This window comes from Leopardus geoffroyi, chromosome C1 (genome assembly GCF_018350155.1).
Source record: "Leopardus geoffroyi isolate Oge1 chromosome C1, O.geoffroyi_Oge1_pat1.0, whole genome shotgun sequence".
In the NCBI taxonomy this organism is placed as follows: Eukaryota; Metazoa; Chordata; class Mammalia; order Carnivora; family Felidae; genus Leopardus; species Leopardus geoffroyi.
The window spans coordinates 105,221,821-105,464,261 of record NC_059328.1 but is presented as its reverse complement, the minus strand read 5'-3'; the positions used below and the strand labels follow the sequence as shown (position 1 = coordinate 105,464,261).

Here is a 242,441-nt window from a genome sequence, read left to right as displayed (position 1 = left end):
TAAGGTTGCAAGTTGGCAGGGAGATGAGAGTTAGGGGGCTTAAGAAGAGTGGCCATCGTTTAGGAGAGAGGTTGAAAGGGAGAGGAATGAAAGAGAACAGACAATAATACTAAGTAAAAGGGTTAGAGAACAAGTGTCAAGGGGCTAACAGATTGGAAACCATGAATGTATAATCCTTGGAACGTGTAATCTACTGGAATGGTACCAATCTATATTTCTGCTGTTTTCTCTAGCAACACCCAGCCGCCTGGGTACAAGAGCAGATAAGATGCATTATTATGTAGCTCCTGGATCATAGTCTGTGGACACATGGAGTGGATTGATAAGGGAATAAGGGGATGGAAGGTGCTGGGGAGGGACAGTTCAAGATATCCACCCGATTCAGACTGGGTGAAAAGGTAGGCCAAAGAAGGTATGATTAGCTCTGGTCAAGAGAGGTCTTGATAAGGTCAAAGAGCTGATGATGATTTGGAAGTGAAAGAAGTGATTAAGTTGGAAGCTCAGGACCTGGTGGTCACAGTGATGTTAGAGTTAAGATTTTGGAGTTGGAACTCTTCCATGTAATGAAATGGGTAGTAGGAATGGGTGTCTAAAGTCAGGTAAAAGTAAAGGTCATTAGAGTTAAAGAACAAGGGAGCTCCTACATCCAGCTGCAAAGGTAGGTAGCTCAAGTATTTGTGGTTTTGTTGTTATCTCTTGTTAAACCCAACTGTCTTTTTTATAAAAGGAAGATTAAAGCAGTTAGCTTACAAAACAACAACAACAGAGAATTATGGGCTTGGAATGTTGGATCAGTAAATCAAGGTGTTGCAATCAACCCAGAATTATGTAGGATTGGGGAGAAGAGGAAGCCTCGTACCAGTCCTGGTATAGAAGTGACCAGGAGTAGCCAAGAACATGAAGGAGAGTTTAGCCTGAACTCCATAGCAGGAGGAATGGCATGTAAATATCTTGGAAGAATAATGGCCTGAAAATGACATTAGGGAGCTAGAAGTATCTCAGTTTCCCCACTTTCTGATACTGGAGGAGGGGAAAACCCTCCAGGGCTGCAAACAAAGCAGGGTCTGAGGGGAAACGTGGGTGTAATTTGAATGAGTGGGTTGAGGGAAATTCGTCTTAAGAGTTTCTGTGTGAGACCTCAGAGAAATGAGGGGACCAGGGATGAAGGTTTTGTAAGTGAGTGGGAGAGTTCTGCATTGGGGGCAGAATCCAAAGATCATACAGAGATGGGACCGCTTGTGCAATGAATTCACATTAAGGTTCTCAACCGGTTTAAAAGTTGTTTGGTATCAGTCTTGACCAAAGTCCCCAGAGGGTTATGGGGCACAGTCTCCTCAGGCCTGTCTCCCAGGGTCCTCAGGGGTAGGTAGGTTGAGCATTCCACCTCTGACAAGGCATCCTAAGAAAAAAGAGAATGGAGCAGTAGCTTAAAACTGATTATAAAAAGGAATAAGTAGGCTAGACTAAAACAAACAACTGGAAGAGGTTCCTTCATTCACTTATTTTACAAGTATTTATTGAACTACCAGGGCTTTGTCTCATTTATTGCTATATCCTCACCATCAAGAATGGTACATAACAGGGGCACCTGGGTGGCTCAGTCGGTTAAGCATCCGACTTCAGCTCAGGTCATGATCTCAGTTTGTGAGTTTGAGCCCCGCATCAGTCTCTGTGCTGACAGCTCGGAGCCTGGAGCCTGCTTCGGATTCTGTGTCTGCCCTTCCCCTGCTCATGCTATCTCTCTCTGTCTCTCAAAAATGAATAAACGTTAAAAAAAAAAATTTTTTTTTAAAGAATGGTACACAACAGGTGTTCAATAAATATTTGTTGAAGAATTGTTCATTGTCAATCTGTAAATATTCAGAAAAAAAATTAAAAAGAGTTTGACCTCCTGCCACAGTCTCTGAATAGCAGCAACAGGGGATAAGCAGAAAGACAACACCTCTAGTGAGAGAACAGCTTGGGAAGGCTACTCCCCAGACAAAGCTGGACCTCTCTTTTGGAAAACTTTTAGATGAGCCACATGACTAAGAGCAAGTAAGAGCCAAATACTCTGTCAACGAAGGATAGCTTTTCTGTAATGAAAATGTCTCCTTATGACAGGAAGAGCACTCAACACTGATAACCACACTGTGATAAAGTGGCCCCTTCAGTTAAAAGTTTTGATATAAGTAGAGCTTTGGTGACAGAGGTATGTAGTGTATTTAGATGGACTTTTTTTTTGCACCTTGTTTTGACATACTTCTAGGTAGATACTAGAGATTAAAACAAAATATGAACTTACAACTAAAATAGTTAAAAAGCTCAAACTGAATATAGAGTTTATATAGTATATGAACTTCTCTCAAATTATTCATATTAACCTCTAGGACTGCAAACCCATGAACAAGCATCATTCTTGATCTAGTGCCAGCTACCTACCTTAACGGCCTCAAACCCAATTAGTAACATCAAACTGATGCATATGCTAGAATATTTGTATGTTTTTTTATTAAAAAAAATTTTTTTAAGTTTATTGATTTATGAGAGAGAGAGACAACATGAGCGGGGGAGGGGCAGAGAGAGAGGGAGACACTGAATCTGAAGGAGGCTCCAGGCTCTGAGCTGCCAGCACAGTGCCCAACACGGGGCTCAAACTCACAAACTGAGATCATGACCTGAACTGAAGTCGTATGTTTAACCGACTGGGCCACCCAGGCGCCCCTACAATATTTATATTTTTAATGAGAAAGAAGACTCTCATGCATTAGCAGACCTGTTGGTAGGGGGTGAGAGTGAGTGGTTAGCAAAAGCAATTTACTGTTGCTAAAATTACCCCATGAGGAGACCACCTACTCAGAGACACAAAGGGAAATCCTGGCTTCATTCAGTGACCGTGAGTCCTGGCTCAACAGTTAAGGTCCATGTCTGAAATGCCTGTTATGATTAGGAAAGTCTGAGTCACCTTCAGACTTCCCTACTTGCACTTCTGAGTCATTTTCTGTTCCAGTGACCAAAACTGGGCACAACTACATATGAAAAATATTCAGAAGTGCAAAGTTTGGGAACTAAAGGGACATTAGAGATCATGCATTCAGTGTACTCACTTCACAAATGGTAAAACTGAGGCCAAGAGATAGTGCCTTTTGCCTAGCTGCACAGCCGTTTAAGGCAGCTTTAAGGCCATCTTCTATAGAGGCTGACTTCACAGCAAATTTGGGACTCTGGCTTTCATTTATTTTTATTAGAAGTAAACAAACTAGGTGCACCTGGGTGGCTCAGTTAGTTTAGCGTCCCATTCTTGATTTTGATTCAGGTCATAAGCTCATGGTTCATGGGATCGAGCCCCACATCCAGCTGTGTGCTGACACTGCACAGCCTGCTTTGGATGGGCTCTCCCTCTCTCTCTCTGCCCCTCCCCCGCTCATGCATGTGTGCACTCTCTCAAAATAAGTAAACATATTTTAAAAAAGTAAACTAAATACTCGGGTTGGAAGCTTGAGAGGAGCTCAGGGCCAAGCTGAACAAGCTGGTGTCCGTGGTATCCCCTTCAAATAACGTGTGATGGTGTCCTGCAGTGGATCAAGGAGAGGGCTACTGTAGGACCAGCATCCTCTAACTCATGCTTTCTCTACCTTGGGACTGTGAACATTTTGGACTAGGTACATCTTTGTTGTGGGCGCTGTCCTGTATATTTTAGAGATGTTAGCAGCTCTGTCCTCTACCCACTAAATGCTCAGTCAGAACAACAACAAAAGTCCCCAGATGTTGCCAAATGTTCTCTAGGATCCCCTAGTTGAGAACCACTGTGCTGACTTAAGGAAGGGACTCTGGTAACTCGGTCCTGGTTGCATTTAATCCTCTCAGCAGCACCCATCCTTACTCCTATCCCTGCGCCTGGCTTCTCTCCCTCACGTTTCCCTCTGGGGCCTACCATGCCTTCAGCAGATGGGATCCTCCAGCTTCCACCTCCATGGCCCCGAAAGTGACACCTGGGGTGAAATAGGAAGCAAAAGTTTCTACCCTCCCCCTTTTGAACCAAGGGGATCCCCCCCTGACTGCACAGGAATTTACATACTTGGTTAAAATAAGACAAAATGTATGCAGGGCTTAGCTCTTAACTGCAACTGCTGTGAACCGAAGAGAGATCAGGGTCTTAAGCCCCTTTCCTACCTTGGGGGTGGGCTGGGAGGGGTAGATGAGGGCACGCCAAAGGAATCTGCCTTTTCTGCACAATTTTCCTTTGACTCAGCAGGCAACTTCCCCTCCCCAGCCACACTCATCCTCACCAGTGCCCATATTTAGACACTGCAAGCCTGTATTGTCATAGAAGGACAGAAACCAGATGGTTGCTATAGAGATGTGTTTACACACACCCCTAGAGCATAACCCAGTCTGAGCCTGAGTGGTAGGGATGAATGGCAGTTCTTGCTGGGACATGCAGTTTTCGTAATTTGCTATTACCTTACCTCTTCTATTCTCCACACATTTTTTTTTTTAAGTTTTATTTATTTGATCTCTACATCCAACGTGGATCTTGAAGTCACAACCCCAAGATCAAGAGTCACATGCTCTTCCGCCTGAGCCAGCCAGGCGCCCCTCTCCACACAGTTCCAGGCTTCTCATTCCTGCTTCCAGATATCACTTCCCACTGACAAGTACTGTTCTTAAGCATCTTCTTTGCCTGAGGAAGTCACAGTTTAAACACAGAAGTACTGGGGCGCCTGGGTGCTCAATTAGTTGGGTGTCCGACTTCAGCTCAGGTCATGTTCTCACAGTCTATGAGTTCGAGCCCCGCGTCGGGCTCTGTGCTGACAGCTCAGACAGAGCCTGGAGCCTGCTTTGGATTCTGTCTCCCTCTCCCTCTGCCCCTCCCCCACTTACACTCTGTCTCTCTCAAAAATAAAATTAAACTAAAGAGAAGTACTTAACCTTTCTGAGCATCAGTCCCTTCATCTGTGATATAATACAAACCTTAAATGGCTTTTGTTAGAATGAATTAGGTGTATGTAAAGAAATTTGGACCGTGGCTGGCAAAGTAGACGCTCAATAAATGGAATTTGTTCTCACGCTAAAATAAAACCCCACTCTGGGACACCTGGGAAGCAGCCACTAGTGCCTTTGGAAATCTTGGCTTATGCCTCCTCTGACAGTAGGTAAAAAACTGTTGTGGGAGGGAGGAGGGTTGCTTTGTTTTTTTGTCTTTGTTGTGTTCAGCTGGAAAGCTGTTTTGGGAGGGGAAGTCTGGGCATATGACCTCCTCCTTTCTGCAATTTGTTTTGTTTTTTTATGTTTATTTATTTTTGACAGAGAGAGGGAGAGACAGAGCATGAGCGGGGGGGGGGGGGGGGGAGTGGGGGGAGACACAGAATCTGAAACAGGTTCCAGGCTCTGAGCTGTCAGCACAGAGCCCTACGCGGGGCTCGTCCTCAGACCGCGAGATCATGACCTGAGCCGAAGAGGGATGCTCAACCGACTGAGCCTCCCAGGCGCCCCTTCATTTCTGCAATTTGAAATGAAAGACACAGGGAAGAGAAGACACAAGACATCAACTCATCCTTGCCTGGCTGAAATGGAAGAATAAAAAGGAGGCAAAATGCTTTCTGGGCCTGTGGCTCGGGCTCCTCTCCTCCAGCAGACCCCTATCCAAGAGGAGCCTCGCTGTGTCCATGTAACAAGCCGAGGCTTGCTCCTACTGTAGATTCTGTGCATGATGCCTGCTGAAATTTTTGAGGGAGAGAAAAAAACAGACAAAAAACTGGTATTTTCTAATACCAGATAGAAGGCAGGTAGTTCCACCCCAGGTAAGACTTCTCTTCTTCAGCATGAATTTAGTGCAGAGCTATGTTCCTGTAGGAGGTCTCAGCTCCTCCCAACCTGCAAGGAAACAAAGAAGAAAACATTATGCCTTTGTATTGTCACTTCTGTTTTGTCTCATGGAATAGATATTAGTATCCTATTTTCACAAGTAAAATTGATTTGATTGAAAAAGGCCTGGAAAGATTAATGCTAAACAGAATTATAGTCACCTTAGGAGGTGGTTAGGGAGGGGTAAGGGGAGTGGGCTTGAAGGTGGTGATCAAAGGAAATTTAGTCTCATCTGTCCTATTTTGTTTTTTCAAACAATATTTATGTATTGTATAATTCAAAATTAAATTTTAGGGGTGTCTGGGTGGCTCGGTTGGTTAAACATTGACTCTTGATTTTGGCTCAGGTCATGATCCCACAGTTAGTGAGTTCGAGTCCCACATCCAGCTCCAAGCTGACAGTGCGGAGCCTGCTTGGGGTTCTCTGTCTCCTCTCTATCTGCCCTTCCCCCGCCTGTGGGCTTTTGCTCTCTCGCTCTCTCTCTTTCTCTCTCTCTCTCAAAAAAAAATAATAAACTTTTAAAAAAATTAAATTTCGAATTAAAAGATTATATTTTACAAAACTTTAATGAAGCTCAGAAAAGGTAATTTATATTAGGCCACTGGTAATTCACAGACTCCAAAGTCCATGGCTGCTCCAGCAAACCACAGTGCTCTCTGTGTTCATCCTCATGGAGAACTAGGTTTAGAGCCAGGAGGGAGTCCTGAGCTCTCCCTCACAGGGGCAGTGGAATCACTGTGTAGCCTTGGCTTGGCTTTCTTTTTTTTTTTTCCTAAATCACTAAAGGGGATCATGCCCAGACCATGTCAGAACAACTTGCTGACTATCCTATGAGTTGGCCTGTGAAGTATGCCTGAATCACAAAGATCCCAGACAGGGAACAGGGAAGGCTATAAAGCAGGACCAATGGGTGGCTCAGTCAGTGAAGCAGCCAACTTTGGCTCAGGTCATGATCTTGTGGTTAATGAATTTGAGCTCCACGTCAGGCTCTGTGCTGACAGCTCAGGGCCTGGACCCTGCTTTGGATCTGTGTCTCCCTCTCTCTCTGCCCCTCCCTTGCTCACAATCTGTCTCTCAAAAAGTGAGTAAACATTAAAAAAAAAAGTTAAATACTGAAAAAAAGGATGATTAATAAAGCAGATTGTTTTATATTTAATAAGATTTTTTTTAAGATTTGTTTTTAACTAATCTCCACACCCCACATGGGACTCAAACTCACAACCCCAAGATCAAAAGTCACATGCTCCACTGACTGAGCCAGCCAGAGGCTCCTATATTTAAAGATTTTATTTTACTTTATTTTTACAGCACATTTAGAGTACCTGTCTTTTTTTTTTTTTTTTTTTTTTTTTTAATGTTTATTTAAGAGAGAGAGAGTGTGTGGGTGGGTGTGCATGCACATGCAAGCCGGGGAAGAGCAGAGAGAAAGGACAGAAGATCTGAAGTGAGCTCTGCACTGACAGCAGAGAGCCCAATGTGGGGCTTGAACTCTTGAACAGTGAGATCATGACCTGAGCTGAAGTCAGACACTTAACCAACTGAGCCACCCAGGCACCAGCCCCTCTTTTTTTTTTTTTTTTAATAGGCCCCATGTCCAATGTGGGGCTTGAACTCATGACCCTGAAATCAAAAATCTATGCTCTACTGACATGTTTCAGCTGGAGTACCAAGATACAACAGATATGAAATTCTATTCATATAAAAAAAAGTGGATATGCTGGGGAGCCTGGGTGGCTCAGTCGGTTGAGTCCAACTTCAGCTCAGGTCATGATCTCTCAGTCTGTGAGTTCAAAGCCCCGCATCGGGCTCTGTGCTGACAGCTTGGAACCTGGAGCCTGCTTCAGATTCTGTGTCTTCCTCTCTCTCTCCCCCTCCCCTGCTCGTGCTTTCTCCCTCTCTCTCTCTCTCTCTCAAAAATAAACATCAAAAAAGTGGATACATCATTTTCAAAAGAAATTTCTTTGGAGACAGCTACTACTCTGTTGTGAGCCACACCAAATCCCAAACAGAAGCAGTGGGAGCACTTCTCTCTTCTCCTCAGGCCCAGAACAAGTGGCCTCAAGGGACCACTGAAACCTATTTGTCTCTGGGTAGAGGATGGTCATTAGACTGCGTATGACTCATGGTAGAGGAAATTCAAGGCAAAGGTTGGCTAACAACAAAGCCTGAGGTAACCAAGTAAACAGCTACATTTCGGAAATAATTGCACTGTCTTGTGACAAAAGGTCAAATATACATTAATCCCATGGACCAAGCATGGAGCCAGTTTAAATCCTACTCAAGAGAAATTTGTGGGGGTGTCTGGGGGGCTCGGTTGAGCATCCAACTCTTTTAGTTATGTTTTTTACATTTATTTTTTATTATTATTATTATTTTTTTTTACATTTATTTATTTTTGGGACAGAGAGAGACAGAGCATGAACGGGGGAGGGGCAGAGAGAGAGGGAGACACAGAATCGGAAACAGGCTCCAGGCTCTGAGCCATCAGCCCAGAGCCCGATGCGGGGCTCGAACTCACGGACCGCGAGATCGTGACCTGGCTGAAGTCGGACGCTTAACCGACTGCGCCACCCAGGCGCCCCTACATTTATTTATTTTAGAGAGACAGAGCACAAGTGGGGGAGAGGCAGAGAGAGAGGGAGACACAGAATCTGAAGCAGGCTCCAGGCTCCGAGCTGTCAGCACAGAGCCCAATGCGGGGCTCGAACCCACGAACTATGAGATCATGACCTGAATCGAAGTCAGACGCTTAACTGACTGAGCCACACAGGTGCCCTGAGCATCCTACTCTTAATTTCAGCTCAGGTCATGATCCCAGGGTCATGGGATTGAGTCCCACATGAGGCTCGGTGCAGACAGTATGGAGTCTGCTTGGAATGTTCTCTCCCTCTCTTTCTGCCCCTTCCCCACTCATGTTCTCTCCCAAATAAAATAAATATTAAAAAATAAAAAGCTAGAATTTCTAAAGAAGAGAACTTTGTGGAAGCATAGTGGGATTCTTCACAAACGGTTCTGTATAGAACGGACCTCTGGGAAACAAAAGGATGAGAGGTGAAACTCAATGAATCACCTCAACGTCATCTTTGAAAAGTTAACATCCTCTCTAAAACAAGACAACTTGAAAGAAAGGGGTATTAGGGATTTGAGCTTTGGCAAAGCTGGCTGAGACCAAGGGAATTTAAAATAGACTCTTTTAGGGCTCCTGGGTGACTCAGTCCATTAAGCATCCAATTCTTGATTTCAGCTCAGGTCATGATTTCCTGGTTCATGATATCGAGCCCTCAATGGGCTCTGTGCTGACAGTGTGGAGCCTGTTTGGGATTCTCTCTCCCTCTTTCTCTGCCCCTCCCCCCTCATATTCATTCTCTGTCTCTTTCTTTCAAAAATAAATAAAATTGACTCTCTTTTTTTAATGTTTATTGATTTTTGAGAGAGGGAGGCAGATGATCTAAAGCAGCCGAGCCCACCAACCACGAGATCATGACCAGAGCTGAAGTCAAACACAACCGACTGATCCACCCAGGTACCCCTAAAATAGATTCTTAAAGTCAGTTGGAACCTTGAATATCATCTAGTTCCAACTAATTCCTCCTGAATTAATCTCTTCCACAGCATCCATGACAAGTGATTGTTCAGTCTTTTGAATAACTCCAGTGTCTCGAAACTTTCTCTCGCCTTCACCCTCATTAAAACTATTCAAGTGTTTGAGGACCACTTCTCTCTACATCGCACTTCACTAGATAAACATCCTTCCCTGCTGCAGTTATTTCTCCCTGATTTGATATGGACTCCTAGCCTGACCCTGGCTGCTTTCTGGAAGAGCTCAAATGTGTCAGTGTGCCTGTCTGACTTTGGTGCAGACGTGGCCTGACTGAGCCAAGGAGACTGTCACTGTCACTGTAAACTGTCACTCGCTTGGTTGTGGAACTGGACTGTAAGAGAGCCTTAGGTGTCCTTAGATTTTTTTCACTTCCTACCTTATCACACTATTGACTCATTAAAACTAAATAAAACCTACAGGTGTAATTGTGGAGTGGGGCAGGGTTGTTTTAATTTGTTTTGACTTAATGTATAACATATGGATTCATTTACTTTAGTAAACATGTAAATAATAGGGATCAAAATCTTCATTCAAAAAAATCACAGGGCCACCTGGGTGGCTCAGTCGGCTGAGCGTCCGACTTCGGCTCAGGTCATGATCTCGCAGTCTTGTGAGTTCAAGCCTCGTGTCAGGCTCACTGCTGTCAGCAGAGCTCACTGTTGTCAGCACAGAGCCGCCTACTTCAGGTCCTCTGTCCCACTCTCTCTCTTTGCCTCCCCTCCCCCCTGCCTGTGCCTCTCTCTTTCAAAAATAAACAAACAGACAAAAAATTACAGAGGCGCCTGGCTGGCTCAGTCAGAAGAGCGTATGACTCGATCTCAGGGTTGTGAGTTCAAGCCCCATGTTGACTATAGAAATTACTAAAAAAAATAAAATAAAAACTTAAAAAAGAAAACAAACTATAGACAAATCCGAAGTTTTCTTTGACCATTATCCCAAATCCTGGTCCTTTCCTTTAAGAGACACATACTGTTTGATTTTGGTTATGTATCCTCCCAGACTTTTTCCTATGTATTTACATGGATATATATTTACATGTGGAAATAAGCAGTTGCAAGGGAATTTTGAAACCTAAATGTATCAGGGGCACTTGGGTGGCTCAGTCCATTAAGCATCTGACTCTTGGTTTCAGGTCATGATCTCACTGTTCATGGGTTCCTGCCCCAAGACGGGCTCTGTGCTGACAATGCAGAACGTGCTTGGGATTCTCTCTGTTCCTCCCCTGCACACATGCTCTCTCTCTCTCTCTCAAAATAAATAAACTTTAAAGTTTAAAAAACAAACACATAAATGTATCAAATGGTTTGTATTATTCTAAATCTTTTTTCATTTTAACACATTTCAGAGAACTTTTCACATCAGTACATATAAAGCTATCTCCCTTTTTATAACTGCTATATAGTATCCTATAGTATGGATGTATCATTTTAACCATTCTGTTGTTGGACGCAAATTGTTTCCATTTTTTTTGTTACTACAATGTTTCATTGAAAATTCTTTATGACTGTTAGTGTTATACAGGAGTATCTCCCTGGGGTAAATATTAAGAGAGTTAATTGCTGGGTGGCAGGATGTGTACTTTAAAATTTTTAATAAATACTTAAAAATCGCCCTAAAATGATCTATATTCCCACCAAATTTATGAGAATACCTCAGCCACTTACCCATATTTTGCTAACACTTGGTATTAGCAGCCTTAAATTTTTGCCAATAAGATGAAAGTTATCTCATATAATAACACACACATGTATATGTATGTATATAGGTATAAGTGTGCATGTACATATGTATACACCTTTTGTATGTCCTCTATTTTTTTAAGATTTTTTAAGTAATCTCTGCACCCATCGTGGGGCTCGAACTCACAACCCCAAGATTGAGAGTCATATGCTCTACTGACTAGGCAGCCAGGTGCCCTTGTGTCCTCTTTTTTTTTTTTTTTTTTTTTTTAATGCTTATTTATTTTTGAGAGAGCGAGAGAGAGGGAGACAGAGGGTCTGAAGAGGGCTCTGCACTGACACCACAGAGAGAGTCCTATGGAGGGCTCAAACTCATGAACCATGAGATCATGACCTGAGTGAGCTAAAGTCAGACACTTAACCGACTGAGCCACACAGGTGCCCCTATGTCCTCTATTTTAATTGCCTACTTTGCCCATATTTCTGTTCAGTCTCCTAAGTAATTTTCAAAATATATTATTCTATATTGCCTACAGAGTATACACACACATAACCTTTGCACTATACTTTACACTTAATCCACTTAAATTAAGTCTTGTGGGGTGCCTGGATGGCTCAGTAGTTTGAGCACCTGACTCCTGATTTCGGCTCAAGTCATGATCCCAGGGTCGTGGGATCAAGCCCTGTGTCGGGCACCACGCTGAGTATGGAGCCTGCTTGGGATTTTCTCTCTCTTCTTCTGCCCCTCTCCCCTGTTCTCTCCTTGTCTCTCTAAAATTAAAAAAAATAAAACCCTAAATCTTGTTAGATTTGGTCTAGCCTATCAAGATCTCTTTGCATTCTGATTCTCCTCTCCAACAATATATTGTCTCTCCCATATTCTTGTTATCTACACATGTGATCACCTGTCATCAATGTTCTTTTTTTTTAATTAATTTTTAAAGTAATCTCTACACCCAACATGTGGTTCCCACTCACAACCCCAAGATCAAGAGCTAGGTGCTCTACCAACTGAGCCAGCCAGGCACCTGTCATCAATGTTGTTAACTAAACCATTTGTACAAACGTTGGACAGGACAGCTCCCAGGTCAGTGCCTGGTGGAATGTACTACAGACCTCTATTATTAATGGGATTCTAGATGGTGCTCACATTGCCTTTTCACCCGACAGCAATTAGGACCCTCGTTCAATTGGAACCTGCATCTTCAGGCCCATTGTCAGACTTCACAGAAGAGAAGTCTGAGTTCCATGTCCCAGGCCAAAAGGAGAAAACTTGAAATTGAGTTGTAAACCAAGTTTATTGTCCCCTTCTTGGGCGTCATTCATCTGGGTCAGCTTCCCTAAGCATTTGCTTCTTCCAGTCAGAACCTACAGGTTTTCTAAAAACTTAGAAAATGTCATTCATTATTCAGTTTTGTATCGTTTTAGTTTGGGCCAACTACAGTTCCAGTCTAACAGATCCTTTGTGGCTTCACTTCTTACCCTGTCCACCTGAGGTTCCATGGACAACGATCTATCTCAAGACACTCTGGGGCGCCTAGGTGGCTCACTTGGTCGAGCGTCCGACTTCGGTTCAGGTCATGATCTCGCGGTCTGTGGGTTTGAGCCCCGCGTCGGGCTCTGTGCTGACAGCTCGGAGCCTGGAGCCTGCTTTGGATTCTGTCTCCTTCTCTCTCTGCCCCTCCCCACATGTGCTCTCTCAAAAATAAATAAATGTAAAAAAAAAAATTTTTTTTAAAAGACACTTTTAGCACACCTTCAATTACCTCTGTCTTTTGTTCTTTGGTCCCAAGTACTTCACCACTCCCCACTTCTAATGAATCTAATCTTTGTTTATTCAAGAAATATTTATCAGCTGCCTACTGATGTGCCAAGAATTTTAGGTGTTGGAGGCAGAGGTGTTTTCTCTACTTCTGCTTATTGGCTGCTGCTTTATGGGAGAGCATTTATGCGAGTCAGAACTGGTACCCATGTGTAATTTCCAGCCTAACTTGGCAGTCCCCACAGGAAGCCAGATTGCTTGTGAATTTCCTACAGCTGTTCTCCTCAAGCACCACTATCTAGTCCTAGCCTCTGCCTTTTGTAAACCACCTTGTATTCCACCTCAAAAGGAATGGGTATCCCATCTGTATCTTCTTGCCTAGTTAAATAAAGAAGAGATGTCCGTTTAGAGGCTTTAACTTGGCCCTCCCATCTGTCTCTCTTTGAATACTGGTGCCCTATCAATGGTCCCTTCTCTCTTCTTTATAATTTCTTTCATGTCAGAAGATCACTGTCCCTAGCCTACAAATATGTTTGAATCCCTCATTTTAATTTTTTTAATGTTTATTTATTTTTGAGAGAGAGTTCGTGTGAGTGGGGCAGGGGCAGAGAGCAAGGGAGACAGAATCTGAAGTAGGATCCAGGCTCTAAGCTGTCAGCCCAGAGTCCGATACGGAGCTCAAACTCATGAGCTATGAGATCATGGTCTGAGCAGAAGTTGGACACCTAACCGACAGAGCCACCCTGGTGCCCCTGAATCCCTCATTTAAAAAAAAGTTCTTACTTTTTTCTTGAACCCAACCCCTCTGGTTTCTCATCACTCTAAAATTTTGAGGGGTTCCTAGGTAGCTTAGTCAGTTAAGCATCGGACTGTTTTTTTGTTTTTTTTTTTTTTAATGTTTATTTATCTTTTGAGAGACAGAGAGAGCAAGTGAGCGCCAGCAGGGGAGGATCAGGCTCTTTGTCAGTAGACAGCAGAGAGCCCAATACAGGGCTCGAAACCACAAGCCTAACCAACTGAGCCACCCAGGTGCCCCAAGCATCCAACTCTTGGTTTGGCTCAGGTCATGATCTCATGGTTCATGGGTTTGAGCCCTGCCCTGGGCTCTGTGCTGACAGTCCAGAGCCTGCTTACGATTCTCTCTCTCCCTCTCTGCCTCACCCCCTGCTCATTCTCTCTCTCAAATAAACTTGAAAAAAATAAAATATAATACATACATTTTTTAAAATTTTCAACTACTATTTATTCTTTAACTCAATGAAATTCAGCTTTTGTCCTCATTAATTTGCAAAATCTATTCTCAAAATGGTGTAAATGCTAAGTACAATGGCCTATTTTCAGTCCCTACCTGAATTTTTTTTCCTCTCTTGTCTTCCAAGGAAGACTTTCTATCTTCATACATTCAATAATTGTTTTTCTTTTCTTTCTTTCTTTCTTTCTTTTTTTTTTTTTTTTTTTTTTTTTTTTTGAGAGAGAGCACGAGCAGGGGAGAGGGGCAGAGCAAGAGAGAAAGAATCTTAGGCAGGCTCCACCCACACCACAGAGGCCGACACAGAGCTCAATCCCACGACCCTGGGATCATGACCTAGGCCAAAATCAATATTGAGACGCTCAACTGACTGAGCCACCAAGGTGCCCCATATTTATTGATCGCTCTCTGTGTGCCAGAAAATAGCAGTGGCAACATAGACCTAGCTTCTATTCTCATGGAACTTGTAATGGGGACTGGGGGAAGGGTGTGGGGTCACCAACATTCAACAGAGAATCAGACTTCCATTCTAGCAATATAACAGACCAAATACTCTCTACAACTATTCCATGACAAAATGCCTCAAAACACTAGCTCAAATATAAAAGGCAAAAGCATGAATCCAAAAACATAAGGCTGAAATTGGTGGCTGTTTTAGAGACATCTGCTAACCCCCGGTGACAAAGCTTCCATCTAAGTGGTTTCTCAGGAGACAGCAGACTAAGCCTAGGGCTTGTGCAAGAACAGGGACTGGAATGTCCCTGAGTAACACTAGAGAAAGGGTAAAAGAGAAAATACCCACCCTGGGAAGGGAGACAGAAAAGAAATGCCCTTATGTTGGCTCTGAGTGAGGGGGAAAAGATCTTCCCCTAGAATTCACAATTTAGTCCTCTCATGGGTTTATAGCCTAAATCCACTCTACCTAAATAAGCAGAAAATTTTATGGGGCGCCTGGGTGGCGCAGTCGGTTAAGCGTCCGACTTCAGCCAGGTCACGGTCTCGCGGTCTGTGAGTTCGAGCCCCGCGTCGGGCTCTGGGCTGATGGCTCAGAGCCTGGAGCCTGTTTCTGATTCTGTGTCTCCCTCTCTCTCTGCCCCTCCCCCATTCATGCTCTGTCTCTCTCTGTCCCAAAAATAAATAAACGTTGAAAAAAAAAAATAAGCAGAAAATTTTAAAGCTTAGATTTTATTTTTAATGTTTATTTATTTTTGAGAGACAGCATGAGTGGGGGAGGGGCAGAGAGAAAGGGAGACACAGAATCTGAAGCAGGCTCCAGACTCTGAGCTGTCAGCACAGAGCCTAATGCGGGGCTCAAAATCACAAACTGGGAGATCATGACCTAAGCCGAAGTCCCACGTTTAACCGACTAAGCCACCCAGGCGCCCCAAGCTCAGATTTTATTTTAAAGTAATTTACAAGTTGGTAGTATCCCCAGGTACTTGAAAGAAACAAACACAAATCCTCTGGAGGAAAGCACCTTCAATCCAGACCTCAAAAGTTCCCTAAATTTCTTTCAAAAATGAGTTCACAGAGGTGTCTGGGTGGCTCAGGTGGTTAAGCATCTGACTTCAGCTCAGGTCATGATCTCACAGTCCATGAGTTCAAGCCCTATGTCAGGCTCTGCTGACAGCTCAGAGCCTGGAGCCTGCTTTGGATTCTGTGGTCTCCCTCTGTCTGCCCCTCCCCGGCACATGCTCACGCTTTCTTTCTCTTTCTCTCTCTCTCTCTCTCTCCCGGCTCATGTTCACGCTTTCTCTCTCTCTCTCTCAAAAATAAATAAACATTAAAAAAACTTTTTTAATGAGTCCACAAATAAAAATCCCAAAACACAAGGAAACAGGAAATAAGACACCATGAATGAGCAGAAATTATAAATAGCAGAATTAAGCCCACAGAGACATTGGATATTGGAATTATAAGACAGCCTATAAATAAGTACGTTTAATATATTTAAAGGAAAAAAAGAGGGGCACCTGGCTGGCTCAGTCAGAGGAACATTTGACTCTTGATCTTGGGGTTGTGAGTTCAAGCCCCATGTTGGGTGTAGAGATTACTTAAATAAGTAAATAAATCTTTTTTAGAAAAAAGAAAGAGTGAAGGAAGTATGACTAAAGAATAAAAGACTAAAAACATGACAAGATGGGGCGCCTGGGTGGCTCAGTCGGTTGAGCATCCGACTTGGGCTCAGGTAATGGTCTTACAGTTTGTGGGTTTGAGCCCTACATTAGGCTCTGTGCTGACAGCTCAGAGCCTGGATCCTGCTTTGGATTCTGTGTCTCCATCTCTCTCTGCCTCTCCTCCACTCGCACTCTCTCTCTTAAAAACAAACAAACATTAACAAATTTTTGAGAAAATGACAAGAGAGATTTTAAAAGGTACAATCAGGGGCACCTAGGTGGCTCAGTCAGTTAAGCGTCCGGCTCTTGATTTCAGCTGAGGTCATGATCTCACAGTTTGTGGGTTCTGGCTCCGTGTCTGGTTCTGTGCTGGCAGCGTTTGGGAGCTTGGGATTCTCTCTCTTTCCCTCTCTCTCAGCCCCTCATTCACGTTGTCTCTGTCTCTTTCAAAATAAATAAACTTAAAAAAAAAAAAGGTATTGGGGCGCCTGGGTGGCGCAGTCGGTTGAGCGTCCGACTTCAGCCAGGTCACGATCTCGCGGTCTGGGAGTTCGAGCCCCGCGTCAGGCTCTGGGCTGATGGCTCAGAGCCTGGACCCTGTTTCCGATTCTGTGTCTCCCTCTCTCTCTGCCCCTCCCCCGTTCATGCTCTGTCTCTCTCTGTCCCAAAAATAAACGTTGAAAAAAAAAAAAAAAAAAAAAAAAAAAAAAAAAAAAAAAAAAAAAAAAAAAAAAAAAAGGTACAATCAAGATCTAGAAATTAAACATATAATTAAAATAAATAATTTAAAATTATTATTAAAATACATAATTAAAATTGCCATAGATGCTCTGAAGGAAAATTAACAATGCTATGAACACAGGGGCACCTGGGTGGCTGTCGGTTTAGAGTCCGATTTCGGCTCAGGTCATGATCTCACAATTTGTAAGTTCGAGCCCCATATTCAGCTCTGCACTGATGGGGCAGAGTCAGCTTTGGTTTCTCTGTCTTCTTCACTCTACCTCCTACCCTGCACATGCCCTCTCTGTCTCAAAAACAAATAAATAAACGTTTTTTACCATTCTATTAAAAACATAAGAGGTGACTCTAAGGGTGCCTGGCTGGCTCAGTTAGTGGAGCGTGTGACTCTTGATATCAGGGTTGTGACTTCAAGCCCCATGTTAGGTGTAGAGTTTATTTTTTTAAAATAAAACATTTTTAAAAATAAAAATTAAGGGGTGCTTGGGTGGCTCAGTTGGTCAGGCCTCTGACTCTTGATTTCAGCTCAGGTCATGATCCCCTGGTTTGTGAGATCGAGCCCTGCATCAGTCTCTGTGCTGACAGTGTGGAACCTCCTTGGGATTCTCTCTCCCTCTTTCTCTGCCCCTCCCTCCCTCTCTCTCTCTCAAAATAAATACATAAACATTAAAAAAAAACAGTAACAAAGACTACCCTTCATAGCCTCCCTTGCAGGTAAGAGACCATATGACTACTTCTAGCTAACAGGATAATGACAAAAATGGCATGCAACTTATGGGAAGTGTCATTAAAGGAAACTAGACACCCTCTGCATTCCCTCTTCTCCTTCCTGCCGGCAAGAATGCAGGTAACACGGGTGAAGCTAGCCTGCTGGACCATCAAGTAAGAAAACACATATGAGGGCACCACCACCTGATAGAAGAAGAAATAGGATTCCTGATCATAATGGAACTACCATGCCAACTTCGGGTTCCATCAGAGAGGAAGAAGAATAAATACTGGATAAGGCAACTAGCAATGTTTGTTACACCTTCCAAGAGGCTACTGAATCCCAGTTATATGCTAGTTTAACCTGTGGGGACTAGGGCCTAAAATTATGGTCCTGTAGGCAAAGATGACAATTACAGTGTTGTGATGGGAGAGTAGGAAAATAGCGATGCTGGAGGCATGGTGCAAAAAAGTACTGATATGCAGTAAGAAGTGCAGAAAGTGGCCAACTAAGCCAGAAGTTCAAATAATGATTTTGACAAAAAAACAGGAGATCAGGCAGATCGTGACCTCATGGTTTGTGAGTTCAAGCCCTGCGTCAGGGTCTGTGTTGACAGCCCAGAGCCTGGAGCCTGCTTCGGATTCTGTGTCTCCCTCTCTCTCTGCCCCTTCCCCACTCGCACTCTCAAAAATTAACATTAAAAAAAAAAACACACAAAAAAAAACAGGAGATCAGGGGTGCCTGGGTGGCTCAGTCAGTTGAGCATCTAATTCTTGAGTTTGGCTCAGGTCATGATGCCAGGGTGGAAAGATCAAGCCCTGTGTCAGGCTCCATGATGAGCATGGAGCCTGCTTAAGATTTCCTCTCTCTTCCTCTCTGCCCCTCTCCCCTACTCTCATGATCTCTCTCATTCTCTCAAACAAAAAAACAAACCCCAGGAGATAACCGTTTTAGTGTGTTATCAAGAATAACCATTAGAGGGGTGCCTGGGTAGGTGGGTCGGTTAAGTGTGCAACTCTTGGTTTCAGCTTAGGTTATGATCTCCTGGTTTGGTTTATGAGTTTGAGCCCTGCGTGCGGCTCTGCGCTGACAGTGTGGAGCCTGCTTGGGATTCTCTCTCTAACCACTCTCTCTGCCCCTCCCCGCTCATGCTCTCTCTCAAAACTAAATAAATAAACTTTAAAAATAAATAAATAACCATTAGAGATTATGGTCACAGAGGGATTGTTTAGGAAAAAATTATGCACACCTTATAAATGAGGCTAGGGGCACCTGGGTGGCTCAGTCGGTTAAGCATCCAATTTAGGCTCAGGTCATGATCTCACCGTTTGTGGATTCCAGCCCCTAGTCGGGCTCTGTGCTGACAGCTCAGAGCCTGAGGTATGCTTTGGATTGTGTGTCTCCCTCTCTCTCTGCCCCTCCCCTGCTCATGCTATCTCTCTCTGTCAAAAATAAACATCAAAACAAAAAATTAAAAAATAAAATTAAATAAATAAATAAGGCCAAAAGATGACATGATCTTTCAATACAGAGCACTTTTTTTTTTTTTTTTTTTTAAGTTTATTTGAGAAAGAGCACACACACGAGAGCAGGGGAGGGACAGAGAGAGAGGGAAAGAAAATCCCAAGGCAGGCTCTGTGGTGTCAGTGCAGAGCCTGACACGGGGCTCAATCTCACGACTCTGACATCGTGACCTGAGCCGAAAGCAGGAGTCTAACACTTAACTGACTGAGCTACCCAGGCGCCCCAATGCTAGAGCATTATCAAGTAAACCCACCTGAGTGAGGGTCACCAGATTATCTTGGGGAATGTAATTTTGTTTGCTTAGCACCCAAAAGTTTTACAACTTCCAAAAGTTAGAGGGTAATGTGTAGAAAACTAATAAGGTGCAGTGATTTTTTTCTAGTCTACTAAAGAAAATAACCCCAACGTTACAGTTTATTGCCCTATAGGACATTAACTGCGTTTATACCTAAGCATCCTTCTTCAGCAGTTCTTTCCTTGATAATAATATAAATCTCAACTTTTCATATCTTCATGGAACCAGTTTTATCATTCTGTTAATTTCTTCATTACTAAGGTAAATAAAGTTTTGAAAATGTGTAAAAAAAGAAAGAGTATAGTATAAAGAGGACTTAGAGCTCAAAGGCAAAAGATTAGCTTCACCTCAGTGGAAGAGAACAGGGTATTCCAGTAATTCTGGAAACTGCTATCAGCAGAGTGGAGAGCTTCCCAAAACTCAAGTTTATATATAGGGCCTAAGAACAAAACAAAACCAAAAACACTGCTTTCCCAAGGTGAGGAATAAAAGGGATGAGTAATTAAGAGAGGCAATAAGGATGAGAGCAAACGTTTTTTCATTACAGAAAGGGAAAGGCAACATGAAATATTAAGTATGCCCAATTTCAGGCCCCAAAAGATGTAGAATAAGGCTCTTAGTTCCTTGGGGGAACTTGGGGAAGTTTCAAAGGATTTAATACACACCTACAAAAAAAGATTGGCACAGCCAGGATGTCAACAATGCTTTTCTTTTGAGGGTCAGGACTGTGGCCAAAATAGTTACCCTAAGAACAAGAACCATTCTTGAAAGGGTGTGTACACAAATCCAGAGGTTACTCTGACTCTGAACAATACTAGGGATCAGAAGTACTAAGTGATTTTAAATTCCCTGAAATACTAAGTGATTTTAAATTCCCTGAGGACAGGACCTTCCAGATATCCTGAAGACACACCGATTCTGCCTCTAAACTGCACAGACCTCCCAGCCTACTACTGAGACTCGTGGCTTGCTAGAGCAGTCTGGAGGCGTCTGGAAGGTGGTCGGCCTGTTAATCTTATGTAGTATGGATGCCTACATCATGATCATGCCACACACTGTTTTGTCATCCTCTTAGTCATGAAGCACTATAGACTATAGACACTCTGTCCTCAAGAGGGTGATCCCTGGAGTCAAAGGTGCCTCATACCCACCCACTACAAAAATAAAAGGTGTCAGGAGCCTCAGAAGAGATGCGAATAGGGTCAGGCTTACATGTCAATAAAACCAGTGACTGTGGAGTAGAGATAGGAGGTGAGAGAAAGCAAGTAGAGAGGCAGAAATAAAATTTACCTTGGGCAGAACAATTTCCTTTAGTCAAGTTACATGTAAGTGATCCATGGGGCAGTTCTTGGACCGTCCCATTTCCAAACATTGTTGGACTGAGAACAAAGGGCAGAGGATGTGCAAAACAAATGCAGGTCCCCAGCCGCTTAAGGACCCATATTATCTAAATGGTTTTTTGTTTTGTTTTGTTTTGTTTTGTTTTTTTTGAGAGAGAGAGAGAGAGTGTGTGAGCGTGAACACGAGTGGGGGAGGAGCAGAGAAACAGGGGGACAGAGGATCCGGAAATGGGCTCTGTGCTGACAAGCAGCCAGCCGATGCGGGTTTGAACTCACGAATTGTGAGATCATGACCTGAGCGGAAGTCCGCGGCTCAACCGACTGAGCCACCCAGGGGCCCCAAGAACCCCTATTATCTAGACTGTTGTTTCCCAGCCACGGCAAAACTTCTTCATCCCCTTTCCTTAATTTCTGAATGACTCAATGGGTAAGACTTTAGTAGCGGAAAGAAAAAGCCTCCGCCATAGAAGCAACAGCTGGGGCTCGCAAACCAGGAGCCTGGGAAGCAGCTAGGCAGCCATTAACAGGCCCACATCGGCGCAGCGGAAGAACTCGAGCCCACCAGCCCCATCTCCCGGGTCGCCGTTACGTAACCCACCGCGTGCCCACCGAGTATCGGAAGACCCCGCCCAGCCCTAAAGCCCCGCCCCTACCGGCCGGTGAGGTGCCGTGCGCAGCTCTAGGGAAGCTTCCTCCCCTTTCCCCTTTTATGGGAGTACCTTTTTTTTTTTTAAGATTTGCTGACGTCACCGAGTAGGACTGGCTCTGAAACCTTGATATAGGAGGCCCTCTCTCACTCCTTACTTCCGCTTCCTTCAACTGAGGAGTCAGGGCCTCCCCCATTTTTCTCACCCAGGAGGAGGAGGCGGCGGCGGAGGCAGCAGCAGCAGCTTACGATGTTTGGCCTCAAGAGAAACGCTGTAATCGGACTCAACCTCTACTGTGGGGGAGCCGGGTTGGCGGCCGGGAGCGGCGGCGCCTCCTCTTCGGGAGGGCGGCTTGTGGCTGTGGGGAAGGAGGCCACGGCCAGGCGAGAGGTAGGGGGAGGGGAAGCCGGTGCGGTGATTGGCGGAAGCGCCGGCGCGAGCCCCCCAGCCACTCTCGCGCCCGACGCCCGGAGGGTCGCGCGGCCCTCGCCCATTGGTGCCGAGGGCCCCGACGTCACCGCGACCCCCCCGAAGCTGGTGTTCTTCGCGGCCACCCGCTGTGCGTCGCCGCCTGAAAAGATGGAAGGCCCAGCCGCCGACGCCATCATGTCGCCCGAAGAGGAGCTAGACGGGTACGAGCCAGAACCTCTGGGGAAGCGGCCGGCTGTCCTGCCTTTGCTGGAGTTGGTCGGGGAGGCTAGCAGTGGCCCCGGCACAGACGGCTCACTGCCCTCGACGCCACCCCCAGCAGAGGAGGAGGAGGACGAGTTGTTCCGGCAGTCGCTGGAGATTATCTCTCGGTACCTTCGGGAGCAGGCGACCGGCGCCAAGGACGCGAAACCACTGGGCGGGTCTGGGGCGGCCAGCCGAAAGGCGTTAGAGACCCTCCGACGGGTCGGGGACGGCGTGCAGCGCAACCACGAGACCGCCTTCCAAGGTAAGGGGGTTGGTTAGTCGCGGAGGCTGCGCTGCCCTGGTTCACCTGTCCCCGGACTTACCCACCGAATGGGGGTGGAAACCGAAAACAAGTCAGTGTTGAAACGACTCGCAATCTATTTCTGAAACCAGAATATTCTGGCTGTGAGTCATTGTTTCCGCCCATCTTAATTCTTGTGGAAATGGCAGCTCTGTTCAAAGCCCGGAAAGGGTGGGATGTCATTTTTCAACTGGGGTCGGCCCGATTTCTGTGGACCCCAAATAGCGATTTCCCCCGCCGTGGGTGGGCAGGCAGATCATGCGCCGGTTTAGACAAAGGAGGCCGTGAGAACCTGCATGCTTTTCTTCCTCTCAGGCATGCTTCGGAAACTGGACATCAAAAACGAAGACGATGTCAAATCTTTGTCTCGAGTGATGGTCCATGTTTTCAGTGACGGAGTAACAAACTGGGGCAGGATTGTGACTCTTATTTCTTTTGGTGCCTTTGTGGCCAAACACTTGAAGAGTATAAACCAAGAAAGCTGCATCGAACCATTAGCAGAAAGCATCACAGATGTTCTTGTAAGGACAAAACGAGACTGGCTAGTCAAACAAAGAGGCTGGGTAAGTTTGTTTTAAGGTCGAAGGGGGCCTTGGAATGGAAATGGAATGAAGGATTTTATAAAGAAGGTCTGGGGCTATCTCAAGCTTTTTATGATGCACAACTCAGGTTTCAGGCTCTAGCTTACGGACCGGTTTGCCTAATACTGATTTAAGTAGGGGGCTCACAGAGATAGTGTGGTATGACTGTCTTGAATTCTTGCATCAAAAATCCCGGTTCTGTAGCCTGTTTTACTGGCTGTTGAAACTTTTGTTTTTGGTATTGTAATTCAGCTGGATACTCTTCTGTGGATACAAATTATGAAAAAATAAGAATCACTTGGGCGGATGATAGTAAACAACGTTTCTGAGTGTCCCCCCCCTCCCCCCCCCCCCGCATTTGTCTTCTGCTGTCTGGTGTAAATAATATTTGGTTCATTATGTTTGGGGGGGAAACCTTAGATATTTTAATTCATCTTTCTTTATGACTAGTGTTTTTAAGCCATTGGAAACCCATACTTGAAAATGTACTTTTCTTTTTTGTTTTCTAGGATGGGTTTGTGGAGTTCTTCCACGTAGAGGACCTAGAAGGTGGCATCAGAAATGTGCTGCTGGCTTTTGCAGGTGTTGCTGGAGTAGGAGCTGGTTTGGCATATCTAATAAGATAGCCTTTTAAGTGCAATAATTGACTTTTAACCAACCCCAGGCACCAAAATCACATAACGACTGCTGTGAATCAAATGTATTTATGAAGTTGGACTTCAAGCTGTCCAGGCTGTAACCTCCAAGAGTTCTACTCTAGCAACGTAGAAAAGCAAGTGGCAAGAGGATTATGGCTAACAGGAATAAATACAGGGGAAAAGTAGTCCCCCTTGAAGAGTCACTGTCTAAAGCAAGGTTCAATTTCAGCAACAGGCAAACTGGGGGGCCATGGAAGAGGACTTTTAGAGTTAGTGAAGATGGTAGGCTTGAAGAGACTTGATTTCCTTGTCTAGAACAGGAGAGTGGCCAGTAGCCAGGCTAGTCATAGAGTCCATTAAATGTCCACTGAAATAATTAACTTCTTATAGTGTTAAAAGAGAAGCACTAACAATGGCAGTGATCTGTATAAAATGGATTTAAGCTACAGGTAATAGAACTATGACTAGAAGCCTCAGTACTGTACAACAGAGTGTGAAGGGAAGCTTTTTTCTCTGCAATTAGCTTTTCCCAGGTGTACTTCTTGAATAGAAAGTCCAAGTGCTCAGGACTTTTTATACCTGTTCTACTTTGGCTTGGTTTGAGTGGTTTAGTTTATTAGCCTAGTAATGGCCAAGAATACTTGACTTAAGGCTCAATAATGACAGTTGCAAATATGAAAATATCCTCAATTTTTAAGACAAAAACAACTTGTAAATGTATTTGTCTGTAAAAATTGTATATATTTTTACAGAAAGTCTATTTGAAATGTAAAGGGATGAAAAGTCTCAAAATACATTAATTTTTTCATACCCGTTTGAAATTTCCAACTTCTGTAGTTAGGAATCTATTTCTTACAGCTTTTCTATTCTAAATTTTGTCCTGGTCAGTTATAGATTGTATACAGAACCAGTTGATGTAAGTGTATGCAACTCGGTTGTAGTGGAACAATTCTGATTCATAACTGTGCAGACTTTAATTTTCCTATCTGATTTTGGTAAGTATTCCTTAGATTTTTTTTTTTTAACTGCGATTGAAAAATTGAATGGAAATTCATCCTTTCACTTCATTACATGTAGGTTTTCAATAAGTGAGTCAAGGTGGAGTTTTAAGTTTGGTGGGCGGTGCCGGCTGGTGACTTAGAAATAATGGGTTCTGATTGGGCAGCTACTCATTTCAGTTCTTTCCATTTGAGTTAATTTAGTGGTGAAATTTAAATTGAGTTTATGAGCTCATCTTCAAAGCTTTTGCTAAAAGATTTTCAGCTGTTCCAAATGGGACATACTAGCAGTATGTGTATAAAAAGATCACATCAGGTGTATGAGAGACATTTGATCCCTTGTTTGCTTAATAAATTGTAAAATGGCTTGGAAAAGCAGGCTTATAGTCTAACCATGGTGCTATTATTAGGCTTGCTTGTTAAACACAGGTCTAAGCCTATCAATAAAACAAATACTTATGTTTCATTTCTATTAATGATTCCCAAACTTTGTTCAAATTTTTGCATTGGCATCTCTTTGGATTTCAGGCTTGATGTTTTATCAAACTTACTGTTTATTTTCTATACTTCCTTGAAGTATTTGCTGCTTGTTCTCCCTGTACAAATAGTTATATCAATTCCTACATCCTTACCATGCCATCTCTGAACTCCTACTGGCCCTTTTAGTTTTTGGCACTATGAACCCTAAGTAACCCCCCAGGAGACCACAGACAGACCTTCATCCTTAATGAATTTTATCCTTGGGAGGTGGTAGGTAGTACAGTGGGTGCCATGACCATGAGAGACATATGGTGGAGAAGTCCCTTTTCCTTTGATTGGTACCTTTTCAGTTACTGCTTTATCCTATCTTTGGGGGAAAAGTTTTTAAAGTCCCTTTAGGAATTTTCAGAGAAGGGGGACAACAAATGGTGTGACTTTCTCTAGGTTCCTTTATGTTTGAAAAAGCTCATTTAAAATTACAGAAAGGGATGGGTTCTGTTAGACCTCAGAGTTCTATAAAAACTGGTAAACTGAAGAAAGCTTCTGTAGTGGATCTAGGGTCATTTGAAAGCTTCATCCTTGGAATGTAACCTTTGGTCTGTGGACTCCAGATGAAAACAGGCATGAATAAAATGACTAAGAATGTAATAAATAGGGAAGGATTGCCCTGCCTGCCCATCCTTGAGCCATAAGGTCATCTAGCTAGAGCTATTTTTACCTATGTATTTATCGTTCTTGATCATGAACCACTTATTTATGTCATGTCTATCTCTAAGGACCTGAAAGCACTTTATGTAGTTTTTAATTAATCTGAAGATCTGGTAAAGGTGACTAAAAGGCCTGTCTCCCCATATCCACTTGTGGAAATAAGCGCATAGATGGAGATTGGTGGAGTTTAGGGAACCCACCCCAATTTTCTAGGTGTGACTGCTGAAATATAGAGAAGGATCTTAGTTGAAACTTTGGGTCAGGGGCTTGGAGGGCTTAGCCCAAGTGCTTTGGGGAAGGTTGGGTGGTTTTGTAGGGAGAGGAGGCACGTGTCCTCAGTGCTGGCTAGCTGCATAGATCAGGCAAATCCTCCAGAATGGAAGGGGAGGGTTGTGTGGAAAGCTGGCTCTCAGCAACTTGTCTTCTGTCTCTCAGGGAAAACATGCAGTCCTGTAGTGTCCGTGCACACTCTGTTGGGGGCGAACATCTTGGTTCTGGTTAAAGAGCTCATGCTATTGACAGCTGTGCCAGGAAGGGTTAGGACCAACTACAAATTAACATGGGCTGTAAAATGTAGTGTGTTTCCCTGACTTCCTGTTTTTCCTGAGAAGAAAATAATAAACCTTTTATTCAAATGCAAGGTGTGGTATGGATGTTTTCTAATCGATTATTGTCTTCTTCCCCCCACTTAGGCCTTTTTAGGGAAGTCAGCTGAGCAAATAAGTATAGGTGAGTTGACCAGCAAAAGCCCCATAAAGCTAATTTGCTCTCGGGCAAAGGATAGTTCCCTTCAGAGTAACCATTTCATTGAAATCAGGGGTGTTGAGTTTTGAAATGTATTACTGTGGTACTTTGGAGTAATTCTTCTACATTTTAAGTGAGAATCAAAAATCCTGATTTTTCTTTTAGTCACCATGTGCTGGTATAATTTTGAGGTAAGCTGTTTCGTTACTGCATTTACTGTATCTCCCCATCTCAACCTTTTCAGATGAAGGAGCTAGAAGAATTAATATCCACAGTTTAAGAGTTTTGATAAGATTCTTGGTACTGTTTCAGTACTTTTCCTCTTTCCTCTCTCAAAAAGGAAGTGGAGAGTAAGCACTTGAATTTCAGAAACTCTATCTTGTCTTCAACTACCTTGAAAGAAAGGGAGCTGAATCACCATGGCAATGTGCAAATATGAAGTTTGCATATTGGTTTTAAAAGCCCTGAGCACCGGATGCCAATTGTATGAACAGGATTCTGTGCTTTTGTGCACTTAGAAGCAGTTTTCTGCTTGGAAGCTCCTCTTTTTCTGGAGCCTGACTACCAGAAGAATGCAACTTTTTATCCTTACAAAGAAAGTGGTTACATACTAATGCACTCCTAAGCAGAAAATTGAGGGGAGGGTAGCTTAGGACCCAAGGGCCCAAATCCTGGCCCCAGCTGAGTTGTACACAGTGCTATTGCTCCCATTGATAGATTGTGATGTGAGGCCATTTCTGTGGTCATGTTCCTTAGTTTAACACCTTAAAAACTTGGCTCAAATGGTAACCAGGTAACATGAGTCACCGAGGGAGTCAAAATAATCAACACTTCCCTTCATTTGACACAACCAAGACTTTGTCTTTCAGTTCCTGTTTTTGTGACTTTAGAGCTACCTCTTGCTTCATATAATTTCCTTTCAGAAAATTTTAAAGCAGTTGTGACAGCTGGTGGGTTTTACAAAAGTTAAAGTGAAGTAACTTGTACAACTGGTGTGTAGCATGGATCCAGCCAGATTCCCAGAGCATGGGTGGTTTATTCCTGGAGTTCAAGATGATCTATCTTAAATTATTCCTAGCTCTTTTTGGCCCCACTTGTTCATTGATTACAGAACTTTGTCTTCTGAACCCTACCACACTGTTCAAAGGCTTCTCAGTTTCCAGATTTGAAAACTTAGACCTTTGGTTTCAGAGTTGTTACAGTGTTATCTTAGTTATGTGAAGCATGTGGAAAGAAGGGGGTTGGGAATCTGTCTCCAGGCAGATGAAACAGACCTAAGAATTCAGTGGGGTTTTTTTTTTCTTTTTTAAGATTTTATTTTTGGGGCGCCTACCTGGCTCAGTTGATAGAACATGCGACTCTTGATCTCAGAGTCATGAGTTCAAGTCCCACGTTGGGCGTGGAGCCTACTTAAAAGATGAAGTAATCTCAACACCCAACATGGGACTCGAACCCACAACCCTGAGATCAAGAGTCCCATGCTCTACCAACTGACGTTAGCCAGGTGAGCTGAGAATTCAGTGTTCTTTACTAATAATTCTTGTGAGGTAAAAAGGGTACCTGTGGCAGGTTTTTGTACCCACAGCATACCTGGTTTCCCTTTGCAGTTCCTTTCTTTACCTGAATAGAATAGTAATTCTTAACTGGTGGGAAATCTGTGAGGGCCAAGAAAGCTACTCCAGATTTTACCCCTTCCAAGCATCCATTTCCAGGTCTTATTTCTGCCATTGGTCTCTGTATTCTTAACTCACTTTGCCTTCCTATTTCCTGTTCAAGGATTACTGTCCGTTTAGTAAGAAGTTTAGGAAGAACGTTTCAACTGTGTAATGAGCTGGGACATTTAATGAGCTCTAGGTAGCCAGATGTTTGTTGAGTCTCTTCATCCATTACATGTCAGTGAACTACTTGCTATTTACCTTGCACTGTTGGATGCTGGAATTATAAAGAGAATAATTCTTTCCCTCAAATTCTGTCAGAAAAAAAAAACTAGGGAAAAGGGCGTCTGCCTGGCTTAGTCAGTGGAGCATGCGACTCTTAATCTCAGGGTTGTGAGTTCAAGCCCCACATTGGGCATGGAGCCTACTTAAGAAAAAAGGAACAGTGGGAAGACACATGGCAACTAATGGTAGATCTTTGATTGGACCCTTGGTGAAAAAAGCTCTAGTGTGCACAATTAGGGAAATGTTAATATGGGCAGTAAGTTAAATGGTACTGTATCATGTTACATTTCTTGAGTGTATTGTAGTATAGTTATATAAGAGAATGTTCTCAGGCTGAAGAGTTGAATGTATCACAAAACCATATAATGAGAAAGCAATTGTGCCAAGATGGCTTACTGGCTTACAATCTAGTAGGAGTGATAACTATGGATGAAAATAATTAGAGTACATTTCATGAAGTGCTATGATAAAGATATTCTAAGATAAAGGGTGGAACAAAGCAGGGTGACCACTTCTGGAAGCAGATGGTCAAGGGTTCAAAAGAAACATTTGAGGTTGAACCTTAAAGAATGAGTAGGAAACAAACATGCACAGAAGCATGGAGTTGGGAAAGAACTTCCAGGAGTGCAGGGGGAGGGTGGGGAGGTTTAGGTCATTTTTTTTCTTCTCATTTCCTCCCCTGCCTACCTTCCCCTTCATCATACATAGCCACTGAATGTATCTCTTCAGTTTCTTCCATTTGTGGCCTTATATAAAAATAACAAGGGGAGCCTGGGTGGCTCAGCCCAACTCTTGATTTCAGCTCAGGTCATGAACTCACAGTCCTGGAATTGAGCCCTGCATCAGGCTCCACGCTGAGCACGGATCCTGCTTGGGATTCTCCCTCTCTCTGCACCTCCCTGGCTTGTGCATGTGCTCTCGCGTGTGCTCACTCTCTAAAAATAAATAACATTTAAAAAGATGGAAAATCCCTGGTGGAGGAAAAAAAAAAAAAAGATGTGTCTTTGGTCTTAAAAGTCTGAATTTGGTGTAAATGACACACAGCTGGGTGGACCGTGTTTATTTGGGAAGCAGAGAAGATAGATCCCATTGATTGTTTTACCGTCACATCAGTGGTGGCCCTGAATACACTCGGTCTCGGATTATAGCCGTCCCTGGATCTTGGTGTAGGAGCTGGCTTCGGCAGACCTGCTTTGAATCCAGCTGTTTTGAATAAAGTCGTCTTCAGAACCTCACCTGGGATAACTCCCTCACCAGCCATCTGTCCTTTACCCACCCAGGTTCACACAACCAGGCAAAGGAACCAATTTTTCCAAGTCAGACCCAAGAGTGCTGTGCGCTCTAGAGAACAGACTTTTAATAAAGGACAGCCTCCCAAAGCTATTTAACGGGACCCCAAGATACTGAATGGTGGCTCCACTCTCCCTAATCCCGTTCCCGTGGGAGACTTGATTACAGCTATTCCCATCCTGGTTAAAAAACCAGTTTGCTCTAACTGCCCAGTCTTCCCCACAGGCTGCATTCTTGCCCATGAGCTCATTGTTTTGGCTTCACTGCCTGTATAAATCCGCAGCCAGTGCCAGAGGTCTTAGCCTGGGCCCCCTAACTAGCTGGGGCTGCATTCCATTCAGAATTTCACCACCCCCACTTGGTTTTCTTCCCGCCCTCATGTGGTCACATGTGTGTGTTTATTCAAGTTAGCCTGGGACAAGGTGTGCTGGGAAAGCCAGCCAAGGAAGCAGACAAGGAAAAGAATGTTTAACTGTTAGGTTTCATCCTGGATTAGATGACTTTTCCACTTTCTTTTGATTAAGAAATGTCTTCAGTTCTGTGCCCCATCCCCCCAAAAAAAGGTTAATTTTCTTGTCTAGTACGGGGAGCTGGTTTCAAAAAATTTGCTACCCATTTGAGTCCCCCCTACTTGGCTGAGCTGTCTCTCAGGTGTTGAGACTTCAGAGAGAGGTAGGGGTTTCACCTGGGAAACCTCGCGTTGGAGGTTTCTGTGCTCAGATCTTTCATGAATCCCCACCCTCAGCTCACACCTCCACTCCTGGAGCAGTTCCTACCCACCGTCTGTCCTTGTTGGGAATGGTGGCCAGGAGGGACAGCTGGGCTGCTGTAAAGAGCAGCTATTAGGTTTCGCTGCTTTGTTACTGAAATTTCCTCAGAGGATGGCTTGTTTATTTCCTGAGACCCTGAAAGCCCAGATCTAAGGCAAGGTGGGCCCACCCAGGCTGATGGGCTTTGGGAAGGGCATTTCTCTTATGTGGTCAAGTTTTGAATTAATGTTGTATGCGTAGCAGTATACTCCTTTCCTCTAACCCTCTCTTCATCTCAGAAAACAAAAAACAAAACTGCAGACTGAGGTTGTGGGAGGTGACATTTCTTCATTTCTCAGAAATCCCTCATCAGGCAAAGTAGAGAAACAGAAATAGGGAAATAACTTCATGTCGAAATGAGGTTGTGGTGTGTGTGTGTGTGTGTGTGTGTGTGTGTGTGTGTGTGTGTGTGTTTTGAAATGAGGTGGCTTGTTTTCAGTTTTAAGGAACAACAGCTTTGGAAGAGCTTGGTAATAGTGGAGAGGAAAGACAGGCAAGGCACGGAAAAAGTACGGCATGCACATCCTAACCCCAACCTGAGAGCCTGAAGTTGAACCCATTCCTCCTCTAACTACTGAGGTTCTTTCCCAGGCCACTCCAGCAGCTCTCTGGTGCTGCCTGAGAAAATGCTCCTGGTCCATCTGCTTCCTTCTGCACCTCCCCTTCAGCTCATGTGGCTGGTTGTTTCACTAGGATCTGCCTGCCATACCCATGTACACCTTGTTTTGGACTACTCTTGCACATTCCTCCCTCAAATTCTACCTTCAGACCTCAACCCTGAAATACCTCCTAGAGTTTCCCCAGTCTCCGGGGTCAAGGAGCCCAAAGTCAGAGTCAGAACTTGTGCTGTCTAGTTTGAAGTTAACGCAACCTGTTTATTGCTCTCAATCGACTCAGACTTAGGTACTTTCCTGAGGCTTTCTACTTCCTGTGGAAGAGTCCCCCCAACCCCCACCCTTTTAAGCTAACACCTCTTCATCACCTACCTGTGACAAATATGCCCCCTCTGCTCTAACTTTCCCACCCAGCTGCTTCCCAGCACCTGAGATGGTGGTTTTGAGCGATGTTGGGAGGAGGGTAGGAATGTGGGAACCTCCAGCCCCACCACTCACGCCCAAACTACAATCTCTGATTCTGGTTTGATTCTCAGTAGTGCAAGGAGAGGGGAGGTCTCCCTGATTCAGCTTACTCTGCTGGGGGAGCATGTTAAGTTAAAATGAAGTCTCTATCTGTAAAACTAGGCAGAAGGGGAGAGGGAGACATTAAAGAGGATCTGGTCGGAGAGAATTTGGAGGGGAGTTTCTCCTGGCATGTTGTTCCCACTCTATCCCTCCGCCCTCCCACTGTCTAGACCCTCCAACCATATTTCTGCTCTCGAGGACTCCTGAGAGAGGGAGCCTCAAGGCTGAGACACTCATGACATGCCGGGAGGCCAGCCAGTGGACCCTGTGCTCTGTCTCACTCCTAGTTAGCAGGCACTGAAGCTGCTGGGGTGAGGAGTATGGGTCTCCACAGACTCACCCCTGCAGCTGTGAGCACCTGCTTGCAAGGAGGCCCAGGGGGGTGGGGAAGTCTAGGAGATAAATTTAGTCTGAAGGCTGCAGCTTGATTGGGTTGGGTAGTTACCCTGGGGAAGCTAGGTTGGGGGAGGGGAGAGGAATTCTGACCTAACTGAACTGAGACCTCATAAGTTCACCCCCTCCTTCCCCCTTGCCACACACACACTGAGAAATGAGGAGCCCTCGGCAAGACACTGGCTGGCCTCTGCACGCTTGCTCTCTCTTGTGCATATCAAGATTGTTCCTATAACCACCCCACCCCCACCTCAATTCTCAGGGGTCCAGTTCCTCTGAGTCCTTCCCTAAATTCCCCCCAGTGCACCAAGCCTAGAGGCCCCTCTACCACATCTCTCTGGCCTTGGCTTGCAGCTTCCTCTCTCCCAAGTCCCTCTAGAGGGTTTCAGAGGTCAACAGAGAGGTGTCTGGCCACACTACTACCCTCTATGGGACCAGGAAAAAGGGTTGCTCAGGGTCAAATTCCCCTTCCTGAAAGCTTCCGTGTTGACCCCATACTGACTTCAGTGACCCGAGGAAAGAATCCTTAGGGGCTGCACTGAATCCTACTTAGCTTTCAAATGAAAGGGGAGGAGCCCCTGGGTGGCTTATTTGGTAGAGGGTCTGACTCTTGGTTTTGGCTTAGGTCATGCTCTCAGGGTCGTGGGATCGAGCCCAGTGTCAGGCTCTGGGCTAAGTATGGAGCCTGCTTGAGATTCTCTCTCTTTCCCCACCAGCTCACACTCTTTCTCTCTAAAATAAAATGAAAGGGGACAGGGGGAAACCCCCAAACAAAAGCCCATATCCTGAGAAGTCAGAGGCTGGTCGCTGTGAGGGAGGTCAGGGGCAACCAGAAAGAGCAAGGAGGTGCGGAAGTTGGGGGAACCCTAAGAGGGGCTGTGGCTGCATTGCCCACCTGTGATTGGTTCTCAGGCTCAGGCCAAACTCCAAACCTGCCCAGCAACAGCCCTGAGAGGCCCTAAAAGGGAGGGGAACTTCAGGGAAGTCAGCTGAGCTGGGGCCACCGCCCAGGCTGCAGCTTCCAGGAATCGCTGGGAGGGCCCCTGCTACTCACTGTCACCCCTCCCTCCATGTTAGGACTCCGCCTTCAGCTCTCAGTATCGACCCGGCTGGCTCAGGCCCCACTTCCCTGGTCCCCCCCCCCATCTCTGATCCCCTCACAGGTTCACTACAGAGAGGAACATGTCTGACACCTCCTCTTGAGGCTCAGGGTCTTCAGAGACAATGACATCGGGCTTGCCTTGTACCCTCTTTCCTCACTCGTTCCCTTTGGGCTAGTTTCATTTTCCTTTCCCTCACTCCCTTGGCCTCCTTCCTCACCTACTGCCCTCCCAAGAAGTTGCCCAAGGTCTTCCTTCTCAGCCACTTCCAACCCAGGGAGAGTCTAAGTCCCAAGGCAGCAGTATGACTGACACCAGGGAGCTGCTAGAGAAGTCCTGGTATCCTTCATGAGATTTTGATGTGTTCAGGAAACAGCAGAGTTCAGTTGTTTCCGCAGGCCTTTATTAACGGTCTTACTTGGCCAGACTTGAGGTACAGGGATGGGAGGAGGGAGGCCTCTAATGTGGATGAATCTGTTTCTGTTGCACTGCATCCCCCTTCCTCTCCTAGGCACAGGGACCCCTGGAAGTGTAGCTTCCGGAAGTGGAGACCTGCACTCAGACCTCAGAATTGCCGGGGTCAGGGAAAGGATCTGTATTATATGTAAAAGGCTGCTCACTCACACACCACCTCTAGCAAGCTATTTACCTTGAGAGATGACAAGGGCGAAGGAGGGAGGGAGACAAGCGTGATACATCTCTGAAGAATGTGTCTTTGGCAGGACATCCAGTACTGACTTGGCTCCGCCCTCAACCCCGCCCTCAACCCCTAGAGCCAGGCCAGGCTCCTCCTCCTCCAGACGTTTCCGCTGAGGGAAGGGGGAGGGGCATAAATCAATTCATTTACCCCTACCCTAGCAAAAGCAATAATAAACCAAGATCCTAATAGAGAAATAAATGAGTGATAGCAGAAAAGACGGGGGAGGCAGGCAGGGCCAAAAAAAGAGAACGGGAAAAACAAAAAAAAAAAAAAAACCTTTAAAGCCAGCTGCCATTGACAGCAGGGCTACTAGATTCCAAGAGATTTTATAGAAAGACTCGGCCTACTGAGAAACCCACCATAGGCCCTGCAGTTTCTCCTCAGCTCTGGAAGCAAGCTTCCAACTCTTTACCTAAAGCGGGAGAAGCGGTGACCTCTAGTGGCCAGTGACCAACCTGCAGGGCCTAGGTTGGCCAGGATCCTCTCCCATGATTGGGGCTCACTCATTGGCCTTTCTGGGCCCAGACTCTCGGCCTGGGCTCTAGGCGCTGTTCCCCTTCCCACCCCTCATTCTGACCTCACACTGCTTGTCTAGGTGGCCCAAGTCGCTAGGTTCCCATCAGGACAATAAAGAACCTCTTTCTCATTTGTCATAATCATCTTTAATAAAAAATAAATTAGTTCTGGGGTGGGAATCATTTTAGGAGGTGGGGAGCGGGAGCAGGGGCTAGGGTGTCTTGTTCTAGCCTTTCTTTTTTCCATCTTCTACCCAGCTGGTCCCTGCTCTGGGGAGGTAGTCTCTCTTTCTGGGGCAAAGCAGGATTGGCAGTGGCTGACCCTCATCCTAGCTGATTATGAAAGGTAGGGATAGAGAGACTAAGTATGGGGGGAGGGGTTGGAGGACAAATGGGTGGTTTAGAAGATGTGAGGCCTGAACATGAGAACTGAAGTGCAGGGCACAAAGTTGGGGTTGGAGAGGCCAGTCGCCAGGCAGTCTGGATTACTAAGGAGCTCTCAGCCTAGAAAAGTCTCAGGGAAACAGGCATGGTCCCTCCCCATTCCTCTTCAGTTTAACCTCTTTTTTTGAGAATACATGTGTGTGAGCACACACATCCACGCGGACCCAGATACACACGTGGGGCCTATGTGCACACATCCCCTCAACCACACACAGACCCAGCCACACACACATCGTGATGGTTATCTTGCCGCCCGCAACCACCCTAGGGGACATCCCTGGTGAGACTAGGGCAGGCTGGAGAGCCAGAGGATATAGAGTGGGCTGATGGGTGGGTGACTGATGGTGGAAACCATGAGGAGAGGGTCTCTTGGACTCATTTCAGGCAGGCTCTGGGGGAGAACGCTCCAGGACATGGGCGCAAGAGCGGCAACAGGTGGCTGTGTAGTAGGGATAGACGCAGAGACGGGCCTGTACCACCAGGGGGCAATGTGGAGAGCTGTCCTTGCACTGATCATCTGGGGACAGAGGAGGCCAGGGGGCACAAGACAGTCACCCAGACCCTTCCGTTTGGAGGTGCAGTGCCCACTCCCACTGGTCCTTTCTCATCTCCCCCACACTTCAGTTAAGTCCAGTGTATTGGGGTTAGGGGGGAAAAGGGGCTCTTTACCAGGGCGCTGGCTGCAGGGCTGGCTGTTACAGGGTCGTTTCCTGGATGGCCGCAGGTGAGGAGGGCATCGGACGCTGAGGGTCTGGTTGGCGGTCAAGCACTGGACCTCCCTTGTCTGCACACCCCCCTGGCAGGAGCGAGAACACTGGGGAGACCCCGACTATCAAATCAGACCTTCGCTGTGACCTAGGCTCCTCCTGAACCCCACCACCTTCCCTGAAAGTAGTATGGGGGGTGGGGGCTCTCCTGGAACACTGTGAAATCCCACATGGACAGGTCCCCCACGTCTATAGGGAGTAAGACAATGGTAAACCATCGCAGCTGGCCTCATCCTGGGACGCAGTGGGGATACCATTAGAGGAGCCCCCCTTTCCCTGGAAGTCCATGCAGAGCAGGGTGAGGGAGCCAGTCACTCACCGGACTCCAGGGCGTGGAAAACCACCGGTCCTGGCAGTCCTGCCCCTGACAGGGCTGCAGGGCAGGAGGCCTGGGCAGGTGGGAACAGTTGCTGGGAGAAGTCACGTTGAACTCAGTACCCAGTTTGGACACACAAATTATGTCTCTACGCTGTGTGCCAGAGCCACACTCCGAGGAACACTGATACACAGGAAAGGGAGGGTGTGCAAGGGGCAGAAAGAACAGGGATCACTCCCACCGGCCCACAGGGAATCCCACCAATGGGCACCCCCCTCCCAGGCTCTTGGCTCACCTCAGCCCAGGGCCCCGTGTACCAGCACCAAGTCATCTCACAGGGTCCTAAGCTGCAGGCACGCATGTCAGGGGGACGGCTTCCGGGCGCACAGCTCTGCTCACTGGTCCCTGCTCCTGATTCCTCCTGGCCTGCCCCATGGGCCTCCCCGCTCCCCAGGCAAACCACAGACCTTCGCTGGATTCCTGTGCCACACTCGGCTGAGCACTGTTGAGAAGGTGATGGGTAGGGGAGGAGGAGAGGTGAGGGTGGTATGTCCTGGATCCCCAGAGTTAGGGAGTGCCCAGGGTACCAGCCAGATAAGCGGAACCTGTGCTGGGAATCCAGGACCCTAATGTGAGCTTTGCTCACTTAGCTCTGAGTTTCTGGCATCAGCAGCATCTAGCACACAGTAGGGCTACTGACGTGTACTATGCGTACTGACATGTGTTGGAAAGAAGGGTCCTGGGTGTGGGGCACCAGGGACGTGGGGCTTGGATAAGGGGTGTAGGGCCCACCTTGGAGCTCCAGTCGCTGTGGAACCAGGCTGTAGTACAGGGCCCCATGTCACAGGCCTCTCTGCTGGAGGGCCGTGGAGGGCCTGATGCACACTCCCTCTCGCTCACTTCATCACCGTTGTTTCCCACACAGCGAACTTGCCGACTCCTCTGGCCACGCCCACACCGCACAGAGCACTGAGGGTAAGAGAGCATCCCAGAGCCTGGACCCCCAGGCTTCCTCCCTAGCCTCCAGCTCCAGGTCTGTGGCCTGGGAACCAGGACCTGCCTTTCGTCCCTAACTGGGCAGTTACATGGCTTTATGCGCTGAGGGGCAGGCTGAGCAGGTGGCTCTGGGCTGGAACCCCTGGTTCAGTGTCTTATCTGCTTTATAGATGGGGGTCTCACAAGAGATCTTGTCAGTCAAAAAGCTTCTGCTGATTAAAAAAAAAAAAATGGAAAAACCACTGCTCTAACTCACTGGTGCCTTTCATCTAGGGTCCTTCCCATTCTGGCAGCCTCCTGACCCAGTCCCACTCACCTGGCTCCAGGGGGAACGAACCTCCCAATGGCCACAGAGGCGTAGCTGACAGGGCTGGGTGACGTTGGGCCGGGGGAGATGTCCGCAGCGCTCCGGAGGCACGGAGGAGCCACCCCCCCCAAACTCCTGCCGGCAGCGAAGCTGACGGTGCTGGGTGCCAGGGCCACAGGAGCGGCTGCAGGACGTCCATTCGCCAGCCTCCCAGCTGTGAGCGTGGTGGGGCAGGGGAGAGGCAGAGACGCAGAGGAAGAAAACAGAGACACAGAGATGCGTGGGGCTGCCATATGTGGGGCAAGGGATGATGGGCTTGGGGTGGGGAGGCCCTGCAGAGAAGGAGCATCTTCAGAACCTGGAATCTGAGTTCCCTTGTGGGGCTCAGGCTGCCGGGGTTTTCTTGCTGTCTGGGGAATGTAAACCTTTCTACTGACATGCTGTCTGTCTGCAGCCAGGAGACCTTTGGTACTGGGCCCAGAATGCAGGTGGGATCCTGAGCAGGGACAGCTGCTGTGTTTTAGGACCCTAGCCCTCCCTGGGGGTCATACTCACTATGGAGGGCACGGGGGACCGTGGCAGGGCTCCAGGGGGTCTGGGGGCCTGGCTCCCATGGCACAGCTGTGTTCATCCAGTTCCTCCCCTGACTCACGAGAAATGCAGAGGAAAATGGGGCGCCAAACACCTGAAAGGGATGAGAAGGAAACCAGGGGAGGCAGTCTGGCTCAGAGCCCAGCGTCAGTGGGGCCCCAGGCACTGGAATCTGACTTGGCACAGAGTCAAGGTGTGGACCCACACTCCTGAGTGTGGGATCAGGCGTGCCAAGTCAGGGATCTGGGCTGCGGGTGCCCAGAATCCAGGCTGGTACACAAAGTCTCACCTTTCCCACAGGATGCTGAGCACTCCGAGTGTCCCACTCGTTTCCAGTATCCAGTCGGAGACCCCAGGGGGGTCCTGGGATGGGGTGGAGCGCGCATCTGGGGGATCCGCACCTGACGCTGGAGAGTGCCTGGGGTCCGCGCAGGGCGGGGCGCCAAAGCGGGTGGGGGCTCTACCCTCAAAATCTCTATGCAAGGACAGTGGAGTAGACGAATCAAATGCACCCCACTGCCTCCAGACTCCCCTTTCAGCCCCTCCCTGCCTCCCAGGTCTGGGAAGCAGAGTCTTACCCTGCTGGAGGTGGGGGAGGTGGGGCTCTGGGGTGGTGCTCTCAAGATCTGGAGGAGGTGAAGAGATAACATACTGATAAAAAATGCCTGGGTTTTCCTCCTGAAAGATCACCTGGGAAGAGAAAGAGAAGGTAATGAATTGTCTGGGGAAGCAAGAAGGGCATACCACTCGCCTTCCCTCCATCTTGAGACCCACAGCTTTGCCCTCAGAGGGAAAGCCTCCCACCACCCCCCAGCAGTCCAGCTTCCTGGGCCCCAAGCTCACGTAGACATCCACAGGCTGGGTAGTGGGCCCTTTGGCTGACAGACTCTCCCCCTTGCCCTCCTCTCGAGAAGGACGGTTGTACAGGAAGACAGTCCCACTGGCCGTGTAGGACCCAGGGGGATCCACAGCCCAGTTTCCATTGATGATGGACTGGCCCCCAGGGCCTCGAAGGGCTGGAGATTGGAGATCAGGACACCAGATCAGTCGTGATGTCCTTCTCCTAGCACTCCCTAAGCCATGCAGAGCCCCAGATGCCCCCGTTCTCTCGCTCTCTCCACAGGGCAAGGAGGCCCCGACTTCTCTCTGCTTGGCCCATTTGCTGTGTTCAGAGCAGGTGTAGAGGGCTGAACCAGGAGACCAGGAATGGAATGGAGACCCAAGACTCAGGAAATCCAGAGAACTCACCAAGGTAGTTGGAGCTGGGCCGGAGCTGGGCGATCTGGAGCTGGGAGGCTCCAGCAGGAATCGACAGGATCTTCTGATAGCCCAGAGGGCCCCCCCGGTCAGTGAGGTTTCCTGAGATGAGGCGGCAGGTGGAATCATCACCCCCACAGACCCCACAGCCATCTGGACGCCTGCCAGAGCCAAGGATCCCATCACAGCCGGGGCTCTGGGGGAGAGTGAGGCAGGGGCCGCTTGAGACGAGATACCACTGCACCCCAGCCTCATCCTCTTCGGACTCTCCAGCTTGCCCTGCACCTTGATCTTTACTGCAAGTGAGAATGTGTTTCTCTGCCAGCCCACCAGCCCCAGCCAGCCTCCACCGAAGTGTGTATATGCCTGAGGGGGTCCTTCCTACAGTTCACCTCCTGGTTCTGTTCTCACTTCCAGCTGGGCAGGGAAGAACTTTCCTCTGTGCAATCTCAGCCTAGCGTTTTGTTTCTGTGATGATGACTAAGGAGACTGTGTGTGCATGCCTATGTGTGTGTGTGCATGCGTGTGCACACACACAGACACACCATCCTCCCTCACCAGACAGCGTCCAGCCACACAGATGTCTAGGGCTCCAGGCTGACACAGGGTCCCATCCTGGACCTTTTCGGTATGACGGACATAGAAGCGGAAGCCACGAGGACGGCAGTTCAACTCACAGCGTTGGGAGCCCTGAACTAAGAAACAGAGTAGAAGGTTGGTTAGCTGAGGTCCCTGGCGAGAGGCCAGCTGGCAAAGGTCCCCAATTAGCTATAGGGCATCCTGAGGTTGACTATGTCACTAGGATGAAGGGAATATGACAATTGTATTTTCTCAAAGGTTCCTTTGAGGGTCACACAAAAGTTGAGTCAGATCAGTTTAGGTCACAGAGACCAGTGAAGAGGCTGTGAATCGTGAGAGAGGAGATACTTGAAACCTATGATCACGCGAGCTCACAAAGGGGTTTCTTGGCATCAAGCCGACACAGGCCTAAAATCAAGTGGATGGGAACTTGGGAACAGGTGGTCTACAGCAGCCAGGGCCCACGGTGCACCACGCCCTGCTGTCTCCCTGACCTTGCCCCTCTCATGTCGACCCCACCTCCTGGGATGGACTTCCCAGAGGAGGCCAGCCAGAAGGTGCCTCTGGACACTCCCCCTCCCAGCCCAATCCCTCTGCTGATGATCCCATCGTCATCTGACAGCTGCGTCCTGTCTGGAAACCCACTCCCCTTTCTGTGCCTGTGCTGTCTCTTCACCCTGGCCCTGGCCCTGGGAAATAAAAGAAAATATTTCACAAAAGGGAAATACAAGGGCCTCCAGAGGAGATCTAGAGGGGCTGGGTATCTCCCTCTTCCTGCCATCCCCCAATCTTAAGCCAGTTCAGCTTCCCCAGGGGGGGCTACAAACCTCACCTTCTGTAAAGGGCTCCCATTGGTACAGCTGGCCCATGAACTCCTGGGAGTCAAAGGCTGAACACTGCAGGGCCCGGGGGTCTGGATGCTCAGGGGGGCAGGGCTGAGGTGGGGGGGATACAGAGGAGTCAAAGCTGGGGGGGAAAATGGGGGTGTGGGTCAGGGCTGGATTTGGGGGTGTGGGAGGGAAGGTCGGGTCTGTGGAAGAGCTCCGAGGCCCCTACCCTGAGGAGGTCAGATGCCAAGGCCCTTCTCCCTCAGGTCCCGATCTGACAAGCCGAGGCCCCAGACTCAGGGTCAGGGGAGCAGAATTGCAAGTCTGGGGAGGGGATGGTCTGAGGAAGAACTCACCGCTTGGCTGCAGGCTCTCAGCTGCTCACTCTCCCCAGAACATCTTGGGACAGGGCTACTGGGAGCAAAGAGGCTCCAGAGGGAACTGGAGTGGGGACTAGAACTCAGCAGAGGCAACCAGCCATCTGGGTAGTGAGGGGCAGGCTCCATGAGGGACCCTTGAAGATTTCCCCCAGGACTCCAGTGCTCCTGGCTCTGGTGACCTCTGCCCCGAGGGGCAGAAAGGAAAGGATTAGGGTGCCTGTCTGGCACCTGGAGACTGGCCCGACCCTGGGAATTTGGCATTCTTGGCTGAGGGGGCATGTGTAAAGAGCTACTGTCCCCTGGGGAGGGGATGGACAAGAAGATGTCTGTGCCAGAGGCTCTGGGGTGGGGCCGTGCGGGGGCAGGCCTGCTTCTAGAAGGCCCCTCTGTCTGAGCAGCATGGGGGCTTCGGGGCTCTTCTGGGGCGGACAGTGGGCGGGAAGACGGTTCTGTAGGAGGGAGCTGAGCTTGAGCTGTGTGGTTTGTGGAAGATGGCTCTGTTCTTGGAGTCAGGGATGAAAGAACTGAGGTGTGGGGGAGCTCGGATCTGCGCGGCCTCCGGGGGTGCCTGCGGTTCCGATGGAGTGGCAAAGCAAAGGGCACTTTCCCGTAACCAAACATTCCCGGCTTGATGGGGTCTCGAACTCGGGATCTGAGAAGGTGTAGCAGACACGCGGTCACAGCTCGGGCCAGCTCCCTCCGACCCGGCCTCTTCCCCGGCCCGCCCCCGCCCCCGCCCCCGTCCTCCCGGCGTCTACTTTGAGCGCCAAAGATAAGCCTCCCGCTGCCACGCATCCTTTACCCCCGGTCCCTCAGTCCCAAGCCCCGCCCCTGACCCAAGTCCCACCCTTCCCTGGATCCCAGCCTCACCTACGAGCTGCTGGAATCTCCTGGGCCTCTGCTCTCCCTAACTGGGAAGCAGGACCTCGAAAGGGGCCACCTCTTCCCCGAGGCTGTGGCCTGTACAGGGGGAGGGTTTCTCGGGAAGTCTGGGGTCTGGGGCCCTGACCCTGGGGGAGCAGGGCTTCTGGGTGTCTTGGCGGCCGGGGTGGGAAGGGCAGGCCCTGGTGTTGAGCTGTAGGGAGCTGACAGGTCCGACTCCTGCGCTGCACCCCAACTCCACAGGGCTGGGAGCAAGAGGCCCACTGGTCCCAAGGACCCCAGATGCCCTCAGGGCCCTGGCCCTCCTCAGGGGGTGTCTGAATAGAGTGTCCAGACAACACCTATGTGGACAAAAAGGTCAGACAAAATTAGGAGTTTCGCGTAACTGTGCAGAGTATCCACTCCAGTGCCTGAGGGCTGGGGCTGTTGTTACTGGCCTGAGGGCACATTCGGTAGCACAGGTGAGACTTGATGTTATTTGGCAAAGAGTTAGTGAGCTGGGGGGTGGGAGGGAGGCTGGGAGGGCAAATGCGAAAGGGGCCATCACTCCAAGGCCTGTAGGAGTGGGGTGGAAGATAGGGAGGGGGCAGGGTCCCAGCCTCTGGTGCCTGGCTTACCTCCTGATCCAGGCAGAGCTCAGGGAGGGACAGAAGCAGCATCAGGCACAACTGGGACCTGCAAACCGGCCAGAGGAGGTGTCACAACACCCCACCCCCACCCCCAGCAGGCTCCCCGCATCCTGATGCCAGCTTCTCAGAAAGCAGAAGTCACTCATCACTTGCCCCCGCCCCGCCCAGTAGTGGCCTATCCGTCACTTTCAGGAGCAGAGCCGCCCCCCCAGCCGGCAGCCCCACAGCTTACCTGCCCGCCCACTTCTCCATCGCTCCTCCCTTGAAGCCCCAGGCCGGGAGAGGGGACCGGAAGTAAACACGCTACTCCGGCATCTGAGCGTGCAGGGGGCGCGCTCTGCGGGGACAGAAGCCCGGTGGTTACCTCTCCAGTCTCCAGAGAGCTGGGGTTGGCAGGGGTGGCTCCTCAGGACATCGAATGAGGATGGAGGTTCGGGGGGGGGGGGTCCCACCCTTTTCTGACACTAAGGGTGAGAGCGGGAAGGAATGCTGCCCCTTCCCGCCTGCCGAGACTGGAGGGTGGGGGTCTGACCTCGGCCTCCCGACTGTGGCCCAGTCCCCTCCCCTCAGCCTGCAGGAACTCCTCAGCCCCTCCCCCATCCCAACCAGGGGCTGTTTCCAGGCCAGCTCAGGCCACACAGGCCACATAGGCGCGCACATCTCCCCTAAGATGATTTTCTTCTGGTCCCACCTCCCGCCCTCCCAGGGGTCCCAGACGGTTGAGGACGGAGGCCTGGGCGAGGACATGCCAGATGCCGGCTCTGAGGAGGTGACAGGAGGCCGCTCTGGGCTTTCCATATCCTACCTGCCTCCCAGCATTTTCTTCCCTTTAAAACTAAGCTCCTTCTGGAGCCCCAGGCACATCTCTGCCTCAAACACTTTCTAGCCCAGGGATAAACTAAGTGGGCCAATGGTTTAATCTGTAGAGAAGCAGGTGATTTTCCCCTTGCGATGTAAGGGGACCCCTCCCTGTAAGGAAGGCTCATTTCAGGTGCGACCATGATGGGCAGGGGGGCCCCCGGGCAGGAGGGATGCAGCCAGAGGGGCCGTTGCTCCCCAGTCACACACCTCGCACTCTGAGGAGCCGGGAAGTCCTTCCTCAAGTCTAGCTTCCATTAGCAGGGAGGTGGAGCTCCGAAACCTCCCCTGGTCTCAAAGCCACAGCTGCCCCACCCCTCCAGCCCCTAGCTCCCTCCCACGAGCCCTCCCCACCCCCACTCCTCAACCCGCTCTTAGTTCTGCTTTCCAGGAAAAAAAAAAAAAATGTTTCTGTTGGATCTGAAAGGCACCCGGGAGAGGAATCCAAGGAGCTAATGCTGAGGTGGGCCAGCTCAGGGGCAGGAAAATGGCAGAGGGGAGGGCAGGAATGTGCTTGGGGGTAGCAACATTCAGCCCCACTCCCCTCCCTGAGACCCCAAGACGTGGAAATGTAAGGGAAGGTTTGCGGAGGACGAGCCTGAGTGCACAGGGTCACCTCAGCTGCTTGGGGTTGGGAAGGGGTTGCTGATGGCTGCTCTTCCCCCCTCCCCCCCCCCCCCCCCCCCGGGGCTGGGCTGGCCACTGAGGTCACCAGCTCCACCCTGATGGGGGCGTAGGGGCTCCAGAGAAGGGCCAATGGTCCACCCAAGCCTTCAGCTCTCTGCCTGACTCTGTGCCTTGATGCTGAAGAGAAATGGGGGTGTGATCACTGTCTGCCCCTTCTCTGCTGCTGGGCACCCACCCTTTCCACTCCCTCTCAGCCTCTGCTTCTCTCTGCTCCCCCCAGGGTCTGTATCTTGCTGTCTCTATGGGTCTACCCAGTACACATAATCCCATCCTGAGCTGGGTTTGGCTTCAGCAGTTCCCTGGAGAAGTGAGGGGTGGGGGTGGGGGTGACGTGAACTCCTGGAGCCCTGGCCAGGCCTGGCTCCCTCTCTGGAAAAGTCCTACCCCACCCCCTGCACAGCTGGGCAGGGGGCCGACACCCCCTCCGCTGCAGAAACAGACACACATTTGTGCTTCTCCCCCTTTGCATGTTCCTCATCTGGTGTGTCTCTCTGCCCAGGGTGAGGAAAGGAGAGGTCAGCAGTGGTCACCCTGGTGCCAAGCTGGAGACTGGTCTGGACAAACCTGGGCTCCTCCTGGCCACACCTCCACACTGGCCAGTGAGAATCAAGAAGGGGAGACCTGGGAAGGGCCACACCCTTCACCCCCAGAGGGACCCACTTCTGGGAAATGGGTCACTGCTGCAGGGGGTGGAACAGCATGTTTCAGGGCTGTCTGGAGACTCCCTAGCCTGGGTCAGAACTCTGTCCTCACTGTGCCAGCCTCTCCTGGGTCCTGGACGACCATTCCAACAGGTGTCCTTCCTTTCTAATCATCAGGCTGAGCTGGATCAGGGGCACCCGTCGGCATCCCTCCCAGGGTCCCCAGCCCCATCTCCAGAACTGGAGGGGGTGGCAGGGGCACACACCGTCCAGGAACACCCCTCCTGGAGGAGGAGAGCAGGGGACGCCAGCGCGTGCGGGGAGGTCCTGGGTATGTTTTCCAACTTCGCTCCGTGACTTAGTAGGAATTTTGGCTGATTTTCCGCCCGGGTGATGGGGCCAGAGTTCCACAGGATCAGAACGCCCTCCCCAGAAATTCGACCCCAGGGACTGGAAGATCTTCCGAGGCTACAGAGCTGGGGCTGGGGTCGCGGCTGGGGCGCGACCGCGGGGCACGGGGCGCGGGGGCGGGCGCTGGCGAGCGCGGCGGGGGCTCTAACGGGACCCGGGGAGAGAGGGCGGCCGGGGCCGGGGCTCCCGGTGCGGGGGAGGGGGAGGTCTGTACCTGCTCCGCGCGGCCCCAGCGGCCCGTTAACCCTTCTGCGCCCGGACGCTCCCTGGAGGTAGCCTCGCTCCGCGGCGGCCACTGCGGCCCCTGAGCCCGGCTCGGGACACTGCTGCCTCTGGCCGCGGCTCCGCCCCCGCGCCTGCCCCCGCCCGCCGGCGCCCCGCCCGCCACGCGCCCAGCCCGCGCCCCTCGGCGGCCCCCAGCCCCCCGCGCGTCCAGGCCACCCACCCGGGGCGCGGGCGCTGACCGCCCCTGTGTGCTGGCGCCCGCCGACGGCTCAGGCGAAATCCGGGCCGTCCCTGCCCGCCCCGGAGGCAGCCGTCACTCCGGGCCCCGTCCCGGGGGGCCGCGCGCTGGGCTTGGCGGGGGGGGGGGGGAGGGGAGGGGCGGGGGGCTCGGGACCCCGGCCGCCGGACCGTCCCTGCACGGGGGCGGGGGGCGCTGCCTTCGAGCGCGGTGGGCGAAACCCGTGCGGGTGGGGGCTGCGCGCTGCGGCGCGGTGAGCCGTCGGCCGTCCCTGCCCTCTCCTCCAGGCAGCCCTCCTGCCTGTCCCAGATTGGGCCGTGCCCTGTGTGGCTGGGAGAGCTCCGGTCCCTCTGTGAGCCTCGGTTTCTTCATCCGCAACATTTTACACACGGGGGCGTAGCAGAAGGAATGCGCTGACTCAGGAGTCAGGGGATCTGGGTTTGAATCTCAGCTCCAGGACGTGCGGCTCTGTGGTCTTGGCCGCAGTTTCCCCACCGGTCAAATGGGGCTGATCTGATATATATGATAGGCCCGGAGATATGTCTGTCCATCCGTATCTGGAGGAATGCACCCCAAACGCGGAGTGAGCCACACCTGAGGAGGGGAAAAATAGGCTTTCGCTGTTTTGCTCTATATGCTTATATAGTGTTTGAATTTATACCCAGAAGCTTTATCTATGTTATTGGCGTAAATAAATAACATATACAAAATGTCTGACATAGAGTACTTAAGTGGTCACTATTAGTTTAAACGTTTTATTTGCTATCTACTCATGAACCACAGCCATGTATTGTTAGGTCTACCCACTATTTTAAAGCTTTTTTTTTTTTCCATTGACTTGTCAATATTTTAAAACCAGATGTTTCATAACTTCTCTTGAAAAACAAAAACATAGAAATAAAAGCTCTAGCAACATTGTCCTGTGTCACCACAAAATCACGGGGTCTCAGGCGCTCCCACCTCATGTTTCTTGAGCACCTGTTTTTTCTTGGTGCCGACACAGAGGGCAGTCTGTGGCCTCAGGGAGTTGAGGCTACTTGGACACAGCCAACCACCGGGAAGTAAGCACTGAACTCAACAGAAGCCAATGTTAATCTGGAAGAGATGAGGGAAGTGAAAATCTAAAAGCTTTTAAAATGTTAAGAATTGGGCGCCTGGGTGGCCCTGGCGGTGAGTGTCCGACTTCAGCTCGGGTCATGATCTCGCGGTTCTTGAGTTCGGCCCGCATCAGGCTATGTGCTGACAGCTCGGAGCCTGGAGCCTGCTTCTGATTCTGTGTCTGCCTCTCCCTCTGCTCCTGCCCCACTCACACTCTGTCTCTCTCTCAAAAATAAGTAAACATTAAAAAAAAATTTTTTTTTAAATGTTAAGAACTGTTTCCTTATTTGGAGTTCAACATGTATGTTTTGTTTTTCCAATAAATCCTTAAGTTCTTTCCAGACAAGGACTATTTAAGCTACTTTGTATCATCTATATTTTTTCATACTTTGTGCTCTTTTTGTATTTATAGGGTTAAATATTTGAATTGGAATGTTCTAGAACAGACAAATGAGTCCCAGATGCCCAGGCCTGCTCTCCCAACTTTTCCACCTAAGCCCAGAGGCCTACGGGCAGGTAGGTAAGCTGGCTGGGGACCAGAGGCCTCTGTGATTTTGTGGGGATTCAGGACAATGTTGCTAGAGCTTCTGTTTTTGTGTTTTTAGGAGAAGTTGTATCTGGTTTTAAAATATTGACAAGTGACTAGAAAACAATCTCAAGACAGTAAGTATACCAGAGGTGCCTGGGTGGCTCAGTCGGTCTGACTCTTGGTCTTGGCTCAGGTCATGATCTCACAGTTTCGTGAGTTTGAGCCCCTCATCAGGCTCTGTGCTGAGCGGAGCCTGCTTGGGATTCTCTCTCTCCCTTTCTTTCTGCCCCTACCCCACTCATGCTGTCTCTCTCAAAATAAATAAATAAACTTAAAAAAAAAAAAAAAAAGGCAGTAAGTACACTCCACAAAACCTATTGATCAGATTTGTCTACAAGCCTCAAGTTTGTGCCTCTCCTTAAAACATCCCTGGCATTGGGGCGCCTGGGTGGCTCAGTCGGTTAAATGTCTGACTTCGGCTTGACTTATGATCTCACAGTTTGTGGGTACAGCATCCAGCCCAGCGTGGGGCTTTGCACCGACAGCTCAGAGCCACTTTGGATTCTGGGCCTCCCTCTCTCTCTCTCTGCCATTCCCCCACTGGCGCTTGTGCGCTCGCGCTCTCTCTCTCTCTCACACACACACACACACACACAAATAAATAAATAAACGTTAAACCAAACAAAACCATCCTCAGTGTTGGTCTTGTGTCCCTAAAGAGCTTTCGAAGCTAATGGGTTAATGCTGCTGTCCCAGGAGGGCTGGTTTATCTAGGGACTGTTGGTAACAGACAGCCCTAACCCAGAGGCATATTTATAGCCCTGGGTTTGGAGGGGAAGCCCCTTTGCCCAGACCTCAGAGTACAATGCAGGTGATGAAACGCCCAGCCCACAGGGCCAAAGGAAGATATTTTAGGTCAGGGGACCTTTCAGTGGCCCTGAGTGACATCCCATCAGCATTCATTTATTTAGGAGGAGGCAAGCTGCCAAACAGGAGGGTGCCACTGAGCACAGCAGAGGGGGAAGGAGCCTGGGAGGAGGGAAAAGGTCTGCCTTTGACATTTGTAACTGCCATGAACTGAAGGTCAGAAATAGTCCCTTCCATTAAGAAGTGGCTGTGGATGAAAGAACTCATAAGATTTATCATTGTCACCTCCTGTGACTTGGTGGTCTGAAAATGTTGTATAAAGGAAAGAATTTCCTATGCCTCGGCAATTTGTGAAGTACCAGCTTAAATTTGCAGACACTGCCTTGAGGATAAAAGGAAGCATTTTTCAAAGGCTATATAATCAGTTGATGTTCACCCAAAAGTATCTCTGAAGACAGGACAGGTAGAAGATGAAGAGGAGGATGAGCTGAGAATTTGTCTGACTTTGAACTTAATACAGTGGCCTAATAATAATATAGCTAACATTACTCTGGACTCAGCAGTGATTACTTACAGCTATACAAGTGCTTACTCTGTGCACAGTCCTCAGCTTAACAGATTTGGAAACAAAGACACAAAGAGAAATGCAGTACTTGGCCCCAGATCTCACAGGTAGAAGATATTATCTGTATATATTGTGTGCAAGTGAACTTTTTGAGACATTTAGCTGAGTTTGTATTGTCATTTTTTTTTTCTGGTAGGATGTTAAGGGAGTTTTGTGTTGAATTAAGTAACATTTTTAACTACTGTTTCCTGTGAGACACTGTCCCTATCCTAGATAATGCTGATGCTCATACCAGTGTGTACAGGTGGGGCCCAGGAACTAATATGAAACTGTGCCTTTTGGTTTGTGGCAATAGCAACCATTTTCAGAAAGCCTGGTGTTTGCCTTTCTGCCTCTCCAAATCATGGTTTGCTCAACTCCTTTGTTCCAGAAGAACCACTCTTTTCCCAGTCGCTACACACCAGGCTGATCTCCAGCTGTTGATTCCCAATGTCCTGTCACATTGGCTCACACTGTTTTCTTTCACTGATGCCATTCTTCTGACCATTAGCCTTTGCATTGGCCCAGTGAGCTCACTTCCCACAAGTTATGACAACAGCCTATTGTGATCTGTTTCCTACAAGGAACCTGGAGGGTGGGGATCACTCGGCCACATCTACCTTTGTATTCACCACCTCGCCTTGCACATAGTAGGCATTTAATAAATGCTTGTGGGATGAGTCCATGAAGGAGAAATGGTGAGCACTGCCTCAGCTCTGGACACATTCCAGCACTTTCTGGTGGTTGTCTTGTCCTATCATGGCTCACCTGGCTCTGGGGTGATGAAATGATGCAGAAACAGAATGTGACCCGTTTGGTAAACGAGGACCAAGACACGGATGGGATGCTGTAGTTTCCTAGTCACTGCTCTAGAGTCATTACATTTGGTCAGAAACTCCCAAAGTCTGAATTTTTCTTGATTTGATTTCTATATTTCAATCTAAGAGTACCTCTCAGGCAGATCTTGAGACTGCCTCAGTACCTCCCTGAGTCATGTATCTGTCTGGTCATCAGCATTCCGCAAACAGGAAGTGCTCAATAAATCTTTATGGAACTGAATGAATTGATTGGACATAACCTTGGCAGCCATTAAGTTTACAATATTGTCAGTCCTTTGACAACTGTGTTAAGTGGTTTGGACCCATGTGCGTATCTTCTTCCATATGTGTTTGGAAGACATGGCCATAAGCTAGAGCTTCTGGATCAGGCCCCCAAAATGTTTGCGGATACTCATTGTCTGCTAAATTGGAAGGTTCCTCAGACGATATCCTCTGTTATAGTCTCAGCACAACCGATTTACAGATTTAATAAGATGGTACCTGTCACCAGGGATGGGGAACAATTGGCCAGGGCCTGTCCCTCTGATGCAAGCTTCCGCTCAGCCGTGTCTTTAGGATCTTCTAGAACATTCATCAGTGTCTGCGTGCCCTTGCAGCTAGCGGGGCCTGGGAGCCCATGGTGGTCCGTGTGGTCGCTGCTGCTGCAAGCTGGGGAGACTTGGCACTGGGTCCTGAAGAGGTTAACCGTCAGGGGACGGCGCTGATCCAGACTCCAGTCCCGGTTCTGCCATTTGGGGACGTGTGGCCTTAGACACGCTAAGCTGCTGCTCTGTCACCTCTGAACGTTGACTAACGACAGTATCCAGCTTACCTACTTCACAGGCCACTGTGAAAACCAAAATAAAAATGACAGCATGCATGTGAAAGCTTAGAGTCCTATGGAAAAGTAAGTCGTGTTAGGTTAATGATGCTGTTCAAACTTTTTTTTTTAGTTGATGGGCCACATAGATCAAGACTCTGGCTCCAGTGAAGACTTCAAGCTGCCTCGACATGATGCCCGGAGTTCTCCATTGAGGGTGCTGTCTCAGAACACAGCAAGACTCTGCCAGGACTTGCCGGTGACAGAGTGGACATATTCCTGTGTTCTCACGGCAGGTTGGCGATCGTGGCCCGGCCTCTGTGCCAGGGATTGGGGGAAAAAGTTATGTTGCTGTCTGGGCAGAAGCTGATTTTCTTACTAAGAAATCTGGCACCAGACGTGTGCCACCAGGACTGAGTTCTGTGAGGTCTTCCCAGCTTGGCGGACTCCTTGTCGCCCTGGGGCTCTGGGCGAGCACCATAGTGTGTGGTGCTGTGGACTGGCTTGGGTTCAGCAGGAGCTGATGGGAAAGGTGCCTTGGGAAGATGGGCCAGGTCACAGAAAGAAGGGCAAGCACTGGCTAGTGGTAGCAGGGATGAGGCTCGAGGACTCCAAGCACTCTGAGAAAACACAGCAACCTATTGTTTCGGTCTTGGGTCTGGGAGTGCACTTCATGTACTGGCCACACATAGTACTGTGACCAGTTCCAAGATCAACTACAGATGTGAATTCAGAGCAGGACACAGTGCATTTTCCCAAGTAAGGAGGGTGACAGACACATATCTTCTCAGCCCAAAGAGGCTTCTACGAGAGAATAAAGGTCCGTGTGATAAATGGGCCCAATTTCCAACCCCTCACCTAATTGTACAAGTAAATTAAGAATTTTCCCATCATATGGGGCGCCTGGGTGGCTCAGTCAGTTAAGTGTCCGACTTTGGCTCTGGTCATGATCTTATGCCTTGTGGGTTCAAGCCCCATGTCGGGCTCTGTGCTGATAGCTCAGAGCCTGGAGCCTGCTTTGGATTCTGTGTCTCCCTCTCTCTCTGCTCTTCTCCCACTTGTGCTCTCTCTCTGTCTCTCAAAAATAAATAAAAACGTTTTAAAAATTAAAAAAAAAAAAAAAATTTTCCCACCAGAGCAGAGGTATACAGAGAGAGCAGGTTCTGGAAGTAATGTGGGTCCTAGTCACGGTTTGAGGAAGGTGTCACTTTCACTGTTACAGAGCAGAGCCAGAGTCTCTGGGCCAGAATGTGAGCAAGTCATTTCTAATACCTGCGCGTCAAGAATATAGCTTCTTTCTTCATGGGTTGTTACTGGACACACAGGACTCTAACTGCCTTAAAGAAGGGGCCACGGTAATTCTCCCCACATGAATCTCACTCTTGTGCCTAGAACTTTCCCTGCCTTTCTGGAGAAAGCCAGTTTGGTGTCAAATTAATCTGGACAGACTGTGCTGAAGGCCTAAGAAAGGCAGACATAAAAGGGTAAGAATAAGGGTACAAATTCAATACCGTGGCCCGAGAGGCAGGCAGGGCTGCCAAAGGAGAGGCAAGAATTTTGTACATGCCAAGGACTTGAAGTCAGAAATAGAAGAGTTGGGGCATGATGTGAAGGAAAGGCGAGCTGAGGCAGGAGGAAGTGTGGGCTTGCCCTCTGACCACAGGTCTTGGCTCATTCAGGGGCCTCAAAAGCCCTGAATGCACAAACAAGGGCCCACCGGTACTGGAGAGGGTCTCCCTTCTCTGCTCACAGCCTTCCCTGCTCTTGGCAGCGTCAGTATCTACCTGGCTCTGAGCTTGGCATTCAGAGCCTTGCCCTGTGGCCACAGCCGGCCTCTCCAACTTCACCCCCACCCCAAACAGGCTGAGCCCCTCAGCCAGGGCCTGTGCTAGAAGGCCCTCCGCCCTCCCTCCCCTCTGTGCTGGGAACATCCACCTGCCAAGCCCCAGCTCAGTCTCTCTGAGGGAACTCCTGGTGTCCCAGGACCATCTCTGTCCATGTCTCTCCCTGGCCCAACCCTCTGGCCATGGCAGTCCTCTCCAGGCCAAGGGGGCCTGTCACTCAGGTGTGCCTGCCGATCACCCGTGGGGATTATTAAATTACAGGTGCCGGGTCCCCAGTCTGGGTGATCTCGTTCCTGAGCTCCATGGGTGATGGGTGCACGCCCGGGCATGAGGCCCCTCATCTAAACCACTCATGGGGAGGTTTGCCTGTGAACCGGGTCCTAATCTGGGTGCTGGAACACAGGTCTGAAGGAATCACATTTCAATTTCTTTCTCAATAATTTGTTTCAAGCTTTCCTGACCCTGGGGCGATGGAAACTCAATTGTCAATTTCGGGGATCCCACCCTCATCTTTGGGCACTCAGCAGCGCCAGCTGAGTTTCCAGAAAGACTGTGTTGGTGACGGCAAAGCTGTTTATTCACTGAGAGAAGCTGACAAATATCCTGGAGCAAAGGTCAGTCCGTCTTTCTTGCTCTGACCTTGCCACAGCCAGGGTCACACGCCCAGAGGAGGGACGTGGCGGAGGAGCCGGCGGGGACACACCAGGTCAGTCTGTGGCAGTGGCACCTGGAACCTGGGGGAAGGAAGGGTCGTGATGAGGTCCACTCGGTTTACTTAAAACTGAATGAAGTCTTCTCCCCGAACCTGCTTCCTCTCCTGACTTCTCACCTGTTGTTTAAAATCCTAGAGTCCTCTTTAAGCCTTTCTCTCCTCGCCCTAGAACAGCGTGGAACTTTAGAGGCATTTTGCCTAGTCCTTTATTAAAAAAATTTTTTTAAGGTTTATTCATTTTTTAGAGACAGAAACAGAGCCTGAGTGGGGGAGGGGCAGAGAGAGAGGGAGACACAGAATCCGAAGCAGGCTCCAGGCTCTGAGCTGTCAGCACAGAGCCCGACGCGGGGCTCGAACTCACGAACCCTGAGATCATGACCTGAGGCGAAGTTGGATGCTTAACCAACTGAGCCACCCAGGCACCCCTCACTTTTGAATAACTAGATTATTTTAAAAACCCCAAAAAACTAGATTATGAATTGCCCAGGGCAGGGGCTTTGCCTCATACTTCTTGGTTTCCCCTGCAGGACCTGGCGTTGAGGACTGCGTGATAAAAATCTCAGTCACCTCTTGTGTGTGGTGTATGCTGAGGGGAAACTTCAGCAAAATCCAGACATTTCTAGGCAGAAATGTCCACTGAGCCATTATAAGCCCAGAAGAGCCGGAGATATAAACCGGGAAGGAAATATTTGCCATACAGGGTGAGCAAGCCCCAAGAGTAGCCGAAAAACTCTCGGGGGAAAGAAGGGGTGCACAAGTCCAGCAGGTGCCCCAGAACAATAGGGGAGACAGAACACACTGAGGACCAAAAGTCAGAACCAGACTGAGGCTTTGCTGCAGCAGGAGGTGACCCAGCGCCTGTGGCCACGGGCCCAGGTCACCTCTGGCAAACACACAGGTGCGCCACTATTCCCGATGGGATTTCCTGGGCTCTCCGGTGACCCCTGCCCTTCCCGGGGCTGGGAAGTGTGGTGGTCCCTACTCAGCAGCCTCCTGTTCCATATGGGACTCCAGCCTGGCTCCCCAGCTTTCCTGCTCCGGCTGTGGCTGGCCGCTCTCCTCCCGTCCCTGTTCCTTCACCCCTGGGCAGGGTCCGCTGCCATAGGGGGCAGCTGGACAGTCAGGTGATGGAGGGGCAGTTAGGCCCAGTACCAGCCACCGTCCTCTCCCTGCAGATCCCGTCCTGCTCCAGAGGCGGGGAGACACCAGCACGTGGGGGTTCAGAGACACACCACGGGCCCAAACTCTTCACCAGGCCCAGGGCCTCCCAGTCCCTATAGGGTCTTCAGATTCATCTTCTCATCTGATCTTCCCCCAAACCTTGTAAAGTGGGGGTGCACTGGAGGACATTCCAGCCATGCATCAGATGAGAAAAACGAGGCAGGAGGTGCCAAACATTCCACTAAGCGGGAGCCGGGACTGGGGTCTCCTACCTTCTGGCCCAGCACTTAGGGCAGGGGCAGGGAGAAGGCGCAGTGGGCCCAGCCTGGATTCCCTGCGGGGGGGGGGGGGGGTGAGTGGGGGCTTAAGTACAGTCACCCTAAGTGACAAGTGGCCTTTTGGCACTGGGAGGGGTGAAGCAGTGTAGGCTGTCTCCTTATGTTACAAAAGAAAGGGTCCAGGAGGTCTTGAGCTGCCCTGGGCCACAGGTTCCTAGAGCGCAGAGTGGTGGGGGATCCGGGGACTCTTACTCCAGGCTGGAATGAGCCGCATTGCACACTCAGTGTGTGGACTCAGTCAGGACCCATGCTTTTGTCCTCTGGTGACTGGGCCACAGATCGGATCCCATTTGTGCAAGGTTGTGGGGCCCTTCTGCAGATACCTTCGTTTTCATTCATGAGAGCTACAGGCACAGTATTCCCAGCCTGCCCGGGTTCACATCCCAGCTCCCTGTGTGCAAAGGGGACATCCCTATGCCACTGCCTAGGGTTTTTTTTTTTTTTTTAATGTTTTTATTTATTTTTGAGAGAGAGAGAGACAGAATACTAGCAAGGGAGGAACAGAGATAGAGAGGGAGGCACAGAATCCAAAGCAGGCTCCAGGCTCTGGGCTGTCAGCACAGAGCCTGATGCAGGGCTTGAACTCGTGAACTGAGAGATCATGACCTGAGCCGAAGTCAGATGTTTAACTGACTGAGCCCCCAGGCACCCCGTAATGCGGTGATACACATAAAGTCTTTAACTGAATAGCGCCTGGCCACAGTAAGTCCCCACAAATATCGGTTGGTGTTATTATGCACTTATTCTAGAGTTAGAAGAATGGGCCGTAGAATTGTTTGGCTATGCAAGTGTAGGTGTCTGCCTGCATACCCCTGTCTGGTCCCGAGGCCTCAGGAGGAAGGTGTTGCAAGGTCTGCTCTGTGGTTTAACTGACTTGCATAGAACCTCCTTGGTCCCTTCTCCAAGGGTGGACCAGGAGGCCCTCACCTGCTCTGCATCCTGGCAGGGAAATGTCATCAGCGGCTGACTCTGCTCTCTGACCTGTGGCCCTGAATCACCAAAGAACTGAACACCCCAGGGAGGCTGGTCCCTGCCCACTGGCTGATCGCTGAGAACAGGTGGGTCCTGAAGGCTGGGCCAGACCTATTTTTGGGGAGGCGAAGCAAATCCAAGCCGAGATGTTGGAGAGAATTAGAGAAAACACCCCCATCTCAGCTCCCATCTGCCAGGCTGGGGCTGGGCACGGCACCACATGAAAGCAGAGCAAGGGGGACTTAACTCAAAGCAAAATGACCAACCAAGAGGCTGGGAAAAGAGGTGGTTCAGATCAGAGCCAGGAGCTCCTGGTGGGGTCAGCAGGGTGTTCAGGAGGCTGGGGCTTCTCTCTATGAAGGTTTGGGGACGAGAGGGGCCCAGGACATGGGCAGAGGACAGTGACCTGAGCAGAGTTTGGTGACCTGAGCAGAGGGCATCTGTTCCTGTCCCTCTCCCCGGGGCAGTGAGGCTGGTGCCCCCTGGGCAGCTGAGCCCTGGGCAGGCTCAGGGCCAGTGCGGCCTCTCTGGGCGGGGTTCTCCAGTGCAAGGCATGTGAGCACAGGCTAGGGGTGGGGCCGTCAAGTTAGGACCAGCAGATATGTGTTGCTGCCCCTCCCTGGCCACACCAAGCCTTCGGCACCTTCTTCCCCACCCATCCATTCCTCTCCAGCTTCAGTCCTTTACACTGAAGTGGACTTTTAAAAATAGGTAAAGCACATGGTACACAGTGGAAAGTTCCCTGTCCTGCCCCGCCCCTCCTTCCCCTCCTCGGGGCAATATCTGTGTCCTTACTGGGATGGTGCATGGGTATGCTAGCATAGAAGTTAATATTCTCCCTTTCTGGCTTTTTCTGGTGGCAGAGATTCCTCTGAGAGTCTGAAAAAACTCACTGAAATAGGGTATATATACACACACACACACAAATTAGTGTGCAATTTCAGGGGATTATAACACACTCTTGTGGCCCTTTTGATCCTACTCAGCAAGGAATTCTGGTTGTGATGTGTCTGGGTCTGATCCACATTTTCTCTCCTTAACACTGTTACCCCACATACACACTTCCCCTGCCTGCCAGGATTTGGCAAGATTTCAACAAAGGAGAGCTTCTAAGGCCTTGATGGAGCAGCTTAAGCAAGCAAGCAAGCCGTTCAGTGCCTTCTTTCAAAAACTCCGTTATACTGAGGCCCAAATAAAATCTAAACTCTTAGAATGGCTTGGGAGGCCCTCTACTCGTGGTGTCCCTGAACGTCCCTTCTGGTCCCCTCCAGCCACGATCGCCCTCTGCCCACACAGCTCTGGCCACACCGACCTTTCTGTCACACCCAGGTCTCACCTCAGGGTCTTTGCTTAAGCTGCTCCCTCTGCTAGGAAAACCATTTCCCCTGTTGGCTGCAGTGCTGGTTCCTTCTGGTGTCCCTCCCCAGCCACTCTCATGTGTTCCCCGCTCTCGGCACCCCTTCTCGAGGGCACCATCCCATTTCATTTTCCTCAGTGCGCTTACTCTTCTGAAGCTGTCTGACTTCTGTAGCCATCTACCGCCCCTGCCACCAGGACACGAGCTCCGGGAAGTCAGAGGCCTTGTGTGTCCCACCTCTAGTGCCCAGAAGGGGGCACTCAGTAAATGTCTCTGCATTGACTAAAGAATCTTGGAGATCAGATATGAATCGTGACTCAACTCTCCATCCCATCAAAGTAGCTCCAGGCCATCCCTGGCTCCCGCTCTAGGCAAAGTTCCTGCCTCTCCCTCATTTCTCTATTCCCAGATGTCCTACCCTTTTCCCAGATCTCTGGGGCCCCTCCTTCCCAATCAGCATCTAACAAAAACTCTTTTGTGATTTTATGCCCGGGGGATTTAATCTGAGTCAATTTGGCATCTCCAGCCCTGGCTCAGCTGAGTCCAAAGGTCTGATCAGTGTTTCCAGCCGACCAGCCAGCAACTCTGTCGTCTGAGGGCTCTGAGCTCCACCCCAGTGGGACCAAGGGTACTGATGAGGCCGGTCCTCGCCTCGTTCCCTGAGCTGCCATTCCTGGGCCAATAAACGAAGCCCGAACAAGTGAGAAAAGCAAAGGCTATTGATTCAAGAGCTTGCTACAGCAAGGGAAGTCAGTCAGCCATGGTCACTTGAATTTTAAAAGAGACTCCAGGGTAGGTGGAGGGGTGGTAAAGCTTTATTTATAGCAGAGAAATGGGAAAGATTCAGGTACCTGGTGCCTTCTCTGGAGGCTGTTGGCGTGGGGAAGCTGGAAGGCAGGTGACTAGAAGCCAGGCATCCTGTATGACTGGTTGGGGGTGCATATTTGACTCTCTGGCTGGTCCTAAGTTGCACAGTGGACAAAAGTTAGGGAAGTTGTCAGTTCTGGCCATTTTGAGCCAACTATTCCAGAAGTTAGTGGTTAGCTTTCTGAATTGTTCCTAGACATAGTCTGACTTGTTACAAACGGGACCTATGGATTACCTGGGTGGTTTACTGTATTTGAGGAGGTGATTTCCTGGGCGGGTTTCTGCAGGCTGTGGATGTCCGAGGTCTGTTTTTCCATATGGTCTGGCCATTGTCTGTGTGTTCAGTGCAGATCAGTGTTTTGGGGACTCCTCCCTCCTTCCCTTGAACATGGGAACATCCCGGGCCAGTAGAACCGTCAAGTCTTTGATCTCCTCCATCCTGCAGCTCTCTGGCGAGAGCCTTCGCGGTGCAAAGAATGGAGAGAGGTGCAGTGAGAGGGGCAAGAAGGCCTGGCGGTGAGGCGAGGCACACACACCCACGAGTCGTGTGTTGGGTTCAACGCAGGGATTCTGAGTTGAGAAGGCTTTATGAAAGGTGTGGGGTTTCAGGAGTGGGATTGCTACAGATGGAAACTGGGGAGAGACAGGGGGGACACTCTTGGAAGGGAATACGATGAGGCAGGGGGCAGGTGGAGAGACCTTAGGTTAGTCACTTCCTTTGAGTCTTAATTCTTCACTGTGTACAGCCTCTGTGAGGCAGACATGGTGTGCATGAAGGTGCTGTGAGCTGTGAAGGTTTCAGCATGAGGGAAGGCTGTGGGAAACACCTGGAAAGGGCCTCTCTTATCAGAATAAGGGGCTGAATGTACCTAGACAGTGATAATAATAATGCCAGCAGTAGGGCGCCTGGCTAGCCCAGTCGTAGCACATGTGACTCTTAATCTCAGGGTCATGAGTTCAAGCCCCACGTTGGGCATGGAGCCTACCTAAAAAATCAGACAAACAACCAAGCACTTACTGAATTGGAGTCACCGCTCTAAGCCTGCAGAGAACCCCGGCAACAGTCCCATGAGGCAGTTACTATTATTATCTCCATATTACAGGTGAGATACCTGAGGCACAGAGCAGCTAAGGAGTTTGCCCTGAGTTACACAGTGTCAGAGGGGAGAGAATGCTTAGATTGCGTGCTTTGCACAAATCAGCAGCAGCTGTGTACCCTCAAACGCTCCCTCCTGATTCAAGGTCTTTGTCCTCGGATGTGTGTCCCAATGCATCATCATCAATCAGCTATAATAAAAGTTAGCTTTCACTAAATACCAGGCATGGTGCTAAGCATTTGCATTTAACTCATTTATTTAAAAAAAATTTAAGTTTTTTTTAACGTTTATTTATTTTTGAGAGAGAGAGAGACAGAGTGTGAGCAGGGAAGGGCAGAGAGAGAGGGAAACACAGAATCTGAATCAGGTTTCAGGCTCTGCACTGTCAGCACAGAGCCTGACATGGGGCTTGAACTCACATACTGTGAGATCATGACCTGAGCCAAAGCCAGGTGCTTAACTGACTGAGCCACCGAGGTGCCCCTTTAAAAAAATTGTTTTAAGTTTATTTATTTTGAAAGAGGGGGAGGGACAGAGAAAGAGAGAATCCCAAGTAGGCTCTGCACCTGCCAGTGCAGAACCCGATGTGGGGATCGAACTCATGAACCATGGGATAATACCCTGAGCTGAAATCCAGAGTTGGAAGCTTAACTGACTGAGGCATCCAGGTGCCCCTGTACTAACTCATTTAATCTTTGTTCCAACCCTCTGAGGTAAGGAACTGTGATTATCGTTTCCACTTTATGGAGGAGAAAACCAAGGAGTTGCGTGGCATAGCCCATGCCTCTGACTTTGGAGTCTGCATGCCCACCACTGTACCACACGGCCTCTCTTCAATAAGCAAGGGCTGGGACTACTCACCACTCAAGCCCTGATCCACACAGTGGTCCGTGCCTAGGAGCCAACTCCACATCAGTGGTTCTTGCCTTTCTCGATCACAGACCCCTTTAACACTCGCCCCAGGAAAATGTGTGCATGCACACACACTCACACCCCTTAAGAAATTCACAGATCCCCCCCCTCCTCAAGCCTTTCCAGGGCAAGTGGGTGATGGGAAAGACTTCTGGGGTGAGTGTTTCAGCCGGGGGATATTCTCCAGTCTGGAACAAAAGGGCATGGCTTTGAATTTTAAGAGATTTACTTTATTGAGAGAGTGAAAAGTCGGGGGCGCCTGGGTGGCTCAGTCGGTTAAGCACTCTTCATTTGGGCTCAGGTCACGATCTCACCTTGGTGAGACTGAGACTGGCATTGGGATTGTCTCTCTTTCTCCTTTTTCTTCTGCCCCTCCCCTACTCACACACATGCGTGCACACACTCTCTCTCCCTCTCAAAATAAAATAAACAAACATAAAAATTAAAAAATGAAATTCCAAGGGCGCCAGTGGGCGCGGAGCCTGCTTGCGATTCTGTTGCTCCTCTCTGCCCCTCCCCCACTTGTGCTCACTCTCTCTCTCTCTCTCTCTCTCAAAATAAATAAACTTTAAAAATATAAAAGTAAATACATAAAATTCCATAGCTACTTTTATTTACTTCACTAGTGAACAGAACAAAAAGCAGTCCATCCTGAGAATCCCCATCTTTGGATCAATTTAATTACCCACTTCTCTCACACATCTAGCCAGCTGAACACTGCTGGAAGAAATCTCATAATTCTGCCGATTTATGCCAATGCACATTTATGGGGTCTAATCCCAGCTGGGTCTTTAACACTACTTGGCAGCTCTTACTTGTACCAGATAAACACTCACACCCTTTCTCACGATGGCCACTCCAACCCTTCTGTAATGATTCTTTGAGCTTTAAAAGTTTTCATGTGTTAGAAACATAATTGCACAAATTTTAATTCATAGCCTCCAGGATTTTTATCCAGTTTCTCCATGTACTTGGGCTCTTGACCCTTTATTTTTTGGATAATTACTTATTTAGAGGCTACCATGCCTGGCATTGGGCTGGGCTCTAGGACCCGACTGTGGTCTCTGTTCCCACGAACTTTACAGCCTAGAGAAAAAGACTATCATTCCACAAATAATTACAAATATGATGAGGGACACTAAATGTGTTGATGTGGGGATTTCAGGAAGGCCTCCCTGAAGTGGTGGCCTTTCAAGCTGAGTCCTGAAGGATGATATGTCAGTTTGGAATGCTTTGGGCTGCACACAACAGAAAATCTGACTGACAGTGAAACCATAAGGATGTTTATTATTTCCTTAAGAAGTCTAGCAAAGGGGCACCTGGGTGGCTCAAGTCAATTAAGTGTCCAACTTTGACTCAGGTCATGATCTCATGGTCCGTGGGCTCAAGCCCCACATCGGGCTCTGTGCTGACAGCTCAGAGCCTTGAGCCTGGTTTAGATTCTGTGTCTTCCCACCTCTCTCTCTGCCCTCCATGCTCACTCTCTCCCTCTCTCAAAAATAAACATTAAAAAAAAAAGAAAGAAAAGAAATCAGAGCCCTTTATCAAAAAAAAAAAAAAAAAAAAAGAAGAAGAAGAAGAAGAAAAAGAAGAAGGTCTAGAAGCAAAGAGTTTCAGGGCTTTTAGATAGCTCAACAATATCAATATCAATATCACTGATATCCCTACAAATTTCTTAGCTTTTCCTTCAGTCATAAAAGGGTTGCCATAGATTCAAGCGTGACTTACACAACATCATTCCGAAGCACAAAGAAGAGAAAGGGTTCTGGTCCCCCAGCAGCTCTCTTTCAGAAGGGCACAAGAATTCACCCACAAATTCCCAGGAGTTTTTCTCTTTTTTCCCCCCAAAAGTGGGTCATATGCCCACCTCAGGCATAGAAAAAGGGGGTTACCATGACTCACTTAGTCCAACCAGGATCGATCCCGTAGCACAGTGAGGATCCTACCTTCTCTGAAGATATTGCTGCTTATCGGACTCCTCAAATGAGGATTAAAGGGTTTACCAATTCTGGATATGGACACCTAGATAATTCAAATAAAATTAACCTTCATACCAATAAAACTTAAACTTTTAAAAAGTCATCTTAAAAGCATCAGTGGGGTGTCTAGGTGGCTCGGTCGGTTAAGTGTCGACTCTTGGTTTCAGCTCAGGTCATGATCTCATGGTTCGTGAGTTCAGACCTGCGTTGGGCTCCGGGCTAACAATGCAGAGACTGCTTGGGATTCTCTCTCCTTCTCTCTGCCTCTCCCCTGCTTGCGCGCGTGCACACACACACACACACACACACTCTCTCTCTCTCTCTCTCAAAATAAATAAACTTAAAAAAAAAAGCATCAGAGAAGTAACAAGATTTGAGGAATTGCTGAATTGTGATGCTGAGATACTGAAGAGGGGAAGTGGAGAAGTGAAGTTTCTTCTGAAGGTTGCTTATGCCCTGGGGCTTTGCTCTGGAAAAGGCTGAACTGCAATTGTGGCTGCATGGAGGGGCTAGGGTGAAAATTTCAAAGTCAGGTGGTTCTGGATTGCTAGTGCCCTCAAGAGCTGGTAAATAATAAGTTCTTTTTAGAGAAAGACACTATTATCTTGAGCCTCAAGGTATTTCTATAAATAACTTTCAAAAACAATGTCCAGTACACAAAGATAACCCAAGGACATCAGACAGCATGAATAAGAACAGTAGGTACAACAGGTCATAGTAGTAGACTCATAGGATCTCCAGATATTGAAATGATCAGCACAGATTACAAAACAATAAAATCCAAGAATGGAAAATTTGGCTGGGAAATAGAAACTTTAAAAAATGATATTACAAATGTTAAACAGGGGGAACAATGTAAATTCTGGAACTTAAAACTACAATAACCAAAATTAAGAACTGAAAGAATTTTACTAGCAGATTAGAAATAGTAAAGGAAAAATTAATGAACTGGAATACAGGTCAGAAGGAAATACCAAGAATGATGCATAATGGGAAAAAAAGAAAGAAAATGCAGAGGGGCGGGTAAGAGACATGATATCACAATGAAAAGGTCTAAGCAGAGTCCAAAAGGAAAGGAAAGAATGGACATAGGCAATAATTGATGAAACAATGGCTCAAAAATTTCCAGACTTGATGAAACACATTAAATCATATATTTAAGAATCCAACAAATCCTAAGCAGGATAAATACAAAATTCACTGCCTTACACATTAGTGAAACTGCAGAAAACCAAAGACAAGGAGAAAATAGTAAAAGTGGTCAGAATAAAACAGACAAATTACCTTTAAAGGTCACAACAGGGGTGCCTTGGTGGCTCAGTAGATTAAGCATTCAACTTCAGCTCAGGTTATGATCTCATGGTCTGTGAGTTAGAGCCCTGTGTTGGGCGTGAAGCCCACTTTGGATTCTCTCTCTCACTCTCTCTCTCTGCCCCTCCCCTGCTTGCTCTCTCTCTTACAAAAATAAATAAACATTAAAAAAAATTAAAAGCCACAATATTCAAAGGACCCACACTTCTTGATTTCAAAGCTTACTCCAAAGCTACAGGAATCAAGACAGTGTGGTAATGGCATAAGGGTAAACAGACAGGTTAGTGGAATAGAATTCAGAGTCCAGAATAAAACCTCACATTTATGGTCAATTGATTTTCAACATGGTGCCAAAAATTCAATAGGGACAAAAGTCTTTTCAATAAACAATTCTGGGACAATTGTATATCCACATACAAATAAATAAAAGTGGACCCCTACCTCATGTGATATATAAAAATCAGCTCTAAATGGGACAAAGACCTAAAAATACAAAATTCTTAGAAGAAAACAATCACAGGAATAAATCTTTGTGACCTCAGGTTAGGCAATGGTTTTCTAGATATAACACCAAAAGCATAAACAACTAAAGAAAAAATAGATTAGACTATATGAAATTTAAAACTTTTGTGCTTCGAAGGATACCATCAAGAAAGTGAAAACGCAAGGGCACCTGGCTGGCTCAGTTAGTAGAACATGCAACTCTTGATCTTGGGGTCATGAGTTCAAGCCCCACATTGGGGGTAGAGTTTACTTAAAACAAATAAGTGAAAAGACAATCTACAGAGTAGGAGAAAATGTTTGCAAATCATATATATGATAAAGGACTTTTAGTGAGAATATATAAAGAACTCTTACAATTCAGTAGTGAAAAGACAAATAACCAGTTAAGTAATGGGCAAAGGATTTGAATAGACATTAATCCAAAGAAGACACACAGGGGCCCCTGGGTGGCTCAGTGGGTTGAGCATCTGAGTCTTGATTTCAGCTCAGGTCATGATCTCATGGTAGTGAGACCAAGCACTGCATCGGGCTCCACGCTGGCAGCAAGGAGCCTGCTTGGGATTTTTTTCTCTCCCTCTCTCTGCCCCTCCCCTGCTCGTGCTCTCTCAAAATAAATAAAGAAACATTAAAACAATTAAAACAACAAACAAAGAAGACATACAAATGGCGAATAAACACTTAGAAAGATGCTCAACATCCATCATTAGCCAGTAGGGAAATGCAAATCAAAACTACAATGAAAAGTACTTCATTTCACACCCACCAGAATGCTAAAATAAGAAAAGACAGTTAATAGTGAGGTTGATGAGGATGTGGAAATCTGGAACCTCACATACTGCTGCTGGGAATGTAAAACAGTACAGTCACTTTGGAAAACAATTTGGTAGTTCCTCAAAGGTTAAACATAGGATCACTCTATGACCCCAAAATTCTGCCCCTAGGTATGACCCAAGAGAAATGATAACATTTGTTCTCATAAAAACTTGTACATGAATATTCATGGTAGAATAATAGAAAAAAAATGGAACTGAAACGTCCATTAGCCAATGAATGGATACAATGTGTTATACCCACACAATGGAGTACCATTCAGCCATAAAAAGGAACGAAGTGCTGATATATGCTACAATATGGATGGACTTTGAAAATACACTAAGTAAAAGGAGGTAGACATAAAAGGCGACATATTGAATGATTCCTTTTACGTGGAATTGACAGAATAGGAAAAGATCTATAAGGACAGAAAGTAGATTAATGGTCACTGAGGGGTGACAGGCAGGGGCTGGGGGGTAGATACGGGGAATGAAGGTGACATCTAAATGATAAAGGGTCAGTTTCTGGGATGATAAAAATGTTCTAAAATTTGTGGCAATGGTTGCACAACTTTTGTGAATATACTAAAAACCCACTTAGGGACGCATGGGTGGCTCAGTTGGTTAAGTATCCGACTTTGGCTCAGGTCACGATCTCACAGTTTATGAGTTCGAGCCCCGCATCCGGCTCTATGCTGACAGCTTAGAGCCTGGAGCCTGCTTCGGATTCTGTGTCTCCCTCTCTCTTTGCCCCTCCCCCACTCATGCTCTGTCTCTCTCTCTCCTTTAAAAATAATAAAAAACATTTAAAAAAAATTTAAAAAACCCATTAAATTGTATACTTTATTTATTTATTTATTTATTTATTTATTTATTTATTTATTTATTTTACATTCAATGTGGGGCTCGCACTCACAATCCTGAGATCAAGAGCTGCATGTTCTACCAACTGAGCCAGTCAGGCACTCCTAGCTGTATACTTTAAATGAGTAAGTTATATGGTAAGCGAATTACATCCCAGTGAGGCGGAAAGAAAGAGAGAGAGAGAGAGAGAGAGAGAGAGAGAGAGAGAGAGAGAGAAAGAAAGAAAGAAAGAAAGAAAGAAAGAAAGAAAGAAAGAAAGAAAGAAAGAAAGAAAGAGGAGAGAGACTGTGTGAGCAGGGGAGGGGCAGAGAGGGAGGGAGACACAGAATCCAAAACAGGTTCCAGGCTCTAAGCTGTCAGCACAGAGCCTGATATAGGGCTCAAACTCACGAACTGTAAGATCATGACCTGAGCTGAAGTCAGATGCTCAACCAACTGAGCCACCCAGGTGTCCCAGGACTTTTTTTTTTTTTTTTTAGATCCAACTGTTATGCTCTTTACTAAAGATAAAGATACTTCATAATTATAAAAAGGTTCAATGGCTTAAGAAACAAAAAGTTCAAGGGTTCAATTTACCAGGAATATATAATAATTCTAATTTTTTTGTACCCAATAACATGATCTCAATGTATTTAAAGCAAAAACTAAAGCAAACAAATACCTGATCATAGTAGAGATTTTCACATACTCTTTCAATAGATAAGAAAATCAGTAAAGATTTATTTATTTTTTTTCAACGTTTTATTTATTTTTTGGGGGACAGAGAGAGACAGAGCATGAACGGGGGAGGGGCAGAGAGAGAGGGAGACACAGAATCGGAAACAGGCTCCAGGCTCTGAGCCATCAGCCCAGAGCCTGACGCGGGGCTCGAACTCACGGACCGCGAGATCGTGACCTGGCTGAAGTCGGACGCTTAACCGACTGCGCCACCCAGGCGCCCCAGAAAATCAGTAAAGATTTAGAAGATTTGAATAATATTATTAACTATATGTACCAAACAAATATATAGAATACTATATCTGAAAAACTGCAAAAATACACATTCTTTTCAAACACACACAAAGTATTTATAAGTGACCATATACTAAGCCATAAAGCGAGTTTCAACAAATCCAAAGGGTTAAAATCATCCAGAGTTCATTTGTTAGGCACGACACAATTATGTTAGACATCAGAAACAAAAGGACAGCTAAAAAACCCCAGATGTTTGGAAATAAAATAATATGCTTCTAAATAACTCATGAATCAAAGAAGAAATCAGAATTAAATTACAAAGCCTGAAATAAAGAATTAAAAAATATTACATATCAAAGGTTGTGGGTTACAAGCTATTGATGGAAATTTATAGCCTTACATAGTTAAATCAGAAAAGAAGAAAATTTGAAAATTAATGAACTTAGATGCATCAAAAAGTAGAAAAACAGCAAGTTAAACTTGATGAAATTAGAAATAAGGGAATAATAAAGATAATTGAAAGCATACATTACACACAATAGAATAAAAATAAAATAAGCTGGTACTATGAGAAGACTAATGAAACTGATCAACCTTTGGTCAAATGAAAAAGAAAACAAAGGGAGAGAGAGACAAAGAGAGAGAGAGAAGACACAAATGAACCCTGTAAGGAATGAAAATGAAAAACAGGGCATTACTATAGTCCCTGCAGACCTTCAGAAGAAACCAAGAGGATATTAGGAACTTGACACTAAAGCACTGGAAAATTTTTATGGAATGGATACATCCCCGAGGGGGAAAAAGACAGTTTATAAAATACCCAAGGAGGGGCGCCTGGGTGGCGCAGTCGGTTAAGCGTCCGACTTCAGCCAGGTCACGATCTCGCGGTCCGTGAGTTCGAGCCCCGCGTCAGGCTCTGGGCTGATGGCTCAGAGCCTGGAGCCTGTTTCCGATTCTGTGTTTCCCTCTCTCTCTGCCCCTACCCCGTTCATGCTCTGTCTCTCTCTGTCCCGAAAATAAATAAATGTTGAAAAAAAAAATTAAAAAAAAAAAAATACCCAAGGAAAAAATAGGAATTCTGAAAAGACCAGTAACTTAAATGAATTTACACACCAGTTTAAAATTTTCCCCGTCCCACATGGCTTCCTCAGCAACTTCTATCAAACTATCAAATATTTACAGAAGACAATGAGGTCAGTATTGTGCAAACCCTTTCAGAGAAAAGTAGTAATTACTTTCACCAACTTATTTTGAGCCTAATACAATATATTGTAAATATGTTTTTACATTTAATATTTATAAAAAATTAATATTAATTTTTGTATAAAATATAAAATATATTTTTAAAACTTTTGAAGAAAGGGAAGATGGAATAGGAGGACCCTGAGCTCACCTGTTCCACGGATTCAACTAGATAATGCACCAGTTTAAATAACGTAAAACTTTCTATATATTACTATGTTTTGACATTCTAGAAGAATCTTTTCCGGCTTGGGAGAGACAATTCTTCTTCTTCTCTTTAATGTTTATTTTTGAAAGAGAGAGCGTGAGCAGGGGAGAGCCAGAAAGAGAGGGAGACAGAGAATCCCAAGGAGGCCCTATGCTGTCAGCACAGAGTCCGACCGTGACCTGAGCTGAAATCAAGAGTCAGATGCTTAACCCACTGACCACCCAGGCACCCTGAGAGACAATTCTTAAGAGATGGCCCAGCTGAGAGCATCATCCAGAGCTGTCCCTCCTCTGTCCTGCCCTTTTCACTCCAGGAGGCAATACTCCTCTGCCTTAATCATCCCAGGGCCAGGTGCCAGGCAGCTAGGGACCAGCCCTCTAATCCAAAGCTGGCCAAAATTATTCCAACTAGTCAGTTCTAAACCCTTCCCTGCCTTGCCTTTTCCCCAGAAACCCCAATAAAGTCTGTAGCCTAAACCTTCTCACATCCCTTCTGCCTCCTGACTTTGGTGTCTTTCCAATGTGAAAGTTTTTTTTTGTTTTTTTTTTTTAATCTACAAAAATGGCTTGTGTCTCCTGTTTCTAGGACCTGTGAGTTCCCCCCTGCCCCCGTTCTGTCTCTTCTGTGGCTGCATCTAACCGACCACCTCATAAAAACCACGAAATATGTCATCTTGTTACTAAAAACTGATAAAGGCAGTATGAGGAAGATAAACACAGGTAAATCCCATTCATGAAAAATGATACAAAAATTCTAAAACATACAGTAGGAAGCTGAATCCAGCAATATATAAAAACGAATGACACATCATGTCCAAGTTGTGTTTATTATTATTTTAGTAATACAAGCTAAGTTTAACTTAAAAAAAATCAATTAATGAATTTACCATATTAACAAACCAAACAAGAAAAATCATGCATCCTCCCCATAGCTGCAGGGAAAATATTTAATACAATTTGACATATATTTATGATACAAAACTCTTAGTGAGTGTGCCTGGCTGGCTCAGTTGGTAGAGTGTCCAACTCTTGATCTCAGGGTTGAGTTCGAGCCCCATATTGGGGCTAGAAATTACTTTAACAATTTTTAAAAACAAACCAAAACAAAACTCTTAGCAAACTAGGAATAAAAGGGGACTTTTAAAATAATTTTTTATACATTTTAATTTATTTTTGAGAGAGACAGAGCATGAGAGGGGGAGGGGCAGAGAGAGGTGGGGCTCAAAACTGAGATCATGACCTAGGCCAAAGTCGGTGCCCAACCAAGTGAGCTACCAAAGTGCCCCAATCTCCCTTTTTTTATGAAGTTAAAAATACCTTAATGTTATATTATATACCCTTATCACATACTGTACCTTACTATGTACATATATACTTATATATACATTTTGTGTACAGAGTTGTGCACATAAGAATATGGCCACTTGGGGCGCCTGGGTGGCGCAGTCGGTTGGGCGTCCGACTTCGGCCAGGTCACGATCTCGCGGTCCGTGAGTTCGAGCCCCGCGTCGGGCTCTGGGCTGATGGCTCGGAGCCTGGAGCCTGTTTCCGATTCTGTGTCTCCCTCTCTCTGCCCCTCCCCCGTTCATGCTCTGTCTCTCTCTGTCCCAAAAATAAATAAACGTTGAAAAAAAAAAATTAAAAAAAAAAAAAAAAAAAAAGAATATGGCCACTGTATCTTCTGAGTGATTTAAGGGATTTCCAAAGGTTATGTTCACTATGTAACTTTTGCCTTATGTACTGCTTTTAGAACTTAAATTTGGTATAAGGTACAACTCCATTGTTGATGGATTTAAACTTTTTTTTTTTTTAACATTTATTTTTTTTTTTAAATTTTTTTTTTAACGTTTATTTTTGAGACAGAGAGAGAGAAACAGAGCATGAACGGGGGAGGGGCAGAGAGAGGGGGAGACACAGAATCGGAAGCAGGCTCCAGGCTCTGGGCCATCAGCCCAGAGCCCGACGCGGGGCTCGAACTCACGGGCCGCGAGATCGTGACCTGAGCTAAAGTCGGACGCTTAACCGACTGAGCCACCCAGGCGCCCTAACATTTATTCATTTTTGAGATAGACAGAGCATGAGCAGGGAAGGGGCAGAGAGAGAGGGAGACACAGAATCTGAAGCAGGCTCCAGGCTCTGAACTGTCAGCACAGGGCCCTATGCAGGGCTCGAACTCACAGACTGCAAGACCATGACCTGAGCTGAAGTCAGAAGCTTAACCGACTGAGCCACCCAGGCACCCACACTGTTGACAGATTTAAGAGCTATTTAGGAGATTTGGTGACTGCCTGGAATAGAAGGGAGAAGGAAAGTGATTCCCAGGTCTCTTGCCTAAACAACTGAATAGACGGTGGTTCTGTTTACTGAGATGGGGCCCACTGGGGTAGGAAGAGTTGGAGGGTAGAGATGGTCGCTTATCTTTCCCAATATTTTATGAAAAACTTCAAAACTGCAGAAAAGTTGACAGACTGTATAGTGAACACCCATATAGCTACCATATAGGTTCTACAACACACTTACTGCTATATTTTCTTTTTTATATCTTCCCACATACCCATAGGAGTTCATTATTGAATAAGCTGAATGTGAGGGATCTAAGAGACTTCCAAGTGTCATGTCTTGTAGGCTACTGGTCTAGAGGACAGAAGCACATTCAAAAGCAGGCTGCACATGCTGCCTCCCCCTCTTCACCTCCCATTCATACTCAATTCCCTAGAATTAGGCCTTGTAAAAAAAAAAAAAAAAAAGGTTGCTTACTTATTTATAATCTCTACACCCATTGTGGGACTCGAACTCACAACTGAGAGATCAAGAGTCACAGGCTCTTCTGACTGACCCAGCCAGGTGCCTCTAGAATGCAGCTTTTAATATCTTCCTTCTTTTTAAAAATGTTATTTATTTATTTATTTATTTATTTATTTATTTATTTATTATTTATTCATTCATTCAGTCAGTCAGTCAGTCAGTCATTTTAGAGAGACAGAGTTGTGCACGCATGCGCATGGGAAGGGCAGAGGGAGACAGAAAGAGAATCTCAAGCAGGCTCCATGCAGAGCCTGACTCAGGGCTCGATCTCACGATAGTGAGATCATGACCTGAGCAGAAATCAAGAGTCTGATGCTCAACCGACTGAGCCACCCGGGTGCCCCTAACATCTACCTTCTAAAGATTCTTTCACTAAGGACACCAACCACTGAAGACCCCAAAACTGAACTCATCGTCCTCCTCCTGGAAACCCTGCTCCTTCTCCTCCTGTACATCTTACCTTACAGTTACCCAAATCTCAAATTTAGGGTATCTCTGGCAGCAGGCAGGTTCTTTCACTCTCATCTTTTAAATATCTCTAACAGATGTCCTCTCCCTGTACCATTAAAGCTCTGGATCTCAAAATTTATCATTTGACTGATATTAATGAGCTACAATTTCAACCTCCGAACTGGTCCCCATCGCTATCCTTTCTCTAGCTTATCTATTCGTCTGTCCATCTAATTTATCTTTTTAAAAAGTCTGTTCACATCACTTTTCTTTTGCAATATTTTACAGTTGCTTATACCCAGATTGGCATGACTTCCATAGTCCTTCAAGATCTGCCAGAAAGTATGACTACCCTTAAATTTACAACCTCCTGCCCAGTTACCCACCCACATCATTTTTACTACTTATTGGCTCTTCAAATATACCAATCACACTTTCTGCTTTATTGCCGCCTCCGCGAAGACCTCCCTGAAAGCTAGGAGACTCCCAGAGAATCCTGAGAATACATCTAATCATTAAATATTCAAGTCTCCACAGAGATAAAAATCCTTGAGGGCAGTGCTTTGGTCTTCTTTATGGCCAGAATACTTAGTCTCACCACCTAAGAATACTCTACCTGACACAAAACGGACACTCTGTTTACTTCAGCGGAACTCTGCATACATCCAGTGCTTTGTACACTCTCCCCTTCTCTTCCTGCAAAATCCTACCCAAGCTTGAATTCCTTCTTGAAGCCTTCAACGGCCCCAACAAGTAGTTAGGGGCTCTGGCTCCTTTATCCACTGCCCTGAGCTTAATAAATTATACTTTAATAGTTTATCTATATAACTAAGTGCCGTAAATGTGAACACTTTCCCTTTTTCTTGGTAACTAACATCAATCCTATCCATGCTTCTGAGCTCAATCCACAACCACCTACCCTGATCCCCAGAGAGAATTACTTCTTTTAACTCTCAGCTCACGAAGCCTGCAATCTATTTAGCGCCTGATGGTCTTTCATTACCGCGGCTTACTATCGCGTTCCCAATTCCCTCCCTGTCCATCCTGTAGACTGTAACCTTGTAGGGGTGGGGAGGGCGATCCTACCTTTCTGACTCGCCCTCCAGTACTTGGCGCTGCGCTTTGCAAACGCAGCCGCAAAGCACCTCCGGGAAGCTCACGAAGGGACACAGCCCTTTGGAGACGTCCCGGCCGGCGGACCCGCCCCCTTCCTGATCCCAACCTAGGCGGAGCCACGCGCGGGCGGGGTGAGCGGAGGACTGGGCCCGGCCTTGCCTGGCTCAGGCCCCGGGTCCCAGCGGCTTTCGGGAGGATCTCTGGACATCCGCCGGCCGCTCGCGCAGGCGCGGAGACGTTCTTTGAACACGTGACCCAAGCCCTCGGCCCCAGTTGCCTGCGCTGGAGTGGGACGAGGCGCCGACCTCTCTCGCTGGTTGAGCGTGGTGCTGAAGGACAGGCGAGGGAGCTGCCAAGACGCTGCTTCGTTAGAAACAGCCATCCGGCAAAGTAAATAAATAAGAGGCTGGGGAGAACCGAGAGGCAGGTGTCTGTTTGAGAGCTGCTGGGGTTCAGCTTGTTCCTAGTTGGGGCAGGACGGCAGTCCTTGCCTCACCCCCACAGTCATAACTGGGACCAGGGAAGTCCCGCTTTCTGGAGACTTGTCCCCACGAGATACGAGTCTTCTTTTTGATTCTTCCAGCTCCTGTTTCTTGGGGGCAGCCTCCGAGGGCTGAAGAGTCCTGCCCCTCCCCTCAGGCGTGGGCGCGATACTCTCCTAACTGGACTTCCGGGTTCCTGCCAGGCTGGCTGCCTACCAGACGCTGCAAAAGGCAGATCTGAACCCTGCTTGAAACCGCCAGTGCCTTCGTGGGCAGAGGTGCCAAGATGCACTTTTAAACCCTTGCGGAGGAGACATTTGTGATGACCTCCTGCTTATCATTCCAGCCACATCTGGAAGGGAGACCACCAAAGCCTCAGGCCCTCTCAGCCTTAGTGCTTCTCTGCCTGAGCTGTCCTGCCTGAGACTTACCTGCCCCCTGCACCTTATACTACTACTCTGACCTCCCCCGCACAGAGGCTTTCCCCAGTATATACATACAGCCCTCAGCCCTACTCCCACCTCGGACCAGGCTATCTGGCAGCCCCCTGCAACACAACTTAACACACCTGTTAGGCTCCTGGGTTATGAGCAACTTGATGGAAGGGGCAGTGTTTTCTGGATGTGTATCCCCCACGTCTAGCATAGTGCACATCGGTAGGCGTTCAGTAAATGGATATGGAATGAATCAAAGTATGGACTCCAAGAGTGAAGATTTTAAAATGTAGGGCTGGGTTATGGCACTTTGGGGGCTTACCCAAGACATGAAACCATATCTTTTGCCTTTAAGTGATGATAGCTAGCTAACAAAGTGACACTGTTGTTCAAATATGTTAATAAATTCAAGATGACAAATAGTGAAGTTAAGCTGTTGAGTTATGGTACCATCATAGCCTGTGGAATGGTTCTGCTCAGTCAATGGGGGCAGGACAGTGGGCCTCTGGGGCCAGTCACTGAAGAAAATCCTACCAGGCTTAGAAGGGTGTGTTTGTATGTGAGACGTTAAAGACAATGAGGATGGCAAATCCAAGAGGTGTTTACTGTAATGAATGTTCAAGGAGGGTGGGGTTCCCCCAATCTGATCCTCTGAGGCTCTGGGTGACTCACTCTTCCTTGGGCTCAGGGGGTGGGGCTGATATTTCTTCCCGGCGTTGGCCTTGCTCCCCCTGGCCCTTGGCATCCCCAGTGTCTCCAGCCACTAGAGCCACATTCCTCAGATAGTAAGTGTTGAAGCAGTTGGTCTGGTCATCTCCAGGACTCAGGTTACAGCAGAAAGCAGAGTCTCGCCAGAAGTTACGTCGGGGGCCACACAGGTCCTCAATGAAGGCTGATTTCTGATGAAGGAGAAAAGTAAAGTAGAGATGATGGGGAAGGAGGTGTTGGATGGAGGTCAAGCATCAATACTTGGGTGTTCAAAGTCCCCTTGCTCTCGGCTTGTCTCCCTGGATCCCTTCCTGGGGCCAGAGAGGGCGCAAGGCTGCCTTGCATACCTAGATTCCTTGTGACAGACATATGTGCACATCTGGAAATGCCTAAAGCTTGGGGCCCAGAGAAGGCATAATAAGAACTTAGAGGTAGGGAGCAGATCAGGTCAGAATGAAAACTTCTGGGGGGTGCCTAGGTGGCTCAGTGGGTTAAGCATCCAACTTCAGCTCAGGTCATGATCTCACGGTTCGTGAGTTCAAGTCCCACGTCAGGCTCTGGGCTGATAGCTCGGAGCCTGGAGCCTGCTTCAGATTCTGTGTCTCCCTCACTCTCTGCCCCTCCCCTGCTCATTCTCTCTCTCTCTCTCTCAACCATAAATGAACATTAAAAAAAAAAAAAAAAAAAAAGAATGAAGACTTCTGGAACCAAGAAAAAGATCTTCCCCACTAGTCCTCTATTTCTGTGGGCGGGGGGTGTGAGGTACTAAAGAGAAGGGGTGGCCTGCAGTGCTAGCCCTCTGTCTTCCCTCCCCTGCTTTCCTTTGGAGACTGACTATGACCCCCCTGCTGCCCTCACTCACCTCCTCCTCAGCACAGCAGGCCTGTTCTGGAAATGGCAGGTCACAGCAGTGGGCAGTCATGTTCCGGATTAGCCCAGGAATCTGTTTACTATGTTGGTGGGAAAGAGGCAAGGGTCAGGGTCTTTATGCATCCCTAGGCACCAAAATGGTGCTTGGAGACCATGGTTTTGCTCTTACCAAGAGTGCCCCCAGAGGATGCCCCAGAAAGAAGGTTTGGGGGAAGGGAAGAGAGGGAAGAACCGGGCAAGACTCACTGCTTGGTGAGAACTCTTCCGTTTCCACAGAGATGGCCCATGAGGTTGGGGGTAACTCGGCTGAGGTCAAGGGTCAAGATGTCTCGGTCATAGTTGGGGTAGGGAGCCCGACGGGCAAAGCACTCATCACGGGCAGGGCTAGGAGGATAGTGGCAACACGAGTGGTGGTGGGTCTTTACAGACTGTTCCCGATAACAGTATCCATCAAGGGCATCCTCCCACTGTGGGCCAGAGAGAGGGAAGTCAGAAGTCTGGACACTCGGCCCCTTCTCTTCTGACCCTCTACTGCCCTACACTATGAGATGAGGGACTCCCGGCCACAGGTGCCGAAAGGGAAGGACAAAGAACCAGAGGGCATGGATGTATGGTGTTGGGAAGGAGGAAGGGATGGAAGCACAAATGAGGCTTGGCACGGGCCACGGGAGATGAGCTGGAGTGGTAGACGAGGGGGTCAGGTGAGGCCAGAGCTGGACGGATGGATGGCACACGGGTGCATGTGTGGGATCACGGGTGGACGAGGCCAGGAGTGCAGGATGAAGGCTTAGGATGAACAGACGCAGATGACGAAGACAGTGGATGGATGGACACTTGCAAGCAGATGAACGGGCAGACGAGCTCACAGTGGGGAGGTACACGGATGGATGGACCGGCAGGATCAGAGGTCGGAGATGGGTGGGCAGGCAGACAGGCTCTTGGGGGGCTGGGACGCCCACTTACAGCCTTCCACATACAGGTGTGGTTGTTCCCCTGCCGGCAGCAGCGCTGGAACTCCCCCTCTAGCCGGATCAATGCCTGCAGCTGTCTTTGGATGGGGTCAGTAGCTGGGAGGTTGCGTGGCACAGAACGGAAGCGTCTTAGGTGGCAGATGTTCTTGATGTTGTCCAGAGTGGGTACCCCAGGGGGGAAAGGCATCTCGGGGCCCGAGGAAATCCCAGGCTGGTGGCTGGGGCAGGCCCGGAGATGGTAGTGCGGCCGGGGAGCTTCCTCCTGGAAGCAGGAGAATCGAGCCTCCCCTGGCCGGTTGCAGCACCAGTGGGGTCGGGTCTTGACCGAGAACTCGGCCTCACAGAATCGGATCATTGCGTTCTCCCACTAGAGCAAGAGGGATGGATCAGCCCAGCAGCCCATTGTCCACATTCCTGTCCTCCTCCCAGGCTCCAGAAAAGGACCCTGGGCAGGTAGATAAGAAAGAAGCAGAGGCTGTTCTCTGCCCTTCCAGCACACTAAGGAGGCCCATGGTAGGGCCAACAAAAGGGACCTGGGGTTCCTACGTGCCAAGGCCGAGGCCTCTAGTCCTTCACACACACACACATACACACGCACTGTCTGGAGGTTAAAGGACAAGTCCCAGCACCAAGAGCCCAACACCTACCACAAGTTTTGCACAGTCCAAGCGGTGTGCATGGCTGTGACAGCGGCAGCAGCGGGAATATCCAGTCTCCACTAAATTGAGGGTCTCACCCTGGCGAGTAAGGTGGGAGTAGCCAGAATGTGGTAGGTTCCAAGGGCCGTACATCACATGCTGGCGAGTAGGAAGGCAGATCTGGTCCAGATTGTCTGGAGAAGGTCGCCCAGGGGGGAAGCCGTCCAGCCGGTGGCCCCAGCCCCCTGGGGACCGGCCCTGTTGGCAGTGCAGGGCTGGATTCCAAGACTCAGGCTCTGGGGGGCTATGTTCCATGAAAGGCTTTTCTAGAATGGGGAAAACAGGGAAGGAGAACGAGTAGAGGAATAGAGAAAGTCTGGATGAGCTGGGAGGACTGAAAGAACTTGGGGTTGAGGAGAAAGGGTTGGGAGGATACAGGGGGAAAGAGACAGACATAAACTTGTGGCTTTTACCTTCAGAATGGCTGATGGAAAGGGAAGAGAAGTGGGGCATGAAAGGTGTCACTCTTACAGTCCCCACAAGTCAGACCTGCTCCCCTGTGCTGCCTCCCAAGCTTCAGGCTTCCCACCCCAGGGCCCTGAGCACTAAATCAGGGGCACGGACAGACCAGAGCTGTCACTCACCCTCTCTCTGCTTAGATGGGAAGGTCATTTCCTCCTGATGTGGGAAAGGTGGGTCTACTAGGGTGGAAGCAGATGTGTAAACAGAAGCCATGTTGGGATGGACTAGAAGAGGGGGACGTGGCCAGTTGCCACTCATAAAGAGGAAGTCCATACAGACACAAGAGAAAACAAAATGCGCCTTTTATGCCACTTAATCTCATAACTTTATAAAAGAGGTCTTGTTTCCCCATTTTCCCAGATGAGGAAACTAAGGCTTGGGGAGATAACTTACCCAAGGTTATACAGCGAGTGAGTGGCAGAGCCCCCAAAGCCCACGCGCATCAGTCGGGAGGGTGAAGAGGAGAGGGAGTCACTTACTTTCCTTCTGTTCAACAGGGGCCTGGTGAGGGGGCAGCTCTTCTTGGAGGGGGATGGCTTCCTGAGGGAGAGGGGACTCCACTGCAAGACAGGAGTGAGGGCACAAAGAAGCAAGGGTCAGACTGATAGCCCCACGATTGTAGTGGCAGGGGGAGGAGAAGGGAGGAGGGGGATGGGCAAGCACTCACCTTTCTTTCCCATGGGGAGTTGGGGAGGGGGCAGCTCCTCCTCTTGGGCAGGGTTGGCTTCCTGAGCGGGAGGGGGCTGTACTACAGAAGGAGGAGTGTGTGAGTGACCCCCCCCCCCTTGTAACCAGAGCGAGGAATGGGCAGGGCCTCCTCACCCCTCCCCATCTGAAGAACGGGAAGTAAGTCCAACCAGCAACCTGGGGCGGGGGGTGGGGGGTGGGGGGAGTGGGTAACTGAGAAGGGTGCATGGTGGACTTACCTTCACTCTGTCCCTCAAAGTGAAAGCCAGGCTGAGGGGTGTCAGGGTGATCCATGGGGAGGGCTCGGGTCTGGGGTGGGGAGGGGGGTGCTGCATAGCCAACTAGAGGTAAGAGGGGAGATAGAGTGGACAGTTTCTCCTTCCCCCCCCCCCCCAATCCTATGCTGCTCACCCAAACTCTCACCTTCTTGAATGTGATAGGTGAGGGGTTCTGGCCCCAGCTCCCTCTGCCCTTGAGCCTTGAAGTCTGAAAGAAGAGGGGGGAGTCAGGGTGGATCTGAGGAGCCTTTCTTGGCCCCAAGCGCAAGATGCAAGGACAGTAGACATCAAGGGTGTAGGCAAGATGACCAAGACACCAGAAGCCTTTCCGTACTGCTCCTGTCCCATGTCCCCTAATCAATCCACACCCCCCCCCCCCAAACCCACCTAGGTGTGACTGATTGGGTTCTGAGAAAGCCATGATATTCTGACAGCCTCACCTCCACCAGGCTCAAAGCCTTGGGTTTCCTGAGTCCAGGCTTGAAGGGAATGTGACATGGGGCTGGGGTGGGAGGAATGGGGTGGTGGAAACCCTAATCTGTCAGTGTCTCTTCCTCAGGGCTCCTGAGTTCTCCTCCTCTCAGCCTCTCAGCTCTGATGCTTCTCTAGTTTTCTACAGGAGCAAGTCCCAACTTTGAACTAGTTGGGGTCTCATCTGTTTACCTCCTCTAGGCCCTTTAAACATCTGTGGGCCTTCTCATAAGAAGCCCACACTGAAGTTTAAGTGCCTCTCCTTCAGCTGGTCCCAGATCCTCCTTAGCTTAGGTTTCAGTTTAGGACCTGGGGACTGGGATGATTCAAAACCCCTGAGGCAAACTGCCCCACAGCTGCAGGGAAAGGTATCACCTATAGCTGATGTGCAGTCACCAAAGACTAGCACCTGGGAGGAACAGACGGGCCTTCCAGATACAGACCAGATCTGTGGCACTCAACAGTTTCCCTTGCTAGCACTTTGTCCAGCATCCAGCAGATTATGTGTGTGCTAGATAGAGTGTGTCTGGTCCCCTGTGGACGGACACCCTCTCCACTCCTCTCCTAACCAGGCAGGGAAGCAGTCCAGGCTCTCTGGGTCAGCAAATCAGTTTTGAGTGGCCAGGGGGCCCCATTCTTTCTCTCTCCCCTGCCTGACAGGCCCCATATATACATCTTACTGAGGCAGATCCCCTCACTCTGGGAGTCTAGCCACCCACTGAATTGTCCATTTTATTCCAGTTTTATGTCTTCCGGCAGCAAGCTCTAGGAAACTCTCCCTCTGTGCACCTGCTCCCCTCCCTGGTTAAAGCCTCGGCTCCAGTACTCAGGCCCACCTTGGACCAAGGCCAAGTGGACAATCACCCTTCTGGTGATGAGCCATTCAGAGGATGGCTGGACCCAGGCACCAGGCCCACACTGGCCAGGGCCTCTGCCCAATGCTGCCTCCAACCCCAACTCACCTCCCTCAGAGGAGGCTACAGAAGCAACAGCCAGACAGGCCAAGACCAAGGCTGCTCTGTGCGTGGTCCCCATCCTGGGGCAAGGACTGGTCAGTGGCACCCAGGAGGTGGGTCGTCTCGGGTAGATCTGGATCTGAAGGGCTGGGCTGCTGGGAGCCTGCTTCTCCGGTTGCTGTTACCGCTGTTGTGAACCTTGGGGCTGGCTCCTTCTCCTTTTATTCAGCTATCTGGGGATCACTCCCTCCCTCCTATTTCCTGCCATGACTCAGTCCCAGCTGCTCCTCCTCTGGCCTGGCAGCCACTCCTCCCAAATTCACCCTGAAGCCTTCTGAGAGGACTGAGGAGAACTGGGGTGAAGGGAGGAGAGCATTCTTATGATCCTCAGAGAAATGGATTCTGAGACTCATGGAGTAAGAGATGTTGAGACCTGCCTTTTCGGTTCAAGTCCTCTGTCTGCATGCTGCCTACTGTGGAGCAGTACACCTGCTGAACTGGGCTGGGGAAACCGGGCACTAAGGAATCCTGGGTAGGGGGCAGAACAGCTACCCCAGGAGCGCCCCTCCCAGGGGGAGGCCAGGGCCGCCCTCTTTCTGCTTCCCCAGCACCCCAGGATGAAAGAGATGGAGACAGGGTCAAACTCCCTTTTATGCCTACTCCGGAATCAGAGATGAAGACACACACCCAGAAGCTTCAAGTTTATTCTTTATTGCTTCACTCCTCTCACATCCAAACAGCTACAGCTTCCCCCAGATCAAGTCTCTTTCCAGGAGAGCAAGCTCATGCCTCCACACTTGTTCTGAGGGGCCTGGGGGCCTCCGGATTCTGGCGGTCAGTTCGGGCTCTTCCACCTGAAGGGAGGCTGGCAGCTCCCGCGAGTCTCTGCCGCATCTGTATACGAAAGCTCAGAACACTCGCTCAGCGTTTGGGACCCTGGTGTTCTGGAGCTCCTGCAGCCGCTGCACGGCCTCAGTCAAGTCCCGCTCTCCAAGCTGGCAGTTGTCTCGAGTCCGAATGTTCACTGTTCTCTTACTCTGCTCTTTCTGGCCAACCACTGCAGGAAGAGGGGAGGTTTGAGACCATCAGGGCACATTTTTCTACATGGGATATACAAAAATTCAAGAGACCTAAATCTTTAGGAAGGGTGAGAGCAGAGGCCGGATAAGGTTCAGGAAAAGGGTATATTTAGCTGCCTCTTGCTTTCCAGTTTCCTGATCATCCTGACGGATAAGGAAATGCTCCAGACATTCTCCACATGCCTTATCACTTCCAGTCCCGAGCCTAGGGGTCGGAGACAGTAGGGTCAGCCACAGAAAAAGACAAACAGACCAAGAAGCAGACCCAGAGAGAAACTCTGTGTGTGTGGGCATTAGAGAGAGGGGAGGGTGGCAGGGGTATAAGAAACACATGCAAGCCCGTGGGGTAATGGGGTAACTTGCTCTAAGAGCTCATGGGCAAGTGGGAGTGTAAAATGAGAGGATCAAATAATCTGGCAAAGGAGTTTCTGCTCCTTATCATCCCTCAGGGCTAATTCCAACTAGGTCTAGAATAAACAAAGCTAACTAATTAACCCCTGATTAATCCTTCCTGTCCCTTTCTCTCTGATGCTCCTTTGGTTAATTAACCTAACAGACACCAAGAGCTAGGATGGAGGTCAGAAGAAAACTGTTTTCTTGAAACCATAAAACTCCTAGAAGAAAACATAGAGGTAATAATATCTTGGCATCAGCCTAAGCAACTTTATTCTGGGTATGTCTCCCCAGGCAAGGGAAACAAAAGCAAAAATAAACTACTGGGACCACATCAAACTAAAAGCTTTTGCAAAGCAAAGGAAACTATCAACACAATGAAAAGGTAACCTACTGAACTGAAGAATATATCTGCAAATGATAAGCCACCTGGGTGGCTCAGCTGGTTGGGCATCTGACTCTTGATTTTGGCTCAGGTCATGATCTCATGGTTCGTGGGTTCGAGCCCCGCATCAGGCTCTATGCTGGCAGTGTGGAGCCTGCTTGGGATTCTCTCTCCCTGCCCCTCCCCTGCTTTCTCTCCCTCTCAAAATAAACTTAAACAAACAAAATACCCCCCCCCCCCCGCAAATATACAAAGAACTCATAAAACTCAACTCCAAAAAACCCCAAATCATCATATTTGAAAATGTGCAGAGGGCCTAAATGGATATTTTCCAAAGAAGACATATATGGCCAACAGGTACATAAAAAGATGCTTCACAACACTAAACATCAGGGAAATGCAAATCAAAACCACAATGAGATATTTTTTCACACCAGGAAGAATGGTTAGCACCAAAAAGACAAGAAATAACAAGTGTTGGCAAGGATGTGGACAAAAAGGGACCCTCACGCACTGTTGGTGGGAATGTAAGCTGGTGCAGCCAGCGTAGAAAACAGTATGGAGGGTCCTCAATAAAGATTAAAAATAGAAATAACATAATGGTCTAGCAATTCCACTGCATGGTATTTACCCCCCCAAAAGAAAACATTAATTCAAAAAGATTTATGCACCCCTATGTTTACTGCACCATTATTTACAGTAGCCAAGACATGGAAGCAACCCAAGTGTCCACTGACAGATACATGGATAAATACACAGGGTGTACACACACACACACACACACACACACACACACACGTACACTGGAATATTAATCAGCCTGAAAAAGAGTGAGATTTTGTATGTGTGATGACATGGGTGGACCCAGAAGGTACTACGCTAAGTGAAGTCAGTCAGAGAAAGACAAATATCATGATTTCACTTTTTTAAAAAAGTAGTCTCTATACCCAACATGGGGCTTGAACTCATGACCCCGAGATCAAGAGTCACATGCTTTACCAAATGAGCCAGCCAGGTGCCCCATATATATGGAATCTAAAAAACAAAAGAAATGAACACACACATGCACATCCCCAAAAGAAACAATCTCATAAATACAGAGAACAAAAAAGTGGTGGCTGCTATGGTGGACAGGTTGGGGGGATGGAAGGCACAGGTGAAGGGGACTAGAGGTACAAACTTGCAATTATAAAATAAGTGAGTCATAGGGATGAAAAGTACAGCATAGAGAATATAGTCAATAATATTCTAATAACATTGTATGGTGACAGATGGTAGCTACATTTACTGTGATGAGCACTGAGTAATGTATAGAAGTGACACACTGTGTGTCAACTATACTTCAATTAAGACAAATTTTTAATTTAATTAAAAAAATAAAGAATATTAAAGTTGCTATGTATATAATCAGGAGTGACAAAATATACAAAAATTTAAGAATAAAACGTGAGTCTGAAAAGAAATGCTATCTTTGCATCAAAATACTCTGAACCTTGGGCAATTTCCCCAGGGTGAATGTAGTTCACATGATCTCAGTTCAGTCTTAAGGGGGAACTTTAGCAGAGATGTCTGAAAATACGGGCCCAACAGGTAAAATTCAAACACTTTGGCTAGCTACACAAAAACCCTAGCCTTACTCTTGAAGGTATTCACTTTCTAACATATGTTGCAATAACCCAAATCTCATCGAATGTTTTCTCACGTCTGTGATTTTGTACTTTTTTTGTTTTGTTGAGAATATTATTCTGCACTAGGTAAGAAAGTGCTTTTCATGCTTATGATGTGATCTTCTATGACTTGCACAAATTCAAAGAATAAATTAGTGGTAGAAAGAAAAGAAGAAATGGGAAGCCTGGGTGGCTCATCCAGTTAAGCGTCCGACTTTGGCTCAGGTCATGATCTCATGGTTTGTGGGTTCGAGCCCCACATTGGGCTCTATGTTGACAGCTCAGAGCCTGAAGCCTGTTTTGGATTCTGTGTCTCCCTCTCTTTCTGCCCCTCCCCTGCTCATGCTCTGTCTCTCTCTCTCTCTCCTTCAGAAATAAACATTTAAAAAAATTTTTAAAAAAGAAAAAGAAAGTTCTTCTGAGGATGAGAACTGGTTGTCAGGGGGTGAAGGAACTGAGGGCCCAAACAGCTCAGGTGTTCTGAATCCTGGCTCCCTGAAAGTCTCGCTCAGGGACTGAGCCCTAGTTAACGCAAATCCAATAGGAAAGAACAGTGTAGAAGGCTGGTGGGGGAGCACGGGGCTCGGAGGGCCTGTGCTGCTGGTCACTTACCAAACTGAAAATTGTAGTGGGCAAGCTGAGCCCGGCGGACTCTCCGGCTGAGCGTCAGCCCCGAGTCGGCATCCAGGTCGCAGACCAGCCCTGCAGCCTGCAGCCTCCGCTGCGCCTGGGGCAGGGGTTTGAGGACAGGAACTGAAGGCTCAGGGGCTAGAGTAGCCTGATACCAATCTTCCCCAGGCTGTCTTCTGTCCTCTGCCTCAAGGCTCTCTGGTTCTTGTGGACAACCCCTCCTCATTCATCTCTGCACTGAGGCCCCTCCCCAGTCCCTCATAGTTTGTCTGCTTCCTACTGACACTGCACCTGCCACCAATTCCCAGACTCTGCCTGCTTTGCCTGCTCTAGCCCAGCTCTACCCAACCAGCTACTTGACTCTGTACTGTCCACACCCTTCCTCTAGAAAGGAAACATGCAGCTGACATTTACCTAAGTCCCTTTTGTACCAAGTGCTCCATTGTCAGCATTTAACATCTGTGAATTTGTTTAATTTTCACACACGAGGCAAGGAACTAGTGTCATTTCTCAGATGTGGAATATCCAGCATATATGTCAGCACCCATTCGAGCCCAGTCCTGTGGCTCCAAGTGCTATTCCCCTTCTACTGTGCTGTGTGACTTCTTCCTACGCACTGCTCAGCCCCGGACTCGCCGTAGTCCTGCGTTAGCCCCTGTGCATGCACCCCCAGTTTCTCCTCACCTCCCTGGCATATTCCTCTTGCTCAGTTCCCACAGGGATGACCACCACCTGGAACGGGGACAGCCACAGTGGCCTGGTTGAGAGAGAAGAGAGGAAGGCAAACTCTTTACTCTAGTTTGACTACAAATACGGCTGCAGAGAGCAGATTCGAGAGGAAAAGAGAAGAGTGAGTCTAAGGGCACCAGGATCTGGGGCATGTACCATCTGGTCTGAGGACCAGAACAGAAATCTGGGGCCAGAGTTCTCACCATTTTCCGCCACAGCTTTCCGCTAGCACTCCCAACATCCTTTCCACAGAACCTAGCACTGCTCGGTGAATGACGACTGGACGCTCTGGGGCCCCCGCCTGCCTTGGAGGGAAAAAGGAGGAGGGAATAGAGGAAGTGTCACAAGATATGCACACAAGATTACCTTCTGGTTTTTAAGCAATATTCAGCTCTGGTGAAGGTGTAGAGGATTTGAGTTTCATGTTAGGGACAAAGATAGAAGGAGACGCTGTTCTCCACCTTCTCCACTAGCAGCCAAGGGAAAAGGGGATGAGCACGGTTCTGTACCCCTTGTACTGGAGGTCAAATCTCAGGGGCAGCTGGAAGTCAAGTTGGATTGTCCCACACTGATGGGGCCGGCCCAGGGCATCGCGGAGGTGCACGTCAATCTGGAGGAGAGAGACGGAGGCCTAAAAGCAACCAGAAGCAGTACCCTCTACTGTCCGCACCACCCACCTTCCACCTGCCTACATGCCAGGCTGTTCTGAGAGACTCCTCACCCAGCTCTGTTGTACTCTTACTTCACTCACTGGACACCCCAGCAGTAGCTCTTTCTACCTGATAATGATATTATGACCTTAGGGGACTTTGACACAAAAGACCCACCCACACCCTGGCCTCTGAATTCCTTGAGTTCGTCATTTCCGGGATGTTCACCTGCACCCACCCTATGGATACAGCCTTCATCTTGTCATCGCCCAGAATGGCTACACCTCTGGAACAGTCCATCACACACCCTGCTCTGATTACTGTCTCTTGGTTTTCTGGCTCTGACAATTATTCCTACAAATGGCTCTTTAATTTCCAGGTTGCTTAATTCCTCTATTTCCTTCCCATTCACAGGCTCCATCCACCTTTCTTTCTTTCCCCATGCGGCTGGAACCACTTTCCCAAGTTCCCCTCTATCACTGTTCTTCTGTCACATCCCCATGGCAAATCCTCAACCTGGTGGCACTCCTGCCCCCCACCTCCTTGCCCCTGCAACAGAACTGCTCAGAGCTGCCCAGCATGTCCCATACCACAACAGATACATAAACGGGGATTGATGCCGCCATGCAAATCCCTGTTCTGAACCTCAAGTGGACCCTGACTGCTGTCGGCAATCCCCTGCTGCCCTAATCAGTTTTGTGTCCTGTTCTCCTCAAGGACTTTCAAGCTTTCTCCTCTCTCTTCCTATCTTCACTGCCCCCACTAACAACTCCCCTCTTCCCTACTCCCATCTCAGCAAATGATCCTGTTTCACATTTTATGGGGAAATCAGATAATGACATCATGAGATGAAAAGTGTCTCAACTTCCTGTCACCACACTTATAGACTTCCTTGCATGTGCCTCCAGCCTTTCTTCCTGCCTCCAGAACAATGGCAGAGGTGGTCTCTTGTGGGCTCTCAATCCCACCCCTCAAACCTCCCCAAGAACTTCCCTCCACTGAAACCCCTTCTACAACTTCAATTTTTCCCTGACTCAAACACGCTCTCTTTTATCAGAGCTAAACATTCTCGAATTTCTCTCTTCATCAAAATCTCTTTTGACTATCCAGGCCCCTCTTGCTACTCTCCTTTGCTTTTTAAGAGCCAAAATTCTCAAAAGAGTTATGTTCATTCATTTACGTCTGACTCCCACCCCAGCCTCTGTACCAGAAATGGTGCTTCAACATCTAACAGCCTTTTCATGGAATCCAGTAGACACTTTCCAGTCCTTTTTTCCCCCTGACTTGTTTTACTTCTTCTAACTTGCCCTGTTTACCCTGCCTCCACCTTCTGCCTGCACTGTTCCCACCTGGAACCCCTCTTTCCTTGGCCAACAATGACCTTTAAGGTTAGAAAGAGAATTCTGCAGGGGCACCTGGGGAGCTCAGTCTTTAAGCATCCAACTTCAGCTCGGGTCATCATCTCACAGTTGATGAGTTCGAGTCCTACATCGGGGGAGCCCGAGCCCCACTTCAGGGAAAACATGAGCCCTGGGTAAGCCCTGCTTCTCTCTCTTCCCCTCACGGGATTCTCCCTCTCTCTCTCTCTCTCTCTCTCTCTCGATCTTTGCCCCTCGTTCACTTACACCCTCTCTCTCTCTCTCAAAAAAAAAAAAAAAAAAAAAAGGTAAAGAAAGAGAATCCTGCAGGAAGCCTTTCCTGACCCTCCCTCCTGAATGATATGCTCCCTTGGTACCTGCGAGTGCGGGTTCAGTGGCTCTGAAATGCCTATTTGCCTCCCACACGCCTCACAGGACCATAAGCTCCACGGGGCCAGGAAATATATTGCTCTTCTTTCTATCCTATACAAATTAAAAAATATTCCTTTGTGTCTATTAAATACCTAATAAAACAAAACAAAAAATGAATAAATACAACTCTTAGGAGGATCCCCAACTTACTTTAGGCCCATAGAAGGCACCATCTCCAGGGTTGAGTTCCCAGGGTTCTCCAAATTCTTCCAGGGCCCGTTGAAGGACCTTTAAAGGGAATGAGACGAGAGAGGAATGTATCATTTTAGACTTTATAAGCAACAGACCCCTCCAGTCCCCCAACAAATGACCTGCTTGGCGTATGCCTCTATTGAGGACCCCAATTCCCATCTCCCCTCTTCTGCCATCAGAGAGTGGTTTATCTGCCTCCTCACCTGCTCAGCCTGGTCCCAAAGGCAAGGCTCGCCCAGGAAGCTAGATGGCCGGGTGGATAGAGCCAGGCGGAAGGAGAAGCCAAGGACAGTGTAGACAGAGCGGAGGAAATCAAGACAGCCTTGTATCTCTGTTTCAAGCTGGGGACAGAAAATAAGGGTGAGTGAGTTGTGTGCAACCTAGAGTTCTGGAGTGATGGGAGTTTTGGGGGAAACACAGGGCAAAAACATAGAGGAAAGCTGGGGCTATCATATAACTGAGTTGTAGTATATAAAGAGGGAGACAGGGAGCAGGAGTGTTGGCAGTTCAAATGGAGAATGGAAGGCGGTTTAGAAATGCTTTGGTGGAGCTGGGGAAGGGCCACCTGATCCGGTGCACAGAAGATGTGAGCGTCATCCTGCTGGAAGCACCGCAGCCGGGTCAGTCCCCCCAGACTGCCAGAGGCCTCGGCCCGGTGCAGGGCCCCGAAGTCCGCCAGGCGCAGGGGCAGCTCTCGCCAGGATCTGGGCCGGTGAGCGAACATCAGGCTGAGATGGGGATGAGGAAGGGTCAGGGCCACAGGGAAAAGCAGCCCCCACAGACTGCATCTCTGCCCAGTGTGCTTGCTTACTTTCTCTGGGTCATCAGCATGCCCTCTCCCCAGCCTGGGCACGTCCTCCCCCCAAGTCCTGTCCATCCCACTCAGCACAGTTTGAGCCCTTCCTGGTTCAAAGTGCATTTCTCAGAACAATAGCAGCAGACTTCATTTACTGTGCCCCTATTGTGTGACAGGCACTGAGGTGAAAGAGGAACTTTGGACAGCAACTCCAAACCCCTGATGTTATACAAGGAGACTAAGGCTCAGAGAGACACAATGGTTTTCCCAAATTCACAAGGTTATCTGGAGTGCAGATTTAAGACTCGAATCAGGTGTCCTAGTGCTCTGCCAAGGCGCTATTACTTCATATTCAGCAACCTGGTTGCCTACCCCCAGCCCTGGGAGGACCCAGGCCTCTTGGCTCCTAGCTCACCAGTGTGCAGGGCAGTTCATGGGCTTCAGGGCGAGTGTGTCTGCAGGATGGCTAGTAGCGTGGTCACTCAGGGAGCTGGAGAGCCTGTCAGAGTCTGGGGGCTGCAGGGCAAACATATCCTCCTGATAATGCTCCCAGTGTCCTGACACCTCCCAGAGCTTCGTAGAAAACAGTATGGGGGTTTTCACCTCAGAAAAACCACGGCGGGTGTACTCGGCCTGGAGAGGAGGGCACAGGATATGGAAGGCAGAGTGACTGGGGGAGGACGGCACAAATATGGAAGGCAGAGTGGGGGAGAGGCAGGTGTGTGATCCTCCGGGGACCTCAGGTCAGGCTGATCTCGGCTACAACCTATTAAGTACCGTGTTCCCTCTCTACGCTCCCCACTCTGTGGACCACACATTCCTATGACCTTGTTAAAGGCCACCAGCACCTTATAATGTTTATGTTTGTGCTTCTAATCCTGCTCTTCTAACACTTGGGCTTCTGGGTCCCGATTTCCTCTCTGGTCGTCCCTCCTCTGGACTGGAGGCCCCCTTACCCTGATGAAAGCCACCAGTGCATTATACACCCTCGTCCCTCGAGGCAGGAAGAAACAGCTCCCGGGGCTCAGTTCATGGAAGAAGAAGAGCTCCTGTGCCTGAGTCAGGAATGGCAATGTCACTTGGAGAGAGAAGCAAGGACTTTGGAACCCAGAAGAAATAACTGATGGAGCTGCTCAATCTGCTGGATTCAGAATCTGCTCCCAGCTTCACAGTTGGGTCCCTTCACGCACCCTCTCCTTCTCCAATCTCTGTACCTTCCCAATGCGCCGGTGGTCCCGTAACTCCGCTTCCTCCCTCCCTTCTTCCCAGGCTCTCAACTCCTCCATTGTGGGGAAGGAGATCCCTGACACTCGCTGCAGTGGCTCTGGGGCACCTGAAGACCTCCACAGGGATGACGAGTTCTATGGGAAAACAGAGGGAGTCAAAGGGAAGATGAGGGACTGCGGGCACCCAAGCTCTCCTTCGCTGATGCTCGTCTGATTCTGAGCACACGACACGCACCACAAGTGTCCCGTCTCAGCACTCACTCCATTTTCCACTGCCTCCACCAGCGTGATACCCCTCAGAACCCCTGCCATGTTTACAGCCTTAGACACACTGGATGCTTAATTCCCACTTGTATCCTGTTCAAGCCTAACCTTATCCTGCCACCTCTTTTTCTCCCCATTCTCCCACCAGTACATTCTCTCTGTACTTAGAGCCCTCCTTCCCCACCTCTAATCAATGACTACTCATGGGAGTAACTTTCAGCTCTGGTCAAATGTCAGTTGTTGTTGTTCTTGTTTCTATCTACCTGCTTATCAATCTCCACTATGCCCTATTCCTGGCCACATGAAATTCAAATGCTTCTGCCTACTCTTTCCTCAAACAATTTAACAAGAAACAGCCAGCGTTTTATACCACTTTCACCTGTGTTAATTGACTTTGTCTCTGTGACATGGATTTATTGGTAGGACAGGAATTAACAACAGTCTTATTTTATAGATGGGGAAAATGGGTAAGGAGATTTACCCAAGGCCACATACTTTACCTATGGCAGAGCCAGGACTAAGCACGGATGAGAGGTTTTTAGTCCAGGGCTTTTGGCTGCACATTCCTGCCTCTCCCCTCGCTCCCTGCTCCCATTCCACCAAACAAATAACTCACCTGGCCCAGGCACAGGATTTTCATAAAAGTCATGCCTTGAACTTAGAATACTCTCCCTGTACCTGCCCAGTGGGGTTCTACACACCCTCTCCACAGCAGCCTCCCCTATGTGACCCTGTCCAGACTGTTCTCACACTCCCTCTCCACCTCCCTAGCACTGAGGTCCAACTACAGATTGTGAATTGGCTTCTGAGCCCCAGCAGGATGTCCAGCAGTTGCCATCACACTGGGAGTTTGTGGAAGGCAGGAACTAAGAAATCTTCCTCCTACTGGATTCCTCCTTTAGCCATAAGAGGAGAGAAGAGGCTGAGAGAGCATCTTCCTACTCCCCTGCTCAACCCAGTGAAAGCAGGAGTCTTAACCTAACCTTGCCCTCACAACTGACCGTCAGCAGCTTCAGTCCTCCAATTTGTCCAGTATGCCGAAGGTGGGGGCCCCGGCAGAGGTCTACCAGCATGCCACACCTGGGGGAAAGGAGGGAACACTTAGTGGTCTCCAAATTCTTGAGCTTCCGGTGTTCTCCTGGCCTCTAGCAGACAGAAAAAAAATGTAAGAACTGTTCTACAGAGACAGCAAGAGCAATGGGAGATAAAAATAACTTCTTGTTCCCATTATTTTTCTGGAACAACAGACTACCTTCTACCTTCTTTCCCTCATCCCATTTCTGGCCTTCTTTTGTGCATACCTACCTCCCCGTTTCCCTCCATTTTGACAACGCTCACCCATATACTATTGCTGTTGGACCTGTCACTTTCTCCTCAATCAGGCGAAGCTTAAAGGGGTTATCCTGGAAGGGGAGAAGAGTGAGGATAAGTCTCTATTCCCATAAAGATGTTCTGGGAGAGGGGTGTCTGGGTGGCTCAGTCAGTCGAGTGTCCAACTTCAGCTCAGGTCATGATCTTGCAGTTCGAGAGTTTGAGCCCCACGTCAGGCTCTCTGCTGACAGCTCAGAGCCAGGAGCCTGCTTCAGATTCTGTGTCTCCCTCTCTCTGTCTGCCCCTCCCCTCTCTCTGCTTGTGCTCTGTCTCTCGCTCTCTCAAAAATAAATAAACATTAAAAAAATAAAAGTTAAAAAGAAAAAAAAGATGTCCTGGGAGACAATCACCCCTTCCCCCATGCTTTTGGATCGTCCTCCTAAATGTGTGCACCCCCACCCCACCTTGAAGAGCTGGCGAAGTTGATCCTGGGAAGCCTCTAGCCTCCGGAAGGGTTGAGCAGCAGCTGCAAGTTCCTGGCAAATCCGCTCCAAAGCAGGCAGCTCTGAGCCCCGGACTGTCCTGGAAAGGTGAGAACTGGTTGGCGTTCATCCTTTAAGAAGCATCACCTGGGTGCCACACCTGTTGGCTAGGGGGTGAAACCCTGCTCTCCACAGACATCTAGAATTATTGGTAAAGGCAGACAAACTGACAGAAAACATAAATAGGAAATCAGGTATAAATTTTACAGTGGGAGCAAAAGCTCTGTATGTTAAATTAAAGGTCGGATGCAGACAATATGGACAGACATAATTAAGGCAATAGTAATGAAGGATGAAGTAAAAAATAAAAGCCAAAGAATTCATAAAGACTTCATAGAGAAGTTTCAATGAGAATTAGACAGGAAAAGCATGGACTAGGGGAGAAATTGGCACCAATGTCACAGCAAAGGCCTGGAGAGGCCCTTCTCTAAACTTTCTCTTCCAAATTGAACATCCCTGACGCCCCAGAAGAGGATGCAGAAACCACTCGGGTCAAACGGTACAAACTCAGTATAAAATGAATTAGGTTTGAGAAGATAATGTAGAACATAGTGACTATAGTTGATAATTCTATACAGTATGAGTGAAATTTGCTAAGAGTAAACCTTAAGCAATCACACACATGAAGTGAGGTGATGAATGTACTATTTAACTCAATCGTGGGAATCCTTTCACAATGAATATAAATATCAAATTATCAGCTTGTTCACTTTATTTTTTTATTTTTAAAAATTTATTTAAGGAGTGCCTGGGTGGCTCAGTCAGTTATGCATCCAACTTCAGCTCAGGTCACAATCTTGAGGTCTGTGGGTTTGAGCCCTGCATCGGGCTCTGTGCTGAAAGCTTGGAACCTGGAACCTGTTTCAGATTCTGTCTCCCTCTCTCTCTTCCCCTCCTCCACTCATGCTCTGTCTCTGTCTCTCTCAAAAATAAACAAACATTAAAAAAAAAGTTTAGTAATTCTCTACAACCAACAATGGGGCTTGAATTCACGACCCTGAGATGAAGAGTCACACGCTCTTCTGACTGAGCCAGGCGCCCCTCACGTTGTACACTTTTAATATATTACTTTGTCAATTAAATTCCAAAAACCTGACAAATGAAATAAAATATGGTGAAATATCTAAGAAACCACTACAGAATCATTCTCCTCTTTGCTTGCACTACTCACCGTTCCTTTCCCAGGAAGAAATCATGGTAGAAGCCACATTCTGTACTTGGACCTCGGCAGAGGACAGCACCAAGGAGCTGTTCAGCTGCTGCTCCCAGGACATGGGTGCTGGAGTGCCAGAACACCTGGGTTCACAAGAAAGGAGTTCATAACCACCACCTTTGTTTTTTTTTGTTTTTTTTTTTTAACGTTTATTTATTTTTGAGACAGAGAGAGAGACAGAGCATGAACGGGGGACGGGCAGAGAGAGAGGGAGACACAGAATCGGAAGCAGGCTCCAGGCTCTGAGCCATCAGCCCAGAGCCTGACGTGGGGCTCGAACTCACGGACCGTGAGATCGTGACCTGAGCCGAAGTCGGATGTTTAACCGACTGAGCCACCCAGGTACCCCATCGCCTTTGTTTTTTTATTTTTTTTTCATAACCTCCTTCTTTAACCCCTCACTCTCTGATACTCTTCTCAGAGAAGCTGGCGTGAAGCCAGTATGGCTCTTCTAGAAATAACTATCACAAGATGGGGAATCTGACCTTGGAGGTGAATACTAACTAAACAGTAAAAAGGAGGAAAAACTGAAAACAAAAGGCTAGTAGAAACATGCGCAGACAGGGGTAACCCCCACTCCCACTCCTCAGTGCTTCCTGGTCCTACAGCATAGAAGTAGGGCCTAGGCTTCTTTTTCTGCTCCTATAACATCCCCTTTTAGGGCTTCAGAGTAAACTACCTTCTCAAGACCATAGTTCCTAAGGGCTCTATTTGATCTTTTAGTTCTATTTTTCTCTATTCCAGGAATCTCGTGTGATGCAACCCCTCCTCTAGGATTTGGTCACCATTTATTTATTTGTTGTTTATTTATTTTGAGAGAGAGTGCGTGTGTGTGTGCTAGTAGGAAAGAGCAGAGAGAGAGGCAGAGAATCCCAAGCAGGCTCCATGGTGTCCGTGCAGGGCCGGACACAGGGGTTAATCTCACAAACCAGGAGATCATGACCTGAACTGAAACCAAGACTTAGACGCTCAACCCACTGAGCCACCAAGGCGCCCCTCTGGTCACCATTTAGATGAAGATGATAAAACTCCATTTTTCTGGATCCTAGTAGATGAGGTCTATATTACCCAAGCTGACATGAAGAAGACAAAGTAGGGAGGAGGAGTTGTGTGCTCAGTTGTGGAAGCCAAGTTAGAATTAGAGGTGCCTGGGTGGCTCAGTCAGTTAAGCGTCCGACTTTGACTCAGATCATGATCTCACAGTCTGTGGGTTTGAGCCCCTAATCGGGCTATGTGCTGACAGCTCGGAGCCTGGAGCCTGCTTCAGATTCTGTGTCTTCCTCTCTTTCGAACCTCCCTCTCTCTCGAACCTCTGTCGCCCCTCCCCCGCTCACACCTCTGTCTCTGTCTCTCTCACAAGTAAACAAACATTAAAAAAATTTATAAAAAAATATATGTTACAGATGACTTATGATGTATGTCTCTAGGGTTGAAGTGACAGAACTGGCATATTACCCTTCTATTTTCAGCTTTCCTTTTTACTAGTGCAAATGATGTTTACTTAATGGACCTATGTTGAAAATTTTCATCCTAAGTTTCTAGCTTATCCAGGGTTAGTCAAGACAAGCAGTCTGTGGTAGGTCTCCCTCCCAACTGCAAAGGGAGAAACTGAGGCAAAAGAAATACTAGAAATATGCCCACTTAAAAATCCCTTAGTTTAGTTGTCACTGTATTCCTGAAAAGGAAGAAACTTACTGCTTTGCCCTCTGCAGAACTGAATGTCAGAAATCTGAGGTCAGAATCTGTCTCCAAAGGCCGTTCCAGATCATAAAGTTCTCCATTCACTTGAGCAGCCACTGCAGTATCTGCCAATGTTGAACTTGGGAATTGGGAGTGGGGGGGAAGTGAGGACAAAGAAAAAGACATGGTCACAGTCCACAGGGGAAGACAGGGACTAATCTTTCAATAGTTCTAAGCTTGCAAATGGGGAAAGGTGTCACCAGAGCAATAAAACCTATCATTTCTTTTCCCAATGGATAATAAACAAAGGGTAGAGACTCTGAAACTAACCCAGATGAAAATGAATTCTCATGAAAAGGCGATCTTGATAGAGACGGAATAGCTACCAGGCATAATTTTCATTCTCTGCTCGAGTCCAGCGAAATACAGAGGGAGAAGGATGATCCTGGTAGGTACAAAATGGGCTGGTACCTGATCTGCTGGGCTAGCTGGTAAGGGGTTGTGCTCCATGCCACAGCATCCACCCTCTGGCCTCCAGGAAGTGATATCTTAATAGTCCGGTGCTCCTTCTGTGCCACGCTTGCTAACTTCTTTACTTGAGCAGCCCATAGCTCCTCAAAAAGGCCGAGCCGTTCTGCCAACCACTGTGGAGGGGCTGGCACAGCTGCCTGGAGAGAAAGATGTTAGGAGGTAACTCAGGTCTCATCATTCCTTCCTAGGATTGAGGCTGGTAGGAGGTGAGGGTACCGAAGTGGCCTTAATCCTAAACCCAGGCCTTTAAGAGGGCTGGGTGATACAGGGCTCTAGACTAGGAGCCCTAGCCTCTCCTGGTGGTCGACTCTAGGGAAAAGATGGCTGTAACTAACGCCTTAGCGGGGCCGGATTCAGGGGCTCAAGGCAGGGGTTGGGAGCCTGCACTTTGGGCCTGGTCTGGGTCCGATGCGGTTCTTAACTTTTGGGTGGGTACCTCACGCACCGTGTGTAGCCGGCAGGTTTGCAAGCCCGGCAGCCGGAGCCGCCGCCACCTCTGACACAGGCCCATGTTCCTTCAAATCCGTACCTACATCCTTAAACAAATTATCCTCGACTCCTTCACCGGATTTCTCATAGGTTTCCGGCCCAATGACGCCCAAGCCCATTGGCTGCGGCAGCTGCCACTCTAATCCAGGACCACCTCCAGGAGCTCCGAAGTGGTCCGCCCCACACTGCTTGAGCGGTGGTGTGGGTGGTTCCGGCTGGCCGGAAGACCTAAACTGTTACACACACTCCCAATCCCGAAACTTGCAGTTTCAGCTAGGGGTAGCAAGAGCATATTCTGCAGCGTGGAGGAAAGGGGAGTGAAAACTCATGAGAAATGAGAGTGGGAGAAAAACGGAGGGGAAAGGGTAGCTAGTCATTTCCTTTTAACCATAGGTTTTCTTTTATATCGTCTTTACTGGCAGGTAGAAAGCAGGGGGATAGACGTTGGAACCAAGTGTTAAATCCTGGACCTGCCATTCACAATATAATTTTAGGTGGATTACTCCGTTTCTTCTAAACTTCGATTTTCTCATATATAAAATAGCAATAGAGGCTCCTGGCTGGCTCAGTCAGTGGAGCGTGAGACTTTTGATCTTGGGGTTGTGAGTTGGAGCCCCCACTTTGGGCATAGAGATTACTTTAAAAATCTACGGACGCCTGGGTCGCTCAGTAGGTTAAGCGTCCAACTCTTGATTTCTGCTCAGGTCATGATCTCTTGGTTCCTTGGGGCTGATCGTAGCAGAAGGCTCTGTGCTGATGGCATGGAGCCTGGTTGGGATTCCCTGTCTCCCTCTCTCTTTGCCCCTCTGTGGCTTGTGCTCTCCCTCTCCCTCTCTCTCAAAATAAACATTAAAAAAAATTTTTTTTAATCTTAAAAAAACAAACTGGGTATAATAATAGTAACACTCCCAATTGTCGAGGTTAGTTTCATGTAAATCATGAGTGGTACTCAGTAATGGGCTATAATAGCGACAAGCCGTTAGAATAAATAAATTTAATAGCTTTGGGGCTGGACCAAAGAATCTACAGAGGGCACTTCTTGCAATTTCTAAATAGTCATATTGCTTAAGAGGGACCTTAGCGACCTCTTAATTTTACAGATGAAAGAATTTAAGGTCAGAGAAAATAAATGACTTAAGGTCAAACAGTAAGTGCTGATACTAGATTTTGAATCCAAGTTTTTTTTTTTTTTTTTAACGTTTATTTATTTTTGAGACAGAGAGAGACAGAGCATGAACGGGGGAGGGTCAGAGAAAGGGAGACACAGAATCCGAAACAGGCTCCAGGCTCTGAGCTGTCATCACAGAGCCCGACGCGGGGCTCAAACTCACAGACCGTGAGATCATGACCTGAGCCGAAGTCGGCCGCTTAACCGACTGAGCCACCCAGGCGCCCCTTGAATGCAAGTTTTACACTCTTCTACCACACCATGCTATCTCTGACAATAGAATTTACTTCCAGTATACTCCATCACTTCAGAAAGAGGCACCTGACCCTATAATCTTAGCTTTCTGTTTCCTACACAAGACCTTGCCTCTCACTCCCATCCTAGCTCTCCACTTCCTTTAATCTCTTCTTACTCCCTGTGATATCTAGGACAGAGGACTGGGTATATTCGGTTTATTTTATACAGTAAAAATTGAAACACGGTCACATTTGTGGTAAAGTATGAGGGGAAATGGACTTAGGAGCAGCTGTAAGGTTCTCAGTAACTCCCCTTCGTCCCCTCACCTGGGGGTGGGGATGGTTAGATGGTTCTCAATTTTCCAATGGTGATGGAATCAAGAGTTGTGGAGGAAGAGCTGTCAGAGAAAGCTGTTAAATCTAGGTTTCCAGAGGCCAGAGGTTCTTTCTGGGGAAGGCAGCAGTTGATTTGAGTCACAGGCATCACTCTGGATCTTGGCTCCCTCTCCTGGTATGTTAAGACACCCTGAAATAAAAAAAGAAACAGACAAGACTGTGGAACAGGAAAATTACTTGTGTGTGGGAGGGGTGGTGTGGAGGGCTGGGAAAAGGCAGAGAGGATTTTAAAATGGCATTCAAAAAGTGTGACAAGCAGAACTTTCCCCATGGCTTTGCACCAAAAGGGATGGGAATGTTACATTGCAGGCAACAAAATGGTAGGTGCTCAGTATTGAATTAAGAATGTATCAATCACTGTATTGACTTAAAACTCCAAAGGATAAATTTACTGACACATACATTCTTTGATCATTGTACCTCGTCCTCTTTTGTCAGATACTAGAGGGATGGTAGAATAAGTAGGCTACACTGTTACGGCAGCTTCCAGCACTCATCCCTCAAACATGCACTGACTTACTGTATGCAATGCCGTGAACTGAGGGCTCATGGGATACCCATCAATCAACGACTACATCATCACCTATGTAACTTGTGTTGCAGAGGAGGAAGGAAGGAATGTCAGGAGTTATTACATTCTTCTCCTTGTAGCAAACAAGCCAGCCAGCTAGCAAGGAATAACAAGCTAGTTAAGACCAATGCATTAATCATCTGTTCTTTTACAATTTCTGGTCTGTGACCACCATGTCTCAGCCTCAGGGAATTTTAACCCACTAGTCTGCCTGGGAAACATCTATCTCTAAAACTTCTCTTACCTTCCACCCAGAATATCACCAAACACCCACTATGTGCCAAGTGTGATGCCTTCACTATCATTTAATTCCAAGAACCCTGACAAGTAATAGCTCTTTTCATGCTCTCTTTAAAACACAGAAAACCCTCAGAGAAGTCAAGCCTCAGTCAATCCGAATCCAAAGCCTGTGTTATGCCATGCCGTGCTGCCTTTCAGTGACCAGAACAGTCCTAATGCATTATGTTTCAGTGACCAGAACAGTCCTAATGCATTATGTTTGATAGCAGAGTTCCCGTTTTCTCTCCAGGGTACATCACTTGGAGAGCCAAAGAGGCCTTTAATATAGAGTGGAGAAAAGGGTCTAATAAAAAGCCAAGAAAAGACCCGTCTTACCAGATTTTCTCTGACCAAAGAAGAAATAACTGTTTAGAAAATAATGCCAGCAGATTTCACAGAAGTCCAGGGAAAAGGCAATCCTCAGTAATGGGTATCCTAGACCATTAATCACATTTTGGGAAATTCTCAGCTTTACTCCACTTTTAGAACATCACCAGTTAGCTAAAGCTTTTGTTGAAGAGGTGTTGTATTTATATTCCTAAACTACATATATGTAAGAATGCTCTCCATTGAAGGTAAAGTACATTTCCACTTGTCACCAGGATCAACACATACCTCCAAATTTATCCCAGCTCTTCACAAAATTTCTCTGTACCCAAGAAGTAGAAAAGATACCGGAGGTAAAAAAGCAAAATTTAAGAGGGTAAAATATATAAAGGTTTGTCATTGTCACCAAATGTTTTTGAGGCCCAGAGAACCAGCCAAGTGGCTAAAAGTAGGTGGTGTGGGGAGATTATATTTACTTAAAACAAACACATAAAAAACACCCCAAATCCTTAGTGATGAAGATGCAGGGTGGGGCCAAGGTTTTATTTTAAGATGCCAGAAAAAAGGAGATAAAGTCCTGCCACATTTGCTGATAAATAAAAAGAGGGAAACTTCCTACCAGGGCCTGGGGATGAGTTGTTTTCGGGAAAAAAAGGCCTTCAGCTCACCTAGAATCTCTGATTTCCCTTCCCCAAGACAACTCTTGAGTCTGTAAAAGAGAAACAAAGAAAGAGCCATCTCCAAGCCACCTTCCCCTTTAAGTGACCCTGAGGTGTGAGGTAAGGCCAAGGGAAAAAACGTAGCAGTCTCCCAAACACAGGAGCCAGCACAGAGATGTGTCAGCTTAGGTTGATGTTGGAAGTAAAAAACAAAGGTCAAGAGCAAAGTACTCTCAAAGAAGGTCTTAGGTACAGCTCTAGAAGGCAATGTACAACCAAGCCCACTGCCCAATAATCAAGATCTCAAATTAATCCTTTACTGATCTCTACTGCCCTCGGCGATGGTTGGCTGTTTAGCAGACACGGGATCTTATGTGTTGTTTCATACAAGTGGAAAGGATTTCTAGCCATGGGGAGGAAGAAACAGGGAACTGGACGGGGCCATCTCCTCTCTATCCATTCCAACTGAAATACCACAAGGAAAATGTACAAAGTTTCAAGTTCTCTTATCTTCTCTTTCCCACAAATTATGTGGCAAGAATAAAGGAGACATAATGGGGATGAAGAAGTAAAGTTGCTATGAATCCAACAGATCCAGGGCAGATGGGTTTAGCCGGCACACTTTTGAGTCAAACAAAACCCTGCAGCCTGTATGTTTTTTTTTTTTTTCTTTTGGCACTGCTCACTAGCCCCTCCACCCATGTCTGTATTTTCAACTTTCGACTCTTGCTACAGTGAGAACAAAGGGTAAGGGCAGAAGAAAAAAAAAATGATGGTGCTATTAGGTAACTACAGTAGCAATTACTAAGTAGACCTCAGCGTTATGCCCTTTTCCTCAGACTTAACTAAGCATCAAATGCGCTCTTCCCCAGCAGTTAGAAGCAATTTGGCAGTTTTACACTGCACTTGCTCCTTTCCTTCAAAGCACACGCTTCTCCTTACTTCTATGGGGGTGGGGGGGGGGAGAAGGGAGAAGGGAGAAGAGGATGTTTACTTAAGAGCTATCTCACTTGCGTGAACCTCTTGTAGCTTTGTCTATGCAGTCTCAATGAGTTATTACTCAGCAATTGTGAACAGCAGCTGACTGGACATGTCCATAGTTACTCATAAACAAGTATGAGAAACGCCCCAATACCCCAAAACCCATTTGGATGATGTTTGTGTTACTGCCTACATACATGAGTGGGTAACGCATCCCTCTTCTACAGAGTGCCTTAAATAAAACAATTCAGGGGTTTGAAGTTGTGCATTTTCAACATGCCCAGAAAGGCAAATGTGGAAGTCTAAAAACTGTTGATTCCTTGGGGGTGGAGAAAGAAACCAATTGGGCAAGTCAAAGTGCCAAGAGGGGATAAGGAAAAGGGTGAGCCAGATTCCAGAAGCAGCCAATACAACTGTATGCCCTACCTACTGGGTGTATTCCTAGGCTGCTATTTCTGAAGTGTCCAGTGACGTGTGGAACTTCACGTAATGAAGGTTGCTATTTAGAACCTTTTACCCCGCCAGTGACCTAGGTGGGGTCCAGATGTGGTGACTCTCTCTTCACCCCTTAAAGCCAACATTCCTTTTATTAAGCTTCACTGGGGTATGAAAAAGGGATAGGGCAAGAGAGGGTTAAGTGTGGCTTATGTATGACAGACTGCCATTCACAGCAAGAAGGGTAGATGTGGGAAAAGAATGAACCAGAAGGATCCCTACCACCACCACCCCAACTCTAGGCTTGCTTCAAAAATGCTTCTTCACTCACAACTGTACAACTTTTTGAAGACATACACAAATAGTTATCCATACAGTATATCCCACTTCATTACCAACCACTCCCTTAACATCTTGATTTTACCCCACCCATCATCCCCTTTCCAAAACTGAATTACACAGAGGATCAAACAGAAAACCCACACGGCCATGAAGATCACAGAGGCTCAGATTGCCTTCAGTGACACCGAGCACTGGAAGTCAAAGGGAACACTTGGATTAAGATCAGTGTGAGAGGGGGAAAGTCAACCACACAACAAAGGAAACCATACTTTATTAAACTGGAAAACAAAAACATAATATTGGGGACAAAGAGATTAAAAAAAAAAAAAAAGAATGGCTGGAAGACAGGCAAGTGCAAGTGGTCACAAGGAAGGGACAAGACGGGTGGTCTGTGGTATCTGTGCACCTCAAATGTGCAGGCACACACCCCGTCCCCTTGACCCCCGTCGCACTTATACCAAAAGCCAATACAATCAGATCTTCAGAGATACATCCAGGCCTTCTTTCTGCATCCTGTAGCTGGTTTCACCTTCAGCCCTGGACAGTCATGTAGGGTCTTTGCTGGAGAAAATTTAGATTTTCCAACCATAGGTCTGCTCCACAAAGCAGCAGTTTCAGCTCCTGAAGAAGTTTTCTCTCCTAGTTGTGCTCACCACGGAAGCCAGGAGACCTTGGTCAAAGCCCGAAATCTCAAAGAAAAATGTCAAACCTTCAGAACTAGTTATTTTATTAAATGATATTAATACACATTTCAAAAGGATTTCATTGTTGTTGCCTCTAAAGCATGTACTTGTTTTGTTTTCCACACTGAACACGTGAGAATATCATTCAACATATCTAATTTTAATCTTAACAGGCACCCCCACCCATTCAAAAAGGGGGGGAGGAGGAAAAAAAGGGGGAGAAAGCAGTATTTTACAGCGGCTTCAAAACAATTAACAGCTGAAGCTTAATTCTGCATGACCCGATAACTTCAGGACTGATAGTGAATATTCTGCAATTAGGAAGTTTAGCATATTCACATTATCCAGATAGGTTAGCTGTACCATATATATCACAAACGTTGTATTCCTGGGATCAAAAAGGATAAAAGTCCTAGTCTCTTATCATTTTACCCTCCCTGGCACCAAACCAAAATCCATTTATGCTCACCTTTTGGGAGGGCAGAGAGAAATAGGGAGGGGGCTGTCATCTAAGCTGACTGGAGAGTAAACTCTCAATACTTAAGGACTTGATTTCTGATACGATCACTGTGTTTTAAGCAGTACCAGCATATTCACGACCCCCCCACCAATTCTCTGTCTGTGATTTTACAGTGAGCACCAAGGACCTTAGTAACAACTTCACATATTCTGATTTCATACAAATCCTGTCCTTGCCAAGACACACTATGTTATGCTTTCTTTAAAAAAATCTTGTTTATTATATTTTTAAACTCAGGTTGAAATACAAAAGTCAGAGCATGGGCGTGGAGTTTTAAATCACAGACACAGAAAGAATAAAACCCCTTTGTTTCATGTTATGAATACCAGAATTGTCTTTTTTCACTATATCACATATATACACTGTCGTCTTCATTTACTGCTGTAGACAGACTTCCTTAAAGTTAACACCCGACAGTCACATACAAATCCTCCCGTCCATCCTGAAACAAACTCAATGAGGATTTTGTAGCTTAAAAAACAAAACACCCCACAAAAGAGCCCAACCCTTAAAAGTCCATCTTTTAAACTGTACAAGGTCTTTCTTTCATGTATTAGTCATCATGCTTTTGAGGACAATCACCCTGCCCCAACATTTAGGAAGCCACTTTCCTGACATCTCCACATTTTCTGATAAAATCAAATGGTCAGAGAGCCTTTTCAAGTAAACGTTACTTTTAGCTTAAACAAGAGCAGCAGAAAGAATTCACATTCTTTTATTCTAGAATGAAAAACATCCCACTTAATTTCTGCAAAAAAAAAAAAAAATCCATTTCAGTTTTGAGTCAATTAGAACTCTCTCCCCCCCACCCCACCCCTCCCCTTACTCTTGCTTACACTTTTCCCTAAACAAATGTCTCAGGACTCAACATAACTATATCATTTCTTTGCTTTGCTACACTATACACCCCACCCCACACACAAGGTCATGGCATCATGCATTTTTGTGGGGGAGAGCTATAGGGCGGAGAGTCTCGAGAGGGTCAAAAACACAACAGTTGGCTTAAAGACCAGAAATGCATCAGGAAGATGAAGGGCTCGTGGCCTCCTAGCCACAGAGCACATGGCGAGCCCAAATAAATAACATGGAATAAATTACACAAAAACTCCCAAACTATGACGCACACCTGGTTTAAGCTGCTCTTGATCTGAAAAGCAAGTTTATGCTAACACAAAGAGTCATCTTCTGTCACTATGTTGTCCACTCTCCCCCATCTTTAATATTTTACTAGAGGAATCCAAAGCAATCCCTATACTTCCTACAGTTCTATACTCACATAGAAGAAAATATGAAACTTGCTAGGATTCCCTAAAAAAAGAACACATATTGTTTTACTCATCTAGCTGGATATTACCAGTGTGTATACCTTGGGGTAAGACACTAAATAATATAACATAATAGTAAAGCAGTATTTGCTTTTCAGTGTTCCTTGATATAAAGTTATAAACACTCAAAGCGTACTGATTGTCTTTTTTCCCAGTACTAGTTGTGGAAATATAAAGAAGCCTTTCAGTTTGGGGAGAAGGAAAGCAAACCATTCTTGTGTAAAATGACTAAGGGCAGAAACATTTTTTATTTCCTAGGGGAAGCGGAAGGTGGAGATAAGGCTTGAGCCTTGAAATGTGACAGGCTGCTAGCTGTAGAATGGGGGACATTTGGATTTCTCAGGTCCTCCTCTGTAAAGATATGTATACCCACTTGTCACTAAAACACTTCTGAAGAGGTAGAATGTATAGAAAGATGCTATCCAACCTCCTCCTTTGAAATACCAAGAACAGGGGTAAATATAGGACTAGGGCGAAGAGGAAAGAAAGATGCACGTCAATAGTTCCCTTTCCCTACTACTCCACCTTTGCTGAAAACCATCAAGCATCACTTAACATTTGGGAGGCATCATGGTAAAAAATCTATCTCTTACATTAAAAAATTCAAAGATAGTATTTCAGTTGCGCCTTTATTAGCAATTGTCAACTGTAGTGACTTTTCTTTCTGGCCAAAGCAGACGTGCAAACTGAGGGAGAAAAAGTCAATCAAGAAAGAAAAGCAGGAAGCATGAGCTTGGTTGCCGGACGTGCCAAGCTATAGAAGTCTCTCGTTCTCATTTATGAGCGATGGGCAGGTCACACGGCACCGTTACTGGTTCCTGTCTCTAACTCTAACATTGGAGGCACACCTTATTTTAACCTGGAGATTATATTTAGCCCCCTCTCTTTCATTCCAAGGATGAAGAGTAATAATTTTTACTAGGATAGAATGACACCTGTATCTCCTCTAAGTTCCAAATAGTCCTTTAGAAGAAGAGGTTCATTTCTTTTTCTTTCTTTTTTTTTTGGTAAGATTTTAGGAGAAAGGTAAAGAACCCAACTTCAATAGGTCTTTAAAAAACAAAACAAAACAAAACAAAACTTCAAAGGTCCACGGTCTCCCACCTATTTCCCCTTGCAACATCTCTCGGCTTGTCAGCAGGGCACAGAGCATACAGGAAAGGGAGCCAAGCTGGTCACAGTAGTTACTCAATGGGAGAGGGAAGGGGAAAGGGATCCTTCCATTGACTACTTGATAAGCCAAGCCCAAAGAACATCCCAACATTGCACGTTATTCTCTGTACTGATGGAAGTTTTATTTCAAATGTAATACTCTTCAGTAAATGGGTAAGAGTTGTTTTCCTCCCCACCCCCTCAAACCCCCAGCCAAATGAAGTGGCTCTGGTTGTGTTTCTTTGCCCCCCAGCCTCTGTAAAATACAAGTAGCTTGGGTTAAGTGCAGTGGGAGAGCAGACTGGATGGAATAGTGAAATGCAAGCATGTTTGACTTTTTAATTTCGAAGGGAGGCCCTTTGTCATTAAAAAAAAAAAAAAAAAAAGATCAAAGGAAGGAAATCAAATAAAAACAATAATAAATCAAACTCCTACTTCCAATGCTCTCTAGACTGTTCAAAATGCTTTTCCCTTGGTTTCCATCAGTACCTGGGAGGGAAGAATGGGCGTTTTGGTGCAAAGAACGGAGGGCCCCTAGCAAAAGGTGGCCTGGGTCTCTTTAGACTGTGGAATGGGTCTCTGCTGAGAAAAGGTTCCCTAGGCCGAAAGTCTGGCCGGGGATTCCGCAAAATCATACCACTCCGGTTGATGGCGTCTCTGTGTGAGGGACCCAAGTGGGGGCCACTGCTGCTGTTGCTGCCTCCCCCACCTCCTCCTCCATGGGCTGGGCCCAGGTGCTCCAGAGAATGGGAGGGTAGGCTGAGGCTCTCTCGTACACGGCTAAGGCCAGGGCCGTTGAGGTCCCGTTGGGTGGGGCCCCCATGGTCCCTGGGTCCTGGGAGCACCCCAAAATGCTCAGCCAGGGTCCCTTGAAGAAGGGAACTATGGTCCTTGGGAAATACTGCCACAGCTCCCGCCACTCCGTGCTCTGCCAGTGGTGGAGCTGGGAAGGGTACAACCCCAGAGTGGTCAACAGGGGGTGGAGGAGGAGGTGGAGTAGAAAAGGGAACACCACTCCCACCACTGCTGCTATGTTCCCCAGGGGGTGGAGGAGGGGGTGGGGTGGGGAAAGGAACTCCGCTGTGCTCTCCAGGAGGAGGGGGTGGGGCAGCATGGGGCAGGGCCGCCTCCTTTGTGAAGGGGTTCGAAAGATCCACTGTGGGTAGATGAGTGGGTGCATCTCGAGAGAAGATACCCCCATGATCCTTAGGAGGGGCAGGTGGGGCAGATGACGGCCCCACTGGCTCTCTCTGGAAGGGTGTCCCATGTTCCAAGGGGGATGGGGGGAGATGATGCTCAAATGTTGAGTTGAAACTGTTGGAACGGAAGCTGCCGACACTTTCCTGAAATTGGGATGCCCGTTCCTTGTATGGTGCTGCTTTAAAGCCAGTGAGGCCTCCGCTGCCCCCACCCCCAAGGGATGCCAACTCAGAGGCACTTGTGGGGCCATTGTCAAAGGAGCTGCCTGAGGTGCTCAGATCAAACCAACCCACCCTTGAAGCCTCGCGCCCGTGTCCTCTATTTCCCTTCCCAGGAACTCGGACGGACTCTACGGTCTGTATCGGCTCCCCTGACATCCTCCTATTGGATGCGTTATGATAACCCAAGGTTTCTATAGGGGCCCCCTTCTCTTCGGTGCTGTCAGGCAAGTCTAAGCAGGAGGAGGAGACTCGGGTTTCTATGCGGTAGTGCTCTTCTTGCTGCTGCTGATCGGTGGCTGTCAAGCTGGGCTGGGCGAGGTTTGACAGGCCAACACCATCACTTGAAGTGCCCTTGCTGGGGGCCTGGGCAAAATGCTTATCATCCGAGGGCTTTCGCGAGGCATTTTTAAGCATATTCTTAAACTCAATCGTCGACGTGGTGGAAATGGTGGGGGCCAGGACTTTCTCCACGCCTGGTGTGGGTGGGTGGCCCGTGGGAGCGGCAAGGGTATTCTGCGGAGAGAAAAGGGAACGATGTGGGACTGGGTGAGGAGGCTCTGGGTACTGCTTCTGCGGCAAACCGAGATGCCCAGTGGTAGACTGAGACAAGCTATTGTGGTTGGAGTCAGGGGTGAAAAATGAATCATTCTTACTCGGTGATGGTGACCGGTCAGACCCCGGTTCACTCCCTCTTATGCTGAAGGCACCAAATAGCCCGGGGGAAGAGGAGAGACGGTCACAATTCTCACTAGAGTCCAGGAGAGCCCTTACAGATGGAGGGAAGGCAGACTTTACCCCGAATTCTTGGGCCCTGTGGCTATAACTGGAGAGGATTGGCTGGTATTCGGTGGTATCAGAGAGCTTGCTTGACTTCAGGATAGACTTGGCCGGCTTCTTCTCTAGGTTCATCATGGCAGAGGGTGGAGGCCCTGAGTATTCAAAATCTCGGTAATCCTCATCTTCCTGGAAAGAAGTATCTGGATAGAACTTCTCCTGTGAAGAGTCCATGAGGGAAGATGGCCTCTCCATTCCATCCGAAGGCTGTTTATAGGGTGATTCACTGCCCAGGCCAAAAGGTCGATATGTAGATACAGAATTGGAGAGTTCCCGGGGGTAGCTTTCCTCTCTCCCAGGGGGTGGTGATCTTGTACTGCTGGGTGTTGAGGAACCAGGGCTAATGATCTTAGAAAGCAGGGACATGGTGTCTACACTGCTGGATGTGGGCTTGTCCATCATCTCATCCTGGGTGGGCGTCCCACTCCGTTCGTCCCGCACAGGGGTTCCGTCAATGTTGTCAATTGACGTGCTAGTAGGGCCACGCTGGAAGTCTGAGGGGTGGCTTTCTGCTGGGGCACTGGACCCCAAGCTGCTCAGGATTGGGATGTTTAAGTTTAAGCCACTGAAACCAGGATTACCTTTTAAGAAGTTGTGGATCTTCATTTCCAGGCTTGGAGAGGTGGACTCAGACTCCAGCTTTGGCTTGGAGATCTCTGAAGATTGGCACATGGCAACTTCAGTAGGTGGGGCAGCAGGGCTAGTACTGTGGGTTCCTGTAAACCCCATAGAGTTGGATGGTAGCTTAAAAGTAGTGCTTGGGAGCCCTGGGCTTTGCCCAATTGAGGCCTTGCTAGCTGATGTCGAAGAGACTTCAGAAGTTGATGAATTAGGAGAATAGTTGAAGCTTTTAGGAATAAAGGATTGGGTACTGGAGGACAGATTTCTTCCTTTGATGCTAGAGACTGTGGTGTTTGCAGGGGAAGCTGAAGTGCTCTGGGATGCAGCTTCGCTGGCTGGGACTGGGTTCCCAGTAACACTCTGAAGTAAAGATGACAGGCCTGTAGAAACAGAGATTAAAGGAGTTAAAAAGAACAACTGCCTGCCCTACAATTAAAACAATGTAGGCTAATCGGATATTCTCATTCATTCCAGCGGGAACCAGATAGACATTAAAATATGAGGCCAAAGAGAATCCAGACCAAACAAGCAATGGCTAAATGTCACAGAAAATACTGGACCTATTTCTCAATATAAAGAGAGCAAATTACTGAAATGTTTCTAGTACAGTCATCAAACAAGTCTAACACAGCACAATAAAAGGCAACAGGAAAGGGAAGATTTTAGTGTCAGAATCATTCATAGTTTAAACAAGATAAAGCAGGAAGAGAAAGGAGGCAAATTATCCTTAAAATAACACTTTAAGCCAGTATTTCTTAACATTTGATCTGTGGAACTGTTTCTGTAAATGCAAATAGATATTCCTTTCTAGCCTCTGCAATTGTTTCTAGTAAGTTAACGAACACTGTCATTTATTCTCGAGAGAGAGATCACGTATGCACATTGCTGAAATTTGTTTGAACAGGACACTTTTTTCAAGCATCTCTTGCTAGACTTTGGGGAAACAATGGTTTAGCTATCATTTTTGGTTGTAAAATGTAGCAATAGTAAACATGCAAACACACACCCCAAAGACTTACAAAGCTAGATCATCTTATAGCTTGGAAAATTTAAGAATTATTCATCTACCCAAGTTGACACTGATGAGATTCAACCCTACTCACTGATAGACAAAACCTCAGAAACTCTGAGAAAGAATTCTTTGGGGGTAAAGGCTGAAGTCCACCAAAGCAAACTGCTCCTCCTGTAGAAAATTTTTTAGAAAAATACTTGACAAAGAGATAAAAGGAGGTCCTATAAATTCAATCATGTGTTGGCAAATTTACCCAATTTCTGGTCATAAATGAAAACCTTTTGGGCATACTTCACCCGGATTTGTAGCTTTTCGTCATACACTAAAACTGTTCCTTCATAATGGTGTGATGAAAGACACCAGTACTTTATATGGTACTTTACTTAATGATTCTTCAAGATTTCAATTTTAATCCATATTTACCAATAGACTTAAGCTCTGAAGAATTCTGAGATTACTCCATCCTTGGAACATAAAAAAAAAATTTTTTTTAATGTTTTATTTGTTTTTGAGAGACAGAAACAGAGTGTGAACAGGAGAGGGGCAGAGAGAGGGTGACACAGAATCTGAAGCAACTCCAGGCTCTGAGCTGTCAGCACAGAGCCCGATGCAGGGCTCAAACTCATGAACCGTGAGATCATGACCTACACCAAAGTCGGACACTTAACTGACTGAGCTACCCAGGTGCCCCCATCCTTGGAACATTTTTAACTGCCATAAAGTTATATATTTAATGGTGCATGTTATCCAATATTCACTAATATCTGAATAACTGAAATATTATTTCAAATTATCCTGCTGAAACAAACAAAAAACATGTTTCATTTCTGAAAAGTTCTCTGGCTATATAACTTCCCCCTCCTAACAGTTTGATTTAATTCTTAGCAGCCACTGTTCATACCAAAATCAGAAGTCCTCAAGCACTAGAACATGACATATGACGTCATGATTTTTAAGATATTTCAGCATATCTTTCAGATACTGTGGGATTTCTTCAAAAGATCATCTTGTTAAGATAGACACTACTCAGATTTCTGATAATAAGTGATATAGTCCCTTACCACTAAATATTAATATTGTTCTTTGATTTTTTTTAAAGTTTATTTATTTAAGAGAGAGTGAGAGAGGGAGAGCGAGAGAGAGCACGTTGTCAGTGCAGAGCCAGACTCGTGAGGTCATGACCTGGGATGAAATCAAGAATCAGACACTTAACTGCCTGAGCCACCCAGACACAGCACCTTTCTTCAATCTTAACGGGCCATACTCTATTGGACTTTTTGCCCATTGAAGTCATTCTTTTGTGTTAAAAATCTGTCAATAATGGCTGTGGGTGACACAATCAGAGCAAAGTTCTAAGAGATCCCTTAGAATCTCTATAGGCTTTTAAAAATGCATCTATTTAAGTTGCTGGATAAAGTTTCTTAAAAGTCAAGCATTCTATTTTCCAAAAGGAAATGAAAGGTGATGAACCACCCAGTTACTCCACAAAGATTGTCTTCTGGGGTCCCCAAAAACACATTCTGTCAGAACACCTAGTTCTGTTCAAATTTTGCCTGATGAGAAAGTCCACATGATGCTGGTGTCATAATCTACTGAAAGGAAAAGCTGTAAGTATTATTAATGTCCCCTGGAGGCTCCTGGTTGAGAACTTTGATACAGAGTTAAATCACTGTATTGAAGATATTGCTCTGATATTTATAATTCACTGCATAATTATACTGAGGTGCTAAATAACGATTGTGCTTGTATCTGGAGGTTTTGAGAACAGAGAGCAGGTATGTTTTATGAAAAAATATTAAAGCAGTTTTAGACACAAAGCAGATAATTAACAAAGTATACTAGGTTCAAATAATAGGTACAGAGATGTGCTATACCTACAAATAAAGGCCTCTAAATTAGGACATAAAAAAAGAAAATCATTTCTCATAAGATTTTTGATGGTAAATTGACCTTTCTTACTGTCTTTAGCTTTGGTTAACATTAAAAATATAAGCCTCAACATATACTAACCGGTCCTCAGAGCTGGAATAAATGCAGCCCCTAGAGGGCTCATGGTGTAGGTAAAAGAATACTAGAATCCAGTCAAGCAATCTGGCTTTTAGTCTCAACTCATCACTGAGTAGATAAATTTGTAACCTTAAGCAGGTCACATCACCTCACTGAGCCTTATGCTCCTTACCTGAAAAGGAGGGGATTAGACCAGATGGTATTTTGTCTCTTTCAGCTTTGACATTTTCTAATTCTATAAATGCCAGCTTGTAGATAAGAAATATAAATAAGACAATGAACTAACTGTATTATACATTTCATGGCTTTGGATGCTTCAGAACTGGAACCCAGGATTAAGCCAGAGACAAACAATCACAATTCAAGTCCCTGTGGCACAGGTCAGTTTACCTTGCAGTGCAGGGGCTGACTGTGTCTGGGTTTTGGAAAGAGCAGACAGAATGCTCTCTGGGGTGATCTCCACCTTTGAGAGGATATTTGCCAGAGGATTGTGAGATGTTGTAGGGGCAGGTGCAGGTGTTTTCAGGCCAGTGCTGAGGTTGCTGGGACTTGTAGGAGTTCCTGGAGAAGGTCTTGATGCAGGACTGACCCCTGGTGGCAGAAAGATTAACTCAAGAAAATGCGGTTCGAAATGACCATTAAATTCACAATAACTTTCCACTCACTCAAACCAGTTTGGTATGTTTAACAGGAATGCTTCTGTGACAGATCCACAAATAGGGCATATCATGGCTTGTACAAAGGAAAAAATATGAAAATTATATTAAAATCTGCTCCTGTCTACTTTGAACACCCCTAAAGTAAACAAGTACTTTCAGATGTATTTTTTAGTTTTGAGAGCCAAAAGAGACTTAGGGAACCTACTTCTTTTCTTTCTACCAAATGGCATCAACACCACAGAATCTTGTAGGTGCTCAGTAAATATTGCTGGCTCATTATGATCAGAGCCATTCCAATTGTGTAACTCAACCCACTGCATAATTCTATGTGATTAATAAATTATTTGCTTTTGAAAAGGCCTTTAAAATGAGATCATATAAGCAACTTCCTTTACATCTTTATATTTTATTTATTTTTTTAAGCAAGTTCCATGCCCAACATGGGGCTTGAACACATAACCTTGAGATCAAGAGTCCCATGCTCCACCAACTGAGCCAGCCAGGTGCTCCTACATCTTTATATTTTAAAACACTGTGTTAATTTTTAATTCAGAAAAAAAAAGGGTATATAATAAAAAAAAGAATAATTTTTGAATGACAAAAATATGAATAGGTAGATATTTCACAAAGAAAAAGAAAAATGAAAAAGTTTTTATCACATTGTTAATCAAAAAAATGTAAATTAAAACAAGTTACTTTTTTTTTTTTTTTTTTTTTTTTAAGTAATCTCTATACTCAATGTAGGGCTTCAACGCATGACCCTGAGATCAAGAGTTGCATGCTTGAGGTACCAGGCTTGATTCAGTTGGTGGAGTGTGTGACTTGATCTCAGGGTTGTGGGTTTGAGTCCCACATTGGATGTAGAGATTACTTAAAAGGAACTACATGCTCTACTGACTGAGCCAGTCAGGCACCCCAAAACAAATGACTTTTAAGACTGAATTTGACAAAGATTAAAATAAAACAAAATAGTGCTGGAGAGGCTGAGAAACAAAGGGAACTTTCATGTGCTTGGTACATAAAATAGTACATTTTTGGTGATCATTTTAGTATAACATGAAAAGATTAAAAACCTGTATGTTGGCTGGGGGGGAGAGGGGAAAATGGGTGATGGGCATCGAGGAGGGCACTTGTTGGGATGAGCACTGGGTGTTGTATGTAAGCGATGAATCATGGGAATCTACCCCCAAAACCAAGAGCACACTGTACAAACTGTATGTTAGCCAACTTGACAATAAATTATATTAAAAAAACAAACAAACTGTATGGGTTTTTTTGGTCTTTATATGAGAAATATAAATTTAAGTTTTTATAAAGAAATTAAGTAATTGGGATTTTCTTCAAAATTATCAAGATTGGGTAAGGCACAGCAGAAACCAGAGTGGCCATGTGTTTCTACTGTTGAAGATGAATGATGTGTACACAAAGGTGCTCTACTTGTGTGTATTTTCATTAACATTTCCATTAAGGAAAGAAAAAGCCCTATATACTCATCAACCATTTAGGAAAGGTTGTGCATAGATTTTAGCATCAAGGTGGTTCATTATAGTATTCTTTAAAACAGTGAAAAATTACAAAAATATCAGATGTCTAGTAATAAAGGCTCAGATAAGTTCATATACAATATGCTTCAATTATTGAAAGAAAAATTATTACAAATATTTAATCTGCCAAAACATTCACAGACACACACACACACACTGGTAAAGTTAGACACAACTAGTGTCTTTCAGGGTAGTAGGGTTGCAGGTTATGTATTTTATTCCCTTGTTTTATTTTTCTATAATGACCATGTATTCGTTTTTCGACTTAAAAAAATCACTGTTAATTTAAGGAAAAAAAGCAACAAAAAACCCAGACTGATGATGGTTCAATTAGAAAGATGAAAATAAGCCTTTTATCTTCTTTATGCAGCTTACTTACCAGTATTTTTCATGACTGATGTCAGGCTACTAAGGATGGAACTGATCTTTGCCAGATCCACATTAGCCAGGTTTGGCAAAGCCAGTGCTGGAGAAGGGGACAGAAGAGAAGTATTCACAGGCTTTGGAAGAGGGGGCGTTGCTGTCATGGTCACAGGCACTGGGGTACACGAAGAGGCCTTGGAGATACTTTCTGTTGGCTTTGTGGGTACAGAAGTGGAAGCAGCGGACTTCTCCGCAGGTTTTTCCTTCCTGTCCTCTACTGTTTAAAGAAAAGAGGTGAGACTGCATTACTGCTTTCCAGACTTGACTTCCAGTATGAAATGTGTCCTAATATATCTGGATTTGGGGGTATAAAGCACAATGCTTTAGAGAAAAATCATTCACTCACTTCATCATTTTTACATAAGCCATACTCTTTATGTTGCTTCTCTCCTTCAACACCTGCTTAAAATAAATTTCCCAAATTCATTTTTTATCTTTTTAAAGATTTATTTGCATTTTCTTAGTATTTGTGTATTAAATTTGTACATTTCTGCGATCATGTTATTTGGCACACATGTGTTCTTTTAGTTACAATATTGATAGTCATAAATTACCCTGTCTTTTCTTTTCCATTAACCTGAGAGCTTTCTAAGACATAGAAACTTATGCATTAAATCCAACAAAACTCCAACTGCCTAACAAGAATGATTATAAAGCTTGGGATGTCAGAGAAACAATGCACCAATCCAGGTTAATTTTGTTTGTGTGCATGTGTATATGTTAGTTAGAATGTATGTAATCTCTACACCCAACATGGGGCTGGAACTCCAGACCCCAAGATCAAGAGTCACATGCTCTTCTGACTGAGCCAGCCAGGTACTGGAAAGACTGGGAGACTTTTTTTTTTTTTTTTTTTTAAAGTAATCTCCTCACTCGGTGTGGAGCTCGAACTCACCACTCCAAGATCAACAGACACGCCTACTGACTGAGCCAGCCAGGGGCATGGCTTTGGAATCTTGGAAGGTCAAGAGTATAAGTGTCCCTCCTTCTAGAACAGTGCTGTTCAACAGAAATGTAATTCAAGCCCCACATGTAAGTTTAGCTTTTCTAATGGCCACATTAGAAAAAAAAGTAGAGGGGTGTTGGGGTGGCTCAGTTGGTTAAGCGTCCAACTCTTAGATTTCAGCTCGGGTCATGTTCTCACAGTTTTCAGCTGAGTTCAAGCCCTCCATTGGGATAGGCTCTGAGCCTGCTTGGAATTCATTCTTTCTCTCTCAAAATAAATATAAACAGACTTAAAAAAAAGGGAGAAACAAGTAAAATTAACTTTAATTATATATTTTACCTAAGCATCTCTCAAATATTTTCATTCCGTTATAAATATAAAAATTATTGGGGCGCCTGGGTGGCTCAGTCCGTTAAGCGTCCGACTTTGGTTCAGGCCATGATCTCACGGTCCGTGAGTTTGAGCCCCGCGTTGGGCTCTGTGCTGACAGCTCAGAGCTTGGAGCCTGCTTCGGATTCTGTGTCTCCCTCTCTCTCTGACCCTCCCCCGTTCATGCTCTCTCTCTGTTTCAAAAATAAATAAACATTAAAAAAAAAATTTAAAAACATAAATATAAAAATTATTGAGATATTTTCATTTTGGGTACTAAGTTTTCAGAATCCAGTGTGTATCTTTTTTAAAAAAAATATTTATTTTTGAGTGGGGCAGGCAGGGAAGGGCAGAGAGCTACGGTGGAAGAGAATCCAAAGTGGGCTCCACACTGACAGCAGAGAGCCCGATGCAGGGCTTGAACCCATAAACCATGAGATCATGACCTGAGTTGAAACCAAGAGTTGGATGCTTAACTGACTGAGCCACCCAGGTGCCCCCTTCCCCAGTAAGTACCTTTAAATTAGAGTACATCTCAAGTTGGACAAGCCACATTTCAAATGCTCAACAGCCACAAGTAAGTAGCTAGTGGCTACCATATTGAACAGAACAGATCTTGAGCAATGATTCTTAGCCCATGTGGCATACCAAATCCTAAACCGGGATAATGATACACTGCTGTTCTAATTTAATCTTGCTGCTCTTTTTTTTTTTTTTAATATTTATTAAAAATTTTTTTTTTAATGTTTATTACTGAGAGACAGAGCATGAAAGGAGGAGGGGCAGAGACAGAGAGGGAGACACAGAATCAGAAGCAGGCTCCAGGCTCTGAGCTGTCAGCACAGAGCCCGAAGCAGGGCTCGAGATCATGACCTGAGCTGAAGTCTGATGATTAACCGACTGAGCCACCCAGAGGCCCCCAATGTTTATTTATTTTTGAGAGAGAGAGAGAGAGAGAGCATGCGCGCGCATGCGCGCGCGCAATTGGGGGAGGGGCAGAGAGAGAGAGAGAGACACAGAATCCAAAGCAGACTCTAGGCTCTGAGCTGTCAGCACAGAGCCTGATGCAGGGCTAGAACTCACGAACCACAAGATCATGACCTGAGCCGAAGTTGGCCGCTCAACTGACTGAGCCACCCAGGCACCCCTAATCTTGCTGCTCTTAATACTAGCTTGTGATAGATTCGTTGGTGGGAAAAGAAAATACGTAAGGAACAAGGTGCCCTTTAATCACATAAAGGACATACCAATGATTTTTGACCCATCATCTTCCACATCTGAGAGTTCCATGTCTTCCACATCACGATTATCTGTCACAGGCTCAGGTGTGGCAGACTTTTCACTCTCCATGGCTGGTGACTGGGATTCCTCACCTCCCATTCCCTGAAAAGGAGACTCAGAACCAGTTGGAGAAGGAGCATCCATGCTTGGGGAAGGGACTGGTGATTCTTCAGGATCAGGAAGGGTTGACTTCAATTGATCCAGCTTCTTCTTTAAATTGTTCACTCGATTAGCAAAAGTTTTGTATGCCTAAAAGAGAAAAAGAAGAGTTACTCTTCTGAGAAAAGGACTAAGATATTACTATTTTGACTTTGACCAGATTTCCTCATTATTATTAACTATAGCACTGGTACAAAACAAACAAAAAAAAACCCAGGGCACCTGGGTTGTTCAGTCAGTTAAGTGTTTGACTTCTCAGGTCATGATCTCACGGTTCGGGAGTTTGAGCCCCACATCGGGCTCTCTGCTGTCAGCACAGAGCCTGCTTGGGATCTTCTGTACCCCCTTCTGTTTACCTTTCCCCTACTCATGCGAATACACTCTCTCAAAAATAAATAAACATTGAAAAACAAAATAAAAAACAAATCTGTCAATCATGGAGTAGTTTCCAGTCTCTGCTTTTTTCCTTAAATGAATATTATCATCCATATAGTTGCCCAAGCTAGAAACTTTGAGGCTATCTGTACTTAATCTTCCCTTGCTCTTTTCTATCCATTTTACCAAACCAATATTTATTGAGAGTTTAAATGTGCTGGCCAATCTTCTAGGTACTGGAGACACAGTAATGACTAAGAAGATAGACAAAAATCAAATCCATAAAGTACTACAGCCTGGGAGGTCAAACAGTGTGGACTTTTTTAAGAATAAACTTTTGAGGGGTGCCTGGGTGGCTTACTTGGTAATGTGTCTGACTTTGGCTCAGGTCATGATCTCACAGTTTGTGAGTTCGAGCCCCATGTCAGGCTCTGTGCTGACAGCTCAGAGCCTAGAGCCTGGAGCCTGGAGCCTGTCTCGAATTCTGTGTCTCCCCCTCTCTCTGCCCTTCCCCCCCCCCCCATGCTGTCTCTCCTTCAAAAATAAACATTAAAAGGCATTGGTGGTATAGTGGGGAGCATAGCTGCCTTACAAAAATAAATAAACATTAAAAAAATTAAAGAAAAAAAGAAACTTTTGATTTTATTATTATTTTTAAGTTTATTTTTATTTATTTTGAGAGAGAGATAGAGAGTAAGCACGAAAGGGGGAGAGAAAGAGAGAGAATACCAAGCAGGCTCCATGCTGTCAGCGCAGAGCCCAATGTGGGGCTCGAAAATCATGAACCATGAGATTATGACCTCAGACAAAGTCAAGAGTCAGATACTTAACCGAATGAGCCACCCAGGTGTCCCTAAACTTTTGATTTTAAAAGTTTTAGGTAGGGGCGCCTGGGTGGCGCAGTCGGTTAAGCGTCCGACTTCAGCCAGGTCACGATCTCGCGGTCCGGGAGTTCGAGCCCCGCGTCAGGCTCTGGGCTGATGGCTCAGAGCCTGGAGCCTGTTTCCGATTCTGTGCTTCTCTCTCTCTCTGCCCCTCCCCCGTTCATGCTCTGTCTCTCTCTGTCCCGAAAATAAATAAACGTTGAAAAAAAAAATTTAATAAAAAAAAAACTTTTAGGTATAAAAAATTACTATAAAGATTATACAGGGAGTTCCCAATTTTCCCTTTTACTAACCTCTAATATTAGTATGATACATTTGTCACAATTAATGAACTGATTTTGATAATTATTAACTTAAGTCCATATACTTCATGTAGATATCCTCAATTTTTAAATAATTTTTTTAATGTTTATTTTTGAGAGAGAGACAGAGCATGAGTGGAGGGACAGGGGAAGAGCAGAGAGAGGGGAGAGACAGATTCTGAAGCAGGCTCTAGGCCAGGAGCTGTCAGCAGGATGAGAGCCCAGGATGGGGCTTGAACTCACGAATTGTGAGATCATGACCCGAGCTGAAGCTGGATGCTTAACCGACTGAGCCACCCAGGCGCCCCTCCTCAGTGTTTATCTAATATCCTTTTCCTGTTCCAAGATCCATGCAGGATACTACAGTACACTTAGTAGTCATGTCTTCTTAGGCTTTTCTGTAAGTTTGTTAGATTTTCCTTGTTTTTGATGACCTTGACGGTTTTGAGGAGTATTGGTCAGGTATTTTGTAGACTGTCCCTCAAGTAAGATTTGCCTGATGTTTTCCTTCTGATTAGACTGGGATTATAGGTTTTTCGGAGGAAGACCACAGAGGTAAAGCACTATTATCACCGTGTCATATCAAGGGTACAAAAATCAATATAATGTGCCATTGTTGATGTTAACCTTTATCACCTGGCTTAAATTCTATTGCTCTAATTATCTTAATACCAATACCCTAAAATTGTCTTTTTCTTTTGTTAAGACTCTTGGACCATTAGATTGTGAGATCACTTTGGTAGATTGAACAAGAAATATTTCTTTGAGAGAGAGAGAGAGAGAGAACGCAACCATGTGCATGTGCCTGTGTGCAAGCAAGGGAGGGGCAGAGGAAGAGGGAGAGAATCCTAAGCAGGCTCCACACCCAGTGTGGAGCCCAAGGTGCAGATGGGCCTCACAAACCATGAGATCATGACCTGAACCGAGATCAAGAGTCAGACGTTTAGCTGAGCCACCCAGGTGCCCCAAGGAGCATTATTTAAAAAAAATTTTTTAACGTTGATTTATTCTTGAGAGAGAGACAGAGTGCGAAGGGGGAGGAGCAGAGGGAGAGGGAGACACAGAATCCGAAGCAGGCTCCAGGCTCTGAGCTGTTAACACAGAACCTGATGCAGTGCAGGGCTCGAACTCACAAACTATGAGATCATGACTCGAGCCGCAGTCGGGCACCTGATCAACTGAGCCACCCAGGCGCCCCTTTTTAAAAAAAAAAAAAAGAAATGGAACAGAAAAGAACGTGCTAGAGTTGAGCTTTTGCTTCTGGATATACCTGAGTAGCCTGCAGTGGAGCAGTGCTCCCACCAAGAACAACTAGGACAGCCACACAGACACATGCATGCGCACACACACATTTCAGTGTGCTGGAGAGTGCTGAGAACACCAAACCTTAAGTGACAAACCCCATCGCATGAATCTGTGAGAAAAGTCAAGCTGGCGTTCTGCAGCTGCCTTTTCTCTCAGGGTTCCGCTGATTTTGGCGAACCAGGCGAAAGGACAAGGCAGAGGGCCACTATTAAATATGAAGAAAAAAAGCAGAACTTTTTTTTTTTTTTTTAATTTTTTTCAACGTTTATTTATTTTTTTTGGGACAGAGAGAGACAGAGCATGAACGGGGGAGGGGCAGAGAGAGAGGGAGACACAGAATCGGAAACAGGCTCCAGGTTCCGAGCCATCAGCCCAGAGCCCGACGCGGGGCTCGAACTCACGGACCGCGAGATCGTGACCTGGCTGAAGTCGGACGCTTAACCAACTGCGTCACCCAGGCGCCCCAAAAAAGCAGAACTTTTAACAGTCTTGTTGATTTGTACACCTAAAAATTAGAGACTTGAAAGGCCAAGATTCTGGTGAAAGAGAAGGGACAGAAATGGCTCAACAATATGCTGTTTTTTCCCCATTAAGATATTTGCTAAATTCCGAAGAAGAGGGAATTAAGAAGCCAAACAGAAAACTTTGAAAAGAGTAGTTTAACACAATCTCATGGTGGTGAGGAGACAAGGATTAGAGTTCAAATCCTGCAACAGAGGAGGGGCCCTAGTGATAACGTCAGCCTCTCAGTGGGGAAACTCTATGTCCTAGAAGCTGGGAAGAACCAGAAGATGACAAAGTTGTGCTCAAACTGCAATTCAGCCCAAGTCAGTTCAGTTTCAGACTGGATTAATACAATCAGTTCTCACAATACCCACCTAGTGAAGGACAGGGTTTATCCTCTCCGGAGAAAGAAAAGTCATCTAGAGACTATAAATACTTTCACATACAATGTTAGCACTCAACACAAAATTAGCCAGCATGCCAAGACATAGGACTAAATGACCTAAAAGAAAAAAGACACTAGAAACAGACTCATAACAGGTGAAGCCAATATTGGAATTATCTGACCAAAACCAAATAATTGTTTCACATGTTTGAGAAAATAGAGATAAATCCCATCTTGAACACTTTAGTCCAAAATCTGTTAGCTGTAGCTAAAGAGAGAGACTGGGTAGCCTAAAGTAAGATAATGGAGGCAAAATGGGAGAGGAGTACGTGTGCATGGCAGGAAGGCACTGCTTGGGATGCTGAGGCCTAGCCAAGACACAGAGAAAGCTTTGGGCTTTGGGCTCAAAGAGGTAGATGAGGAGGGATATATGTGCTGGAAGTCTGGCTACACACAGGGATGGATCAAGTGAGTGATTATGTTGAAAATAAGGGGGATAAGGTTTTGTATTGTTAGAAAAAACAATTATAGGGGCACCTCGGTGGCTCAGTCAATTAAGCATCCGACTTCAGCTCAGGTCATGATCTCATGGCTTGTGAGCATGAGCCCCGTGTTTGGGTCTGTGCTGACAGCTCAGAGCCTGGAGCCTGTTTCAGATTTTGTGTCTGCCCCTCTCTCTCCCCCTCCCATGCTCCCACTCTGTCTCTCAAAAATAAATAAACATGAAAAAAAAAAAAAAAAACAGAAAAGAAAAAGAAAAAGCAATTACAAATGGGGAAAGGGAGAACACTAGAATAAATCCTGTGGTGTTGGATTGGGATTGGAGAGAAAAATGTGAACTCATGGTTTCCAATATATATAGGCAGATACAGAAATTACATACAAACATTGATTTCCCATCTCTGTAGGAAATGGTCTGGAAGCTGTGATATCCCAACATCAATGAGTACACCTAGTACTCAGATCTTGGTTTCTAAATAGTTTTTCATAAAAAGGAATGCAGGCTCCTTGGTAAATGACTGATTCCAGGGCCTGGCAGAAAATGCAAGATAGGGTGGAACACCTCATTCCAAAAGTAATGAAATGCTCAAAAAAATGATAGGGACATGTAAAAGAACACAGAAAGCAGCCTGAAAGGAGCTCCCACTGGCCAAATCTGGTTCAATTTGAACATCACAATAATTATTGGTAGTAATAAATTAAAACATTGAATAAATAAGAGTCTAATAGTCCATAATGACTAAATACATGAATAAATTGAAGGTTTAATGATGAATAAGATATTTATTACATAGTTTCAAAATACCTCCCCATAAAACACTAATTATTACTTTCCCAGGGTTGTGGTAATAAAGTACCACAAATTAGATGGCTTAAAACAACAGAAATGTATTGTCTCCTAATTCTGGTGGGTAGAAGTCCAAAATCAAGCTGTCAGCAGGGGTATCCTTCCTTCGAGACTGGCCAGAATCCTTCCTTACCTTTTCCTTACTTCTGGTGGTAGCCATCCACCCTTGATGCCCCTTGGCTTGCAGCTGCATCACTACAGTTATCTGTTTTGGTTGTCATATGATGTTCTCTGTGTGTTGTCTGTATCCAAATTTCCTTCTTATAAGGACGCAAGTTATATTGCATTAAGGCCCACCCTAATGACCTCAACTTAATTTGGTTATATCTGCAAAGACCCTATTTCTTTCTTTCTTTTTTTAAATTTTTTTCAATGTTTATTTATTTTTGAGAGAGAGGAAGACAGAGTGCAAGCAGGGGAGGGGCAGAAAGAGAAGGAGACACAGAATCTGAAGCAGGCTCCAGGCTCTGAGCTGTCAGCACAGAGCCCGATGCAGGGCTCGAACTCACAGAAGGCGAGATCATGACCTGAGCCAAAGTCGGATGCTCAACCGACTGAGTTACTCAGACGCCCCTAAAGACCCTACTTCTAAGTAAGGTCACATTCATGTATATTAGGAATTAGGGCTTCAACATCTTTTTGGAGTACACAATTCAATCCATAGCACTTACCAAGTGAAAACTTTTCAATGGACAAGCCTGGAAGACACTACATTAACAAGATATCAAAAGAAATATAACAGGTAGTGCAAGACATCAAACTTGTGTGATGAGAAGAATACAATCAATTATGTGATATTCCTATTAAAGATGAGTAACATAAATCTGATCACACACAAAAAAATCACATAAATCCCAACGGGGAAAAATGAACTATTGGGACCTCATCAAAATAAAAGCATCTGCACAGCGAAAACAATCAGCGAGACTAAAAGGCAACTGATGGAATGGGAGAAGATATTTGCAAATGACATATCAGATAAAGGGTTAGTATCCAAAATCTATATAGAACTTATCAAACTCAACACCCAAAGAACAAATAATCCAGTGAAGAAAATGGGCAAAAGACACTGAATAGACACTACTCCAAAGAAGACATCCATTTGGCTAACAGACATATGAAAATATGTTCAACATCACTCATTATCAGGGAAATACACATTAAAATGACAATGAGATACCACCTCACACGTGTCAGAATGACTAACATGAACAACTCAGGCAACAACAGATGTTGGCAAGGATGCAGAGAAAGAGGATCTCTTTTGCACTGCTGCTGGGAATGCAAACTGGTGCAGCCACTCTGGAAAACAGTATGGAGGTTCCTCAAAAGGTAAAAATAGAATTACTCTACGACCCAGCAATTGCACTACTAGGTATTTATCCAAAGGATACAGGTGTCCTATTTTGAAGGGGCACATGCACCCCAATGTTTATAGCAGCACTATCGACAACAGCCCAAGTGTGGAAAGAGCCCAAATGTCTATCAATGGATGAATGGATAAAGAAGATGTGGTATATATATATATATATATATATATATATATATATATATATATACACACACACACACACACACACAATGGAGTATTACTCAGCAATCAAAAAGAATGAAATCTTGCCATGTGCAACTACGTGGATGGAACTGTAGGTTCCATGCTAAGTGAAATTAGAGAAAGACAAATATCATATGACTTCACTCATATGTGGAATTTAAGATTCAAAACAGATGAACATAAGGGAAGGGAAGCAAAAATAATATAAAAACAAGGAGGGGGACAAAACATAAGACTCTTAAATACAGAGAACAAACTGAGGGTTGCTGGAGGGGTTGTGGGTAGGGGGATGGGCTAAATGGTTAAGGGGCATTGAGGAAGACACTTGTTGGGATAAGGACTGGGTGTTACACATAGGGGATGAATCACTGGATTCTACTCCTGAAATCATTATTGCACTCTATGCTAATTAACTTGGATGTAAATTAAAAATCAGTCAATCAATCTCAACTGGGGTACACTGTACAAAATATTTTGACTTATAATCTTCAAACATATTTAGAACATGAAAACCAAGGAAAAGAGAGAGGAATTGTTTTAGATCAAAGGAAAATAAAAATGCAATAAATGCAATATTATTCTGGACAGGATCTTTTGCCATAAAAACTGGTCATCTGAATAGGGTTTAAGTATTATATAATAATGGTATGTCAATGTATCAATTAATTTCCTGATTAAATGGCTATACTTTACATTTATAAAGGAGAATATAATTGTCTGGCAGGAAAACACAAATGAAAATATTTGGGGGTGATGGGACGTCACCAACTTAGTTTCAAATGATTCTCGAAAAAAAATGTCTTCATAATGTACTTAAGATGTTTACAAGTACAAGAATGTTTCAAATTTTTAAACAGAATGAAAAACTGAAAGATAAAGATGAAGAAAAAAGATCAGCAGAATTTTACCAGAAAATCAAATTCTCTCTAAAAAGAAATGGGGGGGGGGGCGGTGATGATGGGAGGAAAAAAAAATCAAATGGTGATTCTAGAACTGAACAAGTCAACTAAATAAAACTAATAGGTGGGTTTAACAACAGATAAGATTCAACAGAAGAGAATTAATGAATTAGAAGACTGGTTAATAGAAAATATCTAAAAGGAAGCACTAAAGAGAAAAAGGATGGAAAATACAGAAAGGAACATAAAAAAACATTTGGAACACAGAAAGGAACATAATAAAGCTCAGTGATGAGATCTAATATACATGTTAATAGAGCTCCAGAAGGAGAGGAGAGAGAACAGAATAGAAACAATACTTGAGCAGATAACAGTCTAGAATTTCCCAAAGTCTGTGAAAAACATCAAGCAGTTTGCTATGGGGGTGTGACCCTCCAGAATCATACGTTGAAGTCCTAACCCTATACACCTCCACATGTGACGTTATGTTAAAGTCTTTACAGAGGTAATTAAATTAAAATGAGGTCATTAGCATGGGCCCCAATCCTTATAGTAAGAGGAAATCTGGACACAGACACACACTCAGAAAAGACCATGTGAAGAGATACTGGGAGAAAATGGCCATCTGAGCTGTGCTGACTGCTCAGAGCCTGGAGCCTGTGTCGGATTCTGTGCCTCCCTCTCTCTGACCCTCTTCCGCTCATGCTGTCTCTCTCTTAAAAAATAAACATTAAAAAAAAAAAGTATAAACTATATAAAATATATGTAAGTAAAACAGATAACAGCACAAAGGCCTGGGGGGAAGGGAATCCTACTATTTTAAGGGTCTTACATTAAATATGAAACAATAGGATATTAATTTAAGATATAATAATAAGCTAATGTTAAATTAAGATAATTAAGTTTAAGGAAATGTTAGGAACGTATATTGAATCCCTAGAGCAAACACTGAGAGAGTGAGAGGAAGATAGGGAGGAGAGAGGGAAGGAGGGAGAGAAAAATAAAGAAAAGAGAGAAAGTAAAAGAGATAAACTTAACCTTAAAAATCTCTGAGTAGGGGTGCCTGGGTGGCTCAGTTGGTTAAGTGTCCAACTGCGGCTCAGGTCATGATCTCACGGCTCGACCCCGCATCTGGCTCTATGCTGATAGCTCAGAGCCTAGGGCCTGCTTCGGATTCTGTGTCTCCCTCTCTCTCTGCCCCTCTCCTGCTCACATTCTGTCTCTCTCTCTCTCAAAAATAAATAAAGATTAAAAAAAATTTTTTTTAATACAAAGGTATAAACCAATAATTAGATACCTGGGAAAACATTTCTACAAATTTTTAGAAGACAGAAAGAGAATAGAAGAATAAGAAAGAAGTGACGACTCAGGGGGAGAGAAAAATGAGGTCAGGAGTACGCAGAGGGGGAAAGGAGCTGATCGGACTTGCAGAATCCCCGAGCAGCTTTTATGTAGGAAATGATGAGTACAGAAGGGTAGAATGAGTAGTGGGGTTGAAATCGGGATAATTAATTAAGAGTGTGACCCCCCCAGAGCCTCAGTACTACCTCCCTCGCAATCTCCATAGTCAGTAGCCAAGGCACTAGGCCTTGGGCAAAAACTGTGACCTCTCTAAAGAATGACAATTTCCTGGCAAAAAAAATTCCAACCTTCTGACACTTAGGGCAACTCTTGCCCCAAGTAACAGTCAACTCTTCACCTTCAGACTTTACTAGTTAAACCCATGAGTAAATAATCCCTATGTAGAGAAAGCCTCTCAATTTTTTCATACCTCATTTTTTTTAAGTTCACTTACTTATTTTGAGAAGAGAGAGAGAGCATGAGCAGGGGAGGGGTAGAAAGAAGGAGAAAGAAGATCTCAAGCAGGCTCTGCACTGTCAGCATAAAGCCCAATGAGGGGCTCGATCTCACGAACTGTGAGATCATGACCTGAGCTGAAATCAAGAGTCGGATGCTTAACCAACTGGGCCACCCAGGAGCCCCTTTAATACCTCATTCTTAAATATAAGTGGACAGAGAGATATTATCTGATTTTTGATAAAAGCTAGGATCATAAAAGAGAAAGGCCAAGATAGCTAGAGAGGAAACACCTTAAGATCTTCCAGAAAGCAGAACAAAAAGATCAAGGTTGAGAAAACATGAGAACATAGAAGAGAAAGAAATTATCCCACAAATGAAGAACACCCATCTTTAGACTAAAAGAACCCTTCAAGCAACCCATAATGAATGAAAAACAAAACCTCATATATATATAAATCATTGTAAATGTTTCAGGACACTATGGATAGAGTCCCTGAAAGCTTCCAGACAGGAAAAAATAGTCCCCTACAAAGGGTCTTGCAAAGACTTCATACCACCCAAACTAATAATGTGAAAACAGAATAAAGGCATTTTGAGATGTAAGGACTCAGAAAAATTTATCTCTCACAAGCCTCCTTTTAGGGAAATGAACTGAGAATGTGCTCCACCAAAACAGGACAGAAAACCAAAAAGAAACATATGGAGGGACACTTGGGTGGCTTAGTTGGCCTGACTTCGGCTCAGGTGATGATCTCACAGTTCGTGAGTTCAAGCCCTGCGTCAGGCTCTGTGCTGACAGCTGGGAGCCTGGAGCCTGCTTCAGATTCTGTGTCTCCCTCTGTCTCTGTCCCTCCCCTGCTCGCACTCTCACTCTCTCTCTCTTTCTCTCAAAAATAAACATTAAAAAAAAAAAAAAAAAGACGACATGGAATCTGTAAAATAAAGTGCTAAATATATAATCTATATATTATAAATCTATAATATAAACTGCTAAAATATAAGAGTATCAGTTAGAGAGTAGTCCTAGCATGACATCTAGCCACTTAAAACTGGAGCAGGAGAACAGAAGTTCAGGTAGGGAAGTTTCTGGAGGAAAATGTGAATTGAGAATATTTGATGAGATAGAGAATTTAGAGAAAGACAGAAAAAAAGGCTATGAGAAGGCAAACAATGCAAAAAAAAAAATCCTAGGAAAAAATTAAAAATCTCTAATATAACCATAGCTACCACAAGACCTTAACGGTGAACAATGTTTACACAGTTGTACTGTTAAGCTTTGTTTGTATTAATTTTCAGCCCTTAGAGCAAGGAAGTAACAATTATGATTACAGAGTGAAATGTAAATATTACCAATGTTGACAGTGTAAAACTAAAGTTTACCGGAGTTGGAAAACTGAAGGCAAGGATGAAAACTAATGGGAAAGGAGAGGGAATAATTACCGCATTTTCAAAGTGGAGACTCTAGAGTTAGTGGTCAAAAACATTAAATATAGTACTACCATTTATGAAGGTAATCAACAGATTTAAAAGAGTTCTATACTAAAATCAACCACCCAGGCAACAACAGATGTTGGCGAGGATGCAGAGAAAGAGGATCTCTTTTGCACTGCTGCTGGGAATGCAAACTGGTGCAGCCACTCTGGAAAACAGTATGGAGGTTTCTCAAAAAATTAAAAACAGAACTACCTTATGACCCAGCAATTGCACTACTATGTATTTATCCAAGAGATACAGGTGTGCTGTTTTGAAGGGGCACATGCACCCCAGTGTTTACAGCAGCGCTATGGACAATAGCCCAAGTGTGGAAAGAGCCCAAATGTCCATCAATGGATGAATGGATAAAGAAGATGTGGTATATATATACAATGGAGTATTAACTCGGCAATCATAAAGAATGAAATCTTTCTAAAAAAAAAATTTTTTTAAATGTGTATTTATTTTTGAGAGAGACAGAGACGGAAACGAGTGGGTTAGGGGCAGAGAGAGAGGGAGACACAGAATCTGAAGCAGGCTCCAGGCTCTGTGCTGACAGCTCAGAGCCTGACAAGGGGCTCAAACTCACGAGCTGTGAGATCATGACCTGAGCCGAAGTCGGACACTCAACCGACTGAGCCATCCAGGCGCCCCATACTCGGCAATCACAAAGAATGAAGTCTTGCCATTGCCAACTACAAGGATGGAACTAGAGGATATGATGCTAAGCAAAATCAGTCAGTCAGAGAAAGACAAATATCGTATGACTTCACTCGTATGTGGAATTTAAGATTCAAAACAGATGAACATAAGGGAAGGGAAGCAAAAATTATATCAACAAGGGAGGGGGACAGAACATAAGAGACTCATAAATATGGAGAACAAACAGGGTTGCTGGAGGGGTTGTGGGTGGGTGGATGGGCTAAATGGGTAAGGGGCATTAAGGAAGACATTTGTTGGGATGAGCACTGGGTGTTACACATAGGGGATGAATCACTGGAATCTACTCCTGAAATCATTATTGTACTCTATGCTAACTGGGATGTAAATTAAAAAATAAAAATAAATAAAAAATAAAAAATTAAATATAAGGGTTCTATAATATTGGGAGAAGGAGGAAGGGGCATATAAGTGAAAGCCTCATTTGTCATACCAAGAAGTTAACAGATATTTCTTAAATAGGATAACTCAAGAAAGAACAATATAGGCATATTATTCAGAAATATGAAGGTTAATGTCAAAGAATATTAGCTAATGAGATAAAAGGGATTGCTTCTAGTAAGTGGGACTGGTGGGATCTACTCTACTGTATGCTTTTATAACCATATATATCAATTAAAACTATTTAAAAAAAAATAAGTATAAAACAGATAGGTTCTTTCAGAGGTCACTAGTAACAGAATGTCTCCATCCAGTTTTGTGGTGAAACAAGTGTATATACTTCTGCCCAATTCTATATCCTGAAACAGTAGCTTGGCACATGCCCTTTGAAATGCTAAAACATAAGGCTTCATAGCAAAGCTCAATGGTCAGGGTATCTGTGAACTTTAGTGTCAGAAAGAACCAGGTCTTAATTTAGACGCTTCCACTTGCTGGCTCTATCACTTTGTACAAGGGTCACTCTTCTTCTTTAAAAGTAACTTCTTCATTCATGAACTGGAGGAAATAATGTTTACCCCTGGAGTTAGAGAACCCTTATAGTTAACAGTCGCTGATTTATAGTAAGCAATTGATACATGTTAGCTTTAATTATTACTTACATTGGCCACCACTTTTACTTCTTTGTACTGTGCTTCATAGAAAATTCCAGCATTTTCCAGTGCTTCTGTTAGTGAGGGCCCATTTTTCACCTGCTTATCTAGACCATTCACAAATTCCTCGAGCTTGGAACTTGCCTCTTCAAATTCTTTGGAGAACTTCTTTCCCCCTGTCTTATCTAAAATAACAGAGGAAGTATTCATTACAGGATGAAACAGAAAACGTAAAAAAATTTAATCTTTTGAAGAAAACCCCTCTTTACATAACTTGTGAACCTCTTCTTGCTGTGTTAGTACGCAATATCCTTAGTCTCAGTTTCACCTTAAAGGAGCTTCTCCAAATCACAAAACCCACAAAACATATTATTAAAACAATTCATGTGAACCTGCTAGAGTGCAGCCAAAAGTGTATCATGAAGGCTCCTGTAATTAAGGTGAAAAAAAGAAAGTTCAGCTAAAAGGAAGTGTGTTGACTGTTTTTCTTCAAAAACTGGATGCTGAGCTGCTAATTAGGAGTATCAGGATGAGGCTCGATTCTGTTCTTCACTTAGATTCACTATGGAATGTGAGAAAATGGAGGTTCAGAAAAGTAAAGATGAACACTGAAGATATATCACAGTAAAAATTCTTCCTTCCTACCTGAAGATCCCTGATAATTTGTTATCAGCAGAGTACAAATCACAAATTGTTTTTTCAATAATAGTGATAGTACAAAATGTTACTTACTCTCCTAACTATCCCCATCTTTCCCAGTGACTACCAGAACATGGCTTCAGATGTGGGTACAAATTTTGACTTTGCTTTTTATCAGCTGTATAACTTGTGCAAGTTATAATCAGTGTTCAGTTATAACCTGAAGCCTCAGATTTCTCGTGTACAAAATGGAAGTTTTTAATATGCTTCTGGGTTGTTGTGAGTATTAAATTACGTAACGACTGTTAGATTTAAAGTATGGTGCAAAGGGGTGCCTGTGTGGCTCAGTCAGTTAAGCGTCCACCTTCAGCTCACATCACAATCTCATGGTTAGTTAGTGAGTTCGAGCTCCATGTCAGGCTCTGTGCTGACAGCTCAGAGCCTGGAGCCTGCTTCGGATTCTGTGTCTCCCTCTCCCTCCGCCCCTCCCCCACTTGTGCTCTGTCTCTCAAAACTAAATAAATGTTAAAAAAAAAAAAAAGTTTTTGGGGCGCCTGGGTGGCGCAGTCGGTTAAGCGTCCGACTTCAGCCAGGTCACGATCTCGCGGTCCGTGAGTTCGAGCCCCGCATCAGGCTCTGGGCTGATGGCTCAGAGCCTGGAGCCTGTTTCCGATTCTGTGTCTCCCTCTCTCTCTGCCCCTCCCCCGTTCATGCTCTGTCTCTCTCTGTCCTAAAAATAAATAAACGTTGAAAAAAAAAAATTAAAAAAAAAAAAAAAAAAAAAAGTTTTTAAAGTATGGTTCAAGAACAAAACAGGTGCCAAAATGAATAGTTGGCAGCCATTTACTCATGATTTCAAAAATATTTATCAAATGCCTATTTTGTAGCAGGCATTACTCTAGGTACTAGGATACTGCATGAACAAATAAGGATAATTTCTACCTTCACGAGATTTACATTCTGTTAGAATGTAAAAAGTGTTACTTTTTTTTTTTTTAAACGTTTATTTATTTTTGAAACGGAGAGAGACACAGCATGAACGGGGAAGGGGCAGAGAGAGAGGGAAACACAGAATCGGAAGCAGGCTCCAGGCTCTGAGTCATCAGCCCAGAGCCCGACGCGGGGCTCGAACTCGCAGACCACGAGATCGTGACCTGAGCCGAAGTTGGACGCTCAACCGACTGAGCCACCCAGGCGCCTCACTAACACTTTTTTTTTTAAATTTGTTTATTTTGAGAGAGAGAGAAAGTGTGAGTTGGGAAGGGGCAGAGAGAGAGGGAGAAAGAGAAAATCCCAAGCAGGCTCCGTGCTGTCAGCTCAGAGCCTGATGTGGGGGTTTGAACTCATGAACCATGAGATCATGACCTGAACCAAACTCAGACACTTAACTGACTGAGACACCCACGCAATCCTCTAGTACATTATTAATTTATTATTTATAATTTACAACCCAAGGAAAAGAGACCAACTAACTAGATGTTATGGGGCACTACACTGACCTTACTAAAGAACATACCCAGGGGTACCTGGGTGGCTCAGTCAACTGAGCATCTGACTCTTGAGTTTGGCTCAGGTCATGATCCCAAGGTTGTAGTATCAAATCCCGTGTCGGGCTCTGTGCTGAACGTGAAGCCTGCTCAAAATTCTCTCCCTCCCTGGGGTGCCTGGGTGGCTTAGTCGGTTAAGTGTTCGACTTCAGCTCAGGTCATGATCTAACGGTCCGTGAGTTCAAGCCCCTCGTCGGACTCTGTGAGGTCCGTTCAGAGCCTGGAGCCTGCTTCGGATTCTGTGTCTTCCTCTCTCTCTGCCCTTCCCCCACTCATGCTATGTCTCTATCGAAAAATGAATAAACGTTAAAAAAGAAAAATTAAGAAGATTCTCTCCTTCCTTCCCTCTGTCCCTCTCCCCAGCTCATGCTCGCTCTCTGCAATAGATGAACTTTAAAAAATAAAAAATAAAGAACATACCCAAGCCACATTATCACACATGTGAAATACATTTGTCTATATACAACCTAACACAGCAAGAAAGCACTAGAAGTAAGGAAAGGGAAAGAATTGTTTTATGATTTTTTTTTAGATTTCTTTTTTCCCCTGCTTTATTGAGATACAATTAAAATATAACACTGGGTAAGTGTAAGGTATGCAATGTGAAAGACAGGACTTTACTTATGAAATTCATATGCATGAAATCACTACCTGGAAAACCAGAAGTGCCACAACTGGTCTCCAAAATCTAAGGTTCTCTTTAGGGGAGAAGCCAGTCTGATCATTGAAAAATTACAGACCTGGGAACAGAATCTGAGGTATTCTATTTAAAAAGATGTAAGTATTACCTTTTAAACACTTGAGAGTTTCTGTGCTGCACACATCCACCCTCATAGTCGACAGCTGTTTTTCCTTCAACTCTATCTGATCCTCTGAGCGCTTGTACAGTAACAGCTCTTCAATGAGGGCCTGGGACTGAACACAGACCAGAGTCATATTCATTTATGAAATCATTCATTTACTCTATCTATTCCCATTAACATAAAACATGTCTAAAACCTAACAAAATCAAGAGGAAAGAGGCTCTTTGCACTTCCTCATAATCAGAGATATTAATACCAATTTTCATACCAAAACTGTATTTTTAGTTATATACTTTAAAAGATCCTATCCTTGATTATTCAAAGCTAATTGATGCATACAAAGTTAAGGCTAAGACAAAGGTCCATTTATATCTTCCTTAAATTTTAATGGGATACACATAGTGTTATATTAACTCTAAGCAAGTTCTAATTTAGTAGCACTTCACCAAACGATGAACCCCTTGTCAGGGGCCTCGGCTGGTAATAGAACCTGGCTGGTCATAGATATTCTGGAAGAAGGTTAATTTTTCCATTAAGGCAACATATAAAACTCTATGTAATATAATCCCAACCTAGATTGCTTCAGAACAGTTCAAACTTGTTTAAAATATAACTGATGTACAATTGAATAAAAATAAATTTTACTGGACTATATAGGGAACTATAACAAAACGGGTGAATAAAGCTTTGGCATGTTAAATGCATTCTTTAACTTACTCGAAATTCGGCAACTATCTTAGACTTGAGAGCAGCTTTTGGATTCGTGGATGCTGTTGAATTAAATAAAAGGTCATTAAGAATACAGACACAAAAAGTTGACAAATAGTGAGGAAGTTTTTCAGGTCTATAATTAAGGGTGTATTTATGAACATATATCAAATATGCACATTTAAGTAATAATATAATTCCTAGAATAAGTATTTCTGTAATATTTCATATTCCTTGAATATTCATATTCCTCAGATAAGAAATTTCAACACTTCCACGCATGGCCAATATAAAAGTGTACTCTTTATTTATTTAATTTAAAAATGTTTATTTTTGAGAGAATGAACACAAGCAGGGAAGGGGGGGATGAGGGGCGGGGCGGGGGGGGGGGGCAGAGGATCCAAAGCAGGCTCTGTGTTGACAGCAGTGAGCTCGATGCAGGGCTTGAACTCATGAACCGCGAGATCATGACCTGAGCTGAAGTAGGACACTCAACCCACTCAGCCACCCAGGTGCCCCTAAAAATATACTATTTAGATACATCTAACCTACTTACCTCCAACAGACCCTTTAAATCACAAAGTCCTAGAATTATGGATTTGGAGATTCTGAGATACATGAAGTACCTTGTTTCCTAGTCTAAGAGGATCTCAGTACCTCAAATTAAGAGTGTTCAGGAGCGGGACATCCAATTAATCCTGAGCACTGGCTGAAGAAAATTGCTTACAAACATCAACTCTATTCCTACGATTTAAGCTTTGGATTTCTTTTTCTGCTGACTCAATTCACAGCAAAAACAGGCAGGGAGAGTTCTAAGCACATTACCACTGTGGTTCAACTTGGGCTGAAATGATGACTCTTGCTCTTCCTAAGCATGCAACTTATGAGCAAAAGGATGTCAGGACTCCCTTAATCATGATGAATATCATATACTTGCTGGAGTGAAACCATCCCAAGTGTCTTGTTTTACCTCCCAATTCTCACTGTCTTCTACCTCGTTCCCTCCACACCAAGTCCTTCTCAATCAATATTCCTCAGTTTGGCCCACAGCAGCCTATCACATGCAGTATTCCACTCCCTTGATCTCATGCTGGGTAAACATGAGAAACATAGCAGGAGCTCCTGTTAGAGAGTGGGCTTCTGGCCAGGATTTGAGGCCCATGTCTAATCTGGTAGAGTGTCCCCAAATCTGAAGGATTTCATGGCTCCCACATAAATGCTTCTTAATGCCTAGTCTCCTCTTCAGCTCTGTTGTTTAATGCCAGCTGCCTCTACCTTCATATATCTTTCAGTCTGAGAGTTAGCCTGGGCACTATCAAGCATTTTTCTTCTTTCACTCCCCCAACTACTCTTGAATCTTCACTCATTTAAACCCTTTTTCTGCATTTCCTTTGTTTAAAAGTAGGGGGGTTTTTTTGTTTTTGTTTTTTTAAAGAAGTAACTCCATGATGGCTTGTTTAGTATAAGTCACTGGGTCACTCTCCCAGGCCTGGAAAACACAGGCTTCCCCATGGTTTATGCCAGGTACGATGTCAAATGGTCTACATTTTCTTCTGCTCCAAAAAGAGGAGGTAATTTTATATTAGTTGAGATTTTGTTCCTTACTTTGTGATTTCTTCCACTGCTTATTCGGTTGTTTGTTCAGATTTTCTTTCAGCTGCTTCTGAGTTTTGAAAGTGGTACCTGGAAAACATTTCAGTTTTTGCAATCTGGCATTATGGGAAGCTGTTCTGTCTGTCCACTTCAGTGTCAAAGTTGTAGCATTGAAAAAAGGCAATCCGAGACTGTGTGTTGTTTCTTTCTTTCTTTTCCTTTCATTTTTATAAAAAAAATAAAAACACCCACCAGATCTAAGAAGCTGTCAAATAAACATGATTTCTATCATCAATAAAATCACTGATTTTTGAGAATAGGGCAGGAAGCTTAAAAATACTAGTTACCACATTCAAATGAAGAATTTAACAGCTTCTTAGAAGATACTATTTTTAAAGCAAATTTCTAATCAAATAATGTCAAGGTGTCAGATATCACCAACTTCCATTTAATGACTCAAGTAAATACACCTAATACATCGGAAGTAAATAACTTCTTAAAAATACACAATTTATTGCAAATCTAAACCAAAACAGAGACTAAAGAATGCTTAATATATATGCTTAATATCAAATAGCTTACTGGAAACTGAAACCCCATCAAAAAAAATCTTCCAACAGTAAATGGACAGGGCAGTAATTGTTAAAACACGAATAGTTAAAAATGCTCAATGTAAAGTAAGTGTAGGAAAATAATCAGCCATCATCACTTAATATGCATGACTTTCTCTAGTCAATACAAACAAAATCCAACCCTCCCCAAACGAATTCTATTTAAATTTTAATTCAAACAGATTTTTGTTAAGTATTTAACTTTAAATAAATAGGGCCCAATTCAAAACTTTATTTTTCATTGTTATGCAACAGGCCTACATCTATAAAATGTATATAATTTTAAAGACTCGATGATTTTTTTTTTTTTTTTTTTTTTTTAAGGAGAGAAAATACACTTACTCAAAGCTTCTCTCAGTGCCATTATCATTTCTTCTGGGTACACATTTCTATCTTCCCAGATTTTGAAGATTCGTTCTATAGACTTGGAGACAGATGGATCCCTGAGAAGAAAAAGTGACACATATAAAAATGTGAATTTATATCTCAAACTAAAAATCTGAAACAAAATTATTTTCCAAATGTCTTCTGATGTTTAAGATATTTTTTTTTTTCAGGGTGCCTGGGTGGCTCAGTCAGTTGAGTGTCTGACTCTTGACTTCAGCTCGGGTTGTGATCCCAGGATTGTGGGATCAAGCCCTACGTTCAGCTCCACACTGAGCATGGAGCCTATTTAAGATATTTTCTCTCTCTCTCCTCTCTCCCTCCCTCCCTCACCCCCACCCCCCTGCTTGCATGCTCTCTAAATAAATAAATAAATAAATAAATAAATAAATAAATAAAATTTTTTTCCTACAGTGTCTAGTAAGCTAAAATCTTCACTCTTTTGCCAAACCATAAGAAACTCTTAAAAACTGAGAACAAACTGAGGGTTGATGGGGGGTGGGAGGGAGGGGAGGGTGGGTAATGGGTACTGAGGAGGGCACCTGTTGCAATGAGCACTGGGTGTTGTATGGACACCAATTTGACAATAAATTTCATATTTAAAAAAAATCTTTACTCTTAAAAATTTTTTCATTTTAATTTTTATTTAAATTTTTAAAAATTGAAGCACAGTTGACACATTAAGATCATAAACATTCTTATTTAACACTTTTTATCAATGACGTTTATGAGGTTATGGACAGTGTGCTAAGCCTTCTGACGGATACGAAGTTATGAGGGCTGGTCCACATGCTCACTGATGCAACTGGCATTCCAAAACGCAGGTGAATTTAATAAAATGAAATCTAATATAGAAGCATCTGGCCCCCAAACCAACTATACTAGTACAGAATGAATGTACAGTGTTTGGCAATGCTATAAAGTGTGCTGTTTCTTAAAGGTACAGTTGGAAATAATCATGAATCAATCATGTACTGTAACAAGTTTTTCAGAAGGCTATCCCCTAATACTGTAAGAAAACACATCTAGAATGAGGGAGGGGAGGGTTATCACTTTTCTGTTTGCTTTACAGATGGGAGTTCTGCATCAGCTGGTCATCATACTTTAAGGAGGAATATTGTTAAAGAAGTATTTGATTACTAGGAAGCAAAAATTAAAATCATGTCTTACCTGAAACTGTAGAAGAAAAACAATGCAAAAGAAACAAACCAAAACAAAACAAAAAGACAAAATGGGAACTTAATCTCTTCCCAGGTGAATCCAGCAACCCATATGGAGACTGAAGATAAAAAACTGAGTGATACCGGTTTTATGGCTCCTTTCAAGCAGGAGACTCTATAAATCTGTAACATCATGTATCACAAAAGACTTTCTAACCAAATAACAGCATGTATAGGAAAGAGAAAATTGTATTAAACTTCTACAGATATTTTCCACGGATTTATGAACCAAGGCACTCTATTCTCATTTCTTGTTTTTTATGCTGATAATCTTCCTCTCATATACATTTATATATATATATATATTTTACATATAATAGTATATATAGTATTCATACAGTAATATTATAGTAGTATATAGTATATATAAGTATGATATATATGATAATCACTATAATATAAATACTATATATAATATACACACATTATACTATACATATTATGTGTATACATAACACTGAAATAATTATGGGAAACTATAAAGAAAAACTTGACTGATTTTCACCAAATGGAGATTTACAGTCTACCTACTTCAGTATTCTACCTTTAAGTCTTTTTTTCCACTATGGATGCTACTATTGTATATGAAACCAATTTTATATTATGTATGTGTGTGTCCATAGCTGTATTCTATTCTTTTCATTTAATGAAACAAGCATTTCCCAATGTTCCAATCAATTCCTTATAAAAATTACTTTTAAGTTTTTTATGTTTATTTTTGAGAGAGAAAAAGAGAGAGAGACAAGAGTGTGAGCAGAGGAGGAGCAGAGATAGAGGGAGACACAGAATGTGTAGCAGGTTCCAGGCTCTGAGCTGTCAGCATAGAGCCCAATGCAAGGATCGAACCGAACCCATGGACCGTGAGATCATAACCTGAGATGAAGTTGGACACTCAACCGATTGAGCCACCCTTTGCATCCCTAAAAATTACTTTTATAATGACAATACTGTATCATCCAAAATTTATCACCTGCCTACTGTTATGTACACTTAGGGTTATTTCTAGATTTGTTACTATAATTAATACTGCAATAAGTATTTTTTGATCAAGGTCTTTCTCCTTAATAATGCCAAAATGTTTTTTTCTTTTTTTTTTAAATTTTTTTTTTCAACGTTTATTTATTTTTGGGACAGAGAGAGACAGAGCATGAACGGGGGAGGGGCAGAGAGAGAGGGAGACACAGAATCGGAAACAGGCTCCAGGCTCTGAGCCATCAGCCCAGAGCCCGACGCGGGGCTCGAACTCACGGACCGCGAGATCGTGACCTGGCTGAAGTCGGACGCTTAACCGACTGCGCCACCCAGGCGCCCCCAAAATGTTTTTTTCTAAGAGGGTTATACTCCAACCACCAGTGTAAATATACTGTTCACCAAACTTCTGCAGCAATGGTTGGTCTCACTTCAATTTGTATTCATAATCTCAATTTAACCATTTTACCCTCTTAAAAAATTTTTACTCTCAAAAATGTCATTATACTTAGAAGTAGAATCACCCCAGACCTAAAAAATTTTCAAGATTTTGCCACATTTTCTTCATCTATCTTTTCTTTGTTACAGTATTTTTTCCTTTTCGTTTTTTTACACTGAAGATTTATTTTTTAGTTTATTTATTTTTGAGAGAGAGCAAGCGAATACAAGCGGGGGAGGGGCAGAGAGGAAAGAGTGAGACACAATCCAAAGCAAGCTCCAGGCTCTGAGCTGACAGCACAGAGCCCAACGTGGGGCTCGAATCCATGAACTGTGAAATCATGACCTGAGCTGAAGTCGGATGCTTAACTGACTGAGCCACCCACGTGCCCCAAACTGAAGGCTTATTTATTTTTTATTTTAGAGAAAGAGAGAGAGCATGCATGAGCGGGAGAGAGGGGAAGAGGGAGAGAGAGAATCTTAAGCAGGCTCCACGCTCAGCATGGAGCCAGATGCAGGGCTCAATGTAACTAACCGTGAGATCGTGACCTGAGCTGAAATCAAGAGTCAGAGGCTTAATTGAGCCACCCAAGCACCCCAAGATTTGATTTTTAAGTAATCTCTACACCCAATGTTGGGCTTGAACTTGTAACCCCAAGATCAAGAGTCACATGCTCCACCAACTAAGCCAGGCAGGTGCCACTTTGTTGCACTACAGTAAAACTTTGGTTTGTGAGCACAGTTCGTTCTAGAAACATGCTTGTAAACCAAAGCACTCATATATCAAAGTGAATTTCAAGAACCATCGGGTCAGTTGTGATCATGTAACATTTGGCATCATATTGCGAGACATCACTCATTTATCAAGTTAAAATTTGTTAGAAATGTTTGCTCACTTTGAGGAACAGTCACAATACAAGTTACATTCAAGGTTTTACTGTATTTTATTTTATTTATTTTTTTAATTTTTTAAATGTTTATTTATTTTTGAGACAGAGAGAGACAGAGTATGAATGGGGGAGGGTCAGAGAGAGAGGGAGACACAGAATCTGAAGCAGACTCCGGGCTCTGAGCTGTCAGCACAGAGCCCGATGTGGGGCTCGAACTCACGGACGATGAGATCATGACCTGAGCCAAAGTCGGACACTTAACCGACTGAGCCACCCAGGTGCCCCAAGGTTTTACTGTATTTTAAGGCAAATCCCGGCTATCATGCCATTTTGCCCCTACTCTAAAAAAATTCTAACAGTTGGTTATACAACAGTGCTACTACCATGCCTAATAAAATTAACAGTAATTCACTGGCACCATCTTCATTTGTTCTATAATCAAATTTCCTTGAATGTTTAAAAAATGTCCACTTATGGTTGGTTTGTTTGAATTGGGATTCAAAGAAGGTCAACACATTGCATTTGGTTATGTCTCTTAAATCTTTTTTAATCTAGAGCAATTAGATTACATTGTTCTCAGTATTTTTCCCATGCCATTTACTAATGCTGCAGTTGAGGGGTCAGCTCTCCAGCAGAACATTCCACACTCTAGCTTTATTTATTTGCTTCTGTTGGTGTCATTTAACTTGTTCCACTGCCTGAATTTCTTCTAGATGAAAATTATTTGCATTACATACATGCTTAAATTGGGAGAGTGAATACTTAACCAATGATACTATATACTCTATACTGTATCCTTCAGGACATACACAAATGTCTGGATACCCCACCTTTAATAACACTAAAACTGATCAATGGAATGAGGTAATATTTTCTCTTGTGAACTGCGCCTATCTGCTCACTAGCATTTTAGTGTTTATCTAAGGATTAAGTTTATATATAAAATATTAATTATTTTGCCAACATTACAAATACCTTTGCCCATTCTGCACTTTAATTTTTAAAAAAATTTTTTTAATGTTTATTTATTTATTTTTTTAATGTTTATTTATTTTTGAGACAGAGAGAGACAGAGCATTAATGGGGGAGGGTCAGAGAGAGGGAGACACAGAATCTGAAACAGGCTCCAGGCTCTGAGCTGCCAGCACAGAGCCTGAGGCGGGGCTCAAACTCACGGACCTCGAGATCATGACCTGAGCCGAGGTCGGCTGCTTAACCGACTGAGCCACCCAGGCGCCCCAATGTTTATTTTTGAGACAGAGAGAAACAGAGCATGAACGGGGGAGGGTCAGAGAGAGGGAGACACAGAATCTGAAACAGGTTCCAGGCTCTGAGCTGTCAGCACAGAGCCCGACGCAGGGCTTGAACTCACTGACCGCGAGATCATGACCTGAGCCAAAGTCGGCCGCTTAACCGACTGAGCCACCCAGGCGCCGCTGCACTTTAATTTTTAAGTTACATTTTACAACAGAATTTTTTTTTTAAGTTTATTTTGAGGTGGGGGAGGGGCAGAGAGAGAGAGAGAAAATCTCAAACAGAGAGGAGCCTGATGCAGGGCTCAAACCCATGAACTGCAAGAGCATGACCTGAGCCAAAATTAAGAGTAGGACGTTCGGGGTGCCTGGGTGGCTTAGTCAGTTAAGCAAGCGTTCTCCGACTTCGGCTGAGGTCACGATCTCACGGTTCATAAGTTCAAGCCCTGCATCAGGCTCTGTGCTGACAGCTCCGAGCCTGGAGCCTGTTTTGGATTCTGTGTCTCCCTCTCTCTCTCTCTCTGCCCCTCCCCCACTTGCACTCTGTGTGTGTCTCTCTCTCAAAAATAAACATTAAAAAAAAAAGCATATATATAAAAAAACAGTTGAACGCTCAACCACCTGAGCCACCCAGGTGCTCCATAAAACATGTAATTTTATTTAAAAAAAAAATTTTTTTTTCAACGTTTATTTATTTATTTTTGGGACAGAGACAGAGCATGAACAGGGGAGGGGCAGAGAGAGAGGGAGACACAGAATCGGAAACAGGCTCCAGGCTCTGAGCCATCAGCCCAGAGCCCGACGCGGGGCTCGAACTCACGGACCGCGAGATCGTGACCTGGCTGAAGTCGGACGCTTAACCGACTGCGCCACCCAGGCGCCCCATAAAACATGTAATTTTAAAACATAGCCTTGTTAAAATAAAAAGTGCTCTCTACTGCCACTTTGCAAGTATAGGAAATCTACCAGAGACTTAAAAAACTGTAACTTATTTTATTTCTCCTTTAATGATTAACATAAAAAAATATAGCTGCATAATTTACTTTATTAAAAAAATTTTTTTAATGTTTATTTTTGAGAGAGAGAGAGAGCACGAGCGGGGAAGGGGCAGAGAGAGAGAGGGAGACACAGAATCTGAAACAGGCTCCAGGCTCGGAGCTGTCAGCACACAGCCCGACACAGGGATGGAACTCGGGAATGGTGAGATCACGACCTGAACCGAAGTCGGACACTTAACTGACTGAGCCACCCAGACACCCCTATTTGCATAATTCATTTAAAATCTACTGGGTATAGGATATAAAGTCAAGTTCTAATCTAAACAGATCTCCCATTAATTGTTCCAATATCATAACTTCTCTTTTCCTTAGATATACTGTGCTTCCTCTAGCATATATTCAATTATTAATATTTTCATAGGCTGCAAATTCTGTTCTGTTAACCCATTTTTACATTATACAGTTGACCCTTGGACAAAGTTGGGGGAGGTTAGGGGTGCTGACCTCAAATCCCTGCAGTTAAAAATCCACACACAACTTCTGATTCCCCATTAATTTAACTACTAATAGCCTACTGCTCCCTTACCAATAACACACACAGTTGATTAACGTATTTTGTATGTCCTATGTATTATATACTGTATTACAATAAAGTAAGCTAGAGGGGCACCTAGGTGGCTCAGTCAATTAAGCATCCGACATCAGCTCAGGTCATGATCTCACAGTTCGCAAGTTTGATCCCTGAGTTGGGCTCTGTGCTGACAGCTCAGAGCCTGGAGCCTGCTTCAGAATCTGTGACTGCCTCTCTCCTGCTCACACTGCCTCTCAAAAAATAAATAAATGTTAAAAAATTAAAAAAAAATAAAGCTAGAAAAAAATGTTATTATAATTATAATGAAAAGACATATAAACTACTTTACTGATTGACAAATATCCAGGTATAAGTGGACCCAAGCAGGTCAAACCCATGTCATTCAAGGGTCAGCTATACTGTATTATCTCCAAAGCTATAGCTAGCTTATCTTCCTTCAGTACAGCTACATTTTGAAACATTTCTTATATTCTCACCTGTTTATTTTTCCAGAGTAAATTTAGAGTAATGCTAAGTTCCAAAAGAGAGGAAATTTTGGTATTTTTAATTTGATTTAATTAGGCTGCTATATTAATGTGGAGAAAGGATTAACTTTCTAGTAACACTGAAGAATTACCAACACATTATTCCTCATTGTAGCAAAGCATTAATATTTATGAATTTGTATTCAACATTCCCCAAAATAACTTATTCATAAAGGTTTCAACATATTTCCTATTACGGCTATTTTTAAATATTTCACATATTTTATTACTAGTATGACTCACTATCCCTCCTATTACTAACTTCTCAGACTAAAATTGATTCAAAAGTTTACTTATGGTAAATTGTCTCAGCTTCTGTTTCTCTGGAATTATCTTTATAAGGTTTGAATGGTTCTTGCAAGTAGTTTTGCTTTGTACCTATAAATGCTATAAAATACTTTTCACAACTGCCACCTGGCTTCCACCGTTGCTGTTGAGAAGTCTGTGGTCAATCTAATTGTAGTCTTGTATATGGGATGTCTTTCTGTCTTCTCTTTGGCATTGTTTTTTATTTTTTATGTGGTAAAATAAAGCTTGCCATTTTAACCATTTTTTAAATGTGTTAACTCCATGGCATTAATTATATTCACAATGCTGTACAACCACTAGCACTACCTATTTCCAAAACTTTTCATTATCCTAAACAGAAACTCTGGAGGCGCCTGGGTGGCTCAGTGCTTGAGTGTCCAACTTTTTATTTCAGCTCAGGTCATGATATCATGGTTCATGAAGTCAAGTCTGACCTCAGGCACTGTGCTGACAGCCTGATAGCGTAGAGCCTGCCTGGGATTCTCTCTCTCTCTCTGCCTCTCCCTTGCTCATGCTTTCTCTCTCTCTCAAAATAAACAAACATTAAGGAAAAAAAAAAACCCCAAAAAACAAAAAATGAGAAACTATGTACTTGTTAAACAATTAACTCCCTGTTACCCCCTCCCCTAGCTCCTGACAACTTATCTGTTTATTGTCTCTATTTGGATATGCTTATTCTAGATATGTTAGCAATTTTTTTAATGTTTATTTATTTTTGAGAGAGAGAGGAGAGAGAGCGCATGCATGCATGCAAGTTGGGGAGGGGCAAAGAAGAGGTGGGAACAGAGGATCAAAGTCAGACACTTAACCGAGCCAAAGTCAGGCGCTTAACCAACTGAGCCACCCAGGTGCCCTCCACCATTTTAAGTGTGCAGTTCAGTAGTGTCAAGGGCATTCACACTGTTGTACAATCAATCTCCACAACTCTCTTCATCTTGCAAAACTCAAACTCTATACCCATCAAACATCATCTCCCCTTGTCCCTACAACCACCACTGTACTTTGTAAATTTGACTACTATAGTTACTTCATCCAAATGTCATCACACAATACTTGTCCTTTTGTTTTTGTTTGTTGTTAAGTTCTTTTCAAAGTAATCTCTACACCCAATGTGGGGCTGGAGCCCACAACCCTGAGGATCAAGAGTCGCACACTCCACCGACTGGGCCAGCCAGGCACCTCGGTACCTGTCCTCTTGTCACTGGCTTATTTCACTTAGCTAATGTCTTCAAGGTTCATCCATGCAGGATTCTCTCCTTTTTAGGGTTGAATGGCATTCCACTTTATGTATGAACCACATCTTGCATACCCATTCTTCTGAAAATTGGTACTTGGGTTGCTTCTACCTTTTGGCTATTATGAATAAAGCTGTTTTGAACCCTCATGTACAAATATTTGAGTTGCTGCTTTCATTTCTGAGGAGTAAAGAACCAAAAGCAGAACTGCTACCTTATACAGAAATTCTATGTTCAGTGTTTTTAAGGAATCATCAAACTGTTTTCCATAGCAGTTACACCATTTTACATTCCTACCAGAAACATAGAAGGTTTTCCCCATCCTAACACTGGTTATTTTCTGGTTTGGTTTGGTTTTGTAATTTTATTACAATGACTGGGTGTGGACTTTTTATTTATCCTGCTTAGTGTATGTTATGTTGCTTTACTGCAGATTCACGTTTTTCATCATTTTCAGAGAGTTCTCAGCTATTACCTCTTCAAAAGAACTCAGAAGTTCTCTCCTCTGGAAAGTTATTTGATATTAATTAGGCCTCTTATTCCGATCTTTTTTCCACCTCTCTCCAACTGCTGCATTTAATTTCTTCAGAACTAATTTTTTAAATTTTTTAAAAACATTTTTTAATGTTTATTTATTTTTGAAGGATAGAGACAGAGTGTAAGCAGGGGAGGGGCAGAGAGAGAGGGAGACACAGAATTCGAAGCAGGCTTCAGGCTCTGAACTGCCAGCACAGAGTCTGACACTGGACTTGAACTCACAAGCCGTGAGATCATGACCTGAGCTGAAGTCAGACACTTAACCAACTAAACCACCCAGGCGCCCCTCTTCAGAACTAACTTCTAGCTTAATCTTTTTCCTTTGTAGAATTCCTGTTGGTTCTTTTTCAAATCTATCTACATATCTTATCCATTGTTCATTTTATTCCATTTAATCTTTAACATTTCTCACATAGTTGTCTTATATATTCTTTCTGATAATTCTATCTGAAGTTCACTGTAAGGGGATCTAAAGCTGTTGATTCTCCTTCACAGTGGTCTGTCTTCCAATGTGTTTGGTTATTTTTGATTATAAGCACATATCTGTTTGATTTTAATCTATGGGGTTCCTGGTGGTCTAAGAAGGAAATGTATTCTTCGAGAGAAAATTTATACCGTAAGCCAGGGGTGTTCAGGACTCGAAATCACTTTATCTCTTTTCTCCAGAGTCCCAGTCTAACCCCCAGATCGCATGGTATTGACATAGGCATATTGGTTAACGTCAGCTCTGATAGTCTACTATGTCCATTATTGCTAGGTCAGCTTATATTCTGTCAAGAATGTAACTGTTTCATAAAAAAAGGAACCCTTTGGAATTGATGGCTGGCCATTCAGCCAGAAGTCAAATCATAATATCTATAAATGTATGTCTTTCCAACTGGACTACAGAGCTTCTTCACAGCAGAGATAATAACTTATTTGTTGTTTCTTGGGCACCTACAAGGTGCTCACTAAATAGTAACTGAATACATGACAACTGGTTTTGGTTATTTTCAAACCAAACTATTCACTATGAAGTCCTCAAGTAAAATATATTGGAAAAGTAGCAACTGTTAAGAAAATATACAATTAAGACCAGGTTATAATATTGTAAGAGCAGCACCCAAGATGGAGAAACTAGAGGTTTTAGTTCTGGTTTAGTAAGAAGTCTTTGGGGGGCTAGATTGGTTTGTTTATTTATTTAGATTTTATTTTTTAAGGGCCACCTGGGTGGCTCGGTCGGCTGAGTGGCCCAACTCTGGGTTTCAGCTCAGGTCATGATACCAGGGCTGTGCGATCAAGCCCTGCATGGGGCTCTGTGCTGAGCATGGAGCCTGCTTGGGATTCTCTCTCTCTCTCTCTCTCTCTCTCTCTCTCTCTCTCATCTTCTGCCCCTCCCCACTTTCTCTCTCTCTCTCTAAAGAAAATTAAAAATTAACAACAACAAAAAACTTTCTAAAAGATTTTATTTTTAAAGTAATCTCTATACCTGACATAGGGCTTGAACTTAACCCTGAGACCAAGAGTCCCATGCTCCACCAACTGAGCCAGCCAGGTATCTCTAGGTTTCTTCATTTGTAAAAGTGATTTTTACTAATTTGTTGGCTCTAAAATTCCTAAATTTGTTCATTATTTATACAAACACAGAACTCTCAAACTTCTACAATTCAACCATCTCTCTCTCATATTTAGGAATTCTGTGAAAATAAAACCAAAACAAAACCCAGAATGGCAGTTTTACTTACCTTGTTATTCTAGGCCTCTATTTTAGCCATTACTGATCACAATCTCAATTTCTACAGAATGTACAATTATTACCACATACAACACAAGAAATTAATTATAAACTGTGTTGTTTGACTTATAAGTAACAAATAACAAGCTGACCTTATAGAATTGCTAAGATATCCAACAGATGCTTCCTTTGCTAGCACCCCCCCCCCATTTCTGACTTTAAAACAGTGAAGTATTGGCAAATTATTTCAAAGCATAAAGTTGATGAAGAGTACAGAAGGATGGGGTGCCTGGGTGGCTCAGTCAGTTGGGTTTCGGATTCTTGGTTTCGGCTCAGGTCATGGTCTTGCGATTTTGTGGATTCAGGCCCTATGTGGGGCTCTGCACTGGCAGAGTGGAGCCTGCTTGGAGTTGTCTCTCTCTTGCGCTCTCTCTCTGCCCCTCCCCCACTCACGTTCTTTCAGAATAAATAAACTTAAAAAAAAAAAAAAAGAAAAAGAGTACAGGAGGAGGTGCCCAGGAATCACAGTCAAAATAAACAGAGCTAAACAGCACAATCTTGTACCTCACTCAGGGGAGTATTTTTGATCAATATCTTATTTCTGGGATTTCATGTATCAGGTGCTTAGTGAATATTTGCTAACTGACTGAATGGAAGACTAAATAATAGGTCAACTTAAGGAAATAATCAGTATTTAATCAAAAACCTTGGAGTTTAGAAATTAGATGAAGATAGATTTTACCTCTAAAAACTTGCTACTCTGCATCTCCTAAAATAATCTCCATTTATGCGACTTATCTTTTTTATTTGCCTATAACAAATATTTTCCCTAGTTTGTCACTTGTCATTAATTTTATGGTGTCTTATATAATGCAGAACTCTAATTCTGATGTAATTAAATTCATAAATATTTTATTATCAGTTCTTTGTGTCTTTATAACAGCTTTTTAACCATTAGAGTCATAAAAGTAGATTTGTTTCTAACATTTTTCTAATTATAAAATTTTTTTTAATGTTTATTTATTTTTGAGAGAGAGAGAGAGAGTGAGAGCAAGTAGGGGAGGGGCAACAAGAGAGGGGGAAAGAGGATCTATAGCAGAGATCCTACGGTGGGGCTCAAACTCATGAACTGTGGGATCATGACCTGAATCCAAGTCAGATGCTTAACCAACTGAGCCACCTAGGTGCCCGTGTTTCTAACATTTTAAAAGTTTTGTTTTATACACTAAGGCAATTTATTTGGGATATATTTGTGTGTAAGGTATAGAAAAACATTTAACATTTAATTTTATTTTTTCTGCACGGAAAGCCTACGTTCCAAACTCACTTATTGAAGAGTTCATTTTTCCCCTAATAATTTGTAATGCACTTCTACCATTACAACTTCTCCCACATATGTATAGTTCCATTTCTGGGCTTTCTGTTTTGTTCCTTAAATCTATCCTTACACTGATACTACATTCATTTATAATTACTATAGTCAAATAATAAATCTTGATGTTTCGTAAGTTAAGTCCTACTCACTGCTAACCAACAGTCTTGGCTACTTCTAGACATTGACTCTTCTATATGAACTTTAGAATCAGTATAACAAGTTTCTTTAAATGTCCTATTGGGATTTTTATTAAAGTGTACTATACTTACATGCTATTACCTTTTGTAACAGTTTATAATTTTCTCCAGAGAAGTCTTAACACCCTTTTATTCTAGATACCAAATATGGCTTTATAACTTTTGTTACTGTTATGAATGTTTTTCTATATTTTTTGGTTGGTTATTTCTGACATATTGAAATAACCTATTGATTCCTAGATGTTGATTTGTACCCAGCAACCCTGCTAAATCCTTTTTAGCCCTTGGATTTCCTATGAAGGTAATCGCAAAGTCTCCATATATCTTTTTACAGTTTTATGATCCCATTGGTTACATTCTATAATTCTTTAACAACTACAAATTAGATTTACAAAGTAAGTATAAAGCAAATACCACGGGAACCTGGGTGGGTGGCTCAGTCAATTAGGCTTCTTACTCTTGATTTTGGCTCAGGTCATGATCTCAAGAGTTCTTGAGTTTGAGCCCCATGTGGGGCTCTGTGCTGATAGTGCAGAGCCTGGTTTGGATTCTCTGTCTCCCTCTCTCTTATCTCTCCCCTGCTTGCACTCTCTCTTTTAACAACAAATTACAAATTGCAATGCAAGCATGATAACATATAAATTGTTTTCATTTTATCAAGCCTATAATACTTACTATTCAATTATTTCACCATTTTTCTTCATCTAAATTACTGAAAATATTTTTCACAGCATATGGTGAAATCATTAGTGCCTTCACTTGATGCAAATAATTATGTATATATTAAAGCCATATTTAATCTGTTCTCATTAGCTTCTGATAAAGTAGTATCATCTCATGCCAAAATATGCAATCACCAAAAAAAAACAAAAACAAAAAACCCCACACCAAAAAAACACCAAAAAATGCAATCACAAACACATTAACACAGCTACTGAAAATGAGTTAAGAACTGCTATAAAATATTCATACAGGGGCATGGCCAATTTTCTTAAAAAAATTTTTTTTAACATTTATTTTTGAGAGACAGAGACAGAGTACGAGACGGGTAGAAGCAGAGAGAGAGAGAGAGAGAGAGAGAGAGAGGGAGACACAATCTGAAGCAGGCTCCAGGCTCCAAGCTGTCAGCACAGAGCCCGATGTGGGACTCAAACCCATGAACCACGAGATCATAACCTGGATTGAAGTTGGACACTTAACTGACCGAGCCACCTAGGCACCCCACCAATTTTCTTAATGTTAGGTGCTGACTTCCTTAATGATTTCCTTGTATTTCTTCTATCTGTGGGACGGCTTGATAGAATCCATTTTATTAATACCAACAAATAGTTGTTTCATACCCCATGTGTAAGCCAAAAGGGCATGCTCATAGGTCTGACCATTCTTGGAGTTACTTTCTTCAAATTCACCAAACACCAGCAGCAACAATCAGGACAGCACAGTCAGCCTGAGATGTACCTGTAATCGTGTTTTCTATAAAGCCTGTGTCCTGGAGCATACTGAGGGTCACATAAGACTTGTTGTCTTTAATTTTCACAGGGAGGTATCAATGGTGATGCCATGGTCACATTCAGCTTTCAATTTATCGAAGATCCAGTACTTGAAGGAGCCCATTCCCATAAAAGCAGCTGCTTTCTCATATTTTTCATCCCATCACATTTGTGATCAAGTGGCCAGCAGTGGCAGACTTGTTTTCCAACAACAACCAGTGTTGATATAAATCCTCTCCTTTACCATTCTGGCTTGGCTTTAGTGGTGGTTTTCATGACACTTGTGTTCGGGTGGCAAACCCATTGCAAAACAGGGAGATGTTCTTATGGAAAGATTTCTGACTGCTGATCGAATTTATTCGGTGGTTATAGGATTATTAAGTCCTCAATTTTTTCTTTGAGCCATTTTAGTTACTTGTATTTTTGATGAACTTAACCATTTTGTCTAAATTTCCAAATTCACTGGAATAAAGCCGTTCCTATTATTCTTTTATGGTCTGGAACATCTGTAATCATACCCACCTTCTACATTCTTTTTTCAAAGTTTTATTTATTTAAGTATTTACTCTACACCCCACATGGGACTCAAACTCATGACCCCAAGATCAAGAGTCATATGCTCAAGCGACTGAGCCACCCAGGTGCCCCAAGAACAGAGCCACCCAGGTGTCCCCAATTTCCTATCTTAAAGTAGTTTTGTATCATTTATTATCAGTATTCTCATCTGCAAAATGAAGATAATACTTTTTGCCTCTAATTATATTATATAATTGGTTTGAGAGTCAAAGAATAACAAACATGGAAAGGAATGTGTTAAATTATATACTAATATAAAAATATTAAAAAAAAATTTTTTTTTTCAACGTTTATTTATTTTTGGGACAGAGAGAGACAGAGCATGAACGGGGGAGGGGCAGAGAGAGAGGGAGACACAGAATCGGAAACAGGCTCCAGGCTCTGAGCCATCAGCCCAGAGACCGACGCGGGGCTTGAACTCCCGTACCGAGAGATCGTGACCTGGCTGAAGTCGGACGCTTAACCGACTGCGCCACCCAGGCGCCCCAAAAGAAGGGTCACAACAGTGATTTGGTAACATTAATTTGTTAATAATAATCACAGGAGTAATCGTTATTGTCAACCTCAACATCACAGCAGCAACTAACACTTATTAAGTGTTCATTATATGCCAGTGGCTTTTCTAAGCACTCTTTCTATATAATATTAACTCATTTAGTTCCCACGCTCTATGGGGTGGGTACTATTATTGGCAGATTTATACAGATAAGAATATACAGATAAAAAAACTGATGCTAATTTATTTTTTTTATGGGTTTGATGTGGAAACCCACTAGTTTTATTTACTTTTCTTTTTCAAGTATTTATTTAAATTCCAGTTAGTTAACATTTAGTATAATATTGGTTTCAGTAGTAGAGTTTTGTGATTCATTCACTTACATACAACACCCAGTGCTCACCACAAGTACCCTCCTTAATACCCATTTAGCTTACCCAATTCCCACCTCCCCTAAATTGAGGCTAATTTATATTGCCTAAAGTTATATAGCTGGAAGGTGGCAGAACCAGGATTCAAACCCAGGTACACTGGTTCCAGAGGCTATAGTGTTAAATCATCATAGCCTGAAGTGAATGAAAAGGATATCAGACACTGAGAAAGTAGTTAGAAGAATATCATAATAATATAAATACATCAAATAGAGATGATAATGGGAAATTTAAAGGCAGAGAGAAAAGGAGGGAGAAACAGGAAAATAATCAGCCTCTGGTAACTAAGAAATGTAGAGACAAGAATTTAAATTACTAAGGGGCCATTATAAGATGAAAAACTGTAAGTAAGACATTTTAAAAAAAATGAAAAAAAGGGGTGCCTGGGTGTTGGTTGAGCATCTGACTCTTGATCTCAGGTTGGGATCTCACAGTTTGTGAGATCAAGCCCCCTGTGGGGCTCATGCTGACAGTATGGAGCCTGCTTGGGATTCTCTCTGACCCCCTCCCCTGCTGGTGCTCTTTCTCTCTTTCTCTCTCTCTCTCTCTCTCTCTCTCTCTCTCTCTCTCTCTCAAATAATCATTTAAAAAAATGAAAAACTGTAAGTTAAGTTTAGGTGGACTATACTGTAAAATAGAAGTAACAGGTGGCTGGGTGTCTGGGTGGCTTAGTCTATTAAGTGTCCAGCTTCAGTCCAGGTCATGATCTTGCAGTTCATGAGTTTGAGCCTCATATCGGTCTCTGTGCTGACAGCTCAGAGCCTGGAGCCTGCTTCGGATTCTGTGTCTCCCTCTCTCTCTGCCCTCCCCCCACTCACACTCTATCTCAGTCTCAAAAATAAATAATATTAAAAAAATTAACAACAACAAAAACAAATAATCCAGTGAAGAAATGGGCAAAAGACATGAATAGACACTTCTCTGAAGAAGACATCCAGATGGCCAACTGACACGGAAAAAATGCTCAACATCACTCATCATCAGGGAAATAGAAATCAAAACCACAATGAGATACCACCTCACACCAGTCAGAATGGCTAACATTAACAACTCAGGCAACAACAGATGTTGGTGAGGAGGCAGAGGAAGAGGATCTCTTTTGCATTGCTGGTGGGAATGCAAGCTGGTACAGCCACTCTGGAAAACAGTATGGAACTTCCTCAAAAAATTAAAAATAGAACTACCCTATGACCCAGCAATTACACTATTAGGTATTTATCCAAGGGATACAGCTGTGTTGTTTCGAAGGGGCACATGCACCCCAATGTTTATAGCAGTGCTATCGACAATAGCCCAAGTGTGGAAAGAGCCTAAACATCCATCGACGGATGAATGGATAAAGAAGATGTGGTATATACATACAATGGAGTATTACTCAGCAATCAAAAAGAATGAAATCTTGCCTGTGCAATTACGTGGATGGAACTGGAAGGTATCATGCTAAGAGAAAATAGTCAGAGAAAGACACGTATCATATGACTTCACTCATATGAGGACTTTAAGAGACAAAACAAATGAACATAAGGGAAGGGAAGCAAAATTAATATAAAAACAGGAAGGGGGACAAAGCATAAGAGACTCATAAATATGGAGAACACAGGGTTACTGGAGGGAGTGTGTGGGGGGGGATGGGCTAAATGGGTAAGGGGCATCAAGGAATCTACTCCTGAAATCATTGTTGCACTATATGCTAACTAATTTGGATGTAAATTAAAAAAAAGAAAATTAACAACAAAAAAAGAAAGAAATAGGGGACTAAGAGTCAGAAAAAAATCTCAATTCTATTCTCACCTCTTTTACTAAATTGACATTTTACTTTTGGGCAATTTCTTAACTGCACTGGGCTTCAGTCTTCTTATTTTGTAAAAAGAAATAATAAAATTCAATATGCTTCCCTGCAAAGTTAGTCACCGTGAGTTGCAAATAACATTTGTATAACAATTTTGAATTTATAACCTATTTCTACACAAACTGTGGGAGATCAAGAATCACACACTCTACTGACTGAGCCAGCCAGGCACCTCTATTTTATGTACTCTGACGTGGGTATAAATCTGTATTACACAGCACATTCAAGTAGGACCAAAATAAACACCTCAACTTAATAATCCAAAGGAAGGAAAAGGGATCATTCTGTTTTTAATGGGTTAATACTAACAAATGGATCGGTAATATGCAATAGTCACATTATTTATACAAGCATATAATACTATGCTAGTCTATATAATTTGAGTTAATATTTAACTATTTTGATTGTTCCATATAATTGTTTATCCTCCAGTTGGGTGTGTATGCCTCTTAAACCAAATAAACAACTTGCAAATATGGGTGAAACACCAGGAAAACACTATTAATACAGAGGAAAAGTAAGATCAAATGTTAAGTATTCCATACTTTGGGAAACACTGCATACAATTTCACTAAGGATGGAATAAATCAATACGAGGTTGGGAATAAATATTTCCATATCTCTTTAATTACACAGATGTCATAGAGGGTGCAAGATTTCAAAAAGACTGAAAGAAGAAAGGAAATGTGTAAAAGAATATGGAAACAGAAGAAACAGTTGGAAAGTACTCCCAACCAAAGAATATGACCAAGAGATATATATGGTCAAGGTAGTAAAGAGGGAGAGAGTAAATAACAAACAAGCTTTCAAAAAGGGAAGAAAGAAGGGCACCTAGATGGCTCAGTTGGTTAAGGGTCTGGCTTCGGCTCAGGTCAAGATCTCAGGGTTCGAGAGTTTGAGCCCTGCATCAGGCTCTTAGCTGTTGGTGGAGAGCCTACTTCAGATCCTCTGTCTCCCTCTCTCTGTGCCCCTCTCCAACTTGTTCTCTCTCTCTCAAAAATAAATAAAAACATTAAAAAAAAAAAAAAGAGAGAGAGAAGAAAGAATGTTTAAAAGAAAAATATGTGTATTAGTGGGAAAGTTACATGAACAATTTGAGCAAAATATCCTTCGGTCTTTAAGCATGTAGAATTATTAACAATTCTTACTAACAGGTAAAAAGGTGAACTAAAATTCGTAATTTTCTAAGCTTAGATCCCAAAAAGCAGTAAGAATTTACTTACTTCACTAGAGCAGCTGCTTCAGGAAGGACATCAGCAAATGATTCACGGAAAATGATTGCGTTTTTCCTTTTGCAGTTCTGGATGACATCATTAGCAAGGTAGAAGAGATTCAAACGGTGGGGATAGGCAGCTAGAAATGACAAAAGACAATAAATTAAACCAAATGAGTCAAATTACACTTAGTTCAATTATTCTAAATACAGTATTCTCAAACTGTGTAAACTATTATATGGGTGTATAACAGATAAACAGAAAAATGAACTAATGGATCAATTTATTGAAACTGGTACCTAAAAACCTTGACTACTTCAGGTTAATTTTCTGTTCAAGGTGCTCCTTGGGTAGATTTCCATTTCACTTTGTAGATGTTTGGCACTAAAAACCTCATTATCTCTGGAGAAGCTAAAATGAAATTGTTCTCCAGAAGCTCAGCTTACTGCAAATACACCAGGGTTAATGGAAAGAGTATGGGCTTTAGAACCACCCGGAATGTGACCTTAGGCAAACTGCTTAACCTCCTCTACATTATTATTGTAGATAGACTCTTTTTTTTTTTTTTTAATCAACTAGTCCACATACTACTCAGATACACCTAAATCCTGCTATCTGCTACTTATAGCACTAGGTCCTAGGACATAAGTAATTTGACCACACACCTAGATCAAGTTTTTCAAAGGCCAAATCAATCTGCCTTCTAGAACCTCAAGCAAAACCACCCAAGTTTCATTATATCCTAGACAAGTTTAATGTCCTTTTGGATGACCCATCACATTTTCTAGTCTCTCAATATCTTATCTTAAATTCAGTGACCTCCAAGAACCACTCTTCTGTGCATTTTAAAATCCCCTTTTCTGACCACAGCCTCCCACTCCCCTTCTATCTGTTCATCAAGATCTAAGTTCTATATTTTCTCTAACTTTAGTCACTTTTTTTACTCAATTTTTTCTCTATCAACTCCACAGTCTTTGATCTATTATTTAAACCATTCTTTTATTAAAACGTTCATTTTCGGGGCGCCTGGGTGGCTCAGTCGGTTAAGCATCCGACTTCGGCTCAGGTCACAATCTCGCGGTCCGTGAGTTTGAGCCCCACGTCGGGCTCTGTGCTGACTGCTCAGAGCCTGGAGCCTGTTTCAGATTCTGGAGCCTGTTTCAGATTCTCTCTGACCCTCCCCCGTTCATGCTCTGTCTCTCTCTGTCTCAAAAATAAATAAACGTTAAAAAAAATTTAAAAAAGGGGCGCCTGGGTGGCGCAGTCGGTTAGGCGTCCGACTTCAGCCAGGACACGATCTCGCGGTCCGGGAGTTCGAGCCCCGCGTCGGGCTCTGGGCTGATGGCTCAGAGCCTGGAGCCTGTTTCCGATTCTGTGTCTCCCTCTCTCTCTGCCCCTCCCCCGTTCGTGCTCTGTCTCTCTCTCTGTCCCAAAAATAAATAAACGTTGAAAAAAAAAAAATTTTTTTTTTAAATTTTAAAAATAAAAATAAAAAACGTTCATTTTCTTTTCCTTTTCTTCCCTAATCTAGCCTTTCCATCACATGCATTCAACAAAATCCTAAATCTGGATCAATCTAAATACCTTCACTGCACCTTTACTTCTGCTCCTGGATTGTGCTGGAGAAAAATCATACCATCAGGAGGACTGAAACCATATAAATCTAGTCTCCTTCAACTGGGCCCTTGCCACTACAATGCTACAGTGCTTCCACATGTTCTTTTTTTTTTTTTTTGGTAATCTTTATTTTTGAGATTGAGAGTATGAGCAGGGGAGGAACAGACATAAATAAAGGGACGCACAGAATCTGAAGACGCTCCAGGCTCTGAGCTGTCAGCACAAAGCCCAACATGGGGCTCGAACTCAAGAACAGTGAGATCATGACCTGAGCCAAAGTCAGACGCTTAACCGACTAAACCACCCAGGTGCCCCTGCTTCCACATGTTCTTAATCAGCATCCTCTTTCATCTGCTGTAAGAGTGATTTCAAATTTTTACCACTCTTCTCAAGCCCCCTGTTTCACCACATTCCTTCTCACTCTCAACTGATAAGTTTATATGCTACTCTACAGAGAAAGCAGAAGTCATTAGATGGAAATTCTGTTTTCTAAAAAAATGTATCCATATTTAAACCCAACCAAATCAACTTACCTGAGTCAGTTAAGATCTTTTAGATTCTGGTATCTAAAAGAGTCCTCACTGTCTCCACTTTAACTCCTGTAACTATACGAGAGACTTTTTTTTTTTTTTTTTTTTTTTTGCTGTGCTTAAAATATGCAATCTACTATGCTTAAGAATTTTACACAAATTATGCTATCTCATTTATGTTGCCACCAAACAGCAATTACCAAGGTTACCAGTAAATTCCAAATTATTAAACCCAATGAAAAAATTTAAAATGTTACTTCATTGTGGCTTCTGGCACAATGTTATGGTAATGTTATGGTAATTCCTCTTTCCATTTCTGTCACAGCCACCTTCCTGGTTTTCCTACCTCTCTGGTTCCTTCTCCATAGATGCAAATATCTACATATATGTGCAGATAGACTGCTGCATCCATGACCATCTTCCTTTAAATGTTGAAGCTCCCCAGGGTTCTCTCCTGAGCACTCTTCTCAATTCACCCATGGCACGATGTTTTAAGATTTCAGGTTTTAAGTCAGATAGTTTGCTCCATTCCTGACTTTGTTGCTTATCAGCCTTGGGGTTTTTTACACTACTTAACTCTCCTATATTACACTTTCTTTTTCTTTGTAAAATGACAACTTCATAGAGTTGTTATAAGAATTAAATGAAGGGGCGCCTGGGTGGCTCAGTTGGTTGAGCATCCGACTTTGGATCAGGTCATGATCTCATGGTTGAGTTCAAGCCCTGTGTCGGGCTCTGTGCTGACAGCTCAGAGCCTGGAGCCTGCTTTGGATCCAGTGTCTCTGCCTCTCCCCGATTGATTTTCTCTCTCTCTCTCTCTCTCTGTCTCTCTCTCTCTCTCTCTCAAAAATAAAAAAAAAAAGAATTAAATGGAACAATGTATGTAAAGCATTCAGGACAGTGCTTAGCACACAGAAAATGGAATGCTACCTGCAAAACTGTCCACTTGTACCACTTTAACTCCCACCACTTATGCATCAATGACTCCCATGTCCACAGATACCAACCCTGGATTTCCCTTTATGAGTCAATGCACACACCCACGTCCATGTCTCAGAGGCACCTTGAGCTTGATTTTTCAATATTTTATTACTAATCTTCCTCCTCTTCTGTTACTGCTCTTGTATTTAGCCAGAATTTTAGCAACATTTTTGGACTCTTCCTACTCCATAGGAGACCCTCACCATATTTGAGAAGTCTCCAAGTCCAGCCAATTTTTACTCCAATAATATTTGTCAAAGCTTTCCCCTCTTTTCCTTCTCTTCTTCCTGTTGCTCTTTGCTGGCTTCATCACCTTTTACCTGGACTACTACTGCAGTACCCTCCTAACTGGTACCTTGCCTCTAGACTTAGTCCCCTCAAGTTCACTCTCTCAATTGCTAAATTTGCTTCTCATTATCTAATTGTCTCCCATACCGAATCTGTCAACGACTTCCAACTGCTCACTGGAAAATGCCTAAACACGTGGTCTTCATTTATGATCTGGATCTTACCTTCTCTTTCAGTCTCATCTCTTCCCCTTCAAAGTTCTATCTTTAAGGAAGAACTCACAGTTCCCAGAAACCTTGCACATGCGCTCACTCTCTCTCTCTCTGAATTTTCCTTTTCTAGGAGAACCCATCCTAAATATCTTGTGTTTTCTACTCATCCATGGGAAAAAGTCCAAAATTTTAAATTTAATTCATGACAGATTCTGGTCTCCCCCCATCTTATCTCTACTTCTTCCCCAAACAAACCTCCCCAAACTATTTTAATGCAATTTCTTCTCAATGTAAAACCTACACTCTATAGTCAAATCACTATTGAAAGTCAGAAGAATGAGAAATATTGGCTGAGGTAGCCTGAGAAGAGGCCTAAAGGCAGTGGGATTTGAGAAGACCCGTCCTGAATGCTTTCCAAACCCTCCGCAGAGTTCTTGCTTACTTGTTTTCTTTAGGTGCAGTTTACTGACCTTAAAGGTGCAGTTTACTGACCTACAATTTGTTCTCATCATCAAGCCCCACCTCCTACCCTTGTCTTACCACCCATTTCAACAGGCTAATTCCTTTCCCTCCTTCAACTCTCAGCTTACATATGACATCTTCCATGAAGCTTCCCCTGACTCCGTAAGATAAGGCCTTTAGTACATCCTGAACCCATACCTGTCATGCATTTATCACATTGTAGTGTACTTCTCTGCAATTTCCACTAGAGTATAAGCTCCCCAAAGGCTGGAATTCTGTCTTGTTTATTGCTAAGTCCTCAATGACTAATTGAGTGTGTGGCAGGTGCTTAAATAATATATGTTAAATGTCTGATGAAGAAGTTGTATTTTTGTAGGCAGGAAGAGTTTTCTATCTGCTAGACATTTTTAAAGATGATACAAATATTTACTTAATTTATTTTTAGAGAGAGTGAGTGTGAGCAGGAGACAGGGGCAGAGGGAGAGAAATAGAGAATATTAAGTAGGTTCCATGCTTAGCACAGAGCCCGATGCAGGACTCAGTCCCTCAACTCTGGGATCATGACCTGAACCGAAATCGAGAATCAGACACTCAACAGCCTAAGCCACTCAGGCACTTCAAGATGACACATATATTAACTGATATCCTTACAACAACCCTATGAGGTTGGTACTATTAGCTGCATTTAACAGATGGAATGGCATGAACTGTCCAAAGTATGAAGTATGAAGTAAGTAAGTACTGAAGCTGGAATTTAAATTCAGACAGTCTGGGGGCACCTTGGTGGCTTAGTCAGTTGAGCATCTGACTTCGGCTCAGGTCATGATCTCACAGCTCATGGGTTTGAGCCCTGCGTCGGGCTCTGTGCTGACAGCTCAGAGCCTGGAGCCTGCTTCGGATTCTGTGTCTCCATCTCCCTCTTTGCCTCTCCTCCACCCCTCCCCCTGCCGCCGCACTCTGTCTGTCTGTCTCTCTCTCTCTCTCTCTGTCTCTCAAAAAGTAAGTATTGGGGCGCCTGGGTGTCTCAGTCGGTTAAGCGTCCGACTTCGGCTCAGGTCATGATCTCACAGTCCGTGAGTTCGAGCCCCGCGTCAGGCTCTGTGCTGACAGCTCAGAGCCTGGAGCCTGCTTCCAATTCTCTGTCTCACTCTCTCTCTGACCCTCCCCCATTCATGCTCTCTCTGTCTCAAAAATAAATAAACATTAAAAAAAATTAAAAACAAAGAAAGTAAGTATTAAAAAAAATTAAATAGAGGGGCACCTGAGTGGCTCAGTCAGTTAAGCACCCAACTTCAGTTCAGGTCATGATCTCACGGTCCATGAGTTTGAGTCCCACGCCAGGCTCTGTGCTGACAGCTCAGAGCCTGGAGCCTGCTTCAGATTCTGTTTCCCCCTCTCTCTGCCCCTTCCCTGCTCACGCTCTGTCTCTATCTCTCAAAAACAGGCAAACGTTAAAAATAAAAATTAAAAAAAATATAATATTTTTAAATACATACAATCTGGCTCCAAAGTCTATATTCTTAATCACTACTGATTTCTTTTTTTTTTTTATTTTTTTATTTTGGGGGGGAGGGGGGAGTACGAGCTGGGGAAAGAGGCAGAGGGAGAGAGAAAGAATCTCAAGCAGGCTCCATGCCCAGCTCAGAGCCTAACATGGGGCTTGATCCCATGATGGAGAGATCATGACCTGAGCCAAAACCAAGAGTCAGACGCTCAATCAACTGAGCCACCTAGGCGCACCAATCACTACCTACTTCTATTTGTGTCTCAGACCAGGACATGGGTTTGGCTGGAAGAACAGTGGGAGAATAGGCAGAGATGACAAATTCTGATGGTTACTATATATTGAGCTAAGAAAGTTTTAACCCTTATTTTGTGGCTAACAAAGACCATGAAGTTTTTATAAAAAAGGGTGTGTTAGAAAAAGCTGTAGGTAATTTTATTGTTTGAAATAATAAAAAGAGCTAATAACACAGCAAGAAAGCAACCAGACAAATCTATAAAGTGAGATATTCTGCAGGGCAACTGGCCCAATCCATTAACAAATCGGTGGCATATGGACTTCAAGCTGTATTACAAAGCTGTATGTAATCATCAAGACAGTATGGTACTGAAACAAAAACAGACACTGATCAATGGAACAGAAGAGAGAACCCAGAAATGGACCCACAAATGTATGGCCAATTAATCTTTGACAAAGCAGGAAAGAATATTCAATGGAATAAAGAGTTTCTTCAGCAAGTGGTGCTGGGAAAACTGGACAGCAACATGCAGAAGAATGAATCTGGACCACTTTCTTACACCATTCACAAAAAGAAACTCAAAATGGATGAAAGACCTAAATGTAAGACAGGAAGCCATCAAAATCCTCGAGGAGAAAGCAGGCAAAAACCTCTTTGATCTTGGCCGCAGCAACTTCTTACTCAACATGTCTCTGGAGGCAAGGGAAACAAAAGCAAAAATGAACTATTGGGACCTCATCAAGATAAAAAGCTTCTGCACAGCAAAGGAAACAATCAGCAAAACTAAAAGGCAACCGACAGAATGGGAGAAGATATTTGCAAACGACATATCGGATAAAGGGTTAGTATCCAAAATCTATAAAGAACTTATCAAACTCAACACCCAAAAAACAAATAATCCAGTGAAGAAACGGGCAAAAGGCATGAACACTTCTCCAGAGAAGACATCCAGATGGCCAACCAACACATGAAAAAATGCTCCACATCACTCATCATCAGGGAAATACAAATCAAAACCACAATGAGATACCACCTCACACGTGGCAGAATGGCTAACATTAGCAACTCAGGCTAATGTTATAATAATCTATTGTTACATATATATATATATATATATATATATATACATAAAAATCTATTGTTATATATATATAAAATCTATTGTTATATATATATTATATATATAATAATCTATTGTTATATATATTATATATATAATAATCTATTGTTATATATATTATATATAATAATCTATTGTTATATATATTATATATATAATAATCTATTGTTATATATATTATATACATAATAATCTATTGTTATATATATAATCTATTGTTATATATATATAATCTATTGTTATATATATATATATAATCTAATGCTATAATAATCTATTGTTATAGATGTTGGCGAGGATGCGGAGAAAGAGGATCTCTTTTTGCATTGCTGGTGGGGATGCAAATTGGTGCAGCCACTCTGGAAAACAGTATGGAGGTTCCTCAAAAAATTGAAAATAGAACGACCCTATGGCCCAGCAACTGTACTACTAGGTATTTATCCAAGGGATACAGGTGTGTTGTTTCGAAGGGGCATATGCACCCCAATGTTCATAGCAGCACTATCAACAATAGCCAAAGTATGGAAAGAGCCCAAATGTCTATCAATGGATGAATGGATAAAGAAGATGTGGTGTACACACACACACACACACACACACACACACACACACACACACACTGGAGTATTACTCAGCAATCAAAAAAAATGAAATCTTGCCATGTGCAACTACGTTGGATGGAACTGTAGGTTCCATGTTAAGTGAAATTAGTCAGAGAAAGATAAATATCATATGACTTCACTCATACGAGGACTTTAAGACACAGAACAGATGAACACAAGGGAAGAGAAGCAAAAACAATATAAAAACAGGGAGGATGGCAAAATATAAGAAACTCTTAAATATGGAGAACAAACAGAGGGTTACTGGAGGGATTGTGAGAGGGGGGATGGGCTAAATGGGTAACGGGCACTAAGGAATCTACTCTTGAAATCACTGTTGCACTATATGCTAACTTGGATGTAAATTTTTAAAAATTAAAAAAAGTAAATAGAAAAGGCAAAACAAAACAAAAACAAATCAGTGGCATAAAACGTAGTGGAGAGATGAAGGGTCTCAAAAGACAAAATAATCTGATGTAATTAATTTGTGTTCCTGAACTGCACAAAGGTTTGGACTAATCATCTGTAAATGACATTTCTGGATAAACTAAAGAAATCTGAATTCTGGGATTAGATAAAATGAAAATTTACTGAAAAAGAAATTAGAAAAAAAAACCATCAACTGCTCAATACCTAGCAGGCTATGGATGAAATAAGAACTCTGGTAATTAAAACTTTTTTAAAATAAAGAGTCAACCTTTAAAAAAACAAAAACAAAAACAGGGGTTCCTAAGTGGCTCAGTTGGTTAAGTGTCTGACTTTGGCTCAGGTCAGGATCTCACAGTTCGTGGATTTGAGTCCTGCATCGGGCTCTGTGCTGACAGCTCAGAGCCTGGAGCCTGTTTCAGATTCTGTGTCTCCCTCTCTCTCTGCCCCTCCCCAACTCACGCTCTGTCTCCCTCTGTCTCAAAAATAAACATTAAAAAAAATAAAAAAATAAAAAAACCCCAGTAATTACAGTGATTTCATGTTAGAAAAAAAAAATCAGTGAAAGAGATCAGAAAGGATATGGAATTAAGGTTTTTTTTTAATTTTTTTAATCTTTATTTTTTATTTTTGAGAGAGAGACAGAGAGACAGAGAAACAGAGTGTGAGTGGGGGAGGAACAGAGAGATACAGAGTGGAACAGGGAGATACAATATGCGAAGCAGGCTCCAGGCTCCGAGCTGTCAGCACAGAGCCAGATGTGGAGCTCCAACTCACGAACCGTGAAATCATGAACTGAGCTGAGGTCGGACGCCCAACCGACTGAGCCACCCAGGCGCCCCAACTAGCTGTCTTGAAGTAATCTGCATTTCAGCCTGGACCTTTCTTTGAACTGCAGACTCAAATATCCAACTGCCTCCCCAACACCTCCCCTTGCATGTCTAATTCACAGTTTAGCCTCAACATGTGACCTTCCAATCTCTTCCTCCGAACTGTCTCCTCCTATGGTCTTCTCATCTCAGTAAATGGCATTTCTTCTGGTGGCTTTTTTCAGCCAAAAATCTTGAGTCATCCTTGACTCCTCTTTCTTTTTAAAAATGTTTATTTATTTATTTTGAGAGAAAGAGAGCGCACGCTCCCAACACGAGAGCGGGCGGGGGGGGGGGGGGGGGGGGGGGGGCAGATAAAGAGTGAGGGAGAGAGAATCTCAAGCAGGCTCCACGCTGTCAGCACAGGGCCCAATGAGGGGCCCAATCCCACAAACCAGTGAGATCATGACCTGAGCCAAAATCGAGTCAGATGCTTAACTGTCTGAGCCACCCAGGCTCCCTTCTTTCTCTTTCATATTCTACATCCAAAGTCACAATACAGATCTCATTAATGCTATCTTTAGGAAGTTACAAATGTGGAAGGGGGGAAGATTAAAATAAACCCTGTTATGTTGGGACTGTAACTGGAGTCTTGGTATAAACCTCATAGTTATATACAGAACTACAGAGGGAAGAAATGTCTGTGTATACATGTGTGTGTGTATACATACAACTATTTCCTAAATCTTTCCACGGAAAGGCCTAGAAGTGATAATATCCCAGTATCTAATATCTAGATCTTGGTTTCAGAGAACCAGGGTTTCTTGGAGAAATGGCTGATTGGAGGCCAGGAAAGAAGGTTCAAGAGCTTGGAACACCTTGAACCAAAGTAAAAAAGTGCTCAAAGAATGATGTCAAAAGGACACAGGCTCTACCTTCAAGGAGTTCCTGCTGGCCAACTCTATGGAATGGACAAGTGCCAAGTGCCAAAATCAGTAATAGTAAAGGATTATAACCACTGAATAAAACAGCAATCCATGAATACATATTGAAATAAACAGATGAATGGGGAAAGCCCTGCTTTATAATCAAATGCCAACTAACCAATATATAAGGATTGATGGCATTAAAAAAAACCAGTATTTCACAACCATCACTGTAAGAACTGACACAAGCAACAATAATCATGGATGTTAAAGCTAGAGAAACAAAAGTTTAATGCAGAGCAGGAAATTTATAAAGTCTCAAACTACTTCTCCACAAAACACTCACTTTACAGTGGAGAAACCTTATAGGTAAAAACCATCTTAACCAAGTGACAGAAGTTAACATCACTACTAACAGGGCAGATCATGGGGCGCCTGGGTGGCTCAGTCAGTTAAGTGTCTGACTTTGGCTCAGGTCATGACCTTGCGGTTCGTGGCTTCAAGCTCTGCATCGGGCTCTGTGCTGACAGCTCAGAGCCTGGAGCCTGCTTCAGATTCTGTGTCTCCCCCTCTCTCTGCCCCTCCCCTGCTCACGCTCTGTGTCTCTCTGTCTCTCAATAATAAATAAATGTTTCAAAAAAAAAAAAAAAGAATTTTAAAACAGGGCAGATCAACAGTATGTTCCTCCAAATATAACAAGTTAAGAACACAGCATCACTTCTGCAGTATGTTTGTCCAAAACTGTATAACCTGAACCTAATCATAAGGAAACATCAAACACAAATTTTTGGATAGTTTACAAGTTACTGGTCCAAGTCCTTCAAAAATGGAAAGGTCATGAAAGATAAGGAAAGACTGTTCGGACTGAAGAAAAATAAGAAGACGTGACAACTAACTGCTACACAAGACCCTGTACCTTTAACCATTATTGGGGTAACTAGCAAAATTCAACCAGTCTGTAGAGTCCATGGCAGTACTGTATCAGTGTTCATTCCCTGATCTTGGTGGTTGTGCAGATGTCACACAACAATCATTGCAATGTACTGAACTGTGTCTCCCCAAAATTCGTATGGTGAAGTCCTAAACCCCAGTGGGGGAGGAGGTAATTAAGGTTAAACAAGGTCATGAGGGTGGGGCCTTATAGGAAGATAAGAGTGTTTCTATAGGAAGAGACAGACACCAGAGAGCTCTCCTACTCCCAACACCCCTGCCCACCATGAGAGGACACAGTAAGGAGGAGGCTGTCTATAAATCAGGAAGACAGCTTTCACCAGAAGCCAAACCTTGATCTTGGGATTGAACTTTGATCTTGGGCTTTCCACGTTCCACCTCAGAAATGTGAGAAAACAGCGGCACCTGGATGGCTCAGTCTGTTGAGTATCCAACTCTTGATTTCAGCTCAGGTCATGATCTCAGAGTCATGAGATTGAACCCCAAATCAGGCTCGATGCTGAGTGTGGAGCCTGCTTAAGATTCTTTCCCTCCCTCTCTCTCTGTCCCTCCCCTGCTTGTTTGCTTGCACAATCTCTAAAATAAAAAATAAATAAAAAAAGAAATGTGAGAAAATAAATTTATGTTGTTTAACAACTTGTGGTATTTTGTTATGGCAACCCAAGCTTATTAATGCAACAACAGAAGGAGAATATCTTTGTTTTTAGGAAACAGACAATGAAGTATTAAATAGGGCATCATGGCTGCCTTATACTTTCAAATAGTTCAGCAGAGGGGCGCCTGGGTGGCGCAGTTGGTTAAGCGTCCAACTTCAGCCAGGTCACTATCTCACGGTCCGTGAGTTCGAGCCCCGCGTCAGGCTCTGGGCTGATGGCTCAGAGCCTGGAGCCTGTTTCCGATTCTGTGTCTCCCTCTCTCTCTGCCCCTCCCCCGTTCATGCTCTGTCTCTCTCTGTCCCAAAAATAAATAAACGTTGAAAAAACAACAACAACAACAACAACAACAAATAGTTCAGCAGAAAGAAGTGTGTGTGTATATGGAGAGAGCAGTAAGAGATAAGGAGATACATGTTATTAGGGAATTTGGGTGAAACGTACAGGAGGTCTTCGCATTATATCACAATTTTAAATTTGAAATTATTTAAAACAAATTAAAAAAAAATTTTAAACTTTTATTATTGAGAGAGAGAAACAGAGCATGAGCAGGGGAGGGGCAGAGAAAGGGAAAGACACAGAATCTGAAGCAGGCTCCAGGCTCTGAGCTGTCAGCACAGCGCCCAACGCAGGGCTCAAACCCATGAACCGCGAGATCGTGACCTGAGCTGAAGTCACTCACCCAGGTGCCCCTTAAAACAAATTTTAAAAAATTCATAGATTCCAACTACTACTTACCACTTTGTTGGTCTAAGTCATAATCATCATTTGCTTTAATTATTGTAGTAGCCTCCTAACTGTTCTCCCTGCTTCTACCTTGCCTCACTTCAGTCTAACCTCAACTCAGAAGAATGATCCTTTTAAAATATAAATCTGATCATATTACTCCACTATTTAAATCCCCTCCAATAACGTTCCCCTCCTTCAAGATCAAAATCTTACAATGGCTTGTAAGTCCTAAACAATCTGACACCACATTATTTCTGATCCTCTGTCCTGATCACCATTCATTCCATTCCAGGCACCTTACTGATAAAAGGCCTACAGCACACCTGGCCTATGCAGGGTCACACCCACCTCAGGGTCCTTTAAGCAGCCTGCTCCCTCTGCTTGGCACATTCTTTTCCCATAGAGTCTCATGGTTTACTCTCTCATCTCATTCCCCCCCCCCATTGCCTTTAAATATTTGCCTAATTTAAAAAAATATTTACTTGGGGCGCCTGGGTGGCTCAGTCGTTTGGGCGTCCGACTTCAACTCAGGTCATGATCTCGCGCTCTGTGAGTTCGAGCCCTGCATCGGGCTCTGGGCTGACAGCTCAGAGCCTGGAGCCTGTTTCGGATTCTGTGTCTCCCTCTCTCTCTGACCCTCCCCTGCTCATGCTCTGTCTCTCTCTGTCTCAAAAATAAATAAATGCTAAAAAAAATTTTTTTAATTAAAAAAAAATTTACTTCTAAGGATATTTAGTACAAATAATGACAGTGCCACACAAATACTTAAAGAAAATTACACCTTTTCACAAAGAACCCATATCTTCTCTTTAAAAAAGATAAATCCTGGGGTGGTTCAGTAGGTTAAGCACTTGACTCTTGATTTTAGCTCATCTCATGGATCAAGAGTTAGAGCTCCAAGTTGGGTTCTGCACTGACAGCATGGAGCCTGCTTGGGATTCTCTGTCTCCATTCTCTGCCCCTCCCCAGCATGTGTACACGATTTCTCTCAAAAATAAGCAAACGTTAAAAAAGAGAGAAATGTTTAAAAATATAAATCCTCCAACTTCCTTAAAATCACTCGGTATATTTGTTGAGAGTTAACAAGAAAAAAATAATTATCTGGAAGAACATCAAGGTGGTAGAGAGAATACTGAACTACAGAGAATCGTTGGGAGTGCCACAATGATCCACAACTGTGTAAGGACAATCATCTATATCTAAACTGTGACACAATGAGAGTGAAAAGGGTGCTAATGCCATCAGGATGTGTGGTCACCTATGTGTAGGGCTGAGCCAAGAACTATCTTCTGTAAAATGAAGGCATTCAAACAGTTTCTAAGACTTTTTTAAAAAGCTAAAATACCATTTTCTTTCTCTTTTGTGAACTAAAGATAATGAACAGTGTTGTACTCTTTAGAAGTCAGACCTGGTGGCTCAGTCGGTTGAGTGCCCGACTCTTGATTTTGACTCAGGTCATGATCCCAAACTCACGGGATGGAGTCCAGCATTGGACTTTGCACTGAGCATGGAGCCTGCTTGAGATATTCATTCTCATTCTCTCTCTCTCTCCCCCCCCACCGTTCCTCTCCCCAGGTCTAATTTAAAAAAAAAAAAAGTCAGAGACACTTTGTTTACTAAGCCTTTTAAAAAAAAAAAAAAGAGGGGCATCTGGGTGGTTCAGTTGGTTAAAAGCATCCAACTCCTGATTTCAGGACAGATCATGATCTCACTGTTCATGAGATCAAGCCCCACACTGGACTCCTGCTGACAGCATGGAACCTGCTTAGGATTCTCTCCCTCTGCCCCTCCCCATGCACATGCATTCTTTCTCTATTTCAAAAATAAATGAACATTAAAAAAAGAGAGTGCTTTGATATTTTGCTTGGGCGCTCAGATTTACAATTAAGCTTATCTGGAACAGATTTATCAACGAACTTAAAATCTACCTTAACCTCTCCCTTAATGAGATGTTCTTGTTGGGACTGAGGAAACATGTACTAACTCAGTTATACTATTGCTATATAAGAACCCTGGCAATCTATGTGCCATCCCAACAAACTAAGTCTTACACTAATATCACACAAACGAATGTGATATCCTAATACAGGAATTACAGATCTCAAGAGCTATACATTACTGGAGGTCACACTGTATTCGCATTTAACTTAGAATTCCTCTGCTTCTAGTTTTACTGCTTTACAGTGCATTCTCCAGACTACTGGGAATTCATCCTACAGATATGCCTGCCCCTATGTACAAATCTATGTATAAAAATACTCTCTGCAGCACTATTTCCAACAAAAGCCTAGAAATATCCTGAAAGTCCATTAATAGGAGATTGGCCAAATAAATCATCTACACTCAACTGAACAGCACATAACTATTAAACAGAGGACATTCAATAGTTCATTTACAACCTTCTCCAAGATATAAAGGGAAAAGCACAATGACGCAGTATGTCACTCACTATAGGTGCACAAAAAATACAAATAAGCATACATTTTATATTCACAGAGAACACCTCTGAGAAGATAACAAGAAATTGTTAATAGTAATGCCTCTGCAGAAAGAAGAAACCAAGGATCAAGAGAAGCAGGGGCTGTCATGATAAAGGAATTCATTTTTTTTACTGTATACTTTTTGGAATCTGATTTGGGCACGTACATTACTTACGTGGGCACGTACATTAAAACGACCACTACAGGGGCACCTGGGTCTCTCAGTCGGCTGAGCGCCCGACTTCGGCTCAGGTCACGATCTCACAGTTTGTGGGTTCGAGCCCCGCATCAGGCTCCATGCTGACGGCTTGCTCAGAGCCTGGAGCCTGCTTCAGATTCTGTGCCTCCTTCTCTCTCTGACCCTCCCCTGCTCACGCTTTGTCTCACTCTGTTTCTCAAAAATAAATAAATGTAAAAAAAAAATTTTTTTTTAAAAAGACCACTATATTGCTACATTTTAAGCCCTTTTTTAATACTGCTAAAACACTTTGTGCATAGATACTGTTCACTTGGAGTTGAAAATATCCATTAACAAATGTCTCCCCAGCAGACCATGAGCTCCTTGAGCACAGTGGCTTTGTATCCCAATGTCAATCAACTATTTAGCAGTTATACAATAACTTCTATCGGATAAACAGATACTAACCAAAGCCTCACTTCTAAAATCATCCCCCATCCAGACCTCATCTTCCCCTATGCTCCAAACTATCTGCTTCTCTCTCCTATCAATTAACCCCAAATGTTCTGGGTTCTCCTAGATAACACCATGCAATAATCTAAGAGGAGAAGAAATCTTTTACTCCTGTCCCTTGTTAACCAAGTCCATCTTCTATAAATCTATTATTACAGAGTCTTAAACAATCTGCACCATTGCACTTTTATAACATTTACTCTTTTGAAGTTTGACCTAATTTCACCATTATTGGTGAAAATGCTGATGAAAAGAGGAGGATCAAATAAGCAATGTAATCTGTTCTACTTTGGGTGCAAAGGATAGTCCTGTCTCAAATCCACGTATCAGAATTCTCACTCCTTTCAGAGGTTGGTATTGTATAAAGAAAACAGAGGGGCACCTGGGTGGCTTGGTAAGTTAAGCATCCGACTCTTGATTTCAGCTCAGGTCAAGATCTCACAGGTCATGAGTTCGAGGCCTGCATTGGGCTCTGTGCTGACAGTGTGGAACCTGCATGGGATTCTCTGTCTCCCTCTCTCTGTCTGCCCCTCTCCAGCTAGCATGCGCATTGTCTCAAAATAAATAAACTTAAAAACTTTTCATTTAGGAAACAGAAATTGGACCCAGAAAGAGATAAAATTCTACCTCACTTACTAACTGGGTTATTATCTTGACAAAAATTACATGTCTCCAAACCTTGATTTCTGCATCTTAAAATGAACATAATAGTTCAAAAGGCTTTTGGAAGGAATAATGTATGTAAAATACATTTGTCGTATATACTACTGTTGCAGAATATTTCAAATATTTCACTGAAAGTAATTGTTTTTTCCAGTTTTCTTTTTTTTCTAAGCTAGTATATATAAGGTAAGTACAGGAAAAAGTACCATCTAATTAAACTAAATTAAGGTATGTATGGCAATAGTTTCTTCCTTTTTAACTTTGGCCTCTGAAAATGGAAAGAAAACAAGCTTTGTGTTTTTTAGCTCCTCCAATCCTAGGACTCCCTTGCTCTGCTCTGGCTGCTAACATCTAGGAGGCTCGTGAAACATCTAAGCCGCCAAAAAAACAGAGGCCTGATCACCTGGGAACTCTCATCTTCAAAGAAGTCTTTGAGCTTCAAGTCAACTGTTTTCTTCTTAGCTGACCTCAGAAACATTTGGTCTGATTGCAGTAACACTAAGTATAGAGATTCATCTTAATTGTCTAATTGCTTATATCTAATAACTATGCAGAATAACTATGTACATATCATTTCATCAGCAAAATGTTTTAAAAAGTTGATTATAACCCAAATTCTGCTACTACATGACTCAGCACTGACTAATCACATGGCCAAGCTGTTTGCTCATAGATTTAAAAATTGCTGGGGCGCCTGGGTGGCGCAGTCGGTAAAGCGTCCGACTTCAGCCAGGTCACGATCTCGCGGTCCGTGAGTTCGAGCCCCGCGTCGGGCTCTGGGCTGATGGCTCAGAGCCTGGAGCCTGTTTCCGATTCTGTGTCTCCCTCTCTCTCTGCCCCTCCCCCATTCATGTTCTGTCTCTCTCTGTCCCAAAAATAAATAAACGTTGAAAAAAAAAAAAATTTAAAAAAAAAAAAAAAGGAAAAAAAAAAATTGTTGGGGTGCCTAGTTGGCTCATTGGCTCAGTTTGTTGAACGTCCAACTTTGGCTCGGGTCGTGATCTCACCGTTCATGAGTTCAAGCCCCACATCAAGCTTGCTGCTGTCAGCCTCTCAGCATGGAGTCTGCTTTGGTTCCCCTGTCCCCCCCCCCGCCCCGTCCCCCCCCACCCCTTCCCCGCTCATGCTCACTCTCAAATAAATAAATAAATAAATAAATAAAAACATTAAACAAAAATCTGTTCTGGAGCGCATGGCTGGCTCAGTCAGAAGAGCATAAAACTCTTATCTCGAGATTGTGAGTTTGAGCCCCATGTTGTGAGTAGAGATTACTTAAAAAAAAATTTTTTTTTTTACATTTATTTATTTTTGAGAGACAGAGAGAGACAGAGTACAAGTGAGGGAGGGGCAGACAGAGAAGAAGGCACAGAATCCAAAGCAGGCTGTAGGCTCGGAGCTGTTAGCACAGAGCCCGATACGGGGCTCGAACTCACAAACTGTGAGATCATGACCTGAGCCAAAGTCAGACAGACGCTTAACCGACTGAGCCAACCAGGCGCCCCTAAAATAAATAAAACTTAAAAAAAAAAAAGTTGTTCATGCTATTCCTTCCATCTAACATGACCTTATTTTTCTCTTTTCATTTATTTGACTTCTCATCTCAAATCCCAAGTCAAATCTCTGGTCCTCAATGAAAGAAAGCTCCTGAAACCACTTCCATCTTTCTTTGCTCTGAACACATACTGTTCTTAGATTTAATATGCAGTGTTTCACGAATTAGCTTTTCTTTGGCTACACTGTAAACTCTTTGAAAACAGAATTATACCTTTTACTTCTTTTCTATCTTCCATAGTGCTGAGTACGAACTAGCCTTTTAATATCTATTTGTTGACCACCTGCCCGTCTGCCTTAGTCTAACTTGAGCCCAAGGAAAGATTATTCCTATTCCTTCAATGAGTACTAGTACAACTATTATTCATATCAATGAAAGGAAATACCAGTGTGGCTGATCCAAACAACTTAACTTTCCAAACATTTCCATTGTGTGTTTAGAACAGATCATATCAATTATTCAAACAAACTTACCTTGGTAATTACATGCTTAAGCTTACATCACAACAACCTATCTCACTCTCCATACCTTATTCTTCTCTAGAAGGTAGAGAAGAGAGATGCTGCCAGGAGTAGGAAAGGATAACTTACGAGAAACAATGTACTCACCAGGGTATCATTTAAACATTAATATCACCGCTACATAGAACATGTATGAAACAAAGAGTTGTAAAATTACACATTTACAAAAAAACTTAGAGGGGTGCCTGGGTGGCTCAGTAAGCTGAGCGTCCCACTCTTGGTTTCGGCTCAGGTCATGATCTCACAGTTTGTGAGTTCGAGCCCCACGTTGGGCTCTGCGCTGACAGCACGGAGCCTGCTTGGGATTCTGTCTCTCCCTCTATCCCTTCCCCTTCCCCGCTCACTCTCTCTCTTAGAATAAAGAAACTTAAAAAAAAAAAAAAACAAAAAAACACCTTAGAAGAATTAGTTTCCATAAAACTTTCATAATCTCATGTCTGCCAATCAGTTGTCGCAGTTAGGTACTGTGCCCTGACTTTTTTCTCCATCTATTTAAAGAACAGTTCCAAGAAGCAGTCTAGTATGGCCTGGTGCACTAGTTCCCAAATTCTGGCATTGGCCCCTGTGAAACTTCCACTGGTTTACAGAGAAATAAGAAAAATAAGGATATACCAGCACATTTTTCCTAAGGCAAGATGTATCCAAGTTAAGGATTATTCTTTATTCTCCCTTCCTACTTTTCTGGTAATTAAAATTTGTTTTTGGGGTGCCTAGGTGGCTCAGTTGGTTAAGACTTGCGATTCCTGATTTCGGCTCAGATCGTGATCTCAGGGTTTGTGAGTTCAAGCCCCACATCAGGCTCTGTGCTGTCACTGGGATTCTCTCTCTGCCCACCCTCCTTCTCTCAAAATAAATAAATAAACTTAAAAAAAATTTTTAAATATAAAATATGCTTATGAAATGATGGTAACAATTTTAATGTCTTTAACTGGCAATATAAACAATCCTATTTCAGCACCCTTAGTTTTTTACTTTCTTAAATTGATTGGCCCATGTCTAGAAACTAGTAGTCAAATGGTTCTTCTCTGACTCTGACTCAACATGAGCTACAAAAATAAATGCATGCTTAAATACTTCATCTCTGGGGCGCCTGGGTGGCACAATCGGTTGAGAGTCCAACTTCGGCTCAGGTCATGGTCTTGTGTTCCATGGGTTCGAGCCTCACATGGGGCTCTGTGCTGACAGCTCAGAGCCTGGAGCCTGCTTCGGATTCTGTGTCTCCCTCTCTATCTACCCCTCCCCCACTCACACTCTGTCTCTCTCAAAAATAAATAAACATTAAAAAAAATTTAAATACTACTTCATCTGGTTAGTCTGCTTTTTACAATCAATAATTGACTTCTCTTGTAACTGTGCTGGGAAAATTTCTTTCTTGAGATTGTATGAACCCATGGTCTGAAGATCACAGAAATGCAAGAAGCCACAGTAATACATAAAAACTATATTTTAGAGGGGGCACTTGGGTGGCTCAGTCAGTTAAGCGTCTGACTTCAGCTCAGGTCATGATCTCGTGGTCCATGAGTTCGAGCCCCACATTGGGCTCTGTGCTGACAGCTCAGACTGGAACCTGCTTTGGATTCTGTGTCTCCCTCTCTCTCTGCCCCTCCCCTGCTTGCACTGTCTCAAAAATAAACATTAGAAAATTTAAAAAAATAATAATAAAGACTATGCTTTATTTATCCCATGAATGCAATGGTGGCTTAACCTTTAAAAACTTACAAATAGCATTCACAACACTTACTGAAAAACTCTTGATAAAATTCAGTGTCCATTTAAATGGATATTGCTAACAAATAACAATTCCTTGTTAGAAATAAAAAGGAGTCACATAACCTCATAAAATCCTAAATACAAAGAGTGAGAAACCATAAGGGGAAGACTATCATATATATCAGATCAGTTCTTCCAGACTGATCACTAGATTCAATACAATTCCCACCAAAATCCTAATAAAATATATTGAGGAATCTGACAAAGCTGATCCTCTATTGTATATGGATGTGCAAAGCCCTCAGAACAACAAAGACATAAGGGAGAAGAATCTGGTCTTCCAGGTACCACAACATCATATAACAGACTATGGAGTTTGCAAAAAATAGACAAATGGACCAGTGAAACTGAACGGAGAGCCCATAAACAGACCTGTGTTTAACTGATATTTACAACAGGGCAGTATTGCAGATCAGTGGAGAAAAGGAGAAAACTACTCAATAAATTGGACAGGGTCAATTGTCTTTATATTTGGGAAAAACTGAAAATGAATTCTATCGTGTCATACATAAAAATTAATTCTGGGGGCGCCTGGGTGGCGCAGTTGGTTAAGCGTCCGACTTCAGCCAGGTCACGATCTCGCGGTCCGGGAGTTCGAGCCCCGCGTCAGGCTCTGGGCTGATGGCTCAGAGCCTGGAGCCTGTTTCCGATTCTGTGTCTCCCTCTCTCTCTGCCCCTCCCCTGTTCATGCTCTGTCTCTCTCTGTCCCAAAAATAAATAAACGTTGAAAAAAAAAATTAAAAAAAAAAATTAATTCTGAGTGGAATAAAGACAAATACAAAAGGCTATACCAAACAAAAACCTTGTAACACAAAATACAGAACAACATCTCTATGACCATAAAGTAGGGAGAGTTCCTAAGCCAGACAGTGTGCTATACCATAACAAATAATAACAAGTATGCTTACCACAATACATACAAAAATTCAGTATTATTAAAATTAAGAACCTCTCTTCATCAAAAAGACACCATAAAGACAGTACCAAGACAAACCTCGAATTGGGAGAAGCCCTTTGTAATTTCTAAGGTGGGCAAAAGTCATAACAGGCATTTCACAGACAGGAATCTTGAATAGTGAATAATCAAAAATGAACTCCATTTATAATCAGGAAAATGTACATGATCACAATGAGATAGCATCTACCTCCCTTTAGTGACAAAAAATTAAGAGAGCTGACAAGATGTTATGATGAAGATATTATAAAATAGAACAGTTACTGATTTACTATTTTTTAAGTTAAGTTTATTGAGGTATGATTTACATATGGCAAAATTCACCCTTTTTAATGCACAGTTCTATGAATTTTGACAAATTTATAGTTGTATAACCACCACAGTTAAGATACAACTGTTACCCCCAAAAACCTTCAAGCCCATTTTTAGTGAACCCCACTCCCACCCTCCAACTCCTATAGTCATATAAATGAAAGTATATAATATGTAACCTTTTGAGTCTTTCTTTCACTTAGCAAAATATGTGACATACATCTATGCTGTGCATACCAATACTTTATTCTTTTAGTCATTATTTTAAAAATTGTGATAAAATACAGGTAACATTTCTTTTTATTGTCATTTGTCAGTTTTTTTGTTGAAGGATATTTGTGTGGGTTTTGTCTGGTTTTGTTTTAGGTAATGCCAATGAAAATCACTACAAACCTTTCTTAATAGTATCTTTAAAAGAGCAAAATTTCTTGATTTTGATGAAGTCCAATTAAGCAAAAGAATTTTTAATGGATTGTGTTGTTAGTATCCTAAGAAATCTTTGTCTAACCCAAGGTCACAAAGACTTTCTCATACTTAACGTTGAAAGACTGAAAGGGGAACAGAATAGGATGTTTCCTCTACAACTAGAAGTTCTAGCCAAGTACAGTAACACAACGAAAAAGAAATAAAAGGCATACAGATTAGAAAGAAAGAAATCAGGGGCGCCTGGGTGGCTTGGTCAGTTAGGCATCCAACCCTCTGTTTTGGCTCAAGGTCATGATCTTGTGGTTTGTGAGTTTGAGCCCTGCATTGGGCTCTCTACCGTCAGCTCAGAGCCTGCTTCAGATCCTCTGTCCCCCCTCTCTGTCTCTCCACAACTTGTGTGCTCTCTCAAAAAGAAATAAACATTTAAAAAAAAAAAGAAAGAAAGAAATTAAACTGTCTCCATTTGCAACCAACATGATTTGTCTAATTAGAAAATCATGGGCACCTGGGTGGCTCAGTTGGTTAAGCATCTGACCGGCTCAGGTCATGATCTCACAGTTTGTGATTTCAAGCTCTGCATCAGGCTCTGTGCTGACAGCTCAGAGCCTGGAACCTGCTTCAGATTCCATGTCTCCCTCTGTCTCTGCCCCTCCCCCACTCATGCTCTATCTGTCTCTCCAAAATGAATAAACATTTAAAAAAAATAAAAAATAAGTCACAAAGAATCTACAAAATAGATACTAGAAGTAATGTGAGTTCAGTAATTACAGGATACATAATGGCAAGGCTAAATAAATAAATAACAACAAGACAGTACCTTTTTTTATGTTTTTATTTTTATTTTTTGGCAGTACCACTAATAGACTCATATGGTTGGGGAGCCTGAATGGCTCAGTTGGTTGGGCGTCTGACTTCGGCTCAGGTCATGATCTCACGATTCGTGAGTTCGAGCCTTGTGTGGGGCTCTGTGCTGACAGCTCAGAGCCTGAAGCCTGCTTTGGTTTCTGTGTCTCCCTCTCTCTCTCTCTGCCCCACTCCCGCTCATGCTCTGTCTCTTTCTCCTTCAAAAATAAACATTAATAAAAACAAAATCTTTTCTGGGGCGCCTGGGTGGCTCAGTCGGTTAAGCGGCCGACTTCAGCTCAGGTCACGATCTCGTGGTCCGTGAGTTCGAGCCCCACGTTGGGCTCTGGGCTGATGGCTCAGAGCCTGGAGCCCGCTTCAGATTCTGTGTCTCCCTCTCTCTCTGCCCCTCCCCCGTTCATACTCTGTCTCTTTCTGTCTCAAAAATAAATAAAACGTTAAAAAAAAATTAAAAAACAAAAACAAAAACAAAATCTTTTCTAAAAGTTTCCCTTATGTATAGCTTTACTGCAACCCAACCCAGAACTTTTCCTTTAACTCAAGACCCGTATATCTATCTACCTGTCTATTGGACATCTCCACTTAAGTATCTGAAAAACATCTCAAACTTAACCTGTTAAAAACTAACCTCTTGATGTCCCCCAAATCTTGTCCACTCAAGGTCTTCATCACTTAGCTAATGACAACATCATCACTCAGGGCACAAACCTTGGAATTATTGGAAACACACACACACACGATTGGCTATTTGTTCTATCTTCAAAATATATCCAGAAATCATTTCCTTTTTATCACCTTTATTCCTGTCAATGCAGTCTAAACCACCATCATCTCTCACCTGGACTGTATACTTATAATAGATCTCTCTACTTCTGACCTTTCCTCTTTATTGTCTGTTCTTACATGGCAGTGGAGGACCCTTTTATTTTTTTTACTTTTTTTTTTTTATGTTTATTTTTTTTTTTGAGAGACAGAGAGACAGAGTTTGAGCAGGGGAGCAGCACAGAGAGGGAGACACAGAATCCGAAGCAGGCTCCAGACTCTGAGCTGTCAGCACAGAGCCTGATGCAGGGCTTGAACTCACGAACCGTGAGATCATGACCTGAGCCAAAGTCAGACACTTAACCAACTGAGCCATCCAGGTGCCCCTTTGGGGGACCCTTTTATTTTTTTATATATTTTTTTAATTTTATTTTTTATGTTTTTAAATTTACATCCAAGTTAGTTAGCATATAGTGCAACAATGATTTCAGGAGTAGATTCCTTAGTACCCCTTACCCATTTAGCCCATCCCCCCTCCCACACCCCCTCCAGTAACCCTCTGTTTGCTTTCCATATTTATGAGTCTCTTTTGTCTCCCTCCCTGTTTTTATATATTTTTGTTTCCCTTCCCTTATGTTCATCTGTTTTGTCTCTTAAAGTCCTCATATGAGTGAAATCGTATTATATCTTTCTCTGACTGACTGATTTTGCTTAGCATAATACTCTCCAGTTCCATCCACGTAGTTGCAAATGGCAAGATTTCATTCTTTTTGATTGCCAAGTAATACTCCACTGGGTATATATACCACATCTTCTTTGTCCATTCATCTATCGATGGACACCTGGGCTCTTCCCATACTTTGGCTATTGTTGATAGTGCGGCTATAAACATGGGGGTGCATGCGTCCCTTCGAAACAGCACACCTGTATCCCTTGGATAAATGCCTAGTAGTGCAATTGCTGGGTCGTAGGGTAGTTCTATTTTTAGTCTTTTGAGGAACCTCCATACTGTTTTCCAGAGTGGCTGCACCAGCTTGCATTCCCATGGGGAACCCTTTTAAAATGTAAATCAGTGCATGTAACTCTCTGCTAAAATCCTCCCAATAGTTCCTCCTTTCACTCTGAGAAAAGCCAAAGACTGCCTGACATGATCTGCTGTCTCTCTTCTCTCACTGACCTCACCTACCTTGCCCTCTCTCACTCCGTTCCAGCCAGTGTTCTTAAACACTTTTCCTTGAACATACCAGATATGCTCATACCCCAGGGTCTTAGTTAGAACTGTGCCCTCTACCTAGAATCCTCTGCCTCCAGATACCACTGCGCTGACTCAGTATTTTCAGGTCTTTACTCAATTCTCACTCTCAATAAAGCCTATCTTAAGTGCTTCCTTGAATACTACAACCTGTCCCCCCCAATCTCCATCACTAATTCCAAAGCCCTTTGCTCTATTTTTACTTTTTCCCAAGAAGACTTTATCATCTTCCATCAAACTAGATCATTTACTTTTTCCTTACGTTCACTGGCTGTCCATTTCCCCACCAAACGTTGGCTCCACAAGATCAGAAATCTTAATGTATTCCCAAATGGCACATACATAGTAAGCACTCAATAAAAGAGTCACACTAGTTTTGACATGTAGTATTCTTATTACTGCTCATTGCTACATACTGCACTGATTTCTTCTTCGACCTGTGAATTATTTGGAAATGTACATTTTAATTTCCTTTTTTTTTTTTAACGTTTATTTATTCTTGAAACAGAGAGAGACAGAGCATGAACGGGGGAGGGGCAGAGAGAAAGGGAGACACAGAATCGGAAGCAGGCTCCAGGCTCTGAGCCATCAGCCCAGAGCCCGACGCAGGGCTCGAACTCACGGACCGTGAGATTGTGACCTGAGCTGAAGTCGGAGGCTTAACTGACTGAGCCACCCAGGTGCCCCTACATTTTAATTTCCAACAAAGTGAAACCTTTTGTTTTTGTTAACTTCTAAGTTAATAGCACTATGATTAAAGAGCATGAATTTGTATGATACAGAGCATGTGAAAATTAATCTTGCATTAGGGGCCAGTACACATCCGAATTGTTTAAAGGGGGCAGGGTGCTGGCTGGTACAACTGGTTTAAAGATTCCACATTATCAGTTTTTGGAAGACAGAGGCAGCTGCACCCACTCCTGCTCCTGACTCCCCGCTGTTCACTCTCCTGAGGAACAAGTTGTTCAGGAAGCCAAGCTGTGTCCTTGGCCTTTAAAGATACTGAAAGACACTTGTGGAACCAGAGGTAGCAATTCACTGAATTAAGATTAGTCTAGGGGCGCCTGGGTGGCTCAGTCGGTTGAGCGTCCGGCTTCGGCTCAGGTCATGATCTCGAGGTTTGTGAGTTCGAGCCCTGCGTGGGGCCCTATGCTGACAACTCGGAGCCTGAAGCCTGTTTCAGATTCTGTGTCTCCCTCTCTCTCTGTTCCTCCCCAGCTCTGTCTCTCTCTGTCTCTCTCTCTCAAAAATAAATAAACATTAAAAAAAATTTTTTTAAATAAATAAATAAAATTAGTCTAGTCAATCACAATGCAAAGATATTTGGAGGAGTTATGTACTGGCTTGATCAGAGGTGCAAAGGAAAACAATCTCAAAGTCAAAGGACCAGCTTGGATGCCTCCCAAAACTCTGAGAATCACTGCAAGAAAAACTCCTTGTGGTGAAGGTTCTAAGACTTCAGATCAGGGCACTTGGCTGGCTCAGTTGGTAGAGCGTGCAACTCTTGATCTTAGGGTCATGAGTTTTAGCCCCATGTTGGGCCTTATAGCTTACTTAAAACAAACAAACAAATATTAAAAAACACTCAGGATCATTTTCAAATGAGGATCCACAAGTGACTCACTGATTTGCACAGTCCTTCTGAGATTGTTTTTTTTTTTTTTTTTAATTTTTTTTTTTTCAACGTTTATTTATTTTTGGGACAGAGAGAGAGCATGAACGGGGGAGGGGCAGAGAGAGAGGGAGACACAGAATCGGAAACAGGCTCCAGGCTCTGAGCCATCAGCCCAGAGCCTGACGCGGGGCTCGAACTCACGGACCGCGAGATCGTGACCTGGCTGAAGTCGGACGCTTAACCGACTGCGCCACCCAGGCGCCCCCTTCTGAGATTGTTAATCAGATTACTTCTATCAGAACTGAGCTGAGGTTGAAGTCACCATTGCAGATTTAAGTATCAACCTTTTAATAAATTATCAGTTGTTTAAATAAATATTCCTCATTTGTCCAAAAAGGGTGCATATTTTCTAATTTTAGAGCACAGGGTTCTCTATGTCAGTCCATTATATCAGATGCCGTAGTACAAATTTTGTACATTTTTACAAATTTTGTATCTGCTTAAACTACCAGTAATTAAGAGCTGTTTTAACTCTCCTATGAGGATAATGGAGTTGATAAAATCTCCTTTTAGTATACTAATGTTTGCTTTACTTATTGATGTTATTTTATTAGGTGCATACAAATTTAGAACAGATATATCTTTCTGGTCATTGAACTTTTTCTCATTTTAGGGACCCTCTTTATCCCTAATGTTTTTTGTTATTCAATCAGCTACCACAGTGATGTTTTTTATTGTTTTTGGTCAGCAACTGCCTTCTACCTTTAACACCTTTTTGGGGGAGGGGGGTAAACTTTTCCATTTTAGATAAGTCTCTTAAAAAAAAAAAATCCAAACCAGTCATCTCTGTCTTTAAACTGCTGGGATCATTTTATTTACATTTAATTGTGACTGATATATTTGGACTTGTTTTTATTTGCCTTGCTTTTTCTGTGTGTCATGTTTTGCTATTCTCTTTCCTGCCTCTTTGGCAAGTTATTTCTTTTTTTTTTTTTTAATTAATTTATCTATTTTTTAATTTACATCCAAGTTAGTTAGCATATAGTGCAACAATGATTTCAGGGGTAGATTCCTTAATGCCCCTTACCCGTTTAGCCCATCCCCCCTCCCACAACCCCTCCAGTAACCCTGTTTGTTCTCCATATTTAAGAGTCTCTTATGTTTTGTCCCCCTCCCCGTTTTTATATTATTTTTGCTTCCCTTATGTTCATCTGTCTTGTATCTTAAATTCCTCATATGAGTAAAGTCATAATATATTTGTCTTTCTCTAATTTCATTTAGCATACTACTCTCTAATTCCATCCATGTAGCTGCAAATGGCAAGATTTCATTCTTTTTGATTGCTGAGTAATACTCCATTGTATATATACATATATACTACATCTTCTTTGTCCATTCATCCATTGATGGACATTTGGGCTCTTTCCATACTTTGGCTATTATCAATAGTGCTGCTATGAACATTGGGGTGCATGTGCCCCTTCGAAACAACACACCTGTATCCCTTGGATAAATACCTAGTAGTGCAATTGCTGGGCCATAGGGTCGTTCTATTTTCAATTTTTTTGAGGAACTTCCATACTGTTTTCTAGAGTGGCTGCACTGGTTTGCATTCCCACCAGCAGTGAAAAAGAGATCCTCTTTCTCCGAATCCTCACCAACGTCTGTTGTTGCCTGAGTTGTTAATGTTAGCCATTCTAACACATGTGAGGTGGTATCTCATTGTGGTTTTGATTTGTATTTCCCTGATGATGAGTGATGTGGAGTACATTTTCATGTGTCAGTTGACCATCTGGATGTCTTCTTTGGAGAAGTGTCTATTCATGCCTTTTGCCCATTTCTCACTGGATTATCTGTTTTTTTGAGTGTTGAGTTTGATAAATTCTTTACAGATTTTGGATACTAAGCGTTTATCAGATATGTCGTTTGCAAATATCTTCTCCCATTCTGTCGGCTGCCTTTTAGTTTTGCTGTTTCCTTCGCTGTGCAGAAGGTATTATTTTGATGAGGTCCCAATAGTTCATTTTTGCTTTTGTTTCCCTTGCCTCTGGAGATGTGTTAAGAAGTTGCTGTGGCCAACATCAAAGAGGTTTTAGCCTGCTTTCTCCTCGAAGATTTTGATAGCTTCCTGTCTTACATTGAGGTCTTTCATCCATTTTGAGTTTATTTTTGTGAATGGTGTAAGAAAATGGACCAGGTTCATTTTTCTGCACGTCTCTGTCCAGTTTTTCCAACACTATTTGCTGAAGAGACTGTCTTTATTCCATTGGATATTCTTTCCTGCTTTGTCAAAGATTAGGTGGCCATACATTTGTGGATCCATTTCTGGGTTCTCTATCCTGTTCCATTGAGCTGAGTGTCTGTTTTTGTGCCAGTACCATACTGTCTTGATGATTACAGCTTTGTAATACAGCTTGAAGTCTGGGACTGTGATGTTTCCAGCTTTGGTTTTCTCTTCCCAGATTGCTTTGGCTATTCGGGGTCTTTTCTGGTTCCATACAAATTTTAGGATTGTTTGTTCTAGCTCTGTAAAAAATGCTGCTGTTATTTGATAGGGACTGCAGCAAGTTTTTATTCCTTAATTCTGTTTTCCCCCTTCTAGTGGCTGGAAGTTACATATTCTATTTCTAGTCATTTAGTAGCTACTTTCAACAGATACAAGGCTCTTAGAATACTTTTATCTCAAATTAACCTCTTCTTGACCTATGTTAACAAGTATTTTAATTCTGACTTTTTAAAAAACTCCACACATTAAACATTACTTTATACAGATAATGTTAATTTAGATTTACTCTCATGGTTACCTATTTGTTAAGTACTGCACTGTGTCTCTCAGACCATCTTTCTGGGATTATTTTTCTTCTTCCATATTTAAATTATGTCCTTCAATGGTGCCTGGGTGGCTCAGTCAGTTGAATGTCCAACTCTTGATTTCGCTGATTTTGGCTCAGGTCATGATCTCACAGTTCATGAAATTGAGCCCCACATGGTGCTCTGTGCTGACGGCAAAGAGCCTGCTTGGGATTCTCTCTCTCTTCCCCCCCCCCCCCCCCCTCTCTGCCCCTTCACTGCTCCTGCTCTCTCTCTCTCTCTCAAAAATAAATGTTGAAAAAAAGTATATATCCTTTAGAAGGTCCCAAAGTGAGACATGTTGGTTTCCAGCTTTTGTCTTTCTGGAAGTGTTATCGTTTAGCCCTTGTTCTTAAATAAAATAGCTTTGCTAGGTATACAATTCTAGGTTAATAGTTGTTTGCTCTCTGTACTTAATTTTTTAAAATTCCTTTTATTTATTTATTTATTTATAAATATTCTTTATTTATTTTTGAGAGCGAGAGAAACAGAGCACAAGCAGGAGAGGGGCAGAGAGAGACAGAGGCACAGAATCCGAAGCAGGCTCCAGGCTCCCGAGCTGTCAGCACAGAGCCCGATAGCAGGTCCCGAACACACAAATCGTGAGACCATGACCCAAGCTAAAGTCAGACACTCAACCAACTGAGACACCCAGGCATCCCTATTTATTTTTGAGAGACAGAGATGGCGTGCGAGTGTGCACAAGTGAGGGAGGGACAGAGAAAAGGAAGAGACAATCCCAAGCAGGCTTTGTGCCATCAGTGCACAGCCTGATGCGGGGCTCGAATTCATGAACCATGAGATCATGACCTGAGCCAACATCAAGAGCCAGGTGTTTAAATGACTGTGCCATCCAGGCGCCCCCTCTCTGCACTTTAAAAATTTTATTCTTAAATCTTCCGACTTCCACTGTTGCTATCAATCTGTCATTCCTTTGCAAGCTACCTATTTGTTCTCTCTGGCTATTTTTAAGGGCTTTTCTTTGTCTTTGGTAGTCTTTAGTGTAACTACAAAGTGTGCAGTTATAGATTTCTTCTTATTTAACCTCCTTCATACCTGTTCTGCTTCCGGTACATTCATGTCTTTCACTAATTCTTCAAATCTCTCAGCCATTATTCCTTCAAATATCACCTGCTCTCCATTCTCTCCTTCTGGGACTTCAATCACACATGTTAGATTCATTATCATTCGCAGCAACTTATCTCTCAGCATGATATTCTGGGAAATTACTTTAGATCTTTCTTTCAATTAATCCATCCACTGAGCTTTTAATTTCAAAAATTGTATTTTTCATTTCTAATTTCACTTGGTTCTTTTACAAATCAAAGTAACTATGTCTGAGAGTCTTTCATTTCTTGTTGTATTTTAGATTCCACTGGCTTGGTAATTTTTTTTATTGTGAGTTTATATTTGAATTTTATCTCTGGGAATTCAGAGAGCTTACTCAGAAAAGGCATTCTCTCAAAACGTATTTGCATTTGCTCTGGTGAGGGTAGGGGCAGAAATCAGACCTTGGTCCAATTTAGCATCCTTCTAAGATGGCTGTTCCATTTGCTGTAGGCCAAAGACACAGTCTTCCATTAGTACAAATATGAGCATTTGCCCTTAGGGCAATCTTGCCGTTTCTGTCTGCTCACAGCTCATTGTCTTGTTTCAGCTAACTGTTCCCTTTTGTAAGTGAGAACAGACCCTTACAGAGCATCCTTGCTTTTTAGCATATCCAGTAATGCATTAAAAATTATGCTTGCACAGGCACCTGGGTGGCTCAGTCGGTTAAGCGTCCAACTTCAGCTCAGGTCATGATCTCGCGGTTTGTGAGTTCGAGCCCCGTGTCGGGCTCTGTGCTGACAGCTCAGAGCCTGGAGCCTGCTTCAGATTCTGTGTCTCCCTCTCTATGTGCCCCTCCCCTGTTCATACTGTCTCTCTCTGTCTCTCAAAAGTAATTAAATGTAAAAAAAAAAAAAAAAAAAAAAAGTATGCTTGCAGGGTGCTTGCATGGCTCAGTTGGTTAAGTGTCTGACTTTGATTTTGGCTCAAGTTATGTTCTCATGGTTTGTGCGGCTAAGCCCCGCATTGGGGTTCTCTCCCTCCCTCTCTCTCTGCCCCCCCCACCCCGTTCATTCACCCTCTCTCTCAAAATAAGTAAACTTTAAAATAACTAACTAAATAAATAATATGCTTGCAACCTTCTCTACAGAAGAATTCCAAATAATTTACATAGATACTACCTCCTAAAGGAGATACAGTATAACTCCCTACTCCCTTAAATGTGGACTGTGTATAGTGACTTCTTTGCAAAGTACACAGTATGATAAGAGGGGAAAGAGTAACTTTACAGGGAAGAAACTGGAAAAACACGGCCTCAGCCAGGTGATCAAGGTCAGCATCATCAGTGAGAAGTCATGTTGTAGGATACCCTTGATATGATGTGATGAGAATAGCACTTTACCTCTGCATACTTCTTCCCAAGCACCTATAACCTCCACTAATCATGAGAAAAACACCAGACAAAGCCATAATTGGGGATATTCTACAAAATAGCTGAACAGTACTCCTTAAAACTGTTGGAAGGGTTTTTTTTTAATTTTTTTTAACATTTACTTATTTTTGAGAGACTGAGAAAGACAGAACACAAGCAGGAGAGGGGCAGAGAGAAAGGGAGACACAGAATCTGAAGCAGGCTCCAGGCTCTGAGCTGTCAGCCCAGAGGCCGACACGGGACTCAAACCACAGAGGCTGAAACCCACAGGGCTCAAACCCACGATCTGTGAGATCATGACCTGAGCTGAAGTCAGACACTTAGCCAACTGAGCCACCCAGGCACCCCAAAACTGTTGGAAGTTTAAAGGAGCCTAAAGAAACATGATGACTAAATAATGTGGAACTTTGCATGGGATCCTGGGACAGAAAAAGACATTAGGCAAAAACTAAGCAAATCCACAAATAAAGTATAGACTCTAGTAAATAATTATGTATCAGTATTCTTCCGTTAATTGTAACATATGCACCATACTAAAGTAAGATGTTAACCCGAACGGAAACTGGGAACTACAACCTTTGTAACTTTTCTGTAAATCTAAAGCTACCCTACAACATTTATTTTTTAAAACTCTATTTGTTGCAATTTAGCTGCCCATTTAGTTGTTTTTTTAGTGAAAGGATCCTGCAAAATCTAGTCTGTCATATCACCGAAACAGAAGTCCTTCTATTTACTCTTCTGCCCAATATAATCATGCTCCTTCCCAGAACTATACTCCAAAGAAATTCCTCTGGCAAGCTTTCTTTCCTTAATTTCTGAAAAATCACTTTGCTCTGATCCTCTCATCTACCTATGACACCTTTTCTTCTCCTAACCCCTGAAACTCTAGTTTTTCCCACGATTCTTTCATTGGCCCTATTCTCTTCTCAAACACTGTCTCTTGAAGTGTTCATCCATTACCTACTACCAATATGCTTACAATTGCCAAGTCCACACCTCTACTTCAAAGCTCCCTCCCAAATACAATAGAGTGGTTATGAACATCTTTCTTAAGTGAGTCAAACCTAGTTTCAAAGCCCAGCCCTGTTTCCAACTGCACGACCCTTTCTAAACACTGCTTTGCTCATTTATACAATTGGGATAATAATAGTCCTACCCATTCAAAGGTTGTCAAAATTACATGACATAATACACATAAAATTCCTAGGACAGCATGAAGTCAACTGTCAATATAATATTAACAAATATTAGGATTATAAGCACCATTTATATGGCTAATTATCTACGAAGCAACTCTTCTCAGATGCTCTCCAGACACTCCAACTTCATATGTTCAAGCCTGCTTTCATCATCTACCTCTTCCTCCCAAATTCCTTGCCACCCAAGACAGAATCCACAGAATATGTCTTTCAATCTTTCCTCATCCCCAACGTCCAACTCTTTAACAAGTTCTATCAAATTCCACTTTCTAAATACCTCTTTAGATCTTTTCTGCTTTCTCCACTGCCACTATATTAATTCAAATCTTGGTCATTTGTTGGATTATTATGATGGCCTCCTGACATTTCCCCAAATATATTTATTTTTAGTAACTGTAATATCAGTTTTACATATTACAGTTTACTGTCCTATTTTAAATATCAAAATACAACATTTTGGTTGGCATTATACAAAAGCAGCTCCATTTGTCTTTCTTGGTTATCTTTAGCTCTTCCTCCCCAACCCACTCATTTTCACCACAAACTCCTTACCCTATTTACTACCATTTACTACTCAGCTCAGGAAACTCCCCTGACTCAGTCCCCTCTCCTCTTGTCACCACCCACTTATAGGGTGAGTCTGCACCTGAGGGCAAGAACCCAAAGGATCTTTCCTTGGGGAAAGAAAGGATTTAGATCTCCAGTAGTGTAATCTTAACCTAGTTGGCCAAGAAAAAAAACCCCAAAACTTCAGCAATTTTGAACTACTGAACAGAGACAGATGGTTCTGAAAGCACTAGTCAGAGGAGTTAAATATGGCAAAAAGATACTTAAGTCCAACCCAACCAGCTACAGCCACAGGGCAATTATAAAGATGCCTCAGGCCAAAAGACCAAAGTCAAAAAAGGAAGCAGCAGAGCCAGCAGTAGCTGATTGACTTATATTAGAAAGATTACTTACATTTAATATTTTATAAATATTAAAATACATGTTAAAAATAGAAATATATAAAAATATAAATTTTAAAATCAGCTTTGTGTTAGATGATTTTTCCAACTGAAAGTTAATATGTTCTTTTTTTTTAAAGTTTATTTATTTTGAGAGAGCAAGAGAGAGAGTGCAATAGTGAGTGGGAGAGAAGCAGAGAGAGTGGGAGAGAGAATCCCAAGCAGGCTCTGCACTGCCAGTACAGAGCCTGATGTGGGGCTCAATCCCACAACCATGAGATCATGACCTGAGCCAAAATCGAGTTGGACGCTTCGATGCCTGGGTGGCTCAGTTGGTTAGGTGTCCAATTTCAGCTCTCACATTTTGTAGGTTCAGGCCCCATGTCAGGCTCCCTGCTGTCAGTGTGGAGCCTGCTTTGGAGCCTCTGTCTCCCTCTCTCTGCCCCTCTGCGCATGTATGTCTCTGTTCTCTCTCTCCCTCTCGAAAATAAATGAACATTAAAAAAAAAAAAAAAAAAAAAAAAAAGAGTTGGATGCTTAACTGATTGAGCCGCCCAGACACCCCCCCTTTTTTTTTTGCTATATGAAACAATGAGTAAATGAACCTTTTTTTTTTTTTTAGAGTTAAGTAAAAGATTTAATTTGATTCTTCTATGGGGGGTTGAAAATAGGTCTTCACTTTGCAGTCATCATCTGTAAGAAATCTTCAGTTGACTTGTCCATCTCCATATTTTTACTTTATGTTTTAATAATAATTTTCAAAATATGATAGGGCACCTGGGTGACTCAGCCAGTCAGGTGTCCAACTCTTGGTTTCAGCTCAGGTCATGATCTCACAGCTTTGTGGGTTCAAGTCCCGCATCAGGCTCTGTGCTGGCAGCATGGAGCCTGCTTGGGACTCTCTCTCTCCTACTCTCTGCACCCCCCCAAAAAAAAACTTTAAAAAATAATTTTCAAAATATGCAATATATTAAATTTCTGGCTTCACTGATTCCAGTGTTACAATCACTATCTAATGTAGCTTTTGTGCCCATACATAGTTACTTTCTTTTTTGACATACTTTACTCCCCTTTATTTCAAAAAAGCATGCCTTTTATTCCTTCTCTTTGTCTTTTCCATCCTAACTTATTGTCACTCCCAGCTTCTGATTCTTTCACACCTTTGTATATATATGGGATTCCTTCTTTCACCTGCTTTACATCTTTTTTGAGCACCTGAATCCTCCATGAAGACTTTCTTATTACACACAAATATAAATTGGTTCTCTCTGTTCTTTAATATATGGAGTTTCATAGAAAAACTTCCATAACAAAGTTTCACAAAGTGTGTTCCAAGGAACACTAATTACATAAGATGGCTAGAAAAGAAAGAGATTCCGTGGTCAAGTAAGTTTGGAAAATACTGAATGTTCTATCCCCCACACCTCTTGGGAATTCATGAAACTAAAGGTTCAGCAGCATGAAACAAGGTTTAACTTTAACTGGGTAGTTCCTAAACTTTGACACTGACATCTAAACATGACTTCTGCGGAAATGCTATACTTTGTACTAAGTACAAATTCATAGTTATTTTTGACAGGTTATTTAAAAAGAATTTTTTTTTTTTTTTTTTACTAAGTAATCCCTATGCCCAATGTGGGGCTTGAACTCACAAGTCCAGGATCAAGAGTTGCATGTTCTACAGACTGAGCCAGCCAAGTGCCCAACAATAGGTTATTTTTTTAAGATCCAGCAACACTAAAGAGATGGCTGTCACTTTGAAATCCCTTCCTTTGAGATGCATTTTCATGGTAGCACAACAGCTATAAAAACATATGAAAGATTCTTGGGGCGCCTGGGTGGCGCAGTCGGTTAAGCGTCCGACTTCAGCCAGGTCACGATCTCGCGGTCCGTGAGTTCGAGCCCCGCGTCAGGCTCTGGGCTGATGGCTCGGAGCCTGGAGCCTGTTTCCGATTCTGTGTCTCCCTCTCTCTCTGCCCCTCCCCCGTTCATGCTCTGTCTCTCTCTGTCCCAAAATAAATAAATGTTGAAAAAAAAAAAAAATTAAAACATATGAAAGATTCTTAAAGTCTATGAATTCCTGGAACTATAAGATGTTCCTATATGAATAGCCACTTGAAATAAAGCAGGTAAACAGTTTCTAAATTATGTGTTCTCTGGGCATTCGCTAGTTTATTTTTTGTTTTTGTTTTAGAGAGAGTACAAGCAGGGGGGAAGGGCAGGGAGAGGGAGGGGGAATGAGGGGGAGGGGGGGAGAGGGAGAGAGAGAGAGAGAGAGAGAGAGAAAGAGAGAGAGAGAGAGAGAGAGAGAGAGAGAGAAAGTCAGTCTTAAGTGGGCTCCATGCCCAGTGCACAGACCAACACAGAGGGCTTGATCCCACGACCTCAGGTCATCTGAGCCAAAATCAGGAGTCAGGAGCTCAACCTACTGAACCATGCAGCCTCCCCATGGGCATTCACTAGCATTAATAAGAAAGAACTAAAAAATTCACATTCATTCCTTTGAATTAACTTTAAATTTTCACCTAGGGAAGGGCACCTGGGTGGCTCAGTTGGTTGAGGGTCTGACTCTTGGTCTCAGCCAGCTTGGGTCATGGTCTCGCGGTTCATGAAATCAACCACTGCATTGGGCTCTATGCTGACAGTGCAGAGCCTGCTTGGGACTCTCCCTCTCCCTCTCTCTCTCTGCCGCTCCCCTGCACTCTCTCTCTCAAAATAAATAAACATAAAAAAAAAATTTCAGCTAGGAAGAATTAAAATTAATTAAAATTAACTGGAAGAATTTAAAGCTTAAGCAGACAGGCTTGCATGAAACATGGTATAAAAAATGTATACATAGCACAGTTGGGTTTTTAAAAATGACAATAGTGGGCGGTGCCTGGCTGGCTCAGCTGTGGAGCCTGACTCTTGATCTTGGGGTTGTGTGAGCCCCACATGGTATAGAGATTATTTAAAAATAATTTTAAAAAATAATAAATAAATAAATAAATAAATAATTTTTAAAAATCTTTAACAAAATGACAACAGTGGAAGCTAAGACGGAGGCATAGTAGGAGTACAGGCTCATCTCATCCCTCAAACACAACTAGAGAACTATCAAAAATGACAATAGTTACCATCTGTTGAGCTCTCAAAATGTCAGGTAGTTTGCAAAGTACTTTATATGAATCATCTTTTTTAATAACGCCAATAATCATGTAAGGGAAACTATACTATTATCCTCCATTTATTAAACGCTTTAAAAAGTAGCAACTATAATGCCTACTGGAGTCCAAAACCCATGTTCTTTGCCAATTAACCACTATACGATATTCCTATATATGTAAATCTAACAAAATTGTGTGTAACCTGCATAGCAGCAATTCTTATCTGGGATCAGATTTAAGAAAGATTCATTAGTTAAGCATGTTCTATGTTCTACACCCTCTTCAAGGTGCTGAGGATGTAGTGGTGGACAAAACCAATTTCCTGCTGTCAGGTTCGGGGGCTTACATTCTGGGGGGAGAGGGTGGGGATGGGAAGGACAACACACACTTCCCAGCAAGTAGTATCTTATACAGTAACGAGAAAAACTGAAGAAAATTAAAAAGGTGATGTGATAACAGAATGATGGGGGAAAAGAGGGTAGGCTCTTGGCTATGGTAAAGGGTCAACCTCTAAGGAGATGACATTTGAGCTAAGACCTGAAAGACAAAGATATCAACGCAAAATTTTCATATAAGCAGTAATTTATAAAATGATAGTGATAATATAAATGGTAGTATATTTCTATATACTTATTTGGCAAAATAAAAAGTTGGCAAATTTATGACCTCACAAATTAGAATAATGGTTATAATTAAATGATTGATAAAGTCTGGAAACCACTGGGCAATATGCAGTATTCAGATGAGAGACAATGGATGTGTACTTTGCAGAAACTTAATAAAGGTCTTTCTATATTGTAAAGCAGTAGTTCTCAAACCTTTTGGTTTCAGGATCCTTTTACACTTTTTTTAAAATGTCTATTTATTTATTTTGAGGAGAGAGAGCACAAACACGCGCAAGCACGCACACATGAGCAGGGGAGGGGCAGAAAGAGGGAGAGAGAATCCCAAACAGGCTCCACACTGTCAGCACAGAGCCCGATGCAGGGCTCAATCCCATGAACCATGAGATCATGACCTAAGCCAAAACCAAGAGTTGGAGGCTTAAACAACTGAGCTACCCAGGCACCCCTACTCTCTTAAAAATTACTGAAGATCCCAGAGCTTTTGTTTATGTGGGTTAAATCTATGCCATTTACTGCATTAGAAATTAAAACTAAGAATTTTTAAAATCCACTAATTCATTAAAAGCAAAACTAAACAATTATTATATATAATTATTAAAAATAACTACACTTAGGGGCATCTGGGTGGCTCAGTTGGTTGAACATCCAACTTAGGCTCAGGTCAAATCATCTTGTGGTTGGTTCCTGAGTTCGAGCCCCACATTGGGCTCTGTGTTGACAGCTCAGAGCCTGGAGCCTGCTTCGGATTCTGTATCTCTCTCTTTCTGTCCCTCCCCTGCTTGCACTGTCTCTCTTGCTTCCAAAAATAAATAAACATTAAAAAAAAAATTAAATGTTTATTTTTGAGAGAGAGAGTGCGAGCTCGAGTGGTGGAGATGCAGAGAAAGGGGGACAGAGGATCCAAAGTGGGCTCCATGCTGACAGCAGAGAGCCCAATGTGGGGCTCGAACTCATGAAGTGCAAGATCACAACCTGAGCTGAAGTCGGATGCTCAACTGACTGAGCCACCCAGGCACCCCTTTTGCTTTTTGCTTTTTTTTAAAGATTTTATTTTTAAGCAACCTCCACACCCAATGTGGAGCTCAAACTCATACATAACCCTGAAGATCAAGAGGTGCACACTCCACCAAATGAACCAGCCAAGCACCCCACATTTTTGAAAATCTATTTAAAATCTGGTTTAATAGAAAACAACTAGGGTCTCACATCTGCTTTTATATTCAATTTATTGAATTAATGAGTTGTTTTCAACTTTGCAATTCAGTGAAATCATCAAAATAGGTACATGAACTCACAGAAACAATAGAATGGTGGTTGCCAGGGGCTAGGCAGTTGAGGAAATGGGGAGATGTTGGTCAAAGGGTATAAACTTCCAATTATAAGATAAATAAATTCTGGGGATCTAATGTACAGCTTTAGACTACTGTTACCAATATGGTATTATATATGGGCGCCTAGTGGCTCAGTCGGTTAAGCATTCAACTTCGGCTCAGGTCATGGTCTCACAGTTCGTGAGTTTGAGCCTCACATCAGGCTTTCTGCTCTCAGCACAGAGCCTGCTTTGGATCCTCTGTCCCCTTCTCTCTGCCCCTCTGTAGCTCGCACTCTATCTATCTCTCTCTCTCAAAAATAAGCACTAAAAATATATATATATGGTATTATATACCTGAAAGATGCTGAGAGTAAAATTTTTTTATTTTTTTAAATGTTTATTTGCAGGGGGAGAGAGAGCGAGTGAGCGTTAAGCAGGGGAGGGGCAGAGAGAGGGGGAGACACACAGAAGCCGAAGCAGGTTCCAGGCTCTGAGCTGTCTGCACAGAACCCGACATGAGGCTCGAACTCCTGAACCACAAGATCAGGACCTAAGCCGAAGTCAGATGCCCCAGAGAGTTAATCTTAAATGTTCTCACAACAACAACAAAAAGGGTAATTATGTGAGGTAACAGAAATGTTAACTAACCTTATTGTGGAAATTATCTTGCAATACACTGTATATATGTATCAAATCATCACCTTGTACACCTTAAACTTACACAATGTTGTATGTCAAATATATCTCAATAAAGCTGGAAAAAAATAAGCTGTTTGGAAACCTTCTGCCTATGGAACACTACAAAATACCAGTAAATTTGGTTCCTGAGTTCGAGACCCACATCAGGCTCTGTGCTGACATCTCAGAGTCTGAGCCTGCTTCAGATTGTCTCCCTCTCTCTCTCTGCCCCTCCCCCACTTGCATGTGCTCTCTCTCCCCCCAAAATAAACATCAAAAAATAAACAAACAAACAAACAGTTAACAGCATATAAAAACTCATTACTATCATACTTCCCAGAACCAGCTGTTTTTGTTCAATTTCTATCTTAATTACTAAGAGTTAAGTTCCTATAATTCCACCTCTTTCAGCATCCAATACAGAGTTTTACATAGAACAAGTACTCAGTATTTCTAATTTTATTTTCTAAATTCTCAATCTTTGAACATAGCAACACACTCTAAAAGAAATTTTAATAATTTAAGTACTATTGACTTCCCCCTGCACACAGAGATCATCATTTTAAAATAATGTGTTATGTTACAGTTTTCAAATCATCCTCATGGTAAAAGGAACACAGAAACAGCACAGGATTCATTCCGTTCTTTTTTTTTTTTTTTTAAGTTTATTTATTTTGAGACAAAGACAGCGTGAGTGGGGAAGAAGCAGAGAGAGAGAGAGAGAGAGAGAGATTTAGAGAGAGAGAGAGAGAGAGGAGAGAGCTAGAGAGAGAGAGAGAAAGAGAGAGAGAGAATATTCCAAGCAGGCTCTGTGCTGGCAGCTCAGAGCTCAACACCGGGCTCGAACTCCTGAAACTCTGAGACACTGAGCTGAGCTGAAACCAAGAGTCGGACGCCCAACCAATTGAGCCACTCTGGTGCCTCTATTCGGGTCTTTTTAAAATAATAAATGGTAAATTATAATTCCTAACATTGAAAGATCTTTTCCCCTATAGCAGTGAAAATTTTATTAAAGGGTAATAAAGAAACACACTCTCTCTGTTAGTGGGTACCAAAGAATCATAAAGTGAAAGTAAGTGAAACTAACCACAGAAGAGTAAAATGGAAGGGGGAAGAGATGAGGGAAAGATAAAGGCTACAACCAAAATTTAAACCCAGCATACTGAACACTTCATTTCTTTCATCAGAGACTCAATTTCAAGGTTTCTAACAGAAGAATAAAAGTAAAGTTTTTTTTGTAAACTCTTATCTTAGTTAGAAAAACTTTACTGTTCCAAAGCACAGATGGAAATGTTGCCTTTTTCTAAAAAGAGTAACTAGGTTCTATTACTTTCTCCACAAGATGTGCATTTTCCCCAGTGTTCTAGAATTAAAATCTGTGGGGGCAGTGGGATCTGAAAGCACTACAAAACACCAACTACTTTTTGTTTCCTTGACAAACAGATGAGAAACTCAGTCTAGCTGATTTGTACAACAGTGTAAAGTTCTGGAGTAATTTTTACTAAGGTCTCTGAGCTTCGTCTACACATTAAAAAACCTCCTGTATCCTTACTTTCCAGATAATTGAAATTATAAAACAAATACCATAACTCACTGACAAAAGCTTAGGAGGAGGAGTTTGGATGCATCTATTATTTATTAGTTTATGAAAAGCAGAAAGCCAAATCACTAAGAATAAAATCAGCAACCCTCTACTCCCTAAGAAATTATACACATAGATACACTCACCTCTCCTCTGCAGACAAAACTGTAATTTCAGGGTGGCCTATTTGAGCAAATTTTAATATTAGTATTTTTCCACTGCCAATGAAATTTTCCTTTCCATACCAAAGAACCATTTGACATTCCTCAATATAACTTTTTATTATGGTCATTTTTTATTTTAGAGAGAGAGAGTATGGGGGGGAGGGCGGAGGGGCAGAGGGAGAGAGGGAGAGAGAGGTGGGGGTAGAATCCTAAGCAGACTCCATGCAGCACAGAGCCCAATGCGGGCTCAATCTCACAACCCTGGGATCATGACCTGAGCCAAAATCAAAAGTCAGACACTCAACCAACTGAGCCACCCAGTCGCCCCAACGTTTCTCAGTATTATTTCATTTCACACTTTTAGTTATGGGAAGGTTTACTTGCTACATAATTTAACAGTTAGCTTACCACAGAATGTATAACAAAATTATATCATACATAATGCTTCAAATCCACCCAGGGCCGTGTTTATAATATCACCTTTCTGCATTTGAGAGACAAAGCAGCTAAATGAAGAACATAATGACTGAGTGTAAAGTCTCATAATCCAAGTAAGAGACGTTGTTTAGTACATACCATTACAATAATTAGATATCCTAATTAGGCAGTTCATGTTTTGAAATAGTGTCAGGAAACACGGAAAATATTATCTATATCTCTCTGAATTTAGGGCCATGGAATGAAGAAAAAGTGACCTAGGCATCCAAAGGGGAAGGAGAAAGGCAGTTATGCAATAATTTTAGAGTTGGTAATTATGACACAGCTACTGTCTAACTAATTCAGAACTGCCATTTAGCCTAAACCAAGAGTAGAAACATTGAAGAGCTCAAAATAGATTTATTACTTCTTTAGGACACTGAAATAAAGTTTACCTTGAACCTCAAAAAGAACCTAAGCCAAGAACACATTAGACCAAATAAGCAGAAAGAGGTATCTAAAATACTGAGTGCTCCAGAGCCGCCTTCTCTACTGGCTTCTTCTCTATCTACACTTTACCTTACTACACCTACCTATCTACACTTAACTCCCATGTAGATCTCTTCCAGTCTCATGGCTCCAAAGATAGTCTACACACTAAACAGCCTCCATGTGGTAACTGCTGCACAACTCTGAATATACTGAAAACATTAAATTGTACAATTTAAGTGAATGAATATTATATTTGTGAATTATATCTCAATAAAGATTTTTTTTTAAGTTTATTATTTTTGGGGGAGACAGAGCGCTAGCAGGGAGGGGCAGAGAGAGAGAGAAGGAGAAAGGGAGACACAGAGTCTGAAGCAGGTTCCAGGCTCTGAGCTGTCAACACAGAGTCCGATGCGGGGCTCGAACTCACAAGCTGTGAGATCACAACCTAAGCCGAAGCCAGACGCTCAACTGACTGAGCCACCGAGGTGCCCCAATAAAGATATTTTAAAATGTGGACAACTGAAACCTAACACTCAAAACTAAGTTTCTGATCTTCCTCCCAAAATCTGCTCCACTTGAGCCTTCCCCATATTAATAAATACCAACTCCTTCTAGTCAGGCAAAAACCCAGAGTCATTCTTGATTATTTTCCTCTCTTACTCTACATTTAATTCATCTAGAAATCTAGTTAGATCTACATTCAAAATAGATCAGAATTCAATTACTTCTTATCACTTCCACAGGCCATAACCTGGTCCAAGCCACCAACATCTTACCCCAGGTAAGTACAATAGTCACCTAACTAGTGCCCCTTGTTTCTGCAACAACCAGAATGACCTTTTAAAAACATAAATCATGGGGTGCCTGGCTGGCTCGGTCAGTAGAGCATGCAACTCTTGACCTCACAGGGTCTTGAGTTCAAGCCTGACATCAGGCCTAGAGCTTACTTAAAAAAAAAAAAATCAAGTCACAATACTCCTCTGCTCAAATAGCTCCCCATCTCCTTCAGAAAGAAAGCCAAATCCTTACAGTAGCTATAAAACTTTGTGATATGCCCCATCTCCCACCACCACCCACCATAATCTCTGAATTCATCTGCTACTACTCCTTGCCAGCTACAAAAACTTTCTTGTCTTCCTTAAACTTGCCAGGCACACTCTAACCTCAGGACCTTTGTATTTGTCTGCACTCTGTGTTGGAACATCCTCCCCTCACACTTTATCTATGTTGCTTACCACCTCATCTCTCTGCTCAAATGTCACTTTCCCAGGGAGGCCTTCTCTTACCACCTAATTTAAAACTGCAAACTCCTATAACACTCTGTATTTCTCTTCCCTGCTTTACATTTCTCTACAGCACTTCTAATATTTTTACCTTCTAATACATTTAATATTTTACTTATTTTGTTTGTTTCTCCCCTTAACGGAGTATAAGCTCTGTGAGGGCAAAATTTTTTCTCCATTCTGCTCACCGCTGAATCCCCAGTGCCTGGTACAACAGGTATTCCACAAATACTTGTTAAAAGAACTATGAATCTAGGGGCGCCTGAGTGGCTCAGTCGGTTAAGTGTCTGACTTCGGCTCAGGTCATGATGTCACGGTTCGTAGGTTCAAGCCCACATCAGGCTCTCTGCTGCCAGCACAGAGTCCACTTCCGACCCTCCCTGCCCTGCTTGTGCTGTCTCTCTCAAAATAAACTTAAAAAAATAATAATAATAGTAACTGAATGGAAACTAGGGACTTATAAGCAAAATTCATCTTGATGCTCAAAGTTAGAATCTGTATCTAGTTCACCTGCATTACTCTTTTGTATATATATGATAGGTAATTAAAAGGCTTTCAGAAGCCAAACCTGCAGAAATGGCCCCAGACCTTTAGATTTGTGCAATTATTAAATATAAGACAGCAAACTGCACTCCCCACTGACCAGTACTGCACCCCAAACTTTTTGTCAAGAAAAGTCTTTTATGGGGCACATGGCTGGCTCAGTCAGTACAGCATGAGACTCTTGATCTTGGGGCTGTGAATTCAAGCCCCACACTGGGCACAGAGATTACTTTAAAAAAACAAAACAAAACAAAAAAACAACAAAAAAAAAACCCTGCTTTATTATTTAATCCAAATGCACCTCACATTTAGAGATTTTTATCCAGTAGTCAGCTTTCACAGCTAACATGTTCAACTTGTCTTTCCATTCTATATTAAATGAAAACATAAATGCCTATCAGAACTCAAAATCCACATAAGATTATCAGTTTTGGGGTGCCTGGGTGGCTCAGTCAGTTAAGCATCTGACTCGTTCTCGCTCTCTCGCTCTCTGCCCCTCCCCGCACACGTGTGCTCTCTTTCTTTCAAAATAAATAAACTTAAAAAAAAACACACAAAGACTTAAAATCTAAATATTCTGGTTAATCTATATTGCCTAATATTGAATAAATAAGCAAGTAATCAAAAGTTTACTTCATGGTAGAAAATATTTTATAAATCAGAAAGGCTGTATAGTACGGTGGCTAAGAGTGTATATTCTAAAACCCTGAATGCCTGGAATCCTGGCTCCACCACTTACTAGCTCTGTTAAATTACTCGATCTCTTAGTGTCTCTGTTTTCTCATCTGTAAAATGGGATCATAACAATACCTACTTCAAAGCATTGTAAGGACTGAATTAATTAATATGTGTAAAATGCTAGGAAAGGTGCCTGGCACATAGTAAGCACTTGATAAAAGTATAAAATTATCACCACTTTCATGGTCCATCTAAGGATCCTGAGACCCAAACTGACAAACCATTGCCATAAATCAAAAATGGTAACTGCACTTTGCAAATTCTCTGCAACAACTTAATCCTGTAGAAAGAGATTTTTTTTTTTTTTTTTTTTGCTAGCCCATGTTTATACAACAGCTTCTCCTGGGGGGGGGGGGAGGGGCACTGGAGAGGACTATATTGTACTGAGAGTTCCTTCAAATGAAGTGGAGGGGGAAAAAGAGGGGTAGAAGAAAAAAAGACTGGCCATTAAGTTGATAACTACTGAAGTATATTAATTAGCAGAAGGTTAGGAGTGGGGTGTAAATATTTAAAGTTTATATCAAAAATAGCTGAAGGGAGGGGCACCTGGGTGGCTTGGTCGGTGAAGTGTCCTACTTCAGCTCAGGTCCTGATCTCACCTTTCCTGAGTTCAAGCCCTACGTCGGGCTCTGTGCTGACAGCTCAGAATCTGGAGCTTGCTTGGGATTCTGTGTTTCCCTCTCTCTCTGCCCCTCCCCCACTCACACTGGGTCTCTCTCTCTCAAAAATAAACATTAAAAAATTAAAAATAAAATTAGCTGAAGGTTATTCTTAACAGATTTTCTGCTCTACAACCGATTCTACTTTCCTATATCCACCTTTTCTTCAAAACAGGCCAACCCATTCAATGGTTAAAAACAAGACAATATGGGGGTGCCTGAGTGGCTCAATCTATTAAGCATCTGACTTCAGCTCAGGTCACGATCTCTGGGTTTGTGAGTTCAAGCCTGGCATCAGGCTCTGCGCTCCTAGCCTCCATCTCAAAAATAAATAAACATGAAAAAACAAAACAAAACAATATGGAACTATCATGAACATAATAATTTCCACTAGTTCTTCAGAGCACTTGCTAATACACTACAGAGTCCAATCCATTTGGCTTTAACTGGGAACGTAATTTCCAGGACCATACCCAAAACAAAACTCTGCTGTAATTATTCTGAATACTCAGGATTTTAAGACCATCTGCACCATTATTATCATAATAAATAATTTGGATTTTTTTTACCTATGCTAAAATACATATATTACCTTCCAAAACCTAGATAGCAATTCTATGAGAGATAGTTACTACCTCTACTTACAGATCACAAATTGGGGCTCACAATTTAAGTGTGGAGTCAGGTATTAAGTGAAGGAATTAAGATATGAATCTAGGTCTAATTCTAAATTACGCCTTTTTCTACTTTTCCACATTGACTCCTATTTAATATTAAAAACAGGAGGGACAAATGAAGTAAAGAAATGGTAATCTGGTCAACTGCACATCAAGTCCAAAAAGAGCTATTATCTTGAACCTGCTGACAACCGTATCTATCCTTTCTTTCACTAAGTTATAAATATTTCTTTCTGATAAACAGAAATTAAAAAAATTCAAGTTCTTGATTGATTAGTACACAAAATTACATTGGCAAATATTTACTGATTGCTTACTTTGTGCCAAACACTGTTCTAGTTGCTTGGGGATACAGCAGCAAAGACCTAGCCCTGTCATCTGGTGGGAGAAGAGAAACAATAAGCATGTAAACAAATAAACATGGTAATTTCATATACTGAAAATAAGTGAAGTGATAGAAAGCAACTGAAGGGACCCCCTGAAATAAGGTCATTTAGGAAAGGCCTTTCTGAAAAAGTAATATATGAGGTTGAATCTAAATGATGAGGAAACAGAACTGGAAGAAGCCTGAAAGGTAGTAGACAGGACAGATGTTGTAGGAACTTTGCAGACCATAGTAAAAGTAGTTTAGATCTTAACCTGTTGCAATGGGATATCACTGGAGGATTCTGAAGCACGGGAATGACATCTGTTTATACTACAGAAAGACCACTTTTAAAAATGACAGCAATGGCAGTGCCTGGCTGGCTCAGTCAGTGAAGCATGTGACTCTTGATCTTGGGATTCTAAGTTCAAGCCCAGCAGTGGATATAAAGATTACTTAAAAATAAAAAAATAAAAAAATCTTTTAAAAAATATGATGACAATGAATATTTCAGCCAGACAAATTAAAAGAAGCCTGAATAAAATCAGTTAGAACCCATCTTCAAGAAGCCTGCTTGTGGGGCGAATGGGTGACTCAGTCAGTTCAGCATCCGACTTTGGTTCAGGTCATGATGTCACAGCTTGTGAGTTCGAGCCCTGCGTCGGGCTCTGTGCTGACATCTCAGAGCCTGGAGCCTGCTTCTGCTTCTGTGTCTCCCTCTCTCCCTGCCCCTAACTCACTCGCATTCTGTCTCTGTCTCTCTCAAAAATAAACATTAAAAAAAAATTTTTTTAATCAAAAAATTAAAAAAAAGAAGTCTGCTTGCTTTCTCTGAATTAGTTCCTTTAAAATGAACAAAAGCCTGTCAACATGTTATGAAACACAGGATCAAATGAAAATATCTTTGGAAGATCTAACAGTTCCTTAAATTCACACTGAACACTAAACACAAATTAGTAAATAATAAATGGATGCCAGAACAAAAAAGAGAAGCGAAAGTGACATCAGGAAAACGGACAGAAAGGCCGGGAATGCCAGGTACTTACTTCACAAATTTGCCGAAAGTACACTTAGAAACCAAACTCTAAAAGAATCTCAACTGTAAAGAAATATGAAACTAAACGAGGCCCAATGCATAAACTATTTTCACTGGGCCCTTCATCACTCTCCTGAATATTTCTCTCAAAAGGCTTTACTTACATTGAGATGAATGATGTTCATTAAATGTAAACACAAAAGGACTATAAATACCCTTAACCATTTTAGAAAGTTCCATTCCACTAGGAAAAAAAAAATCAAGTTTTTAGAAAGCCAAAAGCATTTAACTGTATAAACTATATATAATACACTTCAAATGAAGTGTTGTTTTCCTAGAGCAATCATTTTTTTCACTCAAGACATCAACTAGGGAAATAAGCTTAGGCAAAATATCAACAAAGTAGAGGCAGAAAAATTCTGGCTTCATTATATCTTATTATTGCTAACTAGGAAAAAAATTCTAATTGTCATTTGAAATCCCACAAGGCAGGGATGGGGGTCAACCTATTCTTGCAAATAATGTAACCATACAGTTAAAACACCAGAGCTCAAAGGTAGGGAATGTTAAATGCTTGTATAACTTAGTAAAAATGGTTTAAAACAAGAGAATATATTCTCAAACTCACGTGAGCACTTGCTACCACTGGTGAACCAAATACATGAAAGACTAATCTTTTTTTTTTTTTTTAATCTTGAAAACATTATTTTACAAAGTTAAATGTGGCCATTGTCATCTGGTATTTGTAGAGTAAAATCCTAACTCCACCCTTTTTCTGTGTAACATTAAGGAATTTACTTGCTGAGCCTTAAGTTTCACTACCTGAAATCAATGATTTAAAAAAAAATCTACCTCTTAGGGTTACTTTTTTTTAATTTTTTTTTAATGTTTATTTATTTTTGACAGAGAGAGAGACCGCGCATGATCGGGGGAGGGTCAGAGAGAGAGGGAGACACAGAATCCGAAGCAGGCTCCAGGCTCTGAGCTGTCAGACTAGAGCCCGATGCAGGGCTCGAACTCACAGACCGTGAGATTATGACCTGAGCCGAAGTCGGAAGCTCAACAGACTGAGCCACCCAGGCGCCCCTCTTAGGGTTATTTTAAGGTATAATGAGATATTGTAAATATTTTAAAGTATTGTAGATATTTTAAAGTATAATGAGATATTGTAAATGACAATAAAGGACTGGGCAGATAGCAGATGAGAGTCTTTGATGATGCCTGTTATCGTATGTTCTAACTTTACTTCTTGGAAAGAAAGTAACTTTGATCTATTAGTAAATCTAGGTAATCTTGTCTTGGTTCTACAACCTTTCTGGCATATGTTATTCAAAGAACCACAAGACATCTCTACCAACAATAACTTTATATACACAAATGGTCTGAAGACTGGGGCCTATGATTTCATAAGTTTTATCCATCTGTTCCCTAAAAGGTAAATACAAATCCAAACATTACAGGGGCAATGGCAGAAGTGGAATAAGAAGAGTAACTAGAAGATGGGTCTCACTGGTGACATGCCACAGACAAGAAGCAACAAAAGACCTAAAAGTCAAATAGATATATATGGCATTAGGGTTAACCCTCACTCTCTTCTCAGCCGGAAGCAACAGTGACTTCACACTTACTCCTAAAAGATTTGAAATGTTTTGCTGACAATCCATGCTTCCTGACAGTTTAATATACTTCCTTTTCTGTAGTAAAGCAGCAAAGTGGGAAAAAATCCCCCAAAGAGACAAAAAAGCAGTCACTGGGGAAAAAAAAAAAAGTACTACATATTTAAAAAGCACATTTCTTGATTTCCTGTTTTGATTACCTAGGACACCAAACTCATTTCTTTAAAAAGGCATTACAGGTGCTGAAAAATAGCCGGACATTTTTTTATATTTTAAGGCATCAGTGATGACACTGACTACAGTTATTTCTGGTATCAAGAAACCCGTATTTTATTTGCAGCTAACACGGGTACAGGGAACCCTCCCAGGTGGTCCTCTCAGCTCTACGTGGAGCTCGTGTTACTTCTCAACATTCACCCAAGTAAGGCCCTTCTTATTACACATCACGAATTTTAGGTCAACGTAAAATAGAGTGGTCCAACACATGCCAACCAAGTACGTGGGTTTGCTACTGCTTAAACCAAAGCTTGTCTATCATCAGGAAAACCATTTGCACGTCAAGGCCTATGAGAAACAAACGGACGCGACAATTTCCGCGAAGGTTCAGTAAAGCTAACAGTACTCACAAGGCTCCGAAAAGAAGTAATACCTACATCTCGAAAGATCTAGGCCCAAGGGCCCAAGGTCACACACACCAAGTCAGCAGCTAGTAAAAAAATCCAAGAAATGATGAGCTTCCTGCAGTTCAGGGCAACCCTGGCTGGGAATGGAGTCTGGGCTTGGGAACACTCGCGTCAAAGCTTGAACGTGAATAACGCCAACCGAATGCAGTGACTCCGTGGGAAAACCCCAGGCGTTTAGAGAAGGATTTCCTTCCATTTCCCCAGTCTTCCCTTCCCTAGGCACCCCCAACACTCACATCTCCGGAGCCACTTCATCCAATGGTAGACGATAGTAGTGTGGTGTTTCTTGTTCTCTATACACCAAGACGACAGGCCTTGAATAGATTCCATGGTGTTGGTTACCGACTGGAATTTTCGATCCAACGAGGACTCCAGAGCCCCTGCCGAAGAGGCCGACGAGGAGGAGGCCTTACTGCTGCCTCCGCCGCCGCCGGCCGCCATCTTCCCGGTTTGCACAAGCGCTGCTGCTCCTCTGGCGGCCGCGCCGGCGGCGGCGGGAGCGGGCAAAACAATCACTGCGAGTGCGTGAAGGCCGTAGGTGGGGAGGGAGGCCAGGGGGTGGGGATGGTGCACGCGCTAGGCTCTTCGAGAGGTAGGACGGGAGGACCAGCTGCCGGGCACGCTGGCGGCTCCTACACGCTGGAAGGAGGGGCTGCGGGTATCAAAGGTTTATCAGAATTGTTCAAGGGGTTGTGTTTGAACCAGTCAATAATAACGGAAGAATTACGCAGAAAACAAGGTCCTGCGAAGCCTTTCAAAACGCCTGGCCCCGAAATTAATGGTTTTACACTCTTCGGCTCTCAAAGCTAAGGCTCTTCCCCACTCCAACGCCACACACACTCCTGTAAGGGTAGGCGTTAATATCTCAAATTTAATACTACCCGATTGCCCCTTCAGTTGCAGAAATCTTTCTCCTTTAGATCTTCTAGCACAGAAAAGGCCCAAGGCTACCTAGTCAGGATTTTTTTTGCAACGCAATAGCAGCAAAGGGACAGCAACAGTATCGCGCACGCGCTGCTTAGCCCCGCCTCCCCGCTTCCTTCTCAACCTAGAAAGCAGAGGGAGGCGTGATGGCGGGGCAATCTGACCAATCCAAGGGCAAGAACGAGAAGCGCGCGCAGAAGCCCGCAAGCCCCAAGGGCCAAGAAGGCTCTTCGATTATTTGTGCGCTTGCGCAGCAGATCAGCGTGTAGCGAGCTAGGAGGAAGAACGCAGGAGGGTGAGGGAGTTGGTCAAACTAAGGAGAGGTTGGGGGAGGGGCTTCACCGCTCCGCCCCGCCTTTTGCTTCCTAGCAAAGTCTCCCTCCTGGGGCTGTCCAGCTCACACAGCAGGCCGTAAAATTCCCACCGGTCAAAGGCCACTGTTACTCTCTGGCAGCTGCTGCCGCCGCCACCGCTAACTCCTCGGGGCACCGACGCGCGACAAAGTGGCTGGCAGCCATCTTGCCGTGCCTTGAAAGATGCGCATGCGCCAGCCCCAGCGAGCCCTTCGCTACGCAGACTCCCAGACCAAACAATATTTTACACTCCCTTTGGACGATACCATTCACAGCCAGTAGGCTTTTTGGCTTAAAGAGGAAGTAAATGAAGTAAATTCCCCGTAAATTTTTCGAGACGAGGAAGTAATAATAGGCAAGATGTGATCTCACCTTTGCCAATTATAATAATCTCACAATTGCCTAATACATTATAGTTTATAAGAGCCTTGGCTGTCTATTGTATTATAAATTAGCACAACCTCGATTAAGCATTCCATGTATCTGCGTACATAAATCCTCTGGGCAGATTTTGGAGGCTCCTGTGTCCCACTGAGCACATGCAATTATTGTATTTTATGTCTTTTACCTCTACCCAGTGGACTCAACGTTTCTTGAGGCAGGGAACCTGTTTTGTGAAGCTCATATTGATTGAACATATTGATTGAAGCTCATACTGATTGAACAAAAAGCTGAACGTTTTGTGCCAAGTACAGTTCTAGATATGGAGGAGTAAAACAGCAAAACAAAAAAAATCCCCTCCCTGTGGGACTTAGTAGCAGGAGACCATAAACAAATATATATCAGGAAGTAATAACTTCTATGAAGAAGTATGAAGCAGTAAGGAAGAGAGGATATTGTGTGTGTGATCCTATAGGGGAAGGGAAATGTTTTGGTGATCCAGGAAGGCTTCTGGAAGGAAGAGACACTTTATCTGAATGCTGAAAATAAGGCAACCAAGCAGGTATGGGGAAGGTAGAGAAGAACATACTGGCAGAGGTAACACCCAAGTGCAAAGGACCTAAAACTATAAATGTCTCGACATATTCGAGGAAGAACAAGGAGGCTAGTGTGGCTCGAGAAGAGCAAGAGAGGTAGAACATGAGGTCTGAGGTGAAGGGAGAGAGTTCATATAAGGCTTTGCAGGGCATTGTAAGGATTTTGGCTTTTAATTTTGAGTTGGGGAGCGGTTCTATGCAGAGGAGTTTTAAACAGAAAAGTTACACGGCAATCTTTTTAACTGGTTGCTATGTTGATAATAGATTTAAGGGCCACGAGTCAAGGAGGCTGTTGAAATAATCCAGACAAGGAAATGATGGCTTGCACAAAAGGGGTAGCAAAAAGATAATGAGAAGTGGTGTCAGATCGTGGACATATTTTGAAGGTAGAGCCAAAAGAATTGCTCATTGGATTTAAGGAGAGTATGAGAAAAACGAGCCAAGTATGGCAGGCACTGGGGGTTGTGAGCTGAGCAACTACAACTGTGTTTCTCAGCCTTTTGCATTATCGTTGCCCCTAAAGATCCTTTTTACATTTTTTTCCCTAATCTCTCAGTCCCCATTGAATTTTAATGCCCAGATGCACTGTATATCTGTTTATGTGCTGCATGTTTTATTCAATACAGAGTTAGGAAGTACTAAAATCTTTGAGGTGCCTGGCTGCCTCAGTTGGAAGAGTGTGCAACTCTTGAACTAAGGGTCATGAGTTTGAGCCCCACATTGGGTGTAGAGATTACTTAAATGAATAAAAACTTAAAAAAAAATGAATGTGTTGTGTATGTTTGGATTTTACGGATTTACAAACCACTGTAGTATCTAAAAATTCCTCATTGTCCAAGAACTGCATTCCTCTCTTTTGTGGGGTGACATTGCCCCCATTGAAAATACATGAAATATGGGGCAGCTGGTTGGCTCAGTTGGTTCAGCATCCAGCTCTTGGTTTCAGCTCAGGTCATGATCTCACAGTTAATGAGATTGAGCAAAGCCTGCTTAGGATTCTCTTTATCCCTCTCTCTCTGCCCCTCTTCCACCACCCCCCTCCCCAATAAATAAATATTAAAAAAAAAAAAAAAAAAAAAGAACCTTGAAAATGCATGAACTAGAAGAACGGAGTTGCCACTTTCTCAGATGGACCAGAAGAAGAAAGCGGGAGAAGCAGTCCTGTGAGAAATGAGTAGGAATCAGGATTTCAGTTATGGAAGCTTGAGTTTGAGATATCAGATACATAAATGGCACTAGATATATGAGTCTGAAGTTCACAAGGAAGATCTGGGTAGGAAACATAAATTTAAGAATTTTCAGTATTGGAGCTTCTGGGTTGGTGAGCTCATAATTTGGAGACAGGCAGCCAGAGAGGGCCTAGAAGCTCCATGCCCTTCCCCATACCTGGCCCTGTGCATCTCTTCATCTGGCTGTTCCTGAGTTGTATCCTTCTATGATAAAGTAGTGACCTAGCATGTCATGCTACCCAGGGAACTTTCCAAACAAGTACTAAACATCCATCTGATTTCAGAAAAGGAGTAGATGAGACTTGGGTGACCAACAGAGTATAGGCTGGCTTCATTACATGATTCATGAGCCAGAATATTCTCTTCTCTTTAGACGACCTCTTCCAAAAGATTAATAAAAATTATGAAGTATATCTAGGGACCATCCAATAAATCTTTTTCAAATGTAATATATCTGTGTACATAAAGTAGTGTTCAGTGAATACTTGAAAAATGTACAAATTGTTCTTTCATATATGTTCATGAGCTGTATTCTTCACAGCAACAGAGCTCAGTTAAATCCAACTGCAAGTAGGTTACTGTAAGGTGTTTAAGATACACTTTTTTCTAGTCAGTTTTTCTCTTAATATTTGACTTTGCCTTTTACTTTTGTTTAATAAAGCCTGCATGTTGCCCTAAAAAAAAAATAGGCAGTATTTAGGGCTGACTGGCAAGAAGAGCATGTAACTCTTAATCTCAAGGTTGTGAGTGTGAGCCCCATGTTGAGGGTAGCAATTACTAAAATAAGTAAACAAGCAAGCAAACAAAACTTTAAAGAAATGTCAGTATTAAAAAGAAAAAAGTAAAGAATTGTGAGTATTAAAGCCATGAGATGGGTAAGGTTGCCTAGGAAATGAATAAGTATAGATAAGAAAAGAAGTCCAAGGACTAAGATATAAGGAACAACTTGCAAAGGATATTGAAAAGGAATGACTAGTGAAAGGAGAACTCAGAGAATAATGTTCTGAAAGAAGCAATGAAAATTTGTCAAGAAGGAAGGACTAATCAATTGTGTCAGATGTCGCTGTGTAGGTTGCCTGAAGACTGAGATAACCACGGGATTTGGCAACAGAGTGATCTTTTTTTTAGTTTTTTTTTTTTTAATGTTTATTTTTGAGAGAGAGAGAAAATGTGTGAGCAGGGGAGGGGTGGAGAGAGGGAGACAGAGACTACAAAGCAGGCTGTCAGCACAAAGCCTGACATGGGTTCCAATCCATAAACTGTGACATCATGACCTGAGCCAAAGTCAGACGCTCAACCGACTGAGACACCCAGGTGCCCTGGCATCATAGTCATCTTGACAAGGGCTGTTTCCAGGAAGTGAAGTGATAGAAGGTTCTAGAGAGAATGGGAGAAGTGGAAATATCCTGTATAGACAGCTCTTTCAAGAAATAAAATGGGGGGTGGGGGGGAGTGCCTGGCTGGTTCAGTTAGTGGAGCATGTGACTCTTGATCTCAAGGTGTAAGTTCAAATCCCACGTTAGGTATGGAGCCTACTTTAAAAAAATAAAATATTTAAAAAATATAAAAAATATGAAAGCAGAGAAATGGAGCTGAAGCTGCAGGGAAATGTGAAATCAAGGGGTTCTTTTTCTAAGATGGGAAATAATTGTAGCCGATGCAAATGAAAAATTGAGGATTAATTATTGAAACAGGATAGAGACGGGACAATTACTGGATTGGTTTCCTTGAGTAGATAGTTCCACAGACAGTTCCTTTCTTGTAATGGGAACGTAAGTAATCTAGTAGAGATTGTAGGTAGATTTGTTGGTGAGAATGTACAGAAATTCTCTTCAGTTGCTTCTTTTCTCAGTGACATAGGTGTGTACTATAGTAAGTCCTGAGGAAACACCCTCTTAAAAAGCTAATAATCTGTTAACTGCCAATTCTGGTGCATTATTTATAGGCTTCACCTTTCCCTTTTCTCTTAGAAAGTGTAATAGTTGAGAGAAAGACCTCTAGGGACGCCTCGGTGGCTCAGTCGGTTGGGTGTTCGACTTCAGCTCAGGTCATGATCTCACGGTTTGGGAGTTTGTGCTGACAGCTTGGAGCCTGGAACCTGCTTCAGATTCTCTCTCTCTCTGCCCCTCCCCTGTTTGTGCTCTATGTCTCTCTCTCAAAAATAAACAAACATAAAAAAACCCCAAAAAATTTAAAAGAGCAAGACCTCTAGAACCAGACTGCTGAAATTCAGGCTATGCCACTTACCAGCAGGAATTTTAGATAAATTTAACCTCTGTGATGTTATAATTATTAAATATGTTAACGCATGTAGAATGCTTAGAGTAGTGCCTGGGTTAGTAAAAGTTTGATGATTATGTCATCTGTTATTACACTTAAACATTTTTTTTAAGTTTATTTTGAGAGAATGAGTGCAAGTGGGGGAGGGGCAGAAAGGGAGGGTAAGAGAGAATCTCAAGCAGTCTCTGCACTGCTAGCACAGAGCCTGATGTGGGGCTGGAACTCATAACTGTGAGATCACAACCTGAGCTGAAGTCAGACCTTAACCAATTGAGCCACCCAGGCACCCCAAACATTTCTTTTTTTTTAATTTTAATTTTTTAATGTTTATTTTTGAGAGACCGAGTGTGAGCAGAGGGAGGAGCAGAGAGAGAGGGAGACACAGAATCCAAAGCAGGCTCCAGGCTCCGAGCTGTCAGCACAGTGTCGGATGCAGGGCTCAACCTCAGAACCGCGAGATCGTGACCTGAGCTGAAGTCAGACGCTTAACCGACTGGGCCACCCAAGTGCTCCTGAAACTTTGTTTTTAAAAAAATGTTTACTTATTTTGAGAGCGAGAGAGCGAGGTAGCGAACATGGGGAGGGGCAGAGAGAGGAAGAATGAGAATCCCAATGGGCTCTGAGCTAACAGCACAGGGCTCAATCCCATGAACTGCAAGATCATGACCTGAGCTGAAATCAAGAGTCCGACACTTAACCGACTGAGCCACCCCAGTGCCCCAACACTTAAACCTTTCTTAAAATGAATTTCCTTTTGCTTTTGTTACATGTACAATCCTTAATCAGACTCTACTAATGGCTTTCTCTGCCCATTGCTAGTTTTCTCATCCTGTGTTTGCCAAAGTTCCATTTTTAGCCCTTTTGTCATTTCTCCTTATCCTCTCCTAAAGATTAAATTTTATAACCTGCATTCAGACATATTTTAGCTGGATATCCTACTTATCTTTGATTCCACCCCTTCCATCTAGTTATCAATCCAATAGACTTTTACATAGAAATCTCTTGAATGAGTTCCTTTTCCATTCCCTTGGCCTTCTTCCTAACAGTTATCATTACCATCCTAATAAATTATACATCAATAGCATTGCAAAAAGTTTTCCAGTCTAGCTCTTCAGCTTATGCACTATTACCAGATGAACATCTTAATTTCCCTCCGCTCAAAACAAAACAAAAAAAGTGTTCCTTGTTACTTATCAAGTAAGAGCCGTGACTTTTAAGATGCTCTACAATGGTTCCAATCTAATGTTCCAATATTATCTCAAATGCCTTCCCTCCGTGGTTCCTTGGGCTCCAAACTGTTCTTTGCCTTAAATATATCCTGTCATTTTCTATTTATAATTAATTCTGTTCTTTATGCCTAAAGTGTCCTCTTCTGTTATCAAAATCCTACCCATCTTTCAAGAGCTATTTTAAATTCTCTTTCATGAAAACTTCCCTGATCATTCCAACTGGATGGAATTTCTCCTTTGTGCAATAACATTTTCTGCCCTGAAATTATCTGTATTTTCTTACCTCCAGGAATATTGCATTGAGTAACATGCAAAAGTACCTTGAAAATTGTAAAATGCTCAACAGCGTTATTACTGAATTGTCTTATTCAAAATAATTATTGGATATCTATATTCCAAAGATACTGACTTTCCTCCAAGATATTTCTGGAAATTCATCAAAATAAGCCACATACATGGAAGAGAAATCAGTCCAGTTACTTTATATTCACATTTTAAACCAAGAAAGCTATTTTCTACCTTGATCATCTCACTTTATTCTCTATAGTAAATTCCAAATGACTTAAATTCTTCCTAGAATTCTAAAGGACAAATAACTGCCATTAACTGGAGATAATATACTTAATTTCAAACATTATGAAAGGAATTACTTAAGTTCACAATGTATTTCAAGTGAGAACAGCATCTCAAGATAGGAACTACTCTTGGAATCACATTCATTTGAAAGAACTGTCCCTACCACCTTATTTCACAAATGAAACAGCATATGTAGGGGCTAAGAGTTTGGGCTCCAGTCAGACCAACCTGGGTTCAAACTAAACTCAATTACTTAGTAGCCATAATCTTGGGGCAAATTACTTATTCACTTTAAGCTTCAGATTCCCCATCTCTAAAATCTACTTTTCTCTTGTTTTTTTTTTCTGGTAAAGCAGGCAATGCTTACTGAACACAATGCTGAATACAATATGGGGGGGGGGGTGTCAAGAAAATTTAAAAACAACAAAAAACATCTGAGGCACAGGGAGATTAAAGACTTGTTCAAGGCACAGTTAAGTCTCACTACACTTTACAATGAATAATTGTATATTATAGTATAAACATTCCTTTTAGGCCTTATGCAAATAAATACATTTTCGAAGTTGTATATAAACTACTTACACATTATTGTGATGAATCATTTAATAAAGCAAAAATATTTCTGTAACAATGAATTTTTCCCCTGGATTTGCTTAAATCAAGTAGTATCAAAAATGAGTTTAATTCTCTAGCTCCAATCTCACAGATTCAGAGAGGATTACTAGCAAGCACCCAGTTCATTGCTGAGTCCTGGCAAGCTTTTCAGATTTCATCCTGCTCCAGGAATAGTTAACCTCACCTGTCTGGATTAAAATTTACTTACCTCTAAAATAGAGATCGTACTACTCTTTCCTTATGGCCTTTAGCAGTCCCTTCTTTTTCCATCTCTTCTATTCTAAAGCTCTCTCACACTGCCTTAGAATTGGAACTCCAGGACTTCAAACACATAATTTTTTAAAAAGGTTAATTTTATAATGCAGAATGTTTTAACTTCTTAAAGTGTTTATTTGTTTAATGTTTATCTTTGAGAGAGAGAGAGCAGGAGAGGGGCAGAGAGAGAGAGGGAGACACAGAATCCAAAGCAGGTTCTAGGCTCCAAGCTGTCAGCAGAGCCCAATGTGGGACTCAAACTCACTAACCGTGAAATCATGACCTCAGCTGAAGTCGGATGCTCAACTGACTGAACCACTGAGGTGCCCCTTAATGTTAATTTTTTTTTGAGACAGAGGATCGTGAGCAGGGGAGGGGCAGAGAGAGGGAGACGGAAGCCAAAGCAGGCTCCAGGCTCGGAGCTGTCAGAACAGAGCCCGATGCAGGGCTTGAACTCAGAACCACGAGATCATGACCTGAGCTGAAGTCGGACATTCAACCCACTGAGCCAGCCAGGTTGCCCCAGAATGTTTTAACTTCTGATCAAATATCCATTTTCCAACACTATTTCCTGGTAAGCTCCAACTAGAGGAAGTTATGGGAGCTCTAATGGCTCCTGTGTTTGATCCATTCCCTCAACAGGCAACAGGAAATGGAAGTGTAGATCTACTAAGAATTTAGGACTTGAATGAATAGTTATGCTGACCTCAATACTCCTAAAATCAAACCAGAAACATTAAGTTCTTAAACAGAACCACATCTAGTCAGATTCCAGGAAAAGAAAAAGGAAACTACACATTGTCTTTTAGAAAAAGTTTTTTTTTTTTTTTTTTTAATTAGTAAAGAGAGGATATAGGCTAAATTCCTGAATCCTTTTCCATTTTACAAACTGACCCACAACATCCTCCTTGGATTCTCTCTGTGTCCACTTCACCACAACACGTGTTCTCATTTATGCACCTTCTGAGGAAATGATTTCCTGTCCAGAATACTTAGCCCAGACCAGTGGCAATCTACCTTGTGACTCTACTGAAGGTTAACAGATGGATACTCCTTGTCCTACCCTCTTTCACCCATAACACTTTGGGCTCCACTCCACTCCAGGAAAGCAGGATTTCTTACTCCCACTTGTTCCAAGATGAGGTCAGAAATTTCCATTAGACATCAAAAATACATATCCTCCCATTCATCCTTCCATTCATCCTTCCATTCATCCATTTACATATACATAGATATCAATGACAAACATTTTTTTTCCACAGCAATTGCTAGAAGTTAGGAGAAAAGATCACCTGAAGACCTAAACTCCAATACCTGTAAGTGTGTGAAAAATATCATACCAACTTTAAAAATAACTCTTTAATCATATGCACATGAGGGGAATAAAGGGCGGCACCAGGCTGACTGGGGAAGGGTGTAAGGTATTTTCCCTTTGTCCCCATGTCAGCTTGGCACAGTTCTGAAATCACACACACAAGTGGAACTGGTTTGGGAAGTAGAATAAGAGGACTGAAGAGACAAAGGCAGGAAAGGAGAGGCAAGGGCTCGCAGTAGTTTCAGTCGGTGGACTCCAACACAGATTCACTCAGAGCAAGGTCCCAGTAGTGTTCAGCCCCATGCTTTTTGAAGTGCTCTCGAGCCATGTTCTCTGTAGGGCACTGTTTGAACTTCATCTCCCCAAAGCTCCGGTCTTTGGCTGTACCCTGGGAAAAAGACAAAATTTATAATAAAAACACTTAAAAAAAAAAAAAAAAAGATTTACTTACTTTTAAGATTTTTTTAAAAAGTGTTTTTTTAAATTTATTTTTTGAGAGAGAGAGGGTAGGGAGACAGAGAGAATCCCAAGCACAATCTGCACTGTCAGCACAGAGCCTAACATGGGGCTCAGCCTCACAAACCATGAGATTATGACCTGAGCTGAAATCTAGAGTCAGACGCTTTAACCGAACCACCCAGGTGCCCCAAGATTTTTATTTAAATAATCTCTACATCCAACACGGGTCTTGAACCTACAATCCTGAGATCAAGAGTCACAGGCTCTACCGACTAAACTAGCCAGGCACCCCAAAACACTGCAATTTTTTTTTAATTCTTTAATTTTTAAAAATTTAATTAAAAAAAAATTTTTTTTGATCTTTATTTTTGAAGGATAGAGAGAGACAGAGTGTTGAGAGGGTAGGAGCAGAGAGACAGGGAGACACAGAATCCAAAGCAGGCTCCAGGCTCTGAGCTGTCTGTCAGCACACAGCCTGACGCGGGGCTCGAACCCGTAAACCACAAGATCATGACCTGAGCCGAAGTTGGAGGCTTAACCGACTGGGCCACGCTGGCACCCCAAATTCTTCAATTTTTTTTTTTTTTTTTTTTTTATTTTTTTTAAATTTTTTTTTCAACGTTTATTTATTTTTGGGACAGAGAGAGACAGAGCATGAACGGGGGAGGGGCAGAGAGAGAGGGAGACACAGAATCGGAAACAGGCTCCAGGCTCTGAGCCATCAGCCCAGAGCCCGACGCGGGGCTCGAACTCACGGACCACGAGATCGTGACCTGGCTGAAGTCGGACGCTTAACCGACTGCGCCACCCAGGCGCCCCTCTTCAATTTTTTTAACATTCATTCATTTTTTTGAGAGACAGAAACAGAGTATGAGTGGGGGAGGGGCAGAGAGAGAGGGAAACAGAGAATCTGAAGCAGGCTCCAGGCTCCAAGCTGTCGGCACAGAGCCTGACACAGGGCTCAAACTCACAAACTGCAAGATCATGACCTGAGCTGAAGCCAAACGCTCAACTGACTGAAGCACCCCAAAACACTGCAATTTCTAATGTAAATCAGATATAATATATACTCTTTTTTTTTTTTTTTAAATTTTTTTTTCAACGTTTATTTATTTTTGGGACAGAGAGAGACAGAGCATGAACGGGGGAGGGGCAGAGAGAGAGGGAGACACAGAATCGGAAACAGGCTCCAGGCTCTGAGCCATCAGCCCAGAGCCTGACGCGGGGCTCAAACTCCCGGACCGCGAGATCGTGACCTGGCTGAAGTCGGACGCTTAACCGACTGCGCCACCCAGGCGCCCCTATATACTCTTTTCTAAACCCTAATAACATGTGTGTAGCAATGTAGTTGAACGTGATTTTATGTTAAAAACTATTTTAACCTCCATTCCCTTGGATATTTGTGAGTCTTCATGAATTTATAGGCATAAAGGTTTCAGGTTTTTTGGTTTTTTTTTTTTTTTTACTGAATGGAGGATGAGAAAGTCTGTGCTCTGATTGATACCTCGGTGGAAAAGCAAGTCAGGAAGGACTATGGAGGATGAGATGGGATGACCTAGTTGCCCATCAGGCCTCTACGACTAGAGGACCTTTAAGGAAAGAACCAGAGGCTAAACGGACTCTTTCCGCAAGACCCAGTAAGACTGTATACAAGCAGGAGGCTTTGGGGTCCACTGACAAACAAGAATATGAGGGTGAGGTGAAGAGGGGAATGGGAGCAGTGAGGGGGGTACCTGAAGAGAACTACAATAGAAAAAGATACATTACTGGGTGTAACCACATTCTCACCCAAGGCACCAACAACAGTGAAGTCATAAAGTGCTATCTCAAGAGGCTTTCAGGGATCAGATTCCAATAAGAAGCTAGAGTAGAACCTGGCTTGTTTCTGAACCTGAGATACAATTCTTATGGACTCTCAAAGGTAACTGAAAGAGATGAAGGGGGTAGGATATTAAATATCCAGGATGCAGGTGAGGTAGTTATTATAGCCTAATTTTGTATGCATAATAAACTGGAGGAATCTGGGATAAGATAGAAGAATACACGAAAAACAGTAAGAATTGCCTATAAAAAGTGGTCTTAAAGAACTGGGGAAATTGGAAAGGGACCATTTCAGTAAGTGCTCTTCTGTGTTATTAGAATTAATAGGCATTCACTACCTTTGAAATAATATAATACTTTTATAATAAAGAACTAGTTACTAAACGAGTGCATTAAAAAAATAAAAGATAGGGGCGCCCGGGGTGGCTCTGTTGGTTGAGCATTGGACTCTTGATTTCAGCTCAGGTCATGATCTCATAATTTGTGAGATTGAGCCCCCTGTTGGGCTCTGTGCCGATAGGGTGGGATTCTCTCTCTCTCTCTCCCTCTGCCCCTCACCCACTTGTGTGTTCTCTCTTTCTCTCTCAAAATAAATAAACTTAAAAAAATTTTTTTTTAAATTAAAAATATACATGCACTCAACATACATGAATAAAATGAAAACATTAACTCAACACAAAGGTAGAAGATATTTACAATGTAAAAAAATGTATTTTGGCGTGGGAATAAAAGGATTACTGCAACACATTAGGTTAAGGAATTACTAAAACAAAATTTAATGCTTCCTGGAAAAATAGGATGGTATTTTATATGCTCACAAACAATGAACAATCCTTATTTCACATCTTGGCCTGAAAAAGCATATGCATTCATTTATTCTTCAGAGCTAATACTGGTTCAGGGTGCCTGGCTGGCTCAGTTGATAGAACGCACGACTCTTGATCTCTGGGTCATGAGTTCAAGCCGCATGTTGGGTGTAGAGCTTACTTAAAAAAATAAAAAAAATTTTAAAATTAAAAAAAAAAAGAAAATAAAGAGGAACTAATATTGGTTCATTAAGATTTCAGGGATGAAGGACCTCTATAACCATAAAAAAATTGTATTTTACAGAGCACTATTACATCATAATCTAATTCTGGTCTCAGAAAACTGACAAATAGAAAAAGGAAACAAAATCCACATTTTTGTAGACAAACCAACAGTAATTGATATTAAGTGTCTTGCCCCATTTGAGCAGCTAGTAAGTGGTAATGCCCAGACTCCTAACTTTATATTCTTAAGTCTAATACTTCTTTCACTATTATCCAGACAAAAAAAAAAAAAAAAATTCCCAGTGATTCATCTCCCTCTTTCTAAGTCTCATATCCATGACTGTGAAATAAACAACTCAGTCAAGAATTTATATTCTTGCCACCAGTTTTCCATACTCTTCCCCCGATGGCATATACTATACACTCATCAATTTAAAATATAGTCAGGAAGAATCTGCTGCCGAACATGTAACAATGAATTCCAAAAGGAAACATGAACTACTTAAGGAATCAATCATTGCTTAGTTTTACCATTCCTTTGCTCCACTAGAACAGTATAAACAACCAGGAACTAGCTGAAGTTCTGCTTCAGTGTTTAACAAAAGATCACCTACCTCCCAGACTAGTACACATTTGTTGGTTTTCTTCACAGCTTCCTCATCAGATTCCTCATCATCTGGAAAAGACAATATAGCTAAATCTTGCTCTAGACATAGAGACCAAGATTTAGGTTCTAAACAAAGAGTATTCAAGTGTACCCCAATTCTTTTAAAATATTGTTCCCCTTTCCATTGTATCAGGGTCAAATGTCTTCTGTTATCTTTATTTCCTGCAAATCAGACTGAAAGTTCCAAACAGAGATACTAACTAATTCAACATTTACTGAGCACCTAATAAGTGTCAAGAGCTGCACCAGATACCAGGAATAAGGAGATAGAGACAAGGAATCAACAATAAAAACTTGTCCTAAGCACTTTGAAAACTAGGCCTCAGATGCCAAGACAACAGAGTCTGTTACTAAGGAGTTTGATCTAATGGAGGAGGGCAGATAAACCAAATGAAAATATCTTAGAAACACTTATAAAACAAAAGAAAATATAGGGCAATTATAGTGAAAAGTGTACTTTAAGTAAGGCATGAAAATATCTTAACTAAGGACACAAAATTTTTATAAAAGGGCCAAAGTTAGGAAAATTAAGAAAAGTATGACTGTCTGCACATGTTAAATGCTAACCCAGGTCTGCAAAGGGGAGAATGAATATGGATGGAAGAATGATGGTCAGAAGGGTGTCAAATATATTTTATACATATATAAAATTGGGCAAAAGAATGAAAAGTATGTATGTGTATGTATGTATATATACGTGTGTGTGTGTATAATTTTGCCTTCAACCCTTTAAAAACGTCTTTCAAGAGGCGCCTGGGTGGCTCAGTCAGTTGAGTGTCCAACTTTGGCTCAGGTTATCATCTCACGGTTCGTGGGTTCGAGCCCCATGTAGGGTTCTGTGCTGACAACTCAGAGTCTGGAGCCTGCTTCAGATTCTGTCCCTCTCTCTCTCTCTCTTTCTCTCTCTCTCTCTCTCTGTCCCTCCCCCACTCGTGCGCTGTCTGTCCCTCTCTCAAAAATAAACATTAAAAATAAATAACTTCTTTCAAAAAATAATATAGACAATGCACATATAAAGTGCATAGTTGGCTGAATTTTCACAAACTGAATAGACTCCCATAACTAGTGTCCAGATCGGGACAGACAGGGAAAGCAGCTGGCAGAAACACCCTGAAGGCCAGGGAGAAGAATAACATGCACATCATCACGTAATAAATATGTAGGCATGAATGTCTACATGTTCACAGTCCAAACGGGTTTTTCTACAATTCCTAAACATTATCTAGTGTGAGCAAGTGTCAGTGGGAGGGAGTAGATGAATGGACAGAGTACCACCCCACCTCCCACTCCATCCCCTCTAACCCCCATTCACCATCTCCCTTTGTGTTAGATGTCTGTTCATCCCACTTTATCCGATGCAGCATAAGACGCTTAAATTTCTTCTGGGCCTTGGGGCCTGGAAACAGAGAAGGAGAATTTTGCCAGAGTTGTAGATGATGATGAAGTAGAAAGAACCTCTGAGCTCATCTGATACTCAGCCATTAATGTGGTAGTTGAAGCAATACCAGGAACTACATCTTAGGTCCTTTTGCTCCAATAAACACAGAAACAGAGGCCCAGGATATTATACCCAGGTATGGCTCTAAAACTCTATCTTTTCCTCCTTTCTCCCCACCATGCTAATCACTTCAAAGCCTAGGGTTGTGTGGGGACAAGTCTCCTTCAGTTTTTCAGACTCACCCCCTTCCACTACTACCACGTTGACATCCTTGTGCAGTACCACCACCCCTGTCAGGTACAGTTGCCCAGCATTGGCCTCAATCTTGAACTTCTTGGCTGGGTTGCTCAAATTTCGAACTCTGGAGAAGGGAAAGTTTAGTTATGGCTTTTGTTTCAGTTAGCATCAGTAGCTGCCTGAATGGAATGGCAAACAAACAGATGGATCCAAAATGGTTTTCTCTCTAAAAACAAAAATCTGCGGAGTAAGTAAGGAAATACACTAATGCTTGAAAGGTAAAATCAATGAATCTAGAAGTAATTCCACTGTCTTATACTTCAAAGACTAGCACTGTATATACCCTATAATAAACACCAGGTAATCAAAATTTACTCTAAGGAAAGAGATATTTACCATCATCCAAAAAAATGTGTAAGCTAATTGTTCTTGACAGTATAGGATCAACAAATTCTTTGCCTTCTAGATGCTTATAATGTAGTCAGAATGCTACTCACGGAAAATTTCTAGAAGGCTACATGAAAAACTGTTAGTAGCAATTACCTACAATAAGTGGTACTAAGGGTTCAGAGAGTAGGGGTCTTGTTCAGCAAGGCCCTTCTGTATTGTTAGATTAAAAAAAATCCTCATATCACTTTCATAGTAAGGAACGAGTTATTAAACACTAGCACGTTTTAAAAAATGGAAGGAACATATGCACTCAACATAAAAGAATAAAATGAAAACATTAATTCAGCACCAAGGTAGAACATATTTACAACATATTAAATATATTTTGGAGTGGGAATAAGAGGATTACTGCAATACATCAGGATAAGGATATAGTTACTGAAGAAAGAAACTTTTAATGCTGCCTGGAGAAATAGGGTATTTTCTGTTCCACAAAGGATGAATGATCCTTAGTTCACATCTTGGTCTCAACAAGTATATTCACTCATTCATTCTTCACAACTAGTACTGGTTCACTGAGAAGCCCCCAGAGACAGAAGAGTAAGTCTTTAATCCTCATCATTATAAAAGCTTTAACTAGCTCCTGATTCATGTTGGGGTCATTAGAAGTGAGTAGATATTGATGTTAGGAATGCTTTAGACCACAGTGATTCTGCCTCAAGCACTTGGAAAACTTTTGGCATTTCTAAGGGAAAGGCTGGCCCAGTTTGGACACCTACCTATATACAGATATGTGTACCCCCTGTGAAATGTCTTCTTTAAGCTTTTTAATTTTCTTGACCTTTCTCTGTTCTGCTGTAAGTTTTCGGGCAGCGTTGGCCTCTTCATGCGCTCTGTCGTGACAGGAAGGACATCCACAAGTGAGAAAGGCATTGAAGATCAGAGGCAAAGCTGAGGGAAAGAGAGAGCAACGGAGGACTCTCCCCTCCCTCCAAATATGGATCCCCCCAGAAGAGTCTGGGAAAGGTACTTGCCCTGGGTTTCCACCCAATCCCATGGCACTTACTTCTGTCTTTTTGCCATCTGAGCTCTGACATGGGCTTCTACCTTCGTGGGGTCTTGAACAGCTTCTGTTCCTAATACTCGCATCAAATTTGAAATTCTCACTGCAAGTGGAGAGAAGATTAAATTAAATTTCCAGCTGGGATAACCTGGCACCTCTTCTCTATCAATTCATAACTGTTTACCTATTTCAAATCCCTGCTCAAAGCTCACTTCCTCTAAAAACCTCTACCTTGAAAAGCCCATCCAAAGAACTCAGCATTTGTAGAAAGTCACATAATATATATAGTTGGTATACATTTATTTACACTGCTTGAAAATTTATGACAGATAAGGAGTTTTATTTCTTTGGTATTTTTCACTCTGTTCACAACATGTAGTGAAAGATCCTGAACATATCAGTGCTCACACAAAATATTACTGAATGATAACAAAACTACAGGAGTGAGGGTTTAATAATATTTTCATTTTTCAACTATAGAATCACGTACATAACAACTGTGCAAACAGTGCAACTATTATCTTCATGAATTTCAAGACCATTATTCCTTCAGGAAGATCAGAATATGATATATTTTTATACTTAAAAAAGAAAAAGCTTTAAATGACCTCTACAGTGAATATGTTGATCTGTCTTTAACATTTCATTTTATTTATTTATTTTCTTAAATGTTTATTTTATTTTTGAGAGAGAGCGAGCAAGTGAGCAGGGGAGGGGCAGAGAGAGACAGAGGATCCAAAGCAGGCTCTGTGCTGACAGCAGAGAGCCAAATGCGGGGTTTGAACTCACGAACCATGAGATCATGACTTGAGCCGAAGTTGGATACTTAACTGACTGAACCAACCAGGCACCCCTAAGATTTTATTATTAAGTAATCTCTACACTCAACATGGGGCTCGAACTCACAACCGCAAGATCAAGAGTTGCATACTCTACTGACTGAGCCAGCCAAGCACCCCTATGTTGACCTGTCTTAGCCAGATTGTAGAAAATTTAGGAAAGGAAGAAAATAACCAATGAATGATTCTGAGAAACAGAAAGCACTCAAATATCAAGAGATGCAAAAGTTCCTCTGGAATTACACAGATAAACTTAACACCCTTTCATCCCTGCCTCTAAGATATGTACCTTTGGGTTCTGGAGGAGGCATCAGGCCTAGCCTGACTTTCTCTTGTAGTTCCTTCTGTGCTTCCCTCCTTGTTTGCCTTCGAAGTTTCTTCTGTTCCTTCTTGGTAAGATATACCCCCAGAGTAACTGGTGTGTCATTGTCAACTGCCAAGTAGAGAAATAAAATTACAAAAGCAATAAGCCTATTAGAAGGATGTAGGTGACTATCAATCACATTAAAAGAAACTTTAAGTGTTATTAGTTATCTTTAGTTTGCGATAGTATAGCATTTTACTATCTATCTATCTATCTATTTAAAAGGGTGGCGGGGGGAGGAAGGGGGCAAATCCTAAGCAGGCTCCACACTCAGCATGGAGCCTGACATGGGGCTCGATCCCACGACCCTGGAATTATTATGACCTGAACTGAAATCAAGAGTCAGATGCTCAACTGACTGAGCCACCCAGGCGCCCCAGTATGTTCCGTTTTTAAAAAACATTCTTATCTTTCATGAGAGTGTTCTAACTTGTTTTTTCTTGAAGTAGTTGACTGCTTTAATCAACTGAAAAGTGGCAAAGACAGAAAACAAAATTAGAGCTGCTCCAGTTGCTCTGCATGAGGATTTGGGGTACGTGGGGCCAAGATAATGAAATTTATAATTTTAGAGTTATAGGAATTGGGGAAAATCCTCTGGACTCCCAAAGCAGGTTTACTCAACTTTTAATTTTTTAAATTATTATTACTATATTTTATTTATTTTGAGAGAGAAAGCACAAGTGGAGGAGGGGTGGAGAGAGAGAATCCCAACCAGGCTCTGCACTGTCAGCACAAAGCCCAACGTGGGGCTTAAACCCACAAACCACGAGATCATGACCTAAGCCAAAGTCAGATGCTCAACGGACTGAGCCACCCAGGCGACCATATTATTATTATTATTATTTTTAAAGTTTATTTAAGTAATCTCTATACCCAACATAGGGCTCAAACTCATGACCCTGAGATCAAGAGTCACATGCTCTCCTGACTGAGCCAGCCAGGGGCTCTGACAATTTTTTAAAACAAATAAAATCCCTTACGTTCTTCTAATGATCCACACTGATGACAACTAAGTAGACTCTGGTTAAGTAATGAGTATCTTTACATTACACAACATTACAGAACATTACAATGATTATCATATACTATATTATCTCAAAGTCCCAATCTACTCTTCTAAACTTATTGGAGTTATTGGCAAGCAAATTTACTAATTGAGGTATTACCTCCTCTGTTCATCCCAAATATGATGAAAGTGTTAAAATCTTTTATGATCTACATAATTCTTGAAGAAGGCATTATCAATCAACATTATCTCTATATGTGACAAAGTTCTGTGTTCTAAATGACTTACCCAAGGGATTCAGCTAGTTAAAAACACAGCTGCAACTAAAACCTATCTCTTCTGAGTGAGCCAACAGGCTTTTGCTACAAAGATGATCAAGAGAGAAGAAGGCTGAAGACAAAGACGACTGAAGGGCAGTGGTGTACAAAACTGGAGTTGGGAGTCAAAGATGAGAACGCTTTTTAAAACCCAATTTGTAATATACTTCAGTTGAAACCATCTCTAGGTTAGGCCTCAATGCTCTAGACCTGCACTGTCCAATACTGTAGTCACAAGCCACGTACACTATTTAAACTAAAATTAATTAAAACAGAATAAAATTTAAAATTCAGTCTCTCAGTTGTATTAGTGCAACTCAGTTTTCAAGTGCTTGACGGTCACAAGTGGATAGTGGCTACTGCATGGACAGCACAGAGAACATGTGCTGTCCATTGTCACATGAAGTTCTATTGGATAATACTTCTCTAGAGCCTTGATTGAGTAATCTAGACATTACCTGGAGGGTTGAGTTGGGCTGGATGTTCAACAAGATTTGTGATTCCAAAATAGTCTTCTCTCTTGGGATTTTCCTCTGTACTAAAATTGGAGGAAGAAGGGAAAACAGGACATGTGGGTAGAGACAATTCTAAGAGAGAAGGAGTCTCAGAAACACAATGAAAAAATGCACTCTCCATAACATTCTAGCACCTTTTAGTGTGCATATCCACAACGTGTAATTGTATTACACATAATTTTCAAGATGAGAAAACTGGGTCCACTAAGGTTGGACATACAATCCACATCAGTCACTCTCAACCTTTTTCTACCCTAATATCCCTGATGGATGGATGCCACATTCTTTCACTAATAACAATAACTCCCTGGGACAGTGGTTGACAAAGGAAGGGTTAAGGGGAAAGACTGAGATACAGTTTCCTAAAGCCATGGATCAGAATTATAGAACGGATATAATTAAAGCTCTCCAAGTGTTTCTCAAATGATTTCATTCTTTCCCTCATCAATTAAGACTCCTTCCTCTCTATTGTAGGACTGGATCTTTAAGAAATGTAAAAGCCTATTATAGGTAGCAAAAAAAAAAAAATAACCATGTATAACAAAAGCAAATATAAACTTACATCCTTTCTCTTTTAGATCATTTGTGCCTTTTCCTTCCCATGTTAACCTTAAAAACTAAAAATAACTTATTCAACATATTTACAAATATAAGAGCCTGTATATGGCTACCTATTTCACTAGGATTTCATAATTTTACTTAATGCATGAGTATTACCTCTCCCAATAAAACTCTAGCCTTATTAAAAGGTATTAACTAACAAACTCACAGGTCAAAGCCATTGGGGATGATGTAAGAGTCCCACCACTCAATTTCAGGGATATCTCCTTCCTTTAGTTCTTTTTTAGGAGCAATGAGGGCCAGCCTAGTGGAAGTATGGATGCCTGTTTTTCGAGCTGCCTGTGAGATCTCTGCCTGCAGCTTCTCCAGTTGAGCCTAAAGACAAGATAAACAAAGATGGGAAGATAAATTGGAGTCACAGAAAACAGGGAAATAGTAGAATCCCAAATTTTAAAGTACTCCCTTGTTGCACTCTTTATGCCTAATGCAAAGAATTCATAATTTCTGAAAACTTAGAAGAAAAGAGGCATTCTACTTTATCCTTCACTTAGTTGATTTACATACAACTACCCTTATCACCATCCTTCACCCCACAGTGTGTGCCTGCGGCAAATACACAGAAATGGAATTCTATGAAAACTCCATTCTGAGAATGAAAACAAGAAGCAAAACTCACCGGATAGAGTCAATTCAACTCTCAAGGTGTATGGATTATCTGCAGTAAATGTTATATACCAGGCTAGCTTTCCTCAATCACGCAGAGGGTTCTGAATTGTTTCCCTCCACTGTCTGTATGTGAATTTTCAAAGTCAATTTTATTTCCACTTAAGTAGAATGGAATTAAGACAAATCAGCTAAAATTCAAGTATCCCAGGAATAAAGTAGTTTAAAAATCAGTCATTGAGGGGCACCCTGGGTGGCTCAGCTGGTTAAGAGACTGACTCTTTTTTTTTTTTTTTAATTTTTTTTTTTTCAACGTTTATTTATTTTTGGGACAGAGAGAGACAGAGCATGAACGGGGGAGGGGCAGAGAGAGAGGGAGACACAGAATCGGAAACAGGCTCCAGGCTCTGAGCCATCAGCCCAGAGCCCGACGCGGGGCTCGAACTCCCGGACCGCGAGATCGTGACCTGGCTGAAGTCGGACGCTTAACCGACTGCGCCACCCAGGCGCCCCTAAGAGACTGACTCTTGATTTCAGCTCAGGTCATGATCCCACAGTTTTGTGACTTTGAGGCCCACATCTGGCTCTGCGCTGACCCTGCTGAGGTTGCTTGGGATTCTCTCTCTCCCCGTCCCCTGCTTGCGCTGTCTCAAAATAAATAAATCAAAAAGAAATTAGTCATTGCTTTATTACTTGTGTATCTAATTGCCTAAAACTTTGAGAATGGAGTTGGCAGTATTTTAGGACTGTATTAAATTTCCTTTGTCACCTTCCTACCTTCTTCGAAGTTCTAGGTTATATTCTTTTTTTTTAAGATTTTGTTTTTAAAGTTTATTTACTTATTTTGAGAGAGACAGACACCGTGTGAGTGGGGGAGGGGCGGAGAGAAAGAGGGAGAGAAAGAGCATTCCAAGCAGGCTCTGCGCTGGCAGTGCAGAGCCCAAAGCGGTGCTTGAACCCACAAAGCCGTGGGATCATGACCTGAGCCGAAACTAAGGGTCAGATGCTTAACCGACTGAGCCACCCAGGCACCCCTGAAGTTCTAGGTTATATTCTAAACCAGATACCTTTGTCCGTAATCGTTGGGCAATCTTCTCAAATTTGCCCTTGTCATGGAATTTAAAAGTGCGTCTCTGGCGCTGGGAAGGGGCAATTGAGACTCGAGGGTCAAAAAAAGTATTAGACTCCATGTCTTCTGATGGCTTTTCTTTTAGCTGTTGTTTGAACTGTTCCCTTTTCACAGCACGAATATTGGCCTTCAGAGTGGGCATGCGATGTGTCAGCTCGATCTCTTTGCCTGTTGCATCTACAGTGCGACCTTGCTCGTCGAGAATCAGTGGTGTAGGTTTAGTTTGATCTTTTAACTCCACCTTCCTGAGAAACAGCCCACAAAGAAATAAATGCCATATGGGACAATAAATAAGGCAAACAAGAAACAAACAGAAAATGAAACAAATCAAACCAAACAAAGAGAACTAGGTTACACACAATTCTAGGGAACATAAACCCATCTGTGAAGAGTAACACCGTGACTGAAAACATCAAACTGAGTATGTGAGTACAGAGTAAAATCTGATGAAATGAATTTATATATTACATTGATAAGAATTTGCAAGCCTATCTTCACTCTGGAATTTCTGAATCAGACATAGTATGCCAAACCAATTGTAGGCGCTAAAAATAAAGTCTATCATCTTTATCCAGTTGTAGAGAACTCTCAGATCGGTATCATTCACTGAGGTCTAATGGATACAGTTCTGAGTTAGGAACCAGGAGACCAGTTCTATTCCTAGCTCAACAACAGATAAAGGATCTTAACCTCAGGGGCGCCTGGGTGGCGCAGTCGGTTAAGCGTCCGACTTCAGCCAGGTCACGATCTCGTGGTCCATGAGTTCGAGCCCCGCGTCGGGCTCTGGGCTGATGGCTCAGAGCCTGGAGCCTGTTTCCAACTTTGTGTCTCCCTCTCTCTCTGCCCCTCCCCCGTTCATGCTCTGTCTCTCTCTGTCCCAAAAATAAATAAACGTTGAAAAAAAAAAAAATTAAAAAAAAAAAAAAAAAAAAAGAATCTTAACCTCAGTTCTACCAATTATAAAAAGAAGCTAATAAATTCTGCCACGAGCAAGCTAAGAGAATTCAATTGGTATTTATTAAGCACACGTAAGAAATATGAAACTGTAAGAAATGATTTAGGTTCCTTGGGAGAAAAGGATCAGTAACATTCAAAGGTATTTATTGCTTCTCCAGCTTCAGAAATACTAAGGGGTTCCACGAAACAGATACTCACGGGGGAGCAATGCCCATGGCGTGGAGATTGGCCAGGCCCACCATGTTGGCGTTGCCAATGAGTCCTGGCTTCAGTGCCAGCTGGGCTTGGATGCGGGCTTGTAGTTCAGCTGCTTTCCTCGCCTTCTCAATGGCATCATTCATGAAAGTGGCAGCCTGGGAGGGCTGAATAGTGTTGCCAATTGGAAGTCGCTCTGGCTGGGAAGAAGAAGGAGTCTTTGGCTGTGAGAGAGGAGAAAAAAGAAATCAGAATCAGAAGAATTAGACAGGCGGACAGGTCACACATGTAGACTGGTAGATGGTGGCATGGAACATGCAGTGACCTTCCAAACTCAAATGAGTGGATAGCAAGAAAATGAGAGTGGATGGCAAGAAATTCTTTGCTAAAGAGTCTTCATTTCAGAGTAATCTAAGCACAATACCTGAGGTGTAGGGGGGCTAATGAAGCTCAGCTGTTTTTTCCTCTCCTCAATTTGCCGTGTTGCTGCCTCCATCATCTGTTTGATCTGCTCTCGGGGGGGGGGGGGGGGGGGGGGGGGGGGAATTAAAAAACTGTTAATATCTCTTTTATTTCTCCTATACAGGTTCCTAAACACAAAGGGCTTTTCAGGTCTAGAGAACTAAAAATTTTTTGAATGAACCCACCATATTCTGCCTGTACCACAGGCTACAAAATTCAGTAAAGAAAAGCCTACATAGCTGAGCACTGAAACATTTCAACCCATCTTCCTCAAGCAGGAGTGGCATGGTAGGTAGTAACATAGCTTGATGATTAAGACTCAGGTTAACAGGGGCGCCTGGGTGGCTCAGTAGGTTGAGCGGCCGACTTCGGCTCAGGTCATGATCTCGCAGTCCATGAGTTCGAGCCCCGCATCGGGCTCTGTGCTGACAGCTCAGAGCCCGGAGCCTGTTTCAGATTCTGTGTCTCCCTCTCTCTGACCCTCCCCTGTTCATGCTCTGTCTCTCCCTGTCTCAAAAATAAATAAAACGTTAAGAAAAAAAAAAAAAAAAAAGGACTCAGGTTAACAGAAACCTGAGCTTGAATCTTAACTCTGCCACTTAATGCTTATGTGACACTGGACATGGTATTTAATCTCTAAAACTCCAAGTGCCTAAAAAAAGGTAACAACAGACCCACCTTACAGGGCTATTATGAGCATTTAAACAAAACTCTTGGCAGAGTCCACACAAATTATACTTTTAAGTTTATCTATTTAATTTTGGAATCTCTACATCCATGGTGGAGTTTGAACTCACGACCCAGAGATCAAGAGTCACATGCTCTTCTGACTTGAGCCAGCCAGGAGCCCCAAATTATCATACTTTTGATGAATTCCTGCTTTGGGTAACTGGAGACAACAACGCAAAGATCTGTTTCCTATCCTGTGTAAAATACTTCTTCTGTCCTAAAGAATATGAGAATAATAACCTTTGAGAATACAATCAAATAATTCTTGAATTTTCCAAAAGAAACCTTGCTGTGAAGGTGTTTCAAGATATATTTTTAAATTAATCACACACACAAAAAATTTTTAATGTTTATTTACTTTGAGAGAAACAGAGGGATAGGGAGAGAGGGTGGGGCAGACAGGGAGGGAGAGAATCCCAAGTAGGTTCCTAGTATCAGCGCAGAGCCTGGACATGAGGCTTGATTTCACAACCTGAGCAGAAATCAAGAGTCACATGCTTGAACAACTGACCACCTAGGTGTCCCTAATTTTTCCTTTTCCTTTTTATTTTAGAGCCAGGGGCAGGGCAAAGGGAGAGAGAGAGAATTCCAAGCAGGCTCCATGCTCAGTGCTGAGCCGGACACAGGTCTTGATCCCACAACCCTGGGAGCCGAAATTAAGAGTTGGATGCTCAACTGACTGAGCCACCCAGGTGCCCTAAAGTTTATTTTTGACATCTTTTTTGTGTAAGTGATATATTTACATAGTTCAAAATGCAAAACAGTACAAAAGAGTATACTGTGAAATCTTCTACTCCTACTCTCTATAAAGCACCAGTATCTTTCCCTGCAGAAATATCATATATAAATATATATAAGCAAATTCATCCACCCACCCACACACATATATGTATATATTCTGTTCTTCTTCCAAGAGACTTTAAACAGCACAAGAAATATTTATTATGTACGTAGTACCAAAATTGTTTTAAGAAAGCCCATTTTAGGGGCACCTGGGTGGCTCAGGTGGTTAAGCAGCTGACTTTGGCTCAGAGTCTAGAGCCTGCTTCAGATCCTATGTCTCCCCCCTCTCTCTCTCCCTCACTCCCTCTCTCTGTCAGTTAAGCGACTGACTTCAGGTCATTTTTGTGGGTCCGAGCCCTGCGTCAGGCTTTGTACTGACAGCTCAGCGCCTGGAGCCTGCTTTGGATTTGGTGTCTGTCTCTCTCTCTCTCTCTCTCTCTCTCTCTGCCCCTTCCCTGCTCATACTCTGACTCTCTCAAAAATAAATAAAACATTAAAAAACAATTTTTTAATTAACAAAAAAAAGAAAGTCCATTTTAAAAACGCAGATAATTCTTATTAAAAACAAGTCAACTTGAAATTATTTTAGTGGATTATAGCATGTCAGCATTATATTTGGAAATTCTCCTCTGTCATCAAGCTGAGTTCTGATGAGTTCAATAATTTTCTCAATGACCCAACGAGGTAGACAACTGGGCAAATAATGTATGTAACACCCTTGTTTGCCACATAACAGGTGCTCGTAAATGTTATTTCAATAGCCTTCAGGTGGAATACTCCTAGTTAAACTGAGAAATGATAAAACATAGAGCAGTAAACAAAAGTTTCCCAATGCTAAATACTAATTCAAATCAAGGTCATGATGAATCTGGACCCCTGCATCTCTCACTTCTTCAGTTCATAGAATCACTGCTTTCAGTCCCTAATTACTCACCTGGAGCTTAGTCAGCATGCCAGGACTCTCTGAGGGAGGCCCAGGGATCACTTCAGGCTCCTCTTCCACCTCCTCAAAACGTGGTATCCGTCGCTTCTTTACTCCTGATGATTCCTTGGAGATCTCAGAGTCATCACCAAACACTTCCTAAAGAAACCCAAGATGACAGAAGAGTTTTCTCCCTGCCCATGGGAGAAGGGAAGAATCATCCTAGTCCCTACCAGCATTTTGTAGCTTTCCCCAGAGTCCTTTAGACCCTCCACCAAACGGACCATCTCGCCCAACTTCATCGTTCTCCTACTCCAGTCAAGCAAATTTCATCACCATGTCCTTATAAATGTTCCCATCTCAAGGTCTTTGCCAATACTACTGCCTACATTTGCAATGATATCCCTCAACTTTTTCCACACCCCTGTTCCAAGTCCTGCCTAAAACTCGCCTCAGGAAGTTTTCCTCACTAATAATCTCATCTCACTCTGATCAAACTGTTGTTTCATATCCTCTTAGCACTTAAGAGCTGGGTTCATATTACATAAAATTACATTGTTAATATTCTGTTTGCCAAGTGTTAAGTCTTCCAATGTTAGTACCTTCTCCCAATTAGAGTCTAAGCTCTTTCAGGACAGGGGTTTTCTCTTTCTTCTTCAGTATTACCCAGTAACACTCTGTTCTCATCAAACAATGGGAACTCAAATACGCTGACCAATTTGCAAGGTGAATTTAACAGGACCAAGAGTGGCCAACTGGAAGGGACAACGGGAAAAAGCAAATGTACACACCGGTGGTAGGCTTTGGGTGACATCCCCTCTTCACTAGGAGGGCTCGTGTTTTGCAAGGACATATCCTCGGCCAGGGGCGAGCGCTTCCTGGAACTCCTACAGTTCAAGAAAAAGGACTCTCCCATAATATATTGTGTGGGGTGGGGACCTGAACGGACCAAAATGGGACCCGTATCCCAAAACTACCTAGATACCTCCTTCAAGAAACCATTTTTATCAATCCCACCCAATGTAGTCACTTCATTCACAGCATGCCTCAGCCCTTACACAGCCACATGCCCTATTATAGCATTAATTTCACTCCACGGATCTGTGCAAATCGTGGATTAAGCATTCCCACGTAAACATACCAAATTCAACATCAGTCTGAAACCCTACAGTCATCTCTAAAATTTATATGAGACTGCTACTTATATTCTGTTGTGCCCTTCCTTAAATTGCAAATTCCTTTAAGGCAAGGACTATTTCTCATTCCTCTCACCACCCACGATGACTTAAACACAAAAGGCACATGACCCTCTATTTCTCTTGGTTCTACAGCCTGGCCAGGGACCAAGCAGACATTGCTTATTCACTCTTTGTGCCCCAGGAAAAGCAATAGGATAGCCAAGGTATCAAATGCACTTTGGAAGGTTTGATGGGAGCCACAGAAAAGACTTTTTTAAAGCAAAAGAAAAGAGATAGAGAAACCAGCCACCTGACGCAGCTACTATTGAAAAAAGGCATGACCAATCAGCAACTACAGAATAAAAAGTGAAGGAAGTAAGACTGTAATGATGGTCCTTTTAAGTAGTCCACTCATGGGGCCAGATGACCAGCCATATGCTATATAGCAAACAGCAGGTTCTCAAGACATACAGTAAATAATAATTTTTGTTAGGTATCCCATCTACAAGTCCACTGTAGAAAAACCTCTAAAAGGAACAACAGGGAGGTTTACAACAGTGGAGTCACATTCTGAAACATCTATTAGGTATCAAGTAAACCAACACATAAAACCTTAGAGTGATCAACTTATAGGTAGTAGTAAGGGGGGGGGGGGTAGGGAGGAGGAGACAAAGGGAAATGTAAGAACTAAAACTCCTAACTGTACGTGAAAAAGGACAAAGCTACCAATTGTTTCCCTGAAGTATTTCAACCCATGAACTTACGTAGTTCACCATCATAAGATGGTGATAATAAAAGCTCACCTCCTCTCCTTTAATGTCTTAGTATCTCTCTTGAATATTATGTATTCTAATATTAAATATCAAAGTGTGAGTCAGGTAAGCTTAGCAAATTTATTACCATTCAAAACACTCCCAAGCTCATCAGATAATTAACTGTAACCTACCTTTAGCTCTCGTTTTCTGCTCCTGTCACTGCTAGACTTGGAATGTCTAGAACTCCGGCCTTCCTCCACAGCCTCAAATAGTTTGTCCACAAATCGGAGAGTAGAATCATCAAGAAAAGGTTTCAGATGGTCTGACAGGAAAAAAAGAGGTGGTAGGGTTGAAAAAGTTAGAGTACAAGGAGTGAGTGGGTAGCTCAGTTGGTTAAGTGCCCGGCTCTTGATTTCTGCGCAGGTCATGATCTCATGGTTTTTGAGTTTGAGCCCTGCATCGGGCTCTGATGTGACAGTGCAAAGCCTGCTTGGGATTCCATTTCTCTCTCTCTGCCCCTCCCCTGCTAGCACACACAGGCTCTCTCTCTCTCAAAATAAATAAACTTAAAAAAAAAAAAAAAAAAAAAAAAAAAGACAAAGTAACAGTACTTAGTCCAATATTAGGCATATAACAGACACCAACACTGGAATTTTACCTCCAGGAGGGAGGGAAATGTTTTCCTAAGTTCTTTGTAGGATTCCCATAAATCCTCTTATATTGAATGACCTTGCCCTATGAGGTAAAAATACAGTTACAATTTTTTGCAGTAAGAAGTAGCAAAGCCAGAGCAATCTATTCAGGTTGAACATCAAAGTTAATGATGAATAATCACCCTAACTCTTCCCAAAGAGCAAGCTGGAAGAGACTACTATTAACAAATTCTACCTCCCTCAACTTTTTTCATAAACTTGGTTTAGTTATCACTCTGAACTTGAATCTACCCATCTGACTTTAGCATATTTTTTCTTTCTTTTTTTTTTTGAGAAAGAGAGAGCGAGTGAGCCCCCACAAGCAGGGTGAGAGGGAGAGAAAGAATCTGATGCAGGCTCTCCACACCCAGTGCAGAGTCTGAAGCAGGGCTTACACTTACAAACCGTGAGATCATGACCTGAGCCAAAATCAACAGTCGGCCACTTAACCAACTGAGCCACCCAGGTGCCCTTAGCATCTTTCCTAAGTAAATATAACTTAGTTGATTCAACTGACTTGACATTGGTCAAAGGAAGTCAGTCTGAGATTCAAAATATGTCATAAATGGGGTACCCAGTTGGCTCAGTTGCTAGAGCCAGCATCTTGATCTTGAGATCATGAGTTCAAGCCCCACATTGGGCATAGAGCTTACAATTAAAAAAATAACAAATAAAAAACAAAATATGTCACAAATAGTATTAAAAAAAGGGAAAAAGCAAAATTAGTCATTTAGGCTATTTCCAACATAATGCAGGAGAAAATAATATGTGGCCTAATTTTTTTTAGACACTCCCAGCAGAGAGAATTTGGGGAAGTTCAAAGCAGTGTTTGGGATCCTGCTATAAGTCAAAAGATTCATAAAACAGGGGCTCCTGGGTGGCTCAGTCAATTGAGTGTCCAACTTTGGCTCAGGTCATGATCTCAAGGTTCATGAGTTCAAGCTCCATATCAGGCTTGCTGCTGCCAGCCTGTCAGCATGGAACCTGCTTTGGATCCTCTGTCTCCCTCTCATTCTGCTCCTCCCCCACTTGCATACTCTCTCTCTCTCTCAAAAAATAAAAACATTAAAAAAAGATTCATAAAAGGACATACCAGCTGCCTTCTTCTTGTCCATGCCCTTCCCCACACAGTTCAGTGCTGCTGTGACCACTGTGGGCTCTGAGAAACCCAGCACCCTCTTCACTGTCTTCTCTATCCATGGCTTCAGTTCATCCAGCTCCCTCTTAGACAGTGCCATTCTTCCAGGAAACGGAGGGTAGCTCAAATGGGATTCAGTCCTGCACCTAAAAAAAAACAGGAGAACACGTAGTTAGAGGGTAGGAAAAGAGCACCCCAAGCAATGTTTAGTGTATCAGGAATGCCCTCTCCGCCTCTCTTCCCAATCCTTAGGCAAGTTCCTGCATTTCATTTCGACCTAAATACTTTCTCTAAAACCCATTACTTAAAAGCAGAAAGAACTACATTTCATTTGCAACTCTAACTCAGTTAGGTATCAGTGGATCAGTGAAATCTAGGGAATAAACAAACCAACCCTGGGAATAACCTAGTCTGAGAAATGAGTTCTAGCTTCTTTTCTGATCTTGTCATAACAAGGATTGGCAAACACATAACCTGAAAACAAGACTGAAAAAACCCACCCAGAGGCCAGCTTTTCTTTCTTTTTTTTTTTTTTTTAATGCTTATTTATTTCTGAGACAGAGAGAGACAGAGCATGAGTGGGGGAGGGGCAGAGAGTGGGAGACACAGAATCAGAAGCAGGCTCCAGGCTCTGAGCTGTCAGCACAGAGCCCGACTCGGGGCTCAAACTCACAAACCGTGAGATCATGACCTGAGATGAAGTTGAACGCTCAACCAACTGAGCCACCCAAGTGCCCCCCAGAGGCCAGCTTTTCTATCTCTCCTGCTTCCAGGTAGGCATTCCTTAACCTAGCCTTGACCTGTAGGATTCCCTTCTTTTAAGGAATGGTGGTGGGGGGGTGGGGAGGGGGAGAGAGAAAGGGCTATCCAGGTCAGCCATCCTATATTAAAGTTCATAATCCTGGGGTGCCTGGCCGGCTCACTTGTTATGGCATGTGACTCCTGATCTCAGGGGCATGAGTTCAAGTAGCACACTGGGCGTGGAGCCTACTTTAAATAAATGAAACATTTAAAAAAATAACAAATCTTATAATCCTTAAGAATGCTGTCACTTATCTCTACAGTCATATTCATCCCTGTGGGAATTCTGTACCCAGATCACGTTCTCTCATGTTCTACTCTGTCAGTTGACTTTGTAAGATTAATTCTTCACCTCAGAAAAGAAGGTCATCATTTTGGATGTACTTTCTCTCTCTCCCTTTTCATCTTTATTCTTCTACTTTTTAGCTTAGCAGAGAAAACACTATCACAAAGGACACCCTACAACAAATCTTTGTTATTTAATGCAAGTTAATATAATTCTTCAACATTATTCATTTTACATTTTTGATCTCCTACTTAAACAGCAAAACTCATAAGCATAGAGAAAATTTTATTTCCCTGATTTTCTCCATAAGTGCTTAAATCAATAAACTGCACTGACCTCCGTTTCCAAGCTAACTTCCTCCCAGCACTGCTACAAATCAGGGTCTCCGGTAGTCAATCTTTCAAGATGTTTTAAGACCTCTTTTCTCCTAAAAGATAGTCTGATTAATTTCTACTTTCTTGGCAGGTTTACCCTCTCTATAAGACCTGTTGCTAAACAGCATATTTAATTTTGGCATAACCATGGGAAGCCAGTAGATTAAAATCAAGAAACTAGGAGTGAAAGATTTTGTGTTTCAGGGACATGTTCTATGAATAATTCTATGGCAGCTCTATTCACCTATATCATGATAGAGTATAGTTTATAAATCTCTGTATATTAAACATGCATTACTCAAAAGAAGCATAGACACCACAGAGAGTGAAGAAAGAGTTCACACTGAACATTTGGGTCACTGTTTACCAGCTTTGGGGCAAGTAATTCCTCTGAGCCTCGGTCTACTCATCTTACAAAATGAGGACAATCTGCCATACCTTCATCATTCTTCATCATTCAGTAAATATTTATTGTATAATTACTAAGTCTCAATCAGTGCACTGGGTGCTGCGGATACCTACAACGGTGAACGTATCAGACAATCCTCGCCTTAACGAGGCTTACATTCCACTAGAATTGAATCATGGGCTAGAAAGCGTAAGCAATTTGAAAAGCCAAAGCAACAAATGAGCTACCACTCTATCAGATGAAACGTGTGCCCAAATACTATACTAACAAATGTATTCAACTTCAACTCAATCTTCTAGGAAACTAAAGAGCCAGTGGACAAAAATAAAAGTTCCCAACAGTCACTAGCTTTGTCATTAATCAAATGTTCAACAATAACTGCCTGGGACGGGGCGGGGTGGGGTGGGGGTGGAAGAAGAGGTAGGCAGAAGGATCTCTCAATGAGCAGGTAGCAGAATCCAATCTTCTGAAGAATCCCCTTACTCCGTGTTCTTTGCTACAACCTGAGTTTCCTTCCCTCTGCAACCCCTATTCTTCTCTGCTCTTTCCCTATCTCCCACTGGCTCCCCACCCCACCTTGTCCTCCCCAAACTCCCATCTTAGAGCCAGTCTCCCCACCCCGTCCCCTTCCCGCCCCCGCCCTTTTCCTCTTTACAATCTCACTCCAACCCATTCTCCCTCAGAACCTTGTACTTCTTCGGCTTCCTTCCCACTGAACCTTCCCGCCTGGGTCCTGCCCTCGGACTGAAACCTGGTCCTCACCGCTCGGACCACAGCATATCCACCCCGGGCCCGGGGTCACTACTCACCTCACAAACTTCAGCCCCTGAGACGGAGCCCGAACGTTACACCGGAACCGGAAACCCTCCGACCGCCCTACGGCCTGCCGTCGCTACCGCCACGGCCGCCGCCACGCCGCGGCCCCCCGACATGTGACGGGGAAGGGCGGGGCCACCGGTTCGCGCAGCCGTAGTAACCATCTTCTCGGCGGCGGCGCGCATGCGTGCCCGAGCTGTGAAGTTTGCCTGTTCAAGTTGCTACCTACTTAGGTTTCCCCAGCGAAATGCGGTAACTAGATTCCTGCGAAGTTAATGTTGCCTGAAGCAGAAATTGGGCTGCTTGCAGTACTCCTAGTGTGAAGACTAAGTGCGCTAAAAGCGGGACTTTTGCGTTCCGGTTAAACGCGGCCTGTCTGGTAGTAAGTAAACCTGAGAGTCGTGGTCGCTAGCATTATCCACCCCTCTTTAACCTTTCTCCCTTACTTAAGCGTGATGCCAGAGACTACCAAGAAAAATGAGAACATAGGAGGACTCTGAAGATAGCAGCTCCGCATTTGTTCCTTTTACTGTCTCATTCATTCACTGACATAGTAAATATTTGAGTGCCTACTACTATGTGCCAGGCATTATCTGAGAATGGATATCCCTTAATGATGAAGAACATGGGCTTTAAAGCCAGACTGTCTAGATTTGTATTCTAGCTCTCTCACTCATTAGCTGTGACATTAGGCAAGTTACTTAAGTCTGTTTCCTTACCTGTAAAAAAAAATCCACTTCGTGGGGCTGCTGTGAGGACCGCAAGAATGACGGAGGGTAAGTGCTTCTCAGCACTCAATAAAGGTTCATTATATATAATAATTAGCCAGTTGCCTCATAAATGTGTAAAAGACATCTCAAGTAATGAAAACTAAGCTTCTGATTATAACTGCTATCCTCCCTCCCCCAAAACAGCTCCCAATCTTCATCCTCAGTTAATGGCAACTGTATTCATAGTTACGCAAGCCAATGATCTTGGAATGGTCCTGGTCTCCTGTTGTATTGGTCCTATAGAATCCACTTGCTTCTCACAGCTTCCACTACTCTCAATTTTATGCTTGGATTATTTTTTAATGTTTATTTCATTTTTTTAAAGAGTGTGAGCAGGGGGAGAGAGGGGAACAGAGGATCTGAAGCGGGATCTGTGTTGACAGCAGAGAGCCCAAAGCGGGGCTCAAACGCACCAACCCGAGATCATGACCAAAGCCAAAATCGAGTCAGACGCTTAACCGACTGAGCCACCCAGGTGTCCCTATGCTTGGATTATTTTAGTAGCTTCCTGCTTTCTCTCTTGCTTCCACTCTGTCCCCCTTTGGTCTCATCACGTAGGAATAAGCAGCAAACTATCTAGTACTTGAGTGGCAGGTACTGTAGTGATCATCAGAAAGGTTATTATTCTCTTGGTTAAAAACCATCCCTTGGCTTTCCATATCAGAGTAAAATGCCTTACAAAATCTGCCCCACTCCATAACCTCTGTGATCTCTTTACCTCACTCATTCAACTCCAGAATCCTAACCCCTTTTGTTTCTTGAACATACCAAAGATAATTTCACCTCAAGGCCTCTGGACTTGATACTTTCTGCCTGGATTGTTCTTAATCCAGATATAGGATTTGTTCCCTGCATCCCCTTCAGATTTTTATTCAAATATGACTTCAGCAAACCTTCCTGACCACTCTATTCAATTCTGAAGCCCGTTGGGCACTCTTGATTTCCCGGATCTTTATCTTTTTCCACAGTACTTCTACTAGTTCACTTATGTTTATAGCTTATCATCTGACTCCCTCTGCTAAAATACAAACTTAAAGACAAGAATCCTTGAGGCACCGGGGTGGTTCAGTCCATTAAGTATCTGACTTTCGATTTCAGCTTAGGTCATGATCCCAGGGTCATGGGATCAAACCCCACATCAGGCTCCATGCTTGGGATTCTCTCCCCACACCCCTCTCTACCCCTACCCCACTCACATGTGTGCTCTTTTTCTCAAAATAAGTAAACTGAAAATAAAATCTTAAAATCTTAAAATAAAAATTTTAAATACAATACAATACAATAAAATAAAACAGGGGCACCAGGCTGGCCCAGCCAGTTGAGTGTTGATTCTTAATTTCAGTTTAGGTCATGATCCCAGGGTTGTGGGATCAAGCCCCACATCGGCCTCAGTGCTTGGGATTCTTTCCCTCTCTGCCCCTCCTCTGCTCATGTTCTGTGTCTCCCTCTCAAAATAAATAAATAAACACTTAGAGAGGAATCATTGTCATTGATATATATCATAAATGCCCACAATAGCACCTGGCACAATTAAATATCTGTTGAGCTAGAGAATGAGTATTTTTCAGCAGCGGATCTTGCAGGCCTCAGAACCTGCTGGTCTGTTTTTCACCTAGAGAATGGAAAAGCCTTAAGGCTTTGTGTGTCACATTGTTTTTTTTATCTCCAGGACCTAGGATAGTACCAAATAAAGGCTCAATAAATGATAAATGAGTAAGACCTGACAGGACTCATTTTCTCATTCTATCAGTAAGCCTGTATTTTTCCCTTTCTTCAAATGAGGCTCTAAACCTTACTGACCATTAAACCACAGCTTCTGAAAAGCATGTATGTGGGCAAAGTATAGTTTGGAAAAAAAACCGTCCAATATTATGGCACAGTTTCATGTATGGGAAATAAACTATTCTGTTATATCAGATTACAAACTACAGAAAATGAAATTCCAAGATGTCTTCTTAGATGACAGGCTCACTAGAAAATGCAGTTATTCTCTAAGTAGGTTATTAAAATTTCCCAGGGAACATAAGACTTTTGTATTAAAAGGCTGGCTTCAAAGAACTTTGAGAAATATATACTAAGACCCACCTTCCCTGATGGTGCAGCATGACATAATGGAATAAAGCTTAGTTTTGAGTAACAAATTGAGGGAGCCCTAACATGTTGCTCAAGTTATTCATGCCTCAGCTTCCCCCATTGTATCTTTTTTCATATTTTTAAATTCTAGTTAACATGGTCTAATATTGGTTTCAGAATTTAGTGATTCATCACTTACATATAACACCCAGTGCTCATCATAGCAAGTGCCCTCCTTAATACCCATCACCCATTTAACCCATACCCCACCCACCTCTTTTTTTTTTTTTTTTTTTTAACGTTTATTTATTTTTGGGACAGAGAGAGACAGAGCATGAACGGGGGAGGGGCAGAGAGAGAGGGAGACACAGAATCCGAAACAGGCTCCAGGCTCTGAGCCATCAGCCCAGAGCCCGACGTGGGGCTCGAACTCACGGACCGCGAGATCGTGACCTGGCTGAAGTCGGACGCTTAACCGACTGCGCCACCCAGGCGCCCCCCACCTCCTTTTATCAACCCTGTTTGTTCTCTATCATTAAGAGTCTCTTGTGGTTTACTTCCCTCTTTTTTCCTTTCCCATATGTTCATCCATGTTGTTTCTTAAGTCCCACATGAGTGAAATCATATTATGTTTGTCTTTCTCTGATGGACTTACTTTGCTTAGCATAGTACACTCTAGCTCCATCCACACTGTTGCAAATGGCAAGTTTGCATTCTTTTTGATGGCTGAGTAATATTCCATTGTATATACCACATCTTCTTTATCATCAGTCAATGGACATTTGGGCTCTTTCTATAGTTTGGCTATTGTTGATAATGCTGCTGTAAACATCGACATGCGTATACACCTTCGAATCTGTATTTTGGGTAAATACCTAGTAGCGCAATTGCTGGATCATAAGGCAGTTCTATTTTCAACTTTTTGAGGAGTCTCCATACTATTTTCCAGAGTGGCTGGCTGCACCAGTTTGCATTCCCAATAGTGCAAGAGGGTTCCCTTATCCCTGCATCTCACCAACATTTGTTGGTTTGTGTTAATTTTAGCCATTCTGATGGGTGAGGTGGTATCTCATCGTGGTTTTGTAGTTCCCTGATGATGAATGATGTTGAGCATCTTTTCATGTGCCTGTTAGCTATCTGTATGTCTTCTTTGGAAAAATGTCTATTCATGTCTTCTGCTCATTTCTTCACTGGATTGTTCTTTGGGTGTTAAGTTTGATAAATTCTTTGTAGATTTTAGATACTAACCCTTTGTCATTATGTGTCATTTGTAAATATCTTCTCCCACTCTATAGGTTGCCTTTTAGTTTTGTTGTTTCATTTGCTGTGCAGAAGTGTTTTATCTTGATGAAGTCCCAATAGTTCATTTTTACTTTTGTTTCCCTTGCCTCCAGAGATGTTTCTAGTAAGAAGTTGCTGTGGCCAAGGTCAAAGAGGTTGTTGCCTGTGTTCTCCTTTGGGATTCTGGTGGTTTCCTGTCTCACATTTAGCTCTTTCATCCATTTTGAGTTTATTTTTGTGTATGGTGTAAAAAAGTGGTCCAGTTTCATTCTTCTGAATGTTGCTGTCCAGTTTTCCCAACCACCATTTGTTGAAGAGACTGTCTTCTTTCCACTGGATATTCATTCTTGCTTTGTTGAAGATTAGTTGACCATATAGTTGTGGGTCCATTTCTTTCCTCATCGTATCTACAGCACCTAATACCAATGTCTCACAGAATATTCACTCAAAGTCTGAATAGGTTAATGATTCCAACTCTGCAGAGTTGTAAGTTTATTCTGTTTGAGTGATTTTAACAGTCTGGGTTCAATTCCCCAGAGGGAAATATTTTTCTAGGAACTGATTTTATTTCTAATGTTTGGAATTAGATGGGTTCAAATCCTTAGTCTCCCAGGTACTAGGTGTGATTCCTTCAGGTGATTGAGAATAGGAATCTCTATGTAAAAAGAATATTGTGAGGATTAAATATAATGTGTAAAACAATTATTGTGGTACTGGCATAAGGACACATATAAGGACAGCCATATAGACCCACAGACAGAATAGACAGTCGAGAAAAAACCTCACATATATGGACTGGTGGATTTTTAACAAGGGTGCCAAGACTATTCAATGGGGAAAGGGCAGTCTGTTCAATAAATGGTACAGAAAAAACTGGCTATCCATATGCACAGAATAAAGTTGGGCCCCTTCTTCACATCATATTAAAAAACCAACACAAAATGGATCAAAGATCTAAAGTTACAGACAGAAACTATAAAACTCTTAGAAGAAAACATTGGGGAAAATCTTCAAGACATTGAATTTGGCAATGATTTCTTGGCTATGATATCAAAAACACATGCAACAACAAAAAATAGATAAATCGGACTTCATCAAAATGTAAAACTTTTGTGCATCAAAGGACACTATCAAGAGAGCGGAAAGACAACCCACAGAATGGGAGAAAACATTTAGGAGTCATATATCTGGTAAGTGATTAATATCCAGAGTATATATGAAGAACTCTTTAACTCAACAACTACAAAAAGCAAACAGATTCAAAAATGGGTAAAGGACTTGAATACACATTTCTGCAAAGAAGATCTACAAATGGCCAATAAACACATGAAAAGATGTTCAACATCATTAGTCATCACAGAAAAGCAAATCCAAACCCACAAGTAAAAAAAAAAAAAATCCATAATGAGGTATCACCTCAGACCCATTAGAAGGACTACTAGCAAAAAAATTTAAAAAACAAAACAGAAAATAACAAGTGTTGGTGAGGATATAAAGAATTTGGAATGCTGGAGTGCCTGCCTGGTTCAGTTGGTAGAGCCTGCGACTCTTGATCTTGGGCTTGTAAGTTCATGCCTCACCCTGGGTGTGGCTTGAAATCTTAAGGGGCGCCTGGGTGGCTCAGTCAGTTAAGCATCCAACTTCGGATCAGATCATGATCTCAGTTTGTGAGCTCGAGCCCCACTCTAGGCTCCACACTCTGCACTCTCTCTCTCCCTCTGCCCCTCGCGTGCTCTTTCAAAAAAAATCTTAAAAAATGTATTTACTGGGGCGCCTGGGTGGCGCAGTCGGTTAAGCGTCCGACTTCAGCCAGGTCACGATCTCGCGGTCCGTGAGTTCGAGCCCCACGTCGGGCTCTGGGCTGATGGCTCAGAGCCTGGAGCCTGTTTCCGATTCTGTGTCTCCCTCTCTCTCTGCCCCTCCCCCGTTCATGCTCTGTCTCTCTCTGTCCCAAAAATAAATAAACGTTGAAAAAAAAAAATGTATTTACTGAGCATTTCAATGCTGGGCATTATACTGGGGCACTGGGAATATACTGATTCAAAAACAACAACAAAGTTACCCCCAGGTAACTGAAAATATAATGGAGGGAGAAAGGCAAATAAGCGATAAATCACAACAAATTATAGAAATAAACTATTACAATAGTAAGCTTATAAAGATAAATTCAGGAGAAGAAAAGTTGGTAAAGAGATCAGGTTAGTTATCTCGGAGAACTGAGAGCTGCTATATAGGCAGGGGGAGAAAACAGGACATCCCAGAAGTGCATTTGAGGGCATCAAGTGCCTTATCTGAAAAGCATGACTCAGTCGCGAAGGGCCTTAAATGCCATGCTAGTAGTTTGGATTTTATCTTGAAAACAGTGGGAACCAATTACCTACTTAAGCAGGAAAGTGAAATGATCAAGGCTGCATTTTTGAAGAATCATTCTGACCTAAGGGTGGAGGGACTGAAGGCCAGGTGACACTGATGCAAAATGGTTAAATGACTGTTGTAATTCAGAAGAGTTATGACAGTAGCTGGGACTAGGGTTGTGGCACTTAGTCCTCAAAACAGGGATTAAGTAGATGTAGCAATGGTTGAGTGTGGAGGAGGAATCAATGATCAGGCTTCTGTCTGGCACAACTGAGGGATTACTGCTAACATTTATTGAGTTCTATGTGCCAGATACCATGCTGAGTACTTAAAATTAATGATCTCATTAAATTCTCACCAAAAACCTGTATATTCAATTATTCTCATTTTACAGGGAAAACTAGATTTTATGTTAAATAACTTGCCAAGGTCATGATCAAATCCAGATCTAAGTAAAAAACTACTTATGTAAGATAACTGGCACACAGTGGAAGCTCCAACATTTTCCTTTCAATTACTTACATTGAACACATCACTCCATTATTACTTTACCTTGTCAATATTCAGTGAGTTACTATTCCTCAATGTTTGCAGCCAACAGATAGGGAAACTCTCACTTCATACTTAGTGCACTTCTGAAAGCATTAAAGTACAATGTTAGAGTTACACAACAGAGTCCCAGTTTTAAATGGGTACCTGTTTCCAGAGCACTAAACATTTTATGATTCTTAAATTATGTATGATTAGAATCAACCTGCCAGAGCAAATCCAGTGGACATCTAGGAAATGTCACAGATGCTGAAGATCATGATAGTAGGTGTTGTATCTATCACTATGTAACTGGGTAAACCCCAAACCACCCTTCCTAAACCCACCAGGGACAAATGATTAAGGAATTTTCTACTTATTGTATGACCATGAGGTATCTTGTAGCTTATCAGAACAGAGAGGACATCTTTCTCTCTGCCACAACAGCACAAGCCGACTGGAATTCAGGCAGTCAGCCAGTTACCCCTTTTCCATGAGGCCTTTCAAAGGGGTTATCTGCTAAAACCTCCCTGTTCACTGCTCTGGGGGACACGGACAATGGTCAGGATGAATGACTAGAACAAGCAGAGGATAATTTCAGAGATGAAGGAAATTCCAGATCTTAGCCGCCCCTTGATATTTTGGAGGGAGCTCAGAAGCAACTGTAGTCTCAGAGGAATACTGCCAAGTAACAGGCCTGGCTCTACTGTCACAAACATACCCTTCCATTTTGGCCAAGGTCAGGCCTTTAATCTTTAGCAACAGCAATTGGCAGGAGGTGAAACAATGCTATGGCTCAAAATCACACAAAAGTCATATATTAAAGACCAAATTCAGGGACTGAAAAGGGATTCAGAAGTACCAATGTATAACTTGAAAATGAAGTTGTACAAAAATAACAAAACTGAACACAGTCTATAAAGAATTTCTCCAACCACAAGTTACTGGAGGGCAAGGACCAGATCTTCTCTAAGCTACTTCTATGCTTTATTCACCATGGCCTGATGAGGGGAAGACGATCAAGCCTTGCAAGACAAGGAACAGTGGTTCCAGCACATCTTCTTGCAGGCCTGCCTAATCAAGAAATATGGTAATTGTGAAAGGGAGAAAAGACTAAAATTAAGACTAGAGAAATGTGATTTCATGCTGCTTTACCACAAGGGGGCAATGTTTGAACACTAGTAATCTGGAGAAGCTAGGGACTTAGTTTACTTCCTTTTTAAACCCCAGACTGAGGGCTGGAGCCTGCGTGAGAAGTGGGCTTGTCGCTCCACCTACTCACTGCATTTCTCCTACAGGGATTGGCACCAACTCTTTACTAGCAGCGTGGCTGTCAGGG

General features: G+C 43.3%; 7 protein-coding genes and 2 long non-coding RNA genes across 45 annotated transcripts; 1 reads left to right on the top strand and 8 right to left on the bottom strand.

The window, feature by feature from the left end:
- Positions 1-21,757: 21,757 nt before the first annotated feature.
- Positions 21,758-26,529, top strand: MCL1 (MCL1 apoptosis regulator, BCL2 family member). The gene is made up of 3 exons (XM_045479075.1): positions 21,758-22,445; positions 22,800-23,047; positions 23,575-26,529. Exons 1-3 carry the CDS (start codon positions 21,758-21,760, stop codon positions 23,689-23,691), a joined length of 1,053 nt encoding a protein of 350 aa, XP_045335031.1. The 3' UTR covers positions 23,692-26,529.
- On the bottom strand, positions 24,699-34,415 carry LOC123598660. Its single transcript, XR_006712741.1, has 2 exons — positions 33,996-34,415; positions 24,699-29,776 (listed from the first exon to the last, which is right to left on the bottom strand). It is a non-coding gene; the product is annotated as an uncharacterized LOC123598660 (long non-coding RNA).
- A 274-nt stretch (positions 34,416-34,689) lies between these two features.
- On the bottom strand, positions 34,690-45,478 carry ADAMTSL4 (ADAMTS like 4). 2 transcript variants are annotated; one of them, XM_045479048.1, is made up of 18 exons: positions 45,348-45,478; positions 42,769-42,873; positions 42,525-42,582; positions 41,896-42,248; positions 41,002-41,677; positions 40,651-40,753; positions 39,798-39,934; positions 39,231-39,435; positions 38,826-38,998; positions 38,561-38,672; positions 38,272-38,457; positions 37,947-38,076; positions 37,401-37,605; positions 36,881-37,057; positions 36,384-36,590; positions 36,092-36,271; positions 35,675-35,819; positions 34,690-35,522 (listed from the first exon to the last, which is right to left on the bottom strand). In XM_045479048.1, exons 2-18 carry the CDS (start codon positions 42,786-42,788, stop codon positions 35,386-35,388), a joined length of 3,204 nt encoding a protein of 1,067 aa, XP_045335004.1. In that variant the 5' UTR covers positions 42,789-42,873; positions 45,348-45,478; the 3' UTR covers positions 34,690-35,385. The 2 variants fall into 2 exon arrangements, with proteins under 2 accessions (XP_045335004.1, XP_045335005.1); XM_045479049.1 differs by lacking the exons at positions 42,769-42,873; positions 45,348-45,478 and having other exon boundaries at positions 41,896-41,985.
- Positions 45,479-49,726: 4,248 nt separating this feature from the next.
- Positions 49,727-73,083, bottom strand: LOC123596852. The gene is made up of 5 exons (XM_045475119.1): positions 73,075-73,083; positions 71,807-72,322; positions 57,819-57,916; positions 57,568-57,678; positions 49,727-51,136 (listed from the first exon to the last, which is right to left on the bottom strand). The coding sequence occupies exons 1-5, from the start codon at positions 73,081-73,083 to the stop codon at positions 51,049-51,051; spliced, it is 822 nt and encodes a 273-aa protein (XP_045331075.1). The 3' UTR covers positions 49,727-51,048.
- On the bottom strand, positions 52,732-57,070 carry LOC123598659. Its single transcript, XR_006712740.1, has 2 exons — positions 56,696-57,070; positions 52,732-52,910 (listed from the first exon to the last, which is right to left on the bottom strand). It is a non-coding gene; the product is annotated as an uncharacterized LOC123598659 (long non-coding RNA).
- Positions 73,084-73,337: 254 nt separating the features above from the next.
- On the bottom strand, positions 73,338-79,096 carry ECM1 (extracellular matrix protein 1). 4 transcript variants are annotated; one of them, XM_045479070.1, is made up of 11 exons: positions 78,860-79,096; positions 77,572-77,634; positions 77,388-77,489; positions 77,129-77,209; positions 76,941-77,021; positions 76,584-76,640; positions 75,949-76,265; positions 75,294-75,668; positions 74,577-74,797; positions 74,323-74,410; positions 73,338-73,651 (listed from the first exon to the last, which is right to left on the bottom strand). In XM_045479070.1, exons 1-11 carry the CDS (start codon positions 78,930-78,932, stop codon positions 73,421-73,423), a joined length of 1,689 nt encoding a protein of 562 aa, XP_045335026.1. In that variant the 5' UTR covers positions 78,933-79,096; the 3' UTR covers positions 73,338-73,420. The 4 variants fall into 4 exon arrangements, with proteins under 4 accessions (XP_045335026.1, XP_045335029.1, XP_045335027.1 ...); XM_045479073.1 differs by lacking the exon at positions 75,294-75,668; XM_045479071.1 differs by lacking the exon at positions 76,584-76,640.
- A 452-nt stretch (positions 79,097-79,548) lies between these two features.
- Positions 79,549-94,540, bottom strand: TARS2 (threonyl-tRNA synthetase 2, mitochondrial). 20 transcript variants are annotated; one of them, XM_045479057.1, is made up of 19 exons: positions 94,377-94,480; positions 93,872-94,068; positions 93,416-93,539; positions 91,679-91,803; positions 90,430-90,547; positions 89,993-90,057; positions 89,656-89,734; positions 88,379-88,525; positions 88,121-88,219; positions 87,768-87,797; positions 87,580-87,680; positions 86,934-87,096; positions 86,572-86,709; positions 86,327-86,404; positions 84,246-84,346; positions 83,940-84,041; positions 83,692-83,764; positions 82,990-83,104; positions 79,549-79,910 (listed from the first exon to the last, which is right to left on the bottom strand). In XM_045479057.1, the coding sequence occupies exons 1-19, from the start codon at positions 94,440-94,442 to the stop codon at positions 79,762-79,764; spliced, it is 2,070 nt and encodes a 689-aa protein (XP_045335013.1). In that variant the 5' UTR covers positions 94,443-94,480; the 3' UTR covers positions 79,549-79,761. The 20 variants fall into 20 exon arrangements, 18 of the variants coding, with proteins under 18 accessions (XP_045335013.1, XP_045335011.1, XP_045335008.1 ...); XM_045479055.1 differs by having other exon boundaries at positions 84,246-84,367; positions 94,377-94,475; XM_045479052.1 differs by having other exon boundaries at positions 87,580-87,797; positions 94,377-94,540.
- A 1,765-nt stretch (positions 94,541-96,305) lies between these two features.
- Positions 96,306-202,808, bottom strand: RPRD2 (regulation of nuclear pre-mRNA domain containing 2). Of its 10 annotated transcripts, XM_045479043.1 has the most exons (13): positions 201,582-202,808; positions 151,953-152,082; positions 133,595-133,695; positions 132,654-132,731; positions 131,058-131,110; positions 130,326-130,452; positions 127,361-127,536; positions 114,578-114,860; positions 111,972-112,232; positions 109,780-109,980; positions 105,711-106,750; positions 103,984-105,428; positions 100,070-100,503 (listed from the first exon to the last, which is right to left on the bottom strand). In XM_045479043.1, the coding sequence occupies exons 1-13, from the start codon at positions 201,784-201,786 to the stop codon at positions 100,464-100,466; spliced, it is 4,140 nt and encodes a 1,379-aa protein (XP_045334999.1). In that variant the 5' UTR covers positions 201,787-202,808; the 3' UTR covers positions 100,070-100,463. The 10 variants fall into 10 exon arrangements, with proteins under 10 accessions (XP_045334994.1, XP_045334999.1, XP_045334993.1 ...); XM_045479038.1 differs by lacking the exon at positions 100,070-100,503 and adding an exon at positions 96,306-96,350 and having other exon boundaries at positions 103,984-106,750; XM_045479037.1 differs by having other exon boundaries at positions 103,984-106,750.
- Positions 202,809-211,127: 8,319 nt separating this feature from the next.
- Positions 211,128-234,221, bottom strand: PRPF3 (pre-mRNA processing factor 3). Of its 5 annotated transcripts, XM_045479033.1 has the most exons (17): positions 234,089-234,211; positions 232,833-232,923; positions 231,365-231,555; positions 229,771-229,901; positions 227,659-227,805; positions 225,175-225,258; positions 224,754-224,974; positions 223,537-223,843; positions 222,015-222,181; positions 221,189-221,268; positions 219,333-219,476; positions 218,208-218,307; positions 217,921-218,034; positions 216,757-216,875; positions 216,389-216,472; positions 215,024-215,085; positions 211,128-211,486 (listed from the first exon to the last, which is right to left on the bottom strand). In XM_045479033.1, the coding sequence occupies exons 3-17, from the start codon at positions 231,507-231,509 to the stop codon at positions 211,340-211,342; spliced, it is 2,052 nt and encodes a 683-aa protein (XP_045334989.1). In that variant the 5' UTR covers positions 231,510-231,555; positions 232,833-232,923; positions 234,089-234,211; the 3' UTR covers positions 211,128-211,339. The 5 variants fall into 5 exon arrangements, with proteins under 5 accessions (XP_045334989.1, XP_045334988.1, XP_045334990.1 ...); XM_045479032.1 differs by lacking the exon at positions 232,833-232,923 and having other exon boundaries at positions 234,089-234,221; XM_045479034.1 differs by lacking the exon at positions 232,833-232,923 and having other exon boundaries at positions 233,966-234,095.
- Between the last annotated feature and the right edge of the window lie 8,220 nt (positions 234,222-242,441).

Coding starts and splice junctions, on each gene's coding strand:
- MCL1 (XM_045479075.1), top strand. CDS start 21,758: ATGTTTGGCCTCAAGAGAAACGCTGTAATCGGACTCAACCTCTACTGT. Junction 22,446..22,799: donor CCACGAGACCGCCTTCCAAG/GTAAGGGGGTTG, acceptor TCTTCCTCTCAG/GCATGCTTCGGAAACTGGAC. Junction 23,048..23,574: donor TAGTCAAACAAAGAGGCTGG/GTAAGTTTGTTT, acceptor TTTGTTTTCTAG/GATGGGTTTGTGGAGTTCTT.
- ADAMTSL4 (XM_045479048.1), bottom strand. CDS start 42,788: ATGGAGAAGTGGGCGGGCAG. Junction 42,249..42,524: donor AGCTCTGCCTGGATCAGGAG/GTAAGCCAGGCA, acceptor TTGTCCACATAG/GTGTTGTCTGGACACTCTAT. Junction 35,820..36,091: donor TTTCCACGCCCTGGAGTCCG/GTGAGTGACTGG, acceptor GGGTCTCCCCAG/TGTTCTCGCTCCTGCCAGGG.
- LOC123596852 (XM_045475119.1), bottom strand. Junction 57,917..71,806: donor CTGGAGGGCGAGTCAGAAAG/GTAGGATCGCCC, acceptor CTGAACACACAG/ACAATGGCCAGACCATATGG. Junction 51,137..57,567: donor GCCTCCAGAGAAGGCACCAG/GTACCTGAATCT, acceptor ATTCTCTCGTAG/AAGCCTCTTTGGGCTGAGAA.
- ECM1 (XM_045479070.1), bottom strand. CDS start 78,932: ATGGGGACCACGCACAGAGCAGCCTTGGTCTTGGCCTGTCTGGCTGTT. Junction 77,022..77,128: donor ACTCCCCATGGGAAAGAAAG/GTGAGTGCTTGC, acceptor CCTGTCTTGCAG/TGGAGTCCCCTCTCCCTCAG. Junction 73,652..74,322: donor CCTGCTGTGCTGAGGAGGAG/GTGAGTGAGGGC, acceptor CTCCTTCATCAG/AAATCAGCCTTCATTGAGGA.
- TARS2 (XM_045479050.1), bottom strand. CDS start 94,442: ATGGGCCTGTGTCAGAGGTGGCGGCGGCTCCGGCTGCCGGGCTTGCAA. Junction 94,069..94,376: donor AAACCTGCCGGCTACACACG/GTGCGTGAGGTA, acceptor CTTTCTCTCCAG/GCAGCTGTGCCAGCCCCTCC. Junction 79,911..82,989: donor CCACTACAATTTTCAGTTTG/GTAAGTGACCAG, acceptor CTCTTCCTGCAG/TGGTTGGCCAGAAAGAGCAG.
- RPRD2 (XM_045479037.1), bottom strand. CDS start 201,786: ATGGCGGCCGGCGGCGGCGGAGGCAGCAGTAAGGCCTCCTCCTCGTCG. Junction 131,111..132,653: donor GCAGTGGAAGAAATCACAAA/GTAAGGAACAAA, acceptor TTAATTCAACAG/CATCCACGAATCCAAAAGCT. Junction 109,981..111,971: donor ATCAGTCATGAAAAATACTG/GTAAGTAAGCTG, acceptor TTCTGCCACCAG/GGGTCAGTCCTGCATCAAGA.
- PRPF3 (XM_045479032.1), bottom strand. CDS start 231,509: ATGGCACTGTCTAAGAGGGAGCTGGATGAACTGAAGCCATGGATAGAG. Junction 229,902..231,364: donor GGACAAGAAGAAGGCAGCTG/GTATGTCCTTTT, acceptor TTTTCCTGTCAG/ACCATCTGAAACCTTTTCTT. Junction 224,975..225,174: donor TTAGCCCCCCTACACCTCAG/GTATTGTGCTTA, acceptor CCTCTCTCACAG/CCAAAGACTCCTTCTTCTTC.